Genomic DNA, 223438 nt, shown 5'->3' with positions numbered 1-223438 from the left:
GTGACAAAGAAGGAGACTGCATGGGGAAGCTATTCATTCCAGACTAACTTAGTTGGGACAGCAGGATAGACAGAGCTGCTACAGACGTCATGGCCACTTTGGCACAGGACTGACTTCATTCTCTCTCTCCCTACAGCTCCCCAATGTCTGTGTTAGTCTCCTGAAGGAGGTCCCATAGAGCTGAGCTTGCTTGGTCATTTGGTACTGTTGTCCAGTTCCAGAGCAGAGCAGGGTAGTGACCTAGTCAGCCTTCCTCCTAGAGGTGCCTTATCCTGGTTTAGCTCCAAAGCTGGAGAAACATGGTCTGGCCTGACACCAGAATGTGTGGGGAAGGGGAGTAGCTACCACATGGCAGTGGAGTGGGGAAGGAGTCTATGGGTCCCTTCTCGTTGGAATTTTAGGGCATGGGAAAGAGGTAGCCTAAGCCTACACTGTACAACCTCTGTGCCTGGGCCTCTGCATTCTTTCTCTACAATCTGTGCAGACATTATGGGGACTCAGTTGCATGAGGGCCAGCAGAGGGTGGCAGACAGGTCACAGCCTGGTCCCTGTCTTTCCTGAGCCAGATCTGTTCTTAGCTGTCAAACTTCTGAGCTTCCTCGGACCGTGATAAAGTTCCGGAGAGTATACAGGCCATGGGGATCATGCTGAAGGATAGAGAAAAGGGACCTCCTTCTCCTCCCTGCTCTGAAGAGGGTGGGAAGACAGCCCCTCTCCTGGGGACCTGTTAGCAAATTTTGGGCCCATAACAAATGGTCCAGGAGAGGGCAAAACCCCTATTTTTGATTTTGAGGCTCAGGAGGGGTCTTCCTGTGGCTGTGGAGGTAAACAGGCCTTAGGCTAGGTGGAGACGAGGTAAAGGGCATGAGGGGAAGATAGGGCGGTTGCCATGCCACAGCCGAGGGGCCTTTATTGGATGTTGAGGGCATGTATAGGTAGGTAAGTAGAAGCTAGAGGCTGTGGCACATCTTCTCAGGGTGTAGCGGTGCCCGGATGTCCAGTTTGTGGGTCTTGCTGTCCTTGTCGATGATCTCCAGCCGCAGCTTGGGTGGACGCTTCTCAGCCTGAGGTGAGGGCAGTTCAGGGCTCTTGAGCAGCTGCTTGTCTGAGTCCTCCACAGTGATACGCAGAGTACAGCCCCCTGGCAGCAGATCCTGTTCATAGGCGGCTGCCAGCTGGTTCACCACACGGCGTTCTACCTGCAGGTGACAGGTGAAGTGGTCGTCACCGCTGTGGCCTGGGCTAGCATGTGGTCTGAGCCTGGAGCCCAGGCTCCATCACTTACTGCTAGGGCAAGTCAGAAACCTCTGAGCTTCAGTTTCCCTCTGCAGAGTGGGGCTAAAAACACACAGTTTAAAGGACTATGCTAAAGACTCAGGGGTGTCAGTTTCTGAGGTTCCCAGCTCAGTTTCTCACTCCTAGCAGGGATTCATCCTCGGTTATCCTTCAGGACAGGGGTTTTACTTGATCATCTTCTGGTTTTGGTTCTGAAGGGGCATCTGCTCTGGGTATGAACTATTCCAGGTTGGGAGCCCAGGGGCTGGGTCTGGGGGCCCTGGGGTGGGAAGTGTAGAAGTGCCTTACTTCTTTAAGTAAGTGCTCACCTCATGCTTGATGGAGCGGGCGCCATAGTGCACATTGTAGCCGTCGACCAATACGTCTGCCACCTCGCGGTCCCAGAGCAGCGTGATATTGTGCCTTTGCTTGGCCTGAGACAGGTCAGATAGGAGCGTGCCTGCATGTGGCCCAGTGCTTTCCATCTCTCACCACTCTGGCCTGAGGCCTGGGCCTGTGAATGACTGTGTGCCCCTGAGGCCACTGACCCACACCACTGTTCTCCAAGCCTCTAGGAAGGGGGTGCTCCCAACCCAGTGTTCCCCAATTTCCAACAGGCAGATGACCCATCCCCACCCATAGGCAGTTCCTATTCTTACTCTCTTGGCCCAGAAGTTCAGTTCCTTGTTGACAAGTTGGATGAGCTCCGAGTGGCAGAAGGGAAGGAAATAGACAATCTCATTGATTCGTCCTAGAAACTCGTCCCTCCGGAAGTGAGCCTGTAGGGCCAGGTTAGGGGTGGGGTGAGCTCTGTGACCCAGAAGGTGTAAAGGGAATTACTGGACCCCAAAGGGGAAGACAGAGAGATGGCTAAGGGGGATCTTCCCACCCAAGACTCCAATAGGAAGGACAAAGACCTCTTACTTTCAGGATGGGGCGAATCACATTCTCCTTGAAGTTCTTTGAGATGGTAATCTTGTCATTAATCTGGACATCCCCTGTGGAAAAAGAATCATAAATTGCCTACTCCCCACACCTAGGGAGCTTTGGGAACTGTGCCTGCCTCATGGCCCCATTTATGAAAAGAGATCTGGTGCTGCCCCTGATGGTCTGTGTGATCCTGGTCAGGGTCTCAGGCTCTCTACGCCTTGGCCTGCTCTCCACCTGAATATTGAGAGGGTTAGAACTGGGCACTTCCTGAGGCCCTTCCATCTCTATGTGCTACAAATCCAAAGCTCAGGATTCCTTAGGGTAGGAGTTGTGTGAGGAAGGAACAGAGGGGGAGAAGAGTCAGGACAAGACTTGAGTTCTGACTTGGAAGAGGGGTTGGAGGGTTCACTTCCAAATAGAAAGATGACAGATGTGGCCTCCTGCTTGATGTCATCCTCCACCTCCTGGGGAAAAGATGTGTTGGTGGTCTGGGCACCTGCTCAACTGCCCAGACAGCTCAGGCTGTGTGCCATACCAAGGTTTTCAGCAAGACGGTTATGGCTCATCTCCAAAGCCTCCTGCCGCAGCTGCAGGGCATGCTGTGCGATCTCATCACTGGCCACATTGGAGGTCATGATGAAGATGGCATCCTTGCAGTCGATGGTCTTCCCTTTTCCATCCGTCAGCCGGCCCTGGGAAAGAACAGTGACTCCATGTTCATGGAGGGTTAAGCCTGACTACCTCTTCCAGAAGTTCTCTCTAGAACCCTCAGCTGCTCCTTCCTCCCAGTTCTCTGAACACTATTCTCACACCTAGGCTGCAGTGCTCACTGCCCTGGGCTGCAACCACTCCACCTGTTGAGAGTGACTTCAGGCAATATTGCACCTCTGTTTGTCATCAATAAGGGCCCTTGATTCATCTCTGGCACCCTGGAAGTCAGCTTGATTAAACATGCATTTATCCAACACACTTCCTTGGCAGCCCAGTCCGGGCCAGGCTCGAGGCTCACCGCACCTTTGACATTGTCCTCCTTAAGAGAAGGAATGCCACTCAAGAAACCAGCAATGACAATTCAGTGAGTTAAGTGGTATAAGGTCACTGTAGGAGTTCAGAGGAGGGTATTTTATAGGGCCACTGTGAAGACTAATATGGTCATGTTGGTTAAAAACCCTTAGTTAACCAAACTATGCAAATGTCCTGAACTGTTATTATGACAGCAGACAATATACATTTGCTGTATCAAAATGAATGACATGAACTGAAACCAGTATAATCTCTGCATCTTTATTTATTTTTTAAATTTTTTAATGTTTATTGGTTTTTGAGAGAGAGACAGACAGACAGACAGACAGTACAAGCAGGGGAGGGGCAGAGAGAGAGGGAGACACAGAAACCAAAGCAGTCTTCAGGCTCTGAGCTATCAGCACAGAGCCTGATGCGGGGCTCAAACTCACAAACAGTGAGATCACGACCTGAGCCAAAGTCAGATGCTTAACTGACTGAGTCCCCAAATCTCTCCATCTTTAAAGCCATCCTTTTGCCTGACAGAGAGGAAGAGAAAACAAGGCTCCTCTTTAGCCAATGTGGGAAGTTTCCTTGGAATCTTTAGCTCTTTCTGAAGTGACACAGATGAAACCATCTATACAGGAGACAGATGCACCGAGAAAAGACACAAGAAGCTACAGTAGAAGGGACAGAACAACGAAGAAAGTATAGTTGTCTGGGGCCACTCAGTTCAAGGGCAAGAAGCTCCACCTACTCAGCAAACATCAAGGCTATGACTGTACAACAACAGCACTTTATAGTCATTTATGACAAAAGCAATGGTCAGGGCCTCGCTGAGCAGAACTGATGGGAATAACAACAGTGGACACCGATGGGGCACTTCCACATCCACTGCAGGTCTCCTGTTTAGTGCTTCCCATGTGCTCCCACACTCTTCCCACAAAGCACAAGCTCATGCCAGGCCAGAGACCATGGCTCTGGGGACAGGTCACTGACCTCAACCTGTCAGCTCCTGCCTGCCCCAGGCTCAGATGGTAACTAGTCCTCCTTTAACAATTCCCATTCCCTGGTGGTATGAACCTGACTCAGGGTCAGCCCTTGCTTCTAAAGCCAAAGCAACGGCAGACTAGCCCTAGCCCTCAGGGGCTAAAGGGGAAGAAATGTGCATTAACCTAGCACCTACTCCATGCTGGGCATGGTATCTGGTGCTTGTTAGCCTTGCTTTATATGGGTCTTTGACACAGGCCTCTCAGAAAGTGTTAGTTCCAAGGGGGTCTATTTAGAATAGATGTGCAGCTCAAGTCCTAATCACTTTCTTGTCCCTGCCTTGGGTGGGAAGAAGGGAAAGCAAGGGTGGAAGCAGATAATCTTTAGCTTTTGCCATTAGCTTCCCTATCTGTGAGTTATAGATCAACAGAATCTACCTGGGGGCAATTCTTTTTTTCCTTTTTTAACGTTTACTTACTTTTGAGAGAGACAGAGACGGAGTGCAAGCAGGGGAGGGGCAGAGAGAGAGAGGGAGACATAGAATCTGAAGCGGGCTCCAGGTTCTGAGCTGTCAGCGCAGAGCCTGACGCGGGGCTTGAATTCACGAACCATGAGATCATAACCTGAGCTGAAGTCAGATGCTCAGCCAACTGAGCCACCCAGGTACCCGGGGGCAATTGTAGTTTTGAAGACCTGTTCTGTGCGTGTGTGTGCGTGCGTGTGTGTGTGTATGAGATGTGTCCAAATGTGCGCATAGGACACTGTTCACAGAGCTCAACCCCAAGGACTGAGTACACATGCTGCTATACTGGCTAGAGCAATAACCAACAGCAATTTCATTCCAGGATCAAAGCGCTGCTTCTAACTGGGCCTGTGGATGGGTCCTAGAGGGGTGACGGGAACAGGTGCAGGGTAAGACTGACCCAAAGGATGACTTTCAGTGTTCATGTCTTCTCTTCCTCAGAGTCTTTGGCAATAGGATGTGTCCCAAAGAGGGAGTTGTCACTGGCACACCTCCCAGCAGTGACTGGGTGGGTGTGAATGCTACCCTGGGTTATAGGGGTTGCTTTCCCACTGCTTCCATCCTTGAAGGGAAGAGCAGGTTGGGCTTCTCAGGGGCCAGTCTCTTCTTGGGACTTCTTCCCTGTGCTACAGGCTCTGGGGTCATAGTCCTGCTTGGTGTTTTGGTGAGAGCATTAGGGCTCCTGCTTCTCTGGATCCAGGCTTGTGAGAACTGGGCTAGGTGAGAATGAGGGTGCTTCCTTCATGCCCCCAGACTGGATCATATGCCCCCACAACTCCTGACAACTGTAACCTTATTCTAGCTCAGCATGCACCACAGTGGGCTAAAATGCTTTTTGCTGCCAGTCTGCCCTACTCATTCATGAACACCAAGGCAGACACTGTGCATCCTGTGTCCCCTCTGCCCCACCTGAACCACATTCCCTCTGACTTTCCTGATAGGTCACAAGGCTCTGGGTTAGCCTTTTCTTCTCTGCATACTACACACCCCCTAGTTGAGAGATCTCATCCCTTCCTGTGGCTTCCATTACCCTGTCCGTGCTGATGCATTCCTGAATCTCTGCTTCCAGTCCAGAATTGTACTATGCTCTAGATCTCTCCAACTGATGACTGGCCTCTCGGGACACCTCCATCTGGTCGTCGTCCCTCAGGCATCTCATTTTCAGTGATTTCAAACCTCAGCAACTCACCTTCCTCGCCAATCTGCTGCTCGTCCTCCTGTGTTCCCTGCCTCAGTCAATGGCAGTAGCGGCTGTCTTGTCACCCAGGCCAGAAACCCTGCAGCTGGCCATGCCTGGCCCCTCTGTCTCCCCTCAAATTCAATCAAATCACTGAGCCCTGCATAGTCAGCCTTCTGGGAGTTCTGGCTAGCCTGTGGCTCTGCTTTAGAGAAGGCATCCTCAGCTCTACCCCGGAGGCTTCAACAGCCTCCTTGCTGCTCCCCCTCTGCCTTCCAGTCCATTCTCTCACCAATGCCTTCTCTCAGGCTAGGAAGAAAGATCTTTATAAAGTAAGAACCTGGCCATGTTTCTTTCTTGCTTAAAGTCTTTAAAAGCTCCTTACAATCTAACAAGTAAACCCATACTTCATCTCCTGGGATTGTAACTGGTCCCTGACAACTTACCCACTCACCTCCACTGTTCTGTTCTCACTTCCCTTCTGTAGCCGAGCAGTGCTGAGAAGCTGCAGTTCCCTGGACAGGCCAGACGGCCTCGCGCCCCCGTGCTTCGGCACAGTAGCTGTCTGCTGCCAGCCCTTCTCCGCTCGTTCGCCTAGAACCTCCTGATTTATCCTTGAAAGGTATACTATATTCCTGTTGAATTAAGTTACTTAACAGAGCATTTCCCCTGACTTTGTGGGCTCTGGGAATGGTTGGACTAAGATAAAGTCCCTGTCCACAAGGAGCCTATAAGCATAACTCTGGCTAAGTAATCTTGGATGACAGCTTTGGTCAATGGAATCAAGGATATAAATTTCAGGAATGACAGTAGGCTGGTGGGGGCTGTAGGAAGGGATTATTACCAACTCCCAAAAGGTAGTCAATGGAGTGACAGTAGCAGGGAATGGGTGGACAGGGCTTATATATGGAGGCGGTAACAAGTTCTAGGTGGTGCTGGTTGTATTTCAGTCAGCAGCTGCCTTCCCTCTTTCTGGGCCAAGGTAGTCATCAGAGGTACCTCTCCAGGGATGTCAGAAACTGTTGTGCTCACGCTCCCTGAGCTGGGCCCTCCCTTCCTGTGAATGCTTCACTGCAGATCTACCTCTCTCTTCTGGTCCTACCTGCATGGTAGTTCTTAGTGAAGCTGTAGGCTCTGAACTGGACTGCCTCGGTTCCAACCTTGGATTCTCTCTTCCCAGCTGTATGACCATGGGCAAATTACTTATCTCACTTTACTTCAGTTTCCATATCTTACACAGAGGCAGTAATAAGAACTATCTTCATAGGGATGTTGGAGGATCACATGAATTGATACAAGTAACTGTTTTAGACCAGTGCCTGGTACATAAAGTCAAAAATTTCAACTATTATCATGTCTCCTTTCCACTTATCTACCTAGGCAGGGAGCTCCCAGAGAGAAGGTCTGGGTCTAGTCCATAGCTGTGTACTTGAATCCCATCAAGAGACTAGAATAAGGTGGGAGGTCTTACAGCACAGATGTGGGTAACTAATATATGACTTTTGAAGGACCGGCCTTTATTCCTCAGTGGGTGGTCTGGGGACAGGGAAGAGCTGGGGGGCTAGGAAGACAGCAATGAAACTAGGGCAGGGACAAGGATACTGGGCCATGTGGGGAAGGTGATGGGCAGCTATGGGGATATCTGGATCTGGGTCTTCTTGGTTTGGCACCTGGTGTGCTATTTGGTCCATGAGGAGTCCTTTCCCACACCTCATCAAGTACACTTGCGACATGGGAAGCAAAACCCCTCCTTGCTGTCCCAGAGCTGGAAGGGACTAAGTGGAAAAGTGGGCTGGACTCCATCTGGACATATAATGGTTAATATAGCCCCGGCTTGGGAGCAGAGGAGAAGCCTCATGCTCAGTTCTGCCCGGCCTCTAAAGGAAGAGATCCAATCCTCCTATGATAAGCTCTCCCTCCCCTGCTTGAGGTAAGGAATGGCACAGAGTAGGAGAACTGGGGCTCTGGAACCAAATGTATCTAGAATCAAATGGCCCAAACCTGGATCCTCTGTATAATAGCTCCATGGCCTCAGGCAAGTCATTTATAACCTCTCTGAACTTCAGTTTCTTCTTCTCTAAAAAATGAGACAGCTGGGGTGCCTGGGTGGCTCAGTTGGTTGGGTGTCTGACTTCGGCTCAGGTCATGATCTCATGGTCCATAAGTTTAAGCCCTGCGTCGGGCTCTGTGCTGACAGCTCGGAGCCTGGAGCCTACTTCAGATTCTACGCCTTCCCTTCTCTCTGCCCCTCTCATGCTCATGCTCTGTCTCTCTCTGTTTCTCAATAATAAATGTTAAAAATAATTTTTTTTAATTAGAAAAAATAATAAATAAATAAAAAATGAGACAGCTTTCACTGCCTGGCTATTGTGATGATTAGCGGTGACGTTGTTAGCACAAGCCTAGTACACAGAATGTACTGAAAAGCAGAGTTCTTATTTAGAGCTTACCCTACCAGAAGGAGGTTATCTAATTTGTGGTGAGCCTGGAACTCCTTGGAAGAAAAGGGCTTCACAAGCCAGAAAGGTTCTTGGAGCTTATCTTGGATACAGCCTCCTTCTTTGTCACATGAGGTCCCTGATGCCTAGAGATGGAGCAGAGCTGGAACTAAAAATTCATGTCTCTCTGTCTTGGTACCTCTGCTCCATGTGTCTCTAGAAGGCAGTCTGGGCAGCCAGAAAATGTCAATCCTTGGGTAGTACTACTGGTCTGTCCTCAAGTGCCCAGCCCAGGCCCTGGTCCAGAAAGGGGGCAAAGCATCCTTTGCTAAGTGACTGAATACACATGGGGGCAAAGTGGCAAGTGAAGGGATCAGACAAGCCTCTGGGCCCTTGATTCTTGATTCACAGCACCCCATACTTTTGGGGTCCCCTCCTCCATCCCAGCCCAAAGTCACTTTCACCTCATCAAACAGCTGCAGCATGATAGTAAGCACATCTGGATGGGCCTTGTCCACTTCATCGAAGAGCACCACAGCATTGGGACACTGTTTCAGCTTCTTGGTCAGCTGGCCACCTTCTTCGTGGCCAATGTAGCCTGGTGGGGACCCGATAAACTTGGCCACCTGGAGGAAGGAAGGAAACATATTGAAAAAGCCTTTCTATACTTTTAGTTTCCGATATGGGCACACACAGGAAAATGGCTTTATTCATTAAGACTGCCTGTGTCAAGAGGCACCTGGGTGACTCAGTTGGTTAAGCGTCTTGACTCTTGATTTTCGGCTCAGGTCATGATCTCACAATTTGTAAGTCTGAGCCCCACGTTGGGATCCATGCTGACAGCATGGAGCCCGCTTGGGATTCTCTCCCCCACCTCTCTCTGACTCTCCTCTGTGTGCGTGTGCACATGTACTCTTGTACACTCTCTCTCAAAATAAATACATAAACTTAAAAAAAAAAGACTGCATGTGTCAACAGGGACAGTCAGGCTTTCTCCTGGGGTGGCAGGAATCCTGCTATAATGAGAGAGCAGACAGATCTTCTTTATGCTTGTTTTTCAGAGCAAGTCCAATACAAAACAGATCAGTGATCCTGCTGCACACATATGCCCCCAAAGGACAAATCCCAAGGCAGAATCATGTTGATTGACAGATCCACCAAACCACATTTTACCAAGGACTCTCACTCACCTCATGCCGCTCCTGGAACTCAGACATGTCCAGCCTGATGAAGCCCTGTGTGGAAACAAGCAGGAGTCCATTTGGAGGCAAGAAGGTAGAGGGAAGGGTTAAGGAGGAGAGCTGCTCAAATAGGCCCTAGGGTTTCAGACCACACCAACCAAGATCTTCTACCCCATTCTCACCATAGTGGGTTTCTGTTCACTCCTCCCCCACATGATTCCCCCCCCCCCCCCATTCGCTACCTTAATAAACCTAAGTCGTGTCCCTGCCCTTCTAAATCTGGCTCAGAATGTCTCTTTTTTCAGGCTTCTACTGGTCTGATTACCGTATCACCCACCTTCCCACCCATCCCACATTTCCTGAGGGCATCTTGTGTGTGCTGGGCACTGGAGCTACAGCTGTGAACAAGTCTTGGTCTCCGTCCTCAAGGAGAACACCTCAAGTGGGGGCAGACACACATGGACAAATTCGGTCACCATCAGCGTGGACCATGATGAGAAGGAAGGGTACAATAAATAGCCAGACAGCTCCATGGTGCCCTCAGCTGTGCAGGTCTTCATAGGGACATGCCCCTTTGTTTTAGTTTTCTTTTATGCTAAGAAATCTTTTAACTTATTTAACAGCTATCCATATGGCAGCTTACAGCCCCTCTCTCTCCACCACTGGGCCTAGGAGTGATCTGCAGGGAACCTCTGGGGTGAGGTTCAACTATGATTAGCCTCAGAGGGAGCGGATGTGTGTGTGTATGTGTATAGTATGGGATCTGTGAGTTAACACAGGCAGAGTATCCACTCCTTTTCACAATGAATTTAGGGATTTAGGGAGTGAAAAGGGCATTCACAGGTAGCCTGTCTCTCTACTCACAGCCTGGGTGTCCCAGGTTCCTCTCCTAGTAGCACATGCTTCCACCTTAGAAAGTGCACTCACTGAATATGCTTCTTCCGAGGGCTGGAGATGACAGGGTGCCAGGAGCCTAGAGGGAGGTAGCTATTTATGTCTGAAATCCAGGCCACATTCTAGCTCAGCTGCCGGTCAGAAATTCACTCGGTGACGTAGTTTTTCTCTGTTCTGTTCACTCTGTACCAGAGGTAGAGGGCGGCAAAAGAGCCTTTGCAGGGCCTTGGTTTCCAGTCCCAGTTTGGCCACTGTCCGTGTGGCACTGGGCATGCTGCCCCCCTCCCCCTTTTTGAACTGCAGCTTCTTCCTATGTAACACAGGCCCTGTTTCCTCTCCCTGGCTCACCAGGGGCCTGAGGAGAGACCTAACCCAAGAGGTAGAGGAGGACTGGAGAAGTAGTAAGGCAATGTGGAGGTGACCACTGCTATCTGAGAACACGGGGCATTAGCCAGAAAACATTTTCAGAGGGTCCCAGGCAGCTCAGCCAAGAGAAACACAGACTTGAGGAAGAATGGGAGGACAGACATGAAGAAGCCGGGAGTGTTTCCCAGAGGGAGCAAAGCATTGGAACCCATGAGATGGGTATCTAATGATAATAGCTGACAGTCACTGTGTGCTAAGTACCTGGCAATGTTCTAAGCCAGCTGCTCTACAGGGCTCAGAACATGTACAAGTCTGTAAGGTAAGTATTCTTATCATCCCCACTTTTCAGAAGAGAAGACTGAATCACAGATTAATGTAACTTGACCAAGGTCACTCAGGTTTGACAATTTAGCTCCAAGTCTGTGCTCTTAGCCACTAAACTCTACTGCCTCCTATTTCCTGCTCTGTCAATCAGCAGGGCTCTTGGCAGTCTTCATCTGAAGAATCCTGAGCTTTGTGCTGATGTCAATTGTCCCAGGATCCAGAAGTATAGGCTCTACTGCTCACTTATGTCAAATAATGTGGGTTCTCATCCTAGTTCTACTGATTTGCAAAGTAACTCTGAACAAGTTTCAGGGCTTGAGTTTCTTGGCTTGAATACTTTTGGTTTCACATGATCTTAGTTTAGGATGAAGTGAGGCAACAATTATGACAGTAATATCCAACATGTACTGATTGATTACTACGTGATAATGATGGTGTCTAGCATTTTACATTATTATCTCAATTAACTTTCACAATAATCTAATGAGATAGGCACCATTATTGGACCCATTTTATAGATGAGAAAACTGATGTAAACAGAGATCCCAGCAAACTCCAGAGTAGCTTAGAATTGGGGTTTGAACCCAGGCAGGTGGACTACCCTTGATTCCAATAAAGAAATTATAAAATTGTACAAATGAGACCTTGTGAGGCAACCAGGTCCAAAGGTACCAGTGGCCTTTTCCAATGAGGAAACTAAGGATCACAAAGCCAGAATTTAAATTCAAGCCACCAACTCCCAGGCCAGCATGCATTTCATTTAGTCAGCCCTACTCTACCCTTTTTATGACATGACACTTCCATAAATCATTCCTTGGGTCCTGTTGGTGTTGGGTACAGTTTAAGACTCTCGGATTTTGAAGGTAGGTCTCAAACTTGCCTGTTATATGGCCAGAAAATGTCTCTACTAAACACAGACTCTGAGGTGAGCCGGCCCATGGGCTGGTACAAGTAGGAGTTTTACGGAAGCACCGCCTAGGATTTTAAAATTAGGGGCACCTGGCTGGCTCAGTCAGTACAGCGTATGACTCTTGACCTTAGGATCTTGAGCTCAAGCCCCATATTGGGTGTGGGGCCTACTTAAAAAACAACAAAATAAATAAAATGAAAATTAAATACAGAGACAGTTGTTCTGGGCTTCTCATGCCTCTCATCTCCCTATGTGACGTGGGGACAAACTGACAAGTTTACAATCTAGTCTCCTACTGTAGCTGAGAACAATTGTATTGAGAGAAGAGATGAGAGACTGGATTCTGATTTTACCTCCTCCCCTCAAAATGAACTTGGACAAGCCCTTACATGTTGCAGGATCTCAGTCTTCTCATCTGAAAAGTGGATCTAATTTAGCATCGCAGGATCAAATAAGACAGCTGATGGGGTAGTGCTGCAGAAAGTACCAGATGATGAATAAACATGAGACAAGGGATCAGGCACTTACTTAAATGTGCCAGAGCCTGAGCTCACTGTGATTCATATTACCTTACTACATACTCACAACCATCTTAGACACAGGATTGGACAGCTTCACTTTGAGGCAAGAGAGCTCAAACTTGGAGGGGTTAAGTAACCCACTTAAGGTCAGGAGAAAGGAGAACTGGAGCCTGTACTGAGGAATGGCTGGCTCCAGGGCCCTGACTGCCCAGCCCACTGCCTCCAAGGGGTGACGGTGTACCGCAGAATGCCATAACCATGCTTCTAGGAGCCCCCACACTGGTGTCAGTCTGCCCCTCATTCAGATGCTCCAACTGAAAAATGACTTGAATCATCAGTCTCTTAGCAAGCCCCGCCTGCCTCCTACACCAGCAAATCAGACCATGCTTTCCCTTCTTCCACTGTGTATGAAGACATATTAAGACAGCTTGGATAAGGAGATTATAATTTGTAATTAAATATTAACCTTTCTGACAGTATTAAAATTAAACCACTCAGAATTCTTCATCCCTAATCAGGTGGTTCCTGCCCGTAACTGTATCTTCCCTAATAGTCCTGCTAGTTTATGGCTCTTTCCAGAGTGCTAATTGTTTCAATCGCTGCCAACCTGATGAATTGTCTTAAAAATGCTATTTTGGTTGCAGTATGTTAGCATGCTGTGTGCTGCTTCTTGCCTACTGCTTGTCAAGTGGGTCTGCTTTGGGTTTGGTTGAGGCAGAGCACAGCTACTGGCAGAGCCAGGAAGGCTTAGGAGCCTTTAGCCAGTTATTAGGCAGATGGGGGCCAGGGATGTGGCTCAACAGGACACAGCCTGAGCTACCTTGTTTCTGTGGTGCCAGGCCCTCAGGGAGGTGGCAAAGGGGTGGTGAGGCCAGAAGCAGGAGGAAAGGTGGCCAGGACTCTGCTGCTGCGGCAGTTTGGCTGGCAGAGGCCTGAGCAATTCCTCATTGCCTCAGCTGCAGAGGTCTTCCATAGAAATTAGGCGAGGGCATCTGGGGTCATGGACAATCTCAGGTGGTGAGCAGGGGGACTTTAGCTTCCACAATGGAAAGACTGGTGGAAAGAAGAATGTCTGGCTTTAGTTGAAATGTTTCTACAATCTCCAAGGATGGATCTTTTGGACGTTTCTCTCTGCGTGAAAACATTTACAGTCTGCCTAGAGGGTGCCTGGGTGGCTCAGTTGGTTAAGTCTGCCTAGAAAGTCAAATTAAGCAGGTCTTGGAAAGCCAGAGTCTGAATAAATATGGGACAGGGACAGCCTTCTCCTATGAAGAGTCCGTGGGCTTTGAGTCATGGGGCAAAGGGGACTATGACCACACCACAGGTTAGGGCATAAGAAATCATGTTTAAAAGCTCATATACAATGGAGAGAAGCAATAAGGCATCTTCTCATTCTTGTTTTCTTCTATAGGCCCCAAGACTCTAGCATGGCCTTGATGCACTAGACAGTAACAGTATGTTTCTAAAGCTGTTTCCTTATTCGGCCTGAGTTCCTCAGGTAAGGGAAACTGTCCTAAATGCTGAGTTATTAGAATCTATTACAGTACCTGGCCAAAGTAGATGCCTGAAAATGTATGGATGAATCTCAGTGGGTTCTCCCAAATGCCCCAGGAAGCAGGCAGGGCAAGGATTATTTTGCCCATTTCACAGATTAATAAATGGAGGCACAAGGAGATTGGATAACTTGCCCAAACTCCTGGAATATTTGGTAGCCAAGTTGGGGGCCAGAGCTGAGGCCTGCTTCCTGGGTCAGGGCCCATCTTTTTGATTCACTATTGACAGGTTCAGAGAGCCTAGAATTTTGGAGGCTAGCAGTAATGGCGAGGTTTCTATGGCCTGCACCTCTGGCCCAGATCCTGGCCCTTACCTTTTTGGCATCTTTGTGCATATACTTGGCTGTTTGCTTGGCCAGCTCTGTCTTTCCTAGTAAGACGGAAGGAAGAGGTGTTGGGTTAGGACCAGATGACTATCTCCTGGAATGAAAGAGTATTAGAAATGCATGGACACTGGAAATAATGTATTTTATGGGTGGGAACACTGAGGCTCAGAGAAGGTCGGTGACTCTCCCAATGTCACTGGGATAATTAGAGGTGGTGCTGAGACCAGAATCAAAGTGCGTTGCATCTTGATTTTTCTGTGGCTGGAGACTGAGACTTTTTCTCTATAGCAGCATCCTAACAGTGGGAGGTTGACACTTATAATCCAGAGCCAACTTATCCTTTGAAGCCCAGTGCAAACCTTGCCTCTGACAGGAGCACCCTGACTTCCTGGTCACTGCACTGCATCTCTCTGGACACTCATGGTCTTGCCATCCAGCCAGGCCCTGGAGCCATAGGCCAAACAGAGGCTGGGAGAGGATAAAGAATACCTCTCCTTGGCTTCACAGCCTTTCTTTGTAACATAAAGAAGCAATGGCAATACCAAAGCGGTGGCTCTAAGGGCCATTTGGTATGATGGCCAAACCTTTGGAAGTCACTGTCTAGTATAGGAAATCAAGTTCCACAGTATCATGGTGAGGTGGCAGTAATCTACATCTGGGGGAGAGCTAGGCCCATGAAGATGCTGAGAGGGGAAGAAGAGACAACAAATGCATGAAACTCCCCAAAAAGACAATGGTGGGAGGTGGTGGTGCAGGTCAGGGGTCTGTGAGGGTGGAGAGTGAGGGAGTGAGAATGCCTCAGATAATCCAGCCCAACTGGCTAGAAAAATACCAAACCCATTTGACTGAAACCAATTTTGCTATGCACCCCACACTGTGTTGGCCACCAGGGGCTTTCTTTAGCTTGCTAGAAGGTTATGTCCCAAGTTGTACTAATAAATAAGGTTGGTGTGCTGGGCAGTGGAGGTGGTTCAACTGTTCCCAAAGGGCAGCCTCTGGGGATGCAGAGTGGCTGGACCAGGGCTAACAGACCCCAAAGGGCCTGGTTTTCCAGGTGCATCAGGCCCTATACCACAGCTTCCGGAGGGAGGGGCATCATTCCAGCTGTTCCTAATGTGACAGACAACCCTCTTTCTGGCTCTGTAATTTGGAGGCAGTTGTTTTGAGAGCTGGCGTTCAGAAGTGGGCTGTGTGACCCTGCCCCACAGCAGCTGGGGCTCCCTCAGCACTCCTTCCCTACTTGCCGTTCTGCTCCCAGTTACCTATTCCAGATGATCCCAAAAAGAGGAAGACCAGAGGGTGTTCTTCATCGTACCAGCCATTCTCCTTCCTCCGGATCGCTAGGGCCAAACACACAAGACGGGGGGGACAGTGAGGGAGGCAGATAAATCAATGACACAAAAGGCAGGATAATTATCACTAAGTATACAATATGTTTTACTGCTCTGCGCCCACTCAAAGTCCTCACTACCATTAGTGCTGCCTAATCTGATTAGCTGGCAAGGCCCCTAGAGACACCTAATCAGGTTAGCATGGATTTGGAAAGCTGCCCAGAGCAGATTTCGGATAAAGTTTTCCAGGATGAGCACTCAGCGTTGCCAGGGAAACTGAAAGGCGGGTGGATGGTGAATGGAGGTGAAGGGGGCAGGGGGCTGGTGAAGGAGAACTGGAGAGGAACTTTAGCTCTCAGAGGGCTGGTTCCACTTCTACTCACGACTGGTGGGAGACTGAGCCTGCCTCCTATGCAAATGCAAGAGACAGAAGCCCATGGCAGGCCCTGAGGGATCTGGGGTATGAGCTCTGGACTCTTTCCCACTTGGGGAAACCAAGACCTAGTCTGCTGTCTGGAAGTATAGCCAAATGTACTTTCTGGAATCCAATCAAGGGTAGTGCGGAGCTCAGGGCACAGAGGGGTGGACCACATGGTTGGCACTGTCACTAACCACGACCTCCATCAGGGAGAAATGGTGCGGGAGTGGGACAGGTATGTCCCAAGTTCCCTGGGAGTTCTGCTCTGCCAGAGTGAGACCTGACCTCCCCTCTTTATTTTTTATTGAAAAAAATTTTTTTTCCAATGTTTATTTTTGACAGAGAGAGAGACAGAGCATGAGCAGGGGAGGAGCAGAGAGAGAGGGAGACACAGAATCCGAAACAGGCTCCAGGCTCTGAGTTGTCAGCACAGAGCCCGATGCGGGACTGGCACTCACAGACCGCGAGATCATGACCTGAGCCGAAGTCGGACGCTCAACCGACTGAGCCACCCAGGCACCCCATGACCTCCCCTCCTTAGGAGGAAGTATATAATCAAAGGCTGTGCATTCAAGGTGAGGAAATTAAGTGTCCAACTACAGAGTGGGAGAATCAGGCTCCAGAAGCATCACTCAAGTATAAGAGCAGGGGGCAGAATGAGGCAGAGCCATTAGAAAAAGAACCATTTATTGGACAAGCTATCTGCCAGGCACAACTAGAAAAACTGTCAACATTTTTTTATTACTCAAGACCCACACAAACACCCTGAGAAGTAAAGTATTATTCTTAACTCCATTATACTGAGCAGGAAACTGAGGCCAGAGATAAAGAGATTTGATCGTCACGTCACATAACTGGTAGATTATTACTAGTTGGTATAGATGGTAGAGTTACTTCTCTCTCTAAACAGGTTTTCTTTTTTTTTTGCTCACATATGGCTGCTTTTAAAAAGTATCCATTCAGACTGCATTAATGGGAACATGGCAGTCAGAACATAGAAGGGGACAGAGGACTGTGCAGGGCTGGTCTACAGATGGAACAACATGTATGCTCTGGTGCTCAGAGTGTCAGGGGGAGATTAACAAAGGGATATATGTCAGAAGACAAGGCCTGGAAAACAAGTCAACTGAGAAAGAGTTGATGGTCTTAGGGAAGTGTCTGCTGGTCCTGAGGTACAAAGATCCTGTGTGGCACAATCTGTGGCTGGGTTTCAAAGAAGTAGCTACACAGATCAGGGAAGGCTTTCTAGAAGAAGTAGGACTAATAAGGGATCATGAAGGCCAGGAAGGATCCGAAGGGGCAAAGGTGGCCGGCATGACGCAGATGGAGAAACAGGAATGAACATGAGTAGTTGTGTGTGGGATCAGCTTACCATCTCAAATACCTGCCATAGCACTTCAGGTCTTTGCTGTGGTCTTTCTCAACTCAATCTCTAATGTTGCTACCTAAAGAACTTTCTAGTTCTGGCCTCAGCAGGAACAGATGGAAGTGCAACCTCTTGGGAGACGCTCTCTGTGAATCATGAGGGGGGCCTGAGAAAACACTCAAGTCTAGCTTCTCTAAACTAGCTGACCCAGCCCTATGGAAGGCTTGGTTCTCAGGGGAATCCACTGGCCTCACAGATACCTGAAGGCTGGGAATGACAAGGGGCAGCCCAAGCCTGGCTGAGAGGGAGTCCCCAGTGTCCTGACAGAAATAAGAACCTGTGGGTGGGGGCTTTGGGGGACGCAGAGATACAAGATGGCAAAGGTTAGACTGTGAACATGATGTGTGGATGTGTTTTGGGGCAGGGGTGAGGCAGGGGTCATCTGAAAGGAGTCACATTCTTTAAAAAGTTGGGTGAATTGAGAGCGTAGGCTGAAAAGAAGCTGAGCATGAACTGGGTTCAGGCTTCTTGGGGTTTTGTGGGGAGAGAGAAGTGCCCAGGCATCACTTAGACAGGTGGCCTAGGGGAATTTGGGATCCTCCAGGTGTCATGAATCTGAGGTTCTGATCTTGATTTCTCTTTCAGGAAAGCTTCCTGATCATCGAGAGTTGCACATTGCTGGGCTATGCAGTTCAAAAGCGCCATGGAGAAGGTGGAATTGGATTATGCCTGGGGCCATCTTTTCCCCTTCTTTTCTAATAATGCACCTGGGAGAGAGCTCTTTATAATGCCAGGCAGACTCCACTGCACAGCTGTCCCTGGCCAATTCTGCCAGACCCAGGGCATGGATCTGGGGTGGGCTTGATCTGGTCCCCCTGTGAAATAGGCGAAATGCCAACCATTAAACAATTACAACTCTGGATATTTCTAATAATATCTGAAGAGAAAAACGACCAAGCAGATGGAGTCCGACAGAATGAAAAATGGAAGCAGCTAGGAAAGACTGAGGAAGGCAGGCCTCAGGGTGTGTGGTTGGCAGGGTGGCTGATGACCATGGCTGGTCCTGTTGGGCTGGGGCAGAGGCTGGGACAGAGACCCTGATGGGCCACTTGAGATGTGCCATAGGTATCGATGTTCTCACTGTGGACCAGCAACAGCAACTTACTCTGCTAGCACTTTCCAGTGTATCAACAACTTGCATAGACATAACTTCATTTGAGCCTCATTATGACAAAGCAGGCAGGGCAGGGAACTTGATTCCCTTCTGATAGATGAGGAAATATGTGCAAAGAAGTTAGGTAACCTATTCAAGTTACACAGGTAAATAAATGAAGACCCTGGGCTTTACCCCAAGTTCTGGCTGACTCTGGAGCCTGAACTGGTGCTTCAAGAGTTTAAAGAAAGAAGTTGGCTCTTCCTGGCCACAGCACCTTCTCACACCCTAGCCTCGCCCAGAAAACTGTCTTTTCTGTAGTCTTCCAGTCTGGCTCATTTAGCCTTTGATACATGGCTTCAGGAGCTCCTGTCCTCCAACAGTCTCCTGACAACTGCTCTCTGGGCTAAGATGGTGTCAGGGTCCCCGAGTGGGCAGCTGAGCCCTTTCCCTGGCCGGTCCCATCTCTGTGAGCTCCAACAGGCCCGGCTGCCTCTTCACAGGCTGGGCGAGCAGCAGTGCCTCCTTGCTGTGTTCTTCCCCTTAGCAGAATGCCTGCCTTCTCCTGGCCATGCCTACCACCACTGGACCATCTTAAAACTCACATGCAACAACCTTTTTGATTAACTCTACCACCCCACATCTACTCCATTAACTCTCGGGGTCTGTATTCCCTGGTCGACTTTCACCTATGGGGTAGTATAATAGACATGGTAGGAGTTATAGGACCTAGTTTGGAGTCCTGGCTCTGCCACTTACTAGCTGACTGAATCTGAATAAAACACTTATTCCTGTAGAGCCTTATTTCTTCATCTGTAAAATGGGAATAGTCAGACACATGCTAAGCCAGCCCCACATGTAGATGAAATGAGTCTAGGGTTATGAAGGCACTCCGTAAGAGAGGATAATCAGAAAAGTACAAATAACAGTAGTCAAAGCAGCTGCCGCCAGCTTTGGCATTTTATAGATATCTTTTTCATCCTTATGCTAGTCCTGAGAAGTAGGTATTGTCTCCATTTAAGAGGAGACTAGGGCTCAGTAAGGGGCAGCGTAAGGGGTTTCATCCACCTGTGCCCTTGCTTCCTGGAGGAGGGTGTTCCCTGCTCAGACTGTGTAATCTGTGGGAGCAGATGCTAGGAGTTCCATTTCCTGAGGGACCCTTGGGACTAGCCCAAAGGTGGTATAACATTGCTGACTACATGAATTAATTCTTGGTCATTCTGAAATCACAAGGAGGAAAAAAGAGATGCTTCAACTTCCATTTTACAAACGAGAAGGGTAAGGCCTGACCCAAGAGTGCTCCAAATGGTTACTACTACCCTTGGGGGAATAAGGCTTCCTCTCTCTTCATAACCCCTCTCCAGGGAGCCTTTTCCATTTGTGCAGCAAACAAGCTCTGAGCCAGGTGCTGGGATACCTAAAAAGACACCTAAAGTAAGGTCTGTTCCTTTCAGGTGAATGCTGCTCTGCCAACTGTGGGCTCCAAATGGAATGGGAACACTGGGAGAAGTGCGGGAAGAGCCATTTGCATCTGGGCGAGAATGATGAGAGGGGACTGCCAGGCAGTAGGGGTATGATGGAACATTCCAGACAGAAAGAACCATCGTATGCCAAACTAAAACAACAGGAGACAGCTGCCTCTGTCCGGCTCAAGGTTCTGGGGCAGTCTGGGTGGGCTGACTCCTCCTTCCTGATCAGTTCTAGTGATCTAGTTGTGGGAGGTTTTTTTAGCCTAACCTGGAACACGTTTGTCCCATGCTTGTGGCATCTCCTATGGGAACGAGTCCTTAAGAGGGACTCCTGTGGTTGAGTCACCTGCACATCTATTAGCAATCTCCTGTCTATACCTTATAGGTTCAAGGAGCACAGCAAGTGCTCAAGAAGTACTTGCTGGATGAGTGGATACTGACTGGAGCCTCAGGCTGAGAGGGTGATGAGAGTACAGTTCTCTCCTTTTTTTTTTTTTTTTAAATTTTTAATGCTTATTTTTATTTTTGAGAGAGAGATAACAAGAGAGAAACACAGTGCGAGCAGGGGAGGGGCACAGAAAGAGGGAGACACAGAATCTGAAGCAGGCTCCAGGCTCCAAGCTGTCAGCACAGAGCTCGACACAGGGCTTGAACTCACAAACTGCAAGATCATGACCTGAGACGAAGTTGGACACCTGACCGACTGAGCCAACCAGGTGCCTGAGAACAGTTCTTTTCTTAGTCTCTAAGGATTAGTGTTTCTGAAGGCAAACAGTTGCTACTGAGTGGTTAACACATAAAAAATGCAAAGACTGGCTTTTGCGAAACCCCCCAACCCCCGCTCGTGGGTGTACTGGGGTAGGAATCACTAGAAGGATCACCCTTCCAGAAAGAGGACGGGTTGAGAATCTGTGTTGAGGAGAGGCTAAGTGTGAAGATGGGCTCAGGCTTAATTCACTTGAGTTCAGCAATCTTTTATACACCTGTGTGCCCAACCTTGGGGAAAAAGCTGAAGGAGAGGTAGTTCCTGACCTCTGGAGGGAGACATCAAATAGATGCCCTTTGTTAAGTGCAGTGATAAAAGATGTCCATGCGAAGCCCCAAGAATGGGCCTTCTGTCCAGGTGGAGGGCTAAAGAAGGCTTCCTGGAGATAGCCTGGGTCTTGAGTATCTCAGCAGACCAGGGTGGTCCAGAAAACGAGAACATGTGAAGTGGTGTGACGTGAAGGTGGGACTGCAAGCAGTTTTCTAAATTAATCATTGCCACACCATGACTCAGGGATGGCCTGATTATATTTCTCAGCTCAGAAACAGGACCCCAAGAGGGGTCCAGAAAGGTATAGGGTGGGCTTGGGTGATTACATTTTTGGATTGTCAAAAAGAGAAGTGAAGCACGAGATAGTCCACCGTGTGCCACGTAGCCAATGGTGAGATTCTGAATTCGGGCCAGACCCCAGCATGGTAGAACATTTAAGCTGGCAGAGGTCTCCTGAGGGGAGAGTCAAGTGGGAACAGAGCAATGGGTGTTGAGGATGAGCCCCTGGTCAGAGGGAGCTGCAGGGAAGCTTCCAGGTGTGCAGGCTGACCCAGAGCAGAGCTGGGGAATGGCCTATCCACCCAAGGGGCCAAAGGTCAAGTCGTATGTGTGTTGTTATTAACTATCAATATACTCATGTTCCTAGTATGCTTGTGAGCTACTAGAGGGTAGGCTTACAGCTTCTCTTCTCTCCTCAGAGCATGAGACAGACATGGTGCCCAACCAAACTAATTCAACAAACTGCACTACACATCTACTTCAAAGCTGTGCCAGGAACTGCGAAAACAAAAACGACTGAGGCATGATCTCTGCTCTCAGGAGTGTACAGTCTATTACTTTTGAACTGAGTTAGGCTAAGTAAAAACCAGCCAGAATGTGGGAGATAGGGAGGGCTGGGCTAGGTTGGGGAAAGGGCCAGAAGAAAAGGAATTCCAAACAGAGAGGGCAACATCAACAAATGCAGAAAGCAGAAGCAGCTGGTGTATGTGATGCACAGCTGGGTTGGGGGAGGCATGGCAGAGGAAGGTGGGGCAGCAGCAGGGGTGGGCCTTGTATACTGGTCAGGGCAGCAAGAGCCACTCAAAGATTTTAAACAGGGAATTTTTTACATTTTACAAAGCTCACTCCAACTGGGTAGGAGAAGTGGTTATAGGGGAAAGAAAGGAGGCAGGGCGACCAGGGAGGAGGTCACTATGTGGTTCAAATGGGAGATCCTGAGGTCCTGAGCAAGGACAGTGGTATTGGGAATGGAGGGGAGAGGGTAAATTTTGAGACCCGTTTAAGAGGCAAATGCTAGAACCTGATATTTGATGGGCTGTTAGGGGTGAGGGAGAGGGAGGAGGGGCAAGGAATAATCTAAGTTTTTATTTTAGGAGATAAGTGAATAGTGGTGCCTTTACTGAGACAGGAGCACAGGATGTGGACAAGTTGGAGGAAGCAGTGGAGTCTAGTCCTGGATATGCTGAATAGACAGCTCGTTGCTTTTCTGAGAACGGTGGGATGTAGAGTCTCTGAGATCCCAGGAGGTCTGCTCAACAGGGTAGGCATCCTCCCCCTCCCATGACCAACAGTAGCTCTGGGTTCTGTAAGGAGAGCCTCACTTTCAATGCCAAGGCTCTGGCTTGTGGTATGTAGGCTGGCCTTGCTTTGGCTCCAGTGACCCTAGAAGACCAGAGAGGCCATGGGGGCCTAAGCTATGGGGTTGGTGCTTTATCTCCTCCATTTGTAAGGCGGTAACTGTGCGCCAGCCTTGCTAGAAGCCCTGCAGCTGGGGATCACACTGATAAATTCACTGTATTACTTTGCACAAATCAATATCCCAGCACTTACCAGGGGTTGATGTGACCGAAATTGGTTTCAGCCAATTCGTGTGGGTAATAAATGGCCATTTATCAAATCAATTCATTCTGCGGCACTTCTCTGGCTGCCCATCCTCATGGTACCCCTGGGGTGCCAGGCTCCACCCAGCCAGTCCCTAGCATATATCTGACGCTAGCCTAGAGGATCCAGAGAGGCCTGGCCTACCCCTCTGGATGTGCGTCTGTCTCCTATACTTGCTTCAGTCTGGAGATCTTTTTTTTTTTTTTTTTTTTTTAATTTTTTTTTTAACGTTTATTTATTTTGGAGACAGAGAGTGAATGGGGGAGGGTCAGAGAGAGAGGGAGACACAGAATCGGAAGCAGGCTCCAGGCTCTGAGCTGTCAGCACAGAGCCCGACGCGGGGCTCGAACTCACGGACCGTGAGATCATGACCTGAGCCGAAGTCGGACGCTTAACCAACCAAGCCACCCAGGCGTCCCCAGTCTGGAGATCTTGAAGCACTGGCTGCTGCTTGCCTGCCACAAATTCTGGCCCAGAGAGTACCTCATGCTTCACCTGGGTTGGTAGGTGAACATTATCAGATCTTTATCAGTGTGATGACCAGCCACAGGCTTCTCAGCTAGGCGGGCATACAGTTATCACCATACAAATGGAGGAGATACACAAGCCCACAGCTCAGGCCCCAATACCTGTCTGTCTTTTCAAGGGTCACTGAAGCCACAGCAGGGTCAACCTACATAACACAGGACAAGGTGTAGGACCCTCCCAATCCGAGGCAAAGTCTGGGTAACAGAATGGAGTTTTGGGTAGAGGGAAGCTCTCAGGGCAGGCATTCTGACAGCCCTTCGCAAGTGGGCAACTGAATCATTTACTCCGGCTATGGGCCAACAACAAGGAGAGACAAAGTGGGGGGTGCATCAGAGGTTGGTGTAGGATCAGAGGAAGAGGCCAGCCTGGAGCTGAGACTAAGGATCAGTCTCGGCTTGAAGGAAACAACTGTGGGCCTAATTTAAAGAACATAGTGCCCCACTCTAGCTGGTAAACACCTTGACGACAGGGACTGGAAAGAGCATGTACTTTATAGTCAGTCAGTCCTGGATTTGGCTCCCCAGTTCACAGATGAGAAAGCTGATGCTCAAACAAGCCACGTGTTTAGCTGGAGTTGCACAGCTAAAGAGTGCAGACCTGCTATTTTAGCCCACATTGGTCTAAATCTCTCCTTCCCATGTCCTCCTCTCTCCTCCCTCCAACTTCTTGGAGCATCACATCTTATGGGGCTTGAGAAGCTGGGGAGAAGCAAGAGGTCAGAGAGGAGGAGACAGCCTGCTGGGAAAGGGCTGTGTAAGGAGCAGAGGGAAAACACTATGATGGCAGCTGCAGTGCCGGCCCAGGTGGACAGGAGACTGCTTTCTTAGCTCTCTGTGCAGGTAATGCCTTTTCCATGGGCAACTCGTTCTCTCTTCAACCCTCAGGAACTCCCAGGGCTTCCCCTCCCTCCACCTCAGCCACAGCCTTGGCAAAGTAGTAAGGTGTCGTCACCTGTAAGGTGGTGGCTGAGAGTGGATGTCTGTATCCAGATCCTAAAGGGCAGCCTGGTGTGGCTTGGGCCTGAGTAGTGGGGCCTGTGTGTTCAAAAAGCTTTCCTTGGCTCCTGTGTATGCCTCTAAGCAGCCTCCTGACTTCTAGCTGGTGAGGCAGTTCTGGTCCATGGGCTCCTTTTATCTGCTGATGAGGGACTCATGACTGCCACATGAGTCCCACTGGTGTGTGAGGATGATGGAGACCAGGCTGGGCTGTGTTGCAGGGGTGGCTGCCTTCATTTTTCAATTACCCCTCTAATTGGTATCCTAGGGCTGATATGCTGCTCCAGAATGTCCCAGAGGGGCACCACAATATAGCCTGATGTCTTCTTTTATCACTAAGCCTTTATCAGGTGCTGTCTTTGGCAGTTGCTGGATCACATCTGGTGGGGCCAAATGCTTGGAGAGAAGGGGTAAGCAACATGAATAGAATGTCCTGACACCATAGGGCAGAGGTTTTTAAACATGAGCTGAGCATCAGAATTGCCTACACAGCTTGTTAAAAGATTGCTGGGCCCCACTCCAGAGTTTCTGATTCCATAGGTTTGGGGTGAGGTCTGAGATCTGCAATTCTAACAAGGTACTAGAGGATATTGATGCTGCTGGTCCAGAGACCATGCTTTGAGAACCACTGCCTGCTTGTTTAAGCCAGATGTGGGTTACTCTGCCCTTGCCTCATCTGTCTGAGGACAGCTTCAGAGAGTCATGCACCTGAGTCAGAGAAGAGAAGTGAGACCACTATCTTGAGCAGAACCCTAGTTTTATAATTCTCTCTAGTGGGGTCTGCATGGGCAGAAGGGCCATCAGAGTAGGGGTTATACCAGAGAGCATTCCGGCTCCCAGTATGGGACCTAAGAGCTTCTAGGGTCAAGAAGAAAGCGCTTAAGGCTTGGTTCAGGGTATTTCTCCTAAAACTGAACCAGATGCTGACAAAAAACACTGAAAAATGGCATAGTCCCAGGCTGGGAGACAAAAGACAGAAGTTCTAGTTCTGACTCAGCTGCCACATTACAAGTGATGGACAAGCTCCTGCTCCTCTCTGGGTCTTAGTCTGCCTACCTGAAAAGTTAGGGGTGGGAACAGTGGACCAGATCAAGGTTTGAGTCAGAGTATAGCAAAGCAGCCTTGAGGAATTATTATGAGTGCTCTGTATCTCCGCTTCCTCATCTGTAAAATGGGGATTTACCCTAATAGGGTTGCTGTAAGGACTAAATGACAACATACATGAAGAGCTTATCACAATGCCTGGCACACAGAAAGTACTCAACAAACGTTAAGTTGTAATGTTAGTCACTTCTGCCTGGTATGGTGACAGCAGGATGCACACCTCACTGCAGCAGACCATGAGCTCCCCCGCCCTTTTCTGGCACCGGCTGGCATCTTGATACTCACCAGCACCCACTGTGGCGATGGCATTCTCCTGGCCAATGATGTGCTCTTTCAGCCGTTGCTCCAGGGGAAAGCGGCGCCGCTCCTCGGCCTCACGCTTCCGCTGCTTCTCCTGGTACTGTGGGGAGAGAGGGCAGGTGGCTCAGGAGCACAGGGCCCAACAGGATCCCAGTTTCATTCTACCCTGTAACTCAGGGGTAAAAAACACAGTTCTGGGTCTCCAGGGGTCCTAATGCACACTCTGGCTCCTGATCATTGGAGGCTGGCCCAGTCCTTCCCACTGTCTCCTTGTCCTAGTCCTCACCTCATTCTCCTTACTTCAGTTGGCCACTGCTCAGGAGTCCTGGCTCATCTTGCTAGTAAAATAAGTACTGCTAGTAAAGTAACCCTTGACTCTGGAGTCTGACAGAAGACCTGAGTTTGAATCCTAGCTTTATCACTTATAAGATGTGCTTATCATCTGGAGCAAGTTACTCCCCCTCAGTTTTCTCATCTGTATATTGGGGATTAAATATGATGATATACATAATGTGCCTAACATCATGGCTGGCATTCAGTTTTAAGTGCTTAATAAAAATAGGTTATTTCCCTTTCCACTTACCCTCTTGAAAACTTTTCTGGTTTTACTTTTTTTTTAATGTTTGTTTTTGAGTGAGAGTATGAGTGGGAGAGGGGCAGAGAGAGAGAGAGAGAGGGAGACCAAGAATCCCAAGCAGGCTCCGTGCTGTCAGCACAGAGCCCGAAGCAGGGCTCAAAGCCATGAACCATGAGATCATGACCTGAATCGAAATCAAGAGTCAGACGCTTAACTGACTGAGCCACCCAGGTGCCCTGTTTTTCATTTTTTTAAAAGTAAGCTCTACATCCAATGTGGGGCTTGAACTCATGACCCGGAGATCAACGGTCACATGCTCCACTGACTGAGGCAGCCAGGTACCCCAAAAACCTTTTGGTTTTTATTTAAAAACAAAATTTTTTTTAACGTTTATTTATTTTTGAGACAGAGAGAGACAGAGCGTGAATGGGGGAGGGTCAGAGAGAGAGGGAGACACAGAATCCGAAGCAGGCCCCAGGCTCTGAGCTGTCAGCCCAGAGCCCGACACGGGGCTCGAACTCACGGACCGTGAGATCGTGACCTGAGCTGAAGTCGGACGCTTAACCGACTGAGCCACCCAGGCGCCCCCCTTTTGGTTTTTAAACCAGAGCTATGAACACCCTCCACTTCCATGATACTGCATTTCAATTAAACACAATTATTCACTAATTGCTGTCTGTTTTGTCCTGTGCATGCCATGATGGAAAAGGCAGGGTGGAGAGGAGGACTAGAACCCAGAGGGTTCTAGTCACTGCTGACTGCCTGGTATGTGTTTGGCCCTGGGCTTGGTCCACTTCAGGGAAGGCAGAAGGAGGAAGCCTGAATATGATCACACTGCAGGGAAGAGAGGAGAGCCAGGCCTTGTCCTCAGGGAGCTCTAAGTTGGGAGGAAGGTGAGGCAGGGCCTGTGCACAAACATCTCTCAGGCAGTACTGATCATTTTCCTCCAAAGCATGTGTGCCTATTTCTAGCCTATACCCATCTCTAAAAAACAAACAAACAAAAACCTCCCACTATTGAAAACAAATTTGTTGCATGTTTGTGACTCTGTCCTCTAAATCTATTTATGAGCCGCCTGAGGGCAAGCACTGTCTTTTACTCCCTGCATGAGTCCTGACACAGTGGAGGCAGCTGGTGAATGTTTGTAAAAGTGAATTTGATGATAGATAAGAGGAAAGAATTGACAGCTAAACAGGGTGGCACGGGAGTCCAGAGAAGGAAGGATATACAAAGACCAGAACATTCTGGGGAGGCTTCTGGGCGACTGGAGGCTTGAAGCTGGAGTACTGGGCCAGGCAGCAAATGGAGGGCTATCTGGGGGCCAGGCAGGGAGGGTGAGTGTGCAGGTGGGATGATAAAGTGCTCATGGAGCAGGGTGGACGGTGGAAGGGAGCAGGTCTTGGACTGGGACAGAAAGACATGGATCTTCAGGAGGCTCCTTTCCCCTAAGACCCTGTAACACTGACAGCTTTCTAGAAAGAAAGCTGTCAAGGAAAGGCCCTGTCACAAAAGTTGTGGCTACAGATTGCTCTTGCAGGCAGAGTGGATGAAAAATACCTGCTGCTTGGGCAGTGTTTTCCTGTTACAGTAGTGACCTTGACAGAAGTTAAAAAAAATAAATAGCAAACAATCCAATTTTGGCTGTTGCTATCAGTCTGTAACTGAAAGCTCCCATCAGTCCTGGGTTTCATATGGAGCAATAATTCGGCGCCAATCCCAGTGGAGCGACGCTTGCCGGTTGGAATCCAGAGTGTCACTGTGCAGCTCCCTCAGGCGCCACATACATCACCTGGCTCTGACGACTCCACCATATATCTGCCTCCTCCTCCTCCCTGCCCACCCAGCCCCTCTCAGCACTTAGGTCCACTGGGCTGGAAGGCTCTGATGGTGACATGTACACATACTGCCTGGTGCTGCATTGGCTAGTGGCCTTGCTGGCTTGTAGTCAGGCAGGCCACAAAAGCAGCTTGAGGCAATGGAAGCTGACTGCCAGGGTTTGTTGAGTCTGCTTCCCTTCCTTCTCCTAGTGATGGGTCTCAGAGTATTCCTGCCTCTGAGCCCTTGCTCACACTGCTCCCTCACCACAAAAGTCTTCTGCATTCCCATCTACAAGTGCCCTGGTGATCTCAACCTAAATACTACATTGTCTAAGGACCCTATCGTAAGGCTTCATGCCTGCCCCTGGGACCTCCAGAGCACTTATTTAACTGCCTGTTTGTCTCTCCTTACTCAACCATGAGGTCCTCGGTGACAAAGACCATGTCTTATTCATCTCAACAGCTCCATCACATAGCAAGGGCCCGGCTCACAGAAGGAGTCAATACACGTTGCCAACTGAATGAGGTGACTACTGGTTGTGGAGCAGGGGCTGAGTGCTGGGAACCATACAAAGGCACTGCCCTCTAAAAACAGTGTCTTTAATTGTTACAGTTGTCCCCACCTGAAGTTTGTCTCCTCTTCTGGCTCATAGTGGGGCAAGCTGTGTGGCAGAAATAAGCAGCTCTGTTCCATGAAGACCTGAATTCAAACTTCACCTCATCCACTTACTAGCTAGCTGACCTTGGGGAAGTTCATTCAACTCCCGGAATTTTCATTTCCTCATCTCTAATACGGAGATGGTGACTCACACCCACCTTCCAGGGTCCTGGTGGGATGCTGGGGAGAATCAGGTGAGATAACATACACAAAGAACTCGGCAGAGTCTCTGGCACATAGCAAATGTATAGCAGAAGTGGTAGTGTGAGAGACTTAAGCAGAGAACACAGTAGCTGGCCCTTGGAAGGCCTTTGATAAACGTTATTTCTCTCCTTCACTGCATTTTGATAACTATTTAACCCAGTGCTTTCTTGGAGGTGGGATGGGGACACAGGAACCCTTTTAACTAATTTAACCTGTATGGGCTCCACAGATGAAGAGTTGCTCTGGATCAAGCAGAAGCTAGGAGCCTAGTCCACTTAGATGCCCCACTACCCCAGAAATGGCTCTTGAGGCTCCCTCCTTAGGAAGCCTAGGTCTGTAGGGTACAGTCTCAACACCAGCGAGGTTCTGGGGATACCTCCAACTGCACAAGGCAGCTCATCTCTACCTGCCAGTTTTCCTTATGTGTTAGAAATTCAGCCTCTAGGTGCTTTCCATGCATTGATGTGTGGGGCCTCACAGAACATATCTTTTTCATTTGTCACAGGCAACATGACTTTTCTTGCCACTCTGTTGGTTTGGTTAGGACGCTGTGGTCTTCCTAAGTCTTCTCCAGGGAAACAGTTCTACTCCTATAACTCTTCTCTGATGTCATGAGTTTAGTATTCCTGTTATTTTCTTGGGCAAGGGTAAAGGGTCCCTGGCTTTTATGGGGGTGAGTATAGGGAAAAGGTTATACTGTGATCTGGCCGGTTTCTCAGGAGCTTTCTAGATGGTCCCGGGAAAGATCCAACCTGTGGCCTAAATCAGGACACATCCTGATTCTCCCCCAGCCTGGAGTTCTCAATATCTATTCAGAAAAACTTCTGAAAATGGATCGGACTTTTTGATAAAAATATATAGGACGCTGGGATTAAACCAGGTTAAAGTTTACTGCTTCATGCTCTTTTCCTAATGCTTAGCACAGAGTTTGTATTTTTTTAAAAATGTGTTGAATGAAAGAGTGGCCTTTTTTTTTGAAGATTTTATTTTATTTTTTAAGTAATCTCTACATCCAACATGAGGCTTAAACTCACAACCCTGAGATCAAGTATCATACTCACCAACTGAGCTTGCCAGGCACCCCTGAATGAATGGCTTTTTGAGGCATCAGCTATGAGCCCAGGCTTGTGAAAGAACACAGGAAAGGAAAATATTTGGTCTGGATATATTCTCTTTGGGGAAGGAGAGTAAGATGGGAGAAGGCACTTGGTAAGGGCTCCATAAATGTAGGCTACTACTGTTTCCGGCTTTTTGAGGAGATGGAGAGGAAGCCTATAGGGACTGAGGTCGAGGCCCTGCTTTGACACAGTTCCACTAGAGGAGAAGATAGGGCAGGTGACCCAGCCTGCAGAAGGAGAGGACACTGGGCTGAGAGCACTAGGAAGAAACCACCCACAAGAGCAGAAGTGGGGGAGTGATCATCTTAATAAAAGCCACATGCAATTAGCTTCAGAAGTCCTCACCTGGAGCCGGCAGCAACCAGCTCCCCATGCTGCATCTTGGCGGATAATCGTGGCCACTGGTTTCTATCATTCTTGATTTAATATGGCACCCCTCCTGGCTGTGAGTGCATTTACAGGAAAGGGCTGGGAGGCTGGGGTGAAGCCTAGCTGCACACACTCAGTGGTGGGTAGCTGAGATGAGTGGTTCTTTGGGGGAGGGTTACAGGGAGAAGGGGTATGTCAGGCAACCCTATTATTGGGTATCCCTCAAGGAACAGGTCTGACAATGAAAGTGGCAATGTGTTCACTGAAAGGGCAGCTGAGGTGAAGGTGGGAGTGGTGAGTAGACAGAATGAGACCCTGGGCAAGCATGCAATAGGTATGGAGGAGGGAACAGAAGAAAGGCCAAGCTACCATTTACCTCTCATGGGAGGTCAGGGTCACAGAGCCCACTTAGGCTGCTCTCAGATATACTCAGATATGCCCCATGTTCCTGACGCTGACCCCAATTAGCATCTCAGGGCTTCTCCCATGCTCTGAAGCTTCAATGACAGAGAGGACTTGGTAAGAAAGTCACCAAAAGGACAGGGGGCAACAGATGAGACTAGGGTCACGGGATGATGGAAAGAACGCTGAGTGGGGGAATGATGGTAAGAGGAGCCCAGGAGGTCCAACAAAGAGGCCTGGAGGATGAGAGAGGCACCCAAGGGACTTGAAAATCTCTTGAACTAGCTCATAAAGTATACACCCCTGTAGAGAAAGTTAGGGCACATAGCAGGTGTCACTTCCATTACACTCAGTGACCATTATGTCAGCATCCTGGATTCCATTGTCTTCTCTTCCAGCCCATCCTCCTTGCTGCCAGAGTGATGTTTTAATATGTAAATCAGATCATGTCACTGTGCAAATAGCTGGGTTGATTCAAAGACTGGTGAGAGAAGGTTAAGAGGACTGGCTCAAGTGAGAAGATGAGTTGTGTTCTTAGTGTATCATATCAGGAGGCACAGGATGTTGATTATTTTATAACTGGTGATGTTGACTTTGATCACTGGGTTAAGGTGGTCTGTGCCATGTTTTTCCACTACCATTTTCCCCTTTGTAATTAATAAGTATCCTGTGGGGTGAGGATCTGAGCCTATGTAAATAATCCCGTTACTCCTCAAACTCTCACTCACTAGTGTTAGCATCAATTGCTGGGTCTCATCTGACTGGGAACCAGCTGTTCTAATCCTCCCAGCCATAAGAAGTTCAGTGTATCTCTTCCTCCTCTGCACAGAGATGAAGTGCATTAAAGCATGGGTCCACCGGTAGCAAGTAATAGAGACAGAATATGCTAACCTTTGCAGTCTGGCTCTAGAGCTTGCAATTTACACCCTGGAGGTAAGAAAAGACCTGTTTCCTGCCCCAGGGAGTTCACAGTCTATTTAGGGAGATGAGAAAACACTAATCTCCTATTCCTACTTTTAGCATGGGGCTACCTAATGATTTTATTGAAATAAACACCAGAAGGTGTTCTTGCCAGAAATGTGTAATCTAAATGTAATCATAAGGAAACATCAGACAAACCCAAACTGAAGGACACTTTACAAAATACCCAGCTTGAAACCATTAAATGTCAAGGTCATGAAAGACAAGGAAAGACTGAGGAACCATTCTAGATTAATGGAGACTACTAAAGAGATATGAAACTAAATCCAATTTGGGATCCAGAATTTTCTTTTCTTGTAAAGATAGTCATTGGGACAAACTGGTGAAGTGTGAATAACACTGACAGATTAGTTAATATCAATATTAATGCCTTGCTTTTGAGGACCGTACTGAGGTAAGAAAATGTCCTTTTAGGAAATACAAGTATTTAGGGATAAAGGGGCATCACGTGTGTAACTTACCCTTAAACAGTTCAGAAAGAATTACCTCTCTCTCTCTCTCTCTATATATATATATATAATAAAGCAAATGTGATAAAATGTTAACAATTGGTAATGTGGGTGAAGAATTTACAGAATTCATCGCACTATTTTTGAAATTATGTAAAAATAAAATTAAAATAAATCAGGGTAATGCTTACCCCTGGGGGATGGGCAGAGACTGGAAGTATAAGGTAGGTTTCTGAGTGTCTATAATGGTCTGTTTCTTGATCAGCTGTGTTTAGCTTGTGAAAATACAGAGAGCTATATAATTAAGATATATGCACCTTATAGAAGTATATTTCAATAAAAACTTATTTAAAAGTTAAAAACAAAGAAAAGAGAAAGCAAAAGCTTGTCCTCATAAGCACACAGCTCCGTGTCTGGCCCACTGTAAAGCTGCAATGAAGGTCAGATGGTGCTGTCATCCCCGTAAGGCCAAGCACAGGGCCAGGCATGGGGCATGTTGGCACTTGAAATGAAATGCAGCAGGGAGCAGGCTGGGCAAAGTGGGGAAAGGGTATCACTTCACCCTATGACGGGAGCAAGATAACCCTCTTACTCTCCTGTGTACCTCACCCCTTCTCTCCAAGAGGGCTCTCCTCAGCACCCAGGTTTGCAGCCCAGAATGCGGGCCCAGGGGAGCACTGCATCCCCAGCTATCCCTGAAGCAAATGAAAAAATATGGATATAGGAAATGTGCTTGTGATTCTGTCACTGGGATATGCAAATAAAATATATACGATAGGCCTATCTGCCTAATATTCCTGCCAATTCATTCTCTGGGTGTGATTAAAATGAGCAATAAATTCCTCGTGAGTCTCGGCGGAACGAGGATCCGGGAGTGGAGATGCGGGCTGGCACCAGCACGTCCCCCTCAGCTGAATATTCATCATGGACTAGCTCCCCATATTTTTGTTTTATCTGCCATCGTGTGCACAGAGATATATTTCTACCTCTCTCCTTCGTCTCTTAGTTAAAACATGAAAATGGTCTAAGCTTTAAGTATTAAACTCTCCATGTAACAAAATCCTTCAAAGTGAGATCACAACTACCTTCTCTACGAAGCCTGCCCTGCTCATTCTGCCTGAAGGTGATCCATGCTTTCTTGGAGCCCCCACAAACTCTCTGTGGACCCCTCCTAACATACAAATCAGTCTGTGGGTATCAGAACCAAGGGTGCCTGCCTCTCTCCCATCCTCCACTTCCAGATGGCCAGCTCAGAGGACAGAGGCTGGGGTCCATCCACCTCTGAATCTTCTTAGGGGGCCCAAGGAAGCTTCTGCACAGACAAAGCAGAGAAACTGAGCAAACCAGCAGCAAGGAGAAAATCATGTAGGCTACTAAAGGTGACAGAGATTCTTTGGGGTGCATGGGTGGCTTAGTTGGTTAAGCATCTGACTCTTGATTTTGGCTCAGGTCATGATCTCACGGTCCAAGCCCATGCTGTCAGCACAGAGACTGCTTGGGATTCTCTCCTCTCTCTCTGCTCCTCCTCTGGTCACACTCTCTCTCTCTCTCTCTCAAAATAAAGAAATAAACTTAAAAAAAAAAAGTGACAGAGATTCTTAGATAAGTGACACATTTTAAAAGGCAGAATGAAATTAAAAATTAGGCTTATGGATAACTTGAAAATGGGAAAATTTTCAAGAAATCGTATTAAGCAGGGCACCTGGCTGGCACAGTCAGAGGAGCATGTGACTCCTGATCTCAGGGTTGTGAGTTCAAGCTCTATGCTGGGGTATGAAGATTACTAAAAAGAAATAATAATAATAATCAAACTTAAAAAAAAGAAATAATATTAAGTGAAAAAAAAAGCAAATTCCAAATATGGGACTAGGATCATAACTCAAACACCTTCAGGGCCAAGTAGGAAATATAAATGTCTGTTAGGCTAGCACAAAATATAATAGCGAGCTGGGAGGAATCCACACCCCCAACCCTTACGGGGTCACATTTTTAATAAATTCTTGGATTGTTAAAATAAAACATGGCTGCAAGTTTAAGACCCCTGTATGTACCGTAGGCTATCAACCAGGTTAAAAAAAAAAGGCCATCTATATACATATATATAGGTAAGGTTCAGAAAAGGCAAATATAGTATCATGAAAGTAAATCCTCTGATTCATACCCCAATAGTTACTTTTAACAACCTGATTTTCTGTTAAGTATCTGCTTTCTTTCTTTCAGCTTCAGTTTTCCCATCTATAAAACCGGGGTAATAAGAGCTGCTTCAAGGATTTGTTACAGGGTTATAAAAAATGCAGAGAAAGCACCTGGCATAGTACCTAGATGCACTTAATAAAAGATGCACTTAATAATACCTACTATTATTATAAATAATTAAAAATATTAATAGTGATCACATATCGATAGTAGGGCTAAAATGTTCATTGAAATTCAGCTCAGTTGCCCTGTCCTCCAGTGAGACTGCCTTGATCTCCCCAGGTAGGATTCGAAGCCACCTCTGGATTCCCACAGTCCCTGGGCTTCCCTGGTTCACTTTCATGGTTCACTTGCGTGTCTCTTCACCAGACGGTAAGCTCTTTGAGTGTTTCACCCACCTGTCTTCTTCTTACCTAGCCCAGAGCTTGGCACACATTCATAAACATGTACTAAATTATTTAATTCTCTTTAATTTACTTTCCAAATATTCTATAATGACACATATGACTTTTACACTTACACATTTTCCATAACGAACACATATTTGACTACAGGGTGGAGAAGGCTGGGCTGGGAAGCAGGAGGATGCTGGGTGCATAGAAGGAGAGTAAGATAAGATCGGAGTGGCAGTCACCCATGTCTAGACAAAGAGCCAGGAGATGAGGTCTCAGGCTGGAGCCTCAGCACCCTCCAGGCCTGAGTCATTAGGTTATAGACGTAAGGCCTGAACTCAGAGAGGATCAGCTACTGCTTACTTACTGGCAAAGTGGGACAGAACCAGGTCTATAGCAGTGTTCTTCCCATGAAGCTCTGCCTCATGATTTTGAAGAGGTAGTGTTTTTTTGCAGCTTAGAGGAAAAAAAAAAATCAGAGAAGAATGGGTGACAAAGTAGATGGCTGAGCAACTGAAAGACAATGCTAATACCCAAGGAGAACTGAGGGGTGACAGGACAGTACAGCAATCAAGGAGAGATGCTCAGTGGACAGTTGGGACATTTCAGACCAGATGAAAACATAAAGTACAGAGAGGTGACAACAGAGAAATAGTCTTCCATGGAGAGGTTACAGAACCCCAAGCAGTCTCTACGTGGTTTTCCAGCCTCCAAAGGCAGCCCCGTGCACTGTGTGACAGCTCTGTTAGGGAGCTCCTCCCGATAGCTGCCACTGAACCTGGTTCTGTCCCAGCTCTGCCAGTGAATGAATCTCCCCCCCCACTTTCACTCACAGCTATTCCTGTGTCTATATGTGGTCTCTCCTTTCTGGGCCTGATGTCCCCACTGCCTTTGGCTTTTTCTCTGGCATAGTTCCTCTTTCCCCTTAGCTGCCCTACTCTGCACAGATTCTAAGAGCTCCATGTCTACTCAGAAGGTAGTGTCTGCGATTGCCCTCTGTGGTCCAGAAGGGTCTGACTGGAACAGAGGAACACAACCACCATTTATTTACTCGGGACACTAGCCTTGTACTAACATGGCCAACATCAAGCCACTTCTTAAGCAGCCGAATTTTGTTAAGGATCCCACAGCAGCTCTAACCCCTCCACCTATGCTGGCACTAAGAGACTTGCCCTATGTCAGACCACCTGACACACCATGGTTTCTCTTGGCCAAGTCTAGGGCATGGTCTCATGGGACAGCTATTGTGCCTGAGGGATGACAGGAGTGCAGTCCAAGGTTATGTGAAACACGTTTAGGGATATCTTTAAGGCACCTGAGCAAACTGACTCTACCTCTAGGGATATTCCTAGGGATGGAAAATCTGAACAGAGAGGAGGGAATTACTTGCTCTCTAGGAATTTTCACTCTTGCTGGTCCCAAGCACCCCTCAGGATGTGCTGTGAAAGCCCATCTCCCTTCCTACCTCCTCTCCTCTGGAGGAAACTACTGCAAGGTAGTTACTAAGGCTCCCAGGGAAACAAACTATATGGTTAATTCTGGCTGCCAGACATTTCCAGTCTCCCCCTTGTAGGCACATGGTAGGATTACTCCCCTTGGTCCCTTGTGATTGGGTGGGAACAGGGATTAGTTCTGTCCAGTGAGCTGTGAGTGGAAGGTCTGTGAGTGGAAGGGTCTACTTCCAGACTGGGCATTTAACTGCATATGCAAGACCCTCCAGAGCATTCTTCTCCCTCTGGCAAGCAACCTGCAACATCCCAGAGGGTGGCTGCAATGCCAGTCTGGTCTCTGCAGGCCTTTGATGAACAGAGCCCCCACTGTTGACCCATGATGGATAGGCTGCATGAGGCCAAAAATAAATGTTTATTGCTTTACACCACTGAAATTCTGGGTTATTACAACATAATCTGGTTTATCCTGACATGTAGACAATTGTATACAGAATAGAACCTTAGAAACCATTCTGTCCAATGTCTTCATTTCACAGAGGTAAATTGAGCTTCAGTGAAAGCAAGTGCTAGCCCAACATCACCCAGTTAGTGAGTGGTAGAGTTGGGATCACAACCCGTATCTTGTCTGTTTCAGTCCAATGACCTAAGTGCTCTTACTCAAGACACAGAGAATATCTGCCACTAGGTGGGACCTGTCACACTGAATCATCTCAAGGTACATCAGCCAATATGCCAACAGAAACTCCATGATCCTGGACAGAACACAAGAATGAGAGTCAGCAACCAAGTCTTCCAGTTCCAGTCCTACCACGGAACCTATCACCTGACCTTGTATTCAAGTCTATTAGCTTAGGTTTGACACTAACTCACTCTGGAGCCAAAGTCATGTCACATCCCTCGGCTCTAGTTTCCCCAGGAGTAAAACGAGTCCATTGATTTAGGCTTCAGAGATTTAAAACGTGTGTTCACAGCAGAGCCTCCCCTGAGGCTGCTCAGGAGAGAAGGGCTAGGCCAGTTGGGTGCAACTCTGGTCCACTTCTCCTCAACCACAATATCTTAATTTCCTCTGACTTAATTGTTTAGGCTTTGGTAAAATTTCTTACCACTGGACTTGACAATTTCTGAGGTCCCTGGCAGCTCTGAGATTTGTGATTCTAATGCCTGGACTCTGCCAAGTAGTTCCTGAGTGATAGCTCAGTGGCTGGGAAGAGCAGAAAGCTGCCTATATTTAGGGAGCTCAAAAGTTTGGTTGAGAAGATCAAATTAAGATGGAGATTTTTTTGGCTCAGACTATACCAGGCTCTCTGGACTGTGTGTGGAGGGGAAGGGTCAGGGAATGGTTCTGAAAGGAGGGATGATGGGAAAGGATTACTTGCTGAGGTTATAGAATACATAACGACTGAGGAAACAGTACTTGGGTTAAAGATTTTGTCTAACTATCCCGGTCCTATGAAAAGGAGCTAGAAGGTCTATTAGCTCAAAAACTGAATTTGAAGATTAGCCCTCAGAACCCAGAAGTGGCCCAGGCCTCTGCCTGGTCATGATAAGGGTAGCTTCCTATTCTTATTAAGACTGGGGACTAGATTTATGTATGTGTTTATATACACATTATGTGTATGTATATATAGATACATATGTGTGTGTGTGTGTGTGTGTGTGTGTGTGTTTTGTTTTAGAGAGAGAGTGCGAGCGAGAGGCGAGAGAGAGAGAATCACAGGAGGGACAGAGGGAGAGAAGGTGAGAGAGAGAGAGAAGGGGGGCTCACCCAAAGAGAGAGAGAGATGTGGGGCTCACCCAAAGCGGGGCTTGTGTTTTACCCAAAGCAGGGCTCATGCTCACCTGGAGTAGAGCTCAAGCTCACCCGAAGCAGGGCACGAGCTCACCCGAAGCGGGGCTCAAGCTAACCCTATGTGGGACTCGAGCTCATGAACTATGAGATCATGATCTGAGTCAAAGTCAGATGCTTAACAACTGAGGCACCCAGGCTTCCCCTGGATTTGTATTAAAACAGACAATAATCACCTAAGGAGAAGTGGCCTTTGGTGTGGAGCCAGACATCATTTAATGAGCAAAAGATCAAATGCAGCATGGAGTACCCATAGGCCTTCTCCTTTCTCCGAAATTTACCTTTGCCTCCGAAGTCCTTAAAAGCTTCATCACCTCCCCTTCTCGGGCATAATCCAAAGGTGTGTGTCCCATTTCATTCCTCTGAAGGGGGTTGGCTCCTGGCAGGAAGAAGAAAAGTAGTTAAAGACTCTATGAGTGATCATTGGGGCCTCAGCCTTCCCTCAAAGGTGACTTGGGCCCTGATTTCAAAGTAAGGAATTCCCATGGAAATAGCAACAAAACCCTAAGAGATTGTAGAATGGTGTGACAAACATCAAGCTGCTCTGACAGGAGAGTTCTTAATTCTGACACAGAGGTCAGGGTACTGGCGTTCCTACATGCACATGCACATATGTGCAGAAACATACTACCCACACATACATGTGTTATGTACACACAGGTGTGCTCTATACACACACACAGAAAACAAACACACACAGCTGAATATGCTAAAAAATATACCAAAGACATAAATATATCCTAATGCCAATGCATTAGTCATTAACAAACTCATCTGCATACAGATGAATATTCATTAATAAAATCATATAAGAGGGTTCCTTTCTAAAGCACAGACTTTCTGAAAAAAGGTGAAACAGCCCCCTTCTTTCTGTTCTCCACTCCTCTCTCTTCTTTAATGTCTTTTACCTCTGGTATTTCTTGCTTACTGGAGTTAACTGAGTCCTCTGGAAGGGAGTGGGCATTACCAGGAACCTGGCTATGCTAGCCCCAAGGTTTGATGCCCTTACCAATTCCAACTGAAAAATTAATAGTTTTATATATGATTCCTATTTTCTAATAGGAAAATGTGCATGTGGGCAGGCATTTCTTTCTGTATCAGTTCCTGTGCTTGGAGGACAAAGAACCTGAAGTATGATAAAAAGAAGGGGCTTGCTGGGGGCCATGCATCTACCTTGTTTCTCTTTTAAGTTCTGGCAGCTCACAAGCCTGTATAAAGTGTCTACTTGGTGCAAAGCCTTGGCAGATATGGAAGAAAGGCTCCTCTGACCCCCACATTATTAGAATCTCCTTCTCAAAGCCCAGGTCTGAACCCTCACTCTCCTCTTCAAAAACTGTCCATTCCATTCAATTTGTCAAACTTTGAATGTGTGGGGCTTGAGACACAAAAGAATCAGATCTGGCCTGGCCCCAAAGGCACTTCTCTCGAAGCAGGGAGACCGAAACCTAAGAAAGCTGTGCCTTGGACACAGCAGATACTCAAGAACTATGTGTTAAATGGAATATTCCTCGATCTTCTTTCTTGCTAAGGAAGTGTTGTCAGGAAGTAAAGAAGGGTTAAGACACAGTCCCTGCCAGAAGGATCTAATGGGTTGGTTGAAAACACTAAATATGCAGGCCAATGCACATCAGCATGGGGCCTGGCTCAAGGCGTGTGTCCCGCTACTGTTTACTGATGGACTATAAAACTCAGCATTTCTTCTTTTTTCTTTTTACATTTTTTAACATTTATTTATTTTTGAGAGAGAGTGAGAATGGGGGAGGGGCAGCGAGAGGGGGAGACACAGAATCTGAAGCAGGCTCCAGGCTCTGAGCTGTCAGCACAGAGCCCAACGCGGGGGTTGAACCCATGAACAGTGAGATCATGACCTGAGCTGAAGTGGAACATTTAACCGACTGAGCCACCCAGGTGCCCCAAAACTCAGCATTTCTTAATCCTAGGCTGTGGAACATTTGTTCCATGATCTAAAACTATTCCTACTGAAGCTCTCTGCTTCTTAAAGGTCTATAAATTTATCAACCAACAACTGTAAGCTTTATTAAGCATTTACATGTGGCTGTCTGCCTGGGCTGCAGGGGAAGAGGTGTGGGAGAAGGGAGTGGAGGAGAGAGCAAGAAGTATGATCTAGGGCAAGGACACTTATTATCAATGAGAAAAATTAATACTTTTATACATGATTCCTATTTTCTAATAGGAATTTGATATAAAATATTAATATATATAATTTTTACTGAGATAGAATTCACATACCATTAAAATTCAACCTTTTAAAGTGTATAATTCAGTGGTTTCTAATATACTTACAGGGTAATACAATCATCACCACTAATTTCAGGTCATTTTCATAATCTCAAAAAGAAAGCCCATAGCCATTATCACAGACACCCTAACCTATACTTTCTGTTCCTATAGATTTGCCTATACTTGACATTTCATATAAATTGAAACATACAGTATATGGCCTTTTCTGTCTGGCTTCTTTCATTTGGCATGTTTTCAAGGTTCATCCATGTTGTAGTGTCATTCATGCTACAACATGAAAGCAGAAATGCAGCATTCCTTTTCATGGATGAATAAAACTCCATTCTGTGGATAGGCCACATTTTGTTTAGTCATTCATCAGTTGATGGACATTTGGGCTGTTTCCCCCTTGGCTATTATGAATAATGCTGCTATGAAAGTATGTGCACAAGTCTTCACGTGGATGTGTTTTCATGTCTCTTGGTTATATATCTAGGAGTGGTGGTAATAATAGGTATTTACTGAGCACTTACTATGTACCAGACACTGTGCTCTGTACTTCATGTACATTACATCACTTATTCCTTACAACCACTATTGAGAGGTAGGAATTAAAATCCCCATGCTATAGACATGAAAACTAGAGCTCAGAAAAGTGAAATCATAGCCCAAGGTTACAAAGCTAATTATTTGCTTGGACCAGGAGTCAAACCCATGGCCAGGTTTTCTCAACTCCAATTCTCCACACTCCCAAAAGGGCAGCCAAAACATACTCCTGCTGAAATATCCTTCCCTGGCTTTTCACTACTTATAGGATAAAGTGCCAGCTCCCTGGTAAGGAGGGTGTCTGTGTTCTTCGTAACTAGTAGGTGGGTCTTTAGGGGCTCAGCTGGAACCTCACTCTTTCAATTCTATTGGCAGTGACTGGGTGCTTTGTATCAGCAGGGCTCTGTATGTAGGATGACGGGGGATTGGCAAAGCCAGTGAATAGCCTTCTTTTTTGTATTTTTTGACCACTCTATAGCAACTGATACCTTGGCCACTCTTTTGTGTTCTATAAAACCACTTTTTCAGGTTTTCCTCACACCTCTGTGACCATTTCTTCTGCAGGCTCCTCTTCCTCTCTTTAAGATTAGCTGTTATCTAGAGTTTGCATCAAGGAACAATTTCAGCTTTCCAGAAGCTAATGGGGATGGAAGACGACCATACAACTACAACTTGGGCTGAAGGAGGGACAGACAGTACTGTGGGGGCCCAGGAAGGAATGGAGTGCCAAGGGGCCTGCTCACATGGTCTGGCTTTCCCAGCCCACTCCTGTTCTCTCTGGTGCTCAACACTGAGGCGCTCCACAAGGGCCGAGGGCCAGTGGCAGATGGCAACTGCCTGCCCCACCACCCCTATTTCCGGGACCATAGCTAGAGCTGAAAGGGAGCTACAGTTTAGCAGAGTGGAAAGGTCTCCTTTCTTAGGCAGCCTCAAAGGGAGCTCTGTCACTAGATATGGACTGGAGTAAAAGGGGAATCAGGGACCTATAGAAGGGAAAGAAAAGAGTAAAGGGGGAATCAGAGACCTATAGAAGGGAAAGAAAAGAGGACCAAGAGTAGAAGAGAAGAGAAACAGGAAGAAAAGGGGAGGGGGGGAGAGCAAGAGAAGGTAAGAGAGGAAGACAATGGGAGAAAGAACATAGGGTGAGATTAGTTGCATCAAACAAGTGCTGTCAGTGATCTATATTTGCTTACAGAATGAAAAATGTGTGCCATAAACATTGGCCACTGAGTAATTTCTAGTAGGAGTCGTGTCACTTCTCATAAAGGATGGGATGGGGACAGGTAGGACATCTCTGCACCTGGGCCAGCCAGCACAAGGACGCCTTTTAAAACAGTGCTGAGCCTATCTCTAGCCCAGAAGGCCCCACCCCAGCTACTCCTGAGGGGGGAAGCCAGCCAGGTTCCCCAAGGTTCTGGAGCCTCAGGGCAGCACTTCTGCTCCCACTTTAGGAAGGCTGAGGTGGGGGCATCATGGAAAATGTCCATCTAATATTAGTCCCCCAGCCCCCACACCCTTGCACTGATGCTCTGACTTGACTAATTGCTGTAATAATTGATAGAACCTGACTTCTACAACTGATCGATTTCACCTCCACGACCAACGGCCACAAACCATTATACTCCAATAAATAACCACATTGGGTCTCACCCGCCTGCCCTCTCCAGGGGCATCAGGATGGCCCGTGCCCTGGCCTGACCTCCCCTTGTCTCCCACCCAGGGCCCCTCCGGGCCGAGCAGCTGGTCTAGAGGGTCAGGCCTCTGGGAGCAAGTGAGAGGGCCGCATGGAGGTGGGGAGTGCTAATCGCAGGCCATCCGTCACCTCCCACTGGCTGTCTGGGGCTGGGGCCAACACCTGGAGCACCCCAGGCAGTATAGTGCAGGACCCCTCCCCTCCTCTCCCTGCTCCAGATTAGTGTGTCCCAGCTTATAATATTTGATAAATAGCAGACTGGCTTCCTGGCAGCACTGCTGCGGCTGCGCCTGCCCGCTACAGCTGTGGAAGGTCACTCATTGGGGAAATATGTTTCTGTCAGTGGTATTGAAAAAAGTTTAGTGGAGTGACAGGCCTCAATTTTTCAAATTTTATTAACTCCATCCCCTTAACCATTTGTCTTGAATTCCTTCAGATTCTGGAGGATCTGTCAATAGGCCACGAGAGAAGGGGGGTGGGGTGGGGTACGGGCTGGTTCTGGTTGGTACCAGTGGCTGGCTTGGGTCTCACCATGTAAAGCAGTGGAAATGGTGCCGGCAGAAGAGAAGGCTGGCCCACCAAGACCCAGGGAGCCCACTGGCACAGTGCCTTTGGTTTGACAAAATCATAGATTTTGAGTGGAAAAACACCTTAGTAGTGAGCTCTTCTAATTCCCTACAAAGAGACACCCCTCCTACTACATCAGAAACAGGTGGTCACCCTGACTCCGCTGAATGTGTTCAGAACCTAGCCTCATGCTCACGGCCCTCCACAGGGTTCCCCCCACTAAACTGAGGGCAGATCCTTTTCCTACAAACCCCAACCTGTCCCTCCATCCCCACTCCCACCTTGGTCTTCCTGCAAATACTTGTTCATCTTTAAAGACCGGTTCAGGCTTCTCTAAGAAACCTTCCCACCCCAGGTTTGGTACCATCATTTGTGCTCCCACAGGCCCTCTGCTCTGTCTTACTGATCATTCTGCAGTCAAACATTCTGTCTGCATCCAAGACTGAGGGCTCCTAGAAGTCAGGGATTATGTCTGACCCACTGCGAGCCAGCACAGGGCCTGGCACAGAATAGCTTTCACTAAAATTTACCAAATAAATGGACTTCTTCCCAAGGACTATCTTCTGAGGCCACACAAAACACACAAAACTGTTCTTCTTGCCTCAGAAGAGCCCTCTGACAGCAAGTGCATGCCCCATGTTGCTGACACCTGTAGGCCAAAGCTCCTAGTCTCTTTTCTGGTCCCAAACACCTCTCTAGAAAATTATATCAGGGGCGCCTGGGTGGCTTGGTCGGTTAAGCGTCCGACTTCGGCTCAGGTCATGATCTCACAGTCCATGAGTTCGAGCCCCTCGTTGGGCTTTGTGCTGACAGCTCAGAGCCTGGAGCCTGTTTCAGATTCTGTGTCTCCCTCTCTCTCTGCCCCTCCCCTGTTCATGCTCTGTCTCTCTCTGTCTCAAAAATAAATAAATGTTTAAAAAAAAAAAAAAAGAAAATTATATCATGTCAAGTCCCAACACCTTCTGGGCTCTGTGGGCGGGAAGTGGGGACAAAGTGGTTGGAGAGAGGCTCACACGCCCTTCCCTGGGAGAGGACTAAAATTAGGGTGGGGGAGGAGGCCTCCTCCCTTGTCACTACCAGTCTTGGCCCTCTGCCTACCTCTGTGAATATCAAAGAAGATAATGCTAGGATAAGAGGGCTTAAACACACACACACACACACACACACACACACACACACACACACACACACAGAGTAACTGCCCTATACAAATGTGTTAGGCTATATTATCGATAATATCAGCATACTCACACACTCCCCACCGCCCCCTACAGTTCTCTCAGCCAGACTGGCCTTCTAGTGGTCCAGGTCTACCACCACTGCAGTTTCCATGACTCACCCCTTCCCCTACAGGCAGCTGGTTCCCAGTCCTTTAAAAGAGCACTGGGTGGGGGAGCTTGCAGGAGTAGGGGTTACCTCTCCCTGGCTCTGTGATTGAGGGCACCTGCTTCACTTCTCTGGTGGTAATGACTGCTGCCTTGCCCACCTCTAGGGGTTTTGTTTGGACTGAGTAAAATAAAAAGCTCGAAAATGATTGGGAAAAAAAGACTGTACATTGTTCTTTGTAATAACGTTTATATTCACTCTCCCATTTTTACTGCGAGCTCCTTTACCACCTTCATCCTGATTTTCACTATTTCAACAGTCTGTTTACTATCTCCAATTGGAAGTTTTTTTGCTGAACTGGGGTGCCTGGGTGGCTCAGTCGGTTGAACGTCTGACTTCAGCTCAGGTCATGATCTCATGGCTCATGAGTTTGAGCCCCACATCGGGCTCTGTGCTGACAGCTCAGAGCCTGGAGCCTGCTTCTGATTCTGTTTCCCTCTCTCTCTGCCCTTCCCCCATTCATACTCTGTCTCTCTCTGTCTCGGTCTCTCAAAACTAAACAAATATTTTAAAAAATTAAAAAAAATTTTTTTTGCTAAATATAAGGGAAATCACTCCCATAATTAGAGGTATCTGTCAGGGTGCAGCGAAATCTTTTTGGTTGTGTGCTCCCCATCAAGGAAGCATTCCCAGAGAGACAGAATAACGACCTCAAAGAAGCCGCACACCTTCCCTGTCTCCACAGTGTTGCTTGCGCCATTCTTCTTGCCTGGAACTCCACTCCTTGCCTCCCTGACCATCTAGATCTTACCCCTTCTTCAAGGTTCCTTCTCTGGGAAGCCTCCACCACCCTCTAGCTATCCATGCTCTCCCCATCTGTCTGCTGGCTCTTGTTGTCCTCTCAACTCCCTCCCTTTCCTGGCAGCCCATCCCTGTTTCATCCTCACGGCTAGTATGTATGTAGCTCCTCAGGTCAGAGACAAACCAATTCTTCTCCATTCACTGAGGCTGAAGGTGAGAGAGAAGAGACCTGTCCAAAATGCTGCAGGAAGCTGAGTGGAACCAGAAAGAGCCCCAGTTCCTGACATCTAATCTTGAGCTGTTTCCATAAGCCATACCATTGAGCATTCTCAAGATATGTACACACACATACATGTGCACCTATAGATATGCCTCCCCTCTAACCAACAATCTTTACTGAGCACTCACTACATGCCATACCCTGTGCTGACTCTTTCCATGTATTTCATTCTTAACAACAATTTGAAGAAAGTAGAAGAGGTATTATTTTTCCCATTTTCCAGATGATTTAACTGAGTCTGGCAGAAGAGCAGGACAAAAAGAGACAAGCTAACATTTGTTGTGTGTAAGGCCTTTGTATACAAATTCAGTGTCTGAATTATTCATCATACAAATATTCAGAGAATACGGGCTCAGAGAGCTGAAATAATTTGCCCATGGTCACCCAGCAGACAAATAGTAAAGATGGAATTTAAAGCAGAGATTTATTACTGTATTTTTGTATGTGTTTGCAATTTTCCATAATAAGTTTTTTTGTTGTTGTGTTTGAAGAAGCCAGGTCTGGTTTTCCACCACATGGTGCTACCTTCTAAAGACCTGATGACTCAAAAAGAGGAAAAAAAATCATCTCTCTTCTTCCCTTCCAGTGTGCTCAGAGGCTCCAAAACCAAGATATAGGGGGGTTTCTAGAAGTAGGCTTGGGATAGACAGCTTTATAGAAAGGGTACAAAATGGGGTTCCTTTTCTTCTCATTCAGGGCTGCCCCATCTGGGGACCAGGTGAACAGTGATTCACATTAACTGACCCCCCAGAAGGTCATCTACCAGTCCTAACTCCCCAGTGGACCTAGACAGGTAGGATCCCTTACCTTCAAAGAGGGGGATTTCTAAAGTTCATGGAACAGAGAGCTACTGCTTCATGGCTGAATCCAGCCATTCCATTAAAACCCACTGAGTACTGATGCTGGGCGAGGTGCTGGGCACACAGAATCAGATCAGTTCTTGCCTTTGGGCAGAACCAAGACTGATGGGACGCAAACAGAGACAGAAACAGTGACAACGCAGTGTGGTGAAGGCAGACAAGGGGATGAGGATGATGACTCCCTTCCCCTCACTACAAGGGAGCCACATACTGTGTAACTGGGGAGATGGGAAACCATGGCACCAGCTGGAGAAGAGCAGAGGTGCTGCACTGAGTAAGCACAAAGGAGAAAAAGACTGGAGGAGCCTGGGTAACAGAAGGTTGGAGCCCAAGGTGGTCATGGAGACTGTGAGTGGGAGAGTGGGAGCTGGCCTTCCAGTCCAGGGCTCCTTCCACCTGCCCAGTCTTGGGTCCCACACCCCAGGATTTCAATTCCAACTGACCAGAGGACTGGACTACACAGAGCTGTCACTGCTTTCTTCAGTGGTGAGCCCAGATCCATTTCCCCTATCCCAAAGCTTTCCCAGACCACTCTAGCCTATGTAGACCACCTCCTCCTTTGAACACCTAGAGCACTTATCTGATCATACACTTTTCACATAAAAGTGTAAAGAATCTCCAGAATCAGATGTATTACAAAAGGGATGCTCTGTGAATGCCTAGAAAAGGAAATGGTGATGATTGCCAGGCATCACGATGGGTTCACGGAAACCAAGTCATGCCAGACTAACCTCATTTCCTTTCTTCATCAGGGTTATCTATTTGCTCAATCAGGTGCAGCCAGGGAAAATGTGGACTTCATCAGACATTTGCTGGGGTATCTGAGGACAACCTGAGAACATGATGGAGAATTGTGGGCTGAGTGCCAGTACAGTGTGGAGAGTTAATAGTGACTGGTGGACTAACCAGACCCAAGGGGAATGGAGCGACTAACAGATCATAAGTAACCTGGAAGGAAGTTTCGAGAGGCAGCAAAGAGGCTTGGTCCTGTTTAGTATGTTTATCCTTGACACAAATATCAAGGCATGGTCTGCTCGTTGAATCTGCAGACAACAGATTAGGGTTGGGAAGAGCACGAGATGCACCTGGTGGATGGTTGACATTAAGAGCTGAAACAAATGAGATGAAAAGTAATGGAGATAAATGGGAAGTCACGGGTTTCAGAAGAGAAACAAAGTAGAGATGGTTCTGGGAAGAGGGATCAAAATAGGAAAGGGCTGGGCACCTGGCTGGTTCAGTTAGAAGAACATGTGACTCTTGATCTCAGAGTTGTGAGTTCAAGCCTCGCGTTGGGTATAGAGATTACTAAAAAAACAAACCTAATAAAAGATCACAAGCAGAGATATGCCACAATTGTGCTACTTACTAGGAAAGGGTTGGGAAGCCACATGAAAATAATGGGTTAAGGAACTGGAGGTTCAGGGTGGAGAAAGATAGCTCAGAAGAATATGACTGCAACTTCAGGTATTTGAAGGGCTGGCAGTGGAATAGGGATCAGATTCATTCTACATAAGCCAGATGGTAAAATTAAAGACCCTTGGATTTTGGTTGAATATACGAAATTTCTAACCATAATCCAAAGATAGATTCTGAGCAGGCTGAGGAACAAATGAGTTCCCCAGCACTGGAAGTATTCAAGCACTGAGTGAATGACCATTTGGTAGGTCTAACACTTACACATCAGCTTACAGAGGTTTTTTTTCCAAGACTTATTGCTTAACTTGTGCTTATTCATTCAGAGATACTTTTTAAGAATGTTCTGGGTGTCTGGCATCAAGCTAGGCACCAGGAATACAAAGGTGAATCAGAAAACACTGGCCCAGCTCTTAAACAGCTCCCAATCATGTGAGGAGAAGATGGGTAAGTTTATTTAAATAGTACCTTGTGCCTTGATTACAGGCCTCAGCACAGGGAAGCTGTGCTTCAGCTTAGATTAAACCAAAGAAATCCTGTGGAAATTCAAACACTTATTTGGTTACTGAAGGCCAGAGCTTAATCAAGCCAAAGCACATGCTTAAACCAACTACTGGGTGTGGGCACAGAAGTGTACAGTGAAACACAATTTGTGAATTTTTGTGCATGATATTTTGCTCTTATAAATCTGAGATTTGGTCTTTGGCTTGGACTTGTTTATGTACCTACAGATTGTCTTACAAGTGGCTGTGATGTCAGGGTGAAGTGATTTAGCCAGCAGGGCTACCCAACTCTCCATTTCTTACCCACCCTATGGGGACTGCTTCAGCACGGACATAAACATGCTCCTGCCGTTACCTTATTGCACTCGTCACATGGGGAGGCTAGAAGGCTTGATTCAGGGATATGATTGGATTTTAAATCCCAGTCTCACAGGATTTTAATTACTGGTCTGGGGCAGCAGGGATAGGCGCTGGCTGCCTTTGGATGGAGGAGGTCGATACACCACTCCACAACATATTGAGCCACAATGCCTGCAGACTCTATTGCTCTATTTAATCATCTTTTGCAAAATTTACAGTGGAACAGCAGGGATCAATACAGAATTTATCACATTCTCTTGTAAATATGAGCCAGGAAAGAGTTCCAGGCAGTTTGTTACTGAGTGGGAGGGAACATGTCTGTGTACAGCTGGGCATTAGGAGAGGAGACAAAATCCATACTTCTTGGCATAAGCTACAGATGCTCAGCCAGTCCCTCTTAAGCCTGGAAGCAAGTTCAATGGGAAGAACACTGATTCATTCATTCATTCATTCATTCGATCAACCAACCAACATTGCAGAACACCTATTTTATGCCAGATTCTGTAGAGGCTCTGGGGATACAGACTGGTAATTCTGCTCACGAGATCATAAGCGAGATATGCCACAACGGCTGTGCTACTTACTAGTGAGTGGTGGAACTTGGGGAAGTTACTTAAGAGTGCCTTTGTTCATACATAGGGAAAATGTAGGTAATAAGAGTATCGAATTCACAGAGTTATTTTAAGTATTAAAAGAGATAAAAGCCTTAGTACAGAGCTTGATACACAGTAAGAACTCAATAAATGATAGCTATTGTTATGGTTACTACAATTACCATGATTAGGCATTCCTTCCTACAATGCCATCTCACCAATGGTCTATTACAGAGATGGTGTATTGAGCAGGGAGCCAGCCACCTCATCTCTTTAGCAGACAGAAGGAGACTGGGACAGCCTTCCACAGGTTAGACACCTGACCAGGGCTACTGGCAGCAGAATCAGTGGAGCAGAGGACAGAGGGTGTATGAGGTGGAGATATATGTTGAAACTCTGTATTTTGAAGCTTCCACTATAATCTCTGAAACAACAAAATAACCTCCTGAAATTGCTGTGGGGGAATAGAGTGAGAAATGATACACTTCATGTGGGCAAGTCAGGGAAAGTTACAGAGAAGAGACATAAATGAGTTGGCTCCTGAAGACTAGGAGTTTGATAGGTGGAGAAGCAGGGAAGGGGCATCCCAGGCAGAGAAAAGTGAATGAGCAAAGGTTTAGAGGCAGGAAAGACTCTATCCTACACACCTGAGTGGGCCTATGGCAACAATAGTTCCTGTCTCTCTGGGCCCACCTGGCTGCAAGGATCCCCCTGGTAGGCCCACCAACCTCTGGTCCCAGTCCTGAAGCAAACCATCATCCCCAGCCCCTCTTGGAGACAGGGCGGCAGAAGATTCATGGAGCACTGCAGGAAGACGTGCATGGGGTTAAACATCTAGGCTTATCTTACAGGCACTGGGAATTGCTGAAGGTCTTCAAACAGGGGAGCACCTGCAGGGTAGAGGTTGGTTTGAAGGGGAATCTGGAGGAAGGGAGATGAACAAGAAGACTGTTACAACAGGCCGAGTGACAGTGATGAAATCTGAACTAGGGTAGTGAAGACTGAAGAGAGAAGATGGACTTGAGAGAAAATTCTAAGACAGGCTTGATGGAAAGTGAGAGTGAAATCATCAGACTTACTTATAATGCTCTGTTTGTGACCAGTAGATGATGCTGCCAGTCACCAAATAGGAGAATATGGGAAGAGTCTGAGGAGGGCTGGGTTTGGACACACTGAATATGTGATGTCTACAGAATATTAAGCATCAGCAGAGCTACTGGAGACATGAAAGTGCCTGGCTTGTTCTAAGGCAAATATGTAGGCTAGTCTGGTTAGAAAAGAGGAGGTACAGGGGCGCCTGGGTGGCTCAGTCAGTTAAGCTCTTGATTTTGGCTCAGGTCATAATCTCGAATGGTGCAGAGCCTGCTTGGGATTCTCTCTCCCTCTTCCTCCGTCTCCCTCTCTCTTCCCCTCCCCCCCCCCCAATAAATAAATCAACTTAAAAAAAGAAAAGTGGTGGTACAAAAGCATGGAAATAAATGTTCAAACATAATTCATACACAGAGTTAAGTGGGAAAAAGGGCAAAAGCAAAAACTCCTGCCAAGGACTTCTGCTCAATGCAACCTAAGGTAGAGGTTTTCTAGATGAGAGATAATGTTCTGAATAGCATGTGACATAGTCAATGGAAGTGTGGGGAGCCTCAGCTCATTTTCATTTTGGGCAAGTTTCCTGGAAGTTGTGGGCTTTCAGGAGGCCAGCTCTACTTCCATCTCTCCCCATAATCCAGCACGGACTAACCCCCAGAGACGGCAGCAAGCTCTGTGCCCAGAAAGCAGCTGGGAGCAACTGTCATGGGACGGAATGACTCTGGATAAAGCAGAGTTCAAAGTGGACATAATAAGAGCCTGGGTCCCTGGGCTTGTGCATTCTCCCCGCCCCCTCCCACAAATGACAGCTGAGACCAAGGCAGCCGAGCCTGGGGTCTGGGCTGAATTTAGCAGTCATAATTATACTGCTGACGTCTGGGGCACAGCCACAGTCTCTGCAGAAGGCAAAGCTTTTGTTCATGCACTAAAAACACATCATCTTCAAACATGCTAATCTCATGTCTGCTTCCATCTAACAACATTGAAGGGAGGCTGAGGAGAGCACACAATGCCCACACATCTGGCTAATTCAGTTATGAGGCCAATCAATCTTGATGGGTTGTCTATAAAACATCAACCACCCCAAAGGACTGACCTGACCAGATGTTTAAGCTTCTGTTGACCAATCCCAGCCTAATGTCCACAGCAGACAAGAGGGGTTATCAAGAGATGGCTTATGCTTCCACTCACATGTCTACTCTCAAAGCTAAGCAAAGCCTTCTGCTTGGATGAGAAGTATCAGTCCATTAAGTGGTGGTTAATCCAGGCTTACTGAAATGATGTACAGCGGACCCTTGAACAACACAGGTTTGAACTGTGTGGGTCCACTTACATGTGGATTTATTTTTGACAAAAACAGTATTATAAACATATTTTCTCTTCCTTATAATTAAAAAAATTTTACTTTTATTTTAGAGAGAATGTGAGCAGGGGAGAGGGGCAGATGGGGAGAGAGAATCTTTTTTTTTTTTTTTATGTTTATTTATTTATTTTAAGAGAGACAGGGAGGGGCAGAGAGAGGGAGAGAGAGAATCTGAAGCAGGTTCCTTACCATCAGCACACAGCCCGATACAGGGCTCAAACTTACAAACTGTGAGATCAAGACCTGAACCAAGATAAAGAGTCAGATGCTGGGGCGCCTGGGTGGCTCAGTCAGTTAAGCATCCGACTTCTGCTCAGGTCATGATCTCATGGTTTGTGGGTTCAAGCCCTGCGTCGGGCTCTGTGCTGACAGCTCAGAGCCTGGAGCCTGCTTCAGATTCTGTGTGTGTGTCTGTCTCTGCCCCTCCCCAGCTTGCACTCTGTCTCTCTCCCTCTCAAAAATAAATAAAACATTAAAAAAAAAATTAAAAAAAAAAAAAAGAGTCAGATGCTTAACCAACTGCGCCACCCAGGCACCCTAAGAGAGAGAGAATCTTAAGCAGGCTCCATGCTCAGTGCAGAGCCCATCATGGGGCTCAATTTCACAATCGTGGGATCGTGACCTGAGCCAAACTCAAGAGTTGTATGCTCAACCAAGCCACACAGGTGCCCCACTTTTTTCAGATTTTTTAAGTAACATCTTTTCCCTAGTTTACATTATTGCAAGAATATGTTATATAACACAACATGTATGTTAATGAACTTTATGTTATTGGTAAGACTTTTCTGATCAAGAGCGGGCTATTAGTAATTAAGCTTTGGGGGAGTCAAAAGTTATATGCAGATTTTTGCCTGCATTAGCATTCCTAATCACCACGGTGTTCAAGGGTCAACTGTATATTCAAATATACAGACTTTCACTTTGACTTTCAAGAAGGCAGGAGGCCTTCTTTACAGGTGGTTTCGAGAACACTTGCAAAAACAGAAAACAATGAAATAATTTTGCTAATTGTACTTCCTAGTTGGGAGAGAATTCAAGAGTGCAGAGGTGAGTATCTTTACAATATTAAATGCTACAGGCTCCAGTCCTGGGTGCAGGAGCCATTCATCTGCTGATGTCTGCTTTTCAACCCCACATCAAGGCTGAATTACTCATCTCCCTCATAAAACTGTTGTGGTTTTCTTTTTTGTTTTTGTTTTTTTTTAAACCAGAAGCCACTGCTAACAAGGACTCTCTCAGTTTATGCTCCTTCCTTTATGGCCAAAGCCAGTCACCAGGCAACAGTCACCAAAAATAAAAGTGGAATGGCAGTGGGGAGATTAGGAGGAAGAGGGCAGGGACTTGCTGCCTACACCAAGAGGCCCATTTCTGACCTGGAGCTTCTTGCTGGTGCTAATTATTCCACTTCCCTCAAAATGGCTTTTCTCTACCTAATTCTGAGGATTTCACCAAGTTTGTCTCAGTTGAGGCTGCACAACAAACCAGATAGATGGACTTGGGAAAAAGAAACCTCCAACTTTTCAGAAAGTGGTGAGAGAGAAGCACAAATTTACAATGAGGTCAGGCAACAACAGATGTTGGCGAGGATGCGGAGAAAGAAGATCTCTTTTGCACTGCTGGTGGGAATGCAAACTGGTGCAGCCACTCTGGAAAACAGTATGCAGGTTCCTCAAAAAATTATAAATAGACCTACCCTACGACCCAGCAATTGCACTAGTAGGTATTTATTCAAGGGATACAGGTGTGCTGTTTTGAAGGGACACATGCACCCCCATGTTTATAGCAACACTATAGACAATAACCAAAGTATGGAAAGAGCTCAAATGTCCACTGACTGATGAATGGATAAAGAAGATGTAGTATACATATACAATGGAATATTACTTGGCAATTCCATTCAAAAAGAATTAAATCTTTCCATTTGCAACAACATGGATGGAACTAGACTGTATTATGCTAAGCAAAATAAGTCAGAGAAAGACAAATATCATATGACTTCACTCATATGTAGAATTTAAGATATAAAACAGATGAACATAAGGGAAGGGAAGCAAAAATAACATAAAAACAGTGAGGGAGATAAACCACAAGAGATTCTCAAATACAGAGAACAAACTGAGAGTTGCTGGAAGGGTGTTGGGTGGGGGGATGGGCTAAATGGGCGTGGGGCATTAAGGAGGGCACTTCTTGGGATGAGCTCTTGGTGTTATATGTAAGCGATGGGTCACTAAATTCTATTCCCAAAATAATTAACACTGTATGTTAACTAACTTGGATTTAAATTAAAAATAAAATAAAATATGGGGCGGCTGGGTGGCTCAGTTGGTTAAGTGTCTGACTTCAACTCAGGTCATGATCTCATGGTTCGTGAGATTCCACTTCTTCCTCATGGCTACAGTAATCAATGTTGCTGGCCACTCCTGCCTCCTTTCGATTATTTTCCACCTTGATTTCCATGATATATATACATATGACTTTATCTCCTTTGAAGGTTCCTGTTCATTCTTCTGTCCCAAGTTACAGGTGACACCTAAGACTAAGTCCTGGGTGATCCCAGGATCCTTTCTTTCCATATGCACTCTCCTTTAAGAAACAGTTCCAACTGGCACAGTTTAAACCACCCCAGTGGTTTGCAATCCTGGCTGTATAGCAGAATTATATGGGAAGTGTTAAAATCTTATCAAACCAAGGCTGGAGAAAATATTTGTGATATATATCACACATAAAGGGTCAATATCCCTTTGAACAAAAAAAGGGATCCCTTTCAACAACCCCATTCAACAAAGAAATTTTAAAAATCAAGGGAAAAATAAAGACCAAAAGTCCTATAGAAAAATGGGCAAAAGACATGAATAGACAATTCACAAAAAGAGATACAAAAAGGCTCTTAAACACATGAAATGGTGTATGGTTTCACTCATGACAAGAAAATCAAACTAAAACTATGCTGAGATACTATATCTCACCTATCAGATTGGCAAAAATCTAAAAGCTTGACAATACACTCTGCTGGAGATGCTGTCAGAAAAACAAGCACTTTCTTTTTTGTCTTTTTTTAAAGTTTATTTTTGAGAGCACATGCGCAAGCAGGAGATGGGCAGAGAGAGAGACTCCCAAACAAGTCCATGCTGTCGGTGCGGAGCCTAACGTGAGGCTGGATCCCACAAACTGTGAGATCATGGCCTGAGCCGAAATCAGGTCAAGTCAGATGCTCAACTGACTGAGCCACCCAAGCACTTTCATACATTGCTAGTGGGAACGTAAAATGGTACAACTTCTGTGGAGGAGAAATTCACCATATTTAACTAAAGGACATATGTATTTACCCTTTGGCCCAGCAATACCACTTCTAGGACTTTGAATCTCAAATATACATGCGAGAGGTTATTCACTGCAGCATTATGTGTAACTAAAAAATACTGGACACTTCAATGTCTGAGCATAGGGGATATAGTGCAAACACACAACAGAATACCATGCAGGTGTTAAAAAAAAGAAAAGAATGAGGAAGATCTCTGTGAACTGATAGTTTCCAGGAAATACAGTTAGATAAAAAGAAAAAAAAAAGCAAACTGCAGAAGAGCATATATAGTGTGCTACCTTTTATGTAGGAAAAAAGTAAATTAAAAAATACATACACTGTATTTGCTTATACTAAGAAACATGGGGTTAGGGCTCACTGAGGGGAGTGGAAAAAGGTTGAAAGGGATACAGGAAAGTCTTACTTCTCTGAGTGTATCTTTCTGGATAGTTTTTAGACAAAAGTGAATCTTCTACATATTCAAACACCAAAAGTAAAACAAAAACAAGTAGGGGAGAAAAACCCTAAAACTGAAAATAAACTGAAAAATTAACCCAACTGTATTTCAAATGAATAACATACACACTGAAGGGGAAAAAATACCACCCAAGTAACTTAATGAACCTAGTATTTGACTATATAATCTTAGCCACGGATGGAGTATGCATGAGAACTGCAAACAAATCCTAACTGGAATTCTGTTTAGTAGGCTTTTTTTTTTTTTTTTTTAATGCTTATTTTTGAGAGAGAGAGAGAGAGAGACAGAGTGTGAGCAGGGGAGGGGCAGAGAGAGAGACACACACAGAAACCAAAGCAGGCTCCAGGCTCTGAGCTGTTAGCACAAAGCCTGACACAGGGCTCGAAACCACAAACTGTGAGATCATGACCTGAGCGAAGTCCGGCCCTTAACTGACTGAGACACCCAGGTGCCCCAATAGTATGCTTGTTTTCTATAGTGGTATAGGTGAGGCAAGGCTCAAGCCTTCTTAGACGTCTTATAGGAGTAAACAAATGAGTAAATGTATCATTGCTATTTGGAGCCAGCATTCTCACTATAGAAGAAGGGGCATACAAATAAGAAATGTGTGAAGACAAGGAAGAACTCTGTAAGGATGGACTGGAATGGGAGGTAGTGGTGTTCAGGATTTCGAAAATACATATGTGCATATGCCCATGTGTGTATATACGCATATGCATGTATGTGTATCTTGTGATGGATCTCTATGCACATGTGTATATAACCATATGCATCCCATGGTCCTATAAACAAAGGGGTGATGAGCAAGCCTGGTACTCAGGTTTCAGTCTCTAATACAATTGCTCACTAAAAAGTCTTAGGGCTCCTCAGAGAAATGGCTGATTCCAGGGGCACCAAGATGGATACAAGACTAAAACACCTTGTTATGCCAGGAAATATGGAAATGCTAAAAAAAAAAAAAAAAAAAAAAATTGCCACACTGGCCAAATCTGAGATAATTTTAGCACCAACATAACTAAAGATAGTAATGAGGTGCAGAACAATTAAAGCAATAGTATCTGTGAGCACATTTTGACAACACATAGATAAATGAGGGAGAAAGCGTTCTTGCTTTTGCTTACCACAGGATGCCAGGTCCTAAGTGGTCAATGTGGAGTGATGCTGGAGTTGGGAAAGATGCAAAATATTCATTTTGCAACCACTTATAAAGATTGGTTCAGGAAAGAACCATCAATGGAAGCTAAGTCCAGGGGGTAAATTTTGATGAGCAGCAGGATTACCTGCATGGTCTTAAAACTGTCTCCCCACAGAGTGCTTATTAATTTCAAGGGAAGAAGTAATAAAGGTACAGTGGAGAAACAGGGCAATACTTGGGTTGGTGATGGGACGGGAGTAAGATTTTTTACTGAAAACTCTTTTGAATTTTGTACTGTGTACAAGTATCAACTATTCAAAAACAGGAAGAAAAATAAATATAAAATATCCGAGATTGTCATAGGCAGAATAACAGCCCCCCAGTGATGTTCACATTCTAATCCTTAGAATTTGTGAATATGCTAAATCACTGGGCAAAGGGGAATTAAGGTCGTAGATAGAATTAAGTCTGCTAATCAGCTGACTCTGAGAAGGGAAGATTACCCTGGATTATCCAGGTGGGCCCAATGTAATGACAAGGGTCCTTATAAGTGAAAGGAGGGAGAAGACTCAATGTCAGAGTGAAAAAAGAGGAAGACCAACTGACACTGCTGACTCGATGACAGAAGGGGGCTATGAGACAAGGAATGTGGGCAGCCATTAGAAGCTGGAAAAGGTAAGAAAACAGATTCTGAGTCTCCAAAAAGGAATGTATTACTGACACCTTGCTGTTAGTCCAGTGAGACCCATTCCAACTCATCTCCAGAACTTTAAGACAGTAAACTTGCATTGTCTTAAGTCATTAAGTTTTTGATAATCCGTTTACAGCAGCAATAGGAAGGATACATAAGAAAAGTTACAGTGGTTGTCTCTGAGGAGGAGGACCAGGGACACAGAAGGGAGACTTCCTTTCCCCTATATATCTTCTAGTACTGCTTGAAGTTTTTATCATGTACAACTTTTAAAGTTAAGAATCACTGTAGTCACTAAATAAACAATAGTCAGTCACTTTAGGAACTCTCTATGGATTTCAAAGTGGAGTACAAGTCCTCTGGCTCATCCCCAAGGCCCTCCACACTCAAGCCTCCCTATCCATAATCTAGCAAGTGGCCAGTTTCTTCCAGGTCTCTAACATGCAAGCCTCATTTCTGTTACTGACTCACCTGAAAAACTTTCCTCCTTCCCTCTGCTTGTTTGAATTCTACCTGTCCTTCAGGGACTGCCTCCAGTCCCCCTCCTCCAGGAAGCTTCTACAATGCCAACAGTGATCTTCCCCTCCTCATTCATTACACTAATTCATTCTGCCCTTTGCTTAGGTTTAATTCAGAGTCCTGCACTGTCCTGAGTGTGCTTTGTGTATGAACCTTTTTACCAAACTAGCACTCTACAGGGTGCAGTCTGAAGGAAGGGCCTATATCTTTTTCTTTTTTATTTTCTGTAATGCCTAGTGCCCCTTTATAAATACACTTATTCAAAAATTGTTTACCAAGCACCTATCATGCGCTAACAATATTGCAAGGTGCGGGGAATATAAGCACTGCAGATCCAGACCCTACCTTCAGGGAATGCATTATTTAACAAAGGACAGATCTATTGATCAAACAGCTATATGTCTACATGTTGTGGTAAGTGTAAGAAAGAAATTATACAGGACACTTTAAGAGCACATATCGGAGGAACCTAGAAAAGGGATACTGGTGGTCAGCTGCAGGAAAATAATTAATAGTTGCTGAATAACTATGAGCACTTAGATTTGCAATTAGACAAATCAGAGGGCAATTATTTATTGAGAATCACAAAATATGAAAGTAGAAGGGAGTTTTGAGATTGCAGTCCAATTATCTAGTTTTACAGATGGGGAAAATGAGGCTCAGTGAGGGGGAGGGACTCCTCAAGGTTGCACAGCAAGGTCGAGTTGGCACCAGGTCACCTGACCCACAGCCACCACTCCCAACAACACAGCATTCATTACTTCAAAGGGAGTTTCTGAAGCATTCCTGAAGGGACAAACTCCTTCTTCCACTATATTTAAAAGAATTCATTTCCAAAATGATGTTCAGGAAGGAGTCTGTGGTTATAGACCTACAGAGAGCATGTCTGCTGTGCCCTTTCTAGGACACTGCCAGGCCTCTGTGTAGAGGAAGAGAGGGCATGAATGCTAGAAGCAAAACTCCTTTGGGGAAAGGAAACTTGGTTCTGAGCAAACTCCCAGTCTGACTCTAGGACAGGAACTTTGCTGCTATTCTGCAGACCCTGACCTTCAGACTGACATCCCTTCTTAAAGCTGCAGTGCTGTTCTTACTCTGTGCATTCAGTCCATGACACATTCACTGAAGGGGCAAGAACGGTCCAGCAAAGGGCAGATGGCCTTGCCTTGGGAAATCTACTCGGCTCTATTAGGCCCAGTGCAGGTGGAGGAGCACACTGGACACAGAACAGACCTGGCCTAGCTGATGCTGACCTTTCCCTCACCCAGGGGAGCCTTGGCCTCCAGCTGCCACTGTTGGCGGTGATGAGGTCATGCCGGATACCAGCCAGGCTCATCTGATGACTGCTTGGAGCCGATTACAGCCTTGATGAAATGCGCCTGCCTAGATGGCAGGTGGCTCTGGAGAGCTTGGGCTCTGGTGACCAGGCGCTCATCTCTAACTCAACCATGCAGTGTCTCCTCCAAACCCACAGGATCTGGGATAGAGAAATATCTTTCCTTGGGGGGTGAGCAAGGACAATTCTTCATTCTGTCCTGGGTAAGGGTCTGAGTAGGCCAAGGGAAGAGGATAGGACTCAGGGTCACTGAAGGCCCCCTTTAGCCCTGACCTACCACATGGACTCCAATTACAACACCACAGAACTCCTCCATTCCCCATAATGCCCCCGCCTGGACTGCTGAGTCCCTTTGGATGACCAGTGCCCGTCGCTCTCTACGGGACTTTCTCAAGTTAAGTAACAAGCTAACATCTATACTTCAGGTCTCAATACATTTGCTCAGGGAAGACTTCAGATCAGATTAGGTCCCTGTTACACCCTCACAGTACCCTCTACTCTTCCCTAATACTTATCTCAATGGCAATTAGCTAATAATTTTGTAATTACTTGCCTAATTTCTATATTCTGCCAGAGCTTAAGCTTCACAAGGATGGGGAGTGCCATAAACAGTTGTTAAGGTAATAAGAGGAAATCAACAAAAAGACCAGTTTTATAGCAAAAAGAGAAAGTTTTACAGGAAAGTTTTGACTAGTATTCTTTAAAAGGAAACTTTTATATACAACAGAGGGGCTCCTCTAGACCACCACCTTAGCTTTGGGGCCAGTCAGGTCCTCTTGGCTTTCTGACCTGCAACCAGTTACTCACACAAGCCCATTTTTCCTAGTTTTGAGTGGCACTGGGTCTTTCTTTCTTTTTCTTTCTTTCTTTCTTTCTTTCTTTCTTTCTTTCTTTCTTTGTTCCTTTCTTTCATGTATAACAGCTCTACTGAGATATAATTTACATATCATAGAGCTCACCCATTTAAATATACAATTTAATGTTTTTAAAGTATATTTACAGAGTTGTACAACCATCACCATAATCTAATTTTAGAATATTTCATCATCCCCAAAAGAAACCTCGAACCCATTAGCAGTTACTCCCCATCCTTCTCACAGACAACTACTGGCATGAAGGGATTTTAGCTCTGTATCCAAACAATATGAGGAAACCTTCAGTGTCCAATTATCTGACATGATCTCTTCATCATGCAGATGGAAAAAGTGATGCCAGAGATGGACTGTGATCTGCCAAAAGTCCTACAGGGGTGAGATGGTGGCAGAGCTGGGTGCCCACATCCTAATGGCAGTGCTGTGAGCTCTCTGTTACACAGTATGACTGTGTCTCCCAAATGGTCTATCACACTGGACTTCAAGCCACGTGAAGGCAGAGGCTATATTCTGCCCATCTGTCTTCCCTTCTTGCCCAGGAGTACCATCAGAACAGTTTTGCCTCAGGTGTGGTCCATACACTGGTGCCAGTCTGTGAGCCTTGATACCAGTCCTCAACGAGGTAAGTACAGTGAGAGTAAGTGTCTAGAAACTTTTACAGGGACCCAGAGTTATTCTATATCTGTCAAACCTAATGGCACATTTGAGCTCTATTTTGTATGCCTTTAAAAATATAATTTTGCCAGTAATTTATTTTTATTGTATTTTACAAAAGTATTGGTTATTGGTTCATGACAGATTGCAAGATCAAACAACAACAAAAAGAGACAGGTCTTTCATAGATTGTTTGAGAAGTACTGCCTTAAAGCAACCCATTCTCCACTCTCTTCTGCTTCCCCTTTTCCCTCTCTGTTTCCTTGAATGTCTTGCACTGGCTCTCCCTCTCACGCTCACATCAAAAATGCAGGTTCTCTCAGTTGTGTCCTTGGGTCTCCTTAGCTCTGTAACTTCCCATGGGCAACTCACAGACTCAGCCAGCTTCCACCACCCCCAAGAGACTGCCAACTCTGAAATTTTCATGGCCAACTTAGAGTCTTTTCTCTCTTCAGCTTCAGACTCATTTATCCTACTGCCTGCTGCACATGTCTACAACACTGTCCCACTGGTTCCCTGGTTGGTCAACAGCTATTTATTAATCGCCTACCATATGCCAGCTGTGAGGTTTTTTTCCCTAGGAGCTGCAACTATAGCAGTAAAATAGAGGGACAAGGTCTCTTATGATTGTAAGACTTACATTTTAGTGGGGGAGAAAAAGATAACCAATAAATGTGATCATTTGGGAACTGATAAAGAAGATAAGGTGGGGTAATATGATAGAAAGTGACCAGGGAGCTATTTTCCTAGGGTGCTCAGGGAAGGGTTCTCTGAGGAGGCAGCACTTGAGTCGAGACCTGAATTCCCAAGGTGGAAATGATCCCATCTCTGGGACAGGCAGGTACAGAAGCCCTGCCATGAGAAGTTCTGTGTGCCTGCAGGACAAGAGAAGACCAGTGTCACTAGGGAAGAGTGAAAACGGGGGAGAATGGCTAGGGATGAGGTCACACAGACAGGCAAGAGTCTGGGCTCTGGGCCTTATAGGCTCTGGTAAGGAGTCTGGATTTCATTTTGGTGTCAGTGGCATACCAATGTTAGGTTTTAGGTAGGACAATGATAGCATTTATGTTCGAAAAAAGATCGCCTAGCTGTTTTTTGGAAGATGGATTCGGGGAGACAAGAGTGGAAATGGCGGAACTTAGCAACCTGTGGTGCTCGTCATCCTGCACGGGGACTACAGGTGAGGCAGTGGCACAGGGGAAACAGGAATGGGTTCAAAATGTGCTTGACTGGCACAGCTGACAGTACTTATTGAAGGACCTGACAGGGAATGTAAGGGAAAAAGAGAATTCAAGGATGACACCAGGATTTGGGGCCTGAAAACTACACAGATGATGGTATCACTTATTGAGATGGGGAAGCCCTAACATGCCAATTTTGGGAGAAAAATAGATGAATATTTTGGCCAGGGTGACACTGAGACAGAGGAAAAAACAGGAGTTGGGGGAGTGGATTATGTGGGTAGGGACGTAATCAGGACTTTTACCATGAAGGGATGTAGAGAAATGAGGTGGCAGCTGGAGGGAGATCCCAGGAAACTTTTAGTTTGCTTTATTTAAGATGGGTGATAACGAGGGCATGTTTTTGTGCTGACTGGAATCAGCCAGCAGAGAGGGGAACACGGCTAATACAGGAGAGATAAGGGATACCCAGAGGAGCAAAGACCTTGAAAATAGGAGCCTGAGCCCAAATGCAGGGCTGGTCTTAGGAACTGCAGAGGAAGGAAGGCAGCATTCAAGTACAGATGTGGTAGGCTAGTGGAAGCGGTGGGAAGATGAGGTAGTTCCCTTCGAACTATAATGTATTTTCTATAGTAAGCAGGAGGTGGGATCATTTGCTTGGGAGCTAAAGGAGAGGACTGGAGGTCTGAGGAGAAAGAAGGCATAAAAAAGGTGTCCTGGTCCAAAATAAGATGGTGATTTTAATCACAAGTACAGTGGGGCAGCTGGCAGTGCTGAGCGTCTGGGATTTATGGTCATAAATGTGAAGTGAGTCCAGTTAGCATGATTGTATGATTTTTTCTTTCCCCCAGCAATATTCAGCTCTTCAGATTCAGACATGAAGTGAAGAGAAATTGGGTTTAACTACGGTTAGTGTTGGGGCACCTGGGTGGCTCTGTCAGTTGAGCATCTGACTTCGGCTCAGGTCATGATCTCACGGTTTGTGAGTTTGAGCCCCACATCGGACTCTCTGCTGACAGCTCAGAGCCTGGAGCCTGCTTCCGATTCTGTGTCTCCCTCTCTCTCTGTCCTTCCCCCACTCATGCTCTGTCTCTCTCTCTCAAAAATAAATAAAGATTTTAAAAAAACAAACAAACAAACAACAAACTACAGTTAGTGTTTCATCAGATGAGTGCAAAGAAGGGAGAAAGCAGCAATGGAATCATTAGAACACTGGACCTCAGAACCTAAAAGTGAGAGGGAAAAGGGAGGGAAGAAGTAAACATTCAAAATAGCACTGGTCATTCCCCTGTACCTCCAGTCCTGTATTTTTTTTTCTTTCTTTTTCTTTTTTTAATGTTTATTTATTTTTGAGAGAGAGAGTGAGAGAACTCAAGTGGGGGAAGGGCAGAGAGAGAGAGGGAGACACAGAATCTGAAACAGGCTCCAGGCTCTGAGCTGTCAGCACAGCTCGAATGTGGGGCTCGAGCTTGGGAACGACGAGATCATGACCTTGGCCAAAGTCAGATGCTTAACCAACTGAGCCACCCAGGAGCCACTCCAGTCCTATATTTTTTATCTCAGTGCAGGTACATGCCATCTATTCAGGCAACCAACCTAGAACTCGGACCTCATCTTGACTCCTCCTCCCCTCTCACTGTCTGATCCTACTCCTCACTCTTTCTGGGATCAGTCTTCTCTCTCTTCAACTGTCTTGGGTTAGGCCTCACCTAGAAAATTTCAGTAGCTTTTAAACGAAGTATTTTCCCTTTTTCCAATCATGCCCTCTTCTCATCCATGTTTCTCCATTTTCTTTAACCTTTCTCTCAAGTATAACATATACACAGAAAAGTTAAAAAAATACATAAAGGTATAGCTCAAAGAAATCTCATCAAGGTGGATACACCTGCACAACCAGCATGTAGATAAAGAAATAGAACATTACATATCCCAGAAGCCCCCTGGTGCCCAGTAACTATCTGCCCGCTTGAGGGTAACTACTACCTTCACTTCTTACACCATTGGCTACTTTTGTCTATTTTGAACTCTGTATATAATTGCAGTCACATAGTAAGTACTCTTTCATGTCTGGCTTGTGTCCAGAATGTTAGGTTTGTGAGACTCATTTGTGTTGTTGTACAGAGAAAGAAACCGTTCGTTCGTTCATTTGTTTGTTCATTCACTCATTCCATTCATTCATTCATTCATTCATTTGATTATTCCATTGTGTGAACATTTCATAATTTACTTAATTTGAATTTATCCATTTGATTACTGATAAACATTTCTGAAACTCCTAAGTGATTTTTCACATTAACATAAATCCAATCCTTCCCTCTCCTAAATTTTAATGCTTTCCCACTGAAAGATAAAGTCCAATTTCTTTAGCAGATCTTGGTATAGGCCTCCCTTATTGGCTCCTGCTTTTCATTCTTGACTTCTGAGCCTTCTATCCATACCCTATAAATTCAGCTCTTCTGAACTACCTGAAATGTCCTAAATACAGCATACTGCTTCAAACTCCATGCCTCTGGACATGCTGTTCCCTCTGCCTTTCTCCCTCATCTACCTGGTAAACTTGTATTCATCCTGTAAGACTTAGTGCAGACACCATTCCCTACACCATGCTTTCCCTGCCCTCCCCAGAGACAGAAAAGGTCTTTTCTTGGTGATCCCTCAGTACCTCCTATATATCTCCATTAATATACCCGATGGCAAGTCTTTGTTAAAATGTCTGATTTCCTCTCTGAACTATGAGTTCCTTAAGGGCAAAGACCACGTCTGGATCATCTTTATTTCCCAGGTGCCTAGGGTAGGGCCTATGACAGGAGAGGTACTCAGTAAGTGTTTACAAAATGAATGAAAAGACTTGCCTAGGAGTTATATAGGATGCTGAAGCTCACTCGAAGGGGTCCGTGGGATCAGCTACTCCAACTTCTCTGTTTTACTGAGGAGAAGAAAGGATTTGCCTAAAGGAGAAAGGATTGGCTGGTGGCAGAGCCTGAATATCTGATCTTCAGCCCAGTGCTCATTCCCCTTCTCTGCACTGCTGGCAAGAATCAGAGGGTGAAGTTTCCAGAGGACAGCCTGAGGCAAAGCCGACTCCCTCAGCATCTGGTAGTACAGCCAGATGGGCAGACAGTGAAGTGGAACAAGAAATGGAACTCTAAGTTTCCAGCCCCAAAAACAAACTAACAGGCTGTTAAAGGGAAGATGTCAGCACTGGAAAGGCTCTTTGCCTTAGGCAGAGATGGTGGGGAATTTGACTCATTTGATGATGGCTGGTTAACACTGACGACTGAGCTGCACACTTGGAGAGAAGGACAAGGAAGAGCCATGAAAGTAGGTAAAAGAGGCTAAGGGAAGCCCCAGGGAAAGTGCTATTAGGTTTCATAAAGGCCAAGTGTTTCTGAGGGGATGAGCACTGAAAAGGCAGTGGTAGGTACTGTGACTACAAACGTAGCTGCAAAGAGGCTGCTCATATGTGAAGCTCCAAAAAACCAGATACATGCTGACACTAAGAACGAGTGGGCCAGGAAGCAAGAGTACCACATCTCCAAACAGAAAGTCTACAGTGGCTTAAGAGATGATTAGTGCATCTAGACATGTGCTAAACTATGTGCAGAGAGCACTGTGGCAAAGGAGGGAGGGGCAAATAAGACACAGTCCTTGTCCTCAATCTACCTCAATCTAGTAATGGGGACTGGACCCAAATCCCAGGGAGCAGGGAAGAGTTCAGAAGGGAGGTGGCATTCAAGATGGGGACCGACTGGCAGAAGACCTGCATGAGTAAAGGCACCAAGGTGGGAACACTGAAGCGACATTATTGTATAGCTGGATATTACGGTAGCAGTGGGGAAAAAAGTTAGGTGAGGTTCATGACTAGAACAACCAGGTTAAAAAGTTAGGATGAGTAGGGGCGCCTGGGTGGCTCAGTTGGTTGGGTGGCTGACTATGGCTCAAGTCATGATCTCACAGTCTCTGGGTTCGAGCCCTGCGTCGGGCTCTGTGCTGACAGCTCGTAGCCTGGAACCTGCTTCGGATTCTGTGCCTCCCTCTCTCTCTGCCCCCTCCCTGCTTGGTCTCTGTCTCTCTCTCTCTCAAAAATAATAAGCATTAAAAAAAAAAAAAAAAAGTTAGGATGGATAGGATTCTTTTTTTATTTTGTATTTATTTTTTAACAAGTAAGCACTGAGTATTTTTGAAGTAAGTAATACAAGACCATCTATAAAGTGCCTACTTTGTAGAGCCTACACATGCCCTAAGTCTGACAAAACCACAGACACCAGGTGGCATACTCCCATTTCCAGAAGAGGAAAGACAACCTCAGAGCAGTCAGGAGCTTGCCCAGGACCACACACTATTTGGTGGCAGGGCTGGCATTGAGACCCTGACTTCACAGTTTGTGTTCTTTCCTTGCAGCTTTCTTCAACTGGGTTTCTCCTCTGAACCACACATAGGAAATTATCTCAGTAATGATTTTCTCAATTCTCCCACGAATGGTGGTGGATAACTCGTACCATTTCAGCTGCCTGGGAGAGGAGTTATTCCCTGTGTACTGTGGATGCCTTAGAGCATTAGGGCTCAATTCTCTGGAGGAATCCTAGTTGAGAAAGGCTGCCATGACTGGAGGTATGTCTTAGGAAGATGGATTTGGCCATGGGATCACATCCCTCAGAGGAAATAGCTGCAAAAACCCTTAACTGCCCTAGAAATACTGGGATGAGTCAGCTCCAGGGGCTTGAGGGAGGCGGCTCCCTACCTTCCCCAATTATTCCTCATCCCAGTCATCCTGTCTCTCCCTCCCTGCGTCCCTCCAACCTTTTCTTGTACTTGGCAGTCAAGAGCAGAGGCAGAGCTTTCCTGTTCATAAGCCAACAATACAGGCAGAAGCAGCATGTTTACAGAATGAAAACCACAAAGATTTCCACTTTTGTATGGAGCTCAAGAATAGAGAATTGCTACCCGTGAATTCAGAACTCAGTACCGTCCACGCAAAGCTGTCTGGCAAACTTTCATTATCCTTCCTGATAGGACTTAAGCACAACCCCTGCCCCCTCCTCCCAAGCTTTCTGTAACTGACTCCACCTCCCTGCTCACTAAGCAGAGGTAGGTATTTCCTCCTTTTGTTCCTAGAGCCCCTGTCCTCCAGCTCCCAGCCAGACACCCACCCAGCTGTCACTGCCTGTTTCCATATCTATCTCCTCTACCAGTCTGAGAGTCTCTCAGGGTCAGGGTCAATCTGCCTGATCCATCTTAGGATGCCCTGAAGTCCATGGCCTCAGAGATGACAACTACCTAGCCCACACTGACAATGCAGAGCTGAGATTTAAAACCAGGTCTGTTGGGGCGCCTGGGTGGCTCGGTCGGTTAAGCGTCCAACTTCAGCTCAGGTCATGATCTCATGGTCCGTGAGTTCAAGCCCTGTGTCAGGCTCTGTACTGACAGCTCGGAGCCTGGATCCTGTTTCAGATTCTGTGTCTCCCTCTCTCTCTGCCCCTCCCCTGTTCATGCTCTGTCTCTGTCTCAAAAATAAATAAACGTTAAAAAAAAACAAAAAAAGAAAAAAAAAAAAAACCAGGTCCGTCAGACTCCCAAGTTTGTGTTCTTTTCACTATGTTACAGGACCTCCTAAAGATGAAGACATAGCCCATGCTAAGCACCCAGCCCAACCCTGCAAGAGTTCAGAGGTGGTGCAATCAGAATGGACCAGAACATCAGAAGAAGCTTCCTGAGAAAGGGAGACCTTGAAGAGCCCAAGGGTCTAGATGAGAAGAGAGGGAACACAAGGGTGTTTTAAATAAGTTGTGGCAGAGACAGAATTAAGAAGCCTTTAGGCAGGAACAGAGGTTTAGCATGGGGAGGAAATAAGAAGGATTAGAACTGTCAGAGGAAGAGCCTGACTTCTCTATACAATCATGGTGCACCTTCCACATATCGTGGATTTTACAGACATTATCACTGGTCCTCACCTAACCCCTGTGGTACTTCCCAGGTATTATTTGACAGACAAGAAAGCAGGCCTAGAGAGTTAAGTTGACATGTCCAAGGCAATACAGCTAGTAGGTGAGGGAAGTGGGATTCAAACCAGGTTGGCCTGACTCTGAAGTCTGAGGTGTCCTTCCTCAGACACTTTCCTGAAGTGACCATGCCTCTAAAGGGGTCAGAGAACTTACCACATTAACAGACTGATGCTGCTGCCTGGACCACCTCCCAGCTCTCACATGGGGACCGCTGGCCAGAGGGCAAGAGCGGCTGCTTACTCTAGCTCTAACCCTCTACAATCTGGGGGCCCCAAATCCCTATGGATGAAGTAATTTCAAAGACAAGGGTTCTGTGTGGATCTCGTGAGCATAGGCTGCCCTGTGCCTATGCCTGCCTTGGATCTCACAGAGAGCCTCCCTCTAAGTTGCTGCAGCAAAGCCAGTGGCAAATACAGGCCCTGCTGCCTTCCCTGAAACCCTTTGGAAGAGGTCACCTAAGGTCAGAAGACTTTGGAAATGTGACTGGCAATAGCCTCTAGGACAAGGGAGCAGGATCTTGCCTCTCGGTTGGCTGGTCACACATACAGGCAGACCAACAGAGGTCAAGGGGGGAGGGAGGTTAGAAGTTGGCAGGCCTGCAGGCCTTGAGTGACGGCCACTTGTTCAGGTTGGGAAAGGAGAAATAAGTGGGTTAATGGTTTTGGCCCTTGAGGCTGGGAGACTAGGGCAGGGGGTGTAACTAGATGCTGGGTAAAAAGGCAGGTGGGCCAACTGTAAAGTTGGGGGCTAAGGGCATCTGTTCCAAGTCAACAGGCAGGAACCATGCCCCTGGAACGGCTCAAAGGACCAGCCTTGGCCTGGAGGGGTAGGGTGGGGAGTGCTTCATAAAAGTCCCGTGCATCTTCATTTCAAAGGTGTTCGATCTGGAAGACTGGGGAGAGGGTGTCTCTTTAGAGTGAATTCCCTGTCTGTCTGGGGGCTGAGGGGAAGCAGGGAATGTAAACCACTGGACAATGGCTGGGAGTATTGATTGATTTTTAAGGCACGGCAGAGAGAAGCCCCATGGTGAATGCTCCAATTCTTAGCTACAAATGTCTTGCCTGAGATCTTTCCAAAGGACAAAGTGAGTAGCATCTTGCTTGAGACGTTTTCTAAGTCTCTGCTTCTGAGAGCAGTGAATTCTTGCTCTGAAAGCATCAGTCATCCCATCCGCAGACACCCCTGCACTGTCACCACACCCATGAGCAGTCCTATGCTTCACAGTGTTCATGTCCCAGGCCCAGGCACACTCTGCTGCCTAGGCTGGGGGGATGGGCCAGGCCTGGGTTCTAAGCCAGCATGGCTGTGGCTGACAGGAGGTGGCAGAGTTTGGGGATTACCGGAAATCCCTCCAGCCCAGCACATGACAAGGACTAGAATATGATCTGGGAATATTAGCTTGGGGAGGCAAAGGCTCTAGGACTGAAAGAATTTCTTTGAATACTGGATTTTGAAAAAGTGATTAGGTTGCAGAGGACAGTTGGCAGCAATTATAGATAAGAAAATAACAGTGTATTTTAAAAAAGATATTTCAACCAGTCAGAGAAGAACTAAAATGGAATGGACTCCTGGGGAAGAAGTAGGGTTCCCTCAGTCCCTGCCAGGATCCAAGAAAATGCCACCCTGTGAGCTCTTGGAGATTCCTGCCAGGAGGAGAGGGAGCAGGCAATCAGGGTGACCTAGAGGACTTCTGAGGCCCCTTCCTGAGCCCAGGCTCTATGAAGAATGACCACTGAGAAGGATCTTGGCCCAAGAGAGGGTCCCTAGGCTCTCAAGAAGTGGCAACAAGGGCATACACAGGCAGTCATGTGCCACACTCACTCAGAGGCCTGGCCATGTCACATCCTGGCAAGATGCTTCTTTCCCTACCCCAAGAAGAGGCCAGAGTGGGATAGGGGGAAGTGGGAGGGAAAGTGACAGCTTGGGAAGTATTTGGCAGGGTGGCAGGTAACTCTGTACCAGACCTAGACAGAATGAGTCCAGCCTGTCTGGGGATGGCATATACTGCCTTTCCAATTAAACCAATGCTCTCCAAAGGGAGGGTATTCAGTCCTGAACAAAGATTTATTGAGTTCTTACTTTATGCTAGGTACTGTACTAGGTACTAGGGACTAATTAGTCATGGTTCCTGCCTTTAGGAAGTTCAGAGTCAAGTTAGGGAGAAGGCCACCGAACACATTAAACTAATTCCAGATTGTGACAAGAGTAATTACAGGAAAGAACAGGGTGCCATGACCCAGAGTAATGGAAAGGGCCTAATTTAGACTGAGGTGGGGGGATGGGATCAAGAAGGATATCTTTGAGACCTGCACTGGTAGGGATTTGAAGGCCTCCTGTCTTGTTCCACTAGCCCTGCTCTGGAGGTCACAGAGGAGAAGAGAGGACACTTATGGGGAGAGTCACAATCAAAACTCGGAGTGTGTGCAGACAAGGAGATGCTGTGCGATACGACACACACATAGGAAAAGAACATGTTCCAGGCACAGAAGGGCAAATCACACATGCCCAGACCCACTCTCATGAATTGCAGCCATCTTTGAGGCATTTCCAGCTCTGGAAGAATAACAGAGCTCTGGGGAAGCATTTCCAGAGCAGAGAGGTTGCCAGGTACTCTTTCCCTGCTAACCCCCACCCCCATCACCCACACGCTCACCTCCATCAAGCAGCTCCTTGACTGTGCGGTAGTCATCCGCAAGGACAGCGTAGTGCAGGGCTGTGCAGCCCTTGAAGCTGGCGCGGTTGTTCAGCCGGTTGTTGAAGTCATCCTCTCGGGTGACCAGGACTGGAGGGACAGCAACACAAACCCTTCCATTAGCAACAAATGCCATGAGCCACCAATCTCACCTTTTTCTTGGTTCTTTATTTTCCTCCCTCACTCATGTACCTGCTTACTAAACACATGATGTACCTACTAAGTGCTGGGCCATCTGTGCAGGGCAAGAGGTGGTAAAGCAAAACCAGTTAATTCCACAAATGTTTACTGACATTTATTATGTGTTAGGATTCATTTGGGTGCACAGAAAAGAGTCAGATATGATCCCTGACTCAATCCAATGAAGGAGGCAGACAACAAACAGATATTTACAGTGCTATCGGAGATAAATGCTATGTTAGAGGTATAACAGGATGATATAGAAAGCAGAGGAGAGCTTAGCTCACTTTGCGCATGAAGAGAGTATCCCAAAAAATGAGAGTCTTGAAGGGTGAAGAGAAACTATCCAGGTGAATAAAGAAGGTTGGGGTAGGCTAATGGAGGAGTCAGGTGGGAGAAAGAGACTGTTCTGCTAATAACAGCCATACATCTCTCTAATCTGAAGATTTTTACAATCTAGTGAGTATTTAATAGTATTTTGGAAAGAACTTTTTAAAAAAGCCATTAAAAATTTGAAACCACAGAAAAATACAAAGTAGAAAAGGCATCAACAGTTCAGCAACTCAAGAAACTACATTTAATATTTTGGTATGTATATATATATATATATATATATATATATATATATATATATATATATTTGTGTGTGTGTGTGTGTGTGTGTGTGTGTGTGTATGTGTGTGTCTTACATATAAATCGTACAAAGCACATATATATGTATCTCTCTATATATGTACATGCATATAGGTCCTATAATATTAGAGCTTACTATATTGCAGTTTTGTTATCTTTTTTTTTTTTTTCACTTTTAATGATGTACTATGAACATTTTTTTTAAGGTAAGGAGGATAAGTATTTCGTGTGGTCAAAGAGCCAAAAACCCTTGGTTCGGTCCAGTGCTAATATTCATGACTCCCTCTAATTTGATAGGAAAGAATCTAAAACCAGTTCCATCACTTCTGCAGGACCCTCTGGGCTGGGTGACCACAGATGTCCCAGTGTACCCTGGATGGGTCTGGTTTATGCCTACTGTCCTGGACAGTCCCAGTTTGGACAATAAATTGTAAGGTTATCCCACCTCTGGGGCCCCACCTTGGGAAATGAGACCACTTAGAACAGTAAGTATCCTGCATAGAGGACAGGGTTTCTTTTTTGCCTCATGGAGAAATTATTGGAACTACAGTCTATGTTCCCACCTGAGTTGAGTTTGTTGGGGGCAGAATTTGGGTCTACCTACCTGTACACCCTCTTCCCTAGCCCATAGGGCTTGCAAAGGTAGGCTCCTCTTAACTCTCATTGGATAAAGGGTATAATTTAGTCAACAGGTAACCTTGCCTAGGTAGTTAAAAGCACCATACCATTTCCAAATCATTCTTTTCCAAGTGGTCACGGAATGGAGTCTATGCAATTCCCCTCTTGTGAAACTAGACTTCCTATTTAAAAGTCCCCCAAACCAGAAGACTGTCACATCCCTTCCTAATACTAGTAGACTTCACTTACTGACCTTCTACTCTTGCCTGGAATGGTCACTTCACACAATCTATTTAATTCTTCTAACTAACTTCTGTAGTAGGTATTATAATTTCCATTTTACAGATGAGGAAACTGAGGTATAGAGGTCACATAGTCAATGAGTGGTTGAGTGAGGATTAAAACCCAGGTCTAATCCAAGTCCTCTTTCTTCTATTTTATTTTTTTAAGAGACAGAGAGAGCGAGCAAGAGCGAGTGCACACAAATGGGGGAGGAGCAGAGAGAGAATCCCAAGTAGGCTCCACGCTGTCAGTGCAGAGCCCGACGTGGGGCTTGAACTCATGAACTGAGAGATCACAACGTAAGCCGAAGTCAGAGGCTTAACTGACTGAGCCACCAGCACCCCCAAGTCCTCTTTCTTTACATCATATCATGTTGTCACTTAATTTTGCAAATAAGGGAACCAGAGCCCAGACATTTTGGTCTTAGCCTTGGTTCCCACTCCCTCTTCTTTCTCTGCTCAAATGAAGGTACAAGCACATTCTCCTTGGAACTTGCCTTAATAAAGATCGGTCTGAGGTTTGTAGCTAGCACCAGGATAAGCGAGCTTAGGTGGAAGCATTTCAAGTGTTTGGCTAGAATGAAGTTGGTGGAGTGTATAGTTGAAGAACAGACAGACTTTCTTGTAGTCTAGTCAATTAATGGTAGATCAGTTCTTCTGTACCACACAGAGGCACTCCAGACTGATGACCTCTCCCAACCCCTGAGTGTTATCTGACCTTTCCTGGAGCAAGAAGAACAGGAAGAAGGCCTCTGAATAGCTAACATACAAGTCCCACGTGCATCTGCATTTTCCCCATAGGTCGCCTTTAGGACCTAACTCAGAAATGACTAACTCTTAGTCACAAATAGTCTTATCAAATCATAGTAAGTGATCTTGTTTCCAGCCCACTGCAGATTAGGAGAAACAAACAAGAAGCCTGGGGAGGAGGCTTCAGAATCCAGCAAACTGATTAAAACCAAGGGCTGCCCAGGCAGGAAGGGAAAAGAACAGCACAATAAAAAGCTGAAAGAGGAAGTCACAGAATACAGCACCTCAAAAGCCCCTAAGGGTATCACTGAACTGCCACACAGGACATTAGCTGTTGAATATAATGATGAACCTGAGGAAAAGGGATAGTTGGCTCAAAAAAGCAGGAAGGATATAATCCATTTTACAAAGAAAACACATCACTTATTCAACAAACAACATTTACTGAGCATCAATGCATAGTAGTAGCTTCTGGAGACACTAATGAGTAAGACATGATTCTTGACTTTAAGAAATTAACAGTCTGATGCAAGAATCAGGAACAGACAAATTATAACACTGTTTTGTGAGGACAATGACAGAGGTATACACTGGATGTTTGCCATAAAAAGCAGATGAACTCAAGGAACACAGTTGGGGCTATTCGGTTCAGGGACAAATGTCAGCAGAGTACCAGCATCATAGTCTAGCTAATAAGGAATGTATGTGAGGAAGACCCCTGCTCATCTCTGAGGTCTCATCTCTCACCATGCCCTTCCTAATGAGCTTTCTTGCCTCTGAACTTTTACAAATACTATTCCACTGCCTGGAACGCTTTTCCCTCTCCATGCCTTCAGCTGACTAACTCCAATTCATTTTAGGCCTCTGATTAGAAGTCACTTCCTCCAGTATTACTCTTCCTAAATTTGAGGCAGTTATTCCTCCTAAGGGCTTCCTTGGCACCTTAAGCATCTCCCAATTACAGTATTTATCATATTCTGTTGTAACCATCTGTGTACTTGACTATGTTCCCTACTAGACCAAATGCTCACTGAGGACAGGAAGTGTGACTGTCTTCAGAGCTGTATCCCCAGTGTCCAGTTTGGTGTCTGGACATAGATACGCACTTCACAAATACTTGATGAATTAGTGAATAAATACGTAATACATAAATAAGGTCCTAGTATTACCTTGTTTTAGAGCGTGGCTGTTTAATAAGTGAGCTCAGGAGCCAGACCCTGGTGTTTGGATCCCAGTTCTGAACTTACTGACTGTGTATCTTGGGTAACTTACCTAACCTCTCTGTGCCAAGTTTATCTGTAAATGGAAAGAGCAGTACCCTCTCATGGGATGTTTTAAGGATTAAACAAGACACTATGAGCAAAGGGGCTTGGAACAGTGCCTGGCATATAGTACCTCTCAGTAAATGTCAGCTATTATCCTTCCTGTCTGGTCTTGTGCTTCCAAAGTTCATTCTGTCTGTGAAAAGTGGTCCCATTTGGGGAATCCTGCATACACTTTTCCCTTCTGAAAGGCGCACTGCTGACTAAGAACCAGCTGTTTAATTTGGTTGTTAGTCAGCAGTACCGTTTGACAGACTCTTTCTCCCTTGTCCTTGTTAAAATCCTGTAGCACTAGTGTTCCACAGAATACTCTTTGGAAGTGAGTAGTGTACTACAATCTCTAGAGCATTTTCCTTTCCTTATTTATTTCAGAATAAGCCTGTGAGGTGTAAGTTTATTTTCTCATCTCACAGATGAGAACACTGAAGTTGAGAAGGGTGCTACAATCAGTTAGGACCCAGTGCAGGTCAGCTAGGCCCATTCTGTGCTCTTGCAGGAAGCTCTTTTCCTGACATCACCCAATTCGAGAAGCCTCTCCCAGAAGATCTTGCTGAAGCCCCCAGATCATATGATGTCATACTATTCTCTATCCAAAACAAGTAGCTAAAGGTGGAAAGGAGGTGTGGGGAGAGGTGTGGCACGTGCCCTCACATATTTACCCACTCTCATTGAGGAAGAGTAAGTAAATCCACGAAAGCTAAAGTGACTCATTCAAGACTGGCTCACCAGCTGCCCACCAAGGTGGTCTTTCGAGGCCCCTGTCTGAGCCAATTCTCAGCCAGCGAACTGACCCCTTCCTAAAAGAAGACATTTCCCAGCCTCTACCAGCCCAGGGAGAGATGAGCTCAGGCTCCTGCTTCTCCTCTAAGTCAGCCATTCCCGTCTCTTCACCCCTCTGACCACAGGGAGAATGATAACGCATCCCACTGTCATCCGTCTGCTCCCACCTCTGTCTTTTGATGTTGCAAAGTCTATACCTGGGTGGTGTGGCCAGTATGTGCCTGATGTGCACTCTGCAGGATTCCCTGGACTCAGCAGTGTCAAGGAGTCAGCAGAGGTGAAAGTAGTACCTGAAGCCCTTCATGTAGCCCTGGCCACTTGCCAGCACTGCTGAAATTACAACAACAACAAAAAAAAGCCACTGTCTCCCACAGTGAGAAAGTGATTTAAGGTAATGGGGTCATGCAGTCCTGACTTTAAGCTCTGCCACTACTAAGTTCTTCTATCTGTAAAATGGGTATGATAAGAAATCATTTGAGGAACACTATGTGTTTAAATATTATGACAATCAAATCTGGTACCAGGGTTTTTTTTTTTAAGACATCATCACCACAAATATGTACTAATGTTGCTCTCCCTTGGGTTAAGCACTGGGACACAGACATGAATCAGACATGGCACTTGTCCTCATTTGCAAAGTCTACGGGGGGAGACTTTGAAAAAAGGCATATGAGGCAAGATGGGTGGTCTCTGGTTAACAAAAGCTTTATTACCACTGCCTTGTACAGGGGAAAGGCAACCCTAGAAACGAGTGCCTCTCCCTCAGGCTCAGCCAGCCTCTACCTGTCACTCCAGAACTTGTGCCATCTAATGTCATGGAGTGTCTAGCGGTGCCTTTGCTTTTAAAGATGTGGGCATGTCTCCAGGAGAGTAAATGTCTGTGACTAATCTGACAAATGCGAGAACAACCCCGTACATTTGTGCAGCATTTTATAGTTTCGAGAGTACTTCAATGTGACTGTTTCCTCATTCCATGACAACTTAGGACAGATGCCATCGCTCTACTCAACAGATTAGAAGACAGAGGTAAAGAAGCTGGGTGGCCTGCCCAACGCACACTGCCAATTGGTGGTGGACCAGAACAAGATCTGGAGCCTGCCTGGCCTTATCCTTCATACTTCTCAATGCCCAGCTTCTGTCAGTGCCTGCAGGCTCAAGCCTCACATAATCCAGGGTTGCTCAACCTGGTTTGAAGCTCAGGATGTAGGTTAAACTTTTATCAGAGTCTCGGGGAAGAAGCCTTGGGCTCTTAGCTTCCCCCCCGCTCAAGATATTCTATATCAGGGCACCTGGGTGGCTCGGTCGGTTGAGCATCTAACTTTGGCTCAGGTCATGATCTCATGGTCTGTGCATTCGAGGCCCACATTGGGCTCTGTGCTGACAGCTTGGAGCCTGAAGCCAGCTTCAGATTCTGTGTCTCCATCTCCCTGACCTTCCCCTGTTCAAGTGCTGTCTCTCTCTCTCTCAAAAATAAACATTAAAAAAAAAAAAAAGATATTGTGCATCTTTTACCTCTTTAAATCCTCTCTATAACCTGAGAGACAGCACCTTGCCAGCATGGGCAGGCCGACCTCTCAACCCATGTGGACACTGTCAGCTCTGCTTCTTGTGTTTGTCTTCAGGCAGGGGATGGGGCAGGAGAGAGACCTCCTGTGCAGGGTCACCAGGAGACTATCCCTGGGAAGGGCAAGGCCCTTCATTTTCTTCCACAGCCTGGAAAACCCTCCTTCCTCTCCAAATCCTACTTGTTCTTTAAAGCCCTGTTCAAGCTTCCTCTTCCAGGAAGTCCTTTCTTCCCAGCTCTGCTCTGGATGCCTGTCATGTTGATTAGGCATACCCATCTGACCAGTTAATCATTTATTGCCTAACAATACCCCTTGTAATACTTTCTTGTGTTAAAATTTCCCTCTGACCCCCAGTTAGATCATGGATAACAGTAACTAGTTCATAACATTTTCTGTATATATTTCATATAGCATCACCTCAGTATTTTACACATCTATAGCACTCAACATGAGAACCTTCAACCATCTGCCTGCCCATGAGCACACCAATACTGAGCTCCTCAAAAGAGTAAGTGCTATGAGAGTCATACATGCACAGGGTCTAATGGCAGCAAAGACGGGGCACAGGTCATGTGGCTTGGGGAGGAATCTCCCAGAAGAACGGTCTTGAGGATGAAGAGGATCTTGCCAGATGGAGAGAGGAAGAAGGGCATTCTAGGAAAGAAAGTATGTGCAAAGGCCAGGGCATGAAGTCTGCACTACCTGGCCCCTGGAGAAACTGAGTCTTTCAGTAAGCCTAGAATGCTGCGGGCAGAGATGAGGTTGCCCAGGGAGGCAGAGACCTGACTCAGAGTATTTGGATTCTACCTTGAAAACTATGGGCATGCAATGCAATGATTTTTCTTAGGGGATTAAGCAGCATGGAGAACAGCAAGAACAAAAAAGATCAAGAGACAAGAGAACTGGATTCAAAAATGACTCTTTCACTAACTGAAGATGCATTTCAATCCTTCTGTGCCCCCAGATTCCCTATTTTCATTTTTTTTAAGTTTATTTATTTTTAGAGACAGAGAGTATGAATGTGAGCAGGGGAGGGGCAGAGAGTGAGGGACAGAGAGAATCCCAAGCAGGCTCCACACTGTCAGCACAAAGCCCAACATGGGGCTCGATCTCACGAACCACGAAATCATGACCTGAGCCAAAATCAAGTGTCGTACGCTTAACCAACCGAACCACCCAGGCACACCCAGATTCCCTATTTTTAAAGTTGAAGAGTTTTTCTACACCAGTGGTTCTTAAACTTTAGTGGGAACAAAACCACCAGGGTAACTTGTAAAAAAAAAATGTTGATTCTTGGGGCACCTGGATGGCTCAGTTGGTTAAGCATCTGACTTTGGTTCAGGTTATGATCTCGCGGTTCATGGGTTCGAGCCTCGAGTCGGGTTCTGTGCTGACAGTTCAGAGCCGGGAGCCTGCTTCAGATTCTGTGTCTCCTCTCTCTGCCCTTCCCCGGCTCATGTTCTTTCTCTGTCTGTCTCTAAAAAATAAATAAATGTTAAAAACAAATTTTTTTTTTTAAATGTTGATTCTTAGGCCCCCATCTCAGCAATTTTTAGTAGGCAGGGCCTGGGAATGTACAGTTTAAAAAAGCCCTTTGTGTTGCTCCTCAGAGAAAACTCTAAGAAGCATCAAACTAGATGGTCTCTGAGGGTCCCTCCCACTCTAATGTTCTTGTGACAAACACAAGAAAGATACAAGGCTAGTCAAACCCATCCCACCTCCACCTGCTTCGTCCTGCTCCAGAGAAGCTAAGGATGTCTGGGCATCAGAGCACTCTTCCCAAGCCCTATGTTTAGAAACTTAGAGCAAAGCCCCCAGGACACCAAGCCTTGGGATGAGACCTCCAATATCTCACTTATACCTCCTTCTGCCCACCTCCAGAATCCCAGTTGGAATTGGTCCTTTTACACCATATACTCTAGTCTATCTCCTCATTCATCCACCAAACATTTATTAAGTACTTTCCATGGGCTGGGCCATGGCCTGCAGAGCTTGTAAATGCTGCAAATAACACTGAAAGAAATCCATCTTTTATAAAATATCTCTGGCAGGAAAGAGTTCAGAATTTTGAGTTCAAGAGAACCAAATTCTGATCCTGCTGACTCTGGAAAATTACTTTGTCCCTCTGGACCTCAAATTCATCATTGGTAAAATGGGAACATAAATATCTATGAACTGGGTTGCTGTGAAAATCAGAGATGATGTGGTATAGTAAGGGGCACAGGAAATGGTTGGCACCTAGGAAATGGCCATTTTCCTAGTCCTGGAGCTGTTAATATATCCATATTCCTATGACTTTCAGAGGCTTTTCCCACCTAGTCCTAGTTAATGTCTCAATTCCTCCCTTCCTGCTGGCAAGACTCCCCATAAGAGGACCCTGGTGATCCTACCATGAATCCTTAGCAGGCAGTATTGTGCAGAGGTCAATAATGACTGAGGAGACTGGGGAGCAAAACTCACTGTATAACTTTGATCAAAATACTTAACATCTCTCAGAATCTGTCTCCTCATCTGTAAAACAGATATCACCACCTACCTTGCAAGATTCAATGGCAAACCCAATTAAAACACAGATGAAGGATCGGAGTGGATATATATATAAGTGGCCATGAGGCACATGAAAAGATGATCAACATCATTAGCCATCAAGGAAATGCAAATCAAAACCACAAGATACAACTTCACATCCATCAGGATGGCCAAAGTAAAAAAGGCAGTAACAAGAGCTGCTGAGGATGCAGAAAAACTGGACCCTTCATACCCGGCTGGTGGGAATGTAAGATGGTGCAGCCTCTTTGGAAAACAGTCTAGCAGTTCTGCAAACGGTTAAACATAGAGTTATCCTATGACCAAGCAATTCTACTGCTAGGTATAAAGCCAAGAAAACTGAAAACATTATGTTCACACAAAAACGTGTACACAAATATTCACAGTAGTATTATTCATAGTAGCCAAAAGGAGAAACAACCCAAATGTCCCTCAACTGATAAATGGAGAAATGAAATGTGGTCCATTCATTAACGGACCATTCAGCTATGGAAAAGGAATGCAGCACTGACACATGCCACAACACGGATGAACCTTGAAAACATGCTAAGTGAAAGAAGTCAGTCCAGAAGATCACATATTGTATGACTCCATGTATATGAAATGTCCAGAATATGCAAAGCTATAGAAACAAAGTAGATTAGTGGCTGTCTAAAGTTAGGAGGAGTTGAGAGGAAATGGGGAATGGAATTTCTTTTTATGGAGTGATGGAAATGTTCTAAAACTTGACTGCGGTGATGAATGCACAACTCCTGTGCATATATTATAAGCCACTGACTTACACACTGACTTTATATATTTATATATGTATGTATTTTAGAAAGAGAGCATGTGGGGGCACCTGGGTGGCTCAGTCGGTTAAGCGTCTGCCTTCGGCTCAGGTCATGATCTCACGGTTTGTGGGTTTGAGCCCTGGGCTCTGTGCTGACAGCTTGGGAGCCTGGAGCCTGCTTTGGATTCTCTGTCTCCTCTCTCTTCCCCTCCCCCACTAGTACTCTGTCTCTCTCTGCCTCTCAAAAATAAATAAATGTAAAACTTAAAAAAAAAAAAAAAGACAGCATGTGTACAAGTGGGGGGAGTGGGTAGGAAGGAGAAGGGGAAAAAAAGATAGAGGGAGAGAGAGGGACAGAGAGAGACAGAGAAAGAGAGAGAGAGGGATTCTCAAGCAGGCTCTACACCCAGCGCAAAGCCTGACGTGGGGCTTGATCCCATGACCCTGGGATCATGACCTGAGCCAAAATCAAGAGTTCCAACGCTCAATCCAATGAACCACCCAGGCATCCCTGACTTACACATTTTAAATGACCGAACTGTACAGGATGTGAATTAAATCTCAACAAAGCTGTTATATTTTTAAAAAGTGTATGTAAGGAGGTGAGCACACTGCCTGACATACAATAGTCAATAATGTTAATACATTTATTATTGTGCCCTTTCCTCTTCCTGATGCCACTCCAACTCTGACGAGAATCACCTCTCAGATTAACACTGTACAATGTGTCAGGCTCATTGCAAGAGCCCATTTCATACTCAGTAGACGGTCACAGGTGAGTCCTGATGCCTAATACCCTAGGACTTAGAGTCTTTCTCCAATACTCAAATAAATATATAACTCTTGGTGAAGTAAGAAAAAAAAATGGCCTCCATTTATTGAGCACTTACTATATGCCAGGTATTGTGCTAGGAACTTTACAACTATTTTCCTCCCAAGAATCATTAGGCTGTTATTATTATTATTCCTAGTTAATTAATGAAGAAACCATGACTTACAGGGTTGTATAAATTGTTTCAGATCACGATGATATTTAATAATTGAGCTGCTCTGTTTAACTCCAAGGCTTGTACTCTTTTCTCTATGTGATTACATGACATCATTATTCCTTTTATCTATATGTTACTCATCCTTTATGATTTAAGCAGCCTGATCTTCACCGATCTCCTTTCCCTCTGTGCATTTGAGTAATGTCTAGTCTGTATCAAATTAGTTACCATTCTCTTTTTAGTCTTAAATGTTCTCAGTTGCCTCTTATGTATATTCTTGAACATGGCAGGTGCTCAATAAATACTTCCTTAGTGAGTGGATGTTGGAGTTTGTCTCCCCAAGCAGAAAACAGGTTTTTGAAGGAACAGATACTGTGTCTTACACATCTTTTTATCCTTCATACAAAGAAGGCACCCGTGGTCTCTAGGTTGGCCTATAGGTGGAATACCAAACCCCACTTGAAAATGGTTCTCACAGACACCATGTTTTCTGCCCATGGACCGGAAAATTTCTGCTTAAGAACAGGACTCTGCTTATCTCATTATTACCTTCTACTAGGAGCTCAGAAAAGGTTTGAAGAATTAAAGGTAATACTGGGTCCGCACTTACTCTACTGAGGGCACATCAAGGGCAGCCTTCCCCCAAGGACCCCAAACTCATCTTCTCTCACCCCCATGAAAGGGAAGGGGGAGAACAGGAAGGTTGGCCTAGAACTTCAAGAAGACAGGTTGTTGACCCTGCCTGTGGTGCTAGGCAGTGTGGCATCCTCTCTGGGCCAAGACCCCTTCTTTGAACATAGACCTAGGTCAAGCTTTCCAGAGCCCACATGTCACCTTCATACCATCATATTCAAAGAGTGGGGCAAACTCTTAAGAATGTGTTACTCTGCTGTCTGTAGACACGTTGGCACTGTGTTTGACCCTCCTCTTCTTCCCATCTCATCTAACTCTCACAGCAGTAACATCTCACAGCCATCTAGAGTCCCTCTGAGGTGGCCAATCATTACTCTGAGCTTAAACCTCCCCCACTGCCCCTGCTTTGCCCCCATCCCAACTAAAGCAGAATTCTTTCAGCTCCAGGGATCCTCCAGGTAGGGCTGGCAACAAGAGTAAGAGCCTGCCCTCTCTGCCTTTCAGCCAGTTATGCTACTTGGTTGGCCAAACCTGGTCCCTCTGTGCTCCCCATCTCTATACCTGCTTGCCTCTTCTCTGCCTTTTCTTCAAAATGTTAAAAACTTGCAATAAAAACAAATACAAAATGCTGTAATTAATAGCCAATTCCAAGCCAACCCAGCATCTCTACTAATAAACCTCAACACTTGCAAAAAGAACAATAAATTCTGCCTCTCTCTGGTTCTGAGGTGGTCTCTTTTATATCCAGTCCGTGTGTGTGTATGTATGTGGGTAAGTGTGTCTACATATATATTTATTTTCCTTTATTTCCCATCCAGGGAGGGGCAGAATAATGAACTGCGTGCGTCAGGGAAGATGAATCTGAGATACTAGGGAGCAGTGCAGTAAAAAGATTAAAGTGTTATTATTGTTGTTTTTTTTTCCCCCATGGTCCATTGTGACAGCTCGACCGTCATCTGTAAAAAATGTCTCAGCGAGAGATAATCATCGGAAACTCAATAAAGCGTCAGGGGGAGCCTCAGCCCCCATCAATCACTGGGTGCCTGGAAAATTTCAGCCCTCTGTCTCCCTTCCTGCTATCCATATAAATGTCTCTAATATATTTTGTGTGGTGTGTGGGACCCATCCCTGATTTGGAACTTTTGATGAAAAAATATTTATACACAAAATATGTAAATCAGTTAAAAATCACAAGACTAGTCCTTTGCCACCTCATCCCACTTTTCTTTTATTTTTATAAATGTATCAAATTTATTCTTTTTAACAAAACATGTCAACTCGTCTATCTCCCTCTCCTAGTCAAACATATATAAATATGGCTAAAAGGAGGGGAACAATTAACCTAACTGGATGATACACTTCATCTTGAAGTTGGCTAACAGGCGTGATGGATTCACAGTGCACTGTCCATCCTGGTGACTCTGTAGTGGCTGGCACTGCTGAGAAATGAGATGTAGAACCGCTGGCCCTGGAGGAGTGACAAGGCTGTGACATTGATGAGGAAGAGGCAGGGACATTATTAAAAATAATAACTTGCCCAAATAGCTTTTGGCCTGGCAGATTCCCAAGCCTTCCAAGACTCTGGACCAGCAGAGGTTCTGGGCTAAGTGTGGGACACCTAGAGGCTGCTCTGGTGGCCGGGTTCTGTGTAAGAGCAGGAGACAGTTCCGCTGGCATTTGGCTGCATCTCTCTGCCTCAGTTTCCTTTAGTGCCTACATCACAGGGCTGCTACGGGCACACAGCATCAGTGTTACCTGCTGCTGCAGCCACCTCATCACCATTATCTTATGGTGGCCCCAGTCTACTAATGCCACATCTTTCCCGTTCACTACTCTTCAAAATAAACCTGCTGTATGGCTGCTTCACCCGGACAAGTTCACTTAACAGCCTGAAACACATTTTTCTTTTCCTCACTGTTGTGGATATAATACACCCCCTCACACCCAACCGCACCCACCTTCAGGCCCTCCATAAAACCTTCTTATACTTTGGGGCTCAGACACCATTTTATTTCCTTGACTGCTTCAACCAGAGATTCTCTTCTTTGAGCTCTGATAGTCCTTATTATCTGCACCTCTGACTGGACACTTGTCAAAGACTGTCTTGGTCCAGTCTTCAATCTTTATTATTACTATTTACTTTTCTTGCTAGTATCTCACACATTTGCACAATGCCTTGTATCTTCTCAAGTGCTTTCGTAAGTACTTCAATTTGATCTTTATAATAAACCAATAGTTTATTCTTTTCTATAGATGAAAAAAATCAAGGCTCAGAGAAATAAAGAGAAATGCCCGAAGTCACACAGTTAGGTGATGACCAGGCCACTCCTCAGACTCTAAATGTTTGGCTCTTTACAGACAACAGTTTGCTACCACTGAATAGCATTTGGAAGCCCATGTCAAAGATTCTGAATGAAGTTCCATAAAAGTATGGTGAGGATAATGATGATGATATAAAAACAGCAATTTACATTAGTGGAATTCCTTCTATGTTCTAGGTTTTAGGCTAGGGATAAATATACTATCTCTAACTCTTCTGGTAACCTTTATTTTACAAATAAGGAGACAGAGCCTCAGAGAGGTACAAAAAAAAATACCGCAGGTGTCATAGCTATTAAGTGTTCTGTACTTATGGCATTAGCCCACAACCTCACTAGGAGTGAAGCTTAGGGGGCGCCTGGGTGGCGCAGTCGGTTGAGCGTCCGACTTCAGCCAGGTCACGATCTCGCGGTCCGTGAGTTCGAGCCCCGCGTCAGGCTCTGGGCTGATGGCTCGGAGCCTGGAGCCTGTTTCCGATTCTGTGTCTCCCTCTCTCTCTGCCCCTCCCCCGTTCATGCTCTGTCTCTCTCTGTCCCAAAAATAAATAAAAAACGTTGAAAAAAAAAAATTTAAAAAAAAAAGGAGTGAAGCTTAAAGTGGCAAATAGGGTCTCTTCCAGGGAGAAAGTCCAGACGAGTTTTTAAAAGCAGTACAAGCCCAAGGCCAGAACTAACATCTGTAGACTTAAATCATGCTACTCAAAGACTGGGGACCTCTCTTACGCCCTTGGGAGGCTTATTCTTCCATCTAAATTTGTGCTTTCCAAGGGGATAGAGGGGCTGGGCACACAGTGGGTGCTGGGTGATTAACTTATACTGAATAGATGAGCTAAGATGAGACGACTCCCTGGCACGTCCTGGGGAGGGGGAGAAATGTTATAGAGAGCCGTTCCATTACCGCCAGTGGGAACTCCTAGCCATCTCCTGAACTCCAGGGCACTTGTCCACTGGTTTGTGATGCGCCAGCTTGCACCGTCCTGTCCCCCATCTGAAGACACAGAGATGGGGAGGTCAGCTGGAGCAGGCCAGGGCCTACAGCCCCTGGAGCTGTGGGAAGGGGACCACCCAGGCTATTGGGGTTAGCCTTGGGAGGTACGGCCTACTCCCCAGAAGGGTCCTATGCCAACCCAGCTTCTGCACGACTCATCTTTATTCAGCCACCACTTGGAGCTGAGAAGAGAAGCTGATTTATATCCTATTCTGGTCATGTTTCTGCCGTGTTTTATTGTTTTAATTGTACATATGAGAGGCGCTCAGAGTGCTCGCTTGCATTTCTGACAGCCCCAGACACCCAATGTTTATAACAGTTACTTACAAGCAGCCTGCGGCATCCCTGGCTGGGCGACTTGTTTACTGTTATCGTTAATTTATTGCCTCCTCCACCTGAGGATTGGGACCCACCACCCATCGGCCAGCCACAAGTGGAACTCTCCTGGAGTGAGCATGGGTGGGGAGCAAGGCACTGAATGGAATGTGGTCAAGATCAGGGAATGAGTTGGTAGAGAAGCAGCAGTGATCTCCACGTTCTCCTCCACATCTGTCCCTTCTATGTGCCTTTGTTTAAGCTGTGTCCCTGCTTAGAATATCCTTTCTTTTTTCCTTTCCTTTCCACCCTCCAAAGCCCAGCTCAAATCCTACTTCTAAGTACATTACCTGCTCTGATGGTGAGCCTGGAGTTTCTAGAATTTTAGAAATCACATGGCTGACAGGGGCCTTGGAGGCCATATTGTCCAATGACCCAGGGCAAGAATCCTCTATACAGAATCCCTGATGGGCAGACACCCAAGCCTCTGTCAATGCCCCTTGAGTGATGAGTTGCTCAGTACCTCCAAGGAAGGTTTGCATGGAGTCAAAACCCACTACAGTAGAGAAATTCTTCATCAAATGACATTATCCTTTACACTATGCTTTACTTATCTCTAGTCATCCTAATAGCCCTGTAGATGAGTACTGTTATCCCTATGTTAGAGAGGAGACAACTGAAATTCAAGAACCTTAAGTCACTTGCTTAAGACCATACAGCTTGTAAGTTACAGAACTTAGACGAATAGAGCTTAGATAACTGCCTGGCACCAAAGTCTGATCTTTCTCCAGGACACCATTATGCCTCTGAAGATGCCACTCTTGAGGGCTAACGACAATGGACAGAACAGTCAGGCCAGCAGGGTTTCTATGCCACGCACTCCTGTATCACTTGCACTAGCAGACCTGCCCTCTGCCCAGAAACACCAACTCTGACAAAGGTGGGAGATACTGTAATGTGCCTGACTGAGCAGGCTTCTTGCCAAGGAGCAATGGTCATATGTAAAACAGGAGAAGGGTTTCACTAGGAATGGGGCAACCAATAATAAAGTCTCAGAAAGGAGGTCACAGAAGTTTCTTTCCTTTCTAGACTGTGCCTGTGCTGAGCAGGCAGAACAGAGATAACAAGGGCACTTCTCTGATACCTTTGGTCCCCTTGTTTGGATCCTCTCTCCTCCTCACACCTTGTCCCCTCACCTCTTACCTTAACTCTTTTCCTTGGGCAATTTTAGTCACATCCACTGTAGTCCCTACCAAGTAAATGCAGGGGGTTCCTACATCCCTATCTCCTGACTTCTCCTTTGAGCTCCAGACCCATACATCCAACTCTTCACCCAAATCAGAAATTGGGATGTCACCATGGATACCTCCTTTTCCACCAATTTCCACATTTGGCTAAGAACTCAACCTCATAGTATGTTGTTCATATCTACTTTCTCCATTCCCAAAGATCACTTTTAAGAATCCCTAGAAATTATAAGTGCATTTTGGGGGAGACAAACATAGCTTCTCATCCAATTCTCAAAGGGGCCTATCATCCCCTAAAGGTCAAGAGCCATTGCTGATCACTCCCCTCCAACTTCATCCTCCACCCCATCAGAATGATCCATCTAAAATGCAAACGTAAACTGAGCATCTCCTTGCTTAAAATCCTTTAATGGCCTCCAGAAAACAGTGTGAGCACCCTAGGACTGTCCTACAATGTTCTTCTCATGTGGAACCCTGCTTCCCTCTCTAGTCTTACTTCTTGCTATTTTCTCAGCACTGTGGCAGATGAGTCCACCTGCTATCACCCACCCACCCCATGTCTCTGCATGTGTTGTTCCTTCTGCCTGGAAGATCCATCCCTCTTAGTCTGCCCGTCAATCTCCCACTCATACTTAAGACCCAATTCAAAACTTCCTAGATAGCCTGCCCTCAGGTAGAACTCATCATTGCCTTTATCAGTGCTATCTATATTCTTTGTACATCTACCTTTGCATTTATCACCCTGTACTGTGGTGTCTTGTTCATAGGTCTGTCTTCTCACTTGACTGGGAGCACTGTTGACTGGCTAGACCATGTATATTCATTTCTACATTCCCAGCATCTGGCAGAGTGCCTGACACTCAGTAAATGCTACTGAATTATAAAGAAATAAAACTAATAAGCAATTACAACTGTAGAGCACTTTACAATTCACACGTCATATACTTTACCTCTTGATGTTCACGATACTGATAAGGCAGAAAAATGATCTATTACTGGGATTTGGGGAGATCCTTCCAAGGTCACAAACTACAACTCACCTTTCAGTACTGAGCACAGTATAAGACCCACAGAAATTCTACTAGAAATTTAGTAAATTTGATGGACTTAGCATGGCCTCTGCTCCAAAGGTGAAGGACCGTCCAACTGAGCCTTTGACTTTCCTCTGGATTTGCTTGGACACACTCTGGGCAAGGGGCTCACATCTCGTATTCTATTCTAGCTTCCTCACACATCCCATAAGTCAGGTAACCTCCTGTGAAAAAGTATGTCCAATCCAAAGGAAAGAGAACCACAAGATTCTTTTGTTTCTGTCTACTTCATCAATGAGAATGACCCAGAATTGGATACAGTAGGCAATAAATAGTGGTTGAATAGATGAAAGAATGAGATATCTTTAAATGAAAAAAAGAAAGGAAATCTGGTTAAGAAGGAGCTAAAGTCTTGGTAAGGAGAGAGGAGAGTCCTGGGATGATTCTAAAGGACCGTCACTTTTTAGGACTTAGCATACATGAAGTTGGAGGGGAGACCACATTCAAACTGATATGTCAGGGAAAATCAGATAAGCTGCCAGAAAACTGTGGCAGGCAATGATGCAGTCTGGAATTTAACAACAACAACAAAACAAGTGCAAAGACAGGCATATCCTGCAAGCTACAAGATTGAGTTCATCAATGATTCTGACAAAATTCTAGTATTTTTTTTTTAATGGTTCTTTAACACTTAGGTAATTACTGGGTATCAGTATGGGTTCTCTATGGACAACACAAGGCCATGCCAGAATAATTTAGTATCTTTTGGGGAAAGGGTTACTGGGCAAAAAAAAAAAAAATATATGGCAAATGCTAAACACATTTTTATTTTCACAAGAAATCTAAGAAAATCTCTTAAAATTCTGTGGACAACAGGACAAATGGAGGCTAGAGATAAATGAAGTTTGGTGGATTCAGTTGTGAATGTTGAATAATGCTTCCAAATTGTCCTGATTATGAGGTCCAAGGCTCTGTACTGAATGGAATCCTTATGAACATTTAAACCAAAGACTAGCACATAAAGTACATGATAGCAGGGATCTTGTCTAATTCACCAATGCCTAGAACAGCGCCTGTTAAATAGGAATGTCATATGAATCCATAAAGCCTACACACCAAATTTGCAGATCATACAAAATGAGATACTTAACATTTTAATCTTTATTTCATAAGGAATATAATAGCCTTCTCCAATATTTTTGTTGTCTATCTACCTACCTATACAGAATGCAGTATGGCTAGTGTGAGAGCTAAAAAGTCAGAGGAGGCAGGCAGGCAGCGGAAAGAAAGAAAGAAAGGAAGAAAGGAAGGAAGGAAGGAAGGAAGGCAGGAAGAAAGAAAATATCTACAACAGGGTTAGCACACTACAGTCTATGGGCCAAATCCAGCCTACTGCCTATTTTGTAAATAAAGTTTTACTGGTTCATATCCATGCACATTTATTTGTGTATTGTCTGTAACTGCTTCTGCACTATAGTGGCCAAGCTGAGTAATCAAAACTGAGGCCCACAAAGCTTAAAAGCCACTATACAGCTCTTTCTAGGAAAAGTATACTGACTATGGATCTAGAATAGAATGTTGGATATGAGCATCAATCTGGAGATAACAAAGACATAAAAGAATGCAGGGGTTGGGGACTGGCGTGAAAGTAAAGGTTAGACTACACGGCTTCACAGCTCTGAGATTCTGTGAAATCAAAAATAATGACTGAAGGGCAGCTGGGTGGCTCAGTTCGTTGAGCGTCGGCTTCAGCTCAGGTCCATGATCTCACGGCTTGGGAGTTTTGAGCCCTGCATCGGGCTCTGTGCTGACAGCTCAGAGCCTGGAGCCTGCTTCTGATTCTGTGTCTTCTCTCTCTCTGCCTCTCCTCTGCTTGCACTCTGTCTCTCTCAAAAATAAATAAGCATTAAAAAAAAATTTTTTTTTAAAATAATGACTGAACCCTGCTGGAATCCTGAGAGCAAGTGAGAGGGTACTTATTCAAACAATCCCTTCCCTTCCACCTGGCTCTGCTCTCTCAGCAAATGTTCCTCCTTGCTTTTTGGTGAGAGCATCTGGACAGAAGACAGAGCTAAGGACAGTAATACTGTGTTTGAGTAAAGAGAGGATAGCCCACAAAGCAAGTCTCCACATAGCAAGCTGCAAATATAGGGCAAGTTTGGTACTTATGAAATTCTCCTCTGAAACATGAAGTGAACATAATTCCTCCAGCTCAGTGGGGAATCCAAAGAGGCATAGGTCATGGCCTGCACATGGAACTGTCAGCTGAGGAGGAGAGAACAGACATATGGGCAGATGAGAGTTCAAATAACCATATAAAAGGTCAAGATTTAGAGAACATTCAAAAGAACAGCTGAGGGCAGGTTGCAATTATTGCCAAGGACAGTAAAGGCTTTGTAGAGGGTCTAGCCATAGCAGTGGAGCTTGACACAAGGAGTAGGTTTAGAGAGGTAGAGAGGTAGAGAGGTAGAGAGGTAGAGAGGTAGAGAGGTAGAGAGGTAGGGGGAGGGCAACTCGACACTTCACCAGAGCAGCAATGCTCTGATGCTCTTAACATTGCTCTCGTGCTGCTGACTTGAGAAACCTCGCTGGGGCAGCAACAACCCCTCTGCTCTGGGCTACCAGAGCTATGTCAGTCTGGCAGCCTCACTGACAGCTCCGAGGGCTGAGCGCACCACTCCCCTGACTGGACGTCCCTCCAGTCAACGTTCCGACCCTCAGGCAGTCAGTGTGGCTGGCTGTCTTCCTGGCATCACTGCCGACCCTGAAGCAGCACTGCTCAGCTGCCCCGTTGCTGGAAACAGGGGTATCTCAGCCTCTGTAAGCAACACAGGATAACAGACAGGGAGGGAGGAGACCGTCCGAACAAGCAAAAGCCCAAAAGTAAAATATTCATTTCTGCCTGTAGCCAAAGCAACCCATCCTCTTCTAGACCTCACTTTCAAAGAACCACTCACCAGAGGCAACCAAGACTGACTTCACTGACTACCCTCCTACAGACATGTGACAAACCCTAGTACGGGTGCACATTGCCTCTTTCTTCTAAAATCCAAACAACCCACATGACACTTTTGGGAGGTGCTTATGACCACTGCATTTTACAAACATAAACGTCATGGCACAGAGAAGGTCCACATTTGTTCTGGGTCATAATGGTAAATTGAGGGGCCAGTCCCAGAGACAGGATTGCATTTTGCATATAGAAGGCGGGGGAGCAGTATTCGGAGTAGTATTCAGGGACTTCTGAGGCGGAGGAAATCAGTGAGGCTACTTTCTAGTTCTAGGGCAGGGACGGAACAGGGTAAGTCTGCAGGAAGTAGAAGAGGAACAAAGCCACATTCCATGCAGTTGCCTTAATTATTTTATGGAAACCTGCTCCATTGTCCACTCCTCTGAGGCTCCACAGGCTGAGGCACTTTCGGAACACCAGGTAAAAAGTACCCCCACTCCCTGCTGTGGTCATGAAGTCAGGCCTCTGTCTTATTCCCCGAGACTTTTGAAGGGACATAAATTAAATTATAGAGCCACAAGGGACTGTGAAAGGCATCTATTCTAAGCCTTTTGGGTTATCCATGAGTTCCCAGAGGATAAAGAACTTATAGACTCTCACTCTGAGTTGCTGGTAGAGCTGGCACAAAGCAAGACTGCCTGGTAGCCAAAGGGAGAAGAGTGCTCAGAACAGCAGGGGAGTCTATGCTTACCTTCCAAAGAATGGATTCCCTGCTCCTTGGCAGTCTTGTAAACACTGCTGAAATCATCCCCGAGGTTTGGGTCAGCGCCAGCAGCAAGGAGAACCTGCACCACACTGGAAGAAATCAGAAAGACAGAAGTGTCAAAAGCTGGAAACGCCTAGGAAGTAGAGTCTCAGGTTCTGATACCTGTTTGGGGATTGGATCTGCGTCTGTTCAAGTGAGTAGTACAGGGGAAACAACATGGACTCTGCCAGTGTGAAAGTCAAGGGTAGGAAACCTCTGAAACTTACTAGCTGAGAGGCTCTGGCCAAGTTATTTAACACCTTTCTAAGGCCCTATAGGTTTCCACAACTACAAAATACAAAGTATTTATTCAACAATTAGTTGTCAAATGCTTCCTGTGTTATAGTCACTGTGCTAGGGTCTGTGCCCTCATGGAGGTTACAGTCTTCTGGGGAGGACAACAATTTAGCATAAAATTGTAGCAATGTGTGATCAAGGCTATGATGGAAGAAGTACCATGTGCAGTAGGAAACCAAGGGAAGGGATCAAGAAAGGCCTCCCAGAGATGTGGTATTTAAGGTATTTAAGACTTGAAGGCTACAGAGTTGGACCTGGGATGGTGAAATGGGAGGACTCAATGCGTTTACAGATCCTGGAGGCAAATGAGCACGGGGCTTCCCCTGAAGAAAGTAGGGCTGGAGCAGAGAGTGTAAGGGGGAGAAGCATGGGAGAGGAAGCAGGCCACTGAAGGGCTTAAAGGGGAAGGGACTTGACAACATACGCCTTTCCTCCCCACCTCAAAATACAAAGACTTAGAAAAATACATACCATATTGAAATACTAAATTAAAACATCCACCTCCTTAAAATTCCAAGAGTAGCCACTATTCACAGTTTGGTATATCCTTCCAAACCACTGCTATTAGAAAAATCACTTCAGTAGCTGTGTGTGAATGGACTGGAGGGAGGAGGACCAGAGTCAGGGGCCTCTACAGACTCAGTGAGGTTAAATTAGGTAAATTTATAAAGCACCAAGCATAGTATCCTTGACCCAGGAAGTGTTCGTATATACATTTACTTCACTCCTATTACAGCTATTACAGAATATTCCTGCCAATGTTTTATTTTTTCTGTAACAAAAAAAAAATGTGTTCACTATAAAACATTCAGAAGATATAGATAATTAAAAAGAAGGAAATAGGGGCGCCTGGATGGCGCAGTCGGTTAAGCGTCCGACTTCAGCCAGGTCACGATCTCGCGGTCCGTGAGTTCGAGCCCCGCGTCAGGCTCTGGGCTGATGGCTCGGAGCCTGGAGCCTGTTTCCGATTCTGTGTCTCCCTCTCTCTCTGCCCCTCCCCCGTTCATGCTCTGTCTCTCTCTGTCCCAAAAATTTAAAAAAAAAAAAAAAAAAAACGTTGAAAAAAAAAATTAAAAAAAAAAAAAAGAAGGAAATATTTTAGAATATGTAACAGGGGCGCCTGGCTCAGTCAGTTAAGCAACCAACTTGTGCTTTTGGCTCAGGTCATGATCTCATGGTTCATGGGACTGAGCCCCACGTCAGGCTCTGTGCTGACAGCATGGAACCTACTTGGATTCTCTCTCTCTCTCTCTCTCTCTCTCTCTCTCTCTTTCTCTCTGCCCCTCTCCCCTGCTCACATGCACGGGCTCTCTCTAAATAAATAAATAAATAACCTTAAAAAATATGGTTTAAAAAAGGGAATATATAGCATCCATTTTTTCAATGTACATACATTTTTATTTACAAAAATAAGATCATACATAAATTTTCTCTGAACACACACAAACACACATATTTCCATGTTTTAAGTATTTGTCTATCACACTGGGTTTTTTTTTAATGTTTTATTTTATTTTTGAGAGAGACAGAGCAAGAGCAGGGGAGGGCAGAGAGAGAGGAAGACACAGAATCAGAAGCAGGCTCCAGACACCGAGTGTGTCTGCACAGTGTTCTGACCCCGACGCGTCGCTCGAACCCACGAACTGTGAGATTGTGACCTGAGCTGAAGTCAGATGCCTAACCAACTGAGCCACCCAGGAACCCCTGTCTACCACATCGGTTTTTAACAGCTGCACAGTGTTCTACTATAAGACTATTGTATATTTTATTTAGCCAATCTCCTATTGTAAAACATTAGATTATTTTTAATATTTCAGTAACACATGTCTGATTATTTCCTTTGGCTAAATTCATTGGAGATGAAGTCCTAGGTCAAAAGCTTAAATCTTTTTAAGGGTTTTGATAAATATCACCAAACTGAATTTCAGAAAGACTGTACCAATTTTTATTTTTACTAGCAAAGGAAAAAGAGAGTAACTGTTGGGCCTTCCTTTCTCCAAAATAGGGTGTTTATCGGGGTGCCTGGGTGGCTCAGTCGGTTAAGCGTCCGACTTCAGCTCAGGTCACGTTCTTGCGGTCCATGAGTTCGAGCCCCGCGTCGGGCTCTGGGCTGATGGTTCAGAGCCTGGAGCCTGCTTCCGATTCTGCCCCTCCCCCGTTCATGCTCTGTCTCTGTCTCAAAAATAAATAAACATTAAAAAAATTTTTTTTTCAAAATAGGGTGTTTATTTTTCTTCATCACGTGTCAATCTGGTAAAAAGAAATGGAATCACACTACTGTTTCAACTGAATTTCTTTGATTACTAATGAGGTTGGACTTAAAAGAATATGTTTAGGGGGCACCTGGGTGGTTCAGTTGGTTGAGTGTCTGACTTCAGCTCAGGTCACGATCTTGTGGTTCATGGGATTAAGCCCCATGTCAGGCTCTGTGCTGACAGCTCAGAGCCTGGAGCTTGCTTCAGATCTGTGTCTTCCTCTCTCTCTCTGCCCTTCCCCTGTTCGCCCTCTCTCGCAAAAATAAACATTAAAAAAAAAAAAATGTTTAGTAGTTAGTTGTGTTTCTTTTTTAATGAATCACAACAGTTGATTTTATTTTCATAATGTCCTTTGACCATTTTTCTCTTAGTATGTTAATCTTTTGCTTACTGGCCTTCAGAACTGTTAATGCTTTTGAAGGCATAAGTGGTAAGCAGTTCAAAAACTTACTCTAATTATTATAACTATTAAAAAGTCAAACAGTAGTTTTAGTTTTTCTCTTCTTTGTTAGATTTTCAGTATCTGTAACCATCAGTGTTGAGGGTTTTCCCTGTACTAACTGGCTTGAATTTCATTACCTTCAACAGGCAAACAACCTGGCTCAATTACTTGCTGCATAAATGAATGAATTTTAGTAATTCCCATGTCCACAGACACACACTCCTCACAGACAGATCAAAGAACCAGAAGCGATCTCCCACGTAGCTGAGGTGCTTCTACAACTGATCTAGCATGGTCAGGTTGAATCTCAGGTGTCTATTCACCTTACCTACAAGGATCTTAAGAAGTACCTTTCACAGGTAATCCTTGTAGGATATGGATTATAATTCCAAAGAGAAATGAGAAGTGTCTGTAAGCAGCTAAAATCCACGTCTAAAACTCAGATACTGAATTCATAGCAGAGTCTGTCAGGTTCTCACTTGGAGACATATTTGTTCTTAGTTTACACATAAGTGGGATGAGACTGTTTCCCAGAAGATTAAAAGCCAAAGGGTACAAAAAGGCTGTTATACATAGGCAAATCAATTGACAGCAGTGAGAAAAAATATCTGCTAGAAAGGTTGTATGATATAGAGGTTAAGAACACTGGCTTTAAGAGGTGCCTGGATGGCTCAGTTGGTTAAGCATCCGAGTCTTGATTTCAGCTCAGGTCATGAGCTCACAGTTCATGGGATCAAGCCCCGTGTTGGGCTCTTTACCAACAGCAGGGCATCTGCTTGGGATTCTCTCTCTCCCTTTTTCTCTCTGCCCCTCCCCTGCTCACTTTCGCTCTCAAAATAAATAAACTTTAAAAAAAAAAAAAAGAATATGGCTTTAAAATCGGGACAATCTGGGTTGCCTGGGTGACTCAATCAGTTAAGCATCCAACTTCGGCTCAGGTCATGATCATGCGGTTCGTGAGTTCGAAGCCCGTGTCGGGCTCTGTGCTAATAGCTCAGAGCCTGGAGCTTGCCTCAGATTCTGTGTCTCCCTCTCTCTCTGCCCCTCCCCTGCTCTCACTCTCTCTCTCAAAAATAAATAAACATTTAAAAATAAATAAAATAAAAATTAAAAAATAAAATAAAAATAAACAAAATAAAATCTGGGACTATCTGAGCATCAACATGAATAATGACAGTAACGGATTACAACCCATTGAGTAAAATAAGATTCCATAATTCCATACTGAAAACAAGTTAATGGAGAGAAAGGAAAGCTCTTCCTTACTGTAGAATGACAACTAATAAATGTAGAAGGTATGATGAAATTAGAACATCATCATTTTGCAATCTCATAATTATCAAGGATAATAAGAGCATCTGGCTTATATGGCTGTGTTAACGCATGTAAAGTGCTTAGAACACCATCTGCCATACAATAAGTGCTCAACAAACATTGGTTATTATTATTACTATGTACCTGACTCTGTGGTTGGGCTGTGGGGAAGTCAAGAGAAATGTGAATTAAGACACTTAAATTAGGAAGACAGAATGATATTTTATAAAAAGCACAGAGAGACCTGGGTTTAAATTAAAGCTCTGTCATTTACTGCCTGTGACCCTGGACAAGTTACTTCACCTCTGAGACTCCATTTCCTTACCAGAATAATGGAGATAATGACGTCTCCTTTTCAGGTTATGTGAAAGTATGTGAAACTTTGTGGCACATGGCACATAGAAGGAGCTCCACAAATACAAGCTCTCTTCCCTTTCTCCATATAATCTTAGTGATAACAACATGAATCTGGGCCACAGTGGGCACGTATACCTGACCACCCTTCCCCCAGGACTCATGCCGGCACAGCCTTGTGTTAAGAAGGCAGCTCTTCTATATTCTGCACAAGTCAGCTTGTTATAAAATCCAAGTGACAAAGGTTTGTCGATCTAAACTCAAAGGGACATAATTTGGTTAATCCTCAGATGCTGTATCCAATCACCATTCAATCACAACCCCTCCCATGGCAGGCTGTCCCTCCAGGCAGCTGGTGTCACTAACTGTGCTAACCTGGGCCTCTCCAGGTTCATGAGTATTGATTCCGTCTGTCCAATTTGTAGGCTGCAAGACGTGTCCAAGCAACCAAGTATGCCGCCCTTGGCCCTGGAGGGCAGACAGTGGTCTGGTAGGATGGAGAGAAGACAGTGACTAGGCTCGGCCCTCAGGCAGCTAACCCAATCAAAGGGAATGGGCAATTCACTTCACAAACTTGGAGGCCAAAGAGGGTAAGCAACCAAGCTAGTGACTCATTCTGCAACCTCAGAGAAAATTTCCCTCACTTTTAATAAAACTCAAAAGGCAGCAGCCCCACTATGGGGTATTGCTAGGACTAAAGGAACTGTGGCTGCTTAGTGGCCAAGAATGGCACCAAACACCTTGCCAGATGGCTAGGAGGCTTTTTGTCCAAGGGCCATTTACGTACTTAGAAAGCATCTAATCCAGAGCTTCACGGGGATCAAACCCCTCTTGGAGAAGCCAGCCCAGATCAGGCCAGAGGGCTACATGACTACGCTTAGCTCTGGTAATCAAAGCTAGCTCTGACGACCAAAAGAAGTGTCCAGACCTGTGGGCTACAGCAGGACAAAAACAGGCTAGCCAGGTTAGAGAAAGCTACGGCAAAGCTGGTAAGAACAGACTTAGCAGTTGGCCATGCCCAGCAAGTATCAAAACGTTCAGAGTCAAACTAGAACCAAGGGCCAGAGACTAGGCAGCACTGATATGTGGTAGAGAGTCAAAAGCCAGGTCAGATGTTAAGGGCCAGGAGCTAAAGGAGAACAGTAGGCCACAAACCAAGTAAGCAGCCAGAAACTAAGGAATATCCAGGTACCAGAGGTCAAGGCAAGGCAAAAGAAGCAGAAACGAGAAGCAGCAGTAAGACTTTGGAAATGAAGTGATTTCTGTCTCTTTGATGCTTTTTGCTGAAGCAGAAACAAATCCCCAGGTTCAGAACTGTATCGGGGAGAAGGTGACTTATATGGGGAGAAGGTGAGTTGGCCCATCTGGCTGACAAGGGGAGTACAAGGTCAGGAGTAAAATGAGATTCTGATGGCACAAAGGGAAGCAGACACTGCTATTTGAGGTGATCCATCAAAGGACAACTGCAGCCTCCCCTCTGTTCTCGTGCCAGCATACTAGGTGCCATTTTGTACGTCTGGGTTTAGATATTACTGCCTTAAATTTGGATAGCTGGTACCAAACAGACTTTGGTGTATGGGCTAGGCCTTTGTGGTCTTAACTTCTGGATTAAAGGGGGCAGAGTAAGTCATTCCATGCACTTAACGTTTTTCTACAACAGGAAACATTTCTACTCAAAGGATCTATGTCAACTACTCTTCAAGTTCTCCATAGGCAAAGACTTAAGAATATCAGCAATTCTCCAAGCCAGCTCAGGATTTGGTCTCCGGTGGTCTGTGGAAAGATATGCCTACCAATGTGAGGATTAGTCTCAAAGGCTAGAGAGAATTTCCAGACTCTCTTTCCCTAATTTCAAGATTCAGAGGATGTGTACAGCCCAAGAGGACAGGAGTCTGTCCTTTCATGACCTGGCTCTAGCAGCAGTACTTCCTTCCTGTGTGCCCATCAGGATCTGTTCTGTTCTTATCTCCACTCAGTACTCACCAAAAAGGCAGGGTCTTGTGAATACTGAAGGTGAAGGAAGTGAGGGTAAACTCTGATCCTAGGCTGAGAGCTATTTTTTTCTCTGCCTTGTTTCTACTGCCTGCTAGTACAAATATCTATTTTCTTAAGGGTACAGAATGGCTAAGTAGGAGGAAGGTAGTAGTCTAATCATAAGAGCTAACATTTGTGTATACTTCCCACATGACACTGTTTTAAACACTTTATATATAATAACACATTCAATCTTTACAGCAACACAATGAGGCAGGTTATGCATTAAGAAAACTGAGGCACTGCATGGTTAAGTAACGTGTCCAAGGTATCATTCAGCTGTAAGGAGTAGAGGTGGAATTCAAACCAGGGCAGTGTGGCTACAAAGTCCATGTCCTTATCCCTCTGCCATGTTGCCCCTCACGCTCCTATACTGACTCCCAAGAGCTAACAATCTGTGGGAACGCTGTGCCTAAAGTCAGGTTTTAGCAGCAAAGCTAGGATCAGAAAGTCCAACAGAAAGATGGGGCAAGGGTATGAACAGTGAATTCCCAGAGGAAGAAACAAACAAAAAAGATTATCATTAAGTATATGAAAAGATCCTCAAACTTATGTTATTAGAGACATGCAAATTAAAACAATGAAATACCACTTTAAATCCAACATATTGGCAAAAGTTAGAAAGCTAAAAAATGCCAAGTGTTGGAGAGGACATGGGGTTCTGGGACTGTTCACGTACTGTCAGGATAGACTGGTGCAGCCACTCTAGAAGCCAAGCTTGTAACACTTTGTCAAATTAAAGTACCTTACTCTATGACCCAGCACTTCTCTTGAATATATATATCCCAGAGCAATTCTTACACAGATCCATAAAAGGCGACATGGAAGATGTTCATCCCAGCATTTTGTGACAGTGGGGAGTTACAGGCAATCAAGTATCCATCACTGGGGAATGAGTTAAGTTCAATGTGGTAGAGACACACTATCTGATATAGCAGTTAGAAGCAACAGACTAGATATACATTCAACAACACCAACATGATCTTTTAGAAGGGTTGATTCCCTATCCCCTTCTATTAATCATTAACTGAACTTAACCACTTGTTCCAAAGGTTTATTCCTTTAGGAAGTCTCTCAACTGCAGAACTTCTAATTCCTATGATGATCTGGTAGATCTTGGGGACTAATGGGCTAAGGACCCAGAGAAAACAATGAATTCTCCGAAGTACACCAAAGACCGTCAAATGTGCCACGACTTCTGCTGGGAGTGCCCCCCCTCTCCTTCAACTGGTTAGTGCTCATCACTTTCAGGGCTCTTCAGTGATAAGGTCACCAATTCACTGAGTCTTGTCTGACCTCCAGCCTGGATCCATGCCCTTCTTATTTGTCTACAGAATGCAACACCCACACCCACGGGTAGGTGACCCTGATCATATTGTACCATGATTGCCTATTTACTCGTATTTACCTTTCCTGCTAGACCATGAGGCATAGAGACCATGTCTCCACCTTCCTTCCCAGCTCCTTGCCCAGTGCCTGGGTCAAAGTGGTCAGTAGATGCTTTCTGAATAAGTGCATGAATAAATGATGAATAAATAAAATTATTATTTTCTCCATAAGTTTATTTATTTTGAGAGAGAGAGAAAACAAGCTGAGGAGGGGCAGAGAGAAAGGGGAACAGAGGATCTGAAGCAGGCTCTGTGCTGACAGCAGAGAGCTTGATACAAGGCTCGAACTCACGAACTAGGAGATCATGACCTGAGCCGAAGTTGGATGCTTAACCTACTGAGCCACCCAGGCACTCCAATCATTATTTTATTTGATGGGAAACGGAGAATGGTAGATGGCAACTGTCTCAGCCCTGCCTAGCCATCTCCTATCTGAGGTTCCAAACTAGGCCACAGGTGGTTTAGCCGTGGAAAACCTTCATCTTCCTCTCCTGAGCATGAGGCCTTTCCTGCCTTCCACCAGGCAGTTCCCAGACAAAGGTGAGGAAATGAATAGGAGAGTGGTCCCTAACTGGAAGCTCCTGGGACTCATGAAACTCCCTTTGGAACCACAGCCCCCAAGAGGCACATTTTAATTTGCTGATCAGATTATAATTAGATTAGAGGTGGGAGCTCATGTAGGAAGGTTGGCTCACACCGACCTTGATGAGCTCCTGCTTTCAGGACAGTGGGGTGTCACAATGCATGGAAGATAGTTACATCGATCGATGTTAAGGCTTTCTGCTCTCAGTGGCCGGAGGGGCTTGGGGTTGCCACATTGTTTAGGAAAAAGCAAGGAAACCTGTGGTGTGGGCCGAGGCCTATGCTGGGCAGGCACGTGTCAAAGACAGCTGGTGAGCAGCTGGAGTTGGTGAAGCAAGAAGGGCAGTGATCCCAGCTCCAGGTCGTCCCCACACAATGTTGAGCTTCAGGAGAAGCTCCTCCAACTCCTCCTCCCCTCTATCCGCCCCCCTACATGCAAAGCATAGGGTCACTGTGATGAGTGTCACGGGTCCCAAGGAGAAGACAAAGAGTTGACCTATTCTCAACCCAGTGCACACCTCGATGAAGGGAGGAAGCAAAGAGGTCAGAGTTCAGGAGGTTTGCTGGAAAGTCAAATGAGCTGTGGCTCATTCAGCCTACTGGCTGGTCTATGAGCTGGTCAGGAAAGCAGGGTGGCCTGACCAAAGGCACCGGCATGTGTTAAATCTAAAGGTCCTTTGGCATGAGGGCATGAAATGGGAGTGGAGAGGGTGAGGAAAGCAGTTTTCTTTTTAAAGCAGGTTCCTTAGGCCAAAGCATAAGAGACTCTTAAAAACTGAGAACAAACTGAGGGTTGATGGGGGGTGGGAGGGAGGAGAGGATAGGTGATGGGTATTGAAGAGGGCATCTTTTGGGATGAGCACTGGGTGTTGTATGGAAACCAATTTGACAATAAATTTCATATATTAAAAAAATAAATTAATTTAAAAAAATGAAAAGTTAAAAAAATAGTAATAATAAAGCAGGTTCCTTAGGAAACAAACAAAGGATCAGGTAGGAGGCAAAGTACCTGTATAGAAAATGTGCCCCAATTTTCTCAAAAGAGGATAATAATCTTTTGTTTACTTCCCTCAAAAGGTAAAAGTCAATAATCATAGTAACAGCAGCCATAGTGTGAAAAGCACTTTACATTCACTATTTCAGCTCCATATAACCACTTGCAATGAGGTACTAGTCCCATTTTATAAGTGAATAAACTGAGGCTCAGCAAAATAATGTGAATTGCCAAAGTATACACATTAATTAAGCATAGGAACCAAGATTCAAATCCAGGTCTGTGTAAGGCCAAACCTAGTACATATTCCACTAAACTACACTGGTTCTCACTCATCCAACTATCCATCCATTAGTGTGTCTTACTATCCCATAATTACTGAGCCCCTACTGTGTACCAGGGACAGTGACATTTTCAGATGGTATAGTCAAGCAGGTCATAGCAGCCAGCTGGGTTAAAAGGGAGTCTCATTCAGATGGACAGGGTCAAAATCAGTGGTGAGATCATTTGGGGGAAGGCTCAAGGAAGACATGGCACATTAAGGAGAGGGGCAAAGAATCAAGACCACCATCACAGGGTTTCCAACACAATCTCGATTTCACATCCTTAGCCTAGTTTCAAATGTAATTCCCTATCTTTCATGTCTTTCAATCTGTGCTCTGTAATATATGGTTGTCAAACCTATGGGCTAATGTGGTCAAGCTCTGATGGTAGGGATTTCACCACAGTATGGGCCTGATTAGGCTCTCTCTAGGCAAATGATCTATAAGAGCACGCTGGGGCTGATATTTTTCTTCAACTCTGGATGAAAATAACAACGAAAACAAAAAACATTAATAACACAAGCAGATATCTATGCACTAAATAGTCTTATGTGCATCTTATGTGGAGATTAAATCTTCACAATCACCATTGCTGAGGTAGGTGCTATTATTATTCGCATTTTGCCGATGCGAAAACAGAGCTAGTTAAGAGATACAGCTAGGTTTTAAACTCAGGCAGTCTCCTTCCAGAGCTCTTGTTCCTCACCACTGTCATACATAACTGGACTGTGTACTCCCCAAAGCAGGGACTGTGCTTGACCATCTGTTTCTCACACATAAGACCCAGTACAGACCAGTAAATATTTGTTGAATCAATTCACTTCTGGGGCCTTAACACTGCACTGCTGATACGCAGAGTTTTTAGTCAGCTCCTGGGCTTTATTTGCTAGTATTGCTAAGTTGGGACTTCCTCACCCTGCATTTTATGGTTGGTTTTTGGTTTTTTAATTGTAGACTTAAACACTCATCCCTATTAATGTTTATCACCACAGATTTAACCATTGTTCTAACCCACTGAGTTCTTTTTTCATGTCCACAATTCTTTCACCTAACATATTAGCTCTCTCTCTAAGCTTCATTTAATCTGCCAATTGGGTTGGCATTTATCCATGGTCTCAATAGAATCACTGATGTAACTACTGAAAAGGACGAGGCCCTGTGGCTCACCACTTGAGTCTGCTCTCCAGTCTCCAATCATATATACACAACATATGAAATAGGTCATTCACCATTTATTAGTCTGTCTGAACTATTCTCCACATCATACTTTATTCATGCGAAATGTCATGAGAGACAAATACCTTGCTGAAACCCACACACACCTACTATACTGCTTGTATACTCCTGACCCACTAGCCTGCAGCCTTATTTAAATAAGCAGCTCACCTCTTTCCACCATCTTGGACCCTTGGACCCTGTGGAAGCCTGCTGGGAACAGGACTCTTAAAACAACAAATATGTCTGTTAGGCTGTAGTCCAAGGCCATTTTTGTTGGCTATAAGTGAGGTCTTTGGAACCAGAGGGAGCACACAGCTCTTCTTAAAACTGAAGATGTTTATGCTCTAGATAAAACTGAATTCTATCTAGGCAAGAGATATGCATATATGTACAAAGCAAAGAACAACACAGTGACTCCTGGTGGCAAACCGAACAAAACCAGAGCAATCTGGAGAAAAGTAACTTGTGCTTGTGGAACCACTGGCATGGTTCATGCCAAATTCTGAAGCAATCTTCCTGCTAAAGCCTCTGGCCACAGAATCCGTGTGATGTTGTACCTCTCAAGGATTTAAACTTAATGAAAAGCAAATAAAGGTATAGTTTGTTCTCTTAGACAGGTAGAAAGAAAGAAAGAAAGAAAGAAAGAAAGAAAGAAAGAAAGAAAGAAAGAAAGAAAGAAAGAAAGAAAGAGCCCATGGCAGAGAGTGGATCTGATGTCTTTAAAGAAAAGATGTGGGAGTGAACCATATCACAGTCCTTAGAAGTTGAACATCCTTCCCAATGTATCCTTCCCCATGACCAGGATGGGCACTGGATGCTCTCCTTGTTGGTCCCAACTGAAACTCTCCAGGAGATCACTGAACACAGAACTCCCGAATAAGATATAGTGTTGGAGAAGGGGGGTTATCCTGAGATTGTTATGTTAGGCAAATGAGCTGGCACTGCTTTCCAGGGACCACTGTCTTGGGTTGCCTGAGGTCAAGGCATGCATCTGCCAAACTAGAATCGGTGCATGCTGGAATTGGAATATCATTACTATGAAACAGGATTATCTTGAGCAATGATTCCAAATGGGATTAGAAATGACTCTGTTACTCAGACATAATCGGCCACAGCAGCAGCAGTGGGAGAAAATCAAACTCGGCACACTTTTCTGGGGACATGATGCTGGCATTCCGGGCACCTGGCCAGCATTCTCACCCACCCTTTCTTGCTGGGAAATACTGAGCACTGTCCAGCATCGGGCAGGTGGCCACCTGGGACAAGAGCCAGTCCTATATCAAAGTGTCCTGCTCTGGGGTCTCATGTTCTAGGCCCAGTTTCTAGGATGAAAAGGAGTGGAAAAAATCTCCAAAGCCCTACTACTTCTGAGTCACCTAAAGGTATTGGTGAGAGACAAGTAATACCCTACATTCAAAGACAGGCTTACCTGTAGACCATTCACTAATTTCCTCCTGGAGTGACCAACAATCAACAACAAGAATAATAATTAAGGCACCACTACTACCACTAACCAAAGTAACAAAGCCTTATCAAGTGCTTACAATATGGTAGGCATTGTTCTAACACTACATATATTTACATATTTAAACCTCAAAACAGCCTTTTGTGGTAGATCTACTTATTATCCCCATTTTATAGTAGATGTGAAGAAACAATCACAGATAAGTGAAAGAACTTGCCGAGGTACATAACTAGTAAGAGAAAGAATGTGGTTGAGCCCAGGTAATCCAGCTCTAGAGCTACAGCTGTACCAATGCTAGGCTACCAAAGACTGAGAGGATCATGGCCTGTGTTGGATAAGGCCTTTCCTTCACATTCTCTGGTCTCTAGCCTCTGCTAGATCCTCCAACAAGATCTGGCACAGTCCTACTTTCTCACCTTTGTGAACCTATGCTCACCACAGTCCTTCTCCCAGAAATGCTGTCTTTCTAGCCCCCACCTCTATCAATCAAAATCCTGTCCAACTTTCAAGGCCCACCTCGTATGAAAGGCTTCCCTTAATGATGTTGCCTCTACATGGCGTGATCTACACCTAGCACTATAGGTGATCTTCACTGAGGCACTGACCACATTCTGCCTCATTCTACAGTTAAAGTGGGACTTGTTTATCCCTTTACTGCCAGATTTTTAAGATTTTTATTTTTAAGTAATCTCTCTACCCAACATGGGCCTTGAACTTACAACCCCAAGATCAAGAGTTGCATGCTCTACTGATTCAGTCAGGCACCCCCCAATTGTCAGCTTTTTGAGAAACGGAGAATGTTTTGTCTGTTTTTAGACTTCTCATAATCATCCAGCACATCATCAAGAAACCCTAATTGAGCTGACTTCACTCTAGTCCCAGCACCCCTTAGGCCAACCCATAGCCTTGCTCCCCACCATCTCCCTCCACAGGCAGCATACTCCAGTGGAAAAAATGAGAATCTGTGGTTCAAAGATACCTGGCTTCAAATCCTGGTTCCCTCTTTCACTTATTAAACAACCCTGGGTATCCCTGAGCTTCACTTTCCCCATCTGCAAAATAGGGATAATAATCCTTCCCTATTTGGATTGCAGTGAGGATTAGAGACAACCTGAGAAGTGCCTGACATAGGCTTGGCATACAGAAGGCACTCAATCATAACCATAGCCGTGATCACTACAGTCAGAAGATCAGCCAGCACAGCACAGGCAACAAGCAGCCAGGCCAAGAACAGGATGGGGACCCTGGGAAGAAGCTGCAGAACTCTGAGGCAGGATAGACCTCTACATGGTTGGGCCCCCGAAGGACCTGCACTGAAGCACAGGTGCAAGGGTGCTCTACCAGCACTGCCTCTGGCCAGCCAACAAGGAAGGAGAGCCACTCAGGGAAGCTGCCCCTGGTCCAGCTCCAGGAGCAGCATCACTCTAAGAACACCTGTGCAGTGGCTGACCCCATAAAGAAAGGCCTGCACAGCCAGGAATCTCAATTGAGCTACTGGTTTCTTAAAGACAGGTTTTAATGCCCACCCACCATCTCAGTAAGGTGGAAAGAAAATAAGCAAATGCTAAAAATAAATGACTGCTATGAGAGGAAATTAAATGGTCTTCAGCCAAGGATGGCGGCATTTTAAAATTAACAAAGCCCAGGTACCACATCCAGGAAGGCCTTGGCAAATGCGTGTTATCCACTCATTAGATCAGCTCCTCAGGGACCCTGGCCAAGCAGGGAAGGCAGTGCCGGGAAGCAGTCCTTCCGATGCTTATGAAATGCACTCCGGGAGAAAAAGCAGAGGAGGGAGGGAGACTCTTGTGGGGAATTTCAAACAGTTTTGCTGGAGCTCTGCTTCATAACTTCACCTTCTCTGAGGCAGGGGCTTTCAGAGTAACCATCAAGCCCAAGTGGACTTATCTGAATCTCCCCCCCACCATCCCACTCTTGGTTCCTGAGGCACAACAGCCACACTATCTAGGTGGTCTCACTGCCTGGCAGTCCAGGGACAAGGAGTCTGAGGACCATGTGGGATGGAAGACAAGCTCCCAGTCCTGTATTCTGTACTTTTTTCTTACTATGAAGAATCATAGGATACTTTGTGAATTTACATAAGCTCCCTGTGTATCGCTTGTAAATGAATTTGTTGTTGTTCATCAGGAATTACACCTTATGACGTCACAAATCATGTGAAGTCACAAACCTTTATTCTCTAGTAACAATTAATACACGTGAAATACCATCAACAATAGGAAATCTAAACATTCCAGGTGACCAGGAACTATACGAATTCATTTTGACATGACAAACAAATTCTCAGTGTGCCACCAGTCACAATTAATAATGAATATTAGACAGGGATGATGGCTTTTTAAAAAATTTTTTTAAATGTTTATTCACCTTTGAGAGAGAGAGAGAGAGAGAGAGAGAGAGAGAGAGAGAGACAGAGTGTGAGTGGGTGAGGGGCAGAGAGAGAGGGAGACACAGAATCCGAAGCAGGCTCCAGGCTCTGAGCTGTCAGCACAAAGCCCGATACACAGCTTGAACCCACAAACTGTGAGACCATGACCTAAGCCAAAGTTGGACGCTCAGCCAACTGAACCACTCAGGTGCCCCGGGATGATGACTTTTTTAAAAAGTTTTTTTTAAGTCAATTTACTGAAGTATCATTTACTCACAGTAAAATTCACCCTTTTAAGATGTACAATTTGATGAGTTTTGATTGTTCAATCCAGATTTAGAATATTTCCATCACCCAAAAGTTCCTTTGAGCCCTTCCTCCTACTCCTAAACCCTAGCAGCCACTAACCTGATTTCTGTCCCTACAGTACTGCCTTTTCCAGATCATCCTATAAATGGAATTATATCATAGCTAGTTTTTTGTGTCTGGCTTTAGCTTAGCATAAGGCTTTTAATATTTGTCCCTGTTGTTGCACGTGTAATTTTTTTTTTTTTTTTAACTGCAGAATAGTGGTCCGCTGTATGGATGTACCATAATTTGTCCATTCACCAGTTGATAGACATTTGGATGATTTCCAGTTTGGGGCAATTATGAATAAACTACTATCAATGTCTTTTTGAAGATTTTTGTTTTTGTTTTTAATCTTTTTAAATGTTTATTTAAACATATTTAAAACATATTTACAGAGGAGGGGCAGAGAGAGGGAGACAGAGGATCTGAAGCAGGCTCCACACTGACAGCGCAGAGCTCAATGCGGGGCTCAAACTCACTAACTGCAAGATCATGAACTGAGCCAAAGTCAGATGCTTACCTGACTGAGCCACCCAGACGCCCCCAAGATTCATGTTTCTATATCTCATGGACAAAGTTGGTATAAGAGTTGGTTTTGCTGGGCTAGATGGTAATATATGTTTTGCCTTTATGAGAGACTGCCAAAGTGGTTTATAGCATAATGCATTCCTATCAGCAATGATGGCAGTTGTTCTGCATCCTTGTCAGCACTTGGTACCGTCAGGTTTTCTAAACTTTAGCCATTCTAGCAGGTATACAGTGGTTTCTCCTTGTGATTTTAACTCACATTTCCCTAAATGATGAATGCTGAGTATCTTTTCATGTGCTTATTTGCCATCCATCTCTTCTTTGGCTAATGTCTGCTCAAATCTTTTGCCCATTTTTTAAAAATTGGGTTGTCTTTTTACTGTTGATTTGTAACACTTCTTTGTATCTTCTGGACACTATTCCTTTTATCAGACATGTGTTTTAAGTCATTAAAAACTATAAGGATCTAAATCATACCGTATTTCCATCACACCACTATCCCTTGCACGTAAACACTGATGAAGTAAACAGGACAGACTTATACCTTCATTTTACAAATACTTTAGTGACACTGGACAGAGGGCCAAGCAGTAGTTGGTAACTGCTAAAACTCAGGAGACTATTTTTACCTCCACAATAAGCACCTAACCAACACTAGGCTTTAAGGAAAGCTACATCTGGAGAAATGACTGTTCTATAAACAGCTTTTGGCCCCCCAGGCTCTGCACCTCCTAAAGCCCTGTTCTGGTCCACCAGGCTCCTGGAATGGTCAACAGTCGTCACACTCCACTGCTGGCCATTGTCCACTGGGAAAGGTAGGAGGCTCCCAATCCATCCTTCAGTGAAAGAGCAAACAGTGGGGCCTGTGGCTGCTTGGACATCAAAGTTGAGCAAACAGGCCGGGCAGGCCCTGCCTCTCCGCCTACACATCCTGCAAACGCCATGTGAAGGAGCTTCCCTGAGGGGGTCATGACTTTCAGCTTGTCATAGCACACATCAAAGTTCGCACCACACACGAACTGGGTACATGGGTTCGAATCAAGTCGCCCAAGAGCGGATACTCAGCCATTGTATCCAGTTTTAATCCTGTGTTTTCCCAAGTAATTAAGCCTTCTTGCTTATGAACTTGTGACTAAGTAAAGCATCACTGAGAGGTTGTAACATCAAAGTGCCTTCCACCGTCTGTCCATGTTTGGTAAAATTGGATTTCTTTCCCTTCTTAAAGAAAAACTAATTGAATTTAGCTGAAGGCTGGGTATATTTGCACGAGCTGGTGAAGGCTATGCTAAGTCACAGTGATCATCCTGGGACCCTGTGGCTTAGCCTTTAGTTGGGTTGGGTCAAAGTGCAACACAGAATGAGGCACCCAGACTCAGGCTAAACAAGTGCCTGTGGCATGAGGCTTATGAAGGTCTCATTGTGGAAAAGGGGTCAGCCCCCAGCGACTGCTCCTCAAGTCGCTAGTACACCCAAGCTGTTACTAGGGCTGGCAAAAGGATCATCCTAGTAGAATGTTGGTAAATCTTTGGCAGAACGGCTACTGAAAACAAAGGCCATCACATTACTTGCATCCTTGATGTCAGCAGTCTAAGTAAGCTTCTTAAGGCAAAGGCTGTGATGCTTATTATCTGAATCCCCTCACAGCCTAACACATCAGCACCAGACACAGTATAGTTTTAAAAAATGTTTGCTGGATACATAAAATGATAGTATAAAGGGGTGCCAGAACAAAGTTCCTCCTTCCTGATGAACCAAACTCTCTGTATCCCTTTTTTGCCTTGTTCGTCAGGAAACTTCAATCTAAATTAATACTTAATTCCACTAATTACCTGATTTGCAGTGAGTACAGCATCGTCCCATTTATATAAAATTACACACACACACACACACACACACACACAATCAATCTCTAGACAGAGGGAATTTATTTGACTGCTACTTTCTTCTCCATATTATTTTTACAAAAACAATAAACCTATTTTCAGAAAAGAAAATCTCTCGTTCAATCCTGATACAATTATCTTTCCTTTTACCAATATGATTTCTGATCCAGTTTTAACTCTCCCGTGTACATTTATATTTGTATTTTAATTTGAGTCACTGCAAACCCTTTTGGAAATAAAAGGTGAGAATAAATTATAAATTAAGTTCCCATACATACTTCAAAAATTTTGTGCTACAGTACTGTATTTTCTATTCAAAATTAAATAAGATAGTACTATCTTTACTATTCAAAATTAAGTTAAAAGACAAATACATACATAAATAACAGTTCACAAGATGTTAATCTCCTTAAGGATAGACACTATTGTGCTCTATCCCAAAGGATGTAAGGCATGAAGCAGGCACTCACTAATGGCAGTTGAGGTGAAATGATCAGATGGTCTTAGGACCTCTCTCCCTTGAGCTTGCAAGCTGCCAACATCTAAAGGAGGTGAAGGTTCTTTGCTCTCAGCTTGGAATCAAAACGTGCAGTTCCTCTACCCTCCTTTCATCCAAATCCAGTTGAAAGGTGGTGGTATTTCAGGCCTGATTCCAGAAGGGCTTGGTGATTGATGAAATGAGGATCAGCACACTTCTAATCAGGAGAAACTTACTGGCAGACTGTGCTGGCATAAGCATGATCATCTCTCAAGACCACCCCCCATGGCACTTTACCAATGAGGCCTACTCACTCTGACCAAGGTACTCCTGGCATTCCTTTTTATCAGGTTCCATTTTTCCTTTCTCTCTCTCTCTCTCTTTTTTTTTTTAAGTTTTAATTTTAGAGAGAGGGCAAGTGGGGGAGAGGGGCAGAGGGAGAAAGAGAGAATCCCATGCAGGCTCCATACTCAGCATGGAGCCTGATGCAGGGCTAGATCCCAATACCCTGGGATCATGACCTGAACTGAAAACAAGAGTCAGACTCAACCAACTGAGCCACATAGGTGCTCCTATTTTTCCTTTCCTTTTCTTTTCACATTTATTCATTTTTGAGAGAGAGAGAGAGAGAGAGAGAGAGACACACAGAGCACAAGCGGGGGAGGGGCAGAGAGAGAGGGAGACACAGAATCCGAAGCAGTCTCCAGGCTCCGAGCTATCAGCCCAGAGCCCAATGCGGGGCTCGAACCCACAAACCGTGAGATCATGACCTGAGCTGAAGTCAGACGCTCAACTGACTGAGCCACCCAGGCACCCCAATTTTTCCTTTTCTATAGCACTTCTTACCTTCTAATAAGGTATGTAGTTTACTTATGTATTATATTTATTATTTATTGTCTGTTTCTGCCTCTCTCTACGCAGGGACCACTAGTATAGAAATATGCTCTGTGGGAAAAAAAAAAAAAGAAATATGCTCTGTGAGGACAGGAATCTTTGTCAAGAACAGTGACTGGCAAACAGTAGGTGCCAAATATATATATATATATATATACACACATATATATGTGTATATATATATATATTACAGATATATGTAATGTATATACAGATATGTATATGTATATATATACATATATCTGTAATATATATATGTATATGTATACATATATATGTATATATATGTGCATATATATTGTGTATATGTGTATATATATGTGTAATATATATGTATATATATGTATATATACATATATATGTATATACATATGTATGTATGTATATGTATATAATGTGTATATATAATGTATATATGTATATAATGTGTATATATATAATGTATATATATACACATATATATATGTATGTATGTACATATGTATGTATGTATGTATATGTATATAATGTGTATATATGTGTATATATATGTGTAATATATATGTTATATATATAATGTATATATGTGTATATATATGTATATATATATGATATGAATAAATTAACCTAAGTTTGCTATTTGCAATAAAAATCTGTCCCTGGGCCCTGGAAGGAAGAGGAGGGCACAAAATGGATGTTTAAAACACCAATAATTAGTCCTAGGAACCAAAACAAGTAAATACTAGCCAACACTGTCACTTCGCTCAACAAGCAACGCTGATTTGCTAATGGCCCTGGATAAAGACAGGACAATCAGTTAAGCCAACAACTCGTTAGATTTAGAGAGAAATGTCCCCAAAGCACATCTACCAGCTATCTGCTCACTGATTGACAGTACTCTTAAGTATAGTGCTATTTCCTATTCTGTCTCAGCGCTGAAAATACTATGTAAAGAAGGGCACACACTCCCTTCTCTTTTCTCCACCACCTGCTATCTCTTGTGAATGGAGATACTTGCAAGCTGGGAAAGAAAACTGGTGGGTGGGGTGGAGGTGGTGGTGGGTGGAGTATCACTGGTAGAATAAACACATGTGTTTATGTGTAGAGACATCTAATATGGGCAACAGAGAATAACAACTCACCATTTGTAACAGGTAGCACAAACACTATCTCACTGGGTTCTCACAAAAATATAGCAAGAATCTACCCTGCTCACAGAGTCAGTCCTCTCCTAACCTCTGCTTTGATAATTTCCTGTCCACATGGCTCTGACATCATTGATTACACTACACTCTCTCTACCTGCCATTCTTTTTCACATTGGACCTTGAGCTCCCAAGGTCTCTGATTCTCCAATGCTGAGCACAGAGTCTGGCTCAGAGTAGACGTTTACCAAATGTTTGTAAAAATAAATGATTTCAGATGAAGAAATAGAGTGCCCACAGAATTCTTAAATTCAACGAAGGGTCAGAACCAGGACTGGATTCCAGGACTCTCAACTGCAAAGCCTATTTACATCAAGTTTTCTTTTTTCTTTTTTTATTTTTTTAATGTTTATTTTTGAGACAGACAAAGAGTGCGAACGGGGGAGGGACAGAGAGAGAGAGGGAGACAAAGAATCGGAAGCAGGCTCCAGGCTCTGACCTGTCAGCACAGAGCCTGACACGAGGCTCCACCTCACGTGCCATGACATCATGACCTGAGCCAAAGTCGGATGCTCAACTGACTGAGCCACCCAGGCGCCCCACACCAAGTATTCTTTTAAGGGCTTGGAGCTTAAGTGGCAAATAAAGAAATGGAATTCTGAGAAACAAGTTCAGGACAGAGGAGCAGAGAGGAGAGACCTATCTCATGTATAGCTAAGTCTCTCAGCCAGTCTGAAGCACTGCCATCTTTATATTAGAAAATCCGTTTTGTTGGTTTCCACCACATTTATGATCCTTCCAAAGGAGGCCAGTACTGGCAGACAAAAGCCTTAATGATCTGCTTAAAGGAAAAATTAAAACTGGTAACTCAAACTATCAATTTCAGTGGCTGCTACTTAAGTGCCCAGTCTGCTTTTTTTGAAAGCATTTCTTTTTGCTCCTTTTTAATCAATTCTTTTGCATAATTACAGCTAGAGACTGGGATGGAGAGGCAGTATGCAGCACTAGCCCAGGATCTGGCAGCAATGAGGTAAAGTAAAACACACAAACTTTGTAGGCAGCCAGACCAGGCTCTAACTCGTCTGTGTGATCTCAGACAAATCACCTTATCTCTTTGGGCTTCAGTTTTCTCAGCTACAAAATGAGAAATCCATCCATCCACCACCTACCTACCTACCTACCTACCTACCTATCTTGTGTCAGTTGTGAGAACTGAAGTAATTCTCTACACACAGGGGACTATTTCAGTCTTTACAAAACAGCTGTCCCTTGAGGAAATGGGGGAGCGGGCAGGAAAAGAACACGGCCTCCAGTGGGAGGGAGAATGTCCCCGGCCTTCCCTAGTTTCCATCAGAACCTCCAAAGAAATAGCCTAGCGGGGCCCTTACTGTGACTACAGATTCCTCACATGGACAGATGGTGGAATAAGAAAACATGGAGGTAACTCAAATGTGTACCTTCAACCACTTAACACACTTCCAAACATTTCGTGACTTCAACAATGCAAATGACATGCCTAATGTCACAAAGCCAATGAAAGATGGAGCTAGGATCCAGAGTTATATTCTTCCCTCTCCACATCTTCTATACTTTCCACTGCACAAGGTGTAGACCTGACCTTCTCCTTAGTCCACCACCCTGCCTCTGGAGAAAACAGCAGGGAGACAAGCAAGGGTGGAAGAGGGTTCTGGAATGTGGTCTGCAGGGATCTGGCTAAGGGAGCCCTGTGTGGAAGGAGATCTCTCACCTGTCGTTTCGGCTGATGGCTGCCACCATGAGTGCTGTCCACCCAAGTCTGTGCCTTGCATTGACATCTGCACCTTCTGACAAGAGCCTAGAAAGAGAGAAATATTTTCAGTGTATGGCATATCATGGACGTAAGAGTGGAAGAAATGAGACAGTCAACAAATAGGGAGGCTACATGAATCTGGAAACAGTCAGAGGCCTTTGAGAACTAAGTACCCACTCTAGCTCCTCTGGCCAGTCTCCCCCCCCTTCCCCAGGGATCCCCTACCCCTCTCCTTCTTCCCTTAATCAGTCTGACCCCTGCTGTTATCCTTCCAGCCTTCTGAGGAAAGAATGTGCCTTCTCTATCTTAATACCCTGACACTCCCACTACCTTGGTCCACTACCTTGGTCCAATGCTCTCTCCCTGATTCTTTGCCTATTCTAATCCTACTTCCATGGTATGGAATACAATCCTGGCTTGAGAGGTCCCCTGAGAAGGCTTCCTTAGCTCATCCAATCCACAGATCTGTTTCCCATCCTTAGAATTTCCCCATGCTTAGCACTGAATGCCCAATGACACTGCTTATCTAGGTAAGTGCCAGTTTGCAAAAGGATCACACTCAAGTTTCTCTGTATGGTGGTTATTTGGAAATTCAAAAACTCAAACCCAAGGAAACATGGAAAGATGCTAGAAATGCTAGACTGGGGTGCCTGAGTAGCTCAGTAGGTTAAGCTTCCAACTTTGACTCAGGTCATGACCTCGCAGCTCATGAGTTTGAGCCCTGCGGCAGCTCTGTGCTAGCTAACAGCTCAGAGTCTGGAGCCTCCTTCAGATTCTGTGTCTCCCTCTCTCTCTCTCTGCCCCTCCCCCAATTGTGCTCTGTCTGTCTCTCTCTCTCTCTCTCTCAAAAATAGATAAATATTACCAAAAAAAAAGAAAGAAATGCTACATTAGGTTTCTAGGAGAGTCCACACAAGCCTGACTCTCTATGCCAGTGCCTAACACATAGTAAGAGCTCAATAGTTGCTGGATAAACTAACAAACACAGTTTTATATATATCACTAAAATCCTGAATTCCGGGTCCTGGGAACAGGGGGCTCTACAATGTGGGGGTGGACAGAGAGAAGGGAGTAAACAGAATCAACCTCTTACTGGACACCTACTATAAGCAGGAACTGCCTTCAGAACTTGACACACCTGCTCTCATTCGCTCTTCATAGATGCTTAAGGAACTGACGCTAACCTCCTCTTCTCATGGATGAGGTAACAGGCTCAGTGAGGTGATATGACTCGCTGAAGGTCACAAAGCTAGCTAAGGAGTGATCAGTGACTGAAGTTCAGGCTGATAAAGGCTCTAGAGCTGGAACCCTTCTCGCCTCACCACCCTTCCTCCAAACTGAACCTGACGCCATGGCACATGGAAGACAAGATACTCAACTGATTTTAGCAATCACCATACGTGCCTGGTCCTGTGCTAGATTCTGGGATGGGGGTGAGAAGACACAGGTGTACCCTAGAGAGCAAATGACATAGTTGTGGAGGGAAGACTCAGGACAGCAGGAAATCAAAGCCTGCAGCGTATAGTTTTCCACCAGAAGTGCTACAGGAGACCAGGAGAGAGGGGGACCAAAAGGCAAGAGCAATTCACCAACAAGGCAGGATCTGCTTATGAGGACTGGGTGGGAGGGTGTTTGGAGGACTCTTTAGAGGGGAGCAAATGAAAGGGCACCTGCAGAGAGTCTGGAGGCTTAGAATTGAGTCCTAGTGCCATTCTTGTGCCACAATCTGCAGTCACTGCTCCTCTGGACCAAGCCAAATAAAAGCTCTGTGCTGCTGAAGTAAGCAGGTGATGAAGGCTTGGGAGGAAAAGCCATATCAAGTATGTATTCACTTGGCCCGTGCTGACACAGGAGAGAAGACAGGCCAGCAAGGACATAAGCATGCATCAGAGGAGGGCTGTGAATGGGGAGCACAGGCTACAAGTGCACACCCAGGAGACCTAACCCAGTCTTAGTGACCTGGAAGCCCTTCCTGAGGATGTGATGCCAGAGAGTTAGCCCGACAAATGAGGTCAAAGAAGAGGAAGGAGTGCATGAGGCAGAGGCTAAAGCCTCTCCCCCAGAAGAGAAGGCAGCATGACTGGGCACAAAATCTGAGGGAAGAGTGTTGAAGAGGAGATTGGGAAGTCACTCATCTCTGATCTCTAATTTGGAGGATTTCTTCCGGTGAAACTCCTGGGCCTCTTTACCACACAGAGTTAAGCCTTTTTTATGCAGGAACAATTTTCTATGGCCAAGAATATTAAAGAGAGTAAGAACCCTGTGAGACAAAAATCTCTTTGCACAAAACCTCCTTCCTAACTTACAAAACCTTCCCTGGTTTAGCAGGTGCTGTGGAAAGTGCATGGGTATGAGAGTTTAGAGCCTGGGGTTCTGATCCTAACTGTGATTCTGATAGGATGGCTTCATTTCTCTGGTCCTCAGTACAGAAGGCCAGAAAATCAAGACCAGCCGAAGCAAATCAAAGAGGTTTCTGAAGGAAAAGCCTGAACTGTGCCTTGAAGAATGGAAACAGTTTAGAGACAAGGGAGGAAGTGCGCAACAGTCAAGACAAAAGGAACAAGACACTATCAGGACACAGGGAAGCAATGGGAAGGTATATTTGGAAATCATCAAGTAGATCCATCCAGGTGACGGTTCTTGGCAGAGAAACAGGCAGCTGCCAAGGTATGCAGGGCCTACAACAGAGCCTCTAAAGTCAAGACACAGGGCCAAGGCAGTGGGCGTAAATCTCTTTTGAGACATAGGCTTCTTTGAGAATATGACCAAAGCTGACGATTCTCTCCAGAAAAGTGCACAAGAGCACAGGTACTCAAAAAAAAGATTTTTTTTTTTCAATGTCCAGGAGTTCACAGGTCTTCATGAAATCAAAAAAAGATCCTAGGTTACAAACCCAACTTCAAGAGTTGACAAATGCCTGGCATGCATGCTACTGTCCTGCCTCCTGCATCTAAGTCACAAATCATGAATCTCTCCCGGAAGTTTTTTCTGTGGAGCCTTTGAACAAGCCTCAGAATCCTTTTCAACCCTCGTTCTAATCAGGCATCATTGATCAGCTAAAGCCGGCAACAGAGAAGAAACCTATTTGGCATTCCTTAAGACTGTTACCACAGGCAAAAGGGTTGTCACTGAAGGTTTCTGTGTAAAAGAAATTATAAAATTAACCTGATAGCTTAAGCAAGCTGACTCTGAAAGGGGAGAGAGTAGAAAGTGGGGACAAAAGACAGTTTGGGAGCTGTTGTAACATAGACAAGGGAGACAAGTCAGGGCAGGAAAATGAGAAAGCGGGGCATGGCCAGGAAAAACTCAGTGCAGCCAGAATCCCTCCTGTCTCCAGTGGGACAGTGAGCCGTTTTCCCCTGCCTGGGCCCTGAGAATTCTGGAAGCAGCTCTGATCTGGAAGTAGGGCTGAAGAAACAGGACTGAGATGCCTTCTCCTCATGCCCCTTGAGGACCGAGTATGGTGTAATGAAAAGGATGAATAAAAGGACTTTGTAATAAATCAAACCTGGATTCACATTCTAGCCCAGCTAGATAACCCTAGGCCAATCAATTCTCTGAGTCTCAGTTTTCTCACCTATCAAATAGGGACACTAACCTCTAATTTGCTGGGATCCTAGCCCAGTACCTGGCACATAGCAGGTGTTCGATACAGGGTGGCTTCCACCTGCCACCTTACCCTACTTCCACCTCTTTCATGGAACGAAGTGTTGTAGTCTGACGCTGGCAGTGGCAGGTTGGCCAATACCCAGGGATTCTAAGACAGGGTCACATAGGATGACTGGGTAATTCATTCAGCTTGGCTCTGGGCACTCCTCTCTTCATTTATTCAACAAACATGTGTACATACCTACTCTGTGCCCAGCTGCATGCTGGCTCCTGGGAAGGAGACAAGACAGAGGTTCTTACTTTCCAAAGCCTGAGCCAAGCAGTGTTTTCTCTTTATATATGTACACACACACACGTGTTGTATTTATTACTTTTTTTCACAAATAATACATTTTAAGATTAACTCACACCGCCAAGTATACAATAATTCCATTTTTTAAAATTGCTATATAATTCTCAATGGCACATTCACCAGATTTTTTCCTTCTCTGCTCTCCCAGAGATACCTACTGAGGCAGTCTCCATCTCCCAGCCACCAAAAGTAATGCTCAAAGAACATCCTCTTGTGGGGGGCCTGGGTGGCTCAGCTGGCTAAGTATCTGACTCTTGATTTCGCCTCAGGTCACGATCTCACGGTTTCGGAGTTCGAGCCCTGTGTCAAGCTTTGCGCTGACAGTGTGAAGCCTGCTTGGAGTTCTCTATCTCCCTCTCTCTCTCTGGCCCTCTCCTGCTCTCTATCAAAAATAAATAAACATTAAACAAAACAAACAAACAAACAAAAAGAACAAGAACATGTGCCCTTTTGGACCAGTAGGAGTATTTCTGAGGCATGTACTTGCAGTGAGATCCCTGGTTTTCAGGATGTTCCTGTGTCCTGCTCTCCCAGCCAACACTTGGCAGTTGCCAGCTTCCTACTGACTGCAAGCCCAATAGGTGTAAAGGGATCTCACATTATTGTTTTAGTTTGCATGTCTCTGATTAGCAACAATTTTCAGCTACTTGTTACATGGCCATCAGCATTTAGGGGTTATCTTTTTTCTGTACAATGCAGGGTTTTCTTCTAAGAGGAGGACTGCTGGAAAAGAGGGCTTCTCTAAACTTGCTATCCTGTCAATGAACAGAGCCAAAAGAGCAGAGAGCAGTCAGGCAGCCTGGGCTCTAGTTCCAGGGCTGGCGCCTCCTACTCTAACAAGCTACGGAAGGTATCTCATCCCAAGCTTTAGCCTCCTCATAGGCTCTTACAGGTTTCAGGAGGGGACACTGAAATCTGAAGGAAAGGGCTCCACCAACTTGGAAGACTCATTCCTAGGAGGCAAATCTTGGTGTTCTTCAGCGACACTCCAGCTTTTGAGCCCTGCACAGCATCCTGCCTGAGCACCATTCTTTGCAGCCTTCTGGGGGCTCAGATGTAACGAAAAAAGCAATGACCCTGGAGTCCAAGGGCGCTCTCTCACTTACTAGCTGTGGCACGGGGGATATTAATCTCTATTGTGCAAGGTGGCTGTAAGGATTAAAAGAGATACCACGTGGTAGCACTCCATAAGGAGTGGTAGCACTCGGTGACTCAAGGCAGGACCAGTACCAACATTACAAACCATCACAAGTGAACCCAGCTACAAACAACTTTTCCTCCTTCAAAGCTGGCTGGGGCCCCTCCCCCACTTCCCCTCTGTGCTCAAAGTTAGGATTTCACACACCCAGGTCTCCTCCATTTCATTTTGTTCCTTTGCAAGTGAATGCCCAGTAGGCAGTCATTTCAAAGTTTCGGGCCAGCTGGGCTTGCGGGTGGCTGCCTGCTGAGAGTGGCTGAAAGGGCCTCTGAGGCCTGAGAAAGCCACCCCTGCTCTCCCCTGTGATTTTCACCAACGGACAAAATGCGGCAAGTGAATTAATCTCTTTTAAAAAGAGCAATGCTTGTGACAGAGCACGGTGTCTCCGAAAAGGTTAGGATTCCATCATCCCTGAGATGATGAGTGGAATGCTTAATGCAGGTTGCCACTCAGGGCAGAGCAGCCTCTGTCCAGGAGTTGGGCACTGCAGGCCTTTCTGGGCTCCGTCCAGACTTGTGGAAGGCCCTTCCGTAATGAACTAGGTCTCTCCTGCCTGGCACAGCAGTGGTGGGTGACACTAATTGGGGGTGGCCCAGGGCAGCAGACAGGAAGGAGGCCACACTAGCGGTCAGGAGTTGAACCCCAGATCTCACACAGCTCTCAGGAAGTAGGGTGGAGCAGGGGAATTACCAGGATAGACTTGGTCCACATGCATGCTCCAGCATTACTGGGTGGGTAGCAGTGAATGAATGCATGACCTAGCCTCTCTGAACTTCACTTGGTCCCCTCATCTGAGTGACAGCTACTGCTCTACAAGCCTGTTTCCACATCTGTTAAAAAAATGGAGGACCCCAGCGGCCCTACTCCGTAAGTCACACAGGGGTACCATGAAGAAACGATGCAAAATATGTAAAAATACCTGACATGCAATAAAAATAAAGCACTGGACAAAGAGAACAACGGCCTGTACTATTATCATTTCCCAATTAGTATCTACCCCATTGTAAGGAAGTTAACAAGAGTAAACCAGGATATGTGAAAGGTGTACACAGAACTTGGAACATAAGTGCTCAAAATTTTCTGTGAAATGATAAATAAGCAGTCTCAAATCCCCAGGCAAGGGCCAGCAGTAGAAAAGGGCACCCTGGCCCAAGACCTAAAGATCTCCATAGGGGGGCGCCTGGGTGGCTCAGTAGGTTAAGCGTCCTACTTCAGCTCAGGTCATGATCTCCTGGTTTGTGGGTTCGAGCCCCACATCAGGCTCTGTGCTGACAGCTCAGAGCCTGGAGCCTGCTTCGGATTCTGTCTCCCTCTCTCTCTGCCCCCCCCCCCCACTCATGCTCTGTCTCTCTCTCTCTCTCAATAATTTATTAAATAAACGTTAAAAAAAATTAAAAAAAAAAAGATTTCCATAGGAAAGGAGGCAAACCATAAGAGACTCTTAAGGACTGAGAACAAACTAAGAGTAGATGGGGGGTGAGGGAGAGGGGAAAGTGGATGATGAGCAGGGAGGAGGGCACTTGTTGGGATGAGCACTGGGTGTTGTATGGAAACCAATTCGACAATAAATTATATTAAAAATAAATTAAATAAATAAATAAATAGTAAGTAAATAAAGATTTCCATAGGAGAGTAACAAATCAAGGGGGACAACAAAGCTGCTCCGATATATCAGGAATCCAGGAGAGATCTGAAGGCTATGGACCAAACATGAAACAGTTAAGGGGGAAAGGGGGTGGGGGGTATTAAACTTTCCCTTCCTGCTGTGAGTGCTTCTGTATTCTTTTAAGTTTTATTGTTGTTTTGGCAACAATGAACATACTATTGCTTTTCTTTTTTAAACAAAACTTTCTTAGGGGGAAAAAGCCCCTTACCCTTTTTTTCTCCAAGAAGCCTTCCCTAAGACTGCCTTGATGCTACCTCATTGGCCTATGCTAGCTAACCTATATCGCACATCGGTTTCCTTTTTTTTTTTAATGTTTATTTTTGAGGGAGGCAGAGAGAGAGAGAGAGAGAGAGAGAGAGAGAGAGAGAGAGCGCTCCCGCGAGCACGGGTGGGGGAGGGGAAGAGAGAAAGGGAAACAGAATCAGAAGTAGGCTCCAGGCTCTGAGCTGTCAGCACAAAGCCTTGATGCAGGGCTCGAACCCACATACCATGAGATCATGACCTGAGCTGAAGTCAGACACTCAACCGACTAAGCCACCCAGGCTCCCCAAACACATCAGTTTCCTTGTCCCCCCACCCCCTCCTCCAGTCAGCATGACCCTCCTGTCTCTTCACTCCTTGTGCTGGCACCACAGCCACTCTCTCAAGGCTCAGGGGTTGAATGAATGAGTACATGTATATAGCATTTCCTGACATATATCTCTCACCAATACCTGTCTTATGTTGGAAGTTACCTGTTATATATTGGTTAGGCCTGTCTTCTTCAAAGAACTTAGGCTCCTGTGTATATGTGGGAGTATGTGGGTGTGGCTTCTCAGGCTCAGGGCTTGGGATACTTCAGATGCAGGCCTGGGGCTAGAGGCCATGGATTCTAGTCATGGCTCTCAGTAACTAGCTGTGTGATCCTGGATAAATCAGTCTCTCTGGGCCTCACTTTTCTGTGTGGTAAAATAGGGGACGTGAATTCAATGATTTCTCAAGTCCCTGCCAGTTCTACAATCTTAGGATTCTAATTACGTATAACGTCAAAATTTGAGAAGTGGATTCCTGACAGACACAGGCATCAGCAAGACTTCCAAAGAAAAGACAACTCCTCCGGCTGCTGTCTATAGGAGGGAGACAGTCCCAGACAGGGATATGGGGGCAGTTTTGAGTTGTTCTGGCTAACCAGCTCTTCTACTCAGGGGAGGGAGGTACCACATGATTTTTCTTCCTCTTTCTTTACAACCAATCAATACAAAGCGGCCACTGAACTTCAATCGTGCATTGTTCCAACTGATTTCCGGATCCTTCACATTAACTGGCTCTCAGCTGCAGCTGGGAAGGGGGGCTGAAGGGTAGGGAGCCCTGGCCCACCTGCATCAGAGGCCTGGAAGCAGTGAGCCATGCAGACTCAATCATGATCACTATCTGGGCAACAGGACTCTGGCTGGAGCCTCGCAGAAGGTCCTGTTTACAGTAATAACAGCACCAGGCCAGGCTGTCTGAACAGAGGCAAGGCGCCTGGGGCTAGAATCCACACACACAGCCTCCATCTGCGCCTTATCTACCCAGTAAGCCTGGGCTGAGAGGGGCAGGGCTAGGGAGGAAGAAGGCTGTTCTCAGAACTCAGCCTGGGCCAGTGGACTTTAGGTAGGATCCTGGTGCTCTAACTTCACAGACATGAGGCCTCTCTAGCATCTTCTGCATTTGCTACTTGAACAAAGCATTCTCCTTTAAGGCCCTGCATGGGACCCTTCCTCTAGGAAACTCTCTAGTTGCTCTTTCTGCCAGGAATATGGCTCACCCCAGCATTGCCATACCCAAACTGCTCCAAAGGCAAGCAGGTGGGCAGGGAGGGAGAAGGGCAGGCACTTATGCAGCACTTACAACAAACGTGTAGAATGTGCCTGTAAGCTTCCTGACTAGTTATTTCCTATCATATAAAGTTTTAAAATTTCTAGACATAATAAATGATCGGCAGAGATTAATCAGTCCAATCCTTCCTTGTACAGATACAGATGTGGAGGTCCAGAAAGCATCAGCCTCAGACTAGACTAATTTGGATATGAACCTGCATGTGTCTCTTCCAGGCTGCATGACTATAGCAGGTCACGTTAACCTCTCTGAACCTCAGTCAGTCACCTTAACCTTATCAGCCTGCCAGACCTACTTAACAAGGGTGCTGAGCTTGAGCAAAGGAAATACCATATGCAAAAGCACTTACATTTTGCAAATGTTAGTTGTCATTACCACAAGTTTTCATTTGTTCAAAAGCACACAGCACAGGAGCTGGATCAGACCCTCACTGAATAGTACTAGATGAAATGGAATGAAGTCCGATGCTGGGTGACCATTCTTTGTCCCATCTCCCTGTTTCAAGCAGAAACTTGACACACATTAAAGTGCACAGATTTTTTTAAGTTTATTTATTTATTTTGAGGAGGGGAGGAGCAGAGAGAGAGAGGAGAGAATCCCAAGTAGGCTCCATGCTGTCAGTGCAGAGCCTGATGCAGGGTTTGATCTCACAAACCATGAGATAATGACCTGAACCAAAATCAAGAGTTGAACACTTAACCAACTGAGCCACCCAGGTGCCCCTCACAGATTTTTTTAAACTTTATTTTGAAATGATTTCAAGCTTACAGAACAGTTACAAAAATAGGACAAAAAAACTCAGATCCATCCTCCACTCAGATTCTCGTTACATTTTGCCTCCTGTGCTTAGCCATTCCTTTTCTCTATTTTTTAAATTTTTAAAAATATTTATTTATTTTTGAGAGAAAGACATACAGCGCGAGTGGGGAAGGGACAGAGAAAGAGGGAGACACAGAATCTGAAGCAGGTTCCAGGCTCTGTGCTGTCAGCACAGAGCCCAATGTGGAGCCCAAACTCACAAACTGCAAGATCACGACCTGCGCCAAAGTTGGCCACTTAACTAACTGAGCCACCCAAGCGCCTCTCCTTTTCTCTATTTTTTTTCCTGGACCATATGAGAGTTAGTTTCAGACATTATGTGCCCCTTTACTCCCAAATACTTCAGCACATATTTCTAAGTACAAGGTCATTCTCTTTCATAACCACTAACCAATAATGACCAAATTTGGAACACGTAGCATGGATAAAATGTTTTTATCTAATATTCAAATTTCATCAATTATCCCAATAATGTCCTTTATAGAAATTTCCCTCTGTAATCCAGATGTAAGCCAGGATCAATATTAGAACCAGGCATTGCAAGTGTCTTCAGTTTCCCTTCACTAGAATAGTTGCTGGGCCTTTCTTTGATTTTCTTAGTTCTGACACTTTTACAGAGGAAGGCTAATTTGTTTGTAGAACGTCTTTCAGTTTGGGTAACGATTTTTTGAGGAACCCATTTCCTATTATTCATCCATTCATTCCACAAACTTTCCATGAGACTGGTTATTACAGAACTCTGAGCTGAGTTCCACTGAGTCCTTCAAGGCATTCACTGTTCAGCTCCACACCTGGCAAACAGCTAAAATACAAGCAAGGACCCTGGAGAAGGTGTTGTGTGAGGGTAGGTCAGAGCAACAGAACCACAGGGACAACTTCCTGGAGGCAGAGACATGAGTTGCACCAGAAAGGATAGGCAGAAGCACAGATTCCCCCAATGATCTCCTGGGATCCTCTTTTAAATTTTATTTTTATTATTTTTTTTAATGTTTATTTATTTTTGACACAGAGAGAGACAGAGCACGAGCGGGGGAGGGGCAGAGAGAGAGGGAGACACAGAATTGGAAGTAGGCTCCAGGCTCTGAGCTGTCAGCACAGAGCCCAACGCAGGGCTTGAACTCACAGACCACAAGATCATGACCTGAGCCGAAGCAGGACACTCAACCGACTGAGCCACCCAGGCGCCCCTTAAATTTTTTTTTTTTAATGTTTTTATTTATTTTTGAGACAGAGACAGAGACAGAGCATGAGCAGAGGAGGGGCAGAGAGAGGGAGACACAGAATCTGAAGCAGGCTCCAGGATCTGAGCTGTCAGCACAGAGCCTGATGCGGGGCTCAAACTCACAGACTGGGAGATCATGACCTGAGCTGAAGTCGGACGCTTAACCGACTGAGCCACCTGGGTGCCCCTCCTCGAAACCTCTTAAGGAAACATCCCTGTTTCCCCAAGCAGTGTGTGTTAAGGCTGGGACGCAATAAAACATGAAAAGCAACAATACAAGGCTATAAGGAGGAGAGGGTGGCCCAGGGCACCCTTATCTGGGTACCTCTGCCCAGGGCTATAGGGTATGTCCCAGTCAACAGCTGCCCTGGTAACTTGGTGACAAGATGGAAATGCCGGTCTAGGTAGCTGAAGTGTGGGAAAGGGCCACCGGCGCCACCTACTGGCACTACAGTAGGACTCTAGCTGGGCAGCTGGCTGGTTGCCAGATAGCTTGTCACAATATGGCAGTGAGACACAGAAGTGATTCAGACTTCTCCAACAGGGCTGGCACTTGAGCCACCAGTGCCAAGCTCCAGAACCCCATGCTTTTCAGTAAATACTGGACTGTGCAAAGTCAGTCACAATACCTGACTCCCTAGACAGGTGGAGGCAAAGACTGGCCTACATTAATTCAGGTTCATTCCAGTAACAAAACTTAGGTAGCATCTTCTCCAAGTCAGGCTCTGTGCTGGGCACTAAGTGTACAGATATGAATCAGACATGGACCTTGTCCACAAGCAGCTCCCATCTGAATTGGGGTTGCGGAAATGGGACAAGTACACAAATAAATGCTTTAAGTATCGCAGGTGCTCTGAGAGCTCTGCTCACTCAGGGTCAGTGAGCACACAACATACTTGGCTCCTCATGTGGAGAGCTCTTGAATGGTGACGTCAAAAGAACTCACACTTCTTGAGCAGCCTACTATGTATCAGGCACCTGACGTGATCTCATCTGATCTTGTGACTAGTTAAGGACTTGCTTAAGATGACTAGCCAGTAAGTGGCAGCTTGGGACTGGGACCTCTCCCTACTGAACCACACTGCCTTCCAGGGCACATATCCCATTTCTTCCCTCCTTTCCCACATTTAGCCTGGGGCCAGCACACCACAGGAATCTGATGGGACTAATCAACTGACAAAAAATGACAAAGAAGGAAAAGACTTAAACAGAAAGGAGGGATCTGAAGGATGGAGATACCCTTTGATTAGTTCTGCTTTCTAGAACCTTCTCCCATTGAAGAGACCCTCTTCTCCTAGACTCAAGATGAGAAAGGCCCAATCCATCCCTTCTTCCTCACGGTAATCTCCACGTTAGCAGCACTACTTTCATACTCATGTAGCAATACATGGCAATACGATACTTTAAAAGTGGTCCTGCCTTTAGGCTAAAACAAGTTTGGTAAACAAATCTAATCAAAAGGTTAAAGAAGTACAGGAAGCCCTGGTTCTCAGCAGGCTGGGCTGACTGCAAGCTTACAGAATCTAGGAGCACAACACGGCTACCAAAAAAGCTAGTGCAAGCTCAGGCTATATTAATAGAAGCATAAAATCTCTGACAAAAGGGATGACTGCCCTGTTCCTCACAACTGTGGTCATGCCACACTGTAATTCAGAAAGGGCACCAAAACTTTGTGGCCATTTCATTAGGAAATGACTAGGATGGGGAGAAGACTTGAAAACAGTTTAGGGAACCAAGTCTTACTTGGCTTGGAGCTCTGTCTCCTAATATTTAGAGGTCCGGAGGGGCGCCTGGGTGGCTCAGTCGGTTAAACATCCGACTTCGGCCTAGGTTATGATCTCGCCATTCCTGAGTTCGAGCCCTGCATTGGGTTGTCAGCTGTGCTGACAGCTCAGAGCCTGGCGCCTGTTTCAGATTCTGTGTCTCCCTCTCTCTCTCTGCCACTCCCCCACTCGCACTCTATCTCCCAAAAATAAATAAATGTTACCAAAAAAAAAAATTTTTTTTTAAAGTCTGGAACAGGAAAAGAGTTGCGCAGTCCTGGAGGACAGAGCAGGGACTAAAGGGCAGTTGCAGGGGAAGCTAACACATAATGACAGCCCACTATGTGTCAAGTGCTATGCCAGTGCTTTCACACATACAGCTTCAGAATTCATCACAAGATAAATGTTTTTCTAATTACCGAGTGCCTTTGCTTACATTACTCCAAATGCCCAGAAAACCTTTCCACCAAGCTCCTTGTACCCAAATACTATGAATCTCCAGGCCCAGACTAAATGCCACCTTCTCTATGAAGCCTTAACTTTTCTTACATACTAATTACAAGTCTCTTACCAGACTGCAAGTTCTTGAAAGGCAAAAGTCATCATGATGCATGTTTATTCTCCTCCTCAATGCCAAATGGGGCATAATGCTTATAAGGGGTCTTAAGAATAAATAAATGCCAAAAAAATATAAAAAATAAAAATAGGGGCGCCTGGGTGGCTCAGTCGGTTGAGTGTCCTACTTCGGCTCAGGTCATAATCTCACGGTCCGTGAGTTCGAGCCCCGCGTTGGGCTCTGTGCTGACAGCTCAGAGCCTGGAGCCTGTTTCGGATTCTGTGTCTCCCTCTCTCTGACCCTCCCCTGTTCATGCTCTGTCTCTCCCTGTCTCAAAAATAAATAAAATGTTAAAAAAAATTTTTTTTAAATAAAATAAAATAAAATAAAAATAAATGCCAAAGCAGATATACAAATGGCCAATAAGCATGTGAAAAGATGCTCTATGGATGGATCATCAGCCATCAGGGAAATGCAAATCAAAACTACAATAGGATATCACTTCACACATACTAGGATGGCTATAATTAAAGACAGACAATAACAAGTTTTGAAAAGACTAGAGAAGTCAGAACCCTCATACATTGCTGGGAAGAATGTAAAATGGTGCAGCCACTTTGGAAAACAGTCTGGCAAATGGATAATAAGAGTTATCCTATTGTGCAGCAGTTCCACTTGTAGGTATCTACCCAAGAGATACCCAAGGTATCTACCCACATAAAAACCTGTACATGAATGTTCACAGCAGCATTATTCACAACAGCCAAAAAGTAAAAACATAAACACAAATCAACTGATGAAAAAAGGATAAATAAAATGTGGTATATCTATACATGGAATATTATTTAGCAATAAAAAGAATGAAGTACCAATACATGCTACAACATGGATGAACCCTGAAAACATTACGCTAAGTGAAAGAAGCCTGTCCCCAAAGACCACGTTGTATGATTCCATTTATGGAAAATGTCCAGACAGGCAAATCCACAGGGACAGAAAGTAGATCAGTAGTTGCCAGGTTCTGGGGGGAGTGACAGGGAGTGACCAGGATCTTTTTTGGGGTGAGGGGGTGATGAAAATGTTCTGGAATGAGGCAGTGGTGATGGTTGCATAATCTTATAAATATACCAAAAACCACTGCACCCTTTAAAAGAGTGAATTCTATGGTATGTGAATTATATCTCAAAAAGAAAAAGAAAAGAATAAAAGAAAGAACGCTTATTCAACCAGAGTTTGTGCATCCTTTGGGAGGTAGAGAGGGCCTCATACCTAGAGGAGCTGTCCAGCAGAAAACCTCCTTGAAGGGGAAAAAAAAAGAAAACCCAAAGAAGGACTTGAATACTGAAGAGGAAGTGAGGCCAGAGACAAAAAGTGCCTTGGATCCAGTCTACCCATGCAGGGGCTATAACTAAGTGTCACTTGCCCTAGAAAGGATCCTGCCCTGCCTGCTGGACTCTGAACCCCTGGGAATTCAGAGGCCTCCCACAATTGTTTGTGCTTTATATCCTGTCCCTGCTCACTGTCCATCTGCAAAAGCTGGTCAAACACACAGACTTCCCGGGAGGCCTGGGTGCTATCCCCCCCCAAACAAAAGGGCATTGAGATGGAAGCCTCAGCTCAGCCTCAGAGAGGATTCTTATGCAACCTTCCTGGGCCTCCCATCCACATGAATGGAGGATCCTGGAGACCAGTCAGCCTGTCCAGCTGCTGTACCCTCCTGCTGGGTAGCCTCTGGAGAATAAACAGAGCTTCATTCAACCAATCAATCAACCAGTAAGGCTCTATCTGTACTGTGTGCCTTCTGAGTGCCCAGCCAAGCTTGTGTGACTAGCTACGGTGGAGGCAGGAGGAGGTGCCATCCACCTTGCTGTGACAGCACAGCCTGGTTGAGGAGACACAGGCACGAGAGGCAAGGAGAAAACTAACCGTGATATTGTGTGGCTCAGACTTTAAGGCTGTGGGAATCTGGTAAGAAAGCTCAATATGGGCTAGAGCAAGTAATGAACTGAAGCAAGGGAAGTGCATACTTTGGACTCCTGTGGGCCTCAGTTTAAATCACCGCACTGCTATTTACTAGCTGTGAGGTAGTAAGCACTAAATCTGAGCCTCAAGTTTTGTCATCTGGAAAATGGATGTAACATAATCTGCTTTTGCAATACCGTACCAAGAAATGAAAATAATACATATACAGTATCTAGTACTCTGCCTCACATGGAGTGGGTATTTAATAAATGACAGCTATCATTATTAGTGAGGGTGAGCTTTCTGGAAGAAGAAGGGCTTGAGGTGGGCGATGAAGCATCAGTTGGATCCAGACAGGACAGGGGTGAACTGGAATCACTGCAAAGGCTTCCAGCTAGAATGAGTAAGCTGCATGTTTGGGACAGTGAGAAGCCAAGTCTGAGTGGAATGGGGTTCTTGGGGTGGAGGGAAGGGCCAGGCATGGCTGGCAGGAGCGTGGGGCTGGAGGCAGGGGTGTGGGTGAAGAGCAGAGGGGAGGACAGGTAAGGGATCTGGATTTGACAGTTTCTCTTCAGGAGCCTTGTGGACTCTCAATAAGGCGGACAGAAATGGTTCTTCCTCTAGCTAGAAAACATCTCGCTGAGCCTGGAAGAGTGCTGAGGAAAATGTGACCCCAGCAAGCCTCTCTCTGCTTCAGGCCGCCTCATCTGGAAAATGAAGTGGTGTGCGACTTCCAAGTGGGCCACTGTGGATTACTCTAGCAACCTGCATTTCTGTTTCATTGTCTGTGAAGCAGGGCTATTATTACCTGCACGACTGTGAGGATTTAGTGATTAAAGCCTCATATAACTGCCTTAAAAAAAGCATTTGTTTTTTGGTTTTTTAAATTTTTTTTTAACGTTTCTTTATTTTAGAGACAGAGAGACAGAGCACAAGCGGGGAAGGGGCAGAGAGAGAGCCAGAGCAGAATCTGAAGCAGGCCCCAGGCTCTGAGCTGTCAGCACAGAGCCCAACGTGGGGCTCAAACCCAGGAGCCGTGAGATCATGACCTGAGCTGAAGTCGGACGCTTAACCGACTGAGCCACCCAGGCACCCCAAAAAAGGCATTTTATAAACATCAGCTACTATCAATAATATTCAACAATGTTATTAAAATATTACTTAAGATTCTTGAAAAAGTTTTATTTATTTAACTAATCTCTACACCCAACATGGGGCTCGAATTCACAACCCCAAGATCAAGAGTTGTACACTCTTCCGACTAAGCCAGCCAGGTGCCCCTAAAATATCATTTTATAATATTTTATACTACATGTACCAAAGTATATAAAAATTATAGGTGTAAAAAATGTCATTAAAGTAATATCCTATAAGAAGTAAATAAAATTCTGAATATATGTGAGTTCTAAAAAAAAAGAGTAAAACTAAGCATGATAGGCTGTGTTTTTTTGCCCCGCTTAATATTCATTTACCTTGTGTTCATTAGTCTGGGAGGTCTCTGAATACTCACACTAAAAGTTTAAGAAACATGTACAGGGTAACAACTGAATATCCAGAAAATTCTATCCATTACCTTAATTTATTTTTCTAGCTGTGGGGTAAAAACCTGGTGTAATTATCAACACTTAGTAACAAAACTTACTATGCACTGAGCATCTGGTATGCACTAGGCATAGCACTAAGCAGTTTCTGTCATTTAATGTTCTCATTTAGTACTCACAGCAATGGTGTGAGGTAGGTCAATCATCATCTCACTTTAGGCGAGAAGTGGTTAGGCAACTTCCCAAGGTCACAGAGCTGACAAACGGCACAGCTGGAATTCAACCCTTGTTTTCTCAGACTCACAGCTGGGAATGAAACCTTGCTTTCTCCCATCTCAAAGTCCTTACCACTGGGATTTCTGCCAATGATATGAGAGCCTCCTGGGCAGACGCCCTGACAGAGTGACAGGGGAGAACCACTTGTTGCCTTAAGAAGACTCTGGACCTGGGACTCCTGCTCAGAAGGGAGGGGAGGGAAGGAACTAGGATGTAAAAGAGCCTCAAAATTCAAAAGTGAGATTTTTTTTCTGAGAAAGCTTTCAAACAGGACAGGGACAGAGCAGGAACTGTGAAGCAAGAAGCTAAAGTGAGTACTGTAAGCCCAGAAACACATTTAGCTTGACTATTTTCAGTATTCTTGGATTTCTCTCCCATTGTTTCTAGGAAAATTCCTTGGGAAAAAAATCTAACTGGTTCTAGCCATGCTGACATGTGTTATGGTCATGACTGAGCTGGGATTTTCAAGCAGCGGCACTCAGGCCACAGCGATACTGTTGGGGAGACAGAGCCTGACTGCTGCCCCTGCTGCGGGGCCCTGGAGGCCTACAGCTTTGCGACTTACCCTGCTGCGGTGGCTGGATCAGTGCCAAAGACGCTGGCAACACACAGACTGGTAACACTCAGATTGGTTCCTTATGTTTCTCAACAATCAGAATGGTTGTTGATCATGTCAACCTTCCACCCCATGCCCCACCACCACCACCAAATCAGCTACCACTGCTGTTAGAACAAACACAAAGCTCCTTACTATGGCTTCTAATGTTTATTCTGGCACCCGCTCTACACTGCGGTGCCTGCCCTTTCCAGTCCTTCACACTTGCCATCGTTCCTCCTTCCACGGGTCTCTGTAAATAAAAGTTCCTTCTGCCAGGAAAGCTCTTCTGCCCTTCTTCACTCACCTAGGTTAACTCCTCACCAGAGCTCAAGCTTCCTCTGGGAAGCTTTCCTTGACCAGAGGAAATCCACCAGAGGCTCTAGGATTCTCTTTACCCTCCCTTGCAGCATCTGTCACAGCTGTAATTTCACATCAGCACGATCAACATCTGAGTAGGCTTCCAGCTCCATGAGGTGATGCCTCTACATATTTTTGGCTTACCACTGATCTATCAGAGCTTAGCACAGTGCCAGCACATAGTAGGTATTACTTGTTGAATACAAGAGCTAATTCTCCATTTTTATATTATTTTTTCAAAGGGAGGTCAGTCCTCTTTTACAGGTTTATTATAACTATCAATAACTATTAACATTTGCCTAACTCTTTATCATTTACAAAGCACTTTTGAAATATTCAGTAAGTATGTGTTAACTATTCACATGAACAGCAATGAAAACCAGCAATGCTCACAGTATTGTGGGAGAGAAAGAAAATAGATGACCTATCCCAACAGGGGGTGATAAGTGCTGTCACAGAGGAAGTTCCGGGTGTTATGGGGACCTACAGGTACTGGGAAGGCTAGGGTACTTGAAGCCTTCCAGGAAAACATGACACTGATGACCCAAAGGATAAGTAATTTTCCAGACAAGAGTCCACCTGCCTGGAACTCTCATAAGACCCTGGGAGGGTGGTCTGACAAATATTATCAACAATACTTCACAGGTAAGGCCACTGAGGAAGTTTAGGGACTACGGCCACACAGCCAAGAACCAGGAGGGCCAACACTAGAGGCTCCATCCCAGGGCTGGGCTCCCTTTCAGGGACATCCCTCCCCCCTACAAGCCACCCCAGTAGGCCTTGGCCATTCTGTGCTCTGGGGGTTGGCCAACCACCTGACTCTGCTGGGTTTCTATGCAGATGACAGACTGCTTCCACCTACCCATGAAGTTCTGAAAAAGCTGCTAATCCAGCCTTCCCCAATTACCTGCCATCACCAGGGAGAAAGTAAGCAAAGATCCAGTCACGCACCTCAGAAAAAGGTACAGGCCACTCTGAAGAACTGCTTGCCTGGGAACTGTCCACTTGAATTAGTGTTTCAGTGTGCGATCTGGACCCTTCCAAAGAGACTCAGTTTTCTCTGCAGAGTTGAACACTAGGGACTGTATTCAAAGTTCTCAGTGGGGTCCCCATTAACATGATCTGGAAACAAAGACTCAAAGAGGGACGTTCTATGATTTACTAAGGGTCCCAGAGCCAGTTCATAGCTGTGTCAGAAGTGGAAGCCAGGTCTTCTCATTCTAAAAATCCTTTATTCTTTCCATTACACTGCCTTCTAACATCCCACTATTCAAAAGTCTGTGCACATTACATCCTAGCATTCAAAAAACAGTGTGATGATCTTAAGGAGCTCTCACAACAAGCATCAAATTAGAAGAGTGATACCAGTGAAGCCTTGACCTTTGGTTTAGAATAAACTTTAGTTTCAACCTACTGTAAACCACAAGGACATTTAAATATTTACTGGTTAAGAGAGCTGGATGTTTTGGTTGCCCTGATGCCATCATTAATATCTTCCCATCCAGCCAAAATGATACAACAATCGATAAACAGACAGCTTCTCTGAGGCTCCGAGACAGTCAAATGTACTTACCAGCCAGGGTTTTTGTTAATTAGATAAAATCCTTGGATCAATGTGCAGAACATTTACCTATGCTGTAGCTGAGCACATTCTGGACACCTTAGCACTGGCACATGGACAGCAAGTGCCTCAAGCCCCAAGCTGGGGCATCCAGGGACAAGAACCAAGCCATCAATGTAAAGCTAGAATAAATGTTTTGTGCCCTCAACAAAACCCAACCCTTTCTTCTTTCTTGAAATGCAAACCAAATCAGACTTTTTTCCAAAGGCATCTACTAAACAAGTTTGAGCTGGTATGAACTCCTTTATTTTCTAAAACCATGAAACCAGAAATCAAAAAAAAGATAACAAAACAATCTCTAAAGTAATCACTGATATATATATATATATATATATATATTTTTTTTTTTTTTTTTTGGGGGGAGACTGCATGGTATATACAGTGGGAAGAGTCAGATCTCCACTTGAGTATCTCACTAGCATGTTAAATTTAACATGTTTAAAACCAAACTCATAATCTTTTCCCCCCAACTCAGTTCTCCTCTAGCACCTTCACCTCAGTGAATAGCATCTACATAGCTGATTAAGCCAGAAAACTGAAATTCCTTCTTAATAATTTCTTCTCCCTAATCAATGATATCCAATTCTATTCATTCATTCAACATTCATTTATTAGTATGTAGGACATATCAGGCATTGATACTGTTCTAACCACCATCAAGTCCTGTCTAGCTTACTTCCTCCATCTCTGCTATCACCTTAGTCCAAGTCATCACCTGCCATCATCCTCTCTTCTAGACTATTCCAGTCACTTTCATCCAATCTTCCTGCATCCACCATGGATGGCTCTCTATATCATCTATTCTCCATGGAGCAACCAGAGATCTTTTAAAATTACAGATCTAGATCATGTCACCATATCTCTCTCCCTCCCTCTCCCTCTCTCTTTCTCTCTCTCTCTCTCTCTCTCTCACACACACACACACACACACACACACACACACACACACACACACGTGTGCTTAAAATTCTACACTGGTTGCCCAGCAATCTTAGTAAAAATAAAAAGCATTACCACGGCCTACAGACTCAGTGTAGTATGGTCCTCACTTAATTCTCCAGCTTCATTTCATGTCCTTCCGTCCTTGCTTTGTAGAGTCTAGCCAGATTGGCTTTCTCTCAACTGCTTGATTTCTTCACATCTGTTCTTAATTCAGGGCCTTCCGCCTACTATTCCTTCCAACTGAATGTTCTGCTTTTCCCTTCAAACTCCCGAGCTCACTTCAATCTCACATACTCCAATGCTTTTCCTTACTGATACATACCCTCACCTCAACCCCTCCCAGATTCAAGGTTAGATTCCCAAGTGTCTTATACTTCACTTTTTAATCAAGTTTGAAGATATAATTAACATATCATATATAACCCACCCATTAAAAATGTACAACTCAATTGTTTTTATTATATTGAGTTGTGCAATCTTGACTACTAACTCCAGAACAGTTTCATCATTCCCCAAAGAAACTCCAGACCCATTAGCAGTCACTCCCTATTCCCTCCCAACCCCAACCTCTGCAGTCCTTGCCAATAACTAATCTACTTTCTGTCTCTATGGATTTGTCTACTCTGAAAATTTTATATAAATTGAATCATATGATATGTGGTCTTTTGTCTGACTTCTTTCAGTTAGCATAATGCTTTCGAAGTTCATTCATGTTGTAGCATATAGCAATACTTCATTCTTTTGTACTGATAATATTCTGCTATATGGCTGTATTATATTTTATTTGTCCCTTCAACCATTGTTGGGTTTTGGGCGCTGTTTCCCTCTTTGGGCTATTATGAATAACACTGCTATGAACATTCACGTTCACGTCTTCATTTCTCTGGCGTATATACCTAGGCATAGACTTGCTGCATCATAAGGTAATTCTATGTTTAACATATTAAGGAAATGCCAACCCTTTTCCAAAATAGTCACACCATTTCACATCCCCACCAGCAATCTACAAGGGTTCCAATTTCTCCACATCCTGACAAACACTTGCTATTATCCTTCTGCTTACAGCCATCCTAATAGGCATGAAGTGATAGCTCATTGTGGTTTTGATTAGCATTTCCCTAATGATATTAAGCACCTTTCCGTGTGCATACTGAATATTATGTACTCATTTGAGTGTCTTCCTTAAAGAAATGTCTATTCAGATCCTTTAACCATTTTTAAATTCTGTTATCTTTTTATTGTCCAGTTAAACAGCTCTTTATGTATTCTAGATAAAAATCTCTTACCAGATATATGATCTGCAAATATTTTCTCCCATTCTGTGGGAAAGTTTTCACTTCCTTGAAGGTGTCCATTGAACACAAAGTTTTTAATTTTGATGAAGTCCAATTTATCTATTTTTTCCTTTGGTTTCTCGTGATTTTGTTGCCATATCTAAGATGGCTTTGCCTAACCCAAGGTCGCAAAAATTTATCCGTATATTTTCTTTTAAGAGTTTATAATTTTAGCTCTTACATTTAGGCCTATGATCCATTTTGAGTTAATACTTGTCTATGGGTAAGGTAAGGCTCCAACTGCATTTTTTTGGCATGTGGATATACAGTTGTCCCACTACCATTTGTTGAAAAGACAAACTGCAATTCATTTTGAAGTACATAATTAGTACTGGCTCCCAGTCACTGGCTCCCAGTTAGACTGTAAGTACCAAGAGTGCAGGGATTGTGCCAATCTTGTTCACACTGTATCTCCAAGCACTCAGTCCAATGCCTCGCTCCTAATAAGCACTCACAAACGCTGGTCAAATGAAGTAACATTTTGTCATTAACAAATACTCTACAACTCTACCGGTTAAAGGTATTATCATCTCTGTGTTACTTAAGCTCATAAAAGTCAGGCAATATGTGCCCAGTTTTGCTGGTTCTCAATTTTGACTCATGTGTTCCCTCCTCCCCCGGGAAGGGAGTTAGTAAGCTCCTCCAGGACAGGAACTGCTTCTACTTCCTCATGGTGTTGCCACCGACACAAATGCAGCTCAGGGCTGGGCACAGAAGACACGCTAGACAGATGAACAACTGAGGGACAAATGCACAGTGCCGTCCATGACCGAGTCCCTTCCTCTCTCCAGTTCCTCCTAGCCGCAAACTGTGATCAAACAACACCAGACAATATATAAATCCCCCTCCTCACCACACACCCTAGGCTGATTCTTGCCTCAGTGCTACCACTCATGCGACCCCCTTTGCCTTCCCTTTCTATTTGCTAAGGCCTACTGATATTTGAAGCCATTTCCAATAGGATGCTTACTCTGGTCTCCCAGGTTGGTTAGGGCATCTTCTGGGCTACTGTCTCACAGCACAGACCACACTGTGTTGCCACAGTCTTCCCCAATCACCTACATTGAGGGCAGGAATCATGTCTGGTCAGGTGTACCTCATGCCAGGCATAGGGCCTAGCATATGAGAGGTGCTCAGTAAATTTTGTCAAGTGATCAAATGGATCATGGAAGGTAAAAGCAGTCTGAAGTTGAAGACTGATATCACCAGGGTTCCTTCATTAGAGAACGTTTGGGCTGATGAAAAACTGAGTTAGGCACAAAGCAGAGAGGCCCAGCTTCCTGCTGGGAGAAGGGAAATGGGTTGGGGGTGTTGTCTTTCACCCAAGTTTGTTCTGAAAGAAATGTGATCTCCACTGAGAGAATAGGAGGCCTCATTTCTCTCAGCCTGGATAGCTCCTTACACGGCTCAGCCCAAGCCTGGACAGATGTGCCTTCAGTCTGCCCTGTGCCCTATGTTTCGGGTGAGTGGTTCCTACATCCAGAAGCCAGGCTTGGGTATGAGCTGAGCCGAGGAGAAGGGCCACCTGCTCATGCTGCTGACAGGTGGGACAGGGGCCCCAGGACAGGGCTTCCACTCCTGAAGAGTCAGTGTTGAACACATTAAGAAGGTTTAAGTGCCTTGGGGGAGGAGGAAGGAAATGGCTGCCACCCAGGGAGAAAGGAGGAGAGGAAGAAGGGAAAAGGGAGGGACCCAGCCTCCCTCTGATATAGCTAATGGGCATATGGAAATAAGACTCTGGACTTTCTGCTTCAAGTTTGCTGAAAAATCAGTAAAAAGCAACTTTCCCCAAATTCTGTTTGGGGAAATTCTGTGCTGGGGAAGAGATGTGGGAAACCAGACCTCTCCCTGACCTGGGGAGGCACACAAACCACTGGTTTAAGCTGAAGTCTAGCTCACAACCTTCTTAAACAAAGAACAGAATGGGAGCACCTGGCTGGCTCAGTCAGTAGAGCACAGGACTCTCAATCATAGGGTCTTGAGTTCAAGCCCCACAGTGGGCATGGAGCCTACTTAAAAAATAAATAGGGGCGTGTGGATGGCTTAATCAGTTAAGCATCTGACTCCTGATTTTGGCTCAGGGTTGTGAGATTGAGCCCTGCATGGGGATCTGTGCTGGGCATGGAGTCTGTTTAAGATTCTCTCTCTCCTTCTGCCCCTCCCTGGCTCATGCTTGCTCACACATGTGGGCACTCTCTCTCAAAAAAGAAAAAAAAAAAAAGATTGCCATGCTGAAAAGCAGGGTCTGTGCCTAGCTCATCTCTGACTCCCTTACAAGGGGTGAAGGGAGACTCTGAGTCATCATGACCAAAAGAGATGAAACAACAGCAGGCAGGAAAAAAGCAGCTGGAAACTGGGGGAGACACACAAAAGGCCCCAACATACTCTATCCACACAGGCAAGAAGGAATATTCTGCATCACACACACCATGAATTCAACCATTTTCTGCATTCTTTTGGCAGGTGTTTATTGCTATTAGAAAAATGTGTATTTGAAAGAGCTAAAATAATCAACACTTGGGGGCTCACTGGGATAGGGTAAACTCAGCCTCCCCTGGGTGATGGAAAAGTGGATTCACTGCACTGATACTCTGCAAATACACTACCTACATTGGGTTGCCACAGGAAAGCAGCAGCCTGGCAGCCCTCAGCGGTCACCAACCGGTGATGTGAGGGTCAGCAAAGGCCTGCCAGGAGGCGGCACGGCCAGTTTTTGCCCCCTCACTCCCTTGTACTGCAGCAGAAGGAAGCAAGGCTCATCTGTTTCTGGGGAAATGAAGACGCCACGCACAGCTGGCAGTTATGAATGGCTCTTATAACAGCAAGCTGACATCTGTGCTTGGTTTTTAAGATGCATCATCGCATGTTTATTAAACTATTGCTCTGTCGTATTTATTTGGCTACGAAACAACTCCCAGCCCATACTTCCAAAAGTGGTTTATTAAAAACTAAGCTTTGAACATTAATACTCAAAAGCACCCTTGAGAATCAATAATAATGCTGCAGATAAAATGAAAGGGAATCAAAGCAGTAAGTCTTGGTGGGGGCTGCAGCTGAATTTCAACACGTTCTTATACATTCAGGCAGCTGGAGTGGGGAGGAGCACCAAGAGTGTGTGGCACTGGGTGCGGGGATAGCCACTGCGAACACTAGATTTCCTGTCCAAAATGGGCACATGGTAGCAGGGAAGGCGGGGTATACTGTGGCCACCTCACTTTATACAAAGGGCCAAAAAGGCCAAGATGAGGCCCAGGGTAGGCCACTAGTTTCACCAAGAATAAAACCTCTGCCCCTAACCAACAGCCCCATACTGATGCCCTATGCTGGTCCCTGTCTGCGCACCTATCCTGGACACAGACAGCCCAGTCCCAGCACCAGGCTGAGCCCCAAGCTGTGTCCCATCCCTGCCCAAGAACAAACCTGAAATCCAACCTGCCAGCGGTCCTAAAAGGCACAGCTGAGCCAGGCAGACTGGAAGAATGCACTCAGCCCCTGAGCAGGAGCCCAGTGTGTACACCCTAGCCCTGCAGGCAGACTTTTCTAACACCAAAAGACCTGGCAGAAAGGCCTCTTCCAGCTCCCTCCCAAATCTCCAAACTTTTTCATGGGTGCCCCCCATCTAGGCAACAAACAATAACACCTGGCCACTTCCACAAAGATATAACAACAAATTAGAAGATTCAGTAAAGGACCCAAAGGATGTGGGGAGGACTCTGAACCATGCCCTGCAAAGAATAAAACAGAGGAAGGATCCAGAGCTGTTTGGGGTTTAAAAAAAAAAAAAAAAAAGGAGACACAGGGCTGACTCCCTACCTTAAAACATTTAAAGGTTGACCTGGGCCAAGGGAGCCCAGGTGACTGTGACCATAGGGAAGTCACAGGGTTCACTTTCCAACTTAGTGTGAGCATTTCCTCCAAAGCAATCATCACTGGAGGAAGGGGTTCACCCAGCTCAGGCCCTCTTGTGGGGGAGAGCAAGTCCTGGGGTTCAACACTTACCTGCTGACTTCTTGGACATTGTTGGTGCGAGCAGCTTCCATCAGGGCTGCATCTGAAAAGAAAGGGGGCACTGGTCAGATCCCTATCCAGGACCTACCCTCAAAGCTGCATGGAGGACCCAGTAAAACAATAGAAATGGAAGAACTTCAGAAACATGGGCTTTAACAAGGGAAATTACGCCAAGGTATATAAAGGGAAAGCTAATCATCTCCTGTCCAGATGGTATCCACTGTTAACTTATCTTCCACATCCATTATGGAACCCAAACTCGTAACTCTTCTCATCATACAGGTGGTTCAGGTAAGGTGCTAGCAACTATGTGCTGTCTATGGCAAATGCATGATGTGTGAATCCCTTCACTCTTCATTAGCTAGAAAGCTCTAATGTTTCACATGGCTGTCACTGTTATTAATCATCCCCCCCTACTTGTGCCACTTTCACCCCCAACTCCAATTTCTCAGCCTAGTTTTGAATCTCATGTCACAAGTCACCAACCCAACACCAGGAACAGAATGGGAACAGGCAAGGGTGTGGGCTCCTCTGAAAGTTAAGAGCCTTGACCAGGAATCAGAAGGCCTGGCTCCAACAGTCTGCCCCCTACTCCCTGTGCTGTAGCAGCCCCTTTCCTTCTCAAACCCCACTTTCAGGACTATAAAGCAGAGGCAATAATCCTTGTCCCGACAGCCTCACAGGGATGCTGAGGAGATGAAATGAGGGTCAAAAAGTCTACAAACTCCTCGGTGCCAAGATCAGCAAAAGGAGATCCAAAGCAGAGGGTTCCAATCCCTTAGGAACCACCTAGCAGAAAAGCAACCCTAGGGGCACCTGGGTGGCTCAGCTGGTTAAGCATCTGACTTCAGCTCAGGTCGTGATCTCTTGGTTTGTGAGTTAGAGCCCCACATTGGGCTCTGGGCTGACGGCTTGCTCAGAGCCTGGAGCCTGTTCCGGAACCCGTCTCCCTTTCTCTCTGCTCCTCCCCCACTCACACTCTGTCTCTCTCAAAAATAAATAAACATTAAAAAAAAATTTTTTTAAAGAAAAGAAAAGCAACCCTAAACCTAATGTAAGCCTGGTGTGGCCTGGGCAGTTGGCAGGCTACTGGCACCACCTTGTGGCCAAAAGGAAAACTGCCTGACTCAGAAAAAAACAACAGTAGAGGCACCATTTTTTCAAATAGTCAATACCAAATGCCCTTGGAGCCCTATCTGCCCAGCATGGTTTTAAGCTCCATTGTTGAACAATGGAAAGACTCATAGCCAGCCCTGCCTCAAGGAGTTCTCAATCTAGCCAAGAGACTCACCCAGTGAAACATTGAGGAGGCACTGCAGTAGGGTGGGAAGAGCAGGATCTGGAGCCAGACAAACCTAGGCTCCCATCCCAATTCTGCCACTTGCTTGCCATATGACCTGGCCAACTCACCTAACCTCCTGACCCTCAATTTCCTTACCTGTACAGCAGGGATAAGATGGCCACCTTATCATGCATATGCAAACCGGATGTGTGGTTCAAACATTAGTGTCTCCATCCCACCTGCCGGCCTAGACTCTAGGGTCAGATCTTTCCTGGTTATCTTCCCCAGTGGTTCTCTAAGCACACATCCAGGGATGCTCAGGCAGCCCTCAGCTGGAAGGAGAACAAAATTCCCTCAGAGATCACTGTATCCACTCTTCCCTCACTCTGCAGAAAGAAGTGGCTTCTGCATGGTCACAGGAGGAATGAGGAATGAGCTGAGAACCAGGGCCTCCTGGCTCCTACAGGGAACAGTTCCTGAGCTTGTAACTCCAAATCAGGGTATAGGGCAGGCTAGCAAAGTCTGAAGGGTTGGAAGTGATCATGGTTTTGGTCATTACCTATTTTAGTAAATAGACAAAGTCCAGTCTGGAGCCCCCAGGAAAGTCTAAGGCAAGACCTTGGACACCTCCCCCAATCCATCTAAACATACTGGCCTCAGGACACTGCCTGCTCATGAACTTTCCATGGCTCTCCACTGCCTACAGGAGAAATTCCAAAACCTCCAAACCCTCTTGTCTGACACCCAGGCCCCACTCCATCTGCTCTCACCTCATTCCAAAAACGCCCTATCCTCCACCAGGCTGGCTACCCTGCTAACCTCTATACACATCATGCTGACCTGTGAATCCCTTATCTGTGAAGCCTTCGCATGAAACAGAATCCAACTCAAGACACATTTACTGCATACCTACTAAGTTCCAGATGCTATCTATGGTGGACAAACGATGTGAAAGTATTAGGGAAAGGGGCTGGTATCAACCTGAAAAAAAGATAAGCTGCATTCCTTGCTCAATTGGAGCTCACACTATCGCTCTCTTTTTCATCTCTTGCCTCATCCTACAGAACTCAAGTTCAAATTCCCCATCCTCTAGGGGTCTCCAATCTTCCAGGAATGCTTTCCTGACCCTACTGGCCCTCCAATCCCCCAACAACACACTGTCAGACCACTCACCACACCCATAGGCCTAACTGCCTGCACTGTCTCCTTAACTGACTTTTTGTTAGGAGTTCAAAACCTCCCAAAATTGGGCTCACAGAAGGTATTAAAAAAAAAAAATGCTCAAAGTTATAGAATTATAGCATGCCTAGTCCTCCTGCCAACTGTCCCACCTGGCAGGATCACCTCACACCTGAGACCAGGCACAGCAAAACCCGTGGGAGTCTGATGGGCAGACCCACGCTGCTGAACTCCAAGAGTCAAAATAACAGCACTGTAAGATTACTGAGAAATCATTCTTTACTGTGTAAGGGGTGGCGGGGGGTGGGGGTGGGGGGGGGGTGAAGCCAGAGAGGAGCAAGGGGTGAGCAGTGGCAAAGCTGGCATTGAAACCAAGTCTCTACTTCCTTTCTTAGGCCACCTTACAAGGAAAACTTCACTAAATTACCCAGTGGTTGCCGTTAGAACACACCGTGGTTTCCTGGAGGCCTCTTAAGAGAGGAATTGGACCAGGCAGAATATTAGACCATAAAGGGTCCATTCTCTAATTTTACATGTTTTGTCCATTGCACAGATGGACAAAGTAATGCCCAAAGGAGGGAGCTGACCTACGATGGGAAGTTACACAACTCACAGGCAACTGAGCTCTCCAGTTCACCACCTTGCCCCAGTAACCAGATGATGTCTGGGTTCCTCCAAGACTGAAGCTCTGCTGGTGTAAATCTACAAGCAACTCCCACCCTCAAGTCAGGACACTTCTCCCGCCTCTACCTTCCCCGAACCCAGACTGCCCCGATAATCACCCTTGTTGGACGGGCTCTTGCTGTAACAGTGAACCACTAGCGCCGTGGCCAGGGCCCACATGCTCAGTCCAGCCTTGTTGGGGACTCCGTTCCAGCTGTCCTGTCCCGGGAGTGTTTCTTCTGGGCTAGGAAGGCGTCCCCATGTTGTGGCTAGGAAGCACTGGGTCTCGGTGCGTTCTCCCTGACGCCCCCAGGTGGCTGCCCCTCCTCGGGTGAGGAAAGCCGGCGATGTTGCAGGGCGCCCCCCGACGGCCGCCCTCAGCCATTGCGGCTCCTCGCGGCCCGCGGTGGTTACAGCCTGGCCGGAGGCACTTCCATTTCTCCGCAGCGATGGAGACCTAAGCAGCTGGAGGAGGAGCCGCGGCGCCGGCGCTGTTCTCAACACCAGGGACCCCAGCATCGTGACAGCTGCTTCGATAACCCCCTGGTGCCGGCCCCTGTGCTGGCCGCGTCCAACATGGCTGCCGCGGCGCGTTCGAAGACGCCGCGAACGCGGTGGAATTCCGCGCTACTTCACGGGAGTGGTAGTCCACAGCCTTAGATTTTTCCGCAGCTGTAGAACAAATAAACTACACTTCCCAGAAAGCTGTGTTACTCGCGTCACAATGACTGCCGACTTAGAGGAGCCTAGGGCATGTTGGGAAATGGAGTTCGAGTGAGGGGGCGTGGTAAGAAGGGAAATGCCTAGGTGGGATGTGTCGATTAAAGTTAAGGTTCGAATATCCAATGGAAAAAAGACAGTCTTTTTAACAAATGGTGCTGGGAGAACTGGACAGCAACATGCAGAAGAATGAAACTAGACCACTTTCTTACACCATTCACAAAAATTAACTCAAAATGGATAAAGGACTTGAATGTGAGACCGGAAACCATCAAAACACTAGAGGAGAAAGCAGGAAAAGACCTCTCTGACCTCAGCCGCAGCAATTTCTTACTTGACACATCCCCAAAGGCAAGGGAATTAAAAGCAAAAATGAACTATAGGGACCTCATAAAGATAAAAAGCTTCTGCACAGCAAAGAAAACAATCAACAAAACTAAAAGGCAACCAACGGAATGGGAAAAGATATTTGCAAATGACATATCAGACAAAGGGCTAGTATCCAAAATCTATAAAGATCTCACCAAACTCCACACCCAAAAAAACAAATAATCCAGTGAAGAAATGGGCAGAAAACATGAATAGACACTTCTCTAAAGAAGACATCCAGATGGCCAACAGGCACATGAAAAGATGCTCAACATCGCTCCTCATCAGGGAAATACAAATCAAAACCACACTCAGATACCACCTCAAGCCAGTCAGAGTGGCCAAAATGAACAAATCAGGAGACTATAGATGCTGGAGAGGATGTGGAGAAACGGGAACCCTCTTGCACTCTTGATGGGAATGCACACTGGTGCAGCCACTCTGGAAAACAGTGTGGAGTTTCCTGAAAAAATTAAAAGTAGATCTACCCTATGACCGAACAATAGCACTGCTAGGAATTTACCCAAGGGATACAGGAATACTGATGCAGAGGGGCACTTGTACCCCAGTGTTTATAGCAGCACTTTCAACAATAGCCAAATTATGGAAGGAGATTAAATTTCCATCAACTGATGAATGGATAAAGAAATTGTGGTTTATATACACAATGGAATACTACTTAGCAATGAGAAAGAATGAAATATGGCCCTTTGTAGCAACATGGATGGAACTGGAGAGTGTGATGCTAAGTGAAATAAGCCATACAGAGAAAGACAGATACCATATGTTTTCACTCTTATGTGGATCCTGAGAAACTTAACAGAAACCCATGGGGGAGGGGAAGGAAAAAAAAAGAAAAAAAAAGAGGTTAGAGTGGGAGAGAGAGCCAAAGCATAAGAGACTCTAAAAAAAATAATAAATAATAAAAAAAATAAAGGTTCGAGTGGCAGAGCTTTCTGCCACGTTCAGTTAAAATACGCGACGCAGTTTCTGACTACTGCAAGTTAAACAGGGATCTTCAGCAGAAGCCTGTTATGAAATGTATGCTTATTTCTTTTAGCTTATTTCTCTTTACAGCCTGGGATAGCTTTTCAAAAAATGTCTAGGGTAACCAGTCTACCTGTAATAGCAATTCTCTTTATTTTCCTACACAGACTTCCTTTCAGTTGAAGAGCTAACTCCTAGTCTTGCTTTCTCACTTGAGGTATTTTCAAAGAGTTTGCATCTCATGGCGGCTGCGTGCGGGAAGTTGGGCAAGGAATGTTATTCCTGTCTACAGAAAAGGGAATTTGGGCTCAGAGGTTCAAAAAATTGCTAATAAATCGATAAGTAAAGCTCAGGTCTTCTAGCTCGGAAGAATACCTGCACCCTCATTTCTTCCCCTCTCTTCTAAACTACACACAGGCGGGCAAAGGAGGAAGCTCTTTTTTTATGGCAGTCCCATCTCTTATTCCTGCATTTCCTTTAAGTCTCTGCTCAAACTTCACATTATCAGAGCCTTCTCTGACGATTTAAATTAGCAATCCTCTCCCCCCACTCCCACCATCTTGCCTACTTTTTCTGTAGGCAAGATGGTGGGAGTGGGGGGGAGGATTGGCACAGTACTTACTGTCACAGTAAGTACTTACCACCTGCCATACTGAAAACTCGTTTTGCTTACTGTCTTTCGGTGGTAGAACGTGAGCCCCAGGAAACAGGGACTTTGTTTTTTCTCTTCTACATTACTAGCACCCAGAACGATATCTGGAACAAAAAGAGCTACTCAATAAATATTTGTTCGGTAGAAGGATTACTCCCACCTTATTATCGTGGCAAAATGAATATAAGCTTTGGAGTGCAGCAGACCTGGATTTCAATTTTGACTCTTGCATTTACTGCATGTGTGACCTTGGACAAACTCCCTTCCCTTTCTCATTGTTAATTTTCTCATTATCAACGGTCGTATTCTACCTACCTTCAAGAGGATTGCTTGTATTGGGGCACCTGGGTGGCTCAGTCAGTTGAGCATACATCAGCTCAGCCATGATCTCACGGTTTGTGAGTTTTAGCCCCTGCACCCCGCGTTGGGCTCTCTGCTGTCAGTGCGGAGCCCACTTCAGAGCCCCCTTCAGATCCTCTGTCCCCTCCCTGTCTGCACCTCTCCCACTCGCTCTCAAAAAATAAAAACAAAAGACATTAAAAAGGAGATTCCTTGTATTAAATGAGATCACCACTGTCCCTGGCTCACTTTAGGTCTTGAAGAAACGGCAGCTGGCATTGTTTTCCCCGCTCTCGGGGTGCATTGGATTCCCTACTCTAAACTTATTTCTTTTTGAAGTTTTTAATTTAAATTCCAGTTAGTCAACATAGTAATACAACACTTCTGTACAACACCTGGTGCTCATCTCAGCAAGTGCCCCCCTGAATCCCCATCACCTATTTTACCCATTCCCCCGCCCACCTCCCCTCTGGGAACCATCAGTCTGTTTTCTATAGTTAAGACTCTGTTTCTTGATTTGCCTCCCTCTCTTCCTCCTCCTCCCTTTGTCTGGTTTCTTGCATTCTTCATATGGTATACTTATGTGTGGTATTTGTCTTTCTCTGACTTATTTCACTTAGCATAACACTCTCTAGTTCCATCCATGTCATTGAAAATGGAAAAATTTCATTCTTAAAAATATGGAACGCTCATAAATCTGCATGTCACCCTTGCACAGAGGCCATGCTAATCCTCTCTGTATCGTTCCAGTTTTAGTATAAGTTCTGCCAAAGCAAGCATTTTACTCAAAACTTCTTGGGAGCAGAGATGGAATTTCTCATTTCTTCATCCTTTAGTAAGGCACTCAGCAAATAGCTGTTAAACAAAGGAGCCTGCTTGGGATTCTGTCTCCCTCTCTGTCCCTCCCCCACTTGCTCTCTCCCTCTCTCTCAAAACAAATTAAACTTAAAAAAAAGAAAAGCATTTTGACCTTCCTATTTTAAGAGATTCCCAGGGCATCTTGTCTTATTAGCCACTCTACTCACTAGAACAGCTTCACCCTCCCTGTATTCTTTTTTTTTTTTTAATGTTTATTTATTTCCGAAGGAGAGAGGGACAGAGCATGAGTGGAGGAGGGGCAGACACACACACACACACACACACACACACACACACACACAGAAGTCAAAGCAGGCTCCAGGCTCTGAGCTGTCAGCACAGAGCCCGACCCAGGGCTCAAATCCACAAACCTCAAGATCATGACCTGAGCCGGAGTCGGACACTCAACCGACTGAACCACCCAGGCGCCCCTCCCTCTCTCCCTGTATTCTTAGAATGCTTGCACTTCCCAATTTAGGCTTGGTCTCAGCCAGAGGAGCAATCTCTGAGCTCCCATTACCAGGTGGGTCACAGGATGGTGTGAGTATGCAGAGCTCAGCCCCTCCTTACAACAGGCGCTTTCCAGAGCACTTCAGCTTACTGCGCAACTTACAATCACTGGGTAATTCTCAAGGCATTTCCCCATTGATTCCCTCATTTGATTTTCACAAAAAACATCCGTGAGGGGAGCAAGGCAAGCTTGAAGAAGACCTAAAGTAATTTAAAAAATTAGAGTAGGAAAGCTTTCTGGGTGTGACACAAAACTCAAAACCCACAATAGAAAGTTTAGATATATTTGACTCTACAAAAAAGTAATTCTGATGAAAAAATAGCAAAAACACTGAAAAATAAATGACAATATGGGGGAAAAAACCACATTTGCACCACAGTGATGAAGAGCTAACTTATACGGAAAACTCCTATAAAATATACAAAAGACCTACCATACAAGACAGAAATGGACAAAGGCAATGCCTATGCTAGCTTATACCATGGCTTTATGCAAAGTAAAGAACAAGTCTCCCTGAGGATGAATTAGAAAAAGGGGCCCCCATGGGGTCCTTGGGTGGCTAGGTTGGTTAAGCATCCGACTCTTGATTTTGGCTCAGATCATGATATCAGGAAATTGGGCTCCGTGCTGGATGTGGAGCCTGCTTAAGATTCTGTCTCCCTCTTCCTCTGCCCCTCCCATGCTTGTGCTCTGTGCGTGCACGTGCGCTCTTAGGAAAAAGAAAATAAAAGGGGCCCCCGTAGCACGCACAACTAGGTGAATAGCGCACTGCCAGATTTCAGCTTCCACATCCATGAACTGCATATCCAAACTTAGTAGCCTTGAGCAAAGGAATTAATCGAAGAGCTCACAAGAAAAAAAAAAAATACAAGTTGTATTTAAACATGAAAATATGCTCAACTACACCTGGGATAAGAAATGTACAAATTAAAGCTATATTGATCCATATCTTACACCATAAACAAAAATCATCTCAAAATGGATTACAGACCTAAATGTAAAAACCTAAGCTCTAAAACTTTCAGAAGAGGGGCGCCTGGGTGGCTCAGTTGGTTAAGCGGCCGACTTCGGCTCAGGTCATGATCTCGCGGTCCGTGAGTTCGAGCCCCGCGTTGGGCTCTGTGTTGACAGCTCAGGGCCTGGAGCCTGTTTTGGATTCTGTGTCTCCCTCTCTCTGACCCTCCCCCGTTCATGCTCTGTCTCTCTCTGTCTCAAAAATAAATAAACGTTAAAAAAAAATTAAAAAAAAAAAACTTCCAGAAGAAAACATGAAGAAAATCTAATATTCAGTAAGACAGAGATTTCTTAGATACAATACCGAAAACATGATCCATTTTTAAAAAGATAAAACGTGACTTTGTCAAAATTGGGAACTTTCGCTCCTCAAAAGCCGCGGTTAAGAGAATGAACAGAGAGGCCATGAAGGGGAGAAAATATTTGTAAATCATATATCCAATGAAAGACTTGTACCAGAATATAAAAAAGATTTTCAAAACTCAATACAGTAATAAGAAAATGACCCAATTTTTAAAATGGGGAAAATATTTGAACAGATACTTCGCCAAAGTGAAACAAGCACATGAAAAGACCCTTAATACCATTACTCATTAGGAAAATGAAAATTAAAACCACAGTAAGTTACCATTACATTATCTATTAGAATGCCTAAAATTAAAAAGACTGACTATACCAAATATTGGTGAGGATATGGAGCAACTGGAATGCTCATATACTGCTAACAGGAATGTAAAATGATAGAATCGCTATGGAAAACAGTTAGGCAGTATCCTTAAAAGTTAAGCACACATTTACCATGTGATCCAGCCATTCTACTTCTAGGAATTTACCCAAGAGAAATAGAAACCCATGTCCATATGAAGACTTGGTCATGAATATTTTATTTGTGGTAGTTAAAAACTGGAAACAACCAGGGCGCCTGACTGGCTCAGTTGGTAGAGCATGCAACTCTTGTTCTTGGGGTTGTAAGTTCAAACCCCTCATTGGATGTAGAGATTACTTAAAGATAAAATCTTTAAAACAACAACAAAAACTAACAGGTGATTACTTTTTAGAAATCTGCTGTAAGTAAAAAGAAACAAAAAATGCTTATTGAAACAAGAATGAATAAAGAAATTGTAGGGGCACCTGGGTGGCTCAGTCAGTTGAACGTCCAACTCTTGATTTCGTCTCAGGTCATGATCCCAGGGTCATGAGATCGAGCCCTGAGTTGGGCTCTGTGCTGAGCCTGGAGCCTGCTTAAGATTCTCTCTCTCTGTCTCTCTCCGTCTCTCTCTGTCTCTCTCTCCTTCTGTCCCTCTCCCCTATTCATGTGCTTTCTTTCTCTCTAAAATAAATTTCTAAAAAGCTATAAAATAAGGGGTGCTGGCTGGCTTACTTGGTGGAGTGTGCAACTCTTGATCTGACGATTGTGAGTTCAAGCCCCATACCAGCTGCAGAGATTGCTTAAAAATAAAATTTAAAAAAAAAAACTAGAAAAACCACAAAACTATAAGATATGATTCACCTATCAGATTGGCAAATATATATTTTAATATGTTTTTTTGTTTTAAAATATATTCTAAGCATAAATATTACTTAAGTGTGTGTGTGTCTGTACATATACATATATATAGTATATATGTATACTTAAGTATATAACATCTGTTGCAAGTTTGTGAAGTAAATGACACTCATATTGTTGACAGGAATGTAAATGGGTACAACCTCAACAAAGGGCTAGTTGACCAACAATATCAAACATTGGAATTTAAAATATAGATATACTTGCACATGTGTAAGATGAGGAATATTTTGAGATACTTGTAATAGCAAGAGGCAAGAGAAATATCTCAAACATTCCTCATTGGAAACAAGCTGAATATCCATCAATAGGAGTTTGATTAAATACATTAAGGTACAGCTAAAGTATGGAATATATTTTTTTAATGGAGTAAGCCTATCTCTTAATATGGAACACGCTGAAGTATTTTAAGTAGGAAAAAAAAGGCACTGAACAGTCGTATACAACCATTGGTGTTATTTGAAAACTAGATATAGGGGCACCTGAGTAGCTCAGTCAGTTAAATATCTGACTCTTGATCTCAGCTCAGGTCTTGATCTCAGGGTCATGCACATTGGGCTCCATGCTGGGGATGAAGCCTACTTGGAAAAGAAAAGAAAAGAAAAGAAAAGAAAAGAAAAGAAAAGAAAAGAAAAGAAAAGAAAAGAAAAGAAAAGAAAAGAAAAGAAAAGGAAAGGAAAGGAAGGGAAAGATAAAGAAAAGAAAAGAAAAGAAAAGAAAAGAGAAAAAAGAAAAGAAGGAAGGAAGGAAGGAAAGAAAGAAAGAAGGAAAGAAAAAGGAGAAAGAAAACTAGAAAACTAGTTGTATACATTATGTGCTTAAATACTTAGAATATCTCTTGAAGGATAATAAAAATAGTTGCCTTTGGAGTGGACAAAATGGAGCTGGGAGAGAAGTAGTGAGGAAAGGAGAGTCTACATTTTCGGCATTTTGTACCATGTCCATATATCACGTATTCAGTTAAATCAACCAATAAGATAGCCAACCAATTTCTCTTATTTCTTTTTCTTTTGTTTTGTAGTTGTTATTTGTGTTTTAATTTCTCTTATTTCTATATCAATATTCACTTTAACTTCCAGCACCAGCTAGGAGTACATTTAATTTCATTCACACTGCCGCATTATTTCTCATGTGGAAACACTGCCATCTTGTGGACTTTTAAGATAGTGCTGCTAAAAATATTAAAATCATTCCATTTCACTCCACTCCATTCCTCCCAACAAATATTTGTTGATGCCTACCGTGTGCATTTGTCCAATCGTTTAAAGCTGACAAAGTTTCAGTGATATTCAACCTCATTTACAGAACATCTGTGAAGCGCCAGGCACTGAAACTACAATCCCAAAAAAGTCTGGGAGATCTGGCGGGGAGTGGGGGGAGGTGTCTCCAGACGTCATTGCATAGCTGTTAAGCGCTACAGCAGAGATAATTCAGGTTTCCCTGGGAGCCCACAGCAGGCTGAGTGTCCGGGGAAGAGACATCTGAGCTGAGTTCTGCAGGAAGAGCCACAACTGACCCCCAAAAAGGGAATAAAGTAGCTTGCTTGGGGGGCGCTTGGAGAATGGGTCACTGCAAAGGGAACAATGAAAATTCACAGAAACAATACATTTTTTTCAATGCACAGTTGAGGAACTGTGTGTGCAGTGTGGCTAAAGCACGGAATATGAGAGACTAAGAGGTGAGAAATGAGGCTTCATTTCATAACCAGAGAGGTTAAAGCAACTTAACCAGGTTCTCTCAGCAAGTACACGCTGCACCAAGAAATTTTGTAAGTATTTTTATAACTTTTTTAAAGTTTATTTATTTTTGAGAGAGATAGAGACAGAGTGAGGGGTAGAGGGACAGAAATAGAGGGAGAGAGAGAATCCCAAGCAGGCCCCATGGTGTCAGCAAAGAGCCCAACATGGCACTCAATCTCACAAAACTGGGAGATCATGACCTGAGCTGAAACCAAGAGTCAGACACTTAACGGAATGAGCCACCCAGGTGCCCCTGCACCAAGAATTTAAACCCAGATCTAAATAACTCCACTGCTTCTCCTCTTTCTCACCACTAATATTTTGCTCTGTGAGCCTTTCCAGGGCCCCATGCCTAATGCTCTGCTCCTCCAGACCTGGACTCAAAGGTGGGGCTCCTCTCTCCCTCCCTCCCTTCCTTTTTTCCTTCCTTCCCTCCTTCCCTTCCTTCCCTTTTCATAATGCTTGTTTCTGTAGCCTTGGTACTAGGGAGAAGCAAGGGAAGGCTTTTTAGATCACAAAGTGATAATTCAGTCTCAGAGGAACTCTCCACTCTGGTTTTTGTTGATTCTGGTCATGTCGATAATAAAGGAGAATGACTGCATCAGAGCCTCTCTCCATCCCCCCAGCTTAGTAAGGCCAGGGTCTTGTCTGGGGCAGAGTGGGGTGAACCTCAGCATTGAAGCTGTGTCTCTGGGTAGTGGCCCTACACCTATCCATGTGAAAATGAACATGTGTGTGTGTATGTTTACTGAACATTACTGTGAGCAAGACTCTACTTTTGGTGCTTATGATATATTATATTGCTTAACTCCAACAACAATCCTGTGAGGACAATATTATCTCCATTTTACAGATCAGAAAACCACCAAAGTGTGGAAGTGGTAAATAATTTCACCAGTGTCACCCCTGCCTGTAAATGGCAAAACTGGGTCTCAGGTGGTCTGAATCCAAAGCCCAGACTCTTGATCACTACAAAACCCTGGCTCGTGGGAAGTAAGTGACATAGATGTAATAGACACTTCTGAAATGTGCCTTAGGTTTGGAGGAAGAAAAGAACCAAAAGGATCATCAACACTGTGCCGAGTCAATATGATACATTCCAAGCTAGGGGATGAGGATGTACTCCCGCAGAACGGAACCAAATTGAAGTGAGGAAGAAAAACTCCCAACCCGAAGGAGTTCCCAGATGCTCAGCTACATGGCCAGCTCTACCCTGAGAGCTGATGGAATGATCACTGTTGCTTCTCCAAGCTCAAAGGGGCTCTGGTCTCTCTGACAGGCACAATACAAACCCCTTCTCATTCATCTGACATTCTTTAATACATAACTAGAAAGCTGACAGAACAAAATCTTAAAAGGGGAAAGGAACAGATGAAATTCTAGAGTGCATATTTTCGATAGTAAGGAGGGTGAACTCTGGCCACAGATCTGCTTGGCTGGCCCTTCTCCCTGGGCACCTGAACTCCTGCCCCTTCCCCCAATCTCATCTTTGTCTTGCTTGGATTGTGGAGCAAGCTCCTTTATCTCCTGTCACAAATGGCTTCTGTGGAAGCAGAAGCTGGAGTGTGGGTAACCAGATGGTTATTAGGGAATGTTGAAAATAAGACAACAGGTCCAAAACAAAGTTGCTTGTGCTAAGCGCATGTCACCAAACTGAGACTTAATTTAATTACCGTTTTGGCTCCCCCAGAAATGGAATCTTAAACCAGCCAATCAGGAATCGCCTGAAGTAATCTGCCAGACAAACCCCTGCCATCCGCTATTGAATGTAACCTCTCAGTAACCAATCTGGTTTTTTGCCTAGTAAAACTTCCTTGTTCCTGCTCCCTTCTGCCTATGAAAGTCTCCCATTTCGTGCAGTTTCTCAGAGCTCCTTTTTTTTTTTTTATTAATAATTTATTTATTTTGTAATTTACATCCAAGTTAGTTAGCATATAGTGCAACAGTGATTTCAGTAGATTCCTTAATGCCCCTTACCCATTTAGCCCATCCCCCCTCCCGCAACCCCTCCAGCAACCCTGTTTGTTCTCTATATTTAAGAGTCTCTTATTTGTGCCCCTCCCTGTTCTTATATTATTTTTGTTTCCCTTATGTTCATCTGTTTTGTATCTTAAAGTCCTCATATGAGTGAAGTCATATGATATTTGTCTTTCTTCAACTGACTAATTTCACTTAGCATAGTACCCTCCAGTTCCATCCACATAGTTGCAAATGGCAAGATTTCATTCTTTTTGACTGCTGAGTAATACTCCATTGCATATATACATACCACACCTTCTTTATCCAGTCATCCATTGATGGACATTTGGGCTCTTTCCATACTTTGGCTATTGTTGATAGTGCTTCTATAAACATTGGGGTGCATGTGCCCCTTCAAAACAGCCTACCTGTATCCCTTGGATAAATACCCAGTAGTGCAATTGCTGGGTCGTAGGGTAGTTCTATTTTCAATTTTTTGAGGAACCTCCATCCTGTTTTCCAGAGTGGCTGCACCAGCTTGCATTCCCACCAGCAGTGCAAAAGAGATTGTCTTTCTCTGCATCCTCGCCAATATCTGTTGTTGCCTGAGTTATTAATGTTAGCCATTCTGACAGGTGTGAGGTGGTATCTCATTGTGGTTTTGATTTGTATTTCCCTGATGATGAGTGATGTTGAGCATTTTTTCATGTGTCAGTAGGCCATCTGGATGTCTTCTTTGGAGAAGTGTCTAGTCTTGTCGTTTGCCCATTTCTTCACTGGATTATTTATTTTTTGGGTGTTGAGTTTGATAAGTTCTCTATTGATTTTGGATATTAACCATTTATCTGATATGTCGTTTGCAAATATCTTCTCCCATTCTGTCGGTTGCCTTTTAGTTTTGCTGATTGTTTCCTTCGCTGTGCAGAAGCTTTTTACTTTGATGAGGTCCCAAAAGATCATTTTTGCTTTAGTTTCCCTTGCTTCCAGAGACATGCTGAGTAAGAAGTTGCTGTGGCCGAGGTCAAAGAGGTTTTTTCCCGCTTTCTCCTCAAGGATTTTGATGGCTTCCTGTCTTACATTTAGGTCTTTCATCCATTTTGAGTTTATTTTTGTCTATGGTGTAAGAAAGTGGTCCAGGTTCATTTTTTAATTAAGAAATTTTTTTTAATGTTTATTTGTTTTTGAGAGAGAGACAGAGCATGAGCAGGGGAGGGGCAGGTAGAGAGGGAGACACAGGATCCCAAGCGGGCTCCAGGTTCTGAGCTGTCAGCACAGAGCCCAACGTGGGGCTCAAACCCAGGAACAGTCAGATCATGACCTGAGCCAAAGTCAGACGCTTAACCAACTGAGCCACCCAGGTGCCCCCAGGTTCATTTTTATGCATGCCACTGTCCAGTTTTCCCAGCACCATTTGCTGGAAAGACTGTCTTTATTCCATTGGATACTTTTTCCTGCTTTGTCAAAGATTAGTTGGCCATACATTTGTGGGTCCATTTCTGGGTTTTCTATTCTGTTCCATTGATCTGAGTGTCTGTTTTTGTGCCATCAGAGCTCCTTTCTATATGCTAGATTGGATGCTGCCTGATTCATGAGTCATTGAATGAGGCCAATAAGATCTTAAAAATTTAGTCTGCTGAATTTTGTTTTTCCACAGGATCCACACCTGTAAAGATGGGGTGGGGTGGGAGGAGGGAGCAGGGTCAGGCAGAAGAAGAAACTAAAGTACTAAACAGACCTGCCCAAGTCTTGGTCAACCTGGAATTACTCTGAAATATTGCCTATCTGTGTCCTGTGTCCAGCTGGAATGGCTCACTCAATCACTGCTAAGGGCTGCTTAGGCAGATCCTGAAAGAGCTGACGGCTACATCTGTCTGCTGATTACATTCTCTGCATTCCCCTTCCTTGAAGGGGGACCTGAGCGTATGTCTCCATGACTACCAACATGCGTAACGTTATTCACTCACGTATTGATCATTCAGTGTGCTATGTGTTAGTTGCTGTGCTGACTGCTGGAGGGCAGGAGAGGATAAGGGACAGAGCAGAAGTGAATCCTATCCTCAGGTTTAGTCTAGAAGAGGAATCAGATACTTATGGAGCAGGGTGGTATATCCAGAGAGCAGCAAGAGTGTCTAGACAAGAGTCACTGCTCTAGCTGGGGGTGACCTCTGCCAGGGGTCCTTCTCAGTCGAGCTTTTCAAAAGGAATCTATATCTGGGGCACCTGGTGGTTCAGTCAGTTGAGTGTCCAACTCTTGACTTTGGCTCAGGTCATGATCTCACAGTTTCCTGAGTTCCAGCCCTGTGTCGGGCTCTGCACTGACAGCACAGAGCCTGCTTCGGATTCTCTCTCTGCCCCTTCCCTGCTTGTGTGCGCTCTCTCAAAATAAATAAACTTAAAAAAAAAAAAAAAAAAAAAGGATTCCACATCCTATTTGCCCAGTCCTATTCTCTCACCACACCGATGTCATCTGTGTCCTCCCCTCCCTTCCACTGAAACTGCTCTTTGTGAGAATACCTTCCCGTCCAACTCTCTCCCCAGTGAGAGTCTGTGTAGTCTTGGTATCTGAATGTTGCGGTTGTTGTACCGGATTCTATTAGCCCCTTGACTGAGAAGGCACTAAGAGGAGGTAGATAGAGCAAGCGGTTTCTCTCTCTTGAACTAAATGTAAAGAGCCAGAGGTCTAAGAGGGCAGACGGAGAGGGATTTTGCAGCAGGGAAAGAGGAAGTCATCTTTGAGTCCTGGAGAACAAGCTGCATTTGGGAAGCGAGATTTTGAAATAATACTACACTGCTTGTTCTCCAGAGCCCAAAGACGCCACTTACCTACCTTCCCACTCCCCTGCTCCAAATGCTCTCTCCATTCTGCCCTCTTAGACCTCTGGCTCTTTACATCTAGTTCCAACTAGTGGGCTGTAGCTTATCTCAGTAATCCTTGTACACTAAATCTTTCATAGACGTTGCAGCTGGCTATCATCTTTCACAGAATGGATTTAATGTGGGATCCAAGGGGATCTCAGTGGTGCAAGGAGTAACCACAACAGAGCCTATGATGGCCTGTGTCACATCTCCTTAGCTTACCTGACTTCAGCCGTTACTGCGGCTGACAGTTCTTTGTGATGGCAAACTCATCTTGTGCTGACAGCATCCCACCTCAAGCAGGAGTCTGCTGGCCTCATCACTTAATGTTTCAGTTTCTGATATTCGATCTCCACCAGAACCCAATGGCAAGTTAAGATTTGCTTTTCAAATGGAAGACAGCCAGCAGAAAGGGTATAGTTTTACTTCAGTCCTCTAAGGGTCTGCACTGTGATTATCTTCTTGGGGTTTTGGCAGAGGCTCGTGCTCTCTTGTTACAGACACTTCCCATACCATTGGGTCTGCTAGGTCTCACGAGCAACCTAGGCCTGCTGCAGAGCCTTTTCTGGCCCTGGGCCCCACACAAAACTGGAAATCTTGTAGATTATCTGGTAAACGGGTTGGAGCAACATGCTCCAAAGTAGTATATATGTTGCCTCCAAAATCCAAACAGGCTTATTACCAAGATTTATGCCTCTTTAGTCATGGTGGTCAATTCGAGATGAAGCAACCCGTGTCTCATTTTAACAGCTATATTTCAACATGTCCCAGGCACCTCGACCCCTAGAAACTTCATCCACGTGTCAGGTCCCTGAGTTTTCACAGAGTTTTTCTCGTATCTTCTGGAATGCCCATGTCCTACCAAAATATCTAGCATGTTTACTACTTCCTGCTCAGCAGGTCCAATGAGCATAGTGTCATCAATGTAATGGACCAGCATGATGATCTGTGGGTTATCAAGATGATCGAGGCCTCCTCTGGCTATATTATTCCAGAAAGCCAGAGGTTGACATAACCACGAGAAAAAAATAGTGAAATAATACAGCTGTCATGCCACATCACGGCAGATTGCTTTTGGATTGAAAACAAAACATTTTCCAGATGCCAGGAGCTATATCGATTTGCTCCAATAAAGACATCACATCCAGGTTGCAGCTGTAATTGAATTCACTAGCTGAATATGTGTATAATAATCCATAGTCACTCTCCAGAATCCATCAAGCTTTTGCATCTGCCAAAAGGACAAATTAAATGGGATTGTGGTAGGAATAACTAGTCTGTATCTTTCAAGCTCTGTTGGTGGTGCTAATCCTTGCAATTTCCTCAGGAATGCATCACTATAATGATGCCAGGGAGGAAGGTGGTTTTGTCTCTTCATTAGCTAGAATGCATAAGTCTGGGCAACTACAAGGTGGTTGAAGTAGGATTGTCCCTGATCACCATTATTCCCAATGACCCACTTACAGAACTCATGTTTTCTATTCCGTAATCTTAGGGCCTAACAAGTTCCTATTCGTGTGTGTGTGTGTGTGTGTGTGTGTGTGTGTGTGTGTGTGTGTGTGCGCGCGCGCGCGCGCGTGCTCCTACCAGGTAACTAAAGGCTATGATTGTGGTTTGGTCACTCTGAGCTCCTCATGCCATTGGACCAGCAGACAAAAAAGTTACTACACTGGCAGGGGTCGTCAACCCTGAATCACATTAATAGCAAGGGTTGACATTTCATAATGGATAAAGAAAGAGTCTGTCTGCAATTCAGGGAATTCACTGGGGCAAGTGTTTCTGCTTCTCTGCCCAGGAATAACTCTGAACGGATCATTGCCACCATTGTTTGACAAGAGGAAGGCAAGGGTGTTGAGTTCTGGATCACCCCACCAGGCAAGTAACCCAGATCAGCCAAAGTTCTGGTTGAGAGTGAGGGAAACCTACAATGGTTGTTAGAGCAGGAAGATGATGAATGTCAATTATGGCCCTGGGATCAGCTATAATAAAGGCATATAACTTGGTCTGATAGTCCCTTCTAAAGAAATGCAACTGGTCATCAGCTTGAAGAACTGGCTTTAAGCTTCTCTCCTGGGGAAAAAGTGAGAGCATCATTTTTCCTCACACAAGATCCAGATCTAAACGGGTAAGAACAGATCTAAGTGGCACAAGAGATGGATGTACAAGATTCAGTTTATTTCACCCCAGATGTGCTCAGCCTGACTTGCCCACTCCTCTCCCCAGGACCTAAACCACTTGCCATATTTTCTGGCTAGACTGCCCCGGGATATGGTTTCTTTCATTCCAGTGGTGATAGCCCTGACCACCGTATCTCCCAGCTCTGGTTGCCTCAGGTACCCCCTTAGGCTTCAGGACCAAGTGTCAGCACAACTTCTATCACACCCACTGCCGTGGGAGCCATAGCAGCTCCCACACCAGGTCTGACCTGACTGGACCTTTGAGTGCTCTGGCTTCCCCCACTGACTTCCTAGAGGGGTCAAATACACAACCTGCAGATCCTAAGGACTTACTGTCCCGTGGGGAGGATTTTGGCCAATGAGAAACAGAACATGACAAGGCACCCACAGACAAATGTCTTCCTTTTCCTCCCCTGATAGAATGTTTTTAGATGCGGCAGTTCCATATGGCTTCTCTGGAAGGGTCCTGTAAGCCATCCCATTTAGCATTCTTGTAAAGATGGTGCCAGCTCAGTAAAGCACCACCTTGTAGGTAGGTGTTCTCTTGACTTCTCTACCTGATTATTCCTTTCCCCCCACTCTTGCATCTTTCCCAAAAAAGCATCAGCACATATGTTTTGCCTCAGGTCAGCTCTGTGTTCTAGAAAATCTGGGTTAGGAAAGAGGTGTGGTCAAAGAATGAAATATCTAAAATTGAAATTATGGTAAGACTGAAGTTCTTATAATGACAAGGTCTAGAATACTATCATGGAAGGGAATGGCTTAGATAGAATGGATGACAATTTCATGGAGAAGAGAATATTGAGGAATTTAAGAATCCGGGGCACTGGAATAATCATCAGTGTGGATATGGAAATTCCCAAGAATGATGTTGGAGTGTTGGAGAGAGTGATCCAAGGACTAAAATCATCTACACATGGGGAGGAGGTCAGAGATGTCCACATACAGAGGGGTTGTGGATAGTATAGACTCTTCGTATTATGGAAGAGAAGGCATTTGTGATTAGCAATGAGGAACAAGGAGAACATGTAAATCACCTCCAGGCCTAGAGATACAGAGGCTATAGGAGAGCAAGCAACTGCCTCTTGAGAGGACTTCAAGGAAAGCAGTATCTTTGGACCAAAATTATGTTGCAGAGCAAGAAGATGAAGAGAACATACATAAAGAGGGTAAGGATGCAGAATATTCTGCTGATGAATGACCTTGAGCTCTCAGGGCACAGTGGAGAGGTTTTAGGAGATGAGGAGTTAAGGCAGATGGGATCAGAAAAGGTGATGTCCAAGCCAAACAGGAATAGGACCTGGGAATGAGGACGAGTGGGAGGCCATACCCACAGGGTAAAGGGCCTATTGAGATCCATCCTGATGAGCCCAAGGCAGAGAGTGGTGGAGCGGCTGGAAGAAGGAAAGAGGAAGGAGAGCCGGCTCTAGTCCAGAGTTTGCTCTTCTGGCCCTGTGGACGGAAACGTTCAGCCCTTGGGTTGGGTCCTGCTCTGAAAGCACTAGCTCTCTGGGGACTTCTGTGGGCGGGGAGGCCTCTAGAAGCACAGAAGTGTCCTCCCACCCTAGCTAAGTGGGCACACCCGCCCCCTGCTGGTCACAGTGGTATAAGCACTGGATGTGAGGTCTTGTAGGTGCTGACTGTAGGTGGACCAGTCCGTTTTCTCATTGACCTTTGGTTCTGCATTCTGGCAAGGGACTGTTTTCCTTTGCTGGTGTTCGGTGTAGGCCTGCTTATTTCTAAGACACTGTCATATCCTTTTCATTCCTTCACCTAGTTTGCATAATTCTTTAATCTTTATCTCCTTATGAAAAGGAGTCTATTTTTAATGTCTTGACATTTCTCTCATAACCTACCATTCTCTTTTCCTGTAACTCTGATTCCTTCTCTTACCTTAACTGACTTTGTACATTGTGAGTTTGCTCGGCCTGACACGGTTAGCCCAGACTGTTTCTCACTTTCCAAGCAATGTACAAATTTCCTTCCTCCTTTTGACCAACTCTTCAGAAGGACTCGGTGACCCATATGTAATAATCTGAATTTGCAGGGTGTCTGGGTGGCTCAGTCGGTTAAGCCTCCGACTTAGGTCGGATCTCACGGTTCCTGAGTTCAAGTTTCTGACAGCTCAGAGCCTAGAGCCCGCTTCCAGTTCTGTGTCTCCCTCTCTCTCTGCCCCTCCCCTGCTTACACTCTCTCTCTCAAAAATAAACATTAAAAAAAAAAATCTGAATTTGCTGCCTGTGCATTATATTTCTATTAATTAACCTTGATACTTCCTTTCTTCTAATACAGATTTTCCTCTCTGCTCAACAGTGCTCACCCAGTATTTCCCTTCACCTTTTACTTATATTTTTCCATCTTCCACAGCACTTCCCTCATCTTCTACAAAATTACCCTCCCTTTCTACAAGTATGTCCCCACCTTACATAAGCACCATGGATAGCTATTTTCCATGTTTCTTCTGTGTCTTTCCAGCGTTTCTTTCCTCCTCAAACCTACTCGTATAGCTTACATTCTGGAGTTTGACCAAAATACCAGTGCATGACTCATATACTTCTGGATGATTGATACAAATTTTTAAATCAATAATATTGCAAACTAGTGTGCACAGTACCACCACCTTTAGTTCCTTTTGTGAAATCTTCCCCTATTTAGGATTTTTGTGAACTCACAGTTCTTTAACAGACATATGAGCTCTGATTCACTGGGGTCGCTGTTTCCCTCTCTGGGGTTCATTCAGATAGGTGACTCCTTGGCCACTCACAGCCCTGTTTTTGTTTCTGTTTTTTTTTTTTTTTTTTTAAGTTTCATTAGGTGTTTTGTTTTTTGTTTTTTTTTTTAGTAATCTCTCCACCCAACATGATCAAGAGTTCTGTGCTCTTCCAACTGAGCCAGCCAGTCTCTCCTCACAGGTCTGTTTTTAAGCAGGTGTTTCAGACCTTGTCAGTTCTGCCCAGGTATCTCTGAGTGCATCCTTGTTGTCTTCAGTAGATGACAGGATGCTACAGGCTCAGTGTGAAATGCTTCCTGCTTCGAGAGATGGAACCAGTGCATTTCTTCCCTAGAGTCTTAGCCTTTCTTCCAGGGGAAAAGCATTAGAGTCAAAATCTAGCTAGTGCCCCTCATCAGCCAGAGGAAGGCAGGTCAACACTAGAGTATTCTCAGGTCACTCTGATGCCACAGAAAGCATGTTCTTTTCCTTCTGGCTTTTTTACCTCCCTATTGTGTAAGGAGTTATGAGTATGTTATATCATGTTTCCAAGTTACCTTTACCAAAGTTCTTGCTAATTTTCTCTAATGTGAGCTATTATTAGTCAATTTCTCCTCCATTTTTTCAGCTAATTTTCCCTTTTTCCCACCAATACCAACAGACAAAATTGTCAGAGCAAACCATTCGGTTTAGTTATGGCTTTGTCTCACCATTTTCCAAGTATCCACTTTGATTTTCTCTCTTAACCCTCAGCTAAGCATCCCTGGGCTCCAAAGTGTGCATGTCCTGATGACCTGACTCATAAGCATCATTGCAAATGCATCATCCAAAAGGAAAAAGAAATCCCAACCTTCTTAGGATAACTTTCAGCTCAAAGAGAGGAGCAAACGCTTCACAAAGGTAGAATAGAGACAAAGACTCAAGGTTTCCCTTCAACGTCTCTAGTTTTCTCCTGAGTCTCACAATTTAAACCTATTTACTTCCCCTGAATAGTTTCCCTTCTCTTTGGTGCTGTCTCAGAGAGAGAGAGAGTGCATGCACAAGTGGGAGAGGGGCAGAGGGAGAGAGAATCTCAAGCAGGCTCCATGCTGTCAGCACAGAACCTAACGTGGAGCTCGATCCCACCAGCCATGAGATCACGACCTGAGCTGATACTGAGTCGGACGCTCAACTGACTGAGCCACCCAGGCACCCCTATGACATTTGTAATTTCACATGCTAACTTACACCTTTATTTCTTGTTTCATCACCTATAGACTATGTCTCTTGATCCCAACATTTATAGAAATCAGTGCCCCTGTTCTTCATTTACCTTTGCTTCCATCTTCCATCTGTTTCTATCATCTGTATTTTCATTTTTATATTTTCAAGGTTAAAAGCATTTATATATCCTTTTCTGTTGCCATAATACATTCTGTTCAATCAGAAAGCTGAAAATCAATAAGCAAATGTCTAAAGTCTATATCAGGTAAGAATATTTCTGTTTTATACAAGAGGAAACTTGACCCAGACTTCCATAGATAGTGAGTTTATGGACTTCATAAAAGTCCCAGAACAGGGTTGACCATTGGTGTGGCTTAAAGCAGGAGCTTATAAAATATCATCAGGACATAAGTCCTCTCCATCTTTTGGTTCTGCTCCCCACTGTGTGTCAGTCTCAACCACAGAGAGGCTCTCTCTGCCCTCTTATTGTCGTATGGCAGCCAGTAACTTCTAAGACTACATCATTCCAGGTTTAAGACCAGCGGGAAAGAGTGAAAATCTTTGCCTCAACATTTCCAGCTAATGTCCTAAATTCCTTGTGATCGGACATCTTATGGCACGTACTGCCCCTTAGCCAATGTTGTCACTAGAGAACAGTATGTATTGTTTGACTTAAGCCTGGTGTGTATGTTCCTTCCTTAGACTTGAGGGCAGAGCCTTACCCAGACTAAATGGCTGAATGAAGAGGAACCTTGAGCTACTTAGGAAACAAGTATCATGTAATTCTTTCTTTGTAGTTTTCCTTTCTCTCCTCTAGGCACCAACTTTCCTCAGCTCCAAAGCCTATCCCCCCTTGTGAATAGCAATTCTTGTCAACAGATGCCTGCGAGGGAGTTTCAGGCCTCACACCCCCAAATTCTGAGTAGGTTCTGCTGGAACAGCCAGCTCCTGAAAATCTCTTAGAAAGGACACTGAGTAGAGAATTATAGAATAGATTCATCAGGGAAGGATTCTGAAGCAATTTTTTTTAGAGATGGAAGAAAATAGTTTTCTAGAAATAAACATGACTTTTCTCCTGAAGTGTCTCCAAATCCTCAAGGATAGCAAATCCCTGGAATCCGTACTTTCTGCAGCCCCCTCCTCCTGTAATCCCCCATCCTCCTGCTCCAGCCTGTCCTAGCTGCAGAGTTCTTGTCCTTTCATTTTCCTCCTGGCTTGAATTCCAAGTCTTTAGCTTTGTTGATTTACGCACTGGTCTTATTTGAGTACATCCTCAGGAATTTCCTCATCGGGACTATGTTGGAGATAAAAGTCCTTGTTACTTGTTTGTCTGAAAATGTTTTTAGTCTGCCCTTGCACTTCACAGGATATAAAAGTAAAAGACTGATAACACTTCCCATCAGAACTCGAAAGGTTTTATTCTTCTGTGGTCTTCCAGTACCTACGACTACAGATGAGCAATCCCACGTGAGTCTGGTTTTCAGGTCTAATTTGGAAGTCCCCTCTCTCCCTTCCATCTTTGAAATCTTTTAGAATCTTCTCTTTATTCATGGAGTTTTGAAATTTCACACAGATTTATCATTCACGTGTTTGGAACTTGGTGGATTCTTTTCGTCTGGAAACTAGTGTCCTTCAGCTCTGGCCAAGTCTCTTACCACTCTTATAATCATCCACCCTCTGTTTGACCCATTTGGAATTTCTATTACTCGAGTGTTGCAAATCCTCTCATATCTTCCATCTTTATCTTACTATTCTTTTATTGAATTATTTGACCAATTATATATTTAATTCCAGAGCTCATTCTTGCTTCCTGGTGGTTCTTTTTTTTTTTTTTTTAATGTTTGTTTTTTTTTTTAACTTATTTTTGAAGGAGAGGGAGAGCATGAGCAGGGCAGGGACAGACAGGTGTCAGCACAGAGCCTGATGCGGGGCTCAAACCCACAAACCGTGAGATCATGACCTGAGCCAAAGTCGGACGCTTAACCGATTGAGCCACTCAGGTGCCCCCTGGTGATTCTTTTCATAACTGCGGCTTCTTGTTTTAGCACTTTTCATCTTACAGGCTTTCAAATATCTGGTAATACTTACTTGCTTTTAGGAATGAGCCACAAAGACCTGATTGGGACTCTGTGAATATGTGCTGGGCTTGTTTATTGGAGAGCTTGACTCCAGGCTGATCCAGAAATCAGCTGCCCAGAGGGCAGATATTGGAAATACATTCTAAACAGTCGCTTGAGAGGCAGATGCCTGCTAGCTGGGGTTTTGGTGCGGGGACGGGGTGGGAGAGCATGTAAGCAGGGTCCAATGTTCTACTTATAGAACTGCCATCTATTTCCCAGTTTTCAAGCCCAAGTCATCTTTCTTCCAATGGCCCTTCCTGGTGTTTCCAAGCCTTATGGTTCTCTTGGGTTCTGACTCTACCCAACTCTGTCTCTCAGTCCTCTAGCACATTCCAGGGTGCAACTTCCTGCACCCTGCATCATCAGAACTACGTCTCCATCCACTTCCTTTCTCTCAGAAATGTGTTGATATTCCTGTTACACTGATATCCCCCTCGTTTTCTCGTTTGTATCTTTTTTTTTTCCTGTCATGTAATGGGTTTTTAGGTGGGAAAAGACAAATTCATGTTTTCTATCTTGTATCAGAAGTTAATAGATTATTGTGTATGAGCACTAAGAGAAAAAAATATGAAAGGACTCCAACTTTCGGTACCATCTATCTTCTTAGAAGGAAACCCTGTGCATGCTCCCCTTCAAGATAGATGTGACTCACCATGAACATGCTGTAATGGCTACTCTGGGCCATGGCTCATCTCAGGTCTCCATCTTCCCTGTCGCAGGGAAAAGCATAGGAAATGGTTCAAATGAAAGGATCTTCCTGATGGGATGGATGCAACATAAATCACATGGGCCCGAGAATGTGACCGGGGCCTGATATTTTACAGGATCCTCTCTGTTCCATTTCATGCCACTCTTCCATCCCACCCCCACCACTCCTGAACAGTCCAGCTGAATCTGCCTCTCACTGGGCTTTTTCCCCCAAAGCTTTCCCATCAGAAGAGGTGAATTTATCATTCATTGGCTTCTTAAGATTTAGTTATGATCTGATACTCATTTACCTCCATGATTTAATTTTGTATAGGGCCCCTAGTTTAATAAACTATAATATACTTCTGACTGTATCATGTCAACCAATATAAAATGGCTTTTCATTTTTTTTTAATTTTTTAATGTTTGTTTTTAAGAACGAGAGAGAGAGAGAGACAAAGCACGAGCAAGGGAGGGGCAGAGAGAGGGGGAGACATGGAATCTGAAGCAGCTCCAGGCTCTGAGCTGTTAGCACAGAGCCAGACACGGGGCTCAAACCTACGAACCGTGAGATCATGACCTGAGCTGAAGTCAGATGCTTAACCAACTGAGCCACCCAGATGCCCAATGTTTATTTCTTTTTGAGACAGAGACAGAGCACAAGCAGGGGAGGGGCAGAGAGAGAGGGAGACATAGAATCCAAAGCAGGCCTCAGGCTCCGAGCTGAGAGCACAGAGCCTGACACGGGGCTCGAATCCACAAACCACAAGATCATGACCTGAGCTGAAGTTGGAAGCTTAACTGACTGAGCCGCCCAGGTGCCCCAAAATGGCTTTTCATTTCGGATGCATTCTGAGCCAAGACATACTATTTATATTCTGGACATTGCCTCTATGTTAAGGAAGAGGAAAACTATCTGAAGAAAAGACTGCTGTATATAAGATGAAACTTGGCTTTATCTTTTAAAATGCAAACCCTCAAGTTCAGATGACCACAAACATAACCCTCTAAAATATCCTCACCCTAAGTCAAATGGATATGTGCCGCAGAGAGCTCCTCCTATTTACCACCAGCACCTGCCACACTGCGGGTGCGTGATAGATGTTTGCTGAGTCAATGAGTATTGGGCCAGAACTGTTTAAATATCTTTTGCTTGGGTCAGGATTCATTCTAGAGACTAGAATAGCACTCATTATGCAGGTGGCATTAAGTACTGTAAGCCATGGGGAGACAGGTGTCTAAGAGGCAAACTGTAGTTGAATGTTTGGAGAAGGGGAAGGAGCAATCATTAGAGTTTAACTACTTCTCGGTTCTCTCTGAAGTGGATTCTGATTCTGAATTCATTTAAAAGGTACAGGATGTTTAGAGAACATTATTTTTAACAGTGGAAAGCCAGAAACAGAATGGATGTCTAACACTAAAAAAAGTTACTGGATAGAATAATAATGTAGTCTTTTTAAAAATAGACTCGATTTTTTAGAACAGTTTGAGATTTACAGAAGACTTGCGACAATAGTACAGGGAGTTCCCATATACCTTGCACCCAGTTTCCCATATTATTGATAGCTTACATCAGTATGGTGTATTTGTTACAATTAATGAATCGATATTGATACCTTATTATTAGCCAAAGTCCACACTTTAGATTTCCTTTGGTTTTTGCCTGATGAGCTTCCTCCGTTCCGAATCCCATCCAGAATACGTTACTTTTAGTTGTCATGTCTCCTCAGGCTTCCTTTGTGCAGGTGGTTATAACATTGTTTTTAAAAATGATAAATTTATTTAAAAATGTTAGTGTATTTACATAAGGTAATAAAGACCAAAAAGAAACACAAGGAAATAAAAATACTTGCGTCAAGGCATCAAGGTTATGATTGAAATGGACATATTTACATTGTTCTCTTTTTAAAATCACGTTCTAATTAATGGTTCAATTATAAATCCTGAACCCTTCACCTCTCCCCATCACATTTGTACACAGTTTTTGACTCCTAGATAAACAGCCTACAGGCAGCGGCTCCAAAACAGCTGATGGGGGCTCACAAGCAGGCACCGAGAGACCCCCGTGAGGTTAGGCTGGACGTCCTGAACTGTGAACAGAATGACATTTCTTCTTAAGTCTTCATCTCGTCCTCCCGCCCACCATTTTAAGACTGAGATAAAGCAGGTATTTGAACCTCACGTTTAGACAGGGAACTTATCAACTTCTGAGCCTAGAAGTCTAATTCTTCAATAGGTTGAGAGGAGAGATTGGGAATAAACACCATGTGGTTATTTCTCTATTTTTCTTTTTTCTCTCCCCCAAGCACCTACCTTTTTCCCTTTCTTCAGCAACAAAGCACTACCCCCCACCCCCACCATGTAGAACTAATTCATGCAACTCTTATGTCCAGGCTCTGCTTACAGATACTCTGCCATCCGGATTCAGAGCAGAGGGGAGAACAGAGCAGACTTTTGGGAACTTAAAGCATTTTAAAGCCATTTTGTAGAAGTGGAAGGTGTTGGTGGAAGAGAGTGGTCAGACACTCATGAATTTCTTTCCTCTTCTTCCTGGAAACACATCTGGGGTCCACTTCCCAGCCTCCCGTGCGGGTGGGGGTGGTCATATGACTGAGTTCAAGCCGGTGGAACGTGGGCAGAAGTGATACGTGCCACTTCTCAAGTGAGGAATGTTGGTGAAACAGAATCACGTTCCCCCAGCCTGCCCCTGAGTTGCTCAGCATACATACGCCTGTCTTCTCACACATGCAATCCCAAATGGCCCATGAACATAACCCACATACCACCTCCAACTCAGTAGTCACATGTAACTTCTGTTACACCCCTGAATCCAACTCTGAGTCTGGGATCTCCGGGTACAACCCGTATCAGGTCTGGATATCGTTTCTCACAATCCAACATCCAACAGGATGAAGTAATGAAGGCCCCCCACTTCTACCCAGCAGTTCTGAAATTTTTAAGTCTGTCACTAGCAATGCTTCATTTCTGTTTACTCATTTCTGTATTATCAGGCCTCTTGGGGGACAGAAAGCTACAGTGTTTGGCAAAGTGAGATAATCCTGAAGCCAAAAGAGAATTAAGTTGGTCTCTGTGGGATGCGGCATCTGCAGCGTTTAGATCTGGAATCTGTGGGGCAGTGACAGTCGGCCGCACGGTTGGAGGACCGGAGCAAGAAGCACTTAGGAGAGGAATGAACCGAGATGTCTTGCAGAGCTTACTCTGTCGGCTTTCAAATCGCCCCGAGTTCTGCCTACACTTCCCCCTTGGGTTCTGTGAAATACATTTGTGTTTTTATCATAATTAACCCTCCCTTTCTGCCTCCTGATTCTTTTTTGGCTTAATTAATTTGAATTGGTTTTCAGGACTTATTAAAGAATCCCAACATGATGAAGCAACGTTTAGAAACACAAAAGGAAGGAGGCACCTGCTAATGATCGGCGGGTTTTATCTGCTTCGACTCGAAAGAGTGGATTCCAAACTCAGACATAGTAAACTCTTTAATGAGTCCCAGTTTTCTTTCTGTGAGGGTGTGATAATCACCTTTTAGAAATTCCCTTGTGGAGATTTATAGGGGTGTAATATCTCTAACTGATTGCCATTTCATTAAGTTTAGAGATCCCCGCTAGAAAGGAAACCTTTGTTAACCCCTGACTCAGAGTTTTAGGGTAAAAATCCTCACCATTATTCATTCATAACATCCTCATTCTTGCTTCAAAGGGCCCTGCTTCTGGAATACTTAGTAACAGATATAGAATGTATTGACAGGGTGGAGTCTGGACACTAAGAAACAAAGTAGTGGGACACCTGGGTGGCTCAGTCGGTTAAGCATCGGACTTCGGCTCAGGTCATGATTTCTCAGTTCATGGGTTCGAGCCCCGCGTTGGGCTCTGCACTGACAGCTCAGAGCCTGGAGCCTGCTTCGGATTCTGTGTCTCCCTCTCTCTGCCCCTCCACCACTCACACTCTCTCTCCCTCTCAAAAATAAATAAACATTAAAAAAATTTTTTTAAGAAACAAATTAGGAAGCAATTGCAATAGTGAAAGGGAAAAATTTCCCCCCAAATCATGGCAAAGTAAAAGAGGAGGAAATGGGCTTGGGAGATGTGCAGATGGGATTTAACAACTGAGTAGGTGTGAGATATGAAGAAGAGGTCTGAGTCAATGAGAACCCAAGGCTCCATCTGCAGCATTTCCGTTGTGTTAATATATAATTAAAATTGAGTTACATTACTTTTAACCCTTAATATTGGCAAAAATGACAAAGCTAATTAATGATAAATATTGTTGGGGATAATGGAATATAGGGACACTCACACACTGCCAGTGGCAGAACAGACTGGTACAGCCATTCTGGACCCCAATCTGGCAATACTAAGTAAAATTAAGATTACATGTGCCTTATCACCCAATGATTTCCTTCCTGAGCCTATATCCAAGGGATATTCTCATACATGTTGAATGGGGAGATGTACAAGGGTGCTCATTGCAAATGTTTTCTTTGAGAGTAAGTTTGAGGCAACCTACTTACCTATAACTGGTGGATTGAAAAGTAAAATGTAGGGGATGCACCCAACGGAGCACTCAGTATCAATCAGAAGCAACAAACTAGATGTACATCAGCACCGGAGCTAGATCTTAGAACCATAGTATTTAATAAAAAAGGAATAGTAAGCAGGGGCACCTGGCTGGCTCAGTCAATACAGCATATGACTCTTGTAAGACAGGAAGCCATCAAAATCCTCAAGGAGAAAGCAGGCAAAAACCTCTTTGACTTTGGCCACAGCAACTTCTTACTCAACAAGTCTCCGGAGGCAAGGGAAACAAAAGCAAAAATGATCTATTGGGACCTCATCAAAATAAAAAGCTTCTTCACAGCGAAGGAAACAATCAGCAAAACTAAAAGGCAACCAACGGAATGGGAGAAGATATTTGCAAACGACGTATCAGATAAAGGGTTAGTATCCAAAATCTATAGAGAACTTATCAAACTCAACACCCAAAAAACAAATAATCCAGTGAAGAAATAGGCAAAAGACATGAATAGACACTTCTCCAAAGAAGACATCCAGATGGCCTACTGACACATGAAAAAATGCTCAACATCACTCATCATCAGGGAAATACAAATCAAAATCACAATGAGATACCACCTCACACCTGTCAGAATGGCTAACATTAACAACGCAGGAAACAACAGATGTTGGCGAGGATGTGGAGAAAGACAATTGCTTTTGCACTGCTTGTGGGAACGCAAAGCTGGTGCAGCCACTCTCAAAAACAGTATGGAGGTTCCTCAAAAAATTGAAAACAGAACTACCCTACGACCCAGCAATTGCACTACTAGGCATTTATCCAAGGGATACAGGTAGGCTGTTTCGAAGGGACACATGCACCCCAATGTTTACAGCAGCACTATCAACAATAGCCAAAGTATGGAAAGAGCCCAAATGTCCATCAATGGATGAATGGATAAAGAAGATGTGGTATATATATATACACAATGGAGTATTACTCAGCAAGCAAAAAGAGTGAAATTTTGCCATTTGCAACTACATGGATGGAACTAGAGGGTATTATGCTAAGCGAAATTAGTCAGTCAGGGAAAGACAAACATCGTATGACTTCACTCATATGAGGACTTTAAGACACAAAACAAATGATCATAAGGGAAGGGAAGCAAAAATAATATAAAAACATGGAGGGGGACAAAACAGAAGAGACTCTTAAATATGGAGAACAAACAGAGGGTTACTGGATGGGCTAAATGGGTGAGGGGCATTAAGGAATCTACTCCTGAAATCATTGTTGCATTATATGCTAACTAATTTGGATGTAAATTAAAAAAATAAAATAAAATAAAATATAGCATAAGACTCTTGATCTTGGGGTCGTGAACTTGAGCCCCATGTTGGATGTAGAGATTACTTAAAAATAATTTTTTTTTTTTTTTTTTTTTGTAAGTAGGCTTCACACCCAGCGTGAAGTGCAACATGGGGCCTGAACTCACAACCCTGAGATCAAGACTCAGATACCAGGGCACCTGGGTGACTCAGTTGGTTAAGCACCCGACTCTTGATTTCAGTTCAGATCATGATCTCAGGGTCATGAGATCGGGCCCTGCGTCAGGCTCCACACTTGGCATGGAGCCTGCTTTAAGATGCTGTCTCTCCCACTAACCCTCCCTCTCACTCTCTCTAATAAATAAATAAGTAAATAAAATCCTACAAAAAAGTTGGACACTTCATCAACAGAGCCATCCAGGTACCCCCTTAAAAATGAAACTTTAAAGGGGTGCCTGGGTGGCTCAGTCGGTTAAGCGGCTGACTTCGGCTCAGGTCATGATCTCGCGATCCGTGAGTTCGAGCCCCGCGTCGGGCTCTGTGCTGACAGCTCAGAGCCTGGAGCTTGTTTCGGATTCTGTGTCTCCCTCTCTCTGACCCTCCCCCATTCATGCTCTGTCTCTCTCTGTCTCAAAAATAAATAAACATTAAAAAAATATTTTTTTAAATAAAAAAATTAAAAAAAAATGAAACTTAAAAAAAAATAGTAAGCTACATGTTTTTAAATTGGCCACATATATAAATGAAAAATACACATATCTAACATAATACATTTTACAAAAAACATACAAATAAAAGGATACACATCACATATATTAGAGTGTTGTTCATTTAAAGAGAAGAATGGTTGGGGGGGTGCCTGCTGACTCAGTTGGGCGTCTAACTCTGATTTTGGCTCAGGTCATGATCTTACAGTTCATGAGTTCGAGCCCCACATAGGGCTCTGTGCTGGCAGTGAGGAGCCTGCTTGGGATTCTCTCTGTCCTCTCTCTCTGCCCCTACCCTGCTCTTGTGTTCTCTCTCCCAAAAGAAATAAATAAACTTAAAAAAATGTTTTTTAATTAGAAGAATGGGACTGAGGAATGAGAATAAAAGACAATAAATCAGTAAATGAAAGAAGAGAGAGTCTTCAAGTGGACCAATGAGGACGGCGTACCATGAATTAAGGAGCATGATGGACTCAACCCTCTGACCTGAGGTGAGAATAGACTTCCATGAAGGAGGTAAATATCCCACAAACATCACTGAGACTTGAGGAACCCCTCAAGTAGTACTCTTCCTTGGAAGATATCCTTTGATTAAAATGTCAAGTACAAAGATGCACTTGACCATGTGAATCTCCATGAAGCTCAGGTGATGAGTACAATAACAGTTACTAGGTCAAGATAGAGGAGAAAGGCAGAAAGCATGGTGGGAACAGGATCCGGATTTCTTGACTGAACGAAGGCAGTGGATAACATGTCTCTGAAATATACCAAAATGGGCATACTTGTGAGCAAAACTAATTTACACTGAAAAGCACTGGGGGTTAAGGAGAGACAGCAACAAGCAAGATATGGGTAATCAAGTGATCAAAAAAAAATGGCCATAAAATTGATGTTGAAAGTGAAAGTATATTTTTCCTCAAGATTATAAAGGGTCAGAGTGCAAAAGGAATCAGGTACCTGGCAGTTCTAAATCAGAGAATTTGTGGAGTCGATGAATAAGAAGCTGGAGTTGAGGGAAACTAAATCCTCTTATGAGAATGAGAATTTAGGGGAAGGGGAGAGAAGAACTGAAGACCGGGGGGTGGGGTGGAGAGTGGTCATATTTGGGAGGGGGTGGTATGGGAGTGAAGAACCAAATTCTATACTTGGCAAGAAGTATTCCAAGTGAGGAATATTCCCTTAGAAACTCTAAAATTCAACGATATCACATAATTATCCCCTGAATCCTGAAGCAGCTGTGCTGGTTACCTGACCCTCAGACAGTCCCTAGTCAAACTGGTTGGGACCCAGATGCTCAGTGAAGCGAATGAGTAATATTCTATTTTCCCCCCTTTCTTTCATCCCCAAATTCAAGTTCCCCCTCTTTTCTCCTTTAGTCAGATTTTTATTGGAAATAAAAGCTGTGCAGTCAAGATGTTAAAATAAATGCTCTTGGTGAGGGGTAATTTATAGAGGAAGGTCAGGGGTTCTCAGACTTCCCATGTCTAGGCTCTGATGGAACATTCTGATGATTAAGTTTTATTGAGTTCAGCATGATGGGTGTGGATCTGAAATAGCACTCGGAGACTTCAAGATGAGAAAATAATTGAGAACAGGAATCTATCTCACTCATCTTTGTAAGTCCCTGAGCCTAGTCGGGCATTTAGCACATACGCAGTACCAAGGTAGTGCCTGAAGTGTCAATGAGTATTGAGCCAGAAGTGCTTAACGACCTTGTGCCTAAGTCCGGATTCACCCTGCCTGGAGTGGACGTTGCCTGGATTAGGGCTAAAAAGGCAAGGGAGGCAAAGCTCTTTGTGAAGAGGGGCTGCCAAAAGTCAAAACCAGAAACGCTTTTCAGAAGTTTTGGAAGGGGGACGATGGCCGACGATTATTAACTTCCTGATTTGTTACAGGTAAATGTAAACAAGATGCTTACAAAAAATTACTTAGGATAGTGAAAAATAAGAAATAAGTTTGAGTAGGCACTGGAACGTCTCAGAGAAACTAAAAAGCGAGCAAGGACATTAAAATAGTTTGTGATAGAGTAAAAAGATTTTAGGTGCCATTTCATTTATTTTTATAACGTTGCAAATTGTAATTTTAAACGTTCAAAAAAGAATTCGTTGAACTTTTCACATGGTGCCTAGTCAGTGGACAGATACTAACTTGAGAAAAGCACGTGGGGACCCACATTCAGGACTGCTCCTCATTTAGGTTTCCCTATGTGCTCTGAACGGTGGACAAAATATTCCCTCTCAATTTCTCACCTATCTTTCCTATACCATTTTGAAGATAAAGAAAATGGGTGTTTGGCATATTAAGTTTAGACAGCGATCTTGTTCCATTGCCTTTGAAGTCGGGTGAATTATTTTGTAGGCCTCCAGGGAGAAGTAGCTAGGGAGAGCTGGAGCATAAGCATCATTTTCAGTTTTCTGTTTTCCTCAGTTTCTTCTGCCAGTTGGTTCTGGACCACCTACTTCCTCCTTTCCTTTAGTCACAAAACACATCAATTAATACAAATAGATGCTGGGGGAGCTGCTGCCAAGTTCACACACTCAATATCTGATCAAACTCCGCTAGAAAGCTCTACTACGTGAAATTTCTGGATGGCTCTAGATGAAAGGAGTGATCGAAGTAGGCAGGGCTGCCATGGTACTGTTGTCCAGTTTGCGCACTGCCTAAAGATACCTGGTTGACTATGTGAGCAAAAGCAGTCCCCACTTCACCCCTCCACCAAGCTGTGTGCACTTACTTGTGGGAGCTGCTTTCAAAAGTGCCATTTTGTATGGCCCCCAGGAGCCATGTCTGCTCAGAGGAGGGCACTTTTGTCTAACTTGTCCACATAGCTGGGGCACCTGGGTGGCTCAGTCAGTTAAGCGCCCAACTTCCGCTCAGGTCAGGATCTCATGGCTCATGAGTTCAAGCCCCGTGTCAGGCTCTGTGCTGACAGCTCAGAGCCTGGAGCCTGCTTCAGGTTCTGTGTCTCCCCCTCTTTCTGCCTGTCTCTCTCTAATAAACATTAAAAATTTAAAAAAAAAAACAAAAACTAGGGGCGCCTGGGTGGCTCAGTCGGTTGGGCGTCCGGCTTCGGCTCAGGTCACAATCTCGCGGTCCGTGAGTTCGAGCCCCGCGTCGGGCTCTGGGCTGATGGCTCAGAGCCTGGAGCCTGCTTCCGATTCTGTGTCTCCCTCTCACTCTGCCCCTCCCCCGTTCATGCTCTGTCTCTCTCTGTCTCAAAAATAAATAAAAAACATTAAAAAAAAATTTTTTTTTAAATTAAAAAAAAAATTGTCCACGTAGGAGTTTTCTTCCATTCATTCAAGGCATACACTCTTAGCAGATGTCTTGAGAGTGAGTTAGGGTTACTCAGAGAAATCTTGGGAGAGAAGGATTTCAAGACAATTCTGAAGGAAGAAAAGATGAATTTTTGGAGAAAAACCAGCAGGGCAGGAAGAGGTATTGCAGACACTCTCAGCATCCTGCCTATATCTCCCTCAGACTGCCATCTCTGCATCTGATGCACTTCTGCACTTGTAGGCTGTTCCAGAACTGTGGAAAGCTGCCTTGTTCAACAAACTCAGCGTGCTGGGGAATTAACACTCCCCAGATCAGCCATCAGCCAATGACTGATGAGACGTGGTGTAAAATACCCCAGAGCTCTTATTTCTCTAGTGAGATAATTGTGAGGTATGCTTTGAACCCTTTTCCAGAATCTTCTTGTGGAATTAAGCTGTAGTTGGCCTCTGTGGCAGCTGGTTCCTTTCCCTGTGTCACTTCCTTACCTCCCCAGCAGGTGGCTCCTGAACCTCCCAAATAAAAGACTTGCACTAGAATCTTCCTGTCAGCACCAGAGGGAACCCACACCGAGGTACTGTTTGCTTGGCTGGAATAGGCACTGGTCTGGGATTGAGAGGAAAGTGGATACATGAGTGGGGTGGATGGGGGGAGGGGAGCATTTGTTTAAGGACTTAGAGGCCAGACTGAGACTTTACACTTGATTTAAGAGACCATTCATGTGCTGGGTGAAATAGGAATACTTTTCTTACAATTTACTATGTTCACATTTGATGTATTAATTCCTAGGTTTCTATAAATCTTGCATTTTCCATTGAGTTCTGGCTATTAAAATCTTGCCTGAAGTCAAAAACTGCAGACTTCCTATCTATTAATTGTGTGTAACAAGAAACTCTAGAGAGAGAAGTCTTATTACAGTGTAAGGCAGAGATGAGAGTCAGAGCAATGAAGCCATTCTCAAGAGCTTGTTAGAAGATGAAGGCTGAGAACAGTCACAAGACTATAGATGAGACTACCCATGTGAGGATTTTTATTTGTAGCCATCCTAGTCAATATTTTATAGCCTTTTGAAAAAGCAACTTTGTAAGGTTATCTGAAGTCTCCTTAAAAACATTGAGATTTCAAAAATTTAGTATTATTTCCTGTGGTAGGAAACCTTGAATCCCAAAGGTTTGCATAATAATTGGTTGTCATGGGAAACCACATGATTGTAACTGGTGTCTGTAACTCCTTAAAGGTATATAAATAACCTAAATCCCTTTGTTCTGCAGAAGAGTCTCAAAATTCTACATCTGACTCTTCTCACTTAAGCCAGAAAAAAATTAATAAAGTCAGCGACTCTGGCAGACTCTGTCCTAAGACAACGCATTTGAGAAATTTAAATGAGATAGTTGGCAAATTTATCACATTCTCTCTTCCTTGCAAGCTTAGAAACCTAGATTAATCTTTCTTAGAGGTATTTACCCTTGTCACACAAGTTCAGAAGCCTAGGATCATCTTTTATACGTAGACTCTTATTAACCATTCTCATAGAGAATGCCACATTTAAAAAACAGACTACTGGCTTGTTAATTTACTCTGGAACTCTTTCTGCAGAGGGGACTAGTTACTCACATTCTCTGGTCAGAGCACTTTTGCCCTGTAGGCAAGCTACTCAAGGAGTCAAATTATAATCAGAAGTTTGGTGTGTATTCGATCAAAATAAGGGCATTTGTTCATTTGAGGGGTTAATGGCTTCAGATTAAGTTAGAATGACACTCTCATCTTGCTCTCAGGACCAGAACATTTGATGGATTTTTTGGTCCACAGTCCTCTCTTCCATGGAGGATATTTGGAAGGACACTATAGGGTCTGTCTTTTTGGTTCTCTTTTTTCTATACTCATGCCTAACCATTAATTCCCCTTCTGATGAACACTTTCTTTAGATATTTTAAATACACTGTCCTAGTCCCGAAAGGTATGGGTTCTTAACTATGGGTTTATCAATAACTGGATATTCTTGAATACCTGAAAAGTGAATGTGTATTTTATGTCTATGAACATTTTCTCTAGAGGGGACTCACAGATTTTACCAGACTCTCAAAGTGATTTGTTATCAAAACAAGGTTAAGAACCAGAGATAGAAACAAAGTGAAGTCCTGCCAACCTGGGTACCCACTTAGAATGATTTTCTAGGTTTCTTTTTTTTTTTTTTAAGTTTATTCATTTTGAGAGTGAGACCATGGGCGTGCATGCGCACGTGTGTGAGCAGAGGAAGAGCAGAGGGAGAGAGAGAATCCCAAGCAGGCTCCACATTCAGCACAGAGCCCAACTCGGGCTCCATCTCGCGACTTCGAGATCATGACCTGAGCCGAAATCAAGAGGCAGATGCTTAACGACTGAGCCACTCAGGCGCCCGATTTTCTATGTTCTACTCTGATTCATTATGTTCTGTTTTAAAGCATTAACTCTTCTGGGGCACTCTTGTTTCTATATTTAAGGGGAAGAGAGAGTTCCTCAATATAACCGTGAAAGATTGGAGAGTCAGAAAGAAATGGGAGGATTTCTACAAGAAGGGATCAATGTGAGCCAAAAGAGAAGTGTCCTGTCCAATAGCATTTTAGATGGGTTTAAAAAAAAAAAAAAAAAAAAAGAAATCCCAATTTAACCTCTGTTATTTTGAAAGTTCTAAAATTGATTTCTCTTCTAGTGGTTAGCCTGTATGTAGGTCAGAATGAGTAGGGATGGTTGCTTTAAATCTGGAAAAGCTGGAAAGCCTGCATAGAAGTGGATTCAAAGTTAAGTGCGTGCAGACCAAAGAGGTGAAATGTGAGTATGAACAGGCATAAACTTGGGAATTACTAATGTGGATTTAGGCTATACTCTTTAACTTGAGTACCCACAAGTGGTTTTAACAGCATGTTGGCTGGTTTATTGAAGCCTGGACTCAGTGCTGGCCTAGAGTCAATGAGGTTAAGGTATCAAAGGTCCAAGAGCTCAGGGTAACGGGAATCTTGGGAGCGTACCTAGATGTGTAATCTCAGCCACCCTCATCTGTAACCCTGGCAAGGTCCACAGGCTGCTCCGTTACCACGGCATCAGCTACTCACAGGTGATGGAAGTACCCTGAAAAGCAAGGCCAAAGATGGTAGTGGGGGAGATACCACCTTAGAACTGGACTTTCTGATTTCAGTGGGACTAGAATTCTGGATTGCCAAAGGCCAGGTGGTGGCTCTTAACTTCAGGGTCAGGTTGGGTGAATTACCACAATAGGCTGCAGGGACAGAAAGGCTCTTAGAGTGTTTGCACTTTCAGAGATCTGTGGTGGCAGCTAAATGATCACGGGGTTCTTAGGAATGAACAGATGGGCAGTCTACGAAGGTGTAGCTTTAGCTATATATTTGGAAAACAGAAGCCTGACTCAAGTTGCCACAGTGGGACTATACTGCCTCATATCCAATTATCAAACCAAGCCAGATCACAAGCCTAGAGCCCCTCAATTAAGGGGAAGGCTGGGTCCCTTCAAGGGACCTTCCAAGCCTCCCCTAGAAAGACTTACATCCAATTTTTTTTTTTAACGTTTATTTATTTTTGAGACAGAGAGAGACAGAGCATGAATGGCGGAGGGGCAGAGGGAGAGGGAGACACAGAATCGGAAGCAGGCTCCAGGCTCCGAGCCATCAGCCCAGAGCCCAACGCGGGGCTCGAACTCAGGGACCGCGAGATCGTGACCTGAGCTGAAGTCGGACGCTTAACCGACTGAGCCACCCAGGCGCCCCTACAATTTTTAAAATAACAATGCAGTGGGAGGGAGCCAGTAGATACTGTTTCTTAGTTGAGGCTATTCATTTGGGGTACAAAATACCACCCAGGTTAGAATCAGAGTGTATATATATACTAGTATATATATACATATATATATACATATATATACGTATATATATATATGTATATATATATGTGTATATATATATATATATATATATATATACACATATATATATACATATATATATATGAAGTAGACATACTTGATCATTGGCTGAATCCCTCCACCGGTTGCCTGATCCCTTCTTTTATTGTCTCTTATTTAATCCGCTCTATGGCCTCTATGGCCTTACGACAAGAATGGTCTGGAGAGGAGATATGTAGATGGACTTCCTGGAATGGGCACAGAGTATGAAGACAATCATGTCTCACAAAAATGCCCAATAGGAGGCACATACTGTAGATAAGTCACTCAATAGGTGGACATAATAGGTGGACAATAATAGGTGGACAAGATGACTGGTCATGTAGATGTCAGTTAGCTTTTTTCCACCCCACTGATTGCCCAATGGTCAGGTACAAGTGGCATGGTGATAGAGACAGAAGATATGCATAAGCTTAATGGCATAAATTCCCCTCACCAAAGTTAATTTGGCCATCGCCACTCATGAGTGCCAATAGCAGAAGCCAACAATGAATCCCCAATATAGCACCATTCCCTGGGGAGACCAGCCAGCCAAACGATGTTAAATTTACTTCATAGAAGCTCTTCCTTCATTGAGGACAGAAAAGTGTCCTCCTGGGAATAGATATATTTCCAGATTTTCTTCCCATGCCTCAAATGTTTTCATCAGAATCATCAAAGGCCTACAAAGAATATTTTATAAAATACCACCAAGAAATCCCCATATGACATAAATTCTGACCAAGAAACTAATTTTATAGTGAAAAGGATGTGGCAATTGGCTCATACCATGGAATTTATTGGTTTTGGATATACATTATTACTCAGACACAGCTGGCCTTAAAGAACAGTGGAATGAACTTACTGAAGGCTCAGTTATGGTGGCAGTAGGAATATGGCACCCTAACAAGCTGGGGAGCTATCCTCCAGGAGCAGCACATGTTTAAAACCATCAACCAGTATTTGATGTTGTTTACTCCATAGCTAAGACACACATGGATAGGAACAGTCCCTCTTATGAGTACATCTACAATCCAGTTAAAGAATATTTGCTCCTTGTTCTCACAATCTTAGTGTTGGCAGGTTTAGAAGTTTTAATTCCTAAGTGAAAAGACACTTCCAACAAGGAATACAGTCATGGTCTCACACTGCTGAGACTGCTCAGTCGTCATTTTGGTCTCCTCATGACACTGAGCCAACAGGCAGATACGGGTTTTCTATTGGCTGGGATACCTATTCCTAATGTTAAGAAGTAGATTATTGCATATTTCAGGACATCATAGTCTAAGGAAGCAACAAGGAGAAATTCTAATTTCAAGTTATCTCTGGTATACCAATCATTTTATTTTAAATTAACTTGACAATCAGGAACATGTGGTCTTGGGGCACCTGGATGGTTCAGTCATTTGAGCGTCCAACTTTAGCTTAGGTCATGATCTCACAGTTTGTGGGTTCGAGCCCCATGTTGAGCTCTGTGCTGACAGCTTGGAGCCTGGGGCCTGCTTCGGATTCTGTGTCTCTTTCTCTCTCTCTCTCTGCCCCTCCCCAGCTCGCACTCTGTCTCTCCGTCTCTCAAAAATAAATAAACATTTAAAAAAAAAAAAAGGAACATGTGGTCTAACATGAAATGTACAGAGGTGGGAATTCCTTTTATTAATTAATTGATTTATTTTTTATAATGTCAATTACTATAATTTTATTTTTTAATATGAAATTTATTGTCAAATTGGTTTCCATACAACAACCAATGCTCATCCCAACAGGTGTCCTCCTCAATACCCATCTCCCACCCCCCATCAACCCTCAGTTTATTCTCAGTCTTTAAGAGTCTCTTATGGTTTGGCTCTCTCCCTCTCTAACTTTTTTTTTTCCTTCCCCTCCCCCATGGTCTTCTGTTAAGTTTCTCAGGATCCACATAAGAGTGAAAACATATGGTATCTGTCTTTCTCTGTATGGCTTATTTCACTTAGCATAACCCTCTCCAGTTCCATCCACGTTGCTACAAAAGGCCACTGTCTTTTTCAGAAAGAGACAGAGTGCGAGTGGGGGAGGGGAAGAAAGAGAGGGAGACAGAATCTGAAGCAGGATCCAGGCTCTGAGCTGTCACCACAGTGCCTGATGCAGGGCTCGAGCTCACAAACCACAAGATCATGACCTGAGCTGAAGTTGGATGCTTAACCGTCTGAGTCACCCAGGCACCCTGGGAATTCCTTTTTAAACTTCAGTCTAGGAAGGGGTGCCTGCCTGGCTCAGTTATTGGGAAGTGTGACTCTTGATCTTGGGGTTGTGAATTAGAGCCCTTTGTTGGGTGTAGAGATTACTTAAAAATAAAATCTTTAAAAGAATAAAAAATAAACTTTGGTCTGGGGAAAGCCTATGAAAGGTTAATCTGGCCTATGGATAAAAACAGAAAACTCAAACTTCTGCAAATCACATAGGAAAGATATCAAAAGTGGAAAAGCCCAGTTTATGATCACTGACTGAAAGGACAAAGTCTTCTGACACAAAAGCAGTTCAGAAAGAGCAGGGAGAATTCAAAGACCACAAAGAGGCTTACCATGAATACTCGGTCCTGGTCTGAGGGCCCCTCCACGTTCTTGGGCTCTGTGGTGCTCCAGATTCGTCCAAGATGGGTCAGATCACAGTGGAAAATTTGACCACAGATTCAAAGATGGTAGTAAGATTTTGTTATTAAATAAAAGCTCCGTACGAGAAGAAATGGAAAACACCAGAATGTGAAGAGTTCCTTGACTTGCTTGCCTTGCTTAGGGATGTGGCTTCTATCTTCCAAAAAGAAAAAAAAAAAGGTAAAGGATTTTCTTTAGATGCACTAAATCATGAAGCCAATTGCATAAAGCAAATGATCACACCCTTGAGAAATTTTCCATGAAACTTGAGACTGAAAAGTGTCCAGGATGGAGATACGAATGCAAGTCTGGAGTTCCGGATCCTAGGATGGAGGCTGAGAATCATTAGCACAGAAAAGATGTGCCAGCATTCCTGTCTCATGAGCCTTTGTAGTCCTTGTTCAACTTGTAGGTAATATGAGCATTAGATGTAACAGTTCACCTTTTAATCCCAACCTTGTGCCAAACAGTATGGATAATGTTTTCCAGTCCTGGGCCCACATCTTCCAGGCAGCTACTCTCCCTTCATATCTCATGGGACAAAATGTTCCTGGAAGGGAGGCATAACAAGGGTCTGTTAGAGACTGTGGATCCTAAGTAAGAAGAATTTTTTTTTTTTTTTAAGAGAGAGAGAGCACATGTGCACAGAGGGGCGGGGGGGGGAGGGGGAAAGGGAGGGAGGGAGAGAGAGAAAGAGAGAGAGAGAGAGGGAGAGGGAGAGAACCTGCAGTAGGCTCCACGCCCAGCATGGAACCTGACGTAGGGCTTGATCCCACAACCCTGGGACCATGACCCAAGCTGCAACCAAGAGTTGGACGCTCAACTGACTGAGCCACCCAGGCACCCAGGAAGAATTTTTTAATCCTAAAGCTAAATAAAAGCTATACAATTTAATTCTCCATAGGTAAGTTAGTATGTATTTGTTATGCATGTTGCATATATGAGCTGGCGGAATGTATGAAATTTTATGCTAAGCAAGAGGTCCATGTTACGGTCTATGCATGGACATGGTTGACTACACACTTGATGATGTGTGTGGGCTGTACTGAAGAAATGGAGGGAAAGTCATTCCGGCTGTTATAAGAAAAACTGGTAGCAAAATAAAACTTTAAAACCAAACGTAAGGGGTGCCTGGCTTGGCTCAGTCAGTGGAGCAGGTGACTCTTGATCTCAGGGGTTGTGAGTTCGAGCCCCACACTGGGGGTAGAGATTACTTAAAAATAAAATCTTTTTAAAAATAAATGAAATAAAACCAAAAGGAAAAATGGAAGAAGAAAAAAAAAGGCCATTATAAGCAATGCAGTGATTTCCCCAGAACAGCCCCGGTGACTGACACTGGGCACGTTGCAACAGAATTTAGCAGCACTGTAGAATTCCATCAAAATGCAGGTAACTTTCAGTTCAACACGTTCCATTATCATTTGACAAGAGCTCTTCAGCTTCTCAATCTAGAGAAATGTTACAGTTTACAGGGGCTCTGCACCAAGTTTCATTACAGTGGAAGAGAAAATACACATTTTGGGCAATTTACCTTACGTCTTTCTCTCAACAAATAGCTGCTCCTGCACTTTATTTTAATGGGAGGGCTCTTTCTTTGACATCAGAACCTTCTTAGCAATTTCTGTTAAAGAATATGTTTTTTGGGGCACCTGGGTGGCTCAGTTGGTTAAGCGTCCGACTTCGGCTCAGGTCATGATATCATAGTCCATGAGTTCGAGCCCTGCGTCGGGCTCTGTGCTGACGGCTCAGAGCCTGGAGCCTGCTCGGGATTCTGTGTCTCCCTTTCTCTCTGGCCCTCCCCTCTCATGCTCTGTCTCTCTCTATCTCAAAAACAAATAAACATTAACAAAAAAATTTTTTTTAAATAAAAAATAAAAAAAATAAAGAATATGTTTTTCATCCATGTGAGGATGAAGCACTGATTCCCAGTTATGAGATGTCTTAGGATGTCAACATGAAAAAAAGATAAATAAAAATACAATTAAATATTAACCTTAAAAATATTAACTTTGAACAATTTTTTTAAATGACCATAATTTCAGCTGTTTCTCTGGTAGCTCAGGTGAGTCTGGGATGGCGTTCCAGGTGGGAGTAGTGGGCCATCATGAAATAGAAGAGGGGGTGTTCTGATGCCAGAAGCCACAACAGGGCCTCTGACCAACTGTTGAAGAGTATAAAGTTCCTAAAAAGACGGGGCCGACATCCTGGAAGAGAAAGCAGCTCAGGCAGTTTCTAGTCCAGTCAAGCTCCCAGCCTCTCTGCTGTGCAGAAGGCTCACCAGGGAGTATGAGGCATGGAAAATACCAGAATGTGTGGCCATGGAAAGGGTCAGGGGAGCCGGGAGACGTGGTTTCAAGTGGAACGGCGTGGCTGCTGCAGTCATCTTAGCAAATATCCAGGTGCCTGAACTGAGTTGGTGTCCTGGTAAGTGAGGGAGGTTGGAGAACTGGTGCTGTCTATAAGTGTAAGTTCTAGGGGCTCTAGCAGGAAAGGACTGAAAGCTGGTGGGCTGAGGAGTCAGAAAAGAGGATGGTGGGCCTTGAGATTTCCAGTGTAGAGTCTGCAGACGCTGAGTAGGTTGGAGGACATTCCCTAGAAGTGGTCGTCTAGATTGAAGAGTAGCTGAATGGTGTTGGAGCTGAGGGGATAAAAAAAATCTGAAAGGGTTTGCATGAGTGAGCCTCAGGGTGGACCATATACACAGGATGATGCCTGGCGTGATGAAGGTCAGAGGTGGTAAAACCAGAGGACACAAACCTCAGTGGTGGCATATCACTAATGGCTGGAAGAGGAATGGAGAATGTAGAGAAGGGTGTTCTGTCTCCAGCCCTGTGAGAGAAGTGCTACCAGGGACAGGCTCCACTCTACCCAACCCTTTCCAAGGAGTCCTGACTCTCAGGTTTCTGTGGATTTACACCCATCGTTCCTTCTGGCTTGAAGCCTCTTTGTTTTGTTGTTGTTGTCCTTGTTGTTTGATGTTTGTACATTTATTTTGTGAGCGAGAACATGTACACAAGTGGGGAGGGGTGGAGAGAAAGGGAGAGAGAGAATCCCAAGCAAGCTCCATCCTGGCAGGGCAAAGCCTGACCCGGGGCTCAATCTCAGTTTGTGAAATCACAACCTGAGCTGAAATCAAGAGTTGGACGCTTAAGCGACTGAGCCACTCAAGTGCCCCTGGCCTGAAGTCTCTTTCATTTCGTATCCTATTTCACCCAATCTAAGACACTATCAATTTAGTACACTAAATATCTTTAAAGACCTCACTCTAACATCACTTCCAGTGTTAGGCCTTCCTCAACATTTTCAGGCAAAAATTAAACATTGTCTCATGCTTCCTGCCTCAGGGTTCGGGTCAACGACCTCGATGGTAGTAATTCAGGCTCAACCACCACTAGTTCTGTGATTTCGAGCAAGTTACATGAGTAATCTCGGTCTCAATTACCTCATTTATAAAATGAAAATACAAACAATAAATACCTCAATAGTATTTCTGTGAGAATTAGAAGAGAGAAGTTTATAATTTACTGCCTGACACATAGGCATTGCTTAACAAATACCATCTTTTTCTCCATGGAGAACCTTGTAACGTACCTTAGCCATACACCCGCCATCTCTTTGATAATCATTTGTTTATAGTCTGGTGATCTCTTTAGTGACAGAGACTTTGTCTCCCCATCCCATCTGTCATTAATGCCTGGCGTGAATCAGGGCTCCAGTGAATGTTGTTGAGATGACAGGGCCCAGCCTGAAGTGGATCTGCGCTGCAGAGGAACTGAGTAGCCAGCAAGTTTCAAGCAAATTTTGCTCTGAAAGGGTGCTAGAAACAAGAGAAATGTCTGGGGTTGGAATGGGACCACAAAGAGTGATTACCAGGAAACTTTGAGCTTTTACACAGAGGACTTTTGCATTTGGGTCAAGCCTAATGAAAACAGGACAGCCAGGGAAACAATCCAGCAGAGGGAAGCTGCCACCCACCAATATCTTGGTTGATATTCATCCAGATTCAGGCAGGCTGAGAACCCCAAGAGAGGAAGCCAGATCCCACTAAGAGTCAGAACTCCAGTTAACACTGGTTAGTGAAGATATGTTACTGCGAAAGATGAATTTCCATGAGGTCGAGACCCAGAAACCTTCCTGGTTGGACAAAGACAAGCATGGAGGAACTCCCATGGTGGCCAGGGAGCTGTAGGCCCCAGGTAGGAAAGGCCTCTCTCACGAGGCCCCTGTAGCTTGGAGCGCAGAAGCCTGAGTGGTGGTGGGAGGGGCTGAGGAGCCCCTCAGGCCTGAAAGCCCAGTCAACTTGAGGTGACCTTAAATTCAGAGAACTAAAGGATCTGTCCTCACAGTCTGAGCTCTCCTGAGACTTCAGCAATCCCTGAAAGGCAAGAGAAGTCTAACTGCCGGCCAAATACAGGGAGCCCTGAGAGCCTATCCTCTTGGTTTTCTAACTCCAGGTTGAAGCTCAAAAAGTTTGAGGGGCCCAAATCATGAGGAATCCCATAGAGAAAGCCTTTCCTTCTCCTCCCATCTGCAGGAATAAGAGAAAGTTCATTCCTCTTGCTAATGCCTAGCCCCCTCATCCTGCTGCCCTTCCTTGCTGACCTATGCAACCCTCCCCAGGCTGGCGCCTCGTTAGGCACGGGGTTCGTGAAGGGGGTATGGGAGGGAGGCACAGGGGCAGGGAGTTGACTGGCTGGCTGGCCAGCATCAGTATTGGGAAGGGTGGGAACACAGGATTATTTCTGCGGCCTGCACTAATGCTCATGTCCCCCAAGACATCTAAGGGAGCTACTGGCCCTGACTGCAAAAGTGTGTACTTTGTCTTCCAATTTACTAGTCTCTTGACACTTCATGATGATTAAAAAGCAATATTTTTATGTACTGTCAGCAGGATTTGGATTGTGATGAATGTTATCATCTAATGGAATAAATCATTTATAATCACACCATGCTTTTCTGTGACTAGTTATTTCTACAGGTTGTATTATTTGCTCAAGAAATTCTCTCCAGGCATTAGATTTGACGCCTGCATTTTCACAGTTCAGAAGGTTCATGACTTATACATCTCACAGATATCCTTGCATCCTTGATTGATTGAGCCAGAAATAGAAGAGCTGTCTCAGAGAAATCCCTCTCCCTACACTATCCCACCAGAAATCCAAGCTGTTACCCAGCCCTGTCAGTTAACTTTAATAACAGCTCCCAAAACTACTGCTTGCTTCTCACGCTGATTATCTCCAAGGAAATGGACAGGCATGTTCTGATGTGCAAACAGCAAGGAAGTCGAGGCCCAGAGTGTGGCGCTCTACCCACCAAGGGTGGGTTTGGCTAAGAGGCAGAGGGCTTAATTCACTCTTCATTCCCCACTCTCCATGCCTGAAGACTACCTTGCCCTTTGCCTACCAGCTAGTGAGGCATATTACAAAGAAATAAGTAAAACCATATGGTAAAATGGTATAATAATAGCCAAGAAGATCATGGGAGAGAACGGAGTCAAGACCTGTGCAAGTACATGCACTCTGGATGTGACAGGTGGGGCCACAAGTCAGGGGAAAGGACACCTCAATGAGTGGTATTGGGACTGGTGGCTTTCCACATTAAAAAACATTGAATTTGATTCCTACAGAGTGATGTGGGAAACAAAGGCAAAAGGAAAATATCTTAAAACTTATAGTCCACTGACAATTCCTTGAGACCGACAGAGAGACCTTCCTCTAGGAAACCAGCTGCCTCAATGATGACACTTTGCTAAGGACAAAAGGCAATCTTAGCTCCCCTCCCCCCCCCCCCCCCCCCCCGGGATCCTGTAAGTCTACTTGAACATATAAAAATTCCTTTGGAAACTTCCTTTATCTCTACCCCCAAAATATATGTTGGCAATCATCCTCCAAGCATATGGCCCCCTGATATACATGTGAAGGGTCTCATGAATGAGGTTTTACTAGACAGGAATAAATGACCTTTTCCTAACACCAGCTAGCCCCCTCAACCTCACTTCCAAAACTCCTTAGAAGACTTAAGCTATCCCTCATGCCCTCCCAACTTGAAGGTATATATAATCAATCACCTGTCACAACCCCAGGGCAGTTCTTTCTGCCCACGGGTCCTGTCCCTGTGCTTTGGTAAAACCACCTTTTTGCATGGAAGATCTTTCAAGAATTCTTTCTTGGCCATCAGCTCTGAACTCTGACATTTCCACATCACACGGCACCATACATAAAAATAATCTTGGGGTGCCTGGCAGGCTCCGTCAACGGGGTATGTGACTCTTGGTCTTGCTGTTGTAAGTTCAGACCCCACGTTGGGTGTTAGAGATTACTTAAAAATAAAATCTTAAAAAAAAATAATAATCTCGGGGCACCTGGGTGGCTCAGTCAGTTAAGTGTCCGACTTCGGCCCAGGTCATGATCTCACAGCATGAGTTTGAGCCCTGCGTCAGGCTCGGTACTGACAGCTCAGAGCCTGGAGCCTGCTTCGATTCTGTGTCTCCCTCTCTCTCTGCCCCTCCCCAGCTCGCACTCTGTCTCTCTCTCTCTCAAAAGTAAATAAACATTAAAAAAAATTTTTTTAATAAATAAAAAAAATAATCTCCAAGAAACTAAAGACCTAAATGTGAAATATAAACATCTAAATTACAAAAAAAAATGAGGAAGAATATTTTTTTTAACCCCGGAGCAGGAAGTTCTTTCTTACAAAAAAAAAAATAGAACAGGCAAACGCTTATTTCTTGTTCATACCTCAACTTATTTCTTGTTCATACTCGGGCCACAATGGGGCTCTGCTCATCGTCACTCAACGAAGCAGGATGCTGAAGGCCCCATCACAGAACATGCTCACAGTGACGGGGCCGGGAATGGGGAGCGCGGAGAGGTGGCTGCATCCCTACACCTCATCACTTCTGCCCCAGTACGCAGATCAAGTGAAGCCATGGGCCACATCTACCTTCAAAAGGGGCCTTACAAGGTGCCTAGAAGAAGATAATACTAATTGGGGAAATATTTCTTAAGACCAAAAAACACACAAAACATAAATTGTAGTAATAACAATAAGCTTAAATGTACTGGGTGCTTACTGTGTGTCAGGCATTCATTGTTGTAAGCACTGTAGACGTTTCCTCATTTAGCCCTTCGTAATAACCCTATGAGGTGAGCTCTGTCATTTTCCCAATTTACAGTCGAGGCACTAAGGTTATGCAAATGGTTGTCAATGAATAAAACAGAGGCAAGAAACAAGAGAAGAGAACATATCAGAGAAGGGGTGATGGTGGCGAACTCTTGGGAGGGGTTATGCAATTAAGTTAAAAAAAATTTTTAATGTTTATTTATTTTTGAGAGAAAGAGAGACAGAGCATGAGGTGGGGAGGGGCAGAGAGAGAGGGAGACACCGAATCCGAAGCAGGCTCCGGGCTCTGAGCTGTCAGCACAGAGACACGGGGCTTGAACTCACAAATGGTGAGATCATGACCTGAGCAGAAGTCGGATGCTTAACCAACTGAGCCACCCAGGCGCCCCAATTCATTAATTCTTTACACATTCCTGAAGCAAACCCTTTGTTGACTATACATGTTGTAAACATTACCTGTGGCTTACTTTTCCACTCTGAATGGTATTTTTTTTAATGGAAAAAAATAAATCATTGATTTAATGTAGTCCAACTTATTCAGTTTTTTAAAATTTTTTTAATGTTTATTTACTTTGACAGAGAGGTAGACACAGTCGAGGGGGGAGGGGCAGAGGGAATCTGAAGCAGGCTCCAGGCTTTGAGCTGTCAGCAGAGCCCAATGCAGGGCTCGAACCCACAAACTGTGAGATCATGACCTGAGCCAAAGTGTCAGATGCTTAACTGACTGAGCCACCCAGGTGCCCTTATTCAGTATTTTATGATTGGTGTTTATTATGCCCAGTTTAAGAAAATTTTCTCTACCCCAAGACCAAGAATTTTGCCAATGTTATCATAGGGGCCAAGGGCAGGCTGCCCCAAAATATGCCAGTTTGGCATAGTGATTATTTTAAAATTATACATTTTTTAATGTTTATTTATTTTGAGGTAGGGAGGGGCAGAGAGAGAGAAAAAAGTTCCAAGCAGGCTCCACGCTATCAGCGCAGAGCCTGACACACGGCTCAATCCCACAAACTGTGAGATCATGACGTGAGCCAAAATTAAGAGTCAGATGCTTAACCAACTCAGCCACCCAGGCGCCCCATGACATAGTGATTATTTTAAATAAAAGTCACTTAAGAAACAGCTGGTGTGAGTGATGAGGTTCTTGAACGGTTAAGAAAGAATTCTGGAGACATCTTTGGTACAAAAAGGTAATTTTATTAAAGCACAGGGACAGGATCCATGGGCAGAAAGCGCTGCACTGGGGTTGTGAAAAGTGACTGATTACATATTTTTAAGTTAGTGGGGGTTAGGGATAGCGTAAGTCTCTAACGAATTTGGAAGCAGGCTTTCGACCCTTGAGGGGCTAGTTATTGTTAAGATAAGGTTACTTTTAGTCTTTACTAAAAAACATTAAGGAAATAAGGCAGCCATGAGTTGCTTGAGGAAGGTCACACTCTGCATGTTTCAGGTATCTATCAGTGGGCTGCAAACTGGAAGATTTAATTTCAGCTACATTTCTCTTGGCTTTGTTTCCCCGCATCATAAGGACACTCAGACCCTCCTCTGTGCCCCTGAAAGCAGGAAATAAACCTCCCAAAGAAAAGGTATCTTCTCTGTACAAAATATAAAGACATCCTTATCACCAGAGATGGGAACTTTGATTTTTTTTTAATGTTTATTTATATTTGAGAGAGAGAGTGTGCGCATGTGCACACGCGCGAGCCCGGGAAGGGCAGAGAAACTCAGAGACAGAATCCGAAGCAGGCTCCAGATTCTGAGCTGTGAGAGCTCAACTCGGGGCTCAAACCCATGAGCTGTGAAATCATGTGCTGAGCCAAGACCAGGAGTCAGACACTTAACCGACTGAGCCACCCAGGTGCCCCCAGCGACAGAAAGCTGCCAAAGCAAACCGTGTTATTTTTTTTTTTTAATTTTTTTTCAACGTTTTTTATTTATTTTTGGGACAGAGCGAGACAGAGCATGAACGGGGGAGGGGCAGAGAGAGAGGGAGACACAGAATCGGAAACAGGCTCCAGGCTCCGAGCCATCAGCCCAGAGCCTGACGCGGGGCTCGAACTCACGGACCGCGAAATCGTGACCTGGCTGAAGTCGGACGCTCAACCGACTGCGCCACCCAGGCGCCCCTATTATTTGTTTTTCTAATCTACTACTTCAGCCTAAATTCCACTTAGAATTCCTTACAAACTAAAAATTCCAAACATCTGTTTTTTTTATCCTGTCAATTCCTCACAAATGTACTGTCTTTTTGTCTAAAAAGTATAAAAACTGCCGGCCTCTGTCATTCCTTTAGGTCTCAATGTTATCATTGGGCCTCTGTGTGCACATAATAAAACTGGGTTGTTGCTTGTTTGCTTTTTCTGTTAATCTGTCTCAGGTAAATTTAATTCTCAGTCCAGCTGGAAGACCCTGAAGGCTCGAGGAAGAATTTTTCCTTCCCCACATTATCTTCTAGGATGCTTGTTATTTTGTCACATACACATCAACAACCCACCTACAACGGATTCTGAACTATGGTTGAAGGAGGAGTCAAATTTTATTGTTTTCTATATAGATATCCAATTAGCCACAGGTCAGGGGTTAGAGCAGAGGATCAGCCTGCTGCTACGTGTTAACCTTAAAAATAAAACTGCCAATTATTTTACTAGAAAAAAAGGGGTTTATTAAGGAATAGCAGAGAACTGTAATCTAGGACAAGCAAGCTGTAGCAAAACCATGGCCTAGTCTGCAGAACAAAGGAGAGGAACACTGTGTGAACCAGACTAACACCATCTTGGACAAGTCCGCCATGATGACTTCACAGTGACCTGAACCCTTAAGTATAGCCCCCACCCCACACACAAATTCTTTCTTTTCATCCAACCATACCCTTAAGTACGCCCTTGGGGCATAACGTCCTTGATCTGCTCTTGGAGATACGACTATGACACAACTATTCTCAAACATTTCCTCCTGGGTGGTCTACTAGCATGTACTCCCCAAACTCTAGGGCTACAAAAGCAGGTCTTACCGGAGATGGGACTGCAGAGATCTACTAGTTTTGCCACTCCGCAAGACACACTTCTGTCCGTAAGTCCCTTTAATAAACCATTTCCCGTCAAGCCGCACTTGTGAGCCTTTTTCTTCAGCATCCCACCTTTTAAGGTCATTTTGTATATACCGCCTTTTCAGAGAACACTTGGACTTTTATTGAGGAAAGGGGGGAGGGTGCCGAGCGGGCTATTATAAACAAAAAGTCCATTGGCGTAAACTAGGAGTTCGAAATATAGTGGCTTTTCATTGGCTGAGTTGTGACTGTCTCTCATTGGCTGCGTGGTTGTGGGCGGGGGTGGTGTAGGTGGGTGGAACTTTATTCCTCCTGCGGGAATAGTAAAGAAGTATCCACCTGTTGGGTCTGCAATTGACAAGGAGGGGTGGGGCTTGGAAGTTCCCTCTGCTGTCTCCCAATTTCATTCTAAACTAGGTTTCTTTTCAGAAACAGGAATTTCCTGGAAGCTGTCATACCTCCCTGGATCTCAAGTGACAAGCAAGGCATTGGTCCCTGTGTTCAAGAGAAAAAGAAAAATAGAGACCGCAGCAAGAAATTGTCAAATGGGTGGGGTACGTTTTCTTACAGTAAGAACACAGGATCTAAGACTGAAAGCCTCTGCACCTGTCATCCACTTGAACACTTAGCAAGGCTTGATAAGGTTCTTTCCAATGAAGTTCCAGTGACGTCTTCCTTTGATAAACCTTAGGTAATCTTAGTCAACAGCTTTGGCATTACTCTGTCTGTGGAGATCAGTTGGTAGGTTGTACCTGGAATAGAATACTTGGTTATGCATCATTAGTGCTGTAAAATAATCCACACAACATCATCTGGCCCATAAATGCTCTGCCAGGGAGAGGCCTTGGGGGAGTAACCAGAAATTGTACAGGCCTCCCACAGATGATGGATCACCTGCGGAATCACCGTTTTCACCTTGTGGTGCATGTCATGCTCCTAAGAGCTATGGGAAGGGCATCTGGTCACTCTAGTCCAGTTTCTGCTTAAACCCTGGCCAGTTTATCTATTTTAGAATCGTATTTTGAAGTTCCACCACTTTCCCTGATTCCAGATAATATGAGCCACAAAGGCATTCATGAATCAATAGGCTTTGCATCTATTCATAGGCAAGGGTAATCCAAGCTTTAAAAAAAACCTTTAGAAAACCTTTAGAACTCTTTTGCCAACAAAGTATCAATCCTGTGCTTGGGCTTGCTTTAAAAGGGCATACATTTACTAAAATCTATTCATGTGGTCAACGGCTTCACTTGAATAAAAACAACTGGAATAAAATGTATTGTCATCCTCCCAAGGGAACAGGGGGTGGGGGTGGGGGCTTGCGTTGCTCTCCTTGTCTTAACAAGTTTTCCCACACTGCAATCTTAAAAAGCATGTCGTTCTTAGAATACCATTGAAAGGTTCTGAAAACTGGTGCATTCAAAACATGCTAATTGTTCTAGAATTCCCTTGGTGTTTGTGGGTGCCATGCCTGGGGTAACAGGTACACAGTGAGAGAAAACACTTGGTGCTGCCAACAACCGTTTAGGGAGCACTGAAGATGGTGTGGGCAAAAAGATGCCCTGGTCAGTCTCCAAAGGTCACGAGTACGGGGCCTTAGAGTACGGCAACGTCTGAAAGAGATGTCGGAAGATGTCAGTTGATTAAAAATGAGAAAGAGGGGCGCCTGGGTGGTTCAGTCGGTTGAGAGGCTGACTTCGGCTCAGGTCATGATCTCATGGCTTGCGAGTTCGAGCCCCGCGTTGGGCTCTGTGCTGACAGCTCTGAGCCTGGACCTGTTTCGGATTCTGGGTCTCCCTTTCTTTCTGTCCCTAATCCACTCACATTCTGTCTCTGTCTCTCTCAAAAATAAATAAACATTATTATTTTTTTTTAATGAGAACAAATGCGCCTGAGAGCAGGAAATGGTTACAGCCTATTCAGTTACCCATGGAAGGAACAATATTTTACGATAGACATAGGAGAAGGTAACAAAAGTACCAGAAGAAATATTGGTTCCTTTATCAGTGGGGAAACGTTGGGGTTTTGCCACAATTGGCCTACAATCATGAAGCGCTCAAAAGCATCATGAGGACTGATACAAACGCAAACAAACTTTTGGGAAGTGAGAGCACAGGTGCAGGGGAGGCTACAAGTTTGCTACCCGAGCAGAAAAGACAGAAAAAACTTTTCCACCTCATGTTGAGAAAACACTGTATAACCAAAGACCATTCTTTTCTCTGAGCAATCAGTCACTATTCATGAGGGTTCTTATCACCATTAACTTTAATTTGCCTTGCTGTGCATGCATGTGCATGACGTGGAACACCTTTTCTGCACCTCACATTCTCTCAGCCTCACTTATAGTTTCCAGTCTCATCTGCAGTAATCGGGACCATGCTGGCTCCTGTTGACACACCTCTCCTCAGGTGTGCACTGCCTCTCCCTTCCTGCCTCTCGGCTTCTCTGACACAGAGGCACAGAAAGCCTGGGAGAACCCACTTTGCATTCATACGTATGCAAACCCGAAGTGTGGGGAAGTCAAAATTCCATGGGGCAACTCTCAACCAATGGAGGACATAGGCCAGACAATAAAAATGTCTCCCCCCCCCCCCCCCCCCCCCGTCAGATGATTCTGAGACTCATTTCATAAAGCTCTCTTTCTATCCTCCAGGGCCTGCCCTTTCTGCTCTCTACAGGTTCACTTCCTTTTTTTTTTTTTTTTTTTTTTAACATTTATTTACTTTTGAGAGACAGAGGCAGAGCACAAGTGGGGGAGGGGCAGAGAGAGAATGAGACACAGAATTCAAAGCAGGGTCCAGGCTCTAAGCTGTCAGCACAGAGCCCGATGCGGGGTTCCAACTCACAAACCGTGAGATCATGACCTGAGCCAAAGTCTGACGCTTAACTGACTGAGCCACCCATGCACCCCTAGGATCACTTCCTAAATAGGCCACCTGAATGTGTAGGTAAGGCAGAAAAATCCTTTTCTGCTACCCTCTTATGGTCTGTTCCTAAGGCATATGAATTAAACCAATAAAAGAAAGATTCATAAGAGAGAAAAAAAAACAGGTTATTTATGTGTGTAACACACACAGGAAGAGTCAACAATGAGTAACTCAAACAGGTCTTCGGAATTTGGGGCTCATATACCTAACTTAGTAGATGAAGAGAAAAAAGAGAAAGGGCACTTATGGAAAAACACATGACTTTTGGGAAAGATAAATGAGCCTTTGGAGAATAAATCAGAGACATGACAGTCTCATGATAATGTCTGTTTGGGTGTGGTGCCAATTTCTAGTCTCCAAGATTATACAGAGTTGTTCCCAAGACAGGATTTATAACAATTTGAGTTCTTCTGGGAGGCAGATAAGGGATTCCAGGAACTCAAATGCCTTCAGCTCAAAATAATTCCTATGCCCAAGTGATATGTTTGGGGTGGCATACCCTGATCCCCTCCAAATGTAAGCCTCAGGTTAAACACACAAGCACATATAATCATACCAAACAATATGCTTAAATGACAATATCTATTTTTAAAATCATAATGAATAGTAGCAATCATCTTTTTTTTTAATTTTTTTAAATGTTTATTTTTGAGAGAGAGAGAGACAGAGCGTGAGTGGGGGAGGGGCAGAGAGAGAGGGAGACAGAATCTGAAGCAGACTCCAGGCTGTCAGCACAGAGCCTGACGTGGGGCTCGAACTCACAGACTGTGAGATCATGACCTGAGCTGAAGTCAGACACTTAACCAACTGAGCCACCTAGGTGCCCCAGTAGCAATCATCTTATAAAGCAATATTTACGATACGTGGATTAATTTACCCTTTTCATTTGAATATTTCAAAGACCAAATGTGTTTATACATAGAAAATAATCCATAGGTTAGAAATCTGCCTGGGGATTATATAACCACATGCTTTATTTTCTCTCTTTGGATTTTAATTTCTTTAAAAATCTCCAGATAAACAATGGTAACTTATTAATTGGCTTAATATTTCATTGCCTGTGACTCAAAGTTATGTACAGGTTTTGGAAAATACACTGTTAACATTAAACAATCAATCAGGCTGATTAAGGATTTATAAGGGAAATATGGTAACAAAACATACACTTTTAGGTGAAAACTGTAGAGTCACATAATTTGTCATATTGTGTATATAAGTTCCAATAGTACAAGAAACAATTTATAAAATACTGGTTTTTTAAAAGAATTAAATCAAAAAATAAAATAAGTAAATTTAGTAGAATACTTGTGTTTATATTCACATACTCTTATTTTTTTATTTTATTTTAATGTTTATTTATTTTTGAGAGAGAGAGAGGGCACATGCGCACAAGTGGGGGAGGGGCAGAGAGAGAGGGGGACACAGAATCTCAAGCAGGCTCCAGGCTCCAAGCTGTCAGTATACAGCCTGACGAGGGGCTTGAACTCACAGACCATGGGATCATGACCTGAGCTGAAGCCAGACACTTAACCAACTGAGCCACCCAGGTGCCCCTACATACTGTTAAATATTAGTGTAAGTAATAATCAGGAAATTTGAAATTTCCACTTAATTTAACTTTTGGGAGGAGACTGAAAAATTAAATTCAAAGTCTTGCAGGAACTAAAATACTACATGTGCATTTTCATTTCCTACTGTGGTAAAATCAAGGAGAAGACCTATATCATCTTTTAGCTAAAATTCATAACGTAATTTATTTTATCAAAGGGTTTACCTTCATGGAGAATATTAAAAGCAACACATTAGCATTTAATTTCCTTGCATTTATTTATTTTTCCATTTTATATCTGTTTATTTGAGAGCTTTGCCTGTAAAAGTCCTAGCTGATAAAGGCACATTGTTGCAAAATACCTCCTGAAGGAATAAGACAGAACTCCATCTGATAAAGAATGTACACAGGCAAAATTAGATGGCCAGGTTACTTCCTTCTTTCCTCTTTTCCTCCCCCAATTCCAAATCACAAACAGCAGCTGATTTCAAAGCCCCCTCTGCCCCACCCAGCCCCACTCTGGCTGAGAGGGCTTCTGTTACACTTGCTTAAGATTAATTCCAAAACTGAGAAGGATTTTATAAAATGCGCATTCAAATCCTGAACACGTTCTTCCTCCTTAACACAAGGATTCTCAGGGACCCACACAGATCAAGAGTCCATGATTTAGGATTCTAGCAAGATTCTTGGTCAAACAAGACCAACATTCAGAAGACACTCCCCAACGGTGAGGGTAAGAGTTGCTGGAACTGAATCAGTAGTTGGTCCACACCACTGAACTGGGCAGTGAAGGTCCTTCCGTCCTTGGAAGACTTACCCTTGGCCTGTGCTGCAGGGAAAGCTGGACTAAAACACCAGATACTGACTCAGCAGAAAGCAACATTTCTCTCTTAGAATTCAACCTGAATTCTTTCAGATATTTCCTTAGAAAGTCATACAATGAGAAACATTCAGGAGATACACTGGCTAAAAAAGTGTCTCTGTGCAGAAGGTAGAAGACTTCCTATCCGCAGAGCCCTTTTGGGTACAGGTTAAAAAATGCTCAAGTGTTGTTTGAATCAGGGGAGAGAGGGCTCTTAGCCTTCATCCAGACATTTAGGAGCTTCCTCCAGGATATACAGGCAACTGAGATTTCTCATTAGCATTTAATAGTCTATCACTATCAGCTCAGATGTGACCACATGCAGCCATGGGGTGGAGTGTGTGTGCGTGTTAACCCTGGTGTTTCCCAGCACCCAAAGTATCACAAGTCTGTGGGGGTGGATCTGGAACTCTCAAGCCAGTAACTTGTTTCCCTTGGGAAACAGGTGGGAAAGAGGTGGGTCATCAACTCAAAATAAGGAGCAAAAAACCCTTGAAGCGTCCAAAACTAAGACGCTGAAGAGTAATGTCAGTGATATGTGTACACATTGTCATTTACTGGTACTATTCTCCAGATAATTAAACAAGGGACAAATTACTTTAGAGAAAGGGAACTCTGGAGGCGCCTGGGTGGCTCAGTCAGTTAGGTAGTTAGGCATCCAACTTCGGCTCAGGTCATGATCAAGCACTTGGGAAGTTTGAGCTCCATGTCAGACTCTGTGCTGACAGCTCAGAGCCTGGAGCCTGCTTCAGATTCTGTGTCTGCCTCCCTTTCTCTCTGCCCCTCCCTCACTTGAACTCTGTCTCTCTCTCTCAAAAATAAATAAAATTAAAAAAAAATTTTTTTTAAAGAAAAGGGAACTCTGGAGAGAAAATGAGGGAGCCTGGGGGTTCCCAACAGGAAATTCCAAATGAAGACTATGCTAAAGTGGGGCCCCCTAGGTGGCTCTGTGGGTTAAGCATCCAACTCTTGGTTTGGGCTCAGGTCATGATCTCACAGTTTCCGGAGTTCAAGCCCTGCGTCAGGCTCTGCGCTGCCAGTGCGAAGCCTGCTTGGGATTCTCGGTCTTCCTCTCTCTCAGCCCCTCCCCCACTGGCATTGTCTCGCTCTCTTTCAAAATAAATAAACTTAAAAAAAATAGACTATGCTAAATCCCTTTGTCTTCAGAAAAATATAAGCGGGGTGGTAGTGTCATGTGCAAGAGCAGCAAAAGGAAGTCCCATAATTCACAGACCTTGGGAGGAAGCACCTGGGCCGTGGTTGCACACAGGCCTCTTGGCAGAGAGGATCAAGGGCTTCCTTGTATTTATTTTATAAGGTAGTGAAATTCTCTGAAACTTGATTAGAAAGAAGTCTTAGTACTGAAGGGTTTCTTAAAATCTCTGTGACTAGTAATTTTTGGCCTGTTGTGAATTTGCATATCATTGGGCCTGATCTGCATATTTATTTTGTAACTCAGCAGGAACCACGAAGCTATTAAACTAAAGTTAGATTTTCCCGGTTCCCACCCGAAAACATTTTGGAGAAAGGGTTTAGGTCTGAAAACAGGAACAGTGTTTCAACGTGTATCAACACTGCATTTATTTTGTAGGTTATTTACACATATTTTGTTTGATTCTTGTAAGAATGTAAAATTTACCTTTTACCCAAAGGTTTTAATACTCAATTGAGTAGTTTCATTTTTTTCCACTGGAAGTCATTTTTTTTAAGTAAAAAAAAAAAAAAAGTTAAGAGTCATCCTCTTGAAGACTAATTTCTTTACTCTGTTTAAATGTATTAACATAAATTACAAAGTGCAATTTACAGCTTAAGTCTTCTTGTAAACATGATGTTCTGCGATTTGGAAGGTTTTCTTTTATTTTTCTCTCAGCCTGGAGGGCTTTTCATAAAAGGCTAGCACATTTAAAGTATCGGAGGTATGGCTTGATTTCTTAATTTTTCCCCTTGGGAGACACTGAATCCCTTTATCTTAGATTTATATAAGTGCTTAGTGATCCAACACAAATAAGAAATGCTTTGAGGTTGAGAGACATTATGGAAGTATTTTCTACAGAGTATTTTCTACAGAGCAGGCCTAATTAATTAAAAAGTCTCTTTGATATCAGACTCATTTTGTGTCACCCGTAGCATGCCCAGACCAATCCTCCGGAAACAAATAAATATCTATTTGGGTTCCAATCCCTTGGATTCCCAACTCCTGATCCTTTACTTTATACCAATTAAACATAATTCATCTGGACTTTTACATGGGGAAGAAAATATCTCACTCAAACAACCGAAGAAATTTTCAAATTATTAGGCAATCTAAAGATTAAGCAGTAGCATTTTTCTCGCCTAAGGAGAAGAAACCATGTATGCATTCATAAAACACAGCGGCCCTGAGCTTGCCTGAACCACCACGCACATATTTATCCTCTAGGGGGCGGTAGTTCCCTGTTTCTGGGAAAAAACAACGCTCTCTGGTTCAGAGTTTTGCCACTTGGAGCCTCTAGGGAAAATTCACTTAGCTAGGCCTAATTCAAACAGAAAGAAAACACTCCAGCTTCGAATCAGATAAAATTCTAACCTAGAAACTAGAAACATTTATTCCAGGAGACAGAAGCACAAGAGCTCTTCCATCTGCTCTGTCTGCAGGCAGGCTCACAAATAAGACACTACCTGTATTGTCTGGATTCATACCCATGAACATCTGGCAAAAGCCACAAGACAGTAATCCACAATAACAGGAAACAGAAACTGCAGTTGTTCACTTCCCAGTGCTCTATAGATGTTCTTAGTCAGTTGCAACTTGATGTGCTTGTTTCTAATCGGTTACAGATCTAATTGGACACAGATCTCAGAGACAGGCAGATACCCCAACAAGATCCAAATTGATTGTCATTGCAAGGGTTCCCTCTGTATACAGAGCCTGAGACGAGGGCTTACCTGGAAGAGTTTATCTGGGAGATGATCCCATGGTGCAGGTGTGAGGAACCAGTAGGGTGACTAGTCCTCCCTGTTTGCTGGGGACTGAGGGGCTCCCCAAAGTGTGAGACTTTCAGTGCTAAAATTGGGGAAGTCCCAAGCAAACTGGAACGAGTAGGTCACTACGGGAACTGGGGAGCTAGCCCCAGAGAAGGAGGGAAATCCAGTGCAAAGCTGAGCTGCTGCATTGGTTTGATCTCACAGGACCTCATGGGGGTGCATCTCAGAACTGGGGAGCATTTATGCACAGGTTCTCATCCCCTAGTAGACAAGCATTGCCTGTTGGGGTGTTTATTTCTCGCACATTCAGGGTGCATGTGCATGAATGAGTGCCTGTGAGTTCTCACAGGCATTTCTCACTGTGGCTTCAGAGAAGCCGTGGGCAGAAAGCCTGAGAAACAAGCAGCTGATGCCCATAACCATGGGGTCACGCCTACACGGATCTGGTCACAGCAGCAGTGGCTGGAGTCAAAACTGGCCTGATAGGGTGTGAGGTGGGGCAAAGAAGGGTCCAAACCAGGAAGGTTAATTTTGCTTCCCTTCAGTTGACTCATATTTGAGCTCCACATGGGTTCAGCAACCTCTGCTGTTAGCTTCACATCAGTTTATTAATTTAAATGAGATGAGACTCTCAAATTATTTATTTAAATAGTAATTCTCTGGAGTAGTTTTATCTTTCTCTCATGTATATTGAAGAAGGTGCCATGCCAGTGATCCCCTCCTGGCAAAAAAAGAAAATTCACAGGTATTTGTACCTCCCCCCAAAACCAAGGTAATTTAAATGTCATCACCAGTGTAACATTTTTTTTTTAAGTTTTATTTATTTTGAGACAGGGAATGCATGGGTGGGGGTGGGGGGCAGAGAAAGAGAAAGAGAGAGAGAGGGAGAGAATCCCAAGCAGGCTCTGCCCTGCGGGGCTCCATGCAGGGCTCAAACTCATGAACCCGTGAGATCATGACCTGAGCCAAAACCGAGAGTCAGATGCTCAACTGACTGAGCTACCCAGGCGCCCCCAGTGTGAAACATTATTAAGACAACTGTGTTTGGGGTGCCAGGGTGGCCCAGTCGGTTGAGCATTTGACTCTTGATTTCAGCTCAGGTCATAATACAGTTTGTGAGTTCAAGCTCCACATCAAGCTCTGTGCTGACAATGGTCTTCTGTTAAGTTTCTCAAATTCCCCATATGATTGAAAACATATGATATATGAAGAAAAAAAAATAGTTACAAACAGAGAGGGAGGGAGGCAAACCATAAGAGACTTTTAAATACAGAGAACAAACTGAGGGTTGATGGGGGTGCAGGGGCCGGGGGCAGGGAAAATGGGTGATGGGCATTGAGGAGGGCACTTGCTGGGATGAACACTGGGTGTTGTATATAAGTGATGAATCACTGGAATCTACCCCTGAAACCAAGAGGACACTTGGTGTACTGTATGGTAGCTAACTTGACAATAAATTATATATAAAAAATTAATTAATTAAATAAAATTAAATTTAAAAAAAAAGATTCTCTCTCTCTCTCTCTCTCTCTCTGGCCCTCTCCCCCACTCACTCTATCTGTAAAATAAAAAAATAAAAGTCAACCAATTTGCCAAAAAATTAAAAATAAGAAAAAAACCTTAAAATTGTTATTTTATTTTATTTTATTTTATTTTATTTTATTTTATTTTATTTTATTTTATTTTTGAGAGAGAGAGAGGGCACAAGTGAGTGAGGGGCAGAGAGAGAGAGAGAGGGAAAGAGGGAGAAGTGGGGCTCACCTGAGGCAAGGCTCATGTTTACCTGATGCAGGACTCGAATTCACGAACTGTGAGATCATGACCTGAGCCGAAGTCAGATGCCTAATGACTGAATCACCCAGGTGCCCCTAAAAAAATTATTAATAGTAAAAAAAACAACAGTGTTGAGAAGCTGGGGCTAGTGTGTTGAATTGAGAATACGCAGATTATGGCACAAGGCCCCTATTCAGTCAGCAGGTAGCTCCCTCAGTATCCAAGCTCCCCACTCTGGGGACGTGACACCCACAGCTGCGCCATTTTGCTCGAAGGTGCAGGGTCAACCATCCACACAAAGGGCAGTCCTCTGTCCCAGGTCAGGTTCCAGTGGGAGATAGAGAACAGAGTAGCAAGCACTTATTATCTATAAGGTGGCTGGGGCAGAGGTCACTTTTTGTGGACTTAACTCTACATGGTTATGCTTTTAAATTATTTAGTATTTTTTAAATGTTTATTTATTTTGACAGAGAGAACATGAGCTGGGGAGGGGGGGAGAGAGAGAGAGAGAGAGAGAAAGGGAGAGAGAGAATCCCAAACAGGCTCCATGATGTCAGCACAGAGCCCGACGCAGGGCTCTATCCTACGAACTCTGAGGTCATGACCTGAGCCAAAATCAAGAGTTGGATGCTTAACCGACTGAACCATCCAGGTGCTCCTCCACATGCTTATTTTAGAAGGTGTCCTGGAAAAACAAAGCAGGAACTTATGGTGGGAATGCTAAACTTAAGTCCTTATCAAAATATCCAGACTCTGGGTGTGAACAGGGTTATCATGCTGTAAAATGCCTGGGCAGCAACTCAGAAAAAAAAAGTTGCTTTTCTCATCAACAGCCCGTCAAAATCACAGACTCTAGAGGTTAAAGCATACTGTCACAAGACATAGCAACAATCACTGAAACCTAGATGTCTTGCAAAACTTTTCAGAAATTGTATTAGCCATGATGGTTTATCTATTTTTACAAATATTCATAGTTTTTTTAAACTTTTTATTACAGAAAATTCTCAGAATCTCCTTGTACCATCAACAACCATCAGACTTTAGCCATTCTTTTTCCACATCCCTCCATTAAGAACATATGAAGCAACAGAAAAACTATGTGATCTTAAACAAATAAAAAGCACGATTTGTCTCATATAACATAAAGTCTAGACATAGGTTCAGTCCAAGCTGTATAATTACATGATGTCTTCAAAAATTGAGCTCTATTGTTTTGGTCTTCCATCTTTAGAATGTGATTGCAAGATGGCTGGTAGGCCTCCAGAAATCACATCCTTGTTGCAGGAAAGAAGAATGAAGAAGGGTGAAAGGGACCCAAGATTATGCCAACACCTTGGGTTCCCTTTGGAAACCTTTTCCAGAAGCTCCACTCAGCAACTTTCACTGACATCCCTTTGGCTGAGACAAGTCACATGGTCTCTACTTGCTACAAGGGAGTGTGAGAGGTAAGCAATTTGAGCCAGGGACATAGTCATTCTGAACTAGATCAGGGTCCTATAGTCAGGAAGAAGAGGGCTTGGTCCTTTTGCCAATGATTGTTGATCTGCTTCCAGTGCTTTCCCTCCATTGACCACCCAGGTTATTACCTTTTTTTTTTTTTTTTTTAACAAATATTTACTTGATAATCCCTTCCTGCTAGTCCCATGGCCATTGTCTTTAGAGAATTAAAAAGTAGTGTTTGCTCTTGAAGAGGTCCTAGTCTGATCTGTAGCAAGAGGCCAATACACAATACCTAAGCTTTAATAAAGGCAGAGTCACACAAACACCTTGTTGAAAGACATAGAAGGAACCCCTGAAAGATATAAAACCAGAAATGGTTCAAAGGGGTAGGCTGTAGAGACCAGACTGGAACAGAAAGGTACATAGCTGAAGATTGTTGATACCATTATAAGCTCTTGTGTACTTCTTGCTTTTTTTTTTTTTAATTGTGTGCCTACATAGCTTTGATAAAACATAAAAAATAATCCTGAAAAATAATACTGCAGTAAGCATCTTTGTGCATAAAGAATGGTTGCCATTTTTGGTTATGTTTGCATGATGTATTCTTAGAATTTCTGTGTCCAAGATCACAGACACAAATTTGTTTCCAGAAAGTGTGCAGGGTTGCTAAAGAGTTTAATGGGGTGATGTATGTAAACTACCAAACACATAGCGGGCACTCAGTACACATTAGTTAGGAACAAGTAAATCACCCAATGTTTTGTCTGGATTCCAATTCCTTCCCAACAGCTGCCGCAAAGAAGAAGTGTAGCTCTCTTGATGATATTCCTTTGGGTCTTTTGCTAATACAAATACTGCTGCAGTGAGCAGTCTTGTGCCAACGTCAATTCGGGGTTTTGCCAGTCTATATTTGGGATAGTTTCCTAGAAATGGGTAAACGCATATGTCATTTTGCTAGATGTTGCCATGTTCCCTCCATAGGGGTCATACCATTTTGCACCCTCCCTAGTAATGTGTGAGTGAGCCTTTCTCTCAAAGCCTCCTAAGGGAAATTGTTGTCCAACTGTGGGATTTATATTCATCTGCTGGGTGAGAAATGATCTCTCAGTGTAGTTTGAATTTGCATATCTAACTGATACTTGTCATCTCCCCCTGACACTGCCCATTCTAAATTTCCCTCGCCCTCAGCCAGCACCTCAGCTGGCCTAGCTGCTTGCCAAGGGGATGATCTAGACCTTCGTCCCTGAGGGGTCTGAGTCCTTGGTGACCTTGCCTTTGGTAGGTTATGGATGCCTCAGTTGCCCATGCAGCGTTACTGCTGAGCACAGAAGCAACGAGATGCATCCTAGGGAATCCCCTGAGGTCTGGACATTCTCCTTTCTGGCCCAATGTCAGCAGTTCTGCCTCTTCATGAAAATCAGAGTTGATTTTACCCTGCCACCAATGTAAACCCATTTTTGCCTTCTGAGCCAGGTGGCAGTTATAGCTTCAGGTTGAAGGAACTCTCCTGTGACTCTTGGTGGAAGGGCTCCTCCCTGGAAACCAGGACTTCTTTCCAGCAGAGCTGAAAGTTGTATGATCTTCTACAAGTGGGTCACTGGAAATGATGGGAAGAGGGGCCTCTCCTCTTTCTATCCTTTGTTTCCTGGACCTCTGTATTCCAACCAACAGAAACAGAGTACCACAGGGGCACCTGGGTGGCTCAGTCGGTTGAGTGTCTGACTTTGGCTCAGGTCATGCTCTCACGGTTTGTGAGTTCGAGCCCCGCGTCGGGCTCTGTGCTTTCAGTTCAGAGCCTGGAGCCTGCTTCAGATTCTGTGTCTCCCTCTCTCTCTGCTCCTCCCCCACTCACGCTCTGTCTCTCAAAAAAATGAACAAACGCTAAAAAAAAAGAAAAGAAACAGAGTACCACATAACAGCCATTAGTTCCAATACATACTGCATATCCTCCAGGACGGCACCCAACCCAGCAAGGTGGCATCCCCACGCTCACTGTGAAAAGTAAGGGAGACGATTCATTCTCAGAAATACCAAATAAAGGCTGTGCTGTCTAATTAACAGTAGGTTTACAACCTATTGGAAATATATATGAACCTCCACTCCCCACCATAATGGAGTCACAAACCCTTGGACGCTTCAGTTCCTGGTTCCTCTTCCCTCTCCCTGTTTTTCAGGCTTAGTTTCTCTGCTTTGCAATCAGCATGTGTCAAAGAACAAAGGAGGGACTGAAAGTCTCTGCATCACCTCAGGAAATGAGGCTGATGAGAAATCAGGGGAGGGACTTGCACGCTAGGAGATAAATTGTCTGCTGTAATTGCCCCAAGTTGCCTGCCCATCAGATACCTGCTCTTGTGAGAACATTGATTAAAGCCTCACTTCACTGTGCTCCGAGTCTCTGCGTCTCTCCTTTAATTGGATCAGTGGGCTTATTTCTTATACCAGAGCCCAACACAGGGCTCGAACTCAAGAAACCATGAGACCATGACCTGAGCCGAAACCAAGAGTCTGACCCTCAACATCTGAGTCACCCAGGCACCCCAGGCTCGGTGGATCTTGTGGGAATGTGTCCGTTGTCACATCTTCATCCAAAAGGAGGCCCTTAGGCTAAGGCAGAGCAAGGCAGAGTGCTTTGTCAGGAAATCAGGTATAGGTCACCTTGCATTGGTGCTGGCAGAGGCCCTATAGGTCTAGAAGGCAAACCCACACCCAGAGCTCATTTAAAAATTTTTTTTTAACATTTATTTATTTTTGAGACAGAGAGAGACAGAGCATGAACGGGGGAGGGGCAGAGAGAGAGGGAGACACAGAATCGGAAGCAGGCTCCGAGCCATCAGCCCAGAGCCCGATGTGGGGCTCGAACTCACGGACCGTGAGATCGTGACCTGAGCCGAAGTCGGACGCCCAACCGACTGAGCCACCCAGGCGCCCTACCCAGAGCTCATTTAAGTTCCTCTAAGGAAGAATCACTTAGAAGTTAGAAGAGATCCGATGTAACCAACTTTTTTGATCTCAAGGGGGTGGAGCCTCACTGGAGACCCTTGGAGGGCAGGAGAGACCCAGCAGAGGCAGTAGCTAGATAGGACTTGGTGAGTGTGAGCCCATGCTGTTGGGCCTGTGCATAGCCTCCAACCCTGCTGCTGTGACTCCTCCACTCATGGTCCACTGCTCCAGCACTAGAGTGGCTAAGGACAGAGGCTGGCTGACACGTGCCAGAGGGAATGATCCTGTCCACCTGATTGTCGAGTGCTTCTTCTGAGGTGGATGCTTCCTAGGGAACATAGATGTGAGACACAAACATCTTGACATTCCACTCCTTTTGCCCTCCCCTAGGTCGTCCTCCTGCCTCTTTCCTGTCCTCTGATGATGCTTCTTTTGGGCCCCTGACCAGCAAGCCAGTGATTCACCACTGCTCAGAAGTGCGTATCTTTATCTTTGTCAAATCTTACTCCTTATAATGCTTACAGCTGACAGCACTGCTTGGTGTTCTGCCCACTAAGAGGATCTTCCTTCTATACTAGCTTTTAGGGCCATGACTGCTTGGGGCTACAGTGTGGCAACAGTCCGTTTTTGGCCCACATCAACTTACAGGTGAGCCTACCCATATGTGAACCAGATGTGGATGTTTTCTTTCTCTATTGTCTGGGCATAGGGAAGCCCCCATGAGGCCATGAGTTTGAGGGCAGGAGAGACATCAGCGCAACAGATTACTGACATGGGGCTCTGATCCACCTGCTCGTATGACTCACACTCGTATGTGTCTTATAGACTTCCTTAGGCCTGAATGTACCATTTCCATCATACAGTGGGTTGCTACTGTGCCTGTCTGCTCTGGCTATGATTCGATGGATCTAATTAACACCCAGCTCGTGATAGCTCCTCTCTCCTAATCATTTACTGTCCATCCCGTGGCCAGTCTCTACAAGGGCCCAGCAGTCTGTCAGGATCTGCTTTTCAAATATACAGTTCTCTGATGCAGAAGGCATGGCCTAGCTAGAGGGTCTGTGCCATGCATCTCCTGTGGGGCTTGCCAGGGACTCCATCCAGCATCTAATTTCCATGGACACCTCTAACACTATATCCAAGGGGTAAAGCAGCTTATACTGCAACCCGGTCCTAATGCAGAGTCCTCTCTTCCTCTGGGCCTCACTTGAAATTGTTAGACTTCTGACTACCTGATAAATGGATTGGGGCAGTATTCTCAATATGGCATATACTGCCTCCAAATTCCAAAGGACCCATCAAACATGCATATCTCGCTTAGCAATAAGGAATATAAGGTGTAATAATTTGTTCTTTGCCTCAGAAGGGATGGCCCAGCATGTCTCAGACCTAGTCCCCCCTAAAAGCTTCACCTATATAACAGGCCAATGAAACTTTGTAGGGTTTTTCTCACACCCTCTGGCACGTATGTGTCTTATTCAGACATTCAGAGTGACACCGTATTCCTGTTTACCAGGTGCAATTAGCATGACCCCATTAATATGGTGGACCAGAGTGATGTTCTGCAGTAAGTCAAGGTGACCAAGGTCTTTGTGACAGAGAAGGAGAGTTATAGTCTTGGGAGCAAGACTGTAAATGAGTACTACCGCTCATTTATTTGTGAACTGCTTTTGGATCTCTTTACTAATGGGGACTGGAAAGAACACACTGACAGAATTGAAGGCAAACGCCAGAGATTGTGCTGATCTATTCCAATAAAGATATTACATCCAGCATAAGAGCTGCATTTGAAGTTATCATTTGTGGTTATCCCATCATCCAACATGAGCCACATGGTTTTTGCAGACCCTAATACAGGTAGAATAAATGGGGGATATAATGGGAACCACCACCCTCTATCCTTTTAGTCTTTAAAAAAATTTTTTTAATGTTTATTTATTTTTAAGAGAGAGAGAAGGAGAGCAGGAGAGGAGAAGGGGCAGAGAGAGAGGGAGACACAGAATCTGAAGCAGGCTCCAGGCTCTGAGCTGTCAGCACAGAGCCTGATGTGGGGCTCAAACTCACAAGCTGTGAGATCATGACCTGAGCCGAAGTCGGACGCTTAACCGACTAAGCCACCCAGGCACCCCATATCCTTTTAGTCTTCAAGGGAGACAATTTCTGAGCCCCCCCCCCCAAATTGCCAACCTACATATTTGGAGACTAAATATATGGTTCTTGTTTTAAGCTACTAATTTTGGGCATGGTTGTCATGTAGCTAAAGCTCCATTCAAAATGCAGGCCAGGAATATAGAAAAGAGATCTGAACGAGGCCTATAGGTTTAGGAGTCATACAATGGTAACTGACATGGATGAGATTGTCCTGGAAATTCATGTGGAGTAGGAACAGCTTGAGGCCCCCGAAGTCAACATTACCAAACTAAGTTCAGTGATTCCTATCTCACAAAATGGCACCGCCATCTACCCAGGCGCCCAAGCTGGAGACCTGAGCCTCTAGCAGCAGACATCATGCATTTCATGATCTGGCCCTGCCAGCCTCCTCTCTCTCCACCAGGCATCCTACACGCCGGCAAAACAGGACTTTGTGATGCTCCTCAACTGCACTGTGCTCTCTTCCCCGCACTGTGCCTCTGCCTATGCGCTTTCTGCCATCTGGAACGCCCTGCCAGCCCCTTTCTCATATCCTTAACCGCCACTTCAACCCCATGTGTCACTACTTCTGGGCAGCCTTCCCTGACCACCCCCAACCACAGTTAGACTCTCCTCCTCTCCTACCTTTCTATGCACAAGCCATAGCACACATTCCTGAGATGATGGCTCTATCTCTGCCAGGCCTTCACATCCTCACCATCTGACTGTGTGGCTCTGAAAGTCAGGGGCTATGCCTTTTATGTCTGTAAGTATCTGTGTTTATGTATAGCCGAGAACGTAGAGTGTCTCCCGGGGAACAAACCAATCTAAGCAGGGTCCTGCGTGGGATGAAGAGATTTCAGAATAGCTGGTCTGAGTGAATGACAAATCTGATGATTTTTTCTCTCTCTTCCTTCTATAGCTTATATAGCAAACACCCTTGGTGGGCTAATGCAACACTCATTCTCAAACCACTTTTCCTTTGTCCCCTAACTATAAAGTCTGGAAAACCTAGTTGTTTTCTCAGATTATTTTATTTAGTGTGACCAATAAAATGAAACAGAAGTCCACTAGAGGCTTCTGGGAAAGCCTTTGCTTTTTTTTTTAAATGCTTTATTTATTTTTGAGAGTGAGAGAGTGCAAGTAGATAAGGGACAGAGAGAGAGGGAGACACAGAATCTGAAGCAGGCTCCAGGCTCTGAGCTGTCAGCACAGAGCCCAACATGGGGTTCAAACCCACGAACTGTGAGATCATGACCTGAGCCGAAGACAGATGCCCAACTGACTGAGCCACCCAGGCGCCCCTTGCTTTTCTTATCAAAAGAACACTTGGGCTAGAAGATGGGCTCTTTCTCCCATCTTCCTGCCTGGAATATAGATATGAAGCTTAAAACTTCATCTTGTACCATGAAGCAACAAGCCAGCATGCTAAAGGTGGCAGAGCCGGAAGCCACGTTGGGTCTGCTGGCATCGTTGAAGCCCTGCCCCAGCCTGCCTCCAGCCCTCTCCTCGTGTGAGATAATTAAGTGACCTGATTGTTTAAGACACTGCTTGTCAGGTGTTCTATTCCAGAGGAGAAAGCATTCCTCACTGAGGCAGAATACACAGAATGGCAGGACTGCCGGAAGAGTGGTCCGAGTCAAGGTCAGGCTGGAACCAGTGTTAAAGATAAACCCATCAAGTAACAAATACAGAGTTGCTTTTCTTCATTTTTGTTCTTTTCAGCTCTTGGTGCTGTGGGGGAGACTTGGAAACAGTGATGTAGCCTCTGTTCTTAGAGTGTTTACAGTCAAGTGGGAGGAGGTCTGATGAAATACCACACTGAACAGCATGCAGCTGAGAGCTGGATTTTATAAAGCTTGGAGGAGAGGAAGCCCAGTGAAGGGGAAGTGGCTGAGATGGAGAAGTTTCCTGCAGGATGAGGGGCTTCAACGGGGCCTCGGAAGAGGAATGGGATTTGCTGACTTGTCATTAGCCCCTCCGTGATCTCTGCCACGCAGGTGAGCTAAAGGAGATGCCTGCTGGCAAGCCCCCAGTGCACAGTAGAGGCTCATTAAGTCTTAATGCCCGTCTGATTTAGAAAGATATTTTCCTCCCTCTCATGCATTTATTCAACACATATTTATTGAGCCTTTGCTATGGATGGGGAACTGCTCCAGGTGCTACGGATACAAGTGTGAGCGGAACACACACAGTACCTGACCTCAAAGAGCATCAGTTCCAATGAGGGACACAGACGACAAACAAAAGAAAAACGTGGGACTGGAGGGGACAGGATTAACAAACTCAGGACTGGGTCACGTCCTTCCCTTCCTTTAGGCCTCTGCCTTCCCAAATGGACTATACATCCGGTTCCCCTTGTCCAAGCCACTCATTAGACAGCCCTGCTTCCTGGAGTAGGTAGCAGTACTGGCCCAAGGGGACACCTGCTGTGGGTGCTGTGCGGCCTCCGGGCCCAGGCCACCCCCGTGTCTCTGCAGCCTGCAAGCCTCTGCCATTCCTCTCTGCCCACCCAGGCTAATGGCCCTGTACCCACCCCCATCTCCCTTTCTGAATCACACACACGGCACATGCCACAGCTTAACTCCATACCCCTCAGTCTTTTGGCCACACGGTGCCCTCGCCCCAGCCCCAGCCCCAGCCCCAGCCCCAGCCAGGACACTCTGGCCTTACCTTTCTGCTGGAAGGCTGAGGAGACATGGCTCTCGCATCCTGAAGAGCCCCTTACTTCCTCCTCTCTCAGGAAGCCCTCCTCACCTGGAGCCAGGTGATCACATAGTTGATCATCCTAACTTGGAAGGCTCTCAAGAGGGGAGGGGCCACTATTGGTAATCACATCTGATCACAAGCAAACCGAGGGATGTGGTCTCCTAACCAGAGCCCGAAGCTGAGGTCTCATGCTCCAGTCATCCTCTTTGTCGGTTACCTCACCATTTCCCAAACTGTGTTCCGTGGAACACCTGAGAGAGTCACAAAACCAAAACAGAAACTAAAAATTCCACATTGGGGGCGCCTGGGTGGCTCAGTCGGTTAAGCGTCCGACTTCAGCTCAGGTCACGATCTCACGGTCTGTGAGTTTGAGCCCCGCATTGGGCTCTGGGCTGATGGCTCAGAGCCTGGAACCTGCTTCCGATTCTGTGTCTCCCTCTCTCTCTGCCCCTCCCCCATTCATGCTCTGTCTCTCTCTGTCTCAAAAATAAATAAAAACGTTAAAAAAAAATTTAAAAAAAAATTCCACATTGAAGTGACTTTAGGAGACTCTGAATTAACCCAAGATAAACAGATTTCTTTTCTGTAGGACTTCCCCAAATTAATATGTGTTGGTGAGAGTATAACATGTCATGTCCCTCAAGCCCATTTGACCATGGAATCCTTGCGCAGAGAGCATCCCATGGAAGTAACACACTTGATGCAACACTGTCCTAGACAAATGGAGTTGCTCCCAGAACGTATACTTATCTCTGTCCTACAGTTTAGTATTGCGATATGAGCACCAAGACAGAGATGGGTTTAGACCAGCTCTGCCTCTTTGCAGCTGGGTGCCATTTTGCATCAGGATGCTTTTGGGGTTTTTTTTTGTTTGTTTGTTTCTTTGTTTGTTTTTGTTTTTTGAGAGAGAGACAGCACAAGTGTGGAATGGGCAGAGAGAAAGAGGGAGAGAGAGAGAGAGAGAAAGAGAGAATCCCAAGCAGGCTCTGAACCACCAGTGTAGAACCCCATGCGGAGCTCAAACTCATGAACTGCAAGATCATGATTGGAGCCAAAGTTGGATGCTTAACCACCTGAGCCACCCAGGCTCCCCAGGATGCTTTTGGCTGCAAGTAACAGATATTAGCAGGTATTGTAGTTTATTACTGTCATAGCAAGAACTCCTGAGCTTAGCACTTCCATTACAGCAGTGTCCTCAAGGACCCAGGTATTTTCCATTTCTTCACCCTGCCATCTTCAGCATGCTGCTTGTCTCCTCTGGTGGTCACAGGATGGCCACAGCAGCTCCAAGTACAGTACAGAGAAACAAAGACATTCAGCAAAGAAGGCCGTGTTCTCCCGTGTACGTCATTACCATTTATTCTTTTTGTTGTTTTTTTACCACTCATTCTTAACAAGGAAAAAATTTTCCAGACGCACCCCCCCCCCATACCCCTGTCCCTGTAGAAGTCTTCTCCTCAGGTCTCTGTGGCCAGTAGGGTGACCAACCATCCTAGTGTGCCCAGGACTGACAGATTTCCAGGGACCCAGCACTACCAGTACTGAAACAGGGACATTCCTGGGCAGCTTCGAAGTTCATAACTGGGTAGGAATGGACCACATAATTGTCTAAATCAGTCATTGGATAGGGGAATGGAATTGCCATGATTAATTTAGACTAATCAGGATTACTCCCTGAGGCAAGAGAGGGGGGCAGCTTTCCTGAATATGGAATGATGAGCACCCAGGCAAATCCTATGAGGAAGAGGGGAAACGCTGTTGGTTGGCTAGGCAATCAGCAGGGCTGCCTTATCCGTAAAATGAGATACAGTGATAATCTCTGCTTAAGAGGTAGTGGTAGAGACTAGATAAAATGACGTATGACCAGGCCTCCCATAGAGAACCAACAATAGCATCTTTTTTTAAAATAGCATCTTTTTAGTAAGCACTAACTGTATGCAAAGCACTGTGCTAAAGGCACCACGTGTGTTGTCACTAGAGCCACAGAACATTCTAGGAGACAGGGATGTAAATCTGATTTTACAGATGTTCCTGAGACACCAGAGGTTAGGTGATTTGCCCAAGGTCATACAGTGAGGAAGTTCTAGAGCCAGGTCTCAAAACCAAGTCTGTCGCACATCACGATGCCCATTTTAATCTCTCTAGCCTCTGCTGCCTTACAGAGTTGTGCATCAAATGCTAATTTCCTTCCCTTTCATCTCCAGCTCTTGGCACAGGGCTCAGCATTTAACAAGCATTTATTCAAAAAAATTTTTTAATGAGTAGGTGGTAGCAGCTGATACTCGTTGCAACCATAGAGTTTACAAAGAACTTTGCTTGAATTCAGGGTTCTCTCCTCCAAATCTGGTCCTCTTCCAGGGCGCCTTTTCCCCGCACATGGCACCAACATCCAACTAGGTGCACAAACCAGAAAACTAAAAGTCATCATCAGCCTTCTTTCTCCCTCCCAGTCATCATCTCCAACCCATTGCCAAGGCTGTCTCTCCAACCTGTACACCTCTTTCAGTCCTCTGTGACCTCGGCCCACATTACCATCACGTGCTCACCTGAACTGCTACAAGAGCTCCCTAACTACCCACGGCACCCAGCTTCTCCCCCAGTCTCTTCTCCGTGCACAGCCAGGGTGCTTGTCTCAGTTTCCGACCTGCTCACCTGCCTAATGCAAACCCTGGATATTCATTCCTTTGGGGATAAAGCTCAAACTCCGTAACACAGCCTGGCCTCTGCCTGCCTCCCTTGCCTCATCTTCTGCTGTCTCTGCTCCCTCTCATAGTCCATAGTCTCCCAACCACCTCCTCCCCTGACCTTCCTGAAGTCCCTCCTTCTTGTGCTTCCTCCTGCCTTGGAATCTTCACACATGCTGTTTCCTCCATTCTCGCTTACCTCGGACCTTAGCCTGGGTGCTCTCCTTCTGCTGAGACTCCCTGACCACCATGACCAGGTCAGATCCTCTTGTCAGAGGCTCTTACAGCACTACTTTTCCTTAATGGTCCCTTTGGCCCAACTGTCATTTTACATTTGCTTGTGAGTCAGTTTTCATTTATTTATTTATTTATTTATTTATTTAGAGGGAGAGAGGAAGAGAGAGAATCCCAACCAGGCTCCCCACTGTCAGCACAGAGCCCCACGTGGGGCTCAAACCCATGAACCGCAAGCTCACGACCTGAGCTGAACTCAAGAGCAGTCACCCAACTGACTGAGCTACCCAGTCGTCCTTGTGTTTGTTTTTAAAGTAAGCTCTATGCAGGGCTTGAACTCACAACCCTGAGATCGAGTCACAGGCTGTACTGACTGAGCCATCCAGATGTCCCTGCTTGTCAGTCTGTTTGACTGATGTCTATCCCTCAATTAGCCTGTAAGTTGGGTGTCTGATTTTGTTGACCTCTCTACAGCCTCTCCGATGCCCAGCCATGGACATCACATAGTATGTTTTCAACAAATGTGTGTTTCACTATTAACTGGTTGATTAATCAATTAGGGTTTCACCCAGAATTCTCCGAGCTCCTTCTGGGCAGGGCCCTGCCTTAAAGCTTTTGTGTCACCACCGCCCCCAGCAGCTCACACAAGGCTGGGCCTGGGGAAGTTTGTAATGAACACTCTGAGTGACGACGACCACGTGGTTGACAGGGATGGGGCTGCTTGTCAGAAACAACCTGTAAGGGAGTGAAGCATGTGGGACAATAAAGGGGAAAGAGCTGAGGATGGGTGTGGTCTCAGGAAACCCTAGTTTTGGTCTGATGAGGGAAGGAAATAAGGAGCATAAATCAAAGATTGCACGGAGGAGTTGTCCCCTCTCTGGGCAAGGAAGCCAGCAGTTTGTGTGTCCTTTCCAGATGGTGGTCAGTGATTGGGCTGTCCTGCCAACTGGACCCAAGACACCAAAGGTGAAAAATGTCCCCTCCTCCCTCGAATCCCTGTGCTCTGAGGTACCCCCTCCCTTCCTCAAACCCTCGTGTTAGTGTCCTTGGGCTGCTGAAACAAAGTACCATCAACTGGGTGGCTTCAAACATCAGAAACGCGTTGTCTCATGGTTCCGGAGTCTAGAAGGCTGAAGTGAGTGCTGGCAGGGTCACGCTCTCCCTGAGGGGTCTAGGGGAGGATCTTGCCCTGACTTGCTCCCAGCTTCTGGTACTGGTGGCAGTCCTTGGTGCGGATTGACTTGTGACATCATCCCATCTCTGCCTCCATCTTCACATGACCTTCTATCTGTGTGTCTCCGTGTCTAAATTTCCTCCTTCTTATAAGGACCTCAACTTAATCACATCTGCAAAGATCCTATTTCCAGAGAAGGTCATGTTCTCAGTTATCAGGGATTGGGACTTGAACTTACCTTTGGTTGGGGGCAGGGCGTGGACACAATTCAATACACTACCCCAGAATGCCACAGTTAACCTCTTCCAAACCTCTTTTGAACCTGCCCTTTCTGTCTCTGAGGCCAAAGTCCTTTCCCTGGGAGCTCTCTTCTGACCCCTCAGCCTTTGTCAAAGACAAAGTTATGCTCCTCATGCCCAGGAATATGCCCTGATGAAACCCTTCAATTCACACAGCTGGCAGTTTTGACTGGAGCCAAAGGCTTTCACGCCTTTTCTCATTTAATCCTCACGGCAGCCTTGAGGAGGTTTATTATTATCCCCACTTGACAGATGAGGAAATTGAGACCTGGGGAAGGTAAGTCCTTACACAAAGCCACACAGCAAGGAATGGCAGAACACAGAATTCTTATGCCAGATACCATACCCTTAACCACTGCGCTCTTACTACTGAAACACTTCCTTGGTGAGCTATCCACCAGCCGCCAAGAGCGTTCGAGTAAACCCACCTGGCAACTTAGAAGAGTGTCGTGAAAAAACTAAGGGGATAAGAGAGACTACAAAACTGGGGGCCTGTGTTTGGTCACTAGGAGGACCCAGGAATAAGGAGTCACAGATTGCATTAGGAGATGGAAAACAGATGCATAGGAGAAGTTTGGGGTGACATTTCTTTAGGGAGGAATTTTCCATTGGTGATATTTTAAAATTCATTTGATGATGATCTGGTATAAATTCAGTGATTTTTCTCTGTCCTACTTCTACATGCCCCACTCATGGTTAACATCACTGTGTATCCTGGAGCCTGCCAGTGTTCTGGAAGCCAGTTTGTTTTAAATGATGTTCAGCACTGGTCATGCAAGCATGACTCCACCGTGAACATGATTTCCTCTGAAGGGAAGCCTGACTGTTCGTCACGCAGGTGTGGTGATACTGAACAAGCTATTTTCTTCAGTTGAATGAGGTAACTCTTGCACGTCCGTGATCACTACGGAGACACTCCTCAAGACACGCAGGCCAGCCACAGATCCCACGATGGATATGGATGCAGTCACTCGGAGTGGATTTACAACGACTCACTTTTCATTTAAGCATTTCTGCTGAGGGCCTACTCTGTCTTAGGCTCTATGTTGGGTACTAAGGATAGAGAAATAAGCCAGACTTAGTCTCTCCCTTCAAGGGGATCATGTTTTATTGGGGGAGACAGGCAATTACAACCAATGGGATCAATGCTTTGAGAGAACGCTATCAGTTGAGATTCTTAGTTGTACACACCGTAATCTACGCTTAAGTAGAAGGAGAAGAGAATCAGGCTCAGTGCTACACAGCTGAAGGTCAGGGCCAGCCAAAACGCCCAACCCGTTTTCAAGTGGAAACATCACCATGCTGCCACCTGTTGCTTAGCACCTGTGTGAATGGCTGCCTATTAGAAACCCCTCCATGGGCACCTCCATCACAGATGCTTTTCAGGTGATTCTGTCTAACTGCATGCAGTCATCAATGTCCATTCTGTACTTCTACCTCTGTGTCTTATCAAGGACATCTTATTTTTTTAAGGACTTTTTCTCTCTTTTTTTAATGTTCATTTATTTATTTTGAGAGAGAGAGAGAGAGGGCACGAGAGGGGGAAGGGCAGGGAGAGAGGGAGAGAGAGAGAATCCCAACAAGGCTCCACATCGTCAGTTCAGAGCCTGACGTGGGGCTTGATCCCACAAACCATGAGATCATGACCTGAGCCAAAATCAAGAGTCAGACGCTTAACTGACTGAGCCACCCAGGTGCACCACAAGGACATCTTCTTAATGGAATCCGAGCTGTAGCGGAATGTGGGAAATGTTTTCCAGCCTCTATGCCACAGGAAGGCAATCTAGAAGGGGTCAGGCAATTGGATGTTTGTATCTGGGGTTCAGGAAAGATATGTGGACCAGTGAACTGGGCCATGTCACAGAGGGTTTGCCTGGGTGCAAAGATTGGTGAGGATGGTAACCCAGACCAGGTACAAAGGTGCTTCCACTTCAATTCACCACTGAATTCGCCACTGAAACAGCAAATGAGGTGGTAGAGATAGAGACACAGTGTGAAGGTAGCTCCCTGATGCCTGTCTAACTCATACAGGAGTTAGAAAGTGAGAAATCCACCAGGGAAGGGGAATCCTGGCTGCTGCTGGCTACCGTTTAGTTCATTAGGCTAGAACTCTGCACTCAGGGATCTACTGATTGTCACGTAGGCAATTCTGTTCTGATATGGAGAAGTTCTAAACAATGAAATACTGAAGTGTTTTGCATTAAAACATAAGTGTTGATCAGGGGCGAAATTAAACCAGGGAGAAAGACAGAAAGTCTGTCCTTCTCACCAGCCACTAGGCAGAAAGTGGAAAGCCTTGATTCTAGGTAGGGATATCTGGTCAGGGATGGATCCTTGCTTATAGATCAGGAGCTAAGGAGAGAGACAGCCACTGGTGAGTCTTCTCTCCTGAGGAGGGGTATGAGTGTGGACCCCAAGGATAAGAACCTAGCGGTTGATATAAAATAATTTCCTCCATATCTGCATCACTATTTCTCTCTTGTTATCACAGGATTTCAGCAAAATTTTGTAGAATACTTCTTTAGCATGCTTTGGGAACTACTTGTCCCAAAGATAAATGCACTTATCTAGATTTGATGAAGACTGAATTGAGGAAAGGGAAAATCACACGGATTCAAGATGCATTAGAAATCTCAAGCAGGATAAATACAGAGAAAGACATACATAATAAGCACATTGTGATAAAACTGCTGAAAATCAAAAACTAAGAGAAAATCTTAACAGCAGCCACAGAGATGCATTCCACTACTTTCAAAGGAGTAATAACAAGACCAATAGCTGACTTCTCATCAGAACCAATGGAAGTCAAAAGAGAATCATCTCCAAGATGCTCAGAGAAAATACTTCCTAACCTAGAATTCAACAGCTTCAAAAACATCCTAAAAGAATGAAGGAGAAACAGATATCCTCAAACTAGTACAAGCCAGAAGAATTCAGCAGCAGCGGACCTGCACAAAAGGAGACACTAAAAGGGTGTTTTCAGGAAGAAAGCAAGGGTTCCAGATCATACACCATATGTCAACAGTAGAAACAGATAAGCAAATATATTCATAAGATGGGATATTCACAATATATACATACACAAGAATGTCCAGGGAAACATTGTTCTTAATAGCCAAAATATTAATATCCAAATGACTATCAACATTCATACATGCAGTACTAAACTTCAATAAAAGTCAATAGATTTGTACTCCCATCCAAGATGGAGTCATAAAGGCTAGATTTACCCACCTCCTTGAAATAACAACAACAAAATGGACAAAATGTATGATGTAAAGTTTTCAAGAGGTTGGGTACTACTAGGCAAGGAATGGGATCCTAAGAGAAAGGAAAATTGTGGCAAGCTTTACAATTGCCCGGCTGACAGCCTAGAGAGAGTTTCCAGGCCACCGTGCAGGGAGGAGGAATCCCCGGTGAAGCCTGGAAGTCTCCCTGAGTTGAGTGGATGGAGTTGGGAATCTGAAAAGACCCAGTTGGCTAGAGTTTACAGGGCAGAGTGCCAGAGATGAAAGAGCTGCATAGAGAGAGAATTCTGAAGATTTTCAGAGGGTGTCCCTCAAGTGTTCAATTGAGTTGTGATCAATGCACACACTGGAGCCCTGATTCTGTCACTTTCCATCAATCAACATTCCTGCTTTGAGCACCTACCGTGAACCGAGCCAGAGTCAGGGCAGACCTCTTCCTGCCATTGAGGGGCGCCCAGTCTAAAGGGGGAAAGAAACCACATGCCCCTAAAGGGCACACACTGCCTGCAGAGTCTCAGCTGAGAGCCAGATTGATGTTCAGAAGCAGATGTGGAGATAAAAGAGTGCCTATTGCTCTGACCTGCCTCTCCCCTCTCTGACCCCAGCACCAGGCAGATGCAGGGGCACTGTGATGTGGGAGAGACAAACCAGCTCACCAGGGCCATGCCTGCAGGGTGGGGCCTATGTGAAGCCTACCCTCCCTGGGATGGGGAGAGAACCTTGGGCCAGGAAATGGGAGCTGGTACCCAACCCATCCCTGTTTGGCCTCTGTATCATATGATCTTAGAGGGCCCTGTCCTTTCTGGGTTTCCTCATCTGACCCTGGGGATGCTCTATGAGCAACTTTTGCCCTGAGGGAAGTTGCTGCCAGCTGAGTTTCTGAGCCTCAGTTTCCCTTGTCTATAAAGGGGACAATAATTCCCACCCGTCCTTGGGAGAACCTCCCAATTAAGAGATTGTTCTTTTCCTCCAGCCACTGCCAAAAGGGGATAAAGAAGCACCAGGGGTTTGTGCAGAGGTGAGGGGACAGGCAACAGTTGACCGTCTAAGGCAACATGGGGTGAGGCAAGTGCTTTCCTCCAATCCAGCTTCTTTTATCTCTCCCCAACTTATCCACCCCACTGCATCCCAGGCTATTTTGTTAGTTCCCAGAATTCCCACGTTCCTCACTCAGTTCTGCAGTTTCTCCAGTGATGACTTGGGAATGGAGAGTGGCAGCCATCTTGGCAGGAATGGCAGCACCTCCCATTTTCACACCTGTCTCACCAATCTTCACACCGGATGGTGTATTCTGCTTCCAATTCGAACCCATCCTTGTAAGCCCTCAGAGAACAGTCTGGCCACAGCATCTATATGCAGATTTCATTCACACACAGCTCCTTAGAAGTAGAGTGGGCTTCCCTCCCAGCACACCCTCCTGAAGGCCTCCAGAGGGGCCTCATCATCCCATTTTGTAGACAGGAAAACCGAGACCAGAGAGGAAGAATCCGAGTGCTCATCCTGCCATGAGAGAAGAGGAAGTCCAGGAGGGATGTGGTGTGTGGTGAGAACTCTTGCTTTGTGTTTCAGGAGAGAGAACATAGCAGTGCGAATTTCTGTCAGATAGGAGGCTTCCCCTCACGTTCTTGATCCTCCCCAAACCAACCATGCCGCCGCCTCCCCCTCCCTCCTCTCATTCTCCTGTTGACCCACTCTCCCTTCTCTTCCAGGCACTGTTCAGAGTCTAGCCTTGGACACATGGCTTGCCCCACTGCCCTGGGGCCCAGCTCCTGCTCAGGCCTCTAACCCCTTCACCTCCCTGCTCAGGGCTCCTTCCAGGAGACTGCAGCTGAGGCTAAGAAAACAGCATCTCCCTGCAGTCTGCACGCAGCATGCCCCTACGCTGTTGGGCCACCTCATGGCATCCTTGGCTTGCTTGTGCTCCCCACCTCCAGGCCCCACAGTCTCAAGTGGACTGAGCTCTGGGAAGCTGAGCAGTGAGGGAGGGCTGAGGCCTTGGGCACATCCCCTGCGCCTCCCCACCACCCAGCCTGCTTTCCTGGCCTATCTGCAGTGACCTCACCTCCTGTCCCGGTACCCCCCATCCACGTATCAAGACCCTGGAGCCCAGCCTCCTCCTGAGGCCCCTGCACATTCCAGCTAGCTCCTGCTCTGACTTTCCAGCTTCAACAGCACAGGACCAAGCGTGGCAGTGCTGTCTCCCAGTTATTTTACGCCCAGAGGAGGAGTTCCACCTATTCCTGATCACAAAACTGGTACTGTCTTCCCAGGGATCCTTCCGCAGAGGGGGGCCACTTAATAGATACCTCCAGGAGACATGGGATCTCACTAAGGTAAGACTGGCAGGCCTCTGTCCTGTTCAGTGAACAGCTAAAGGGGTTTGGAGGCCCCTAAGAAACATTTCCCATTTTCCCTATGAAGTCTGTACAGTGTACCCAGTGTAGACTGTGTACAGTCAGTGTAGACTGTGTAGACTGAAGAGTGTGTCTGCCTGTAGGAGAATGAGCATGTGGGTCTGTGTGTGCCTGTCTGTGTGTGAGAAGGTGTCTCTGTAAATATGAAAGGGGCATATATGAGTGGGTGGGAAGGAGAGGAGCCCCCCCGCCCCCTCCCCCACACCCTTCTTAGACCTCTGGGGAGGTGAGGAGAGTAAGGATTGAGCGCCATCTGGTGACCATGAGCTGCACTATAGGCCACCAACCACTTCACCTCTTTTCTCTTGCCCCTCCCACTTCCACAACACAGCTACATAGAACTGATCTCAGATCCTTCTTTGGGGCTCCAACCCACTTGCTCACCACTCCTACCCCCCACCACACTCCTGCAGAGACACAGACTCTGACCCCCTGAATCTCTTTCCTCTCTCCCAGAGAAAGAGCCATTGGAGGGATTCAGGTAGGCAGGGCTCACATCTCAAGCTTGCGGATTACTTAACTTCTGTGAATTTCAAGCTACTTGGCTACAGAATGAAATAATGGAATTTACTCCAAAGAATCATTGGAAAGTTTTATGTAAAATGAAATCATTAAGTTGGAAGGGCTGGGCAGCTACAAGAAGCCATGGGGCTAAGCCTAGTGTTCTCAGATCAGGTGGGACCTGCCTTTTGACTCTGTGCAGACCCCCTCCTCCTACCTGTCTTCCCATTCATCCTCCCGCCCCTCCTCCGACCTTCCCCTCCCCTGGCAGCCCCAAACTGCTATTCCTTCCTTCTTCCCAAGGAGTTCATCTCCTGCTAGGGGCTCCACCCCACACCTGGTTGCAGGTTAGAGTAGCAATGAGCAGCCACCTAGGGCTGTTCATGGGACCACAGGGACCCACATTCCACCCCCTAGTCCTCCCTCTGTCCTCACCTCCATGAAGTCTTGAATCCCTCCCTCCCTCAGCCAGCCCAGGGCACAGAGCATCAGCTCTAGAATGATCCCTGCCCAACCTCAACCCTGCAGTCCTTTCTCTACTTTCCAGCAGAATCTTTCTAAAATGCATGTCCAAGTCACTCTCCTACTGAAAACGTTCGCTGCCCCCCCAACTGCTCACAGAGTAAAGCCAAACTTCACAGCCTGGCATTCGAGGCTCTCCTTGGTCTGGCTGTACTTCCCTCTGTCTCTTCATTCCCTGTGTGCTGGTCACTCCCCTTTTCTGTGCCTTTAATGAGCAGTTCCTTCCACCAGGAGTGCTTGGCCCCTTCTGCCCACAGGAAAACAATACCTGTTCATCTCCCAAACCTCACTACTTTTCTTCTCAGGGTTATAATCCTGCCTGGAGCCCCATGGCCAAGCATCCCATGGGGTTGTCAGGTCCCATGACCAGATCTTCCTGACCAGGCTGTTAGACTCTCCAGACCAGGGACAAGCACAATTAGCTCTTGGCTAATGTGGTCTTGGCATAGGGTCTTGCATGCACGAGGAAAGACTTGTGAGCTGTCCACTCAGGTGGTGAGAAAGGATGTGTCACACAAGGGCCTCAAGTGGGATTAAATGTCCTCAAGTGTGGGTTGAGCTGGGGACAGACAACAGATGCAGGGAAGGGGAGTGAGGTCCCTGAAGCGTGCATACAGGCTGTCTGTGCTCCTCCTTTGTTCAAGGGCTGGTAGAAGAGAGACACACATTTGAAGTGGGCGGCGGGGGGGGGGGAGGGGTAGGGGGGGTGGTCACAGGCAGAGGACCACCTATGTCAACCCACACCAATGCTGGTGTTAGCTGCACACCATTACAAGAGCTGTCCCCTGTCCGTCCCTTGTCAGCCTTGGACCCTATCAGGAACTGACCTGCCTCTACCTGGGCGTCCACTGGTCAGCCTGGGTCCTGTGCTGTGAGAGGACAGAGACACACAGGGGGAACCCAAAGCAGGGGCTGGGCAAGGGAGGGGACTGGACCCCAAGTTCTTAAGGGAAGGCTAGCTGCCTGGAGACCATGGCCCAGAAGAGCAGATACCAAACAGTGACAAGTTGTGGAGCAAGAGAAACAGATAGGCTCTGTGGTCCCAAAGGCTGGCACCTGGGACATTGTAGGTGTCACAGGATGGCCCCAATCATCTTCTCCCAGTCCTTCTTTCCTCCATCTCCGAGGAAAGGAAATCCCAGTGTTCAGCCCTTAATATATCAACCGTTACTGATCTGGAAGAGATGAACAGGGAGAGGAAATGGGGGGTGGATGTAGGCGAGAGAGGGGGCGGGTCTAGAGACTTTTGCCTGTCAGATCCTCCTTATGGTCCAATCTGGGGTCTGCCCCTCTCTATCTGTGCAGAGGCAAACACTCTCACAACCAGAAGAGCAGGGAACTAACTCCACAGACACAACCCAGGGTTGCATCTGGTGTAGAGTCAGACTCAGGGGACGATTTATGGGGACACAGATAGGGAAGAAAGGAGGGGGTTCAGAGGCCCAGGCCCTGGCTATATGGGTATTCATGACCAGCAAGCTAG

The 223438-nt window shown here is 45.0% G+C and overlaps 1 protein-coding gene, 1 non-coding gene and 1 pseudogene across 6 annotated transcripts; 1 reads left to right on the top strand and 2 right to left on the bottom strand.

Annotated features, from left to right (window-relative positions):
• Positions 1–884: 884 nt before the first annotated feature.
• CLPB (caseinolytic mitochondrial matrix peptidase chaperone subunit B) lies at positions 885–143244 on the bottom strand. Of its 5 annotated transcripts, XM_042957752.1 has the most exons (19): positions 142691–143243; positions 139439–139490; positions 113725–113811; positions 91612–91715; positions 85228–85317; positions 70903–71031; positions 38733–38830; positions 25977–26091; positions 15673–15750; positions 14399–14454; positions 9526–9570; positions 8800–8961; positions 8348–8481; positions 6352–6511; positions 2741–2897; positions 2200–2273; positions 1935–2054; positions 1605–1709; positions 885–1199 (listed from the first exon to the last, which is right to left on the bottom strand). In XM_042957752.1, the coding sequence occupies exons 1-19, from the start codon at positions 143088–143090 to the stop codon at positions 951–953; spliced, it is 2415 nt and encodes an 804-aa protein (XP_042813686.1). In that variant the 5' UTR covers positions 143091–143243; the 3' UTR covers positions 885–950. The 5 variants fall into 5 exon arrangements, with proteins under 5 accessions (XP_042813686.1, XP_042813687.1, XP_007080953.2 ...); XM_042957753.1 differs by lacking the exon at positions 85228–85317; XM_007080891.2 differs by lacking the exons at positions 6352–6511; positions 8348–8481 and having other exon boundaries at positions 142691–143242.
• On the top strand, positions 103106–103438 carry LOC107179529 (annotated as a pseudogene).
• A 3068-nt stretch (positions 143245–146312) lies between the features above and the next one.
• Positions 146313–146416, bottom strand: LOC122231550. Its single transcript, XR_006208820.1, has one exon. It is a non-coding gene; the product is annotated as a U6 spliceosomal RNA (small nuclear RNA).
• Between the last annotated feature and the right edge of the window lie 77022 nt (positions 146417–223438).

This window comes from Panthera tigris, chromosome D1 (assembly GCF_018350195.1).
Source record: "Panthera tigris isolate Pti1 chromosome D1, P.tigris_Pti1_mat1.1, whole genome shotgun sequence".
Taxonomy (NCBI): domain Eukaryota; kingdom Metazoa; phylum Chordata; class Mammalia; order Carnivora; family Felidae; genus Panthera; species Panthera tigris.
This window is presented reverse-complemented; position numbering and strand designations above follow the sequence as displayed.

What these genes read in the sequence shown, in the direction of transcription:
- CLPB (XM_042957752.1), bottom strand. Translation starts at nt 143,090, where the DNA reads ATGCTGGGGTCCCTGGTGTTGAGAACAGCGCCGGCGCCGCGGCTCCTC. An exon ending in TTTGGGATCATCTGGAATAG is followed by an intron (nt 14,455 to 15,672) that starts GTAACTGGGAGC and finishes CCGTCTTACTAG; the next exon opens with GAAAGACAGAGCTGGCCAAG. An exon ending in CCCGCTCCATCAAGCATGAG is followed by an intron (nt 1,200 to 1,604) that starts GTGAGCACTTAC and finishes TGTCACCTGCAG; the next exon opens with GTAGAACGCCGTGTGGTGAA.